Below are 278169 nucleotides of genomic sequence, written 5' to 3'. Positions count from 1 at the left end.
GGGGACGTTTAATCTAACTGTTATCCTCGCGGTGAGGGCTATTGTTTTCCAGGAGAAACGGGTCCCATCCTGACCAACGACCATATATTACAGTGTGGCAGGATCTGGTGCAGAACCCACTCCCGTGGGTTAAGCCATGGGTAAAAGCAGAAAAACTAAGCCCCGAGTCCTGGCGCTGCAGGATGCGGAGACACGGCAAAAATCGAAATCAACTCGAACAGCGGAGTCGGAGACCCTTCGGCCCCGGGTCTACCCTGAGATTGAGCCTCCTCCCGAATGGCCCCCTTTCTCGCCTCCCCCTTACCCCTCCCCCCCTCCAGGATCGCAATCAGGACGGAGGGCGACTGGCTCGGGTCCCTCCGCTGGAACCCGAAGCCGCCGCGGAGCCACTCCGGACGGGCCTGATACCACGGTGGCGCTCCCGCTAAGAGAGTATGGAGCTCCTGCGGGGCCCAACCAGCTGTCACCCCTCCAGTACTGGCCTTTCTCTTCCTCAGACCTGTATAACTAGAAAAATAACCATCCCCCCTTTTCAGAAAACCCCGCCGGATTAACCGCCCTGATAGAGTCCCTAATGTTTTCCCATCAGCCCACTTGGGATGACTGTCAACAGCTCTTACAGGCACTCTTCACCACGGAGGAGAGAGAGAGAATCACACAGGAAGCAAGAAAGAACATCAGGGGCACCAACGGGCAGCCGGCAACGATAGCTGAGGCGGAAAAAGGGTTTCCGCACAACCGACCCAACTGGGACTATAACACGGCTGAAGGTAGGGGGTCGCTGTCCGCTTACCGCCGGGCTCTGGTGGCGGGTCTCCGAGGAGCCGCAAGGCGGCCCACCAATTTGGCTAAGGTAAGAGAGATTCAGCAAGGACCCACTGAACCCCCCTCCGTTTTTCTAAAACGATTGATGGAGGCTTATCGCAGGTACACGCCCTTTGATCCGTCCTCGGAAGGGCAGAAGGCCTCTGTCATTATGGCCTTTATTGGACAGTCAGCCCCAGATATAAAGAGGAGATTACAAAGGCTAGAGGGGCTGCAAGACTACGACCTGCGGGACGTAATAAAGGAGGCTGAAAAGGTGTATCATAAAAGGGAGAGTGAAGAGGAAAAGCGAGAGAGAGAGAGAAGAGAGGCTGAGGAGAGGGAAGACAGGAGAGACAGGAGACGAGAAAAAAAACTAACTAAAATACTGGCCGCAGTGATAAAAGCGACAGGGCCAGATCACAGACAGTCAGGGAACCTGGGCAACGCCCCACGACCAGGCTCACGCAGACGGCAACCCTTAGACAAGGACCAATGTGCCTATTGTAAGGAGAGAGGACACTAGGCAAGGAAATGCCCCAAGAAAAGGGCCACACCCAAGGTGTTGTCTTTAGGAGAGGACGAAGAATAGCGGGGACGGGGCTCGGGCCCCCTCCCCGAGCCTAGGGTAACCCTAACTGTTGAGGGGACCCCTATGAGTTTTCTGATTGATACTGGGGCTGAATATTCAATACTGAAACAACCTTTGGGGAAATTAAAAACTAAAAAGACTCTGGTTGTTGGAGCCACTGGGCAGAAACAATACTCATGGACTACTTCCCGGACAGTGGACTTGGGAAAAAGAAGGGTGTCCCATTCCTTCCTAGTGATTCCTGAATGCCCGACCCCGTTGCTAGGTCGAGACCTTTTAACCAAACTGAAAGCTCAAATAGATTTTGCTCAACCTCGGCCTACAGTATCCTGGTCCGCACCTACCACCATGATATTGGCCCTGGAGCTAGAAGAAGAATATCGGCTCCATCAGCAGCCTAAGCCTAGAGCTCGGCTCAATACCGATAAGTGGCTGATCGAATTTCCAACGGCATGGGCTGAAACCGGGGGACTAGGGACGGCTACGAGAATTCCCCCAGTCGTGATAGATCTTAAGGCCGGAGCCCTCCCGATAAGGGTGCGTCAATACCCAATAAGCAAAGAGGCCAGAAAAAGAATCCGCCCCCATATCCAGAGGCTGCTCCAACAAGAAATCCTGGTTCCTTGCCAGTCTCCTTGGAACACCCCCCTCCTGCCTGTAAAAAAGCCTGGAACTAATGATTATAGGCCGGTCCAAGATTTGAAAAAAGTAAATAAGAGAGTGCAGGATTTACACCCTACGGTGCCAAACCCATATAACCTACTCAGCTCCCTCCCCCCATCACAAAAATGGTACACTGTCTTGGACCTGAAAGATACATTCTTCTGTCTACGGCTTCACCCAAAAAGCCAATTACTTTTTGCTTTCGAGTGGCGCGACCCTGATATGGGGATCGTTGGACAACTGACTTGGACGAGACTACCTCAAGGTTTTAAAAACTCCCCTACCCTGTTTGATGAAGCCCTCCACAGGGACTTGACTGATTATAGGGTTAAAAACCCTCAAGTGACTCTTTTACAGTATGTAGATGATCTACTGTTGGCGGCGGAAACCCCGGGAGACTGTGAAAAAGGGACCAAGCGCCTCCTGGCCGAGTTGGGTGAGTTGGGATACCGGGCGTCGAAAAAAAAGACACAGTTGTGCCAAAAAAAAGTAGTCTACTTAGGCTACACACTAAAAGACGGCCAAAAGTGGTTAACCGACACACGGAAAAAGACTGTGACCCAGATTCCGGCCCCAACCTCCGCTCGCCAGGTAAGGGAATTCCTGGGGACAGCCGGCTTCTGCCGATTGTGGATCCCTGGGTTTGCTACCCTGGCTGCTCCACTGTACCCATTGACTAAGAAAAGTGGGAACTTTGTCTGGACTCTAGAGCACCAGAAGACTTTTGAGACTCTAAAACGGGCATTATTAGAGGCACCCGCGTTGGCCCTACCAGATTTGACCAAGCCCTTCACCTTGTATGTAGATGAAAAAAAGGGAATCGCCCGGGGAGTCCTAACTCAAGCCCTTGGGCCCTGGAAGCGCCCAGTCGCATATCTATCAAAAAAACTGGATCCGGTAGCCAGTGGATGGCCCTCCTGCTTAAGGGCAATCGCCGCCACTGCCCAGCTGATAAAAGATGCAGATAAGTTAACTCTGGGCCAACAGATAACCGTAGTAGCCCCCCATGCCTTAAAAAGCATTATCAGACAGCCTCCAGATCGATGGATGACTAACGCCCGGATGACTCACTACCAAAGTCTGCTCCTAACTGAAAAAATTACCTTCGCCCCACCGGCCATCTTAAACCCGGCCACACTACTGCCCGAAGCAGATGATGAAATACCTGTTCACCAATGCGGCGACATCTTGACATCAAAAACGGAGACCCGACCCGATCTGCCAGATGAGCCATGGGCTGGGGCCCCTAATTGGTACACCGACGGCAGCAGCTTTATGGCAGAAAGTAAGAGGATGGCTGGGGCTGCTGTGGTAGACGGGAAAAAGACTCTGTGGGCAAGCAGCTTGCCGGAAGGGACTTCTGCACAAAAGGCTGAGCTTATCGCCCTGACACAGGCGTTAAGGTTAGCTGAAAATAAGGCTGTGAATATATACACGGACAGCAGATATGCCTTTGCTACTGCCCATGTTCATGGGGCTATTTATAAACAAAGAGGGCTGCTTACCTCGGCCGGAAAAGATATCAAAAATAAAAAAGAGATTCTGGGCCTCCTAGAGGCTATACATTTGCCTAAAAAGGTGGCAATCATCCATTGCCCAGGTCATCAAAAAGGCACCGACCCCATAGCTCAAGGAAACCGCTTAGCAGATTTGAAAGCCAAGCGGGCGGCACTAGGACCTATGGTCCTGACTCTCCAGGGAGCTAAGGTCAACAAAACTGTCTCCGGTGGGAAACTAACTAAAAAAGAAAAAGTCCTTTCCGTTGCAGAAGGGCGAAAATATCTATCACATCTACACCGGCTAACCCACTTGAGCCCTCAGAAACTAATTAAAATTATTGAGGCCTCCCCGTACCAGGTACCAGATTTGAAAAAGGCGGCTGAAAAAATTTATAAAGATTGTAGAGCTTGCGCTCTCACAAATGCTGCAGTTACCAAATACCACACTGGACATAGACTCCGGGGAGACAGGCCCGGAACCTTTTGGGAGATAGACTTTACTGAAATCAAACCGGCCCGGTATGGAAATAAATATCTTCTAATATTTATAGATACCTTCTCGAGATGGGTAGAGGCTTTCCCCACCCAAAAAGAGACTGCCTCTGTAGTAGCCAAAAAGATATTAAAAAAAATCCTCCCGAGATTCGGGATCCCAAAGGTAATTAGATCTGACAACGGTCCTGCATTCGTTGCCCAGGTAAGTCAGGGACTGGCCAGTCAACTGGGGATCAATTGGAAATTACATTGTGCTTATAGACCCCAGAGCTCAGGCCAGGTAAAAAGGATAAATAGAACAATTAAAGAGACCCTAACTAAATTGTCCATAGAGACCGGCAATAGTGACTGGACAGCCCTCCTGCCCTTTGCCCTGTTCCGCGCCCGGAACACCCCACAGGGACCCTTAAAACTTACACCCTTTAAAATCCTCTATGGAACCCCTCCCCCTTTGGCACAAATAGAGATACATGACCCTGACATTATACCTTCTATACCTTTGTCAGCCCGCTTAAAAGCACTCGAGGCCGTCAGGCGCGACATCTGGAACCAGCTAAAAGAGGCCTACCAGCCTGGTGATCTGCTCATCCCGCACCAATTCCAGGTTGGGGACTCTGTCCTTGTGAGACGACATCGGACGGGGTCATTAGAGCCACGTTGGAAGGGGCCCTACGTGGTGCTCCTCACTACGCCCACAGCAGTCAAGGTGGACGGTATAACCTCTTAGGTTCACGCCACACACGTAAAAAAGGCACCCCAGAATGCAGCAGATCTCTGGAAGGTAGAAAAGACTGATAACCCTCTTAAGCTGCGTTTGCGTCATGAGAACGGCGAGCAAGTCGTCCAATCCTAATCCCCACGCTCCTCAACTGCTCACGTGACAAGTCGTCTCCCAGGTAAGAGATATAACCTGGTCAATCCAAAAAACTGCTTCCCCTTGGACATGGTGGCCAGACTTACACCCTGACCTTTATAAACTGGCTATAGGAACCCCCGACTGGGATTTCATGGGTCGACAAAGGGGGGCAAAACAAGCCGGAAGATGCCACTCCCCCCATCGCAAGGGTAAACTAAAGGCATACCCCTTTTACGTGTGCCCCGGTCACCACAGACCTCGTTCAATTGACTCCTGGTGCGGGGGCAAAGAAGACTTCTACTGTAAAAACTGGAGATATGAAACCAGTGAGACTACTTATTGAGAACCCTCCTCTTCTTGAGATTTAATCAGGGTTAGAGCAAATTATAGCCACCAGATGAGTCGGGGCTCAAAATGCAATACCTGGTGCCACCCCTTAACCATTCAGTTCACAGGGAAGGGAAAAACAATTAAAACCTGGATCGGGAATGGTCATTCATGGGAAATAAGATTGTACAAAGAACGGTACGATGATGGCCTGACCTTCTCTATTAGATTAAAAATAAAACCCCCCGCCAGCAGACCAATAGGGCCAAACGAGATCCTAGCCGATCAGAGGCCCCCTCTGTCCCAAAAATCCCCCGCCAACAGACCGATAGGGTTAAATAGCCCCAAACCCCCCCAGATAAAATCCATAACCCTAAATGGGGCCGTAGATATGGTCACCAGATCTGCTCTGCGACCACCATCTACGCCACCTCCCGCAGTACCTACTGAGCAAAGATGACACAGACTGTTTAACTTAATATAGAGAGCTTACTACGCCTTGAATGATTCCAACCCTAAAATGACTGAATCATGCTGGCTATGCCTAGCGGTCAGCCCCCCTTATTATAAAAAAATTGCCACCATGGGGGTCTATAATAACACCCCAGACCACACGACTTGTCTTTGGGGCAAAGAAGGGCGGCTAACCCTAACGGATGTGTCGGGGACCGGTTCAGGACTATGCTTAAAAAAAATTCCCCCAGGCTACCAAGCTCTATATAATAAGATTGAAGTCAGCCTTCCGACTACTCCTGGTCATTTTTTGGTACCAGGACCCAATAGGTGGTGGGCCTACACCACGGGCCTAACCCCCTGCATCTCAACTAGCGTATTCAATTCGTCACAAGATTTTTGCGTGCTTGTGCAGTTGGTGCCTAAAATTTATTATCATACTGCCAATAGTTTCGAAGATAAATTTGACCAGAGATCCAGATTATAAAAAAGAGAACCAATATCCCTCACCCTTGCTGTACTCCTGAGACTGGGAGTTGCCGCGGGCGTAGGGACTGACACTACGGCCTTAGTCACAGGAAAAAAGAGATTAACTGCCTTGAACAATGCTATAGATAAAGACCTCAAGACTTTAAAACAGTCCATCTCTAAATTAAAAGAGTCCCTCACCTCCCTGTCTGAAGTAGTGCTCCAGAATAGAAAAAAATTAGATCTGCTGTTTTTAAGAGAGAAAAGACTTTGTGCGGCCCTTAAAGAAGACTGCTGTTTCTATGCAGATCACACAGGGGTAGTCCGAGATTCAATGCAAAAATTAAAAAAAAGATTAGACATGAGGCAGCAAAGCAGGGAGGCGCAACAGAGCTGGTTTGAATCCTGGTTCACTAAGTCCCCCTGGATGACGACCTTACTATCCTCCCTAGCAGGACCCTTGCTGATTCTTTGTCTACTTTTAGTCTTCGGACCGTGTGTTTTCAATAAAATTACTGCTTTCATAAGAAAAAGAGTCAATGCAGTGCATGCTATGATGCTCCAACGCCATTACCAAGCTCTCCCACACAATGAGCCACTGATAGTAGACACCGAAAACTAAGTTCTAAGATTAGAACTAGAGACAAAAGAAGAAGTGGGGAATGAAGGAAGTAAATTATATTAAAAATTTAAAAGTTAATACCTTAAAGACAGGCACCTCCACACCCTAAGGATTCCTGGTATAAGGGGGAACGTTTATCGATCCTGACTGACTCTATTCATAAAAGACTCGCCCTAAACTGTTCGGGGAAAATTGAGAACAAGAGAGTGCTCCAGAGGGATAAGTTTGGGAGGGTCGGGGTGGAGGGGGTCCAGATGGGGACGCGTGTGTGTAACCTGATAATTGCTTCGCGCCATAGCAATTCGCGCCATAAAATGTAACTGTTTAAATGTTTTAAATTAGCCAATCATGTAAGACCGCGCCAACCTTTTCCCGCTTTATGCTTCCGAATCCTATAAAAGAGCTTGCCCCTTAAGGTTCGGGGTCGACCCCTCTGTCTCCTGCGAGAGATACGTGTCGACCTGGAGCTCCGCTTAATTAAAACCTCGTGCATTTGCATCAAGCTCGGTCTCCTGTGTCTGTGGGTCCGCGCCTTCCCGAGACTGGAGTTAGATTTCCTTTTTGGAATCCTACAAAACCAACAAGGCGGGGGGAGGAGGGGTCGGGAGTGGTGTGAGGAGCCTGAAGAGCCCGTCATCCAGCCGGGACGATCACGCCCAGAGATGCCATCAGGGTGAGGAGGGAGACGAGAGGAGAGAGGTGTCCCAGACGGCGTGCTTGGAGACGGGCAGGTGCTGGAGAATCAGGAGGCCGGGAGGGTCCCGAGAATCCTGCTGAGGCCCCGCCCAGGCCCGCTGTGTCCTGGCTGAGCGACTTCCCAGGCTGGGGGACACCTGAGCCCCTGAGGCCTCTCGCCTCTCCCAGGGGGACACTGAGCTCCCCAGGGGGCCAGGAGTCCCCACCTGCCTGGAAGAACCTGGAAAACAGGCGGAGGCCTCAGACCCAGAGGCCAGAGGAGTCTGCTGTGAATTATGGGGAAGAAACATGGCCAGAGGGCGCTTGGCAGACCCTCCCACCCCGTGAGGTGGGACCCCGTGAGGGTCTGAGCTGGTGGGTTAAGTCCTGACCTGAAACCCGGTCCATGCACCTGCCCACAGTGAACACACACATGCATGCACACGTACACATACGTGCACACACACACAGGCACTCACATGCAAACACACATACAGGCGTGTGCACATGCACACAGGCATACACACACAAGTACACACACACACAGACACTCACAAATGAGATCTGTGCCTTCCTCCCTAAGGAAGTATAAGAGACAAGACACAGACATCACCGTGTTCAATCCTTGAACAGCAACAGGGGAAAGAAAAGTCAAGTAATCAAGCGACATCCTCTCAGCCCAGCCTCCGGCCCCCACTCCTATTGTGAGTCTATTTGCCGCCATTATTGTGTTCCCCGGATGGGGAGAAAAGGCCGGAGCAGAAAATCACGGGCAGGCCCAGTCAGGGGAAATGAGGCCTCGCAAACCAGTATGTGGGTAATTCAGTAGTTTTCAAAATTCTTTTCCCCTATACGCAGACACACACAGGTTAGCCAGATGTAAGGAAAAAAAACTTGTATTTCAAATTAACAGAATAATGTTTTAGTATAAGTATGTACCAAATATTGCACGGTACACAGTTATACAAAAAAATTATTTGTTGTTTGTCTGAAATTCAAATTTAACTGGAATTCCTGTATTTTATCGGGCAGCTACTCCTCCCCTCCCCCTTCCACACACACACACTCAGGAACTTTTATCCCAATGAAATCTTATCTAGGACCCAACATCAAAAGCAGTTAAAAGTCAGATCCTACCCCTGGGTCTCCCTGCCCCAATCTCCAGGCCCCTGAGGCACCTGGATGGACTTTGAGGGCCCGGTTAGAAAAATCTCCGGTGCGGCAGAAAAGGTTTGTGTCCCAAAGCCGGGATCCACCTGGGTCCAAACCCCACTTGCCAGCCTTGTGACCTTGGACAAGACCCTTTACCTCTCTGAGCATCAGGTTGCTCGTAAGATTCAGCCTACGTTTGAATCAGGGTATTTGCACATCTGTGCGTGTTGGGGCCCCCGCCCTCTCGTCCCTCCATCTGTCCCCTGCCCCTTTCCCACAGGGCTGCCTGCCCTTCCTTTGAGGGCAGAGACGGGAGGCTGGTCTTGAGCAGTTCTCTGGGTGACAGAGAAGTGGGAGGATGGGCTCTCCCTGGGGACACCTGGTGTCTCTCCCTGATTAGTTCCTGTTATAATTAATGGTGGTGGGGATTTCTTACTGCGACTCCACCTGCCATTACAGAAACACTGGAGGGTTGTAATTAAATTAAAGCCATTCATTAAATAGAGAGAGGGGGTGGGAAGGACACACTGGAAGACCCCAGCCCCTGTTGCTTGCCCTTTTTTGTTGTAAAGGAGAGAAAACTCATCACGTCAGCCTGTCCGGGTGTGTAATTTAGTGATTTAATCAGCAGCCCGAAGGGCGAGGGTGGGGGCATGGCTGATGGCACGTTGGACATTTGTACAGGAAGCATCTACCTACTCGGGCCAAGTTCATGTACAGGCTGCGGCTGAGGGGTGGGTGTGAGGGTTAGGCTTTGCGTATATTTGCTGTTTTGTTTTTCTTTTTTTGAATTTATGACCTCTGAGACACTAATAACATATTAAGTTTCCAAACTTACTGCCTGAGTGATGACTTAACTATAAAAACTCTGGCTTGGAGGATGACAGCGTGCTCCGGGGTGTGTGTGTGTGTGTGCGTGTGTGTGCACACACACCCTGTCCACGTGAGACCCTGTGTGTCTGTCCGCCCAGAATGTGCCTCACATTTGATGATTCTGAAGATCTGGTTCAATGGCAAATAAATACAGAGGACGCCCACTGATATTTGGGGTTCATTCCCCTTGACCTGGGGTTGATTTTCTCTCCGTTGGTCCAGAATTGGTGAATTTGTGTTGAGACCTGCATCACAGGGACGGTTTCCAGTCTCTCGATTGAGGCCGGATGGGGACTATCCCCAGCCCATCCTGTGCAAAGGCGAAAGGCCAACTTACCTGTTCTCAGACAGTCTCCCTCAGAAGCAGGGACCGCTCTCGCCCAGGAGACCACAGCATCCTGAACGCTTCATACTCTCTTCAAATGATTTGAAACACGAATCCACGTCACCCAGTGGCCCTGCCTTCCGACACATAGTTTCCTCTTATGAAAGACCTGGCCCCCAGCTTCGCACACATCGGCCCTGCCTGAGTCTGAGGTCAATTCCATCCCAGCCCCAGAATCGTTTCACAGGCGATTCTCATGCGTGTGGGTTGGTGGGCAGGGCCATCCCTGGGGACCACGAGCAGTCCCCAAGACGTGTCTGGCCAGGTGGGAGCCAGACGTGTTAGGGGAAGAACGTTGCCAACAGCCTTCCTCACTGGCTCCCGGTCAGGGCCCCAGGGGTAACTTGACCCACCTCAGTGGCCACAGGAGGAGAGCTGTTTGGGTAAAAGGCTGAGAAAACTCTGCGTACGCGGAAGTTCAGGAGAGGTTCATGCTCTGCTAAAAATCAGATCATGTGGCTCTGAAGATGGACGCCGTCCAGAAGACACCACAGCTGACAGCAGTGTATCTGGCTCCTTCAGAGACCAGGGCGTCCCTGACCGGCCGAGATTCTTAGTGCCTTGAAGGCCTGACCGTTTGAATGTGAATCAGGATTTGTTCAGCCGCAAGGAGTAAATAATCAACAGTAGCTTAAGCCAGTGCTTCCCCAACTTTCCCAGTGTGCATAAACATCACCTGGGTTCTTTGTCAAAGAGCAGCTCTGATTCATTAGGTCTAGGTTAATAGCATAACAAGCTTCCAGGTGAAGCCCAGGCTTCCGGTCCAGGGGCCACACTTTGAGAAACAAGGGGCTGTACATTGATCAAAATCACCTGGGGAGATTCAAAACCCACTAATGCCTGAGGCCTGTCCTCAGAAATCCTGTCTGAATTGCTATGGAGTGTGGCCTTGGCATTGGCATATTTTAGATGTCCCCAAGTGCCTCTAATGTGCAGCCGTAAGATTGAGAACCACTGGCTTAAGCAAGAAGGACATTTAATTACCTCACATAATAATAAATCCAGAGAGGGTCATTCTCAGGGCCAGGTTTGGAAGTACAATGATGTAATCAAGGGGACAGAATCTTTCTGTCCTTCTGCTCAAACATCCTCATCGTGTCCTCAAATTTAATGCCTAATGGCCTCAAGATGGCTGCACAATTCTGGACATCACATCCTCACACAGGGTAGAAATATGTGGCAGGACTCTTTACTGTCTCTCTCTTAAGCAGGGATCCAAGTCCTTTCATGGAATCTAGCTGCCAGCCGCCCCACCCACACTCCCTTTGACATCCTCATGTCTTTTTGGCCGGGAGTGGTTTACATATAGGGTTGCCAGATTTAGCAAATAAACATAGAAGCTGTCCCAGAATTTAATTTGGGGCATACTTATACTAAAAAATTATTCATTGTTTATCTGAAATTCAAATTTAACTGGGACCCTGTATTTTATCTGGCCTAGTTATACACCCACCCATATACCAATCACCAACAGAGGGAAATCCGATTATCACACTTGGTTTAACCTGGAGCCCCCCAAACTGACCCGTCCCTGTATCCCTTTCTCAGCCTAAGGCCCTCTCTCTCATTGCCAGATCTGGGTCACATGTCTGTCTCTGAGCCAATCGATGGGCTAGAGGAATGGAATGTGCTGATTGGCTCAGCCTGGGCCACATGTTCCACCCTAACCACAAGCATGTAGGGGCAGAAGAGGGGAGCAGAGCCCCAAGGCACAGTTGGAGCTGTCACCAGGGGAAGGGTGTGCCAGCCGCATCTTCTGTTTCCTGCAGATGCTTTGACATCTGGGGCCTTGCTGACCCTGGGGGGCCTGCCCCTCCCACAGATGGTGAACACCTGGCCCAGATGCACTTTTCAGATACAAACCCACCCATCCAGAGCCCACACCCCACCCACCGCCTTTTCAGCCTCTCACACCTCAAGCCACTGTCCCCTGCCCTAGTCACCCCAGGGCAAGGTACCGGACAACCAGGGACAGCCCCCAGGCCCCAGACAACCAGGGACAGCCCCCAGGCCCCAGGTACCAGAGCCCGCTGAAATCATTCAAACTAGCCAATCCTAAGCCTGCTTGCCCCTCGCCTGTTCCTTCCCAGGAGACCACACTAAAGGCTCTCACCCACAGGCTCCCCACCCCGCCTCTGCCCGCCAGGCACGTCCCCTGTGGCCCCAGCTGTGGCGTGCTTCTCTTGGGAACCGTGAGTAACAAACCACCTCTTCAGCGGCAGACACTTCTTGATCTGTTGGCCTTACTATACCTCAGATTTTCTATAATATACTATACTTTAAAAGAGAGGGAAAATTTTTTCTCATTCGATCAATGTATTTGAGCACCTACTGTCTGCCAGGCACTATTTTAGTGCTGGGATAGAGCCATGAACAAAGCCCACACAACATTCCCGAGACAGACGTTCTAAGGAGGTAGGATAAACAAACACGCAAAATACGTATCAATAAGATAGTGGTGAGTGCAGGCAGGGAGGACAGGGAGCCGGCAGGGATGGGAGGGAGGCTCCAATTTTAAACACAGCATCCAGGGAGGGCCCTACTGAGAAGGTGACATTTGAGGAGAGCCCTGAAGGAGGTGAGGGAGGGAGCCACACAGACAAGCAGAGGAAGAGCAGTCCAGGCACAGGGAATGGCACATGCAAAGGCCCTGAGGTCAGAGGGGATTTTAACTGACTCCCCCTGCTGTTGGGTGGAGCAATGGACTTCAAGGGAGGAAGGTGACAGTGGTTGTCCAGGCAGGAACCTGCTATTCCCAGTGCCCAGTGCCGTGCCTGGTACATAACTGGCCATCAATAAATACTTGTAAAATGAAGACATAGTGGTGGGCTCGCTCACCTCCCAGAAGGGTCCTTGCCTCTGTCGCAGGGTCTCTGGCCCCAGCACATGGGGCATCTCCACACGCCCCTCTCCCACTGCCACGAATTCCTTTCTCTCCTCCTCTCACGGAAGTTTTCATATCCAGACAGCCCTGTCGCTCTGTCTCTGGTCACTTTCTCCTCTTGCCAAATTCTTCTTCACTCCACCGGTCGAGTTTGGGAAGCTTCAGAGGGTCATGACCATCTGAGTCTTTCCAGCCAGGCCTCAGTGAGGTTCCGAGAATCTCTCCACAGCTGTGGTGTGTGGAGCAGGGAGTCACTTGCTCTTCTCTGCAGATCAGCAGAAGGTTCCAGAAGCAAGAGCGATGTTTCTGGACACCCCAGGCTAATTAGGTGTTTTCCGAGACAGCTTCCTGGGCTGGAAGCCTTTGCCGAGGCCCGTGAGAAGATGCAGGGCCAAGAGAGGGAGCTCAGTGGTGTGACCAGGGAATGGGGAACGGGGACCAAGGGGGTGTCCATGCTGTGGCAGGAATGTCAGGTCGGCCGTGCACTGAACACTCTTGCTTCCGTCACTCTAAATCTTTTACTAAAAAAAAAAAAATTTTTTTTTTAAATGGGACAGAAACTCTCACGTCATTTTTCCCCAACATTTTATTTGGCAAATTTTTAAACCAACAAATTTTACAGTGCACACTTTGTACCCACCACCTAGATTCCACCCCCAACATTCTCCTGTAACTGCTTTATGATATAGCTATTGATCTCACAGGCGTTCAACAATTTCCTCGGCATCTGGAGAGAGCACGGGCCCCAGGCCAGACGAAGGCAGAGCTGGGGGATCCCCTCAGGAGTTGGCCTGTGGATGCCTGCATTTGAAGGAATAACTCTCTCGTGTTCCTCTCCAGCCACTGCGCACAGAGCAGGAGACCAGGCTGATCCAGAGACACCAGCTGAGGGAGAATTAATGCCCGGAAGCACTCTGAGAGGGCCAGCCCAGGGCCAAGGCCTCGGGGACAGGGTTCCCGGTGACCGTCTCCCTGGCGCCGTCCCCCCGGCCCGGGCTGCAGCTCCCGGCCCTCCTTACGGAGCACCACAGACCCCAGAGCTGGAAACGCCCTTGGAGGCCACAGGCCTGGTTTTGTATTTGTTTTTGACAAATGAGGAAACAGAGGCGGAAGACTCGCAGGAGAGCTGTGCGCGTCCACACACACCTCCGGCCTTGGGCTCCTGGTGCAGGGAGACTTGCATCGACGTGTGCACAGGCTGGTGAGTGGGTTTACACCAAGACACGGGACTTGCGGTTGGACCCACAAGGATAAGTGTCTCCATTCTTCTTCTAATGTAAGATTGCTCTTAGATTTCCCCAAAGCCTTAGGGAGAAGAGATGTTAACAGCAAATCCTTTTTCCAACACATATCTTTCAAGTCCTTCCTCCACCGGGCAGTATTCCAGGGCCCAGGGCTACAGTGGTGACTAAGACAGACAAATCCACACCCTCGAAGAGCGGAGGAGACAGAGAATCACGTCAGAAAATGAATGCATGCGATGATTTCAAAGAGAAATAAATGCTAAGTAGAAAATACAGGGAGGGAGGTGTGTCAGACAGCGATGGGGGGGCTACTGTGGATGGACCATCCGGGAGGACTGAACAAGGCCGCAGTGAGGAGTTGAGACTTTATTCTAAATGAATGAAATGGGGTGAGGAGGCCTAAGTCGGGGGACATGAGCTGAAACAGGTTCTTCCAGGATCCCTGGCTGCAGGTGGAGAACGGACTGCGGGGACGGGGCGGGGGCAGGGAGCCCGCAGAGGAAGCCAGCGTCATCATCAGGCCGGAGCTAATGCAGTTGGGCCCAGGGGGCAGTCAGGTGGGGAGAAGTGTCAGACTCCAGAGACATTTGGGAGTGAAGATGGAAGTCGAGGCAAAGCGGAGAACGAGAGCAACACCTGTCTTTTAACCTGAACCACCAGGTTGGTGACCGAGCCCCAGCTCTTCTCTCTTGGGAGCAACACACACTTGCAGTGGGATCTGCGGCTCAGATAAGCTTCAGATTAGGCTCTGGTTGTAATTTTGCATCCGTGACTCTTGATAAAAACCAACGAACTATCCTGGTATAGGAAAGTGTGACGGGGATACAGGGGAGAGCAGAGCAAAGAAAATCATGAAAGCCTTAAAATATATTTATATTTTTTATCTCCATACAAAGATGGAGAAACTGATGCACAGAGAGGTTAAGAAACTTGCTCCAGGTCACACAGCCAGTAAGTAGTAAAGTTGAGATTTGAATCCAGAACCCATGTTCTTAATCATGGCCCTATTTAACCAGTCTCCTGGTAGAGGACCTTGAGGTGTCCCAGTTTGAAAGTTGATTTTTCACTGTTATAAATAACGTTTCTGGGAATGTCTTTGTACGCGTATCTTTGCACCCTCGAGCGAGCACTCTGAGGAGGCATTTCAGGGAGTAGATGCGGTGCTCTTAGGGTTCCTCGCGTTCTGTGACGTCTGTCAGCCCCCGCAAGCAGCCCTCCACTCTTAGAGCCGTGCCTGCAAGTCTTTCCTTCCACAGAGGAGCTGGGGCCCCTCCCCAGCAGTTGATGGGGGGTGGCCGAGCGCCTTCCAGGAGGTGGGGGATGGGAAGGGAGGATGAGGCTCCTAAGCCGGGTCAGCAATGCCCATCCCTAAAGCCCACCACGCTATCTCGCGGCACAGACGGCATGCAGGGGCGCTCCTGAAAAAATGTGCCGTCTCTGTTCTGCTCATCCATTTGGATGGGCTAGAGATTTCTGGGCTGAGATAATCCCAAGCTTCCTTCCAGTCCTGGGGTGGACAGCAGCCATCCACCCCCATTAGTGTCGGGCTGGGAGGACTGGGCCAGACAGCAAGAAGAGGGGCCCGTGCCGTTCCCTCTCCGCGAGGCTGAGGTCTGGGGATTTTAAACCATGAAAGTTTTTGCTTTTTGCTCCACGAAGAGGTCATGCCTCCCTGAGTTGTCACTTGGAAGCATCAAAAGCTCATTCTATGAGGAACTCACCCTATGAGCTTATTGGTCAATAAGTGGCCTAGATTGTCACCCGGTTTTCAAATCCTTTAGGAAAGTCCCTCTGTTTGGGTGATGCCAGGAGATCTGTCGGCTTTTGTCACAGGAGGTTCAGAGAGGGAGAAAAACCTAGAAGCTGAGAGCTTTGCACCGGCTCCTTGGTCAGGAGGCGCAGCAGCCGTGGACACCATCTGGGTGTTACTGGCTCACTTCAATCCAGACAAAGCTTTGGTGAGCCTCTTTGGGGGTGGGGCTCTGCCAGGCCCCGGGGGACACCCAGATGAGTACAGCCTTCGCCCTGAGGAATGAATTGTCCACTCAGGGTCCCCAAACACCATTCATCCACCTACGACCTCATGATTTTGCAACATCCCAGTGACATCTGAGAACAAAAGAGTGATCACCAGTGAACAATGCTGCACTGCATTCCTGGGGGCGCCCACTAACTTAGGGGTACAGAGGGGGGCTGCACAGGCCAGGGTGTGTCTGTGACTAAGGGCAGTGGGAGTCCCTCGGGCCAGCAGGACAAGGATGACGAGGAGACTCCAGCTCGGTTCTCATCATGACTTTGCCCCGGGTGACTTTACACAGTGGGCCAGGACATTTTCCCTCTCGGGCCCCAGCTCCTCTGTCCTATACCATAGGTTGGGAGTGTGGACCGAAGAACCACAAAGGGCCGTCTCTCCTGCTCACAGCCTGGGGTTCAGGATCCGAGGGATGGCAGCCCGTGACGTCAGTCACGTCATGAAAAGCCTGTGCAGGTCAGAAGAGCAGCCTGAACGTCCCCTGAGGATGCACGGGGTGTGGGGTGGGTCCACAGACAACAAAGGGCTGCTGCACCTCCATCGGTCACGCCCAGAGTGAGGGGTCCGGGCGCATTCCTGGATCTGCTTCTCCCAGGACTGCCCCCACTCCAGGGAATGGGAACGATGCCGCCATTTACGCCCTGGGGACAGAAGTAAGGACAGGGAGAGAACATAACTTCCTTCCATGTGTATCCCCACATGCATTCATCAAGAGATCACCACACCCAGCCTCTCACAGGTGCAGACATCTCCGAGCAGGTCAGGAGGATTCTAGGGGGACTTCTCGTTCACAGTGAGAAGCTCCGGCAGCCTAAAGAGAACAGGACTCCTGGGTCTGGCTTACGCTGCATGGATGGCCTCTTCTTGGGAACCTGACACATCACCATTTGAGTGCCTCTCCCTCTGCCTCCCCATCAGTCTGAATTTTCTCAGTTACAAGGGACAGAAATCCAACTCCTCCAAGACTGGGCAAACAAGAAAAGAAGTTTACTTGTCTCATGAAAATTAAAAGTTCAAATTTCTAGCTTCAGGTGTGGTTGGATCCAGGAGCTCAAGCTGTGTTTCCTGAATCCCTGTGTCTCTGATCTCAACTTTCCTCTTCATGGCTTCACTCTCAGGCCAACTCTCTATGTGGTGGTACCTGTGCAGGAAGCCATCCCGTAGGAATGACGGTTCTGCCATCCCATCATGGCAGGAAAAGCTCCAAAATTCAGTTGCCTTGGGCCTGGCTTGGTCCTCTGGTGACCCCCGAACGAATCAGGGACACAGAACCCAGTGCTGGCCTGTGGACTGTCTTATTTAGCATTCACCTGCAGGAAGAAGTGGGTCCTTGCCCAAAGGTGTCCACTAGAACATTCCAGACTGTGCCATGGATAGTGTCCTTTCCCCTCAGGCGTGAGATGTGGGGGAGGGGAGTTCCCACACATCTTGGTTCTCATCCAGACTTGCTCATTTCCAGGCAATTCTCTCTTTCTTCACCTTCCTCATGTGATCTTACTTCATGAATAATATAATTGTAATTTTAAAAATTCAAAGAAAGCAAAGCAAAAGTAGCCCCTCACTCCCCACCCACTTCTCACACTTGTGACCCCAGGTCAGTATCATTTTCAGTGTGATGTGTAGCCTCTAAGAATACACACACACACACACGAGAGGAAAAACAAAGGAGGGGGAGGCTAAGAGCAACAGGGTGCCCTCTCTTAGATGGTGGGACCAGGAGGGCCTCTCTGAGGAGGTGACATCTGCAGAGAAGGAAATAAGAGAAAGAGCCACACATATAACTGGGGGAAGAGCCGTCCTGGCAGAGGGACCAACAAGTGCAAAGGCCCTGAGGCAGGAGTATCTTCAATGGGTTTGAAGAACAGCAAAGAGGCCCGTGTGGCTGGAGGATTGAGTGAGGTGGGGGAGTGGTAGGAGTTTCGGTTGAAGGAGGATAAGGTGGGATCAGACCCTGTAGAGCCTTGTAGGCCACGGTGAAGACAGGCTTCTATTCTGAGCAAGAGTGAAAGTCACTGGAGGATTTTTGAATGATGAAATATGATGATCCAACTTAATGTATTGAAAGAACCACTGGCTGTCGAGTGGGATGCACAGGGTGTGGGTCCAGGGTGGAGGCTGGAAGACCAATTAGGAGACTGGTAATCTCTGTCTCCAGGCCAGAGATGACAGTGGCTGGACACAGATTTAAGTCGAGACCCTGGGTTTACAGTCTCCAGCTTCAACATTCTCACTGTTCCAACCTCCCTCCCTCCACTCGCCCAGAGAGCTCCTGCCATCACAAAATCTAATGATTTATCTGTAATTTAAAGATATCATCCCATTAGCTGTCTGTCACACACAGTGCTCCTGTGTCACCTAAGTCCAGGAGCTGGTCTGGAGGGGGCGCTGTGTCTGCTACCGTGAAGCAGGCCTCTAGGGCAGAAGTCTCGGGACTGGCAAATCAGGGCTTAACTGTCAGAGTATCTAGCCAGTGCCAAGTCCCCATAAACACTGGGGCTGTTTGGACCCAGTCTTTTAGATATTGAGTTAATTCAGCATTTCCAAAAGTGGGTGACCTGTGGTGATGCTTGAGTACACAAAATAACTTTACATGCCATGTCTATGAATGTTATTCATTTTTAAGGTATGTACTCATGTTAATGCATAGTAGAAAAAAAGAGGACACATGGGCACATGAGCTCCGTGACTCCACAGCCATAACTGCATGGGCTGAGGTTTAATTTAAAAGAGTGAGTCCATTTCAAGAAGAACATTAAGTAGTTGTTCAGGTGGGGCACTGAGAGGGCCCAGGACAACGATCGTGAGGGGCTATGCGAATGGGTGCCGCTTGGGAAACGCTGAGTTTCCGGCAGGCGGGTGGTTGGGCAGTGGGGTTTAAGTCCCATCAGTCTGGGGAGGCCTCACTCCTACCCCATGAGAGTCACAGAGAGGTGTCGGGGTGACCTCACCCCCGGCCCAGCGAGGTGGAAAGGTTTAGTCATGGAAAGGAATCGGGTCTGTTTTTCTCCACACATCCCCAGGCTAATGTTGGAGAAAAGAAGTTTTGGTTGGCTGGCCTGGCTTCATTTAAAATAATTTCAGCTGGGTTCTTTTGCCCTTCACGGCGATGTCTTCCAGGTTCTTAGCTCCCCTCTGAGCTGTGTGTCCACGTCAGAGCTGGGCTGCGGGAGCAGTTTAGATCATATGCTTTTGTATAAAAGATGCAGATTTATAGAGCCTCTTCATTTGGCTGTTTTAATGAAGCAGGTTACTGTCCCCAAGGGGAGGCTTAACATGCAGAACTCCTATGCGTAGATGCTGCTGTCATTTTAAAGGACTGTTAAAACTGTACTTTCATAGGGAGTTGACATAAATCTTCGGCTGGCTTACTGGGGCAGGAATGAGTGCATCTAACAAGTGGATGTTCAAGAGAGCTTCCAGCAAAAGCACCCAACAGCTAATTGCCTCTGAAATGAGTAGGATGGAAACATAAGCACTCAAGACCCTGGTTGTATGCCCAGTAAAAATAAGAAACGGTTCCTCGGGCTGCTTGCTTTTTGCCAACACAGCATTTGGAGCTGCTGACGGCGGCCGGTGCATCCTTCCCCGGGTGGCAGCTTCCTCCGCATTCAGGGAGAAGCGTCTGACAGCCCCGTGGGCGACCAGCTTTCGCTTCTTTTCACTTAGGCGGTCTCTGGAGACCCAGAGAGGACGCGTTCTCATCACGGCTGGTGAAGGGCGGGCAAAGGGTCAATTCCGCCTGGAGTGCCCTGGATTTGAGCGGTCAACAAATATTTATCCAACACCCAGCGTGTGCCAAGCACTGGACAGAGACACTCAGAGGCTTTGAGTGGGGAGAGAACGCAGCCTGCAGGGTCCCCCCGCTGCAGGGTGGTCCCCGGGAGACGGAGGGGAGAGAGCGGCGGGGAGGGGGTCTGGGGGTCGTCCCGCCGGCCCCTCCTCCAGGAGGAGCTAACGCGGAGCTCACGTCGACGGAGCCCCGCCCCCGGCAGGCGAGGGCGGTGCTGGCCCATCTACCGTGTGGAGCCCTTCATTTAACCCTTATATAACAACCCAAGAAGTGCACAGCGTCACTAACCCCGTTTTACAGACAAGGAAACTGAGTCACATAGAGGTTGAGAAACTTAACCCACCGAGTAAATGGCGCAGCTGGAATTTTAACCGCAGTTCGTTGAGCTGCACAGTCTATGTTTTCATCACTCCGCCGTCTTGCCTCTCCTCCAAGGAGCTGCAGCGGCTAAACACCCAATACTGAGCCCTCAAATTCGATACTCGGGACCCGCCAGGGCTTTGCAGTGCTGGGCGACAAGAAGGAGGCAGGAGGCGGTTGCTAAGCAACCGACCTGTTATCCGTGAGCGACTCCCGGAGCGGAACTGGGTCGAGGGCGCGCCCGGGTTGTCATGTGATCAAGATCTGACCAATCAGAGCGCCCCATTCTCGACGGCCGTGGTTGGCTCGGGAGGTGACCCCCCAGTTGCTCCAGACGCAGTCGGGACGGGGACTTTTCAGGGATGTTGGGAAAGGGGGGGCCTCCATCTGCTGGGATGGCTAAGCTAGGAAGATGTCAGTCCGGACCGGGGGGGTCATCCCTGCCGCCCCCGGAGGAAGGTCTGCCTTACAGTAGAGCCGCTATGGAGATAAAGAGTCCGACGACATTCTCAGCCTCGGGATCAAGCTGAGCTTGGTATGAGCCAATAAATTCCCTTTGAGCTTAAGCCAGTTTAGGTTGGTTTTTCCATCACTTGTACCGAAAAGTGTCATGACAGATGCCGTAGGGCAAGGTTTATGCCCCCATTTGGCAGGTGATAAAACTGAGGTTCCAAGCAGAAGACAAGAAAAGGGGAGGAATGTTATTATCTACTACTCGCAGGTCACTGTCCCGTTGTTTTATTTAAGGTGATTCAGCTGGGTTGCAAGCCCTAGTGTGACGCTAACTCACAGTGAGATGCTGCAAGTCACGTCATTCCAAGCCTCCGTTTCCCCATCTATGCAATGACTGAGCTGGGTATATCAGCTTGTTCCCAGGGATGTCCCTTGTGGTTTTAGTACCATGAAAAGCTCTGCAACAGAAAGTTCCATGGTCAATGGGTTTAGGAAAGGCTGAACCTTCTAGCTTCCTCTTTGGAACATTAGCCTGTTAAAGGCTCTGAGAAGCCCTGCAGCCAAGATGCCCCAGCGTTTCCAAAATGTATGAGTTTGGTTCTGAATTCATCATGGATGTTAAAACATGAAGAGAGAGAGAGAAAGAAAAGGATATCCAATAAGTAAAACCCTGCTGTTTTGACGTGTCAAAAACTGTCATGAGGATTGAAAATTTTGCTTCACTTTGGAAAAGCTCATTTTGATTCTCTCAAAGACTGAATAAGTGGGAAGTCATTCGAGCTGCAGCATGTGAGCCACAGGCTAGACAAAGAGAAGAACTGTCCTACAGTGCAAGTTGTCCACCTAGGCATGGAGTGAGCCCTTGACAGGGAGACGCCTATCTGTGATAGTCCAAGGACTAGATGACCTTCCCTTGAATAGAAGGCAGAAAACAAACTTAGAAAAGTCATGTTGTAACAACATAATGCGGAGCACGGAGGAGTGACCTAAAGAAGCCCATGTGATGGAGACTCCCCCATTTCTGTCCACTCCAGTTATCTGAGGTTCCTCAGTATCATTAGCTGGAGTGATTAACCCCAGATTGGGGTTGGGGGTAATGCTCCCAGGGGCAATCCTTCCCTTTGACCATTGCTCTGTCTCCCCTAAGTGTGAAGTTGAACTTTCTCCTGCTGGCTCTCCTGGGCTTGTTTCTCCAGACACCTCATACCAGCAAGTGCAGCAGCCTCTGTCCCAGGCTGGGGCGCAGCAGGAAACAGATGGCAAATCTCAAGAGGGAAATTGAGGAGAATGTAACGGAGGGAGTGTTTACAAGGTGACTGCAGGTTAGGGGAACCAAGAAGGGATGTGAGGGCCCCAAGAATTAGCGTCAGAGGGAAGCTGTTAGAACCCCAGGCCTGAAGACTCAAGGGCAGAAGCTGACATGGCCCCGGGGAGAGCTGTGCTTGTAGAAAGGGTCGCCTGACGACCAATGGCATGGGAAGAACAACTCAGCCTGCACGCACCTCTGCACTGCGAATCCTCCGCCAAATATATGGGGGGGACACGGTGGGGAGGGAAAGGAGGCAGAAGTTTTTAATTTTGATGAAGTCCAATTTACCTTTTTTTCTTTTATTGTTAGTGCTGTATGTGTCCTGTCTGAGGAACATTTGCTTTCCCCAAGATCTCACTTGTCTTTTCTTCTAGATATTTTAGAGTTTTAGCTTCTATGTTTAAGTCTATGATCCATTCAACATTAATTTTTATATGATATGAATAAGGAGTTGAAGTTCATTTTTTCCCCATATAAATATTCATTTACTTCTGAACCATTTGTCAAAGAGACTTTATTTTGCCCGTTGAATTACCTGGGCACCTCTGTGAACATCAATTGAATATATATGAGTGGTGTACTTGTAGAGTCTCTCTTCTGTTCCACTAATCCATATATTTTTCCTTAAGTCACTACTGCTCTGTCTTGTTCCTGTAGCTTTATAGTAAGTCTTGGAATCAGACAGTATAAGTCCTCCAACTTTGTTTTTTTTTAATTTATTTGACTATTCTAAGTCCTTTGTATTTTCATGTAAATCTCGTAATCAGCTCATCAATTTCTAAATATGCCTCCTGGAATTTTGGTTGGGATTGCATTGAGTCTATAGATTGGTCTGGGGAAAATTGCCATCTTAACTGGTAATGTTGAGTCTCTAATCCAGGAAGCTGGTATATATCGTTGCATTTATTTCAGTGTTTAATTCCTGTCAGCAATGTTTTGTACTTGTTAGAATACAAGTCTTGTGTGTATTTTGTTAAATATATCCCTGAGTATTTTAAAGGTTTCTGATGCTATTGCAAACGGCATTTTAAAATTTCATTTCCCAATTGTTCATTACTAGTATACAGAATTTAGATTGATGTTTTCTATTGATCTTCTATCCTGCAGTCATTCTAAATCACTTATTACTTCTTGTTAGTTATTTTGTTGATTCTTTAGGACCAATGTCTCTTTTATCCAGTCTTAGTCGCCCTAGAAGGGGATCTGTTGAGTGCATCTTTCTAGATTCTTTTTCATATATTTTCCCCACATACATATGGTCCCATAAAAAAACATAATATTTGATCTTATTTCATGCAAATAGCATCAGAATGTGTTGTCATTCCTCAACTTGCTTTCACTCAACACCATGACTTGAGGATGTCTCCATGACAGTAATAAAGATCTGCAAATTATGTTAAATCATCATGCAGTTTTCTTTGGTGTGGAGAAAACCCTATTTATTTCACTATATTTCTGTTGTGGGACATTTAAGTCAATTTCAGTTTTTTGCTAACAAGCACTGCTGAGATGAGCACCCTCAGACATGTCTGCAAGCCCAGAGGGATAAAATTTTCACCAGGACCATCTGTGACTAAGGATAGACTAACTGGGTCGTGGGGTTCATACACCTGACGTTTCAAAGATGATAGTCTCCCTCTGCCCGGGGCTTCTGGTGAAACTCAGATCTGCAGGGCATCGTGTTGAGTCCAAGAGGGAAGGTATGGGGAGTTGGCCCTACTGGAGAGAGAAGGGATTTGTGTGTGCATGGGGAGTAGGGGACATGTATGTATGGTATTCATGGGTACATGTGTGCACGGGGGACAGATTAGAATATGCATGTGTGCACGGGGGTGCATGTACATATGGTGTACGTGGGTACATGTATGCATGGGGCATGTCTCTATGGTGCACGTGGTACATGTGTGCGTGGGGGCACACGTGTGTTCACATGGTACACATGTGCATGGGGGTACATGTTCGCATGGGTGCACATGGTACGTGTGTGTGCACAGCTGCACACAGCTTCTGTGGGTGTGGGGTGCTGATTTGCATAGTAATGTGCACGGTGCAAGCATCACTCTGGGATTGTCATGTCTGTGCACATCAGCACATGCATCTCCGTGTTTGCTGCACGGGCAGGTGTTGGTACAGGTAGGGGGTGTGCAGCTTCGTGCATGTAGGTGCTCAGAGAGGCGTGCATGTGTGGAAGGGAGTGTGTGGAGATGCACATGGCACTGTGGGGTTATGGCTGGCATTTGTTAAGTGCCCGTTGTTTGGCAGACATTCTTCTAAGTACGTTCCATGTGTTAACTCTTAAAATCCTCACGACAGCTTTATCTGAGATAGATTCTTAATTTGAGGAAACTGAGTCACAGAGAGGTTAAATCACGTGACCCAAATCACACAGTTTGGTGCTGGGATTTGAACCCAGGCTGTCTGGCCTCAGAATCAGTGATTCAACCCCTTATATGTGAGAGTGTGTGTATACAGTAGGGCATATGTATACAGTAGGACGTTGTGCATACAACTGTTTCAGGAAATATGTGCACAAGTGTGTGTGAGATGGGAAAATGCTCTGTGTGTGTGTGTGCACACGTGGTTCCATGGATGTGTGCAAGCACACGCGTGTGCTGTAGATAGGCTTTGCACACTCGTGTGGCTATGTGCTCACACACGTGTATCTACCAGTATCCCCGTGGGTGTGTCTCAGGTAGGCACGCATGCACATTTGGGGGCGAGGTGTGGATTTGCACCCAGGTATGATGGAGGGGGATGGCAGTGCCTTCTCTGAGCTATGAGGGAAGGCGATATCCCCCCAGCTGCCTCCCTCCTCCCCGCACTCCTCCGTCCACAATCCTCCCCCTGTGGCTCTCTTCCTCCTCCTCTTCCTCCTCTCCCCCCCCACCCCGCTGTGTCACTGCGGGTCCTCTCAGTCGGGAGGAGGAGAGCAGCCTGACAGATGAGTCTGCATTAGATGCTGCTCGTTTGCATTTTCTGAGCTGGGAGATGGGCCCTGAAGGGGGTGTCAGCAGCCTCTGGGGAGGAGAGAAGGGTTTCCTGGGGCTGCTCATATTTCACAGGGTGCTTTTCGGGGTGCACATATGAGGCTTTGCTATTGAGACAAGGGGTGCAGTTCCAGAGAGAGGCCTCCGCCCATGACCCGGCACCTCCTGGGCATTCACAGGTGTGGTGGATGGAAAAGATTGAAGCCACACCCCCAGGGGCTGCACGTGAAGCCCTGGGCTGAAAACCCTTCTCCGGCTGGTTGGAGCTCCGTGACCTTTTGACCTTGGCTAAGGCACCTCCCGCCTCTCAGACCCGCCCTCCTGCTCTGGGACAAGGAACCACAGTGACATCCGTGATTTCTGTCTCTGTGTCCATCCTGTGCACCTTTGATTTCCACTGTGGACTCAGCCCTCCCTCACGCTGAGCCATTGTGTGGACTGGGCGGGGCTGACCCCAACCCCCAACACCAGGGGTGCGCGTGTGACCCAGGCGTGGCCAAGCAGACAGTCCATCCTCTCGGACGCTCTGATTGGCTGTGGGATGGACATGTGACCCAAAATGATCCAATGAGAGCCTGCCCTGGGGCTTTTGCTGGATCTAGTGGGAAGAGACTCTCTGCACTGGGGCTGCTGGGCTGGTGGGACAGAAACTGGGAGCTGCTGGCAGTCATCATGGTCACCCCATGGAGACAACCTGCCTGAGAGTGAAGCCGACCCAGAGGAAAGCAGGGCCCAGAGACGGAGAGAGTCCAAGTCGTGATTGAATTGTTGGAGTCCCGGGGCCAGCTGGGTCAGAAGCCCAACACACCTGACTTTTAATTACATGAGCTAGTAAATTCTCATTTTTCACCAAAATCTATTTGAATTGAGTTTCTGTCACTTGGAACCAGAAGAATCCCACGCACTGGAGCCCAGAGTTTGCCCTGGCGACATCTAGGTGGTGGGACCAGGCAGACCCGTGGAAGGGGGGCTGCTCCAGGAAGGCTGTGTCCTCAGCGTCTGGGGACCAGGCAGCTGGGGGGCTTTTCCAGGAGGGCAGGGCTGTGCTGAGTCCCCTCTCCCACCCCTAGCATGGCCCTGGTCTCGGGGTACCATGGAGGGCCTCAGCACCCCGCTCACAGCCCCTCTCTATGGATCACACAGGCCCCGCCCAGTGGGCTCAGCCAGGCCGGTCAGGTGGGTCTGGACCAGGAGAGTCGATGGTGGCTTCCTGGAGAGTAGAATCCGAGTGCGATGAGGGAGGAGAGGTACACAGTACAGGTACCACACTTGAAAAAGAGTGTGTGCTCATTTATCCAGCGTCAGCGCCCACGCCCACCCTGGCCTGGGTCATGAGCTTCATGAGGGCAGGAGGGTGTATGGCCAGCTCATGTGCTGTAACATTGCCTCTCAGAATCTGTCAGATCCCATCCCTCGTCTGCTCAAACTCTGCAGTGGCTCCCACCTCACTCAGAGTAAAAGAAGAAGTCTTCAAAATGACCCACAAGGCCCCAGCCCACTGGCCCCACCCTCTGCCCCAGGCAACCTTCCACCCCAGGGGCTTTGCACCTCCTTTTTCTTCTTCCAGGAATTCTCTGCCTCAAGACAGTCACGTGACTCACCTCTTTCAGTTTGTACTCAAGTGCCACCTTGTCACTGAGGCCTTTCCCACCGCCCCAACTGACACCGCACGCCCCGTCCTCACGTCCTGCTTTATTTCTCTCCGTAGCACTATTGTCATGAATCTTACATAACTAAAAATTCATTGATTTTGTTTTGTCTCTTCCCCTAAACAAGGCTGTGAGTTCCATGATGGGAGCATCTCAGGCTACTGTCTTCACTGCACAGAACCTGGCACACAGTGGGCACTTTATAAACATATGTTAAGTGAACGAATGGATTCTCCCTTCTGGGTACAGCACCCTGATGGTCCTCTGGGAACCTCCGTCCTCCACTCTGGTTCATGTGCTGGGGTGGGGTGGACCCCACACCCAACTCCACGCCAGATGCATGCTCCAGCCTGGCAGTCGGCATATCTAGGGCCACTGGGTGCACCTGGGTGGGTTGTGCCTGCACAGAGGCCAAAATTCCTGCCCACCAGCCTGTGTCCTGGCACGGGGCTGCTTCTCCCGAAAGGAAGGGGCACCTTTTCTACCTGACACCAAGACACCATGGGAGTAGCCCTGGCCCTGAGCAAATCCCACCACCTTAGTCCCAGTGCTTGAGTCAGAGACAGACATGTGAGCAGGCTGGTCCAGCCAGGTGAATCCTGAGAAACCCACAGGTGCCATCAGGAAGAGAAGGTCTTCCCCCTGGGGTTACTGCACTGGCAGTGGCATCTCCCCCTTGGCTGGGAAAGAGCAAGTGAGAAGATGACTAGAGTCCCTGGATCCAGCCCTACCTGAGGCCAGCCCCATCCTCGGGCCTTTTCAGTTCTATGAGACCATCCATACATTCCCTTTTTACTTTCGTCTGTTGGAGCTGGGTTTTCTGTCACTGACAAGTGCGGCACCCCTGCCTGACCCAGGAGTTGGGGCGACGGTACCTGCGGGGCAGCCATGTAGTTAATGAGACCCTGTCCGTGAACAGCTGTTTGTCTTTTGTAAACACTTTATGCACAGGAAGAGCTGCCGGAGGTGCTGGCGGGCTCTGACCTCATCCCCACCATCCTCCCTCTCCCTGGGCTGCTCCCCCAGGAGTCCAGACCCCGCCCCAGGGCAGCCTCTGCCCCCTCCTCCACAGGGGATTGCAGCTCCTCGCAGCTCCTCTCTTTCAGCCGAGTAATTTTCGTCTTTCCCATTTTGTCATCTGGAAAGACGGCAAATTGAAGCACTTAATTTTCCTCCTGCAACCAATTAATGTGGATGTGCTCAGTGCCGACGCCGGGCTGTGAAGGGCAAGTCATTTATATCAATTAGCAAAAATAAACATGAGCTTTGGGCAAACTCACAATGAAGAATTACCCTAGAAACGTGAAGCCCAGCAGGGAAGCCCGGAAATTAAGATCCCGGGGAGCCTCCTGGAGGAAGTGGGACTTGGGGGTGCTTTTAGAATTGCATCTCCTCCCCTCTCCTTCCCACGAGGTCCCAAGAGAAATATGTCCAGGAATCAAGAGAATTTCCAGGCAAAGCCACACCTCACTGTTCCCAGACTTCAGCTCAGCCAAGCTGGAATGCCGAGTCTACCTCCAAAGTGCACCTTATTTCTCCACCGCCACTGCCTCCATGGGCCGAGCCCGTCATCTATCACAGCCCCCCCAGATAATTGCAACAGCCTCCACTTGGTCTCCCAGCTTACACTCCGACCCCCTTCAATCCACCCCATTCATTCAACACGTATTGCAGTCAAAATGAGCTTCGAAATGTAAATCAAATCATGTCATCCTCTGCTCCGAAACCTTCAATGGCTCCCGACTACTCTTAGAATAAACCCTAAACTCCCCATTATGACCTCCAAGGCCCTGCATGGTCTGGCCACCTCTCAGACTCACCCTCCCCCCGACTCTCCCCCTGGCTAACTCTACTGCAGCCACACAGACCTCCTTGCTGCTCCTCCAACTCACCAAGCTCATTCCTGCCCCAGGCCCTTTGCACTTGCTGTTGCTCACATTTTTTCCTGTTGCCTCTTTCTTATCTTGCATGTCCCAGCTCAAATGTGACTTCCCCACCCGGGATAATGTCACTGCTGTTTATCCTCTTCACATCCATTCAATCCACAAACATCTGTTGAACATCTCTTGTGTACCAGCCACATTCTAGGCCCTGGAGATACAGCAATAAACAAAACCCCTGCCTCATGGAGCTACTTTCTAGTCGAGGGGGAGGTTAAAAAACAGCAAACGGGGTCAAGAAGACAAAAAAGATGTCAAATGATGACAAGTGCCATGAGAAAAATGAAGAAGGGAAGGGGGGTGAGGCTGTAATTAAAACAGGGTGGTCAGAACGGACGTCACAGAGAAAGCGACACTTGAGCAAAGACCTGAGGGAGATGAGAGAGGGATCCATGCCTGTACCTGAGAGAAGGGTCTTCCAGACAGAGGCAATAGCAAGTGCAAAGGCCCTGGGGCAGGAATGTGCCTGGTGTGTCTGAGGAGCAGCGAGGAGGCCAGTGTGTCTGGGGCAGAGTGGGGAAGGGGGAGGGGGGAGATGAGGGTGGGGGCCAGGGGTAGATTCTCCAGGTCCACAGAGGCTGTGGCGAGGACTCTGCTTTTGCCCCGAGTGAGGTGGGAGCTGAGGGAGGATCCCAGGCAGAGGAGGTTTGAACAGGATTGCTCTGTGACAACAGTTGGGAATATACCAGCTTAGATCCGACGAGCACTGGATCAGGAGCGACAACAGGAGGAGGAGCAGGGGGACAGAAGGAGGCTCGTGTTTCTCATCTTGGGATTCTGAATAGCTCTTGAGAATCAAAGCGGGGAAGAGGAGGAAGGGAGAGACTCTCCCCGGGGCTCAGCAGGGCTCTCGTCGGGTCCCTGATCGCAGGGGCCTTACAGCGGGGTCTGTTCATGCATTCACTCGTTCACTCTGGGATTCAGTCATTCATTCCAGACCCAGCAGCGGCTGTGGGCCCCGATGGACGTGGGTTCAATCCCTGGCTCCACCACTTCCTGGCTGGTGACTTTGGGCAAGGACCTTAACCTCTCTGGGCCTCGGTTCCTCACCTGCACGATGGGGGCCAAACAGGACCAGGCGTAACCGACAGTCACGGAGCTTCCACTGAGCCAGGGCACGAGCCTCTCGAGGCAGGGCCAGCCCAGAGCAAGCGCTCCGCAAGAGGAGCCTCCCTTCCCTCCCCTCCCTCCCTCCCTCCTCCTTCCTCCCCACTGGGCTGTACACTCCCCGAGGGCTGTGCCTCGTACCTGTCTCCCTCACCGCCCTGTCTCCCTCACCGCCCTGTCCCCAGGGCCCAGGACCGTCTTGGCACAGAGCCAGCGCTCGGTGAACACTCACCAGCTGGGTGAACCCCCGAGTCCTGAGCAGACAGAAGGCACCTTGTCAGAGCCAGTGCTGACCAGGGGGCATAGGGGGGTAAACGCCAAACTCCAGAAATGCAGATCAAAGGGGGGGTGACATACGTGTCCACGGGGAACTAGGTCACCCAACGGAAAGTGACAGTTGTCACCAGACCCCATTCTGAAGTCCAAGAGGGCAAACGAACATTAATGGAATGTTCGATGTCTGCTCCAGCTCCCGTGCAAGTTGTGGGTCAGATTTACGGGCCGGAGAGAGCTGTATGTTAAAGTGCCGTGTGTACCTCGTACATGTTTATTACATTGGGGTCCGTCCTGCAATCCATGTGTTTCATGAAGGCCCAGTGCCGGTGTCCCTTGTTTTAACTGTTGACGGAGGTGGGGCGTGGGGTGTCCACGTGGGGGACTCAGCAGAGCCTGGGGTGTCGGGGGCTCCTCGTGTAGCCGAGTAACAACGAAGGCTTCTGACTTACTGAGCACACGCCACTCGCCGGGTCCCGTGGCAGCCCTTCACGCGTGTGATTTTGTTAAATCCTGAGGACGACCCCATTCAGGAAAGGCATGTTATTATTTCCATTTTACAGACGAGGGAACACAAGGGCAGAGGGGTCTAGCATGTTTCCCAAGGCCACACAGCTCTTAAGCAGCAGAGTTGGGACTTAAACCCAGGTCCACCCAGACTTGTCCAAAGCCTGCGTGACCAACTCATCCCGCTTGCCTTCCAGTTTGAAAACTGAAGTCCCACACCCTGCAAACCCCTGGAGTCCCAGACAAACCAGGGCTGTCGTCACCCTATCCAAGCCAGCGCTTTGACCCACACCGTTACTCGTCCTTTCTCGAGAAAGCCTAGAAGGGGGTGTGGAGGGTTTCCCAGGAGGCGGACACGCACGGAAAGGACAGGAAGGGATGCTTGAGGAGTGGGAAGTAGCCATATTTCACTGGAATTTTTTACCTTTAAGTCTAAAATAATTATAGACTCACACGAAGCTGCAACTAATATTGCACAGAGTCCCGGGTGCCCCTCACCCAGCTTCCCGTGTGGTGGCGTCTTCTAGCTGTGATGCAACAGCAGGGCCAGAAAAGGGACCTGGGTGCAATACTGTTAACTAGACCTCAGACCTCACTCAGCTTCATTGTGATTTACACGCACTCGTGCGTGCACACGTGTGTGTGTCTGTGTGCACATGTGTGTACCCATGCACGTGCATACAGTCCTGTGCAATTTTATCACACGTATAGGTTCACGTAACCACTGCAGACATCAAGACAGAGCACTGTTCCTTCACCACGAAGGAACCCCCTCGTGCTGCCCCTCGATATTCACACCCACTCCACCCCCAACACCATGCCCGTCCCCATCGGCTGACAACTGCTAATCCTCTCTCCCTCTTTGCAGCTGTGTCATTTCAAGAACGTTCCATAGTGGAATCACACCGTATATAACCTTTTGAGATTACCTTTTTCATCCAGCCCTTAATCCCATAGTGCCCTTGAGATCCATCGGGGTTGTGGCGTGTCTCAATAATTCGCTCCGTTTTACTGCTGAGTTGTGATCTGTGGTAGGAATGTACTAGAGTTTGTTCAACCTTTCACCCTTGTAGGACATCTGGGTTGTTTCTTTTTCACTAGATTTTTAAGCCCTATCAGAGGTAAAGGAGGATTTTTTAAGCTGACTGTGAGGAGCCTGAGTGCCAAGATGGAAAGTCAGGGCTTGATCCTGCGGACCCTGTGTGGTCAGAGCAGGATCTAAATGAAGGGGGAGCTGGGATACGGGGAGCTGTGTGTTAGGAAGTATGTTGTTATTCAGTTACAAGTCATAAAAACCCAAAGCAAAAGGGGTAAATTTTTGCCTCACGGAACTGAAGAGTCCAAGAATAGCACTGCTTCAGGCATGGCTGGATCCAGGGATTCCAATGATACCATCAACTCTGGTCTTTCTCCTCTTCTTCCTCCTCCTCCTCCTTTTCCTCCTCTTCCTTCTTCTTTCTCTCTCTCTCTGGAGTCAGAGTAGGATCAGCCTGAGATGGGGGGAGAGGAGAGTCTCCAAAGGAAACCCAGGTCACTACCACCAGAGGGCAGAGGAGGGGTGTACGCTTGGCAGGCACCTGCGTCAGGGGACCGCTGCAGAAGGACTGCTCTGCCAGCATGTTCGGGACGGGCTGCAGGTGAGAGGTCAGCTATTGTCCTAGGCCAGTGGAGAGATGACCTGGGCAGGGCCAGCTTCTCAACCAGGCACAGTGGTAGCAGTGCCTAGGGTTCACGATGCTTTTAGGAGCCCACGAAGATATTTTAATTTCTTTAAAAATCATGAAGAAAAAAATGAATATAATCCATCCTGGAATATATTTATCTTTATACCAAGAGAATCATAAAACATAATTTAAAAAAAATTTTTTTTTTTTAGATAGAAAGAAGGGGCCCGTGAAGATTGCACAGTAGGACTAGGTGTTTGCTCGGACATGGTGGACAAAGGGAGGCAATTAAGAAGGCTGCCCCCCAAAAAAAGAAGGTTCCTAAACTTTGATTCTGGCATCGAGAAGAACGGTTTGGTCATCTTAAGGATGGTGGGTGCAGAATTAAGTCTCGGCTGACTTAGTGGGAAGTGCTAACGCAGGGCTAGGATTACAGGCATTGGGGCTGGATCCTGGATCTGTGACCACCTGGCAGAGCAACGTGGGCAAGGCCCTTCACCTCTCTGAGCCTCATGTCCCCCATCCGTAAAATGGGCACAAGAACTGACATCTGCTCTGGGTTCTCATGGGGATTAAATGAGACCACGTATGTCCTAGCAAAGGGTCGAGCATATAGTAGGTGCCTAATACATGGGATCTGAGTCTTGGTTTTGGGAAATCTATGAGTAGAGTTTGAGACACATGTTGTGACCAGAAATGAGGTGACCCCTGAAGCTGTGAGCACAGAGGAGCTCCCAAGAAAGCAGGTGGGGAGAGAAGGGCGAGAGGCAAAATCCTGGGACGTTTTGACATCAGGGGCCAGGAGGAGGGAGACAGTCAGCAAAGGTGGGGAGAGATGAAGAAGGAAAATCCTGATCCCAGGATCTCGGAAGCCTGTAACGGGCATCAGGAAACTGGAAGTCATTACCAGGGTCGGATCCTGCCAAACAGTCCAGAATAAGTGGTGAGAAAGTGTTTGGGAAGAAGAGATATAATGGCTATCTGTGGTTTGGTCTGAGCAGTTTCTAAGCCCCTTCCTTGTCGTTAATTATTTATTCATTAAACCAACAAATATTCACTGGGCTCATTCCACTGTGCATTGGTCTCAAGGTCACCCGTTTAGGCAATTTCTGCTGCAGGGTCGTTCTGGAATGCTCCTGGTTCCCACCTGTTCTATTTCTCAGCCCTCTCTGATTATCTGAACCTCCTTTTTGCATCTGGTAAACTCTCATTTTGCCTCAGTTAGCCAGATTCCTTTTCTGTTGCTGGAAGTGAATGGATAGCTCACACACTTGGTCCGTGTGTTTGGGGTGGGGACGCCTCCCACACCCTACTCCAGGGCGGGCATGTGTTCTAAACCAGGCTAATCAGAGCAGCCCATCCTGTATCCAGGGTGAGTGGTTCTCACTCTAGTCCAGTGAAACTCTGTCTGGGATATTGCTGGAACTCACACAAAGGAGAAAGTATCTTTCCACTGAGGTTGCCAACCTGGTGGGATAGGAGGCTAGAGTTAACAGGGACCGTCTCTATCACTGTGAGGGAAGAGCCTTCCAGGGAATGAAGCCAATATCAAGGAATCAGGGATGAGAGACAAAGACAAATACTTTACAGTAACATTCGAGCTCCTGGATCCAGCCCCTCCTGAAACCCCTGGACTTGCCCATTGCGGGGCCAGTAACTTCCAATTCTGGCTTACGTCAGTTTGAATTGGGCTTATCTCCTGTGCAATCAAAAAATCTTCTGTTTAATACAAAGACCACAACACTCTAAAGCGAGGGGCAATCTCCATGTTTCTTCATGGACAAACGGCTTCATAGACAGATGTTAGAACTAAATGTGAGAACACAGTGCACAGTAGGGCCTCCATATTTGCTACTCTTCTCCCTTCTCCCAGGTGGGCTCACACGCGAGCTTGCCGGCAAGAAGAAAAGGCCGGGAGCTGCAGGCTGTTTTTTCAAATCAACAACTTTCAAGGTTAGGTCCAGGAGCGTCCACCCTGCCTGCTCAGCTCCGCACCTCCCCACGCCAGCTTGCTATCAGTCTCGGGCCACCGAAATTATTCCCAAATAGACATCCTCAACTCTAAGAAGACAAGCAAAGCTAGTGTTAATGAAACGTTTAATGCCTGTTAGAACTCGTCTGTTAGTTTCACATCAAATTTATGGGCCTGGAGAGGTACATTGATAACGTATGATGTGTGCGTTTTTATTACATTGGAGGACCACATGCAATCCACGTGGACTCTAGATTTATGGCTGCCTTTGTAAGACTTGGGGTTAATTTCATTACTCTCAAATATTTACAGAGGTTTAAAGCTGTGGCTTTGCCTTTATGGTGTCCTGCACAGAACACGGTCCTCGGTGACCAGTTGGACGCTAAGCCCGTGGTCGGGAAACAGCCCCCAAGGAGAACCTCGGGCCTCTGGGGACCTGAGCAGCGTCTGGCGACCCGGGAGAGGCGGTGTCCGAGGGCAGGGCCCGGGAGGAGGGCGACGCTGAGGGGGGAGCAAACCCCCAGCCAGAGGACAGGACGCGCAGGGCCGCCTCGGCTCGGAGACGCCCCGTCCTGGGACCCAGGAACCGCGGAGGAGACTCGGCGAGAGGCCGGACGGGGCTGGGCCTTGAAGGCAGGTGGGGCCTCAGGAGGCCCAGGAGCTGGGCGGGGCTTCCCAGGGAACCCTGTGACATTCCCCATGTGACGGTGCCATCGTGGAAGGTCTCCTTCCCTCCGCAGATGCTGCGGTGACGTCCCCAAGCTCTAAGGAGCTCGGGTTTCATTCTGTTATTTCTCCCATAAATCTTCCCCGACGCTCCTGGAGTAGAGACACGAGAAGGACAGAGCGTAAATCCACAGAGGCTGACGATGCTGCGGGCCCAGGGGACGGAGAGGCTAAATAAACACCTTGCTCTGGTTGCGTGGTTGTCAGTGGGCTGGTGGGTGGTCACTGACTACGGGGAGGGATCAGTGTGCAGCCCCCTCAGTGTGCAGTGAGGAGAGGAGACTAGAGGGTGTGTGTGTTTGAATTAGCAGTAGACTCAACTGCAAGTGACAGTAAACTCATTTAAAAAGTGCCTTATGCAAAACATAAGATTATTTCCCTCTCTCGTAAACAAAACCCAGAAATAAGCAGCCAGGGCTGACGGGACGGCTTCACTCTGATCAAGGATTCTGGCTCCTTCTAACTTATTTTATCAACCACAACACCTAGCTTCCACCTCATGATCCCAGATGGCTGCTTGAGATCCAGCCATCACACTCACATTTCAGTCAGCAGTGAGGAGGAAGATACAAAAACGTGAGTTCCTCTTCCTTTAAGATACTTTCTGGAAATTACACATGGCCCTTTTGCTCTCACATGGCACATTAGCAGTGACTTAATTACATAGCCACACCTAACTGCAAGGGAAGCTGAGAAATGTAGTCATTATTTTGGGCAGCTGTGTGCCAGATAAATTCTTTCTTCCCTAAGGAGGAAAGGGAAAACAGTGTTGGAGGAACAGTCAACAGTCTCTTCCTTACTGTGCATGAGTGTTTGCACGCATGTGAGCCCCTAGTCTGTGGTGTGGGTGTGTGGATGTGTCCACGCGTGTGGTTGTAACAGTGCTCACCATCAGTCATTAGGCACCCACTCCATAAATACTGCTTAATGAGTGATGAGTGAATGAATGAGTGGGCGTGGGCCAGGTCTGTCTTACACGTGTGTACACGTATGTGAACAGATGGGGTATAAGCATGAGTGTGTATGCTCATGCACACGCACGTATTCACTAATTCACTTCTTATTTAGCTAATATTTCCCGAGCACCCACTGTGTGCCCGGGGCCGGGCCACACACCTGTGAACATGGCCGTCGGGGCTGCTGCCCGCGTGGAATTACAGTCCCGTGGAAGGGAAGGACAACACCCGGGAGCACTGTAAGCCAAGAGGGATAATATTATAATGACGTTGGTGTGCTGGAGAAAATAAACAGCGTGATCCTTTAGGGATCAACGGGGGAAACAGGGGCGCCCAATCAGGACAGGAGGGTTGTACAAGGTGTCCCTGAGGAGGTGACATTGAAGGAAACACATCGGCCCACACACCCCTAGACATGTGCCTCCAGCTCAGACCCCTTGTCACAGCTCCAGGTGCTGAGCTCCAGACCCCAGCCCGACATCTCCCCCGAGGTCCACTCTGCCCCCAGGTCCATGCGGCTGAAGGGAAGCTCCTGTTTCTCTTGCCCAAACCTGCCCTCGCCTCCCTCAGTCTTCCCCATCTCAGTCTGCGGCTGCACTATTTACGGAAAGATGGAAGGAGCCAGTGTGGGAAGAGCTGGGGAAGCAGCATTCCAGAGGGTGCAGCAAGTGCAAAGGCCCTGGGGCAGGAAAGAGCTTCCTGCAGTGGAGGAACAGAGAGGAGGCCAGGGCACCCCCGCCCTCCAGGAGGGAGCTGGGTGACCCACCATCCTGACACCACCCTCCCCCTGGCCTCCTGCTGGGCTCCCCGCTGGCTGGACCAGACCCAAAGCCAGAGAGCCCCGTGGTGTGGGCCACCAGGTCAGCCTTGCAGAACACAGGGCAGGTGGAGGCGGGAAGAGTGGACGTGAGGACAGAGGGAAGATGTGTGGCACAGCCTGCAGCTGAGCAGGGCTTTTGTGCTCATGCTGAGTTAGGTGGGAGCCATGGAGGGCTATGAGCAGAGGGGGGACAAGATCCAATTTACTCGTTTAAAGTGTCCCCTCACTGCTCTGGGGGGACTGGGGGCTGTAGACCCCATGGCAGGTGTGGGAGGCTGGTGGGGAAGCATCTGCAGTGACCCAGGAGAGGTGACGGTGGCTCCGGCTGAGTGGGGGGGGAGGTGCCGCCGTCTTGGAGTCACGGCAGAAGAGCCACCGAGGGAGTCCAGGTGCACGAGGACCAGGTGGCACCAACAGCGGGGGGACGGCTCCGTCCACAGAGAAACAGCCGGGACGCCTGAGCGAGTGGGGGTTTCGGGCCTCACAAGACGCGGGTCGGAGCCGAGGACGTGACCACGAGCCCCCACCTGGGCCCCCCGGAAAATCATGTCCGGGCTCCGAAGGCGCAGACATGGGAGGGAGAGGCGCCGGGTGGCCTGTGCGGGGCCGCGGGTCCTCACTCGTGTCCCCCATCACCTCATGTCCCCCCGTCTGCAGGGCTGCGTCCTGTGGAAAGTCAATGCTCCTGAGAGCCCCCGTCACCCGCCTTGCCCGGGTGGCCCATAACACCAGCCCCCAGGGGACCGCAGGCTGGCCTGGGGCCCCCCCGGGGCCACCAGCTGAGCCCCAGGCCCTGGCAGCCTGGCCGAGGGTGCGGCCCGCAGGAGGGCGACCCGCAGCCCCGCGTCCTGGGGCAGCTCAGGCCACACGGATCTGGTTCAAACCCCAGCTCTGCCCCTCGCAGGCGGGTGACCGAGGAGTCGTCCCCACCCTGGGCCTCGGTCTCCCATCTGTAAAAGGAGGCTTTGTCATCAGAGCCTCAGTCTCCTCACTGCAAACCAGGGACTCGGCTCCCCTGGTCTGAGCGGAGGAAGGAGTGGGTTCGGGGAAGTGGGCTGTGCAGCCTCGGGGAGGACGGGAGGGAGGCTTGGAGGACACACAGGTGACAACAAAGGCCCACGTCCCTGGAGGACTGCTCCCTGGGACCCCACGCTGCTGCCCAGGGCACAGACGCCCCAGCCTGCACTTGAGCTTGGGCCCTGGGGTCAGCAGTGGAAACTCCTCCCCGCTCTCAGTCCCCTGGCTTAACCCCCTTCCCTGTACGGATTTGTCACGTGACCCAGGCCTGGGCCAAGGAGCGTCTTCCCTGGGGCTTTGCTGGACTCCCTGAAGGAGACATCCGGTTTCTGCTGAGGCTGCTAAATTGGTGGATAGAAGCCTGGGGCTGCTGGTGACCAGTGTGTCCCCAGCTGGAAGAGCCTGTCTGAGAACGTCACCAACACAGAGGAAAGCGGAGCGGAGAGATGGAGAGAGGCGGCGTCTTCGTGACATTGTAGGAGCCCCCGGATACAGCCGCGCCTGGAGCCATCTGGTCACTGTGGAAAAGTGAGCCGGATGTTTTGTGTTTCTTTGTTCTTGGTTTTGTTTTGGGCCAGTTTGATTCAGGTTCCGCCACCTGCAACCCAAAGACCAACGAAGAAACTTCAGGGAAACACCTGGCACGTTGCAGGAAGGTGTGGCATGAATTCTGAGGGTCAGGGACCTGGAGGTGGGCAGGGGAGGTGAGGAGAGAAGAATGCTGAGCGATGAGGGTCCCCACTCCTTTCCCACCCACATCCCTCGAGACGCTGAAATTCCACCATCGGTGGCGTGAGGCAGTGGGCTGGGGGGGGGGCACGGCAGGGGGCCCTTCCTCATCAGCTCCCCTCCCGTCCCAGAGGTGAGCACACGGCCTCCGCGGAGGCCCAGTCTCCCTGTCTGGAGTCAGTCCAGTGGAGCTTCTGGGGAGGGGGAACCCCAAATGCTGCCCTCACAGTCGCACCTTCTCTGAGCCAACAGCCCCCCTGGGGGCAAGCCCGGCCTTGCGGAATCTTCCACCCACTCACATCTGGAGGGAACACCAGGTGGAGATGTGGACGGAGCTGGGCATTGGGCACCAAACACACCGGGGGGCAGGACCGCCCTCTGCCTCCCACCTGCTGTGTGACCCGGGCAGGCCTTCACCCTCCGAGCCTCAGTGTGCTGATCCATGCAACGGGATCACGGAAACGTCCATCCTGCAGGGTAAGGAGGCCGTGTGTATAAAATGCCCGGGACACGGCCGGTGCTTAGAAGCAACTGTGTGTCCTGGTCTCCAGCATAACAGCGCGGGCAAAGGTGCACAGGTAGAGACGAGTCTCCCCTCCCGCCTGAAGTGAGGGGGGACAGGAGGGTGAGACAGATGGAAATGGGGTGGCAGAACCACAAATGAGCCGTCCTGACTGTGGATTCCACATTCCTGGTCGGGGGATCAGCTGCAGGAATCCTCAGCTGGGTGGTCCTGACCCCCAGGAATGTCCTGAGAATTGTGGAGATGTTTTTGATCATCTTAATAATTGGGGACCCACTGACCAGCAGTGGGTGGGGTCGGGGGGCCAGATATCATGCCCTCAGTATGTGGGACAGTCCTGTGCGACCAGGACCTGTGTCCAGTCCAGCTGGGCCTCCCATGCCCGCCGGACAGTCACGGAGCCAGAATCTCGCTCAGCTGGGGGCTTGGTTTGGTCTCCTCAGTGGCAGACCCTCATCGTGGATTCAAGGGCAGGCCCCAGGGACTCTGGGGTGGGCCTGGGGGAGGGAAGGCGTGGACACCGGCTGAGCCGACCAGCACGTCACCTCTGAGGGTCCTGGAGCTCAGACTGCCGGGCACCCGGGGACACAGGCAGGACCTGTGCTGGCAGCATCCCCTGAGCCCCGGGGCTGCTGGTGCATTTGCACACCCGCCTCCTCCCGCGTGGACTGAGGCTGCCCCGCGGGGCCTGAGCTCCCTGGACATCAGGTCCCCTGCAGCGTGAGCACCAGGTCGGGGACAGCGAGAGCCCAAGGCGGAGGTGCAGGGCTGGCAGTGAGCCTGCACTGGGAAGGAGGGGACGAGGGACAGGGGGCACTGACGCTGTGATGACTGTTGCTCTTGTCCTCTCCCTGTGATTTTAAGACGCGCTGGACTTTTAGGAAAGCATCTCCCATTGGCGCTGAGGGAAGACCGTCCCCCGTGTAGAACACCCACCGCAGCGCTCTGGTGGCATCAGGTCCCCGGCAGGACATGCGTGTCAGTCTGCATTTGTCACCATCGCGGTCACTGTCCTGTTTTGACGTGTGAGCACCTGACGGCTTGGTTCCAGGGCGGCCGTGCTCAGAGATTCGCGGACGAGAAACACTCCACCAGAGGGTCGAGACATCTTACTAGAATTACTGTGACCTCACCGTTACGTCACGGTCAGGGCCTCTGCTGACCCCTGTGTAGTGACGTGCGAGGCTACGACGTATCACCTGGCGAGCGTCACTCTGGACGGTGAGGGAGACGTTAACCGGGTTCTCGTCTGACCGCTCGCTGGGGGCCTCTGGTCGGGATCTGACCCCGTGTGGCTGGTGGACGGGGCCCTGAGCGCTTCCTGCTCCAGCGCCCGTGACCCGCCCGCGACCCGAGAAGCAGCAACGGGGCCCGCGGTCCACGCTGCCCGCCGAGCCTTCCTCCGGGGAAATGGACCGCCCGGGTGACCCGGGGCTCCTGGGAGGGACCCGGGCCTGGCGACCAGCGAACCACGTCCCTGAGGGAGGCGGAGGCCGCAGCAGGGGCTCGGGTGCAGCCCCCTCCCCTCTCACAGCAGCCCCGGGGTTTATCCAGCAGGCAGCCCCCGCCAGAGAGGTGGGGGAGCAGCGGTGTGGCCGGGGCGTGTTTACACAGGAGACGAGGCCACTTCTCAGTCCCCGCTCCAGCGCGCAGGAAACGCAACTTCTGTCCTTTTCCTCAACTTAACAGAATCTTGGCTGCATTAGAGCACGACGGTCAAACACAGACTCTGGATCCAGAGTGCAGGGCTGGCGCCTGCTTCCTCCCCACAGTGTGACCCTGGCCACGTTTACTGGAATGTTCTGTGCCTCAGTTTCCTCATCTGTGAAATGGGGCACTAAGAGAATCTTTTCTTAGTGTTGCTGAGAGGATTAAAAACACGTTCCCATAAAAGCTCTTAGAACAGCGCCTGCCGTGTGAGCTGTCTTTACGTCTCTGTTCTGCACAGATGCTGGACACTTGACCTCAGACAATTTGGTGCTGACTCGTCCCCTTTTCTGAGGACTTACCTGGTTCCAGGTGACGGGGGACCAACATGGTCCTTGGGCACCATCTCTCTGACCCGTCAGCCTGGGTCCTGGGTGTTGGCTCAGGTGGTTGCCATGGAGACGCTCCTTGTGCCTGTCCCTCCTGGCCTGACCATTCTCTCTGCTACTTCAGTGACCCCTGTGCATGTGGAAGTCACCCCCCAGCTCCTGCCCTGGAAGGACAAGCGCTCTCTGCCATCCTCCAAGACTCGACTGCTCAGGGCAGAGGATGCACATGCAGATGCCTGAGGGGTGGACTAGGGACCTAAGTGTGTTAAGGGCCGGGGAGGGGCTGCAGGAGAGCACGTGCCTGTGTACAGGGCTGGCTGCTCCTCAGCTCTGCCAAGGTGTCCTGTGAGGGAAGCCACACCCTCTGCGGCTCACTTTTCTGGTTTTGAATGAAGCCAGGGTTTTTGAGATGCAATAAACTGTTTGGAGGTTTTATTTAATATTGGCAAAAATACAATTTTAAAAAGCAGCATGTGAAGGCAAGAATAAAAGGCATACAGATGGGAAAAGAAGAACTAAAACAGACCTTATTTGCATGCATATGATTGTTTATACAGAAAATCCCAAGAACCGCACAAACACGAAAAAAACTCCCAGAAGTTAATAGTGAGATTAGCAAGGTCAACACACAAAAATCAATCATATTTCTATACAAAAGCAATGTACAGTGAGAAAAATGATTTTAAATACCATTTACAAAAGCTCTCCAAAAATGAAATACTTAAGTATAAATCTAGGGCCAGCCCCGTGGCTTAGCGGTTAAGTGCGTTCGCTTCGCTACTGGCGGCCCGGGTTCGGATCCCGGGCGCACACTGACGCACCTCTTCTCCGGCCATGCTGAGGCCGCGTCCCACATACAGCAACTAGAAGGATGTGCAACTATGACATACAACTATCTACTGGGGCTTTGGGGGAAAAAAAAAGGAGGAGGATTGGCAATAGATGTTAGCTCAGGGCCAGTCTTCCGCAGCAAAAAGAGGAGGATTAGCACGGATGTTAGCTCAGGGCTGATCTTCCTCACAAAAAAAAAAAAAAAAGTATAAGTCTAACAAACGTGTACAAGATTTAATGCTTTACACTATGACACGCTGATGAAAGAAATCAAAGGAGACCTAAAAACATAGAAAGACATACCATGCTCATGGATTGGAAGACTCAACATAGTCAAGATGTCAATTCTCCCAAACTTATTTACAGATTTAACATAATATCAATCAAAATGCCAGCAGAATTTTTTTATAGATATAGATTAGCCAGTTGTAAAATGTATAGGCCAAGGAACTAGAATCTGAAGCTGAAACAATTTTGAAAAGGAATAATAAGGTTTGAAGAATCACTACCCATTTTAAGACTTACTATAAAGCTATAATAATCAAGTCAATATGGCATTGGTGAAGGATTGGACACACGGACCAGCGGAAGAGAACAGGGGGTCCAGATCAGACCCACACAAATATAGCCAATTGATTTTCGACAAAGCAGAAAAACAAGTCAGTGGAGAACAGACAGTACACTCAACAGATGGTGTTGGAACAACTGGTCATGTGTATGAAATCTAAACCGCACATCTTGTATTAAAATTAACTCAAAGTGGATTATGGATCTAAATGTAAAACAGAAACTATGAAATTCTCTCTCTTCCCGTAGAATGGTGGTTTGGAGAAAGGAATTAAATTGAGGGGGGCAGGGTCAGGATGGATCTCCTGCCCCCCGAGTGTGAGGACCAGATTCAGGCCACAGTCTGACTTAGGATCACACTTGCGGGACTGGGATGTCACCGAGGGCGGGGACGGGGTCTGTTTCCTCCCTGCGTCCCCAGCGCCCAGCACAGCCCCCACCCAGGGGTGAGCACACGCGGCCCCTGTGTGGCACGTCCCAGGGAGGGGTCTGCAGGCGGCATCCTCCCCCCGAGGCTGGGAGCCAGAGCAGCCCCCCCAGCAGCCTGGGGCCCCACAGCTGCCGGGTAATTCCTCAGCCCGTGGCCTGTGTCTGCCCAGACCCCGTCACCCCCGGCCTCTGGGGCTCAAGTGTCGACTGTGCCTGATGAGAGAGGGAGGGAGGGAGGGGCGGACTGAGAAAGAGAAGACAGGCAGACAGAAACCACGCGCAGGCCTGGAAAAGCACCCCGTCAGCAGCTGTGGGGCCCACGATGCCCCTGGCTCGGCTTCTGCCCTCAATTCAACAGATACTTAGCGAGTGCCCACTGCGGGGGTCTCAGCCGGGCATCCCAGAGTCAAATCCAGCCCACAGGTGTGCAGGGGGTGGAGGGGGTTCAACACATCCAACAACGGGTGAGTAAGGATGGACAGCAGCCTTAAATAAGTGGCACTACCCAGCAGGTGCCCACTGCATAAGCAGCCGCTCTGGCATGTGCCCTGTGGTCTTGCCCTCATTCGCCTGCAGACCCTGGGACTCCCCTGCTGTGACTGATGAGGCCTCTATCACAGCCACTGTCAGAGACCTGCGTCCACCCACCAGCCAGGGCATCCAGGAAGCCAGGATGCCCACGTCCCTGCCTATCACAGCCCTTGTCCTAAGAGCCCAGTTCTGGGAACCGGTCCCCTGCTGGGAAGCTTCAGCGGACACGTTATTGATCAGAGGATCAGTCGGTGGGGGCCTTGAACTGCCCAGGCTTCCTGCACGACCTCTGTGATCCTGGCTCCAGGAACCTGTGCTCCCAAGGGCCAACCAGAGCATCCTGGAGGCTACCGCAGGAGGCAGGAGGGCTGGCAAGTGGAGCACAAGAAGAAGAGGACCCCAAGGGAGTCAAGACGCGGGGTTCTGCTCTGCCACCATCTAGGTCCCAAAAGTTGACATTCTTACGTTTCAGTCTCTATAAGTAATTAATGGCGGCAGTTTACTGTGATTAACAAATGCCTGGAGGCCCAGGCACAGTAACTCGCACATCCTGAGTCTCCTGCTGCTGAGGCTTCAGCCCACATTGGTGTCACCTCCCTCTGCCCGCGCCCTCCCTCCAGCTGCCCCTCTGTCACCCAAGTTCTGTCCGGGGCCACGGAGCCACGGCCCCAGTCCCAGGGGGATCACGAGGGGTTCAGCCAGTCATGGGATCCGCCCCTTGCCTGTGATTGGTGGGTGGTGATCAAGTCTGACCAATGGGGTGTAAGGGGCGTGTCCTGGAGTGCTGGGAGAACTTTGTCTCCCGAAAAGGATGCTGCTTGCAAGGAGAAAACGAAACAAAATGAAACAAGAACCTGCCCACACACTTTTTTGGCCCCAACCCCTTTCTTTCAGGCTGTGCACATTGTCACCCCGCCCCATGTCCCACCTCCCCGGCCTCCGCCCTGGCCCGGCCCCACCACACCCTCCCCAGCTCCCCGCCTCCCCATCGCCCACCCTTCTCTCCACACGTGGCCCCGGGGAGATTGAAAACCCCGCTCAGGCCCCTCCTGGGCAGGGACACCCAGCGTCCGTCTCGCTCAGAGTAGAAGCCCAGCCCCTCACCCGGCCCCCGGGCGCCCCAGGAGCCGACCTCGCCTCCCCTCCTCTCCGCCCACGCGGCTCCCTCCGACTCCAGGCGGTGCCACCGGGCCTTGCCCTGCTCTGCCCTCCGCCTGGAGCCCCCGGCCGCCCCATATCCGCCTGGCTCCTCCCAGTCCCCCAGGTCTCTGCTCACAGGTCACCTTCCCCCGAGTCCCCTCCACCTCCCTTGCTGCCATAGCACCCCATTACTCCCGTCCCCTTCCCCTGACATATTTTTCCTTCCCAAGAGTTATCCCAGTCTAACAGTGTATTTTATATTTTATCATTTGCTTGTTCATTGTCCGTCTCCTGTCACTGAAATATAAATTCCAAGAGGGCAGGAATTTGACTGCTTTTCTCCCCACTGGTGTCTTCACGCGGTACCTAGAAACGGTCTACAGGCACTCAGGGGGCCAATGGATAATTGTTGAGTAAATGAACGGAAGAAAAAGGATAGAGGGGGCGGCAGGATGCTGATGGGCAGCGCTGGCTAACACTCCTGTAGAGCCCACTGTGTGCAGTCACCTCTCTGAGGGCTGGACATCTCCTTCATTCACTCACTCATCCATTCATTCATTATTTCACCCAAACGAGTCTTTACTGAGCACCTACTATGTGCCAGAAACTATTAGGGGTTCCAGGAGTAAAGCCATGAGAAAAACATCAAACATCCCTTTAGGGGCCGGCCGGGTGGCACAAGTGGTTGGGTGCACGCGCTCCGCTGCGACGGCCCGGAGTTCACCAGGTTGGATCCCGGGCGCGCATCGACGCACGGCTTGGCAAGCCATGCTGTGGAGGCGTCCCATATAAAGTGGAGGAAGATGGGCACAGATGTTAGCCCAGGGCCAGTCCTCCTCAGCAACAAAAAAGAGGAGGATTGGCAGATGTTAGCTCAGGGCTGATCTTCCTCACACACACACAAAAAAAATCCCTTTATTCGAGGACTTTAAATTTCCATGGGGGAAGCCAGACAGAGAGCAAGAGAGAGAAGTGAATCACATGGAGTGCCCGATGGTGGTTTAAGTGCCAGGAAGGGACGTGAGGGGGAGGTGGGGGGGAGTGGTGAGGGGCTGGGTTGGGACTTTTAATGGGGTGGCCGGGGACAGCCTCACTCAGAAGAAACTTTTGAATCGAGACCTCAAGGAGGTTGTTGAATCCTCCCCACAGCCCTGTGAGGGAGAGACCACTATCATCCTTATTTTCCATGGGAGGAAAGTGAGGCTCAGAGGGGTTCAGAAACTTGTCCACGGCCACCCAGTGGCCAAGTGGCAGAGCCGGTTCCAACCCCGCAGTCTGGCTGTGACTCTGCTCCTCCTGGTCTTGCCCAGACTCTCAGGCGCTCCGGGTCTGGGGGGTCAGGCTGCGACTTCCCCCAGAGCTCGGGGGTGGCTGTCAAGGAAGGAACCCCCACGCTTCCTCTGGGGCCTTCTCTCCCTCCGCCCTCCCAATTTTCTAACAAGAGGGGAGGAGAGACGTGTACAGCTCAGCTAGAATTCATTTCAATATTAATTCTGGAACCTCATTTCAGTGGATAATTAAATTACTTTTTAATTACAAACAATATCTGTGCCTTCCCTCCGAGTGAGCACGGGCGGGTGTGGAGGGGAGAAACAGAGACAGCTCTGCAGGAAGGGCCGCACCTGGCACCTCCGTCCAGTTCCCTGCACGTCAGAGTCAATATGGGCCGCGTGCTGGGGCCCAGCGCGATGGTCCCCTCCTCTGTCACGTCTGAAGGGTGAGAGCATGTGTCCAGGTGACCCTCCTGCCCAGTCACCAGACAACCCCTGAGGATGCTCCTGTGGGTCCTGCCTGATGTGGGCAACACCTCTCCTCCCCCAGAGCCCACCTCTTCCCCTAAAAAGGGGGCCACCACATGTCAATAAAACAATAAAAAGGAGTCACTTTGAAGTCAGTGCTGGGACTCGGGCTGCAGAGGCATCTGCACTGAGGCAGCTGGTCGCCCTGACCCAGGGGCTTCTGAACCCGGCGGAGAGCCGCCCCAGGGCGCAGAGTCCCTGCACAGAGGTGACTGCAGACTCTCGCTTCCTGGAGACTTGGGTGTGCAGCGGCACTGCCAGAGGATGGGGACCCGTCCCCTCCTGCTCACTCCCCGGGAGAGCCCCTGCTGCGCCCTCATCCTGGGCCGCCTCTGGCTGCAGTGTCCAGTGTCCAGGCCAGGCCAGGCTGGAGGAAGCCTCCCAGGGGAGCAGCCTCTTGGCCACTGAGCAGGTGCAGCCTGGGGACCATCCCCAGCACTCTGGCCGCCCAGTGACTGAGGAGGATGGCCTGCCGGGCAGACCTTGGAGCCGAGGGAGCTGGTTCAGACGCCGGCTCCGTGGCTGCCGGCTGAGAGGGGCTGGGCGCCCGCTGCATAGGAGCAGCAGGCCCTGGGCGGGGAGGGCTACATCTGAGCTGGCTGAGCCCCGAGCCGCCTCGGAGGGGATGGGCACAGATGGCGACAGCAGCCCAGGACGGCCCTGCCCTTCCGAGCCCACCCTCCGCCTGAGCCACCCTGGAAGCGCCTTCTGTTGGCTTCCTTCTCCTCCTTGACCCTCCGCCCCAGCCGCCCCTCTGCCCTTGTCAGGGACGCGTGGCTCTCAGCACAATGCGCTCCCAGGAGCAGACGGCAGCCCCCAGCCCCCCATGTCATGTCCTGCTGCCTTTCTCATGAAAATGGGGGAGACAGCCAGACGGATGTCCACCAAGCCAGCCTGACCAGGCAGTGAAGACAGGAGGCCACATCCACACCAGATGCCTGGAGCAGCCCCAGACAACGGCCTCTGGTTGGCGACTCTCCCTCCTGTGGCCTCTGTCCCTCTGAACCCTGTCCATCCTCTATGCATAAAAACCCCATCTTGGGGCCGGCCTGATGGCTTAGCGGTTAAGTGTGCACGCTCCGCTACTGGTGGCCCGGGTTCGCATCCTGGGTGCACACCAACGCACGGCTTCTCCAGCCATGCTGAGGCCGTGTCCCACATACAGCTACTGGAAGGATGTGCAACTATGACATACAACTATCTACTGGGGCTTTGGGGAAAAAAAAAGGAGGATTGGCAATAGATGTTAGCTCAGAGCCGGTCTTCCTCAGCAAAAAGAGGAGGATTAGCATGGATGTTAGCTCAGGGCTGATCTCCCTCACAAAAAAAAATAAATAAATAAAAAATTTTTTAAAAAAAACATCTGTTTTCTCCCCTATCCCTGCCTTCTGTGGCCACGAGATGGCAGCACCAGAGGGCTGGACTGTCCAGTGGCCTGGTGAGTGGGAGCAGGGCCTGTCATTCTAAAGTGACTCCCAGACACCCATGGTGAGGAGCAGAGCAGGACATTTGTGCTGGGACCAAGAAGAAATGGCCCCTGATGGAGGGACGCCCACCTTAGCATGTCACAAGGCATCTTCTGCGCCCTTACAAGACCCAGGGGCAGCAGAGAAGGGCAGGGAGGCCCCCACACTGTTCATTCCTGTGTTCACTCATCCATTCAACAAATGCTCTGGGGGTACCCCAGTCAGCAGGTGGGGACAACAACAGTCCCCACTCGAGGTAGTTGGGAGACTAATTCTTAAAGGGGCTGGGAGCTTCTGGCAGGGCCTGGTTCAAAGGGTGTGGTCATCAGTGTGTCCTCTCAGTCCTGAGCTCTCCTGGAAGCCAGTGGTGACTGAATTTACCCGCCCACCTTTGCTGTCTTGTCTCTCTCTTATGTCTCCTGACCACTCTCTGAAATTACCTCTTTTATTTGTTTATTTGCCTATTCTCTATTTTCCCACCCGAATGCGAGCCCCATGAGAGCAGGGACCTTGCCTGTCATGTCCACTGCTGGATTTCCAGGCTCTAGAACAGCGTGTCCTGGCACGTGGTCAGGCTGCACATGTGTTTGTTGAGTGAATGCACAGATTAGGCCAATGAATGAAAGGATGGATGAAAGAATGACTGAACGGGATTTGTATGACCTTGGTCCTGCTCCTTGTCTAGACTCACCGCCACCATTCTTCCCTCACCCACTCCTGCCTCAGGACTGCCAGGAACACCTGCTTTTCCTGCTCCTGGAACCCTCTTCCCAGACATAGCTCAGGTCTCGCCTCACCTCCTCCAGGTGTCTGTATAATCGTCACCATCGCAGGTCCTCTCTGACCACCGTGTCTGAAACTGCAAACCATCCCCCACTCCTGGCATTTCTTATCCTCTCACCCCCACTGGGCTTTCTTTTCTCCAAAGCACTTAGTATCTTTTAATATAATAATAACTTCTCTATTTTGTTTATCGTCTCTCACTCCCCATTGGAACATCGGCTCCAGGAGGGTGGGGATTTGGGGCTGTTTTATCCGCTGATCTATCCTGCGGTCTTAGAACAGGAGTGCCTGGCACATAGCAGATGGTCAGTAAACACTTGCTGAATGAATGAGTGAACTGGAGGTCAGACAAACAAGCTGGGGTAAGGGGGCTGGGGTAAGCAGAGAGGGCTTCCTGGAAGAGGGGATGTGAGTTAGGACTGATGGGATTAGGAGAGGCAGAAAGTGAGCAGGAGAAAATTCCAGGTAGCAGAAAGGATTCAAAACCAAACACAGTTTCCCGGGGCCTGGAGCTGGGATATCACAGGTGCAGTCTTCCTTTTGTCCCCCCTCAAATGCTTAGATCTTATGCTGTCTGACAACGGTTCTTTGAAAATTTGTTCAATGTTTTATTCATCCTTAAATTTTTTAAAGCTGCAAATCAAACAGTCACTGGGTGCTTTCCTAACCACCATCCAGGCTCCTGTGTTGCAAAAAACTGTGCTCTTTTGCACACCAAGCAGACCTCTCTCTGTCCCGGGAAAATGAATTTCCCCTGGTGTTCATTGCTCTAATTGCATCCATAGTGAGGCAGAGCAAACATCTTCTCTTCCCAATTTGCATTATGCAAAACCTTAATCTCCTCAGGTTTCCAAAAGCACTGTGAAGGATTCACGGCCTTCTGACGCCAGGAAAGGCACTGCTTTATCTACCAGTCCATATAAATTAGATTTATTGGGGGCAAATAAAGGAGCCTTGATACCATAAACTATGGGGAAATAATCACCCCTGAGTGTGGATGCTCCATAAATTTGCTTCTTAGGGAAAAAAATGGGGCAGCAGACCACACACATATTGCTGGGTGTCTGTCCTTCGTTCAATTATCAGAATGAAAAGGACAGTGGACTCCTGTCTCCGGCAAACTCCTGTGCTGCCTGGGGCGGGGCTGGCCCTCTGTGAGCTGGGGCAATCTGGCCTAAGAAAGGCCCCTGGAAGGCAAGGCAGGAAAGTAGGATGCTCAGGTTCATAGCAAGCACACAGTACCAGGAATCTGTCTTCGAAGCCCAGCTGTGCACGTTCATCGCTTTGTGACTTCAGGCAGGTTACTTAACCCCTCTGGGCTTTAGTTTCCTCGCCTGTCATTGGGGATAACAAACCCTACCAAACCAGGTGGTTGAGGATTAAATGCAGTTCTGAATGGAATCTTCATTGGGCACCTTCTGTGTGCAGGCCCTGGTCTATGCTCTGGGGAACTAGCAGAGACCAAGATGGACAAGGCCTGTGAACTCAAGGTGCTTGGAGGGAACAGACAGGGAAGATACCCGTTGCCTGGGCAAGCTCAGACAAGGTCTGAGAAGTGAGGGAAACAGGGGCTGTGACAGTGACTGGGGAGAGGGACAGTAACATTAGCCAGATAACACCGTCAGACCCAAGACTGGGACAGCGAGTGTGGGTGACAGCCGCCCTCTCACGTGCTGGCGTCAGTTGTTAGAGCCATAAATCCATGCAGATCTGGCCACCAGCAGCCGCCAGCCGTGGGTGTCCTGGGTTCTGTGGTTGGGTGTCCGGACTGAACACAGCCAAATATATTCATTAACAGAAGTATTATTATTTTTACTACTATTATTATTGTTATTTTCATTACCATTTTACAGATGAGGAAACAGTCCTACTGCGGAATTTACAATCAGCAAGACATTCCTATCTGATACACACCCTGTCGTCCGTCTCTAAATTCATTTGCCTGGAGATGGATAGGAAAGGAAGCCTTGCTCCTTTGACTAGTTCTTGAGCTGTTGTCTCTCAGCTGAAAACTCACCCTTCTAGGCGCTACTCTGCGGTACTGGGGCTGTCTCCACAACCCACATTTCCGCTTTGCTAGGGCTCTCTGTTGGGCTTCACCAATAGGGGGCGCTAGAGGGAGCCATGGAGACTGCAGGAGGAAGATAGGATCTGCTCTTTCCTGTCTGCTTCCTGGCCCTGTTTTGCTTCCTCTTCCTGTTTTACTGTTCCTAACAATGTCACGTTAGTGTCCTCAGACACACCAGCACGAACCAGCCAGTGCTGGATGATTCTCAGCCCCACACTTCCACTTCTCGAGGTCCCTCTCCCAAGCTTCCGTTTTAATAATTACAACCTCTTCCCTTTGTCCTCACCAGTAAGACGGTAGCTGATTCCTGCGGTTGCCACCTCTGTGACACCTCTGTGCAGGGGTCGGCGAATTTTTTCTGAAAGGGCTGCATAGTAAATACCGTAAGCTTGTAAGCCATATGATCTCTGCTGCAACTACTCGACTCTGCCCTTGCAGTGTGCAAGCAGCCACACACAATGTGTAGACAAACGGGCGTGGCTGTGTGCCAATAAAACTTTGTTTACAAAGACAGACAGCCCACCTGTGAACAACAGTTTGCCAATCTCTGTCTTAGCGTTCTCTCTTCGCGTTTCAATTCTTCAATATCTAGTTAACAATTATGTACGTACTATTTTTATTGTTGTTAAAATAACTGGCATGGTTTCTGTCTCCTGACTGGATTCTTATTCATACGGAAATTGGAACCAAGATTAGGGTTCCCATTTGACTTACCAACTAAGGCATTTAAGGTACTTGCTACTTTTTTGCCCATTGAGTCCTAACAACAATATGTCCACCATGTAGTGGAGCAGTGTGATGTTTGGTACAACGAAAAGATGATCAAAAATCTCTGAGGACTATATTGTGGCAAAAAGCAGGAGAGCTGGCATAGACTTGAGGCAAGACTGTGAATGTGTACTGTTGGCTCCGAACAGTGAAAGCAAACTGCTTCTTAGACTCCTTGCTAATTGGTCTAGGAGAAATGAAGCATCTGCCAGGTCAAGAGCTGCATATGAGGTGTCAGGGGATTTGCTGATACGCTCGAGAAGATAATATGTCTGGAACAGTGGCTGCAATTGAAATCACCACCTGATTAGGTTTATAGTCATCCACAGTCGTTCTCCAAGAACCATCTGCCTCTACACAGGCCAGACAGGCAAGTTAAGTGGAGACATGACTGGATTCCCCAGCCCTGCATCTTTCAAGTCTTTGAGAGTGGCACTAATCTCTGCAACTCACCAAAAAATGTTAAAGGGAGGAAGAAGACTATCCTCTACCCACTCTGGGTCCTGTCTGGCGGAGCTACAAATTAAATTGACATGAGACCGAATAGCAGGAGAAAATCAAACAAAATTTAATAGCATGTATACATGGGAGAAACTCAGAAAATAGAAACTCAGCAACCCATCATTCTGACTAAGCTGCTCGCTTAAGTATTTTCAGCTAAAGGCCAGGAGGGTGTTGGGGGGTAGTGGTTTGGGATTTCAGAAGGGAAGAAGACAATTCACATGGAGATGGAAATGCAAATGTTTGTCAGACAACTCTTTACAGGGCCACCTATAGAGAATGTGGCCCGGGAGACAGAATTTTTGATAAGATGGACTTGGTGCCTTCCTTATCGCATCTATTTTACATTATACTACAGCCATCATATGGGAGTGGCTCCTTCCTGGAACAGACCTTCTCTGTTAAATTCTTTAAGCAGTTTGGGAGGGGAAGCTCAAATGTTTTTCCTGAGAAAATAATCAAGGTAAAGAGACATATTTTGAGTTGGCCAATTTTGATCTCCCACAAATGCTAACCTGGTTAGGAAGGAAATTACCAAAGCGTTTCATTTGGGTCTTACTACTCTAATGGATTTTACTCCATGAGTCCATCCGGTTGTCAAGGAACTCAGGACATAGCCTAAAGTGGATCTACAGATCTACTGGGTCCACTGTGATTTGAACTTAGGTCAAAATTCCATTTATTACCCGATCTCTCTAAAAAAATTTGAACAAGAGGTCATGACTCTACATTGCAGTGGTTTCTGGCCACCAGATCTTTTTCTATTACATAGTTCAAATAACATCTTGGTTCACTGCCCGTATATTTCGTTTCTAAGCCACCATGATGACCAAGCCATGAAAAAATTTCCTGAGACATTCTGATTACCACTTCTTTTCTCCTGGAAAATACGGTAAATAGCCTCATCTTGTCTTTGGGGGATAAATGCTCTCCCTTGTCCTCATCCCCACTGGTATCTCCCATCTGGTATCTCCCTCCGGCATCTCCACCGCTACACCTGGCCTACTGAGAACAGCCACATAGAGACTGTCAAGGACACAGGTGCCCCCTCACTGACGTATTCCTCAATGCCTTAGTGAACGGAGTGTCGGCCAGACCCTTCTGGGGCATGTGGTGGGTTAGGAGGGGTGGCTGTGCGTATCATTCATGATAAAGTCACTCCAACATCCTGATATCCCTACACTGTTGGATTTCTTCCTTTACATTATGCAAGGGAGGTTCTGTCATCCCAACCTCATTAAATGAGGGCCACCACTGAGAGCAAGAGTGGTCACCAACCAAGTAAACAGAGCCACTTCCAGCTTCACGAGCTAACCATTGGACTCCCTCCTCAGTGTGCCCATATCAAAAATTTACCTTGCTCCCACGTATATGCTGTCCCCCTTAGTCTAACACTCTTACAGTCCATTCCTACACATTCCCCAGGGTTTCTGCCAACGTAAATCAGCAAAGTCTTACAACCACTTTTGTGTTCCCTCCCAGGTCAGACTTTGTGCTCGTCCCCCAGGAACATGCTGACATCTGCCTCTAGTTTAGTAGCAATAAGGGAGGTTGGGTGGCACTTGAGGGGCACAGGGAGCTCCTGCAAGGAACCCTGGTAATAACCTTCTAGGGAGACCTGGGAGGAGGCTGCTTCTACTTCGAGCTACTCGTTTCTACGGGTTCCTGTTCCTTTTTGTAATGTTTGTGTGATTTCCAATGCCCACTATGAAGGCAGACACTTAGTAGGTGCACAATAAATATATTTTGGATGGATTAATAAAAACATTTTAAGGGTAAGAGCCAAGCATTTGAAGTTCTATTTTATTTTTTAATTTGTAATAAAGCAACTGTCAAAATTTAGCCTTTTCCTCTAGTTAAACCTCATTTAAACAGAACCCCCAATTGTCTGATTTCCCATAAACCCTCTCTCAGGCCGATGGGAAGCCCCTAAAGGGCAGGCTCAGGTCTGATGCCTCCCAAACCCTCACGTCTGGGAACGTGATTCTTGGTGTCCACCAGATGCTCAGTAAATGTTAGCGGGATGAATGAGTGAATGAGTGAACGTAGGAACTGCCCCCAGAGGCCTCTTCCTCACCACCCACCTCAGTTAGGCATTGGTCCCTCTTACCCACCCTCTGTCTCCTCTGGGTTGTGCTCAAAGAGAGAAACCGATCTTTTGTTCCCACCAGCACATTCTCTCCCAGTGGTAAGCTGATGCCGTTCTAGGACCAACAGGTGGCAGGCCGTGAGTGTGGCGGGTTCCACTGTCAGGTCTCAGGGCTAAACGCAGACCCAGCCCTGCCTCAGTGGGCCTCTAGGCGCCCCGAGGCTTCTCCGTGGAGCTCCCTCCAGACATCAACCGGGACTCAGTGGCAGCTAAGGGGCTGTGCTTGGGCGATACGTTTGACATCATGGGGGCCGTGCCAGTAGCGACCCTGGCCTTCAATCTCAGCTCAACTCGGATGTGGTCCCGGTACCAGGAAGCGACGAGTTTCAGAACGAAGGCTCTCCTCCCGGCCCCAGGATGTGAATCTTGATGGATTCAAGCCGATGGTCTCAATCCTGGCACACCTAACGACCTCTCCAAAGAAGAAATATACTTAATGGCCTCTCTACTGCCCCGAAATGAAAGTCATAAATAATTAACTTATAACATCACACGTACTTAAAAACCCATTATAATGCTCTAAGTGGATTATAAAAAGGAAAAAGAAAATAATTTGTTATAAAATAAATCATATTTCAGTATTCAAATGAGCAGGCACAGGCACATGAGGAGACACAATGAATAGTTAGATCCTTGCTGACATCTGGAGAGTAGGTTTGGCTGTAAGAGGAGTACGATCAGGAGTCACCCCACATCAGAAGGGCAGAAAAATGAAAGAGATACTTGAATATTGATAGTGTGTCAGTATCCATTAAAATCTTGCAAAAATATTTTGTTTTGATATAAAGTTGACATAGGTTCTAGGCTAAGATGATCCAAATGGCTCTTCACACAGAAGACCAGTCTGTCTTGTGTAGACTGGTCTACACACTGTAGGACATCCACCATTCCTGGCTCCACCCTCCTAAATGCCAGCAATGTCACCAAGCACTGAGACAAGCCAAGACACCCCATTTCCAACATGTCCCCAGGGAGTGGACTTCGCTGGTGGAAAGCCACTGGCCAATCATGATCAGTCCATTTCCTCTGCCAATAACTCATCTAGGAACAAGCATGGATGCAATGTTGGCTAAAGCAACATAAGAGAGAATCTGCTGGGGTTTCTGGGAAAGGTTTCTGGGTCTTAAAGAGAGGCGTTTGGAAGAAACACATCTTCTTCTCTTTCTGCCTCTGGGCATTGTTGCATGAGGATTCGATACCTGGAGCTGTGGAACCTTCCTGTAGCCATCACAGTGAAAGCCTGAGAATCCCCCAGTGAGGGGAAGACAGCACAGCGAGGAGCTGGAAGGAGCCTGGGTCCTTGATGAGCCAGCCAAACCCAGAGGGGCCTGGAACACCCTCTGGTTTCCTTGGTTTGTGAAGTAATAGATTGTCCTTATTATTTAGCTACTTGTTTGGGAGTTTTCAGTTTCTTGAAGCCAAAAATATCCCATCTGTGACAGGTGGGGACATTTTTGCTTATTACCATTATCCCTTCTATTCCGTGAGCAAAGACTGTAATTTACAAAACACCAGAATGACATTCATGTCATCTGAACCTGGCACCCCTGTGAGGTGGGGGTCACGATCCCCATTTACAGATAGGAACATTGAGGCCAAGGAGGAGAGAGACACTGACGTACTCAGTGTCAGACCCCCAGGCGGTGGCTGAGCTGGGACTTGGCCCCAGTCCTGTGCTGAGTCCCACTGAAGAGCTCCCCTGCCACCCCCCCAGTGCCCCCAGGAGGCCTTCTCAACTCTGTGATTTGATGCCTCTTCCAGGCCTCCACGCCCTAAATATCCACACCCCCTCCTCACCAGCACTTTACACTCCCATTATTGGGGTAACTTCCCTGAATTAAAAACCTGAGTCTCTAGACACTCCTCATTGAAATATGCATATCTCATCTGAAAAGAACTAATACATACTTACTAGCACTAATAAGTTCTTCATTAGTTCTCAGATGTGACAGGCTTTGAAAGAAGTGGGATATCGGACAGGTGAGTTTTGAGCTGAATCTATTCATGGTACTAGAATGAGTTTTCCTCCCTTCCTCCCTTCCTCCCTTCCTCCCTTCCTTCCTACACTCACTCAGTGAATACTCAGTGCATCCTATGTTCTCCATACTGTGCTGTGTCTTGGAGTAACAGCCTTGGGCCACCTCAGTCCCACCCTCGCAGAGCTGGCTTTCCAGTGGGAGGAGACAGTCGGTAATCACATGAGTAGGATGATCAGAGATTTGATAGACCCCATGAAGGAAACAGTGCAGTGAGATGGAGAGGAAGTGACTCCACAGGAGGCGAGGGCTCCTTAGACAGGGTGGTCAGCGCAGGCCCCCCATTGAGGAGCTGAGACCCGCCCAATGGGACAGGCCCCCTCACACAGCAACACAGGCCTCTGAGAATGGCCCCTTGTGCCCGGGGAGCCTGGCGTCAGGAATGGGTGATGACAGGTAGAGGGGAAACTGGATAAAAAGGATGAAGCAAGAGACGCACCCCTCAGCACACTTCTGTGGGGGTTTGAAGTGTGGGAGCATTGTCGAACCAGACAGGAGCACCGGGGTAACCCAGAGCCAGGCTGAACCGTCTGTGCCTGGAATTTTCTATGCCCAAACTGGCATTCCCTGCAGAATGGAGGCTCGAGAGTTCCCTGTCCAAAGCGAGCAGGAGTAGGAAACATCGTCTACACCGGGCTCCTTTACCGTGTCTGGTCTCGGGGGATCCTGCGTTTGTTTAATTGGCCTCTGAGGGCAGGGGCACTGAGGGGGAGGTGAGAGCTTGGAAGGCTTGAGAAAGTCACACACACACACATCCATACACGTTCACATGCACACACATATATACATACACACAATACACATACACACACATCCATACACGTTCACATGCACACACATATATACATACACACAATACACACACACATCCATACACGTTCACATGCACACACATATATACATACACACAACACACACACACACATCCATACACGTTCACATGCACACACATATATACATACACAGAACACACACACACATCCATACACGTTCACATGCACACACATATATAGATACACACAATACACACATATACACACACACATCCATACACGTTCACATGCACACACATATATACATACACACACACACACACACACACACTCCGTGGGTGAGACTAGCATTGATTAATTGCCGCAATTAAGACAGAAGCCCTTTCTGCAGCGAACAGTTCTCTGCGGGAAGTGAGATGCAGACAGAAGCAGGATTCCTGCGGAATCACACAAACCCCGTGTGTCCTCCTCCCGGGGTTGGTTCTGTGATCGAGAGGGACCGTCCGGGAGACGAGATCCGAGAGAATCAGCGCAACCCGGCTGCCCTCCACCGGGCGCTCACTGTCGCACCTGCTTCTGGAACGGGGGGAACAGCGGCCCCCAGACCTGCTTGACCGCGGCTCTGACGGGGCAGGGGCGCCGTGGGCCGCGGACGAGGTTCTGGGAGGCGGACCCAGTACTAGTCCCCGGGGGTCTGAAGTCACTGTGCTGCCCCCTCCGGGCACACACAGGGCTGCACTCCCCGGTCCCCGGGGCTGTGGGCCATGTGACCCGTTCTGGCCAATGAGCTGCGAGCACAGTGATGGCCACGCCTACAGGCCAGGGCACTAAAGAGCCAGTGCGAGACCCCCCCCCCCAGCCCGTCTTCTCTCTGCCCTGGTGACGTCGGAGAGGGGGCTGCTCCCTCACCCCAGTTTGCAAGAGAGGAGACACGGAGCAGAGCCCCAGCCGCCCTCTGTGGACCTGCGGTCGGAGCCCCAATCAGCCCTCAGGCTGGGCCCTTAGCTTGGGAGGCGTCTGTGACGCAGCCTCACCCAGCAGCCTCAGACTGTGTCAGGTGTTCAAACTGGCCCGTCCCCAGGAGAAGAACCCCTGCATTCCCGGAGCGCTCCCCGTGTTCCAGCATCGTGCTCTTTCATGTAAAGTATATGATATATATGATAAATGCATGTGTGCAGTAACTATTATTCTCCATTAACAAAGGAGGAGATAATAATAACAGCTGGCACTCACTGAGCATTGAGAGTGGGGTTGGCATTTGCTAAGCACTTTAACATAACTTCTTCAAGCCCCACAAAAACCCTGGGAGGGAAGTGCTTTAATTTATTCCCATTTTACAGATGAGGAAACTGAGGCTCAGAGTGGTCATGCACATACCCAGGGTCACACAGCCACTAGGTGGCAGAGCCGGAACCTGAACCAAGGCCAGTCTGGCTCCTCATTTCCGGTTCCTGCTGAAGCCACCCTGGGGCACTGGTGGCGACCCTGAGGGCTGGGGCAGGATGTGGGGCACAGATGCCCAGGGGCTGTGTGTTCTGCACCCTCTGCCATGTCCAACCCTGAGATGCCCACTGGGAGCGCTGGTGTCAGAGCCGGGCCCTACTTCCATCCTGCAGGTCCTGGTGGCTGGGGTGAGATCACGCTGTGGGCAGGGGTTCTATGCAGTCAGCAAACTCATCCCCCACCTTGCATTCAGCCAGCAGCATCCACCCCTTCGTCTCCCACCTCTTTATCTGGAACAACCCCTGTTTTGAGTATAGCGCTTGGATTCTCCTAATCAGCTCCTCAAATAGAATCACGGGCTATTTCGGGAGCAGCAGCCTCACGAATGTCTCCCTGGAGCATTGAGGCGGAAACGCAGATAAACACACCTCTTTGTAACATACATGGATGCAGTTCGTCCCCAAGGCCTGAGCCCTAGACTGTTGGAGTTTCCTCCGCACGAGGCCGTGTGGAGGGTCGAAGAGAAAATGTGGGCTGTGTGGATGAATAATCCCCACAGCGTCCTGAGCGGTTCCCGTGGCCCAGCGCCCATCAGAGGCTTCACCTGCTCACTCATCCCCCCACCAGCCCGTGAGGAACACGCTGCTGTGAGCCCAGGCTACAGACGGGGAAACTGAGGCACAGAAAGGTCAAGTGACTTCCCCGGGAATTTGAACCCAGGAAGTCTGGCCACAAAGCTCGTGCACTTACTCACGAGGCCCCGTCCTATGTCTTCACCCGTCCCTCCAGCCCCGGCCTCACGCCTGAGAGCACCTGGAAGTAGATTTTTTTTTTAATCAAGGTAGTTCTTATTTCCTGAACAGCACCACGATAACGTGCTTATCCACTTCAGCATTTCAGCTAGCCCAGGGATTTCATAACCCCGTTTTGTCATTTCTTCATTTTTTAATGAACCAGGAGCCTCCCAAGGGGGAAGCATCCTGGGGCCCCTCTCTGACTGACCCTGCCCTCAGCGACAGCATCTCCCGTTCCAGGAGCCACTGATGGGCCTGGGGGTTGGAGCGAGGACCTGGGACCACCCACCATGAGCTCATCCCTGGCTCTGAGGCTCCTTCACCGCATGACCTGGGTGAGTCCCCCACCTCTCCCCCTCCTTCACCTCCACAGCGGGAGGGTGGTGGGCACGGTGCCCCTCGCAGGGCTGTTGGGGGAATCAATGGGGTGACATGTCATGTGAACATTGTGCCAGCACGTAGTAGGTGTTCAATTAACCTATACATCATATGGACTCTTCAGTCCCAGATGGACACTGGGATCCCACTCATCTGTTAATTAGGAGGAGGGAGGCTAGATTTCCTCTGATGCCCATCAGGCAAGGTTAGAAATTCTGGGCCTCCACCATCGGGCAGGGTCAGACGTTCTGGGCCTCCACCATCGGGCAGGGTCAGACGTTCTGGGCCTCCACCATTGAGTGGGGCCCAGGTGGAACAGAGGAGGGGTGTGTGGGGGAAGGTGGCAGGGTGTTCCCGACCCTTTTTATAGCTGAGTCTCTGCACAAGACCCAGGTCTGGCTTGGCCACAGCCAGGACACAGACATGGCAGCACCTCCCACGCACCCCCAGGTGATAGCGCCCAGCACCCCCTGTCAGCTCCCGGACAGCAGGTGGTGTGATGGATGGAGGGGCAGCCCTGCCACCCACACCCGAGCCTCCTCCCCTCTCCTGAGGGGCTGCTCCCCAGCAGCCTGGACTCTCTCATCCTCTAATGTCCGCCATGCGCGATGGAAACAAGTCCCACCTGTCAGCGCCGTTCCTGTGTTCTTTTCCTAAGAGCTATTTGGGCCAAAAGCCAGAAGAGAGAGCGGCAAGTCTGTGCAGCCCCCGCACGGCTGGCCCTCCGCCAGCCTGTGGCCTGCAGTGTTTCTGTCCCCGGAATAGCCCATCCCCCACCCTGCCATGCTGTCACCCCTGCAGCTCTGGGGGGCTCTGCTGAAGCAAATAGGTAAGTGGGGGGCATCTCCCTGTTACCCATTGGCCCCCGTGGCACTCTTATGCACATGTCCCTCAGCAGGGAGCAGGGCCAGAGGGAGGGGCAGAGGACGGGTAGGCTTAGACTGGAGAGGAGGTGACGGGGCAGGAAGCAGGGCCGGAGGTGGGGGTCGGCAGCTGGGATCAGTTAGGGTCTCGTAGGGGATGGGGGGTCTCGGGCTTTTACTCTGAGTGAGATGAGAAGTCCCTGGAGGATTCTGAGTGACAAGGGACGTGGTCTGACTTAGATTCTAACAGGATCCCTCTGGCTGCGGTAGGAGGTGAGGGTGGGCGTGGACAGACCAGTGAGGAGCAGGTCAGAATATTCTAGGCAAAGATGGTGGTTTGGATCAGGGTGGTAGCAGTAGACGTGGAGAGAAGTAAGTGTGAATATCCAGAGCAGGAAGGAACGGGGCACAGGGAGAAAAGAAATGTTCCTCAGGAGCCCTCTCTTTTCAGGGAGAAAAGATTTTCCCAGAATCCCCTAGAGCATAACCCTTGCACCTCATTGGTCAGAAGTGGGTCAACATCCACCAATCACAGGAAAGGGGTGGGATCCTGTGATTGGCTTACATCCTCATGCAAGACCACCTTCATAATTTGCGGGTGCCCAATGCAAAATAAAAATGTAGAGCCCCTTGTTCAAAAATTATTAAGAATTTCAAGACTGTGAAGGCAGCCTTGTCCCCATGATTCACGCCCGGGGCAGAGCATGGGGCCACCCAGACAGACTGCAGGAGGGAGGGCGTGGGCAGTGGGGACGTGACCCCGGTGTGGGCCGCAGCCTCAGCAGCATGAGATCCAGGGTATACGAGTCACTGTGCCTGGCTTTCCTGGTCCCTATAAAGGGGATAATGGCCCAGGGAGGTGCTGGGAAGATGTACGGGATACAGATCAAGTGCTTAGAACAGTGTCACTGGTTATTATTCTCAGTACCTCTAGGGACCAGACCCACCTCTTTCCCAGCCTATTGGTGTCATACAGCAGTAACCCCCGGAATCCAGGAAAACGTGTCTTCCCCACCCCCCACCCCCACCAGTCTGAGTGCCTGCAACTCCCCCATTAGTCATGCATCTTGTTTCCAGAAGAACCCTGAAGCCCCTGCTTTGGAGTTCATCAGAGGCAGCTGCAGAGAAGAGACAGAGATATCATTATATGTCATCATTATGTTGCACATTTCATAAAACACAATAGGAAAAGCACAACGTATTCTAGAAATAAAATGTTATAATACACTTTCACTCTGGAGAGAACTCTCAGCTTATTTTTGCAAGCCCTCATGTGGGCAGGCCTGGTGGGCGAGGAGCTACAATTGCTCTGTTTTACAGGTGAGAAAGCTGTCCTTTGCTCGAAACTCACCAATGGCTTCCCCATTCTAGACACGAACTCCAGAGCCCACCAGTCAGCTGTGTGCCCTGGTCCCTGCCTGCTCTGATGTCATCTCCTCCCCACCACCTCTCGCTGCTGCAGCCACAGTGGGCTTCTCACCTCTCCTCCAACTCAGTGGGAGAGTTCCCACCCCCGGACCTTTGCACCTGCTGTTTCCTCTGTCTGGAACCAGCTGTCTCCATGGTCTCTCCTTAGGTCTCCATTCAAGGATCTTTCCAGAGAGGCCTTCGCTGACCATTTACTAAAATAGCTCGTACATCTGTCCCAGTCCTCCCACCTGCTGGGTTTGTCTTGTTGGCATTTATGCATCTGACATGTTACATACCCATGTGTTTAGTGGCTTTTTGTCTGTCTCCTTCCAGCAGAAATTGGACTCCACGAGCACTTCGCTGGTGTGACTTTGGGCCTAGAACAGGACCTGGCACCCAGGAGGCCTTCCACAAATATTTTTTAAATGATGCGAGTGAGAGTAGAGGGGGCCCCGATGGGTAGCTGCACCCGACCAAGAACCACAGAGGGGCTTCCGTGAGACTCTCGCGTGCTGGAGCGCTGGCGGAGGGCACATTCTGGACAGGGTGGGTCTCAGCCCGAGGCGGCTTTGCATCATCAGCGGTGCCATCCTGCCAACTCAGACCAGCACCCAGTGACTCAGACCCAGCCTGATGGAAGTACGTTCTTGTGGGGACAGGCAGCTCCGCCCTGGCTTCCTGCAAGGGAGCTGAGGCCCTGGGGGCATGGCAGCTCAGCCGTGGACGATAGAGAGGGAAAGAGAGAGAGGAGAAAGGCTTCTGGGGAGCCTGGTCAGGCCCAGACTGTCACAGCCAGGGAAGGCAGAGAGACACTGTCGTGGACTGCCCAAAACCTAAAGGTTAAACCAGCGCAAAACCTCACATGAGGGGGGTGCTGTCTATTGATCAGAATCCTCCCCACCACGCCACTCATTCACTGATTCATTCCACGGAAGTCAGCAAGCATTGCCTGAGCACCCACAACAGACACCGACCGAGCACCGTGCTGACGCGCCCGGTGTGGCCCAGGCACACAGTAGGTGCTCAGGGCACAGCAGCTGTGCACTAGTGGCCGTTCCCATTCTACAGGGGGCACCTTCCCTCCTACACATCTGGGCTGCCAGGCCTCAGTGGGTGCCTCTCCCTCTGCCTTGGTGACAGGAACGTCACTCAGGACACAGGGTGGGGGCAGCCCAGAGCCAGTGTGGCTCTCAGCATGGAAGTCACTAGCCCCCCTCCCGTCCCTTTAGCCTCCATGTCCAGATGGGAGACTTTTGGGGACCCAGGAGGCTGCTCTGTCATTAGGAGGCCCCTCCTACCACAGTCCGAATGATCTGGGGTCTCTAGCAAATGAGACAGACACGAACCTCTGCCCCTGGGGAGCTAACGTGTGCTGCAAGCAACAGAAAATGAACAGACAGATGACAAGTTCTGCCAGGTGGCAGTGAATGCTGCAGAGAGAAATGAAACAGCGACGGGAGAGAGGGTGAGAGGAAAGAATGGAGACGTGGCGACCCCTGAGCAGTCCTGAACCAAATGAGGGAGCAAAGCATGAGGCCTGCCGGGGAAGAGAGCTCGGGGCCCCGGGAACAACACGTGCAAAGACCCTGAGGCAGCACCCACGCAACAAGGCAGCGAGGCCTCCTTCTGATGTCCCACCGCAGCCTGCATCCGGTCGTTGGTAAGTCCTCCCTTCCCCGGCCACACCCCCATTTCCCCAGGTCCTAGGCTCAAAGCCAGATTCTCCCATGGTGCCCCTGGGCACAGAGTCCACGAAATCCAGTGGCCACTGTGTTTCCAGTTGCTAAATGTAACGTTGCTCCCACAGCCCTGGAACCACCTCTGGGGCCAGTGCGTCTGAGCTGTGTGACTGTGGGTAGGTCACGTAAACCATCTGAGCCCATTTCCTCCTCTGTAAAGCAGGGCTGTCGCAGTACCCACCTCGAAGGGCTGGTAAGAGGATCACACGAGGTGGTGCCTTCAAGCCGCCCAGCAAAGTGCCCAATAGATAACGAGCATTCAACACATTTTGAACATTGCTGTTACCCCTTCAGAGAAGGCTGGGAGAGGCCGAGCTGGCCAGAGGATGAGAGGGCCTTTTTGAGGAATTGAGTTGTGTGCCCTCTGGTCATAGGTGGGGGGACTGAGGCGCAGAGAAGGGCAGGGATCTGCCCAAGGTCACACAGCACTCGGGGGACTCTAACTTGGGCCCTGCTGCCCAGTCAAGCTCATCCCTACAGCCCTCTCCTGACCACCCCTGACCCTCCAGGGGACGTTAGTAGTGCCCAGAGAGGGGCAGCTTTCGGCCGGCCGGGCTTTCTGACTCACCTCCCGCAGAGCCCCAAAGCTCCAGAGACAGCAGGAACCCCAGGTGGCTCTCAGAGGACAGGCCAGGACAGCCTGGCCCACAGCGCCACCTGCTGGTCAGCGCTTTGGGTGGGCTGTGGTTCCCGGGCCAGAGTGGGGTGCACATTAGTAACTGGCACCTCACTTTACAGTTTACAAGAGTCTTTCACATCCTTCTCATACATCCAATTGCAAGGGAAGAAAGAAGGGAGAGAAGGAAAAGCACAAAAGAAAAAAGGAAAGACTATTTAGTCTAGCTCACAGACATATGTTATGGGACAAAGGAAAAATGGAAAAGCTAGGAAAGGAAAACATGGAGGGGGAAGAGACAAAAATAAGAAAGAGAGGGAAATAAAGAAAAATGAAAAAAAAAGAGAGAGAAAATATTCACCACACCAAGTCAAGCCATGCCCAGCCCAGAAGGGCAGAGGCCAGAGCCCATCACCCAGGCAGTCCCAGGCCCTGCCTCCAGGCTGCCTCTGTCCCAATGTGGGCACTCAGGAGCCAGCGTTTGGGATGGAAGCCCGGTTGGCAAGACCTAGCAGGACTAGAGCCCAGGTAACCACAACCTCTGGGCACTACATGGTCCCTGGCACCACCTGCTGGACAGACAGGGCACCACATTTATCTGCTGGAAGTGAAATTGGGGAGCCTGGAGGCTGTTGGTCCCCCAGCAATGCAGCCAGGTGGGAGGAAACATCTCCATTTCTCAGAAAAGGAAACTGAGGATCAGAGAGAGATGGTGACTTCTCAAGAGACAGCCACTCAGCAAGTACAGAAGCCTGCCAGGTCCAAGGGGCGGGCGAGGGTGTCTGATTTCAAAGGTCTCGGCCCTCACAGCCCTGAACCACCCGGCCCAGCCCCGGAACAAAGCCAGGCGCAGAGCACGTGGTTAGAGGCACGAGCTCTGGCCGCAGACAGCTGTGGCGTGGGTTCCTGGCTCTGATAACTGTGATCTTTCTTTCTTTTATTTAGCCACGGTTCACTGATGCCCAGCACTGGGCTGGACCCTGGGGACACAGCAGACAGGATAGACGTGGCTCCTGCTCTCCAGGTGCTCTAACTGGCAGGGAAGGAGGATGACAAATACATCAACAGTTAAATTTAGATAAACTCATAAAGTAGCCAACTCTCCCCATCCCACCTTTGGCTTCCTGAGTGGCCCCTGCCACAATCCACACCGAGGGACCCTATCCAAATCAGCTCCATTTGACAGCTGAAGAAACTGAGGATCAAGGGGGTTCGGACACCCGGATCCAGCTGTCGTCCTGGGGGAGCAGAGAACCACGAGTTTGAGAGACTCATCGGCTGCAGGATTTCCCCCACACCTGATGCTCCACTGGCCAGCATGGCGCCTCCTGGTCACCAGGTCTTCCCGCAGCTAGTATCGCCATGGCGACTCCAGAGCTGAGGATCTGGACCGTTAAGAGGCCAGCGCTGGCCAAGCTTGCCACGCCGGGCCAGCGCCGGGCCAGCCTGGAGCTGAGCAGGTCAGGGGGAGGAGTGTGCCGAGCCAAGGGGGGCTTGGGGAACTGGAGAGCTGGGGCCTTGCCCATAGGCAGTGGCCCCTACTCAGCTCCAGCCAACACATGGCCAGGCAGGATGTGGGCTAGGGGACCAGAGCTTCTGAATTTTCATGAGAAACCAAAAATCAGAATTTGGAAGTGAAATCTGCTGGTTCTTAAGTATGTGTCTAATTCAAAATTATAAAAAAAAAAAACAAAAAACACTACATCGGGAAAAATAAAAACAAAACCCACATCTATTTCCAAGTTTCAGCCTGAATGAGGGCCGCCAGTCTGAGACCCCTTGCCTCCCATAAAATGCCGCCTTGCTCTGAGCTGGGGCCCTGCGTGCTCCATTTTGTGCTGTGGGAAGGGGCATCCTGAGAAGAAAGCAGGCCCAGGCTCTCGCCCCCAGTCTGCAGATGCAGCCGTGTCTGAGCAGGGATGTGACTTGCTCCAGGCCACAGAGACCCCACTTCTCAGCTCTAGACCAAAGCTGGCCCTGTCCACCACGACAGGAGAACTCTCTCGTCTCATTGCAGGCCCCAGGGGTGCAGACCAGGCAGAAATTGCCGCCTCCTACAAAAGTGTCTGCCTGAAGCCATCATGTCCTCCCTGGTGACCCCAAATACGGATTGAGGTGACAGCTCTCCCCTTAGAGCGGTTCTCCCTGGATCCAAACACTGGCCTCAGATCCTTCCAGATAATCAGTGCATCGCTGTGCCCAAAATGCCCCCAGGGGTCACGCTCGTCTATTACAGTATTGAGGCTTTGGAAACCTGTAATTGACGGACAACAAGGTGTCTCTCTGGGAGGCACCCGATGTGGACCCCGAGGGAATGAGCTCCGGGACAGGTTGTTTGGAAGGAAAAGAGATTAAAAGAGAAGGGGCTCTGGTCTGAAATGGCAGGACTGGATGCGGGCATCGTGGCTCAGGGGGCCTTCAAAAAGAGGACACCCCAAGGGCGCCCTTCATAGATGTCAGGTTTTCTGAAGTGTGGGAAAGGAGGGGAAGAAGGAAGGCGGGAAGCGGGGGAGGGAGGGAGACACAAGGCGGGCCCGGGGCTCCAGGTCGCATCCCGCCCAGGGAAAGAGATCCTCCGGCTGGGCAGATGGCCCCGGGCAGCTTCATAAAGACCGCCCGGGTCCCAGGCGGGCGAGAAGCTGCTCACAGCCTGGGACCTAGAAGGCCGGTCCAGGTGTACACACACAGTGTCCCCTTGTGGCCAGTGTGGATCCTGATTGGGCCGTTTGTGGCCAGTGTGGATCCTGATTGGTCCGTTTGCAGCCAGCGTGGATTCTGATTGGTCCGTTTGCGGCCAGCGTGGATTCTGATTGGTCTATTTGCGGCCAGCATGGATCCTGACTGGTCCATTTGCGGCCAGCGTGGATTCTGATTGGTCCGTGTGCGGCCAGCGTGGATCCTGATTGGCTGGGACCCCAGCCCAACCACGTGTTAGTTCTCATTCCCAGCCGGATCCCAGATCCCAGACGCGAAGGGGCCTTGCAGGTGAAGGCGGAGGACAGCTGGGGGGCAGCCCCTGGACACAGGGCAGCCCTGAGCCCTGGGCACATGGCAGGCCGGGAGCCCCGGCAGGACACCCAGGAGGCGGCGGGTACGCCTGGGAATAGAGTCACGTTGCTCCACCATGGCCGTGCAGTGGGAGCGCGGAATCCAAGATAAAGTGACACAGTACGAAGACCGACTTGTCCCGGCACACGGGAGGCGCAGGCCCGGCGCGATCTCGGGGCGTCCCCACCGCGCCCCAGCAGGGGCGCGCACTGCCCGCGCTGAGAGGGGCAGACGGGCTCGCAGGGGCCAGGCCACCGCGCGGGGGTCGCCGGCTCAAGGCCCTGACGGTCCCGAGGGGACCCGCCCTCCGTGCGGCTCCAAAGCCCAGGCTCACTCGGCCCGACGCTGGCCGCACCCCCCACGCCACCAGGCTCGGCCCAAAGGAACCCACCACGGATCGGGATCTTTGTATTATAAACTTTTAATAATAATAAAAAAATCTATCATGAATTTAATGAGGGGATCTGTACATTTTAAAGTAAACCAGTGCACGACGCCCTTGCCCCCAGGGGCCCCTCCCTTTCCTGCCATGGGGTCTGTTTATCAGCGTCGCCTCTGTCCAGCAACAAGCCCACCTCTTGCGAGCCAGTGCGTGGTGGCGAGAGGGAAGGCGGCCCCGGGGGCCAAGATGCTGGTGGGGCTTCAAGCCTCAGGAGCTGGGGGAACCCCCGCCTGACCTCACCCACCAGCCACGGGCGGGGAGACACCCCCTCCCCTCTGCCTGAGCCATGACATTTCCCTGCTGGTGTAAGGGAGCTGGAGGGGACAAACTGCTGAGGGGGTCCCCGTGCCCAGATGAGCAGACCGGCTTCCTGTCTCTCTGGCTGGCTGCGAAGTCCCGAATGCCCTGCTCTGCGCTAACATCAAAAAAATAAATTACAGAAGCCACCCCCCACGTTGCCCAGTGGCCCTCCTACCTGCAGGACAGACACCTGTGGGGGACAGCATGTCGAGGGTGGTTCCACCCCTTCCAGCCCCCAGCCCTGGCCCTGCCACCTGCAAACTCTTGTAGCCAGTCATTCAATGAGAGCAAAGTAATTCATTCTAACACTGACCCACTGCTGGAGAGCTGAGGGCGGGTGGGAAAAGGAATCACAGCCGATGCCTGTAAGCGATACCTTATGACCCTAATATTAAAAAAGATGAAATACTGACATTTTTTGAATTTTCAATAATTTAGTTCTTTTTTTCTTTTCTTTTTTTTAGTAGAACTGGGAAAAGTAGTCAATACTACCTTATACTGGTCCCCTGTTAGACAATATACCTTTCTTTGAAATAATCTCACAACCTGGAAAAAAAAATTTTGACAATACCAACAACAACATAAAAACCCCAAAATCAACGATAGAGATTTTACACCATATAAATAAAGTCAGAGCAAATCTCGTGCCCGGGGCTGATGGCTCAAGTTCCCACGGCAGTGACGTCGGAGGCTGGTGTGGCTTTCAAGTGTCCTCTTGCGAACAGGTGCTGTGCCCCGTTCCTCTGTCTTTCCTGGCAGAGGCCCAGCTTCTCCGAGTCCACCGAGCAGGTTAGTACAGAGTTAGGGGGGAATCTGGAAGCTGACGGGGGAGGAGGAAGAGACACGGGTGTCGCCTGGAATGTGAACTTAGAAGGAAACCAGGGTTTCAAAAGTGCAGGTTGAGCCATCTCAAGGGAGCTGGGTCTGCGGGCTCCAGCTACAGCGCCCATGACTTCTCCGTCTGTGGGTCCCAGCACCCCTCGGGCTTCTGGCAGAAGTGTGGAGAATGTGCCGGCCCCGGGCCGGTCAGCTCGTCCGAGAGTGGGGGCACCGTCTGTCCTCGCAGGAGGTGATGGACGAGGCTGGGCAGATCCCGGAGCGGGCGGGAGCGGAGGCCTCGGGCCAGCTCTGGAGAAGGCCTGCGCGGCCCCATGTCCTCCAAAATCCCAGCTCAGAGGACGCAGCCGAGCACCGTGCATCCCGGCGTTCAGAGGTCTCCGTCCACCGGCGGTTGGCAGAGGCGGTAGAGCCTAGGGGACGGAGGTGAAGAGGATGAGGCGCGGCCGGGCGGGCCAGGGCCTATTATTATTATTACGTCTTACAACTCTTGTTTGAACACATAATCCATGCCCAGAACACAAAACTCAATAGGGATAAAAAAAAATGCAGAGTGAAAAATATTTATGCTGCCCACGCCGGCCCCAGCTGTCCGGTCCCCTCCCCACAGGCAGGCCCTGCTCCCTCCAGACTGGCAAGGGGCTCACAGATACAGACGCGTCTGCGTGCAGGTTTGTGTGTTAAGATACGTGTGTGGGCGCATGTTTACATGTGGGGGGGTGCACATCTGTCCACACTAATGGCGGCAAACTAGACACGGCAGTTTGTCACTGCCTCTCTCTTGGGGGCCCCTCCCTGCAGCACACGAGAGCTGCCTTGGTTTTCTTAACGTCTGCACTGGAAGATTCTGAGCTTCATCTTCCAATAAGAAGGAGGCACAGTGGGTTTCAAGCAGGAGAGACAGATCTGCTGTTGTGGGGAAATGAGAGCAGGGGGACCAGACAGGAGGCTGCCACAGTGACACGAGCAAGACAGAAGCAAGGTGGCACAGCGGTTGGAGCTCAGCCCCTAGGCCTTCCCTGCCTGGGTTCAGAGTCCCAGCTCTGCCACTGCTAGCTGTGTGACCCCAGACAGGATGCTGAACATCTCTGTGCCTTAGTGTCCTCGCCTGCCACATGGGGAAGTACCCTGCTCACAGGGTTGCTGTTTGCAGTAAATGAGTTAATACAGGTAGAGACTGGAACGCTGCCTGGAGCAGGGTGAGTAACATATACAAGTATTGCAAAGAAATGAGGGCTGAGAGTGCAAAACCCGGTGAAACCCAGCAAGACCTGAATGTGAGTTACTGCACTGCACCAGCGCCCTTTCCTGGTGTGACAACGTCCTGCAGTTATGGGAGACAATACTCTGGGGGCTGCGTGAAGGACACACGGGAACTCTCTGTACTATTTTTGCAACTTCTCATGAGTTGAACTATTTCAAAATAAAAAGTTATTTACAAACTGTGGGCAGATGTCGATAGCAAACTGGGGCAGCGGGATGGAGAGAGAGGCCGGAGTAAAATGAGTGACCACTGGGAGAGGGGGCAGCGCCATGAGACAGTCCAAAATCAGCGTGGAGAGATGCTGGGGTCGTGAGGACAGAAGGGAGCGGCAGACTGAGGGCTCTGAGGGCGGCAGAGAATGGGGGGCGGGGGGTCACACCAAATCGCTGCCCCAGGGCTCACTCTGGGGCCTCGTCTCATCTTCCCAGCCGAAGTGGGAGCTCCTCTGGGGGTACGAGACTGAGTGGTGTTTGTTGCTCCCCAAAGTGGGGTCCCCATAATGAGGGGGGAAGCCCTATCTGAATACCAGGGGGTCTGCCTGGGTTGAGGCCTAGAGTTTGATGCCCAGCCTGCATCCTGGCCTTTGGGGACGGGAGGGACAGCCACTCACCGCGGCGCCTCCTGGGGCATCTGGTCCTTGACTCGGAGGTTTTTGGCCAGAATCTCCACCCTGGGGCCCTGGGAAGAAAGAACCGTGAGGCGGGAGCCTGCCTCGAGGAGGCATGCGGGTGGGGTGGGGTGAGCAGGTAACGGGAGGCCCCGGAAGCTGAAATCCTGGGCCCCTCCAGCGGGGAGAAGTCCAAGTCGGGGGCTGAGGACCACCTGGGCCCCAGATGGCCCCTCATCCCACCCCGGCTGAGAGGGCACCGAGCCTCGGACCGCGATGCCCAGGCCCGGGCACCCCGCGGCCCCGCAGGGCCTGGGGACAGGCCACCCCACCTGCTTCCGCATGATGTCTGTGGCCTGCATGATGCACTTGGGCAGCAACCCATGGCTCCGCGCCAAGACGGCCGCCTGCTCCAGGGAGACGCTCAGGGTGCTCCTGCAGGGAGCGGCAGGGGACGAGGTGAGGCGGGCGACCTCCTGCCCCACCGCAGCCTCCAGACCCCACACGCCCGGGAACCCACCGCACCCCGACCATCACGGCCTCATGTCCTGCTCTCCCCCAGGCGAACTCCTGCCTCAGGGCTGAGAACTAATTCCCCCATCTAGGAATTATAATCACTCTGGGACCCTGGCAGGTAGGTTCCCCTCGGCTCTCAGTTTCCTCCACCGTGAGACGGGGTGCTCCCAGCACACCACTGACATCTGGACCAGGTTGGGGCTGGCCTGTGCTCTGGAGGATGTTTAGAGCATCCTTGGCCCCCACCCACTAGATGCCAGTAGCACCTCCCTCCCCGTAGTTGTGACAACCCACAATGTCTCCAGACACGGCCAAGTGTCCCCTGGGAGGCAAATCGCCCTCGGCGGAGAACCCCTGGAACAGGCCCCACAGCACTGGCCTGCCGCAAGGATATGAGTTAATCTACGTGGAACATCAACACGGTGCCTGGTACACAGGGAGTGCTCTCAACAAACCTCTACGCCAGCTGCTGGGGCACGGCCGAGAATAAACTAACACAGGGAACTGCACTGTACCTGGGACGTGATGAGGGCTGCCGAGGGAAACAGAGTTGGGGAGAGTCTGGGGTGGGAGACGGCACAACAGGGGGTCAGGGAAGGCCTCGGGGAGAAGGTGACATCTCTCCCCTGGGATGGCCGGCAGGGACAAAGGACAGAGGAGGGAGAGTGTCCGGTGAGGTGTGAGGCCAGTCCCGCCAAATAAAGATGAGCGATCACTACTGTTAATGTTGAACGAAGGTTCAGGCAGAACCATGATGCACAGACTCTCCTTCACACTAACCAGAGTGAGAGAACTAGATAGTTCCACAGCCCTCCCAGGAGTTCCTCCTGCGGTCCCATTTCACAGACAGACAGACTGAGGTCCAGAGAAGGCCAAGTTCTTGTCTGGGCTCCACAGGCAGTGGCAGAACCAGGATCCTAGCTCAGCCTCCTGCCCCCTGTCCTGGACCCCCTAAATGGCCCGGAAGCCTGCCCTGCCCCTCCCCGCTCCCGACTGAGGGGTCACGTGGCTCACCTCTGCATGCCTGTGCCGCACATGGCGATCTGGCAAGCCCCCAGGCGGTAGCAGAGCTCGGAGGAGATGGGGATGAGGCCAGCGCCCAAGCTCCCGCCAGCACCGGGTTTAGGGTGGACCAAAGACTTCATGAGGCGACAGAGCTCGTCCAGGGCGTTGATGGGGCGTATCAGCTGTGAGGGACACACACCTGGACAGTTGGAGGAGGCCCCACCTGGCCTTCCTCCCCATCGTCTCCCTCCAGCCCAGCTCTGTTCCTGTGGCTGTCCTCCAGGCTCACCTCACCAGGGTTACAGCCCAGCTAAGGTTCCCCGAGCCCTGCTCAAGGACTATCTGTAGCTGCCAGTGTTCACCATATACTCCAGGCCAAATCTGCCAATCCCATTCTCTTCCCCTGCCCAGGTGTGCCCACGACTAAGCCTGAATGAACTGCCCTGTCCTTTCCTCTCCGAAGAGCTGCCCCTCCCCAGAAGAGCCCTCCCTTCCGCCCCCAGCTCTCCCAGATGGCCTTGTGCAGACACAAAGTGGTGGTTCACCAGTTCTTCCCATGCCGTCTCACTCCTCTGCCAGCCAGACTGCGAACGCCCAGAGGCCTGTGCCCACCACTTCTCTCGGAGCCCCCAGCCTCGGTCCCGAGACCAGCACCCCAAAACCATTGTCAAATTCGAGGCCTGCCTGAGCCTGGGAAGGGGGTGAAAGGCCTGGGGCACGGCGGGAGGCACGCGCCCTCGGAAAGCCACTGTGACCCAGGAGAGCGTGGGCCCCGGACAGCCAGGGTTTCCATTCCTCAAGAAAAGCTAGAAGCCTCCATTTTAAGCCTCCGTTTTATGGAAAACCTTTTGTTTTTTTTTAAAATGTCGGCCACAAATTCAAAACAAACAAAAAGAACAGTGCACGGCCACAGCCGGGGTGGGGCTCCCGCCTCAGAGAAGTGCTGCCATGAACGAGGCTGACGAGGGAGGCACAGGCGAGTGGGCGCCGGGAGAATAAATCATCGCAGGAATTCCAAGGCGGGTGGGGCCGAAGCTGGAACTCCTAGAACGGTGAGGGAGTTATCCCAGGGGACCCCCTGGAGAAGAGAGCAGAATCCTTCTCTGCCAGGGTTCGGGGCACGGGGGGCCACACTTCTGCCGAGCCCTGACCCCTGAGAGGCCCTGGCCCTGCCCGAGCTCCAGAGCGGGGACGGAAGGGTGGACATACCTGGTCTATCTTCACAGCCGTGGTGCTGGCATCCGTGGGCAGGTTGGACCGTTCCAGGTAAAACGCCCTGAGAGAGAAAGAGTGGTCTGAGTGGCGGGAAGGGGGGGACACCACACCCACCATCCTACCAGCCCCTCCCCCACTGCACCCCCAGCCCCTCTGCCCTCCTCCGACCCACAGGAAGAAATCACTGAGGGCGCCACGCACAGCTCTCCACGCCCAGAGTCACCTGCTCCTCCAACAGCCCAGGGGGAGCAAGAAGGGGCTCCCAGGCTCCCCAAATGCCATCTCTCCCTGACCGCCGCCAAATTAGCACCAGACACCCCCACTGTCTGTCCCCTTGTCCTGCCGCATCTCTCCTCTGCACTCGCACCACCTGCCACGTTACACTGCTCTCTGTCCACTGGCTCATTTTCTCCCCTCTAGAAGACGACTCGGCCAACTTCTTCTGTAAAGGGCCAGACAGTCAACACTGTCGGCTGTGTGAACCATGAACCAGACAGTCTCTGTCGAGACGCTACTCAGCTCTGCTGTCATGGCACAAAGGCAGCCATAGAGAATAAACGTGCTGTGTGCTAACAAAACTTTACTGACAAAACAAGGGGTGGCCCAGACCACGGCTGCTCTAGAATCTACGCTCCACGAAGAACAGGCTTTGTCTGGTGACTGCCAACTCCCAAGCAGCACCCAGAACAGAGGCGGCCCACAGCAGGTCTGGAGTGACATGCGCTGAACGAAGGGAGGGAGGACTGAACAATCACCGAGGCGATACGTTAAATATTCAACCAACGGCAGGGAACAGACTGATGGCGTCCATCAATGCAGAGATCCCAGCTTTAATAACAAAGCTGGATGATCTCCCTGAACAAACGAATGAAAGCATCCTTCTCCCACCTCCAAACAGTAAAGCTGGGCCCCAACAGGGAGAAGCCCTTACGCACACCCCGAAACCTGCTCTCCTAATTCTCAGCAGCCTTTTTCTCAGCGGGAGAAGGCAGAAGGAAGTAGGAAGGGGTCGGGTGAGGGCAGCGGTGGTGGGAGCTGCTTCCCTGGGCCTGAGGCTTCCTCTTGGCGGATGTGGTCCCTGCTCGCTCCTTCTCTCTGGGGGTCTCTTCTGAGTGTCAGGGGGGCACACCCCTTACTCACAGACTCAAGACTCCCAGGGCCCCTGTCTCGGCTCCCACCCCCACGCAGAATGAAACAGGCAGCTCCTCTCAGTGGGAAGGACCTGCTTTGAAGCCAGCAGACCAGCCACTGTCTAGCTGTGTGACCCTGGGCAAGATGAGTCTGCTCTCTGGGCCTCAGTTTCCTCATCTGTAAAGTGGGTTAGAATGGCCTACCACGACAGTTGTGATTATCTGATGAGCTTGTGTAGGCAGAGGGCCTGGCACACAGTAGGTGATCAAGCAGGGGCATTTTGCCCACTTCCACACGGCGGGGCCTGCCTGGTGCCTTACACGCTAATGCCTCCTCCCCGCGGCAGTGTCCAGAATCCTGCCCCCATCATGCGGCCCACGCGATACCTGAGTTTGCGGTAATACTGCTGCACCTTCTCCAGGGACTGCGCGTTGATCTCCTGCTGCAAATCTTCCGCAGCCTGGCTGCCTGGAGGCGGTGGCCCCTCCACATTCTCCAGAGCTGGGCAGGAAGAAGAGGGGGGCAGGTGGGTGGGTCCCAGTGTGCAGGGCGGCTGTGGCCGTCCCCGTGGGCCCCACTCAGCCCCCGTGGCTCACCTTTCGTGAAGAGCACGGTGTGCAGCCTCAGGCTGGCCCCGCTCTCCAGGCGGGAGGGCAGCTTGGAGAAGTGGTAGCTGTCGAGGTAGAAGACGACCCTCAGCGCCTGCCGGCTGCCCTCGATGTGGTAGGAGACACTGGCGTCTGCGGGGAACATGGCCAGACAGGGCGGCTCACCACTGAGGCCGGAGGGCGGTCCTCCCACCTCCACTAGAGCAGCTTCAGACCTCCATCGACCTCCACTGTGGCGTCCGGGACCGCCCTGTTCTCCCCCCACGAGGGGCAGCCTCAGGCCCCCTTGTGCTCTGACCTCACAGGCTACATCCTGGGACTTGCACGTCCCCCAGAGCGGTGGCTTCAGACCTCCCTGTCCTCCTACCCTCCTGGGAAGCCTCAGACAGCGCCACCCCCCACACTCAGGGAAGCAGCTCCTGACCTCCCTTTTCACCTCCCTCAACAGGGCCCAGTTTCACTGCTTCATTCTCAGACCTGACACGGATTCTCTCAGCTGGGGAGTCCTCAATGTTTATCCTCAGAGGCTCCCCAGTGCTCCGTGTACCCCGCACCTGGTCGCCCAGGGCCTTCACCTGGCAAAAGCCGTCCTCAAACAGGACCTGCCTCTTATTTACACTCATGGGGAAGAGCTTGTGGCATTAACACCCCATCCTTCACCCACAGCAGACATCACTAATCAATCAACAATTCTCCCTGAGCCCAACTCAGCCTACAAACAGGCAGCCACTGCCGATCAATTCCAATCGGTACCTGAACTGAAACTCATTGTCTGTCTAGAGAGTCTACACATTCTCAGTGGGGTGATATGGCCCCCAAAGAGGTGACAATTGTTTTTTGGGGGGAAGGCAAAAAAAAAATTACTCTTTTTATGCATAAAGCACAGATATACATACAGTACATAAACAAGTATATAGTATATCCGTGGTATTCAAATTTCATGGGGGTGCGGCAACTAGGAAAAATTGTCTAAACGGGCTCCTTATGGATGTGACAACAAAAAAGGTTGAGAAACTCTGATCTAGATCAGGTGGAGTGGTTCTCAAACTAGTGTGCCTCAGAACCACCTGGAGGGCTTCAGATTCTGTGGGTCTGTGGTGGGGCCGAGAATTCACCTATCAAGGTCTCAATTTGCTGCTGGTCCGACGGTCACACCCGGAGAACCACAGCTCTAGAGCCGAGCCCAGTGGTTCTCAGTCCTGGCTGGACGTCCAGGTCACCTGGAAAGCTTTTCTCGAATCCCAATGCTCAAGGACATGCCCAATGCCCACCCCACAGACTGAATCTAAATCGCCAGGCCTGGGACCGGGGCTGGGGCTGGGGCATCAGTATCTTTGAAAAGCTCCCTAGATGATTCCAGTGCAGCCAGAGCTGAGACGCACTGGGCTAGACTGTGAACTCCAGGTTGGCAGGAACCATGGCCGTATTGCTCTCCACTGCAGCCCCAGAACCTAAAACTGTGCCTGACTCCTATTACATGCTCATAATTTTCAACGTGTGGATGGATGGGTGATGGATGGACGGATGAGTAGACAGGGTGGATAGACGGGTGAATGGGTGGATAAGTAGATGGGTGGGTGCGTGGGTCAAAAGATGGATGAGAGGGAGGAAGAAAGGAAGGAAGAAACTTAATTATGGTATAAGCCCTTCAAAAATCTTTACAAGTCTTCACCCCAAAGAAGGATATCTTTAGAGTGGAATTTTAATAAGAACTGGACACTGGTGGTTGTTCTCTTCTAAGAGTTATCGGAGACAGGGTGGGTTTATACAAAAAAGAAACCCTTCTTTTTCCCTGTGTGCCCCGAGGGTCAGCTTTGAGATTCATGTTGGGGGCATGAGGTTTGAAAGTGCTGGGTCCTGGGTCAGCCCCAGGCAGCTGGCCTGGTGGCAGGCAGAGGGACAGGATGACCCCAGAGCAGTCCCTTCCACCCAGAACTCTGACTCTCACAGCGGAGGTGAGAAGAAACACTCACTGGCCACGTAGTTCTCGTCCAGCTGCTTAAAGGAGAAGGTGACATTGTCCAGCTCCGACAGGGTCACCCAGATGTCCTCCAGCATGGTCCGTTCCTCCTTCTGCAGGAGAAGATGGGGGGAGGAGTCTCAGACACCACCCCTGCCCTGCGGTTTCACTTCAAGATGCTGCGATTCAACTCCAGTCGACGCACCGGGCTGTGGGCCTACCAGGCATGAGTCCTACGCTGGGCTCTCCAGGGCTGGACACAACATTGTGTTTGCTCTACGGCTTGACCTGTCCCTCCCAGGGTCAGAACCCATCTCTGCTTGAATGTGCTGGGTGGCCTCTACTCAGGGCCTTTGCACACGCTGTTCCCTCTAGCCAGCACACTCTTCCTGAGACTGCTCACCCAGCTGGCTGTCTTGGTACTCAGGTCTCAGCTCAAACATCACCTCCTCCAAGAAGCCGTCACCTCCTCAGAGAGGCCGTCTCTTACCACTTAATCCAAAAAATTCAATCTCCTTCTAAATCTTGTGCATAACTCCCCTTTTCCTATCTCTCCCCCACTCCTGAGGCCCTCCTTCCTTCTTCCCAGTCTGCTTCCACCAACTACAGAGTGAGCTTCAGATCCCCAGCACCGAGCTCAGAGCCCGGCACGTCGTGGTGACTGGTGCATTTATACACTGGGCCCCAGTGTCCTCATCTGAGAGGAGAGTGAGGGCTGGGGGTTCCCGGCTGTCTTTCCAGGGCCATGGGTGGTCCTTCCCAGGAACCAGTGAGAGTGGTTCTCCCACCAGGCAGGCGCCTGTGTGCAACAGCGCCCAGCAGAGGGCGCCCAAGGCCACACTTTCCCAGCCTGCCAGCAGCTGCGGCCTCCAGCCCAGCCTGAGAAAACGTCTGGGGGGCGCAGGGCTGCAGACGTGGGGTGCGCCCTGGCGGGACACACGGGGTGGAGGAGCAAACAGCACAGAGCAGGTGCTGCTGCATTTCTGGGGGACGTCGGCTCTGGGCACCAGCACCCCGAACTGCTGAACCACTGGCTCTGCCTCTGGGGGCAGCAGAGGGGCCAGCCCTGATTCTGAGCCCTGAGGGCACTTAGGGATAAAAGAGACACCGAGAAAGCAGGGCGGCCCAGGTGTTCCTGGGAGTCAGGCTCCCAGGGGTCAAACCTGGCTCCCGGGGCCTCAGTGTTCCCATCCTTAAAATGTGGGTGGTAAAGGACCTGCCTCGGGCCACTGCGAGGATTAAACGACATGCTATTTGCACCAAGAAAGTTCACCTAGGGCCGGCCCAGTGGCTTAGCGGTTAAGTGCGCGCGCTCCGCTGCTGGCGGCCCGGGGTCGGATCCCAGGCGCGCACCGACGCACCGCTTCTCTGGCCATGCTGAGGCCGCGTCCCACATACAGCAACTAGAAGGATGTGCAGCTATGACACACAACTATCTACTGGGGCTTTGGGGGGAAAAAATAAATAAATAAAATCTTTAAAAAAAAAAAAAGAAAGTTCACCTGGATGATTACAAAGGCTCCTCACTGGTGTCCCAGCCTCCGCTCTCACCCCTCTGTGGTCCTCCCCACCTGGCAGCATGGCTGATTCTTCAAGTGTCAGACTCAGATCCTGTCCCTTCTCTGCTCTAAACCCTCCCATGGCTCACACCCACTCAGAGTAATGGCCGAAGTCCTACAGCAGCCTGCAAGACCCCACACAGTCCGACCCCAGTTAATTCTCATGACTCACCTCCCCAACCCTCCCCCAGCTCACTCTGCTCCAGCCACACAGGCACCTTGTTTCTCAACACTGCGTGCAAGCTCCTGCCTCAGGGCCTTTGCACCTGCTGTTCTCGTTGCTGAGACATCTCTTCCCCAATACCCTAATGGCTCACTCCCTCCCTTCCTTCGGTTCTTAAGTCAGATGTTACCTTCTCAGGGAGGCCTTCACCAGCCACCTTATCAGAACTTTCAACTGCCACCACTGCAGGCCTTCCTGTCCCCTTCCCTGCTTAATCTTTCTCCTTAGCCTTTATCACCATATCTGACAGCTTCTTGACCACAGCACTAATGACATTTGGGGCCAGATAATTCTCTGTTGGGGGGGCGTCCTTTTGCACGGTAGGATGTTGAGCAGCATCCCTGGCCCCCACACTAGTACCTCTGCTGTGACAACCTAAAATGTCTCCATTGTCAAGCGTCCCCTAGGGAGTAAAACTGCCCGGGGTGGGATCCACGGGTCTAGATCATTCATTTTACCTGTCTACATCTGTCCCCCCACCCCGCACTAGGACGTAAGATCCCTGAGCACAAGGACTCTCGTTCACCGCTGGAGCCCCAGTGCCCGTGACGGCGGCACACAGCAGGTGCCCCATAAAGAGCTGTGAGGCCCAGGGGGGCCGCCCCACTCACCACGGCCGGCGAGAGCAGGGACTGGCAGTGCAGCAGGACGCCGGTGGCCGCCACCTGCTCCAGCCACTTGCGGCTGGCGTCCCGGCTGCTCTCCTCGTACTCCCCGTTGTTGTTGTAACGGTAGCTGAGGGCCGCCAGCAGCTGCTCCGAGAAGGTGCACACGGCGGCCACCAGGGCCTGGCAGAAGACGCTGTCCCTCCGCAGCTGCAGCTCCGTGTCTGCGGGCGGGGGGACGGCTCGCTGGGCCGGGGGCTCCCGTGCCATCAGCAGGCCGGCGCCCCAAAGCCCGGGGCCAGAACCAACCCCACCGGACCCCCCATCAGGGGCCAACTGGCCCAACGTCAATTAATCCCAGCCCCCAAAGGCCAACTCCACAAAATCAATTCTCCAAAAGCAAGCCGATTTGCCAAGACTCAATTCTCTCAGTGACCCATCTGCCTATTATAAAAACCACTTGTGATTTTCCTAAGGCTTCCCCCAAACCCTCACCCTCAGCTGTCTCTCCACCTGTCAGGGGATTTCTCGGCCTTGACTGAGAATGACAATGACACCAAGCATTTCTGCCAAGCTCCATGTTTTAAGAAATGCAATTTACCATTTTCTCTATTTTTGGGAAGTATGCCTCCTTCCTGCCCCTCCCTTCCTCACTCGTGATGTGGTTTGCAGAAGTGACCAACTGCAGGCAATCGGTCAATCAGGGCCCCAATATTCTGGAAGGGATTATTCTCCATGAATGGCTCTAGCCAACTGGTTTTCAGTGACCAGTTTTGACCTAGATTCTATTTTAGCTGCCCCCAGGGCTGAGAATTCCTGGAAAGAAGGGAGGGACAGAGAACAGCTCCAAGCTTCCCCCGGCCCTCATCAGCCCTCTCCCCCTCCCCATGGTCTGCCCCAGGCTGGGCCGAGGGCCCAACTGGCAAAGAGCCTCCCTAATCATCGGTCCTCTGTCCCTGGTCGTCGTCAGGGTCTGCCCAGGCCTGGGAGGTGGCAAGAGGTGGGGCTCGTGGCTCCGGGGCCCTGAGACTTGTCGCCCAGACACAGAGGAGGAAGCGAGGTCTAAGCAGTTCTTGCAGGGCCTCCGCCATGCAGGCCCCGAGGACCACAGGAAGGTCAACTCTGGCCGGCAGAAGAGGCCTCCCTGGGCTGCAGTCATGGGCACAACTCCCCCCTCACCCCGCCCCACGGGGACAGCCTCTCCTGACTACACCTGGGTGACCTGAGTGTGTGCAAATCGCAGACAGCTGCCCTCCGAAGCCCTCACCTGTGCACTTCAGCAAGGCCAGAAGCAGCTGGTTCTTCCCATCTGGAAGGAGAAGGTAGAGAAAGGAGCACGTGCTCAGCAGAGTTGGCAGAAGGCCCAAGCAGAGCTGGGCCCCCTCCCCACAGCCCAAGTGCTCTGAACCCTCCTACTGAGGCTCTGGGCGCTCACGGTCGTGCTAAAGAGGCTTTTACTGAATGCTGGGTGGATTCCAGAAACCCTGGACATGTGGGGGACGGACTCTAACTGTTAGCAGCATCTGTTTACACGCACCTGCCAGAGACTGAAACCAGCCCCTCGACTCCTGGGCCAGAGCCCCCAGCCCACACCTTGTACACACGTGTGGGCACACACTTACACAGGTACACACACAGGTGCACGCCCGCATGTATATTCGGGTACCCATGCACATCCTACGCAGCCACAGCCCTGCGCACGTGCAGACAGAGCTCAGACCTTCCAGACACCGGCCTCGTGTCCTGGTCTCTCCTTCAGAAAGAGGCTCTTACAAGGAAGTAGCAGAAAGAGAAATTAAGAATACCATCCCATTTACAATTGCAACAAAAAGAATAAAATACCTAGGAATAAACTTAACCAAAGAGGTGAAAGATCTGTACACCGAAAACTATAAAACATTTCTGAAAGAAATTGAAGAAGACACAAAGAAATGGAAAGACATTCCATGCTCTTGGATTGGAAGAATTAACATAGTTAAGATGTCCATACTCCTAAAGCCATCTATAGATTCAATGCAATCCCTATCAAAGTTCCAACAACATTTTTCACAGAAATAAAACAAAGAATCCTAAAATTTATACGGAACAACAAAAGACCCCGAATAGCTAAAGGAATCCTGAGAAAAAAGAACAAAGCTGGAGGTATCACACTCCCTGATTTCAAAATATACTACAAAGCTATAGTAACCAAAACAGCATGGTACTGGCACAAAAACAGACTCACAGATCAATGGAATAGAATTGAAAGCCCAGAAATAAACCCACACATCTATGGACAGCTAATCTTTGACAAAGGAGCCAAGAACACACAATGGAGAAGGGAAAGTCTCTTCAACAAATGGTGTTGGGAAAACTGGACAGCCACGTGCAAAAAAATGAAAGTAGACCCTTACCTTACACCATACACAAAAATTAACTCAAAATGGATTAAAGACTTGAATGTAAGACCTGAAACTGTGAAACTTCTAGAAGAAAACATAGGCAGTACGCTCTTCGACATCGGTCTTAGCAACATCTTTTCAAACACCATGTCTGACCAGGCAAGAGAAACAATAGAAAAAATAAACAAATGGGACTACATCAAACTAAAAAGCTTCTGCACAGCAAAGGAAACCATCAACAAAACGAAAAGACAACCTAACAATTGGGAGAAGATATTTGCAAACCATACATCTGATAAGGGCTTAATCTCCAAAATATATGAAGAACTCATGCATCTCAACAACAAAAAAACTACCAACCCAATTAAAAAATGGGCAAAAGACCTGAACAGACATTTCTCCAAAGAAGATATACAGATGGCCAACAGACACATGAAAAGATGTTCAAAATCACTAACTATCAGGGAAATGCAAATCAAAACTACAATGAGATATCACCTCACGCCCGTCAGAATGGCTATAATTAACAAGACAGGAAACAACATGTGTTGGAGAGGATGTGGAGAGAAGGGAACTCTCACACACTGCTGGTGGGAGTGCAAACTGGTGCAGACACTATGGAAAACAGTATGGAGATTCCTCAAAAAATCAAGGATAGAACTACCATACGATCCAGCTATTCCACTGTTGGGTATTTATCCAAAGAACTTGAAAACACCAATTTGTAAAGGTACATGCACCCCTGTGTTCATTGCAGCGTTATTCACAACAGCCAAGACTTGGAAGCAACCTAAGTGCCCATCAAGGGACGAATGGATAAAGAAGATGTGGTATATATACACAATGGAATACTACTCAGCCATAAGAAACGATGAAATCCAGCCATTTGTGACAACATGGATGGACATTGAGGGTATCATGCAAAGTGAAATAAGTCAGAGGGAGAAGGTCAAATACCGTATGATTTCCTTCATTAAGTAGTAGATAATAACAACAATAAACAAACACATAGAGACAGAGATTGGATTGGTGGTTACCAGAGGGGAAGGGGGGAGGGAGGAGGGTGAAAGGGATAATTCGGCACACGTGTGTGGTGATGGGTTGTAATTAGTATTTGGGTGGTGAACATGATGTAATCTACGCAGAAATAGAAGTATAATGATGTACACCTGAAATTTTTACAATGTTATAAACCAATGTTACTGCAATAAGCAAAAAATTAAAAAAAAAAAAAAAAAAAAAAAAGAAAGAGGCTCTTGGGCCCAGAAGGGGCTTAAAAGAAAATTCGGAAAGGCCTTTGGATTTGGCCTCCTGAGACACTTTCCGTGCTGCAGGGGCCCCGAGACGAGGCTGGGTGTGGAAATAACAGCGGTGGCCGCAGCAGCGCACACCTCCTGACGGGGTGCCAGGCGCCGTGGTGAGTGCTTTACCTGTACTGACTCACTGAATCCTCACAACACACGGGAGGGAGGTACCACTACGAGCCCATCTTACACAGGAAGAAACCGAGGCACCGAGACGTCAAGGGTCTTGCCAAGATCACACAGCCAATACGTGGGAGAGAGGGGGTTTGAGCACTGGCGACACTGCTGCCCAGGGCTGGGCAGGTAACGCGAGACGCGTGAGGCAGACACCAGGCCGCAGGGAGAGCCGGGACGGTGGTGAACTGAAAGCACCTCCACCACTCACCCCAGCCGAGTGTGAGTGTGCGACTACAGGCCCGTTGCTGCCAGACCTCCTGACTGCTCAAGAGCAGCCAGAAGTCTCGATTAGTATGTGAGATCTGGCGGTGATTCGCACTTTTTAAAGCTCTAGCGTCAGAACCCCTCTGTGGGCCCAAGTCTAATCAGGGGACCCCTGGCTTGTGACCCTGATAACATATAAAAGGAAGTGAACTAAATCCACGTTTGGAAGCTGAGAAGGGACAAGTTCAGCCTTCTCAGCCTCCCAACCGCAAGCAAGCTCCAGGCTCCCAAATTAGCTGTTCCTTGATCAAGTGTGTACAGTCGCAGGGCCCAGCCCAGGGCAGGACACTCAGCTGAGAAAGGGTCACTCACTCTTCCGGTCCTCCCCTGGGCCTGGAGAGATGGGGGTGCAGAGACGGACCCATTCCTGATCCTTCCACATTCAGAGCCAAAGGCCCCATAACCCCCACGTTACACCCTTCCCAGCCCGACTGACCTTCCACGTATCTCTGGATGTCGTCCACCAGGGTCTTGATGGAGCTGGGCAGGTTCCAGGGATCCTCCTGGATGCTGATCTGGATCAAGCTCCGGCCACGGATGGTACACTCTTCTTTCTGTTTGAACTCTGGGGCAGGAAAGTGACATGAGGGCAGGAAAGGGACAGAGATAGCTCTGGAGAATGGTGGCATAAAGGCTTATGACCCATCACCAGATTCCAAAGCTCAGAATCCTAGATCAAGGATGCTGGCAGGACTGTTGGGTATTATCCGGTCCATGGAGGGCAAGTACATGGTAAGTGTGCTACTGATTCATAGTATCGCACCCACGGCAGACATCACTAATCAATCTCAGCACGCCTTCCTGCTCCTCTGAGGCTGCAACTCCTCACTGCTGCAACCAATCCAGCGCAGACATCACAAATCAATCACTGCATTCTCTTCTCCTAAGCTTGGACCTAGTCACAGAAGGATTCTCGGGAACTAACTCCTCAGAGCTACAACCAGTCGAGCTGGCATGAGTTATAACCTAGTCTAACCTCTTCCCTACACAGACGACGAAGCCCAGGCACAAGTGAGAGAGCTGGGACTCGAACCCGGCCCCAGCAGGACCACTCAAAGGCCAGGCAGACACAGGCCCCTATTCCTTTGGCCTCTTTCCTGCTACGAGGTCCTAGGTTTCTGAGATATTTGTGGTGTTGGTTCCTCTGGGTTGGACATTTCCATCCCTGGGAGAGATGATCTTAAGACAGCAGGAGGGGCAGCTGAGCTGGGCACCCCAAGTCCTCACCGCTTCCCACACTTGCTTAGGAGCAACTGCCTGTTTCTTTCCCTATCTCCCGCACCCAATGGGAGCTCCTTGAGGTCACCAGCAGGGTTGCATTCATCTCAGGGTCCCCAGTGCCCAGCACAAGGCCTGGAACAAGCTGGTTCTTGGGAATTATTTACTGGATGTTATGTATGCATGGATGGATGGGCGGGTAGGTGGGTGGATGGATAGGTGGATGGATGGGCGGGTAGGTGGATGGATGGGTGGATGGGTAGGTGGACAGATGGGTGGGTGGGTGGATGGATAGGTGGATGGATGGGAAGGTAGGTGGGTAGGTGGATGGATGGGTGGGTGGTGGGTGGGTAGGTGTGTGGATGGGTAGGTGGATAGATGGGCGGGTAGGTGGGTGGGTAGACAGAGGGATGGGTGGGTGGTGGGTGGTTAGGTGGGTGGATGGTAGGTGGATAGATGGGCGGGTAGGTGGGTGGGTAGATGGATGGGTGGTTAGGTGGGTGGATAGTAGGTGGACAGATGGGCGGGTAGGTGGGTGGGTAGGTGGGTGGGTAGGTGGGTGGGTGGGTGGTGGGTGGGTAGGTGGGTGGATGGCAGGTGGATAGATGGGCGGGTAGGTGGGTGGGTAGATGGATGGGTGGGTGGGTGGGTGGGTGGATGGATGGGTGGGTGGGTGGATGGACGGATGGGTGCATGAATGGATGGCTGGATGGATGGATGATAGGTAGATGAACAGGTGGGTGGGTGGTAGGTGGATGGGTAGAATGATGGGTGGGTGAGCAGATGGGTAGATAGGTAGGTGGGTAGATGGGTAAATGGGAGGAAGGGTAGGTGGGAAACATAAATATCAATTCTTTTTCTCTCAATCATTTCAAGAAGAAAGTCTCAATTTGGTGCTGCTAAGTTCTTAACACTTCTTTAACTCACTAACCCCTCTGATGAATGAAGAACCAAGAGCTCTGGGCAGGCACAGGACCTGACTACAGTATAAGGACGTTTCTGTTGTTGCTGTTTCCATTGGATTTATCATCGTGGTCATCGTTATTTTATGGCACTTTATACTGGTTTTCCATATACAGGGAGTTTAATAAGTTCCTTTCAAAATTTAATTTTTAAAATGGAGGCATTTTTTCAAAAACGTTATGTCAGTAACAACACAGGCAGCAAATGAATATGGTTTAAAAGAATGTAAAGATGTGGGCAGGTTCTGTGAACGTGGCTAAAATGACGAATGGGGTGTGGAAGTCTGAGGTTTCGGCAACTGTGCCCCATTCCCTCCCCTCCCCTCACAGAGAGGCTGACGGAGGCCCAGAAAGCCTCAGGGGCCAGCCCAGGGGCCCACAAACTTCTGAAAAGAGCCAGACAGGAACTGCTTTGCAGGGCATATGGTCTCTGTCACGTATTCTTTCTTTCTTTGTTTTGTTTGTACAACTCTTGATAAGTGAAAACACCATTCTCAGCTCACTGTCTGTACAAAACACAGGCCGTGGGCCGGATCCGACCCGCAGACTGAACCTGCTGACCCCTGGCTGAGCTCACAGCCACTGGGCAGGTGAGGGGCACAGCTGACTGTGTGGCCCGGGGTCCTGGCCCACGTTCCCCAGCGCAGGCTGTGTCCTTGCTGGACGCGGGATGTCATTCCCAGCCCCGCCTGGGGACTCCTCTCTACTCACCCTGCAAGCTGTGGTCCATGGGGAAATGCTTGGTCTCTTCAAAAGCCCGGCTCATGACCGGCCCCTTAAGGAGGGCGTGGATGGAGTCCACCTGGCGGCAGGAAGCCCTCAGTGAGTTTGGACCCTGGGGCCCTCCAGGCTGCAGGGACCCGACCCACAGCCCCTGCCCCGGCTCCTGGCTAGGGGTTCTCACCAGAGGTGATGGGAGGAACCCACAGTCAGGCCGGCGGTGGGACAAAGGCCCTACCTGGTTAAAGAGATGCTCCAGGCAGCCGTGAAGCTTGTCCTGCTTGTGTGACGGGATCCGCATGTCACAGGGCAGCTCGTCCCCTGGCAGGAGGAGGAAGCCATAGCCATCAGCCAGCCCTGCCCTGTCTCACACCTTCCCAACCTCCTTCCCAAGAAGGCAACGCAGCTCCAGAGCTCCAACACCCACAGGAGACGTGGAGTCTGACAGACCGGGGCCTGGCCGTGGGACCCTGGGCAGATCACTTAACCTCTCTGGGCCTCAGTTCTTCATCTGCAAAATGGGTCATGAGGACCAAAACATTACACAATTGTAAGTCGCTGCCATTATTTCCATTCTGCAAATGAGGAGACCGAGCCAGAGAGAAGGAACCGGATCCCACGTCTCTGATTCATCCCCCAGCTGTTTCAGTGAAATCAGCTGCCACATGTAAGCTCTTTCGTGAAACCTCCCGGGGACAGTTTTGCAGCTGAAGATCTCATGTGATGAAATATTTATCTGAAGTTCAGCAATGTCTTTGATTTTACTTGAGCTTCTTTATCTTCTGTTAAATTGAAGTATAATTAAAATTAAATTTTTATGCACAGGCTACATCTGGAAAGACACACGCGGCAGCAGTAACAGTGGGAGCCTGGGAATCGGGAGGCTGGGTCCCAAGGGTGGGAGGGAGGCTTATCACCGCCCCCGCTCCCGTGCCTTCTGAATTATGAACCATGTGGATGTGTGATCTATTCACAAAAAAGCCTTAACGGCTGGAATCAATGAAACTAAAATAAAAACAAACTTCAGTCTTTCAGTAAAAGTTGCAAGTACAGGGCTGGCCCGGTGGTGCAGCAGTTAAGTTCGTGCGCTCGCTTCGGCAGCCCAGGGTTCACAGGTTTGGATCCCAGGCGCACACCAACACATCGCTTGTCAAGCCATGCTGTGGCGGTGTCTCATATAAAGTAGAGGAAGATGGGCACAGATGTTAGCCCAGGGCGAATCTTCCTCACAAAAAAAAAAAAGTTGCAAGTACCACATAATCTAATTTATAAAATATGATTTATGTCTGTCCATCCAGCCATCCACTCACCCATCCATCTGTGCAGAAACAATGTGCTCACCACTGACCCCCAAATATCATCACTGGTCATTTCTCAGGGAGAGGATGAGGTTCTGACTCATTTTTCATGTACTTCTTTTGAACTTTTCCATGTCATTTTTGGTTTGAGTATGTGTCATCTTTTTTTTTTTTTTTTTTTTTTGCTGAGGAAGACTAGCCCTGAGCTAACATCTGTGCCAATCTTCCTCTATTTTGTATATGGGACGCCCCCACAGCATGGCTTGATGAGCGGGGTGTAGGTCCATGCCCGGGATTTGAACCTGTGAACCCCGGGCTGCCAAAGCAGAGTGTGTGAACTTAACCACTATGCCACCAGGCCAGCCCCAGCCTGTGCCATCTTTATGGAAACCATCATTTCACCCTACTTCTGTGGCATCAGAGCACACATCACAATCTGTCACTGCATCACGTATGTTTTCATTTGCTCCATGTCCATGATATTCATGGAGAACGTCAGCTCCACGGGGGCCAGGATCTCTGTCTTTTCACTCACTGCTATGGTTCCAGCGCATAACAGATGCTCAATGAATATATTTGCTGAATGAGTGAAAGGAAATACACTACCACACTATACAAAGTAATACAAAATAATATAACAGAGTCAAGTATAATGAAATAAAAATAAACAAAACACAGTCTCGCTGGGGGGACCCCTCTCCTCAGGCACAAGCCGCGCACTCACCAGACCCCATCTCGTCGCTGCCCAGGTAGGAGCTATTACTTCTCACGCTGGTGTAGGACAGGACCGAGTCCCGGTTACTGTTACACTCGCTGCAAAGGGGCAAAGGGAAGGGAAGTCACCCTCCAGCTCACACCCTCTGGTCCTGGCATCCAGAACGCACTTTCTGGAGTGTAGACAAAACCCCTGGCCCCTCAGTGGACAACCGGCCCAGAGAGGCTGCGGCCCAGTGGACAACAGGGCCAGAGACAGGGAAGGCTGTCCCAGTCAGGTTTCCATGTCTGACGGTCGGGAAACACTCCGAGGCCCCAGCACAGAAACGCAACAAGACGGGCAGCACGGTGAAGCGTTTCATTGGGGTGTAACTTCTGTCACTCCCCTCGTGGGGCAGCCTTGTCCCTGGTCACACCCGCACAGGCCACACTCGACCACACGGCTCCGTGCCCTGTCTCCCCGGCCCGGCTGGAATGCTCAGGAGGACAGGGCCTGTTTGCTTAGCTTGTGTCCCGGGAACTCAGAAGGCAGGGGATCAAAAACCACAATCCTGAAATTCTTCCCTTCACCTCTGTGACAGTTACATGTAAGGAGGAAACCCAGAGAGACGGAGAAACCTTGGCTCCAAGACACACAGCGCCCAGGTAGCCAGACCACCTCTGTTTATAAACACCAGGCCAGAAACCCCGACCAGTCAGACCCCTTGAAGACTAACACACACGCCGGGAGGACTGGGCGAAGGTCTTCCTTGTCAAACTCGACAGTTCTGTATTTTGCTTCCTTGTCAAACTCGACAGTTCTGTATTTTGCCCACCCACAGCTTTAACCCCCCATCAGATGCTATCCAACCTTCCACTGGAGACCGCGCTGCTGGCCTATCTGTGGTAAGGAATCCCACTTACCCACCGTACGGCTTATTGCAGGAAATCGAGTTTTTAGTCTACTTAACCCACTAATCAGGACTGCACTGATCTCCGTATAATTAACTTAATCAGGAGAAAATTCACATCCTCTCAGAGTCAGGAGGGAAAAAGACTGTCTTCCTCCTCAGATCTAGTGACACTAAAGCGTTTGTTGCAGAAACCGGTATGTCCTGCGTTGACTTTTAAGCACACTGCACGCAGACCTCGACTTCCTCTTTGACCATGTGCTGTCGACGTGCGGAGTGAAACCGACGCAGAACGGATGGAGGGTGTCCTCAGGGCACAGGCCCCGAAACGTGAGCCCCGGGGCCGGGGCCGCAGGGGCCTGGGACATGCTCCGGGGCTCGGACAACACCCGCAACCACAGGGTTCAGGGAGAGCGCCCCATCCCACGGCCTCGCCTGTGCCACTGGCCACCCACGTCCACCCCGGGCGACGCCCGCGGCGCCCCAGCCACCCCACCTGTAGGAGTCACGGTAGCTCATGGTGTCGTGGCCCGAGTCCTCCTGGTCCTCCTCGCGCACCTTGAAGCACACCTTCTTGCTGCCCCCGTGGTCGCTCCTGTCCGTCTCGCCCTCCTCGCTGACCAGTGGGGGCGACGAGGCCTCCTCGGCCAAGGGCGGGTGGCAGGAGCCCCCCGAGGTGGGCTCCGTGATGGTCGACAGCAGCCTGCCGGAGCAAAGAGTGTGTACTTTAAGGCGCAGGCCGCGGCTTCACCCGCCTCCTTCACTTCACCTCAGGCCTCACCTCGGACCCTAAGCAGAGAGAGCCATCAAACGCTGTGTGTCCCTCCCCTGAAAGCGCCCCCAGCAACTCCGCAGCTGCACAGACACGTCCCTCCTGCAGGGGGCGTGAGGCACGGAGGCGCTTCACTTCAGGGCCCAGCTGCACGAGGCCCGAGCACAGAACAGGACGGGGAAACTGGGTCTGGAAAGGCCCAGAGCGCACATCTTTCCAGCTTCGTAGGCCACACAGTCTCGGTGACAACTACTCAACTCTGCCGCTGTCGTGTGACCCCAGACAATAGGTAAAGAAATGGGCACGGCTGTGTGCCAATAAAACTTTATTAAAAAACACAGGCAGTGGGCCGGATTTGGCCCAGAGGCCATAGTCTGTCAATCTGCAGCACAGAGTATAACGGTTAAGAGCATAGGTTTCTGAGACAGACAGACCCCAGATTCAAAGCCCAAGGCCGCCATTTCCCAGTTTAGAGACCTAAAGCAAATTATTTCACCTCTCTGAGATTCAGCTTCCTTAAAACCTATAAAACAGAGTAATACCAGTATCAAAGTCCTAGGCCGCTGTAAAGATTAAGGGACTTAAAATACGTAAAGTGCTCAGAAGAGTGTGTGGTATCTTGTAAGTGATCCATAAACCCTGGCTGACAGAATCCTACTCCATCTCAGTGAGGTCAGCGTTATGATTGGCCTCATTTTACAGATGAGGAAATCGAGGCTCAGAGAGGTTAAGACTTGCCCAAGATCACACAGCTAATAAGTGGCAGAGCCAGGGTTCAAACCCAGGCCTCCTGGCTCCAGATCCTACACTACTTTTCCTTTTATCGTGGACAATTTCTATCACGCGCTAGAGCAGAGGAACAGTACGGTGAACCTCAGGTACCCAGGAGGCAGCTTCAACAACGGCAACTCAGGGTCCACCTTTGTTTCCTCAATCTTTCCCATCGCTTTCTCTTTTCTGGAATGTTTAAAAGAAATCTAAGATATCATAAATGTCCCCTATAAACACTTCATACGTGCCTCTAGCACATAAGGACTTCCTTTAAAGTAAGAGTTCTCAACTGGGGCTGAGTCTGCCCCCCCAGGAAACACTCAGCAATTTAGCACGTTTCCTGAGGGGCAAACTCTTAGCACCTCCCAGAGACGTCTTCAGTTGTCACGAGTGAAGCAGGTGGAGGGCGGAGGGAACGCCTGGCACCCAGTGGGTAGAGACAGGGATGCCGTGAAATATCCTCCAGTGCACGGGACAGCCCCCAGCAGAGAAGGACCCGGCCCCGAGGTCAACAGCGCCGAGGCTGGAGACTCTGTGGTCAACATAACCAGCCCACTATCCGCACATAACAAGATTCATAAATCCTCGATAGCGTCTAGCATCCAGGCCACGTTCAAATGTCCCTGATGGCCTCGAAGACGTCTTCTCTCAGACAGGGTGTCAGAACCCTCACCAGGTCCAGGCGCTGCACGTGGCTGGTCTCTCGGGCCTCCTCTCTAACAGCTCCTCCTCCTCCTCCCTGTCCCTGCCTCCTGGTCCCCTCCATCATTTCTTTGTGAAAGAAACTGGGTCATCTGTCATCCAGAAATGCCCACCCTCTGGATGTGGCCAACCACGCCCCGAGGCGCCACGTCACCATCCTCTATCCCCCGTCCTACGGCCGAGCAGCGAGACCCAGAGCTCTGACTCGAGAACGGCGCCGTTCCTGCGGCTGCGCATGCGTCCCGCTGCCTCACCCCAGGAGGGACACGGTGCCCAGCTGTCTCTATCTGCAATGCTAGCATTATAAAGTTCCTCCAAAACCTTTCACCAGTTTTGGCGAGATGATGGTGGCTGCCCACACCCCTCATTTCACTGAGGGGTGGTCCTCAGTCGGGTGACGCTGCCCTCAGGGGCCTCGGGCAGGGTCTGCAGACATTTCTGGTTGTCATAACTGGAGACGGGGGGCTGCTGGCACCCAGTGGGTGGAGGCCAGGAACGCTGCTCAACATCCCACAGCGCACAGGAGCCCCCGCCACAGGGAACGCCCCTACCCGCGACGTCGACATCGCTGAGGCTGAAAGCCTGACGCGAAGGCCGCCCCCCGCCCCTGGGCCGGGGCCCACCTGTTGATCTGGGTGACATATTGCTTCATCTCCTTCAGGGCCACGTCCAGCTTGGTGAAGAGCTGCAGGTAGGCATCCTGGATCTCGCGGTCCTCTTGCTTGAGGAGGAAGCTCAGGCCCCGGTCTTCCTGGCCCAGGGCTCCACTGGCTGGCCCAAAGCCACTGTCTTGGGGACCCTGGGGCTGAAGGTCTCCATTGGCAGCAGGCAGGCACTTCCAGGACGGGGCAGCCATGGTGGTGATGCAGTGCTGGGTGTAGGACATGGGGTTCAGGTGGCCTACAGCGGAAGGGGGAGAGCTCACTTGGAAACAGCCCCCTGATACCCACAAGCCCCTTGGACAGAGGTATATGAACCCATTTCAAGGATTCCAATGAATGAGAAAAATTTCCCTTTTAAATATTTTTTCAATCCACTAGATTACTTCAAGAAGAAAATTTCAGTTTGGCGCTAATATGCATTTAACCTCTGTGATCATTTTCTTGCCTGGAATGCAGACATGATGGCTGGTACTCCAGCAGCTATTCTGTACCATGAGGCATCCTTCAGGATGGAAGCCACATTTAGACACGGTAGCATAGAAAGAGAGGAGGAGCCTGGATCCCTGATGACTGTGGAGCCGCCATTCCAGCTCTGGACTGCCGGCCTCCAGGCACGTTTCTGTTGAAGTATCTATGGTGTGAGATCTGAACGCAATTCCTAACAGACACACACAGTTACCTTGCTCTGGGTCGAGGCCAATAAGCGAGGGTTTGCGACCGAAGCGGATGCTGAAGGACCTGCCAACCGAGGGAGTGGTCTTGGGGTAGGACACTTCCATGAGGTTGACGTGGCAGTTGGTGGGGCAGAAGTCCAGGCCACACAGCGAATGGGGTTCCAGGGGTGCTTGTTTGAAAGGTGGGCTGACCCTGCTCTTCAGCTGGACTGCAAACTGAGAAAGGTGGGGAACGCAGGGTCACAACTCAGGGGTCTGGGAATTCCGGCCCACCCCCAGGACCCACTTTATCCTGACCTACACTACACATTCCAAAATTGAACAAAATGCCAACAGCTCCCAATGGAAAAGTGGATCCCCCTGCACTGCCTGTCACGGGATCCTGAGTTCAGGGAAGGCCTGGGTACCTACCCACATTCGTTTCTCCATTTTGGCTGCACCTGAGCCGCCCTGGAGGACCAGTCTCTCCCCAACCCACAGTCCCTGAGGTTCAGGTAAGGATGCCTTCATCCCTGCAGTCCCCAGCTAGGCAAGGCATCCAAGCCAAGCCACTAAGAGCTTTCATCGAGTTCCTTTTCCACTGGGATTGCTAAGGCTGGAGCTACTGGGAACCATCTTGTCACCACATGAGAAGGGGCTACCCGGGAGCAAAGCCAACCCAGAAAAACAAAGTCAGGAGAAGGAGATGCCACATTTTTGTGATGCTGTGATATCTGTTTGAATGCCTGGATACAGCCATGCCTGAGGTTCACATCTGGACTTTTCAGTAACATAAACCAATCAATTCTCCCATTTGTCGAAGCTAAGTTGGGTTGGGTTTTGACAATTACAACCAAAACACCCTAGGCTGAGACGCTGGAGGGTGCAGGCACCTCCTGGTAGCAGGTGATCCTCTGGCCGATGCTCTCCAGCTTGGTGTCACAGATGTTACGGAACTCGTAGTGGGACATGGTCTTGATGCTGTTGTTCAGGGCCATGAGCCGCCCACAGTTCTGCACGAAGACACTGTCATTGGCAGCAAAGGCCTCAAGGATCTGCAGAAACATGAACGGCTACTGAGCTCCCACTGTGCGCCAGGGAGGGTCGTAAGCGGCTGATCTGCAGTGACTCCCACATGCCTCGGAACACCTGTGAGGTCAGGTCTACCACTGGCCCATTTTGCAGATGAGTAAACTGAGGCTAAAAAGATAACAAGTCACTCTCCTAAGTCTCATGGCTCCTAAGTGGTGGGTAGGGACCAGAACTCAGGGGCCCAGGCCGCTCCACCCCCAGGGCAGGGTGGCGCCCAGTGAGACCTTGGCAGTGAGGCCAAAGCAGCCGCGGGGCTCCACGGTCTTCTCCAGCACGTGGCACTTGACGCCGGCCGTGCTCACGTACTCATAGACCACGCCGTGCTCCAGGTGCACATTGTCCACCGTCAGGCTGACCACAGGGCTGCCCTCATGCAGGCTCAGCTGGGGACTCAGGGACAGCTGGGCGAAGGCTGGAAGCCAAAGGGACAGGCAATGCTGAGGAGGCACCCCACCCACGGCCAGGCCCCCAACCCGGCGCCACGACGGCTCATGTTGGACACACGGAGAAACTGAGGCCTGGGCTGCAGGTCCGCTGGTTTTTGCCGGCCCACTATGGGTCACCCCTTGTCCTGGAAGACTTTCCTTCGAGGAGTCAACCCTTGTGCCCCACTCCCAGTCTACGTGGCTCAGAAGAGGGGACCCCCACCTTCCCCACGGGCACAGGCCTGGCCAATCAGCATACTCGATCTCCTCTATTGACAGCAACTGGTCCAGGAACGAGCATGTGGCCCAAACTAGGCCAATGAGAGTCAAGTCTGGGACTTTTGTTGGATCTACAAAGAGGAGACGTTCTCTTTTTCAACTGCCAGAGCCACCGCGTGCAGAAAAGAGCATGTAAGAGAGAAACCAACACAGAGGGAGCAGAGCTGAGAACTGGAGAGAAGAAAGAGACTCCCCACGAGACTACAGGAAGCTCTGGATCGAGCCAGACCTGAAGCTTGCCTGACCCTACTCAGACTCCTTAGTTTGCTGAGCCAATGCTTTTATGTAGCCCAGTTTCAGTCCTGATTAACATGGGCCCAGAGAGGCTAAGTGACTCAGGGCCACACAGCTAGACAGTGACACTTTATTGGAGGGAACTGCTCTCCTTCCCACCCGCTCCCAAGAGCACCTCTCAACACACCCACCATCACGCTCTCTCCTCACCCTCATACTATGTTACCGCCTGTCAACTTTTCTGTTCTTTTGTTCACTGTCTGTCCCCCTCATGTCATGAGGACAGGAGCCCCATCCACCTTGTTCACAGGTGTCCCCAGCTCCTAGAACAGGCCTGGCACACAGGAGGTGCTTCTACTTGCTGAACAGAAGAGCAGAAACTGCGGCTCTGCTCGGCGTGGTTAACCATCGTCATCAGGGGTCCCCTACAAGCTGGGGAAGGAGGCCCTCGGCCCTCTCCTCTCAGACGGGCAGGAACTGGGCTCAGCGCCACCCGCTGGCCTCTCCCCCTCCCTGCCGGCCCGTCCCCTTCAGGACCCCTCTGCCGGGCTGTGTGTCTCAGCAGCAGGGGGACTGCTCCCCAGGCAACCCCGTAACCCTGGTGCTTTGCTGACCCGGAAGTTACCCCCAAGGAGTGCGGAGCTGCCAGACTCAGAGGCACCAGCGCCCCTGGTCCTCCGCGGCCTCCGCCCCCACTCCCGGCCCAGCAGGAGCAGAGGGCCGAGTCCAGAGAAGCAACCGGAGAGGAAGGACTGTTACCCAAACTGCAAACACTGACTGAGGCCCCCTGCGTGCAGGCACAGTTCTGGGCTCTGCGGACTCAGCCAGGAATGAAATGAACAAAGTGCCCCCTGGGGGAGCTTACATCTCACGGGGAAAATGGAGGAAAACAATAAACGAATAACTGTATGACATATGTTAACCAATACAAGCGGTGAAGAAAAACAAAACAGGATAAGAAGAGGGGCCGCCCGGTGGCGCAAGCGGTTAAGTGCGCGTGCTCCGCTGCGGCGGCCGGGGGTTCGCAAGTTCGGATCCCGGGCGCGCACCAAGGCGCCGCTTGTCAGGCCATGCTGTGGCGGCATCCCATATGAAGTGGAGGAAGGTGGGCACGGATGTTAGCCCAGGGCCAGTCTTCCTCGGCAAGAAGAGGAGGATTGGCATCAGATGTTAGCTCAGGGCTGATCTTCCTCACAAAAAAAAAAACAGGACAAGACGACATCGAGGGCTTATTTAATTAGGGCATTTGGGGTGGCCTCTCTGAGGAGGTGACATCTGAGCCGAGAGCTGAGTGAGGTGAGGAGCACGAGGTAAGAAGAAGTCTGGAGAAAGGAATGCAGGGAGGGAACTGGAAGTGCAAAGGCCCTGGGGCAGGAGTCATTTGGTATTTAAGACGAGTGGCTGGAGTGGCTGGAGCAGAGAGGCGAGTGGGAAGGGGATGAGAGTTGAGGCTGGAGAGCCAGACTGGGCCTGGAGACCGTGATGAGGACTCAGTCTCTGCCCTGAGTAGGGTGGGAGCCATTGGAAGGTTCTCTCCTGTCTTTTGAGAATAGTCCCTCGGAGGAGAGGAAGGCAGGACAGGAGAACAGCAAGCAGGCCACTGCAATGGCCCTGGTGAGAAATGACAGTGGCTTGGACCAGACAGCGACAGAGGTGGTGGGAAGCGGTCAGATTCTGGATGCACGAGGAAGGCAGAGACAACAAGGTGGGCTGCCAGAATCCAGGCGGGGGGATACAGGAGACAGAGAACGGTCAGGGAGGACTCTGAGGTCTGGGGCCTGAGAACCTGGAAGGACGGAGACGGGACACAGGGGAGGAACAGGTTTCAGGGGAAGGTCAGGAGTTCGATGTCGGCCACGTTACTCTGCGATGCCTGTCAGAGATCCGGGGGTCGGGGGTAGAAAGACAGGTCTGGGGTGCAGGGCTGAGGCTGGGCTCAAGAGAGGAATGTGGGAGCTCGCAGTGGGCAGGATCGCAGCCCTTGAGAGACGCCCACATCCTCACCGCCGGACCCTGTGAGGATGCTGCGTCACACGGCAAGGGGGAACTGCGGCTGCCAACCAGCTGACGTGACAACAAAGAGATCATCCGGGACGATCCAGTGACCCCAGTGTAATAACGGGGGTCCTCGCAGGGGGAGACGGAGGCAGCGGAGTCAGAACGAGAGAGACAGCAGCGTGAGGACGACTCGGGCCAACACCGCTGGCTCTGAAGATGGAGGAGGGGCCATGAGCCAAGGAAAGCAGGCAGCTTCTAGAAGCTGAAACAGGCAAGTAAAGGGATTCTCCCCTAGAGCCAGGAGGGCATGCGGCCCCGCTGACACCCTGATCACAGCCCAGTGAGGACTCGGACTCCTGGCCTCCAGAACTGGAAGGTAATCGAAGTGTGCCGTTTTAAGCCACCAGGTGTGTGGTACTTTGTGACAGCAGCCACCGGACACTAACGCAGAACTGATGGTGTGGAGACACAGACGAGGACTCGTCCCCTCTGGGTCGCTGTCACTGCCCGCCCGTCCCAGTACCTGAGTCGGGCTGGTCTTCGTGCTGGGCCCCCTCGCCATCCAGGTCCTCGCCGGGGGCCTCCTGGCCGGCTCGGGCCTCCTGGGCGTCCTCGTGGGTGTGGTAGACCCACTGGTACAGGCCCTGTGGGGGGCAGAGTGAGAGGGGTGGCCGTGCCGCCAGGAGCCCCGGGAGGAGGGACGCGGCCAAGGCGCAGTCTCCTCCCCAACTCCAGAGCTCTGGCTCTCAGGCTGGTGGTGACACCACCTTCAGGGAGTCCTCTAAGACTTCACTCCGGAACCTTCTGGAGGGACCTCCACCCCCACTCAGCCCTCACCCTCTACAGTCTATGCTCCACGCAGAAGCTAAGGGAGGTGGGGAGGCTCTGAAAATGTAAGTCAGATCCATGGAGCAGAAACCTCAGCTCTCCTATGGCCCCAGAGTGCAGAAACGTACTGGGCACCCAGCAGGTGCTCAACACTCACTCACTGAGTGAGCATCACCCACCACTGAACCCCACCCCAACCCAAGTGTGACACCCATTTTTACCATCAACACGACTATTTCCCCAGTGTGCCCACGTGGTAAGAGAAGAGGGTCTTATCACGCCCATTACACAGCTGTGAAAACCGAGGCCATCACAGCCCAGCTGCACTGGTTTGGGGGCAGAGAGGGCACTGAGCCCAGGCCGCCTTCATGCCTTTCCCCAGAGAAGGAGGGTGGTCGCCAGCCCCCCACCCCACTGAGCAGGTTTCCCTGATCCCCTTGGCCGCCAGGGAGCTCACCAGGGCCTCTTCTCGGCGGCTCCGGAATGCCTGGAAGTGCTCCAGGACCTCGGGGGCGCCGTCGTTCATCACATTGTTGCCGTTGACCTTCAGGACGCACTGGCCTGCACACAGCCCCGCAGCCGCGGCCTCGGAGCCTAGGAGGGACGGGAGTGCGTGAGGCTGGACGCCCGGCGAGGAGGGCCTGGGGCAGCAACAGGCAAGTGACCAGACGAACACCGTCCCCTACCCAACCCTCCAAACACTCCACCTCCATCCCTCCCCTCGGAGCTGCCCTCCGACCCCTGTAGGGGGCAGAACAGGGACTGGCATTCCTTCCCATTTTGCGGAAGAAACTGAGGCTCAGAGAAGCAGCAGCGAGCCCAAGGCCACGCAGCAGGCCGGCTGGACTGGAACCCAGGTACGCTTCACTCCAGAGCTTCGTCTCCTCAAGTCCCACCACACCCTGTGACACCGGGACCAGGAGCAGCCCCGTTCCGCAGACAGGGAGGCAGGAGCTCGGAGAGACAAAGTGACTCTCTCGAGGTCATGTGGCTGCAGAAGCCAGAACTCGAACCCAGGTCCACCAGGCTCCAAGAGCGTGTCTTCTCAGCCATACCACAATTCTCGGCTGTGGGTCTTGGACCCCGGGGTTTGGTGGTTAATAGGAAGGGTCTGGAAACACAGATGAGTGCCCAGCTTTGTCTGCGCGTGGGAGGATAAGAGGCCTGCCTGGGGTGATGGAGAGAGTACAGGCCTGGACCCGGGGGCTCGGCTTCAAGCCCTGGCTCTGCCACCGACCAACTGTGTGACCTCCGGCAAGTTCCTAAACCTCTCTGGGCCTTGGTTTCCTCCCCTGTGAAACGGGGACACGAATAACACCTACTGGGTTCTCGAGGGATTCGATGAGCTAAAACACGTAAAGCACCTGGCCCCACACCTGGCTTTCAGTAAGTGCTCAAGGAACACAGGCTGTTTTCCTGTTTTCCGGGCTCACCTAGAAACAGCTACCCCTCTCTGTGGACGCTCTAGGGCAGGGTTTCCCACCTCAGCACTACTGACACTTGGACCGGATACTCTCTGTGGTGGGCCGTCCTGGGCTCTGTAGGATGTTTAGCAGCATCCCTGGCCTCCACCCCTGAGATGCCAGTAGCACCCTCCCCACGCCCAGCTGTGATAACCACAGATGTCTCCAGACACTGTCACATGTCCTCTGGAGGGTGACACTGCCCCCAGCAGACAACCACTGCTTTAAGGATAAATAAAATAAAAACCTGCCTTAAAATATTAATAAATTCTCAGTAGCTTTCTGTCATGGCATGCTTTTTTTTTTTTTTTTTGGTGAGGAAGATTGGCCCTGGGCTAACATCTGTGCCCATCTTCCTCTATATATGGGACACCTGCCACAGCATGTCTTGATAAGCAGTGCGTAGGTCCACGCCCAGGATCTGAAATGCAAACCCCAGGCCGCCAAAGCAGAATGTGCGAACTTGACCACTACGCCACCAGGCCGGCCCTGACATGCATTTTTCTTAATCAACACATATTAAAAGTACAACTATGACCACAAAAATAGACAATTAATGTTTAAACTTTACAAGGCCCTTAGATGCAAAAAGGGTTGGAAAGCCCAGTTTCTCAGACCTGTTTGGTTCACCTCCGAGATCGAGTACCCTTTAACGCAGGGAGAAGGCCACACAGACAGCAGAGATCTCCAACTGGTGGCCCACGGGCTGGATCTCACCACAGAAGTGTGGCCCAAATTCACATTTCTGGCTTCTCTTAAAAAAATCAAATCTGGCAAGAGTGGGCCCACATACCTGCCTGGCAATAATGGGCTTGAGCTGGAGAAAAACTGCCCCTTTTAGAGTGAACATGTATTTTTTCACCTTGCATAGTCCTCACCACGCCCTACTGTCTTCCCCTCAGTTACCCATTTGCGCTGCCTGACCCCCACAGACATTTGTGTCTGCAAGCCTTGATTTCCAGCAAAGAAATTAACGGTGCAGCATGAGGCACAGGCCTAATGGTAACGGTCTGGGGGTTTGAACTCCCAACACACGCACAGACCTCCCCAAAGCTCCCCTCTCTGTCTCACCTCTCCCCACAGCATAGACGTACGGCGGGGCAGCTCCGCGGATCTGGAAGCAGAGGGACTCTGGATGGTCAGGGACCTTGATGATCCTGCACCGGGCAGAGGCAGCCATAAGCAAAAGCAGTATCACCCCCAGTAGCCCAGGGGCCACCCTGAGAAGCCCCTGCCTCCCAGACTTTGGGAAATCCAGCCCAAAACAGTAGCAGCACCAGGGTTTCCAGCCCCAAATATACAGAGATACCTCATTTACCCAGAGCCCACGCCACCAGCATCTGCGACTATCAGAACCACCTGGCCTGCCCCTGGAAACAGTCCACACAGCAAGCCCCACCCCCTCCTGCACCTTCTCCATCACTCTCCCGGTGGGAGGAGGCCTCCCGGTGGCCAGACTTGCGCCTCAGCCAGGGGGTACTTGACTCCACAGTCACAGACGGGCGGGGAGAAGGCACCCGGCACACCGCAGTGCTGACTCTAGTAAAATGCCCACATGTCCCCTACAGAGAACACTGGGAAGCCCAGGTCCCAGCCACTCTGCGGGTGGAGCACCAGAGCAGAGGGCGGCACCACCCGGGGGCATGCAGTGGGCGTCATCAGTTAATCCAGGGGCTTCGATGCAGCCATCTGCTTCTCATTGAGGAGGCGTCCCCCACACTGGGCCTCAAGATTGTCTCCCCATCCCCACCTGCCAGATCCAGCCGTCCTGGGGGCCTGTTCCCAACCCCCAGGGGTTTCCAGAATTTTAAGCAGGCACCTTCCACCTCAAGGATTTCTGCCACTTGTACATACCAACCAACCTATCAATCATTTTCCCTAAATTGGCCTGCCTTTTACTGAAATAATCGTATTTAAAACTTTCCCTCACTCCTGTCAACAGAAAACCGAGAGCATTTGCCTTAAATAGAAGAGAGATGTGAAAACCAGACGCACAATTCTAAAATAGAAAACGCTCTCCCTGCACCTAGATCTGGTCCCCACCGCTTCCTACCACGCCCACTGCTGCCTCACCGGGCCGGGCCCCCAACCTCCTCACCACCCCCCGCTTCCACCTTTGCCCCTGACGATCTCGTCTCCCCCTGCGGCCAGAACCCACGTCAGATCATGCCCCGTCTCTGCTCAGAACCTTCCAGTGGCTCCACGGTCCACACCAGGGCACCAGGTCCTATAGGGCCTGGCCTTCACTGTCTGGCTCACCTCATCGCCCACCCCTCCCTCTCGCTCACTCTGCTGCAGCCCGTCAGCTTCCTCGCTGTGCCTCAAACACACCTGCCACGGTTCCACCCCGGGGCCTTTGCACCAGCTGTCTCCTCTGCCTGGAACCCTCTTCCTCCAGAAGTCCCCTTGACTCCCCTCCTTACCTCCTCGGGTCTTCACATCAGTTCTCAGTGGTCTCGCTGACCACCATCCCTCCACACGGCCCATCTCCTCTCCCAGCTGCGGTCACGCTTACTACCGCCTGGTTCAGTGCGTCTCTTCCTTCTCTATCTCATTGGTTCTATTGTCTGTCTCCCGCTCCGCCCTCCAACTAGCCTGAGATCAACGAAGGGTGGAAATGAGTCCATCCAGACACGGCTGGATCCTCAGACCCTGGAACACCACCGGGCACACAGTGGGCACTGAGTAAACGCGGGGGGAACGAGTGAGCGAGCAGCGTCGTGTCACGTGCCTGCAGGAGCCCCGCCCGGGGACTGGGAGCTCGGGCCCCTCCCCACCCCCAGCATTCGGGCACCGCCTCAACCGAGAGGGCGGTCGCCAGACACCTGCCCCTGGGACACTCACTCCTTCCCCTTGGTGGCCACCAGCAGGCGCAGCGGGCGGCGGGAGCAGAAGGACTGGTTGAGGAGGGACTCCACCTCGGCGAAGGGCCTCAGGTACACCAGATCCTCGTTGATGGAGTAGATCTTCCTCCCTACCTGCAGGCCGGCCATCTGGGGGGCAGGCAGGGGACAGGGACACGGGGTCACTGGCCTCCTCTCCTCCTCACTGGGGGACCTCGAACGCTCAGGCAGCACAGAGCCGGCCCCAGGGACCAAGCATGACCGAGTGAGCCCCCCAGGGCAACCCCGATCCCCTCTGTGGTGAGCAGCCAAGGGGCTGTAGACCCGGTTCTGGCCAACGAGGCGTGAAGGAAGCCCACAGGAGGCGCTAACGGGAAGGACGAACTTCCTGACGACAAACCACCATGGCTGGCCCCTGCTTCCCGCCCTGCGGGTGAGGACACGAGGCGTAGAACCGGGGCAGCCACACTGACCCTGAGGGCTTGCCCAGGAAAGTCGAAGAGACGTCAACCCTGAACCAGGACTCACAACCACCTCTTTCTAACCACCTACATTATTAAAACACGAGGCCCTGGGGCTCCAGCGTCCGTGAGGCAAGCATGTGGCTACTTGCAGCCCAAAGCATTCCTAATCAGCACACGGAGGCGAGCGGGGCGCCGGGACAACACGGCAGGTGCCTCTCCCCACCCACCTCCACACCCCAGGAGCAGCGGAGACAATCTGGGGCTGAACCCTGGGCCGGCCCCAACCTCACTCTCCTTCCTCCATGAGAGACGCTGCGCCCATGACAGAGCAGCAACTTGTCTTAGTCAAGCCAGTGATCACTGGCTTTTTCCATTATCACAGCTGATTCAGAAAAATCTTCTGTTTTATTCTCACACCTCCCCACAGGCCCAGAGGGAGACAGAGGCACACACTGGGAGAACAGCCCGAGCAGAGGGGCTCTATCCCAGCCCCCCAGAGACCGCAGACAAGACGGCCCTGGACTCAGTTTCCCCACGTGGGCAATGAGCAAGGAGGAACCACAGACATTCCAGGATTCGCTGAGCTGGGCTGCCTCGAGGAATGTGGAGAGAGAGGTCCCACTCTCATACCCGCCCGCAGCCCCCCACCAGGACGGCCCCTCGGGGAGGCCTCACCTCGGCCAGCGAGCCCCTCTGCACTGACTTCACCACCACGGCCTTGTTCTTTTCCTCGATGTCGAAGCCGTAGTCTTCCTCCTGGGGCAGGATCTGGGGGCCCAAGGCAGGAGAGACCGGGGGAGGCAGTGAGCGGGACTGCAGCCAGCCCACCTGGGCCCCCTCGGGACCATGATCCTGCCGCCTCCTTGTCTACACAGGATAGGGGTGCAGGGGCGGGGGCGGCAGGATACAGTAAAATGCAAACAGCACCCAGTACCCAGCAGATGCTCAATATGTATCTGTCAGGTGAAGACACACCACCTGGCTCGTACCTTGGCCTGTGCTGGCACATATTTAATTTTCCTTGTCTGTCTCCCCCTTCTCCTCCCGACCCGAGGACAGTCTCCCCAGTTATGCACCACTGTCTCCCCATCTGCTGGCATACTGTAGGTGCTCAATACAGACTTACTGGCTTAATGAATAAAACAGATCCAAAGTGTCCAGCCACCAAGAACTTGGGGACAGGAAGGGAGTTCAGGGAGAGCAGTCCCTCCCCATGGCAGGATGGCAGGCAGGTTGAGAGGTTTTGGGGTTTGGTGGTGGTGGGGATACAGGGAAACGCATTTATTCGTTCAACAAATCTTTGCTGAGCTGCTGCCTATTAGATGGGCTGGGCACTTTACTGGGCACTGGAAACAGCACTCAACAAGCCAGATGGTTCCTGCCCTTGTGCAGCTCACTGTCGCGTGGGGGAGACTACAGAGAAATAAGCAAAGAAATATAGAATGCAATGCAGGGAGTATATGTAGTTTGAATTAAAATAAAGCACTTAAGGGGACAGAACGTGGCATGGCGGGGGGGCCCAAGGAGGTGATATCTGAGCTGAGAGCTGAATGAAGTGAGGACCAGAACTTGATACAGAGTAGAGACAGTGCTCCAGGCAGAGGGCACAGCATGTGCAAAGGCCCTGAGTCAGGCGCCCAGGTAGTGGAGGATAAGAAAGATCTGAGTGGCTGGGATGGAGGGAGGAAGGGGGAGCACAGGAGACGAGGCTGGAGAAGCAGGCAGAGTCTTGTAGACCACGATAAGACTGGATTCTATCCTAAGTGTGACGGAGAGGATTGGAGGGCTTTATAGTGGGAGAAACGGGAACTGGAAGGAAGAGCAGCCCCCATAAGTGCTACAGGAGAGAAGTTAATGAAATCATCCTCATATTATTCAGACTTCGGCCCCACTCTGGCTGTGGCAAGAGACCTAAGCTTTCCGAGCCTCTCTCTCGACTGCCTCCTGTGGGCCAGGCGTGAAGATGGGCGCTGCCGCTCCTCAGCAGGCAGAGAAACAAGATCCGGTGGGCTGGGCTGGTCAACGCCTGAACAGGCTGGCACACGTTCTACCTTAACTGCAAGGATATTACAGCCACTGAACAGGGACACGCCGGCAGCCCAGAAGACCCAGGGCTCCGGGGTGCAGGACGAGTCATTACGGGAGGCCACCCGCTCAGCACAAGGCCAGCTGGGACGTGGGGTGGACAAGGGGGCGGGAGGGAAAAGGAAGGGAGCCCAGCAAACCCAATCCCTCTAGTGAAGAGTGCAGTCTCTGCCAGGGACGTGACCCGGCCTCTTGGTAGGGTCACCAGCCACCACCTAGAACCCCCCGCACTCTCGGGTGCTCAGAGTTGAGCCCAACGTCTCCAGCCATAATCTGAAGGTGGCCCAGCTCCCAGGCACACAGGGTGGGGGTGGGAAGAAGAGGCAGCAGCTCAGCTCCGCTCCTACCAGCAGACGCTTGGCCAGAATGTTCTCCACCAGCTTGAAGTCGCTGCGAAGCTGTTTGTTCTTGCTGCTGGTTCCCTCCATCTCCTCGTCCGCATAGAAGCGGAAGTACTGGGACTCATCCTTGAACTCGCTCTTCTCCAGCACTGCAAACCCACAGACACGCGGGCACGGGGTCAGGCTCATGAGGTCTCAGCAGCTTTGCCAACCGGCAGCCACGGGCCGGAACCAGCCCCACGACACATCTGGTTTGGCCAGCACAGTGCTGTGTTAAATGGGATTGTGTGCCAACACTAATACATTGAGGATATCTCACATGAGAGTCTGGCTTTCTCACTTCCCTTGAAAAACCTGAACTTGCCCCGCCTGCTATAAAGACGCATTACAAAGCCATAGTAACAAAAACAGTGTGAACTATGGCAGAAACAGACCAAGAACAAGGGGAAGAGACAGAAATCACATAAGAGACCATGTGTTTGTGGGAACTTACTACATGATGGATGACAGATGATTACGTGGAATATTCTGCAGACGGTGCAGGGAAAACTGACTCATTTAGGAGAAAAATAAAATCGGATCCCTACCTCACACCTTATACAACAATAAACTCCTGCTAAATGTGAACAGGAAAAGTAAAGCTTGGAGAATATCTTTGTCCTAGGGTAGAAAAGGAGTTCATGTATAAGACCTCCACACCCAAAAAACATTGGGACTTCCATTCAATAAAAAGGCCACAGGCAGACGACAGATTCAAAAGTAACTGTAATATCTAAAACCAATAACGAATAAATACCTAGAATATATAAGAAGCTCCAACAAATCAACTAGAGAAAGCTGGGAAACTCACAGATAAATGGGCAAAGGATACAAATGGGCAATTAACAGATGGAGAAACCCTGGGTGGCAAGGATGTGAAAGGGAGCTCAACCTCATTAACAATCAGAAACAGACCACAATGAGACACTTTAGACAGGACAATGGTAAACCCAGGCCCTGGGGGCTAAATCCGGCCCACTACTTCTTTTTATAAATAAAGTTTTATTGAAACACAGCCACATACATTTATTTACATATTGTCTGGAGCTGCCTTTGCGCCACAATGACAGAGTGAATAATTGCAAGAGACTGTATGAACCACAAAGCCTAAAATATTGACTATTTGGGCCTTTACAGAAACAGTTTCTGACCTCTGTTCTACGACAAGCCAGAAAAATGAATAAAAATAACCAGTAACAACCAGTATGTGATCTGGTCCCTGTGGATTGCCATTTAAGTACCTCCTAGTGCCAGGCACACTGTGGATACAGACCTGGGCTCATTTACTCCTCAGACAAGGAAGGATCTACTGCACCCCTCTTACAGATGGGCAGACCAAGGCCCAGAGAAGCTAAATGAACTGCCCAAGGTTACAGAGCAGGTAGGCTCCTTTCCACCACCCTGCCCAGCCTGGCCTGTTAGATGGGCACAGGGACGAATTATATAAACGGGGAAATCAAGGCTCAGCTTAGTAGAGGCAGCTGTCTGAAGTCAGTGGACCCCTAAAAAGGGAAAACCAGGTGCCTTCACCACGTCCCCGCCACCCTGGACGACAGAGGCTGTCTACGGATCCGGGACTGAAAGAAAAGCAACAGGAAACGTTCCTTTCTTTCTCCTTCCCTTCCCAGGACATCTAGCTGTTTGTAAGCGTTTTTCTGGGGCCGCCCCTATTACCTCTCCAGAGGGAACAGACACACAAATTGCTGCTTTCCCAGAGCTGGGGAGCCAGGCCCTGGGGGGCCAGCGGGCTTCACCTCTACGGTAAACATTAGACTGAAAGACTCAGGGAGTGGGCGGAGGAAGCTCGATGCTGTGTCTCTGCTGAAACGTCTGGGGAAACAGCTGGAAGCCCTGAGTTCAGGAGCTCAGCCAGGGGAGGTCCGACCACTCCCACCTTTCAGGTGAGGCCTGAGGGCACAGACCCACGTTCAAATCCCTGCTCAGCCCCTTTCCAACCTCATGCCCTTAGCCTCTCTGAACCTCACTTTTCTCATCTACGGGGATAATAACGACACTTACCTTCCAGGGGGCTGCAAGGATTAAATGGTGGGCCTCAGTTTCCCTATATGTGCCTAAAGTGAGAGAGCTGGACCACGAGCCTCTCAGGTCCCTCCCTGAGGACAGCTCAGGTCAGACGCGGCGGGAGGCACCATGCAGGCCCCACCCCGCCCTCCACTCTGCGCCCTAACCTGCATTTTGCAGCAGCCACAACCCTAGGATTTGGCCCTTTCCTGTTTTAGCCTACTTCTGAGTTCCTGGCAGGGAAGAGGGAGGCAGGGGCCGCGCCCTGCAATTTCTCTCCGAGGGGCCCTGCGGGTGTCGGTATTGCCAGGGATCACCACCCCCCGCACCCCCAGAGAATGTCCTCAGACTGCAGCCTTCCCGGAATAGCAGCTAGGGTGGACCCCTAATTACTCTCACCCACAAATGAGAGGTTCTGCCCAGCTGACTGGTGGGAGGGATGGAGCTGACAGAGGGCCCCGCAGGAGAAAGAGAGGCTTCTGGGAATGAGGGACTTTGGTGAGATGGGGCCAATGACCGGGATGACGGTGGCTGCCCTGGCTGGGCCCAACCTGCCCGTATCAGCTGGGGAAACAGGCAGCTGGGGAGTGCGTCCTGACCCCACAGAGCTGTGGGCATGCTGAGCTCAGAGGAGGAGGGGACAGCACGGCCTCCAGTGGAAAGACGGGGAAACTGAGGACCAGAGAGGGGCATGGGCTTATCGGGCATCAGCTGAGTCAGGCAGGCCTGGCACCAGGCCTGCTGGCTATAAGGCAGGGAACGGACCTGATGACCCTCCATCACCCTGGTGCCTCTCTCACCCTGCTGAAGGGACACAAATGCAGCAGCTGGACTAGGAGTGGGAAACTATGGCCCACGGCCTGTTTTTCTAAATAAAGTTTTATTAGCACACAGCCACGCCCATTTGTTTCCGTACTGCCTGTAGCTGCTTTCTTGATACAACAGAGACCGTGTGGCCTGCAAAGCCAAGAACATTTACTGTCTGGCCCTTTGCAGAGAGAGCATGCCAACCTCTGAGTTAGAGCACAGGGGAGAAGCCGGGAGGAGGAATGGCCGAAAGACCTTCAGAGTCTCACCCATCCGCTGCCACCACCTGGGTCCAAGCGACATCGTCCCTCCCCTGCACTATCTTGGTCGCCTCCTTTCTGGCCTCCCTACTCCCCCCCACCCCCCACAGACATGCTCCAGAGGCAGCCGGAGGGAGCCTGTAAGACCTAAGTCAGACATGGCCCCGCTCTGCTCAGAGCCCTCCCAGGACCCGCCTCACTAGAGCAAAAGCCGAAGTCCTCTGCACGTGCCCATAATCTTCCGGGAAATGCACTCATTTCCTTGTTGTTTGACTCACACACACGCACGCACACACACACACACGGCTGTGAGCTCCCGAGGGTGGGCCTCTCATCTGTCTTGTTCTCTGTCCCCGGGGCACAGCGCAGGGCCCACATGCAGATGCCACCCTCTAGATGACAGCAGAATGAATGAGACGGAAGGGAGGCGTGGAATCAGCCTAACGGGGAACAGCTCCGTGAAGGAGAGGGAATCTGAGCGGGGCGCGGAGAGCCACGAAGGAGAGGAGCTACTTCAGCCGGGGTGGTTGGGGGGCCCCCAGGGAGACGTGAACAGAGCAGAAACACTGAGTAAGTGAGGCAGGTAGGGAAGGGCACCCAAGCCAGGGAAATGCAGGTGCCAAGGCCTGAGGAGTGTTCTAGAAACAGGAGGAAGGCTCCCTCTCAGGGGTTCAAGTCGCCTGTCCTGCTGAAAGGGTAGGAGACTCAGGGCTCCCGGGGCCAGCGAGGGGACGGGCCGGCACTAGGGGCTGAGCGTGTGGCCTGTGCCGCCAATCTCCCGGGTTCAAATCCCGGCTCCCACTCGCCACGTGACCTTGAGCAAGGTTCTTCACTGCCTGGCTTCTACTTCCTGACTAATAATAAATGGGGAGGATATTAATCCCAACATCAAAGGGTGGTTACAAGGATTAAACTAATTAATACATGGAGAGTGCTTAGAAGGAGGCCAGGCACTCGGGGCATTAGCTTCTGTTTTAATTTAAATGATGTCAGTGGAACCATTTTCCCCCTCCCTCTCCCCAGCTTCCCACGTGCTTCTCCCGGGGGAAGAGGGGGGACTTACCTGAGGGGTGAAGCCAAGAAAGGGGGCACAGATGTCCCGGGAAGGGCCCGCCTGATTCCTTCCTCTCTAGCTCCCAACCCCCCCGTCCTGTCTCCTCCCTACAGAAGCCCGCAGGCAAGGCCTGCACCATCCAGCCCCGATGCCCACCCTGGGAGGCCACATCCCATCCGGGAGGAAGGGCACGGGAAGCCCAAGGATCTGACCTCAAATCCAGTCCATTTTCCCAGCCAAGCTTTACCTGCCATCCTGGTCCCCACTGGACCCCTGAAATGACCTCTCCAGCAGTGCAGAACGAGGAAGGGGGAAGGATGGGATTCAGGAGCCGCCCCAACCCCCACGACCTGGCCTCTAGGCTGGGGCTCACCTACAGGCATGTTGGGCGGCCTCCAGGCTACCTCTGGGTACCTCTCTCTGGGCCTCAGTTTCCCCTTCCCATAGAATGCACTAACCACCAGGGTCCCTGCCAGCTCTTCTGCACCAGGACAGACCCCTGGGAAGGGGGAAGGGGCAGTTACCGTGGTGCATGAAGCCGTTGTTACACAGGCCCACGCCAAGCGCCACTGCCTCCTCCCGCGTCTGGCAGTCGCCCTGGAATAGAACAAGAAGGGGAGGGCATTAGGTGGCACCTGGGGGCTGAGCGGGGCTGGTGACAAGCCCACCACCCCCCTAGAATGGAAGGCGGGGATTTGTGTCTGTTTACTGTGGTCCCCCACAAACATGTTTGTGATTGTTATTAATAAGCTCTAAACAAGAAAATTATTTAATTGTATTTGTGATAAACATATTATGTATCGTGTGATAAATACAAAGGAGAAATGGAGATTTTATGTGGCAGACGCTGTTGCTTGCCTGGCAACAATCCTTTCCCAATCTACCTCAGTACTGAAACTCTCGCTGGTGTAGATGGCAAGGCATCTGTCTAGACAACCACAAATCCCAATCTCCCTTGCAGCTAGAGACAGCCAACGAGATACAAGCAGAAATCACTGGTAGGGAGCTCTGGCAAAACCCTCTTTGTCCCTGGCCCTTCCTTTACCTTCCTCCTGCCTGGAACAAAGATGTGATGGCTGGAGCTCCTGCAGTTATCCTAGACTACAATGTGACCTTGCTGACAGAAACACACTAAGGATGGCAGAGCAGAAAGAAAGAGAGAGTGTGGTCCCTAAAGACATCATGAGGCTGTCCTAGCAGCTCTGGACCACCAACCTCCGGGCCTCTCCCATACTAAAGAAAAATAAACCCCTAACTTGTTGCAGCTTCTGTAGTTGGATCTCTGATACTAGAAGTCAAGTTTAATTCCTAACTGACTGAGTGAGTTAGGGGAAGTGAGCCAGTGAGACACCTGGGGAAGACAACTAGGGATTCTGGAAAATACCATCCTCCCTGATAAAAGGGAGCAGCAGCACCACCCCTCCCCGCCTGGGAAAAGTCACGTGAGGAAGTGATGCACAGGGCTGTGGGGCCATCTCGTGACCAGTGTGGCAGCCACTGCTGAGGACGGTGGAGGGAAGGACACAAGACTCTTGATCTGCGTCATGACTGGCACGTGGCATGATTATCTGCTTAGGCCACTGTTTAGCTGGGTTTTTTGTCCTTCCAACTGAAAACACTCCTCTCTGGGAGAATTTAAATCTGGCTCTTCTCAGGGCTTCCCTGAGGAAGTGACATCCAACCGGAAACCAAAGAAGGATCAGGTGTGGCCAGTGTGCTGGGCCCCTGCTGGGCCCGCCTCGGGGGGCCAAGTCTCCCACGTGAAAGGTCGTGCCTCAAGGTCTGCCCCCTGGCCACCCCCCACCCCAGGCCAGGTGGAGGACGCACGATCCACAGCCGTGGATCCAGAGGCCAATGTGATGCCCCTGCCCAGGAACACGACCCTTGAGAGGAGGAACCAAGGACAGGGGACACCAGGTACTGATTCTGCCTGAGAGCAGTGCCCCAAAGACGGCGCCCCTCAGCCCCTGTTCCTCAGAAGCTGGCGGTTTCCGGGTCCAGGTCTTGCTGAGGCCTGGCTCCTGGTCTCCCCAACTCTAGGGGGGCTCCACGGCCTTCCCATAAGCCATTGTCTTTTTTATTCTCGTTCCTCAAGTTAGCCAGAACCTGTTTCTGTTTCTTGCAACCCAAATAATCTCAGTACATCGAGGCAAAGGGTGTGAGCTGTGTGTGTGCATGTGTGCGCGTGTGTGTGTGAGCGCACTGGGGCAGCGGGGTGACAGGCAGAGGAAACAGCACGGACAAAGGTCCAGCGGCGGGAGGAAGCCAGCGGCACAGGAGGCACCCGAGGCAGCATGGCCGGCAGGGAGAGGGCGAGCGGCGAGTGCGCTCGGCTCCGTGGGCCGGGAGTGGGATCCGCTGAGCCCCCCGCCGTCCTCGCGCCAGAACAGGGACTGGCACAGGGCAGGCGCTCAGTCAACATCGGGTGACTCAACACCGGCGTTGTCAGCCGGGCCGGATCCTACGGGAGCCTGAGGCCGGGTCAGCGAGCTTCACCCCCGTGCACACGGCACCGGCAGGACAGCCTCTCATTGAAACAACTCCCAAAGGGGAAAGTTGTTCCGAGAGGCACCGCCGGACACAGCCAGGCCAGAGCCCTCGACTGTCCCCTCCCGAGTCTCCCCGGTCGCACTCTCCAGCAGCCGAGGGGCCCGGGAGGGAAGTGCCCAGCTGAAGGGGAACGGAACGCCAGAGGCTGCAGGCCCGGGCCCGGCCCAGCCCCGGAGCAGAGTGGGGCCTGGGGAGCCGCCGGCCGCCGCGTTTCGCTCCCTGGCTGCCCAGGCCTGACTGGGGGACGACAGATCTCTCCCTCGGGGCCCCAGGCCAGCGGCTGCGGGGCCAGAGAGCGCAGAGCCCTGCCAGGGAGGCAGCGGGGAGGGAGGCCACATCCGGGGCAGCCGCCGCCCAGCTGAGCGGGGCCGCCAGGGAGGGATGGCCTGGCCCAGGGCACAGGCAGGCCCAGCTCTGCAGCCTGGGGTGCCCACCTGGCTTTCGGAGCCCACTCACAATCTGGGCTCCCAGCCCAGCCCTGCCCCTTTTCCCCAAGGGCCCTGGGGTGACCCACAGGGAGGCTCCTGAGTTAGAAGGGCAGGGGGATCCTCAGGGTAACAGTGAATACGCCGACCCTGGACGCACCGGCCACCTGAAAAGTAAGCCCCACCCCACCTCCGCCACTTTCTCTCCTCCTGGAGGAGGGCCCGGGCACACACAGCCCTGTGAATCTCACTGCCTCATTTCCCCCACGGCAAGGGGCTCCAGCCACACCAGCCTCCTCGCCGCTCCCTCCACACCCTACTCGTGACCCCACCTCAGGGCCTTTGCACTTGCTCCCTCCTCCCCCTGGAACGCCCTGCCCTCGCTTTTCAAGTCTTAGTACCCATGTCACCTCCTCAGAGCGACCTTTCCCAAACTGCCCTAAAGCAACTCCCCAACCCTTCTCAACAAATACGCATCCAGTTACACTCTCTGTCACCTTGTGTAATATCTGTGCTGCACTTGTCAGGATCTGAAATAACTCATCCCTTTACCAGTTTGGCTTAAGGTCTCTCCTATTAGAAGGTCAGCTCCACTCGGGCGACGGTGGCGCCTGTCACGTTACCCCGTCTCCCCGCCCTGAAGCACAGTATCTAGCACTTAGCAGGGCACAAAAAATATCTGCTTAAAGAATGAATGAATGAGCGGAAAACCCAATTTGGAAACTGATCCTGAACTCGCCTCTATCTGCCTCCGTGTGTCTAAACTGAGGGGAAACGATCATGTCCCCACGCTCGCAGAGGTCTCGTGAGGACGAAATGAGACACTCTGTGCCGGACGCCGGCCCCGCGCCTAGCACATGGAGCATCTGGTAAATGTCAGCTGTCCTGCTCGGTCACCTCTTGTTAGGGAGGACCGCCGAGGAAGGGGGGCAGAAGCAGAGCAGGGTCGGGGGACGGAACACGGTGGGGGGCGCTGACAGGGCCTCAGGAGGCCCTTCTGCCCGTGAGTTCTGAACCCCAGGACAAGGCCCAGAATGCCTCTCTCTGACCTGCCATGTGCCCACGCCACACCATCTCTCGGTCTTGATGATCGGACCACTCATTAACCCTGGCTGACAGACGAGGACACTGAGGCACGGACAGGCCTGGCACTTGCCCAAGGTTAGACCATGAGAACAGAATCCTCTCAGAGAGGGAGCCCACCACCATGCTACAGAGAGGGAAACTGAGGCTCTGAGAGGAGAGGTTAGTTGCCCAGGGTTGTGACCTGGGCTCCGGGCTTGTCCCTGTCTGTCCTTTGTTCCCTCTGCCAGTGCCTCGAGCTGCCAGCCTGGTCCTCTGCCTGCTCCCACCCTGGCCCCCGGCCTCCGGCCCTGGGCTGAAAACCCTGCCGCCGGCAGCACCCGCCCTCTGCCTGAGCCTGGGGTCAGCGGGGCCGGCACTCGGAGCACGATTCTGCCGAGCCCGCTCCCGGCCTGGCCCTGCTCGGTCCCGGCCTGGCCCACCGACCCCGCCTCCATCTGATGCCGCAGCCGGGGCGCCCTGGAGTCCGGGGGCGCAGACCAAAACCAGAGAGAAAGAGGGGAAGACGGCAACCTCTGGGGCCGGACTCCCGGGTCCAAACCCTGCCTGGCCCCAGGGTGACTGCGGGCACGTCCTCAGCCCCTCTGAGCTTTGCGTCCTCGTTTGTATCTTTTTATTCCCAGATTTGTCCTTGATTTTCCAAGGACATCCCTGAGGGATGCTGCCTGCTCAGACCCCACAGTCGGCTACCACTAACACTGTTATGTTACTGTTATGACTAGCATCATTATTATTGACCACCAAGGCATCGTGACAGCCCCCACACGATCTTACAGGAGGACCCCATGACTGTGTGCCCCAGGGCAAGTTACACAGCCCAAGCCTCAGTTTCCTCATCAGGAAAATGGGGATAATGGCTGTGTTTTCCTCAGGTTGTTCCGAGGACTGAGATAATGCACAGAGAAGGTCAGAACTGACACAGCTTGTCCATCAAAGGCCTAACACCCGCCTTATTCTCTTATTCTCTCTGATTCGTCCAGGTAGTGGGTAGGGAGCCCCTCTCTCAGCCTCAAGGGACGAATTCCAAAGAATTCTAAGCCACTCTCAGCAATCCTTGTTCTCTTCCCCGGGGAATGGTTTAGAGGTATGTGTGGGACCCATCTGGCCAATAAGACCTAAAGGGAAGACCACAGGGGAGGGGAATGGACTGGGGGAAATTTCCTCCCCTAATAAACAGAGTAAGAAAGCTCTTTCCAACTGCCCCTGCTCCTTTGGCCACAGGTCTACATAGATGTGATGCCTGGAGCTTTGGCAGCCATCTTATGACTGTGAGGCAACTGGCAAGAAGATGACAGAACAGAAAAATGAAAAGAGCCTGGTGTAAATGGCATTGTTGAGCTCTAGGATCATGAATTCCAGACAGCTAGTTATGTGAGGAAAATGTCTTCACTGTATAATTTAGGTTTCCTATTATGTGAAAGGAAAAGATCTTTACTATACAAGTCAGGTTTCCCGCTATGTGCAGCCAAAAGCATTTCTAGATGATCCAATAAGTTTCAAGCAACATTTTGTTTCAAGGAGCAGAATGACCTAGAAGCTAGAAATAAAGATGCACTCACAGTGAAATAACCCTCCTAAACTACACAGTTATGTCGTCTTCTTGACTTTCCTGCTAAGGTACGAGGTAGGGACGACTCTTGAAATCAAGGTCATGTCCTCCTCACCAGCCCTCCCCCACAGAGAGACCACTCAGGCCCACATACCCTCCTCCCGCTTCCCTGACCCAGAGCCGCATGGCAGCTGTCTCTCGGTCAATCTCAGGGAAGCCTTCCTCCCGCGTCAGCTCCAATTAGCGCCCCCGTGTCTCCAGACCAGGCCAGGCCACAGGAGGTCCGCTGCAGTGGACACGTTTCACGGGCAGCTGCCACCTTCGTGCACCATCCTCCCCCTGCCTCCACGTGAAACAGGACGCTGGGGTGGGGAAGGGTCCTCAGGACCACCTGACAGTGACTCAGGCTCCTCTAGGGGTCTTCAGCCAGGACCACGGCTGCTCTGACGGCACTGGCCTGGAGGAGGCCCCCACCATGTCCCCATGCCCGACACCACTCACCAGAGAAACCATCACCGCGGCTGCTCTAGCCGGCTCCTCCCCCTCGACGGAGCGCTCCAGGGCGCCGTCCTGCTGCCCCGGCTCAGCCCACGGCAGCTCCGTCCTCCAGGGCTCCAGCCAAACCCTCGAGTCATTCTAGACTCCTCTCTGACTCTCACCTCCCACACGCCATCCACCCATGGGCAAGCTCCATTAGGTCCACCTTCAAAAACTCCAGAATCTGACCACTTCCCCCGCCTTCCCTGCAGCCACCGAGCTCCCCTGCCCAAAGTTCTGAAGCTGCCCCCGCCCCGGGTCTCCCTAGGGCCAGCCTCGTCCCTACAGCCCGCGTGGCCAGCCAGCGGATCTCAGCAGATCTCCCAGCGGCCTACGGGGCCCCAGGACTGGCCATGGCCGGCTTCCCTGTCCCCTCCCGCGTCCTCACTCCACTCCGGCCACATCGGCCTCCTCGCTGCTCCCAGACCCACCCAGCTCACCCCCACTTAGGGCCCCCGAGTTGCTGTCCCTCAGGGAGGGCTCCATCCCCAGACGTCCCCCCGGCTGCTCCCCAGCCCCTCCTCAGGTCTCCGTGCAAATGCCCCTGCTCAATCCGGCCTTCTCCGACCCCCTGTGGAAACTGCCCCCCCCATCTGAAGGGTGGCTTCCCCCCGCTGCTCCCACGCTGTCCCCAACACCAGGCTGGCCCCTAGCACCAGCTAACGTGCTATATATTCTACTGATCTTTCTTGTTTATTAAATGTCTCTCCCACCCCTCACCAGAAGGTAAGACCCATGAGGGCAGGAACTCTTGTCTTGCTCACTGTGTGTCCCCAGAACCTACAACAGTGCCTGGTGCACAGAAGGTGTGCAGGGAAACAAGGGACAAGCTGATGAGCCCTCTCGTCAGATTCCTCTCCACTCTCTTCTAAGGTCTCATTTTAAACACCGCCCAAAAGCTGACGAGGAACAGAGTACCTGTGGTGGGGACGCGTCTGAGCAGCAGACGTGCAAAGCCCGGCCCTCCCCCGCCCGCCCAGCAGGAGGCCCAGCGGGCACCCAGCAGGCGCAGGCGGCGCCTCCCGCTCCCAAGGAGAACCCTCGATTTCCCCACACGCACCAGCCTTTCCTCCCACCTTCCCGCTGCCGTGAACAGCACTTCCAGCCACCACTGCGCCGAAACCCTGGGCCTCGTCCTTGATCCCCCTCCCCCGACCCCACCGCGTCCTGTGTGTCCCGTCGTTCCAAACAGCTCTCAGATCCACGGACCCACCGTCTCAGGGACCCACCCCACTCCCAGCTCACGCCTGGGATCCACCATTCAGGGCAAAGTCCACACTACGCTTCAAAGCCAACAGGCAGCTGTGGACAACAGGGAGCTTGGGAAACACGAGGCCACGGAAAGGTCCGAGGTGGCGAAGAGCGGCCGTGCCAGACGCCCCGAACCCAGGCACGTCCGGGCTCCGCCCGAAGCGCCTAGACCACAGGACAGTGCCCACGTGCTGCCCTCACCCACCGCAGCACCCTCAGAAGGCGGACTCGGCAGAGCACCCTGGTGTTTATTTCCTGGTCTTACTGCTCCTGTACCCCGAAATCCCTCTGCAATGTTTCAGCCTTCCATGCCTCATGGATTCTGAGTGACTTTGAATCCTCTGTGAAGGAGATAAGGAATTACGATGATAGTTACATTTACGGAACAATTACTCTGTGCCAGCGCCATTCGAAGCACTTTACGTGATTAACTCACTGAATCCTCAAAACAATCTAAAGGAGAAAGTATAGTTTTTAGCTTCATGTTACAGGCGTGGAAACTGAGGCACAGAGAGATGAAGCAGCCTGTCCAGGATCACTCAGCTAGAAGTAGCAGAGCTGGGACTGGAACCCAGGCCGGCCTGGCTATAAATAAAGCACACGCTCTGGGCTGGCTTCCCGGGATCCTCAGGAGAGGGTGGTGTAGTACAGTGGTCAGATGCTCTATGCTTCCCAGACACGCAAATCTGAATTCAATTCCAGGGTTGTTTCAAGACCTCCCAGGCCTTAGGGCCCCACATCATAGCAAACATACTAAAATGCACCCAGATCCCACATTAAATATGCTTTTTTGGCTTGAAAAATTTTTTTCGAGGATTTTTCTAAACTTGCTTTTGATGTTATTTGGAGTCAAGAAACATTGACTTTACACATTGGCTAGGATTTCTAAGCAATCACTGGAAATTCGTACAGCGTGAGAAAATCCAGCCAGTAAATTGTTTTCGAATGGAACTAAGTTTTTATGAATGCTAAATTTAACAATTAACGAGGCTGACATAAAGCTGTGCTCTGCAAATGTTTAAACACTTATCCACTTTGATTTTGCGGTTGTCTCCTCATCTTTGGAGCCAACACGTTCTTTTTACAGACTACACATGAGCTTTCTCACGGGCTCCCTGGAAAGCCCGGAGACCCAAGACACGAGTGGGTAAGACGGGCCCACCCGAGTCCCAAATGTGCCGCTGCGAGTCTGTGTCCCCCTGGACCAGGCCCCCGGCCTCGCTGGGCACCAGTTCCCTCGTCTGTAGATGGGCCGGAGAATTCAACAAGATAACGCACAAAACCCAGCCAGGGCCTGGCCCCGAGTAAGTGCCCCGTGGACGAGAGCAGCCTCTGCCCAGGCTCTGCCCACTGGGAACTTATAAGAAAGAAATAACTTGGCGAGCTCCACAGCAAGCCTCCAGTTTGGCGCCAGAATGAGACCGACTTGCCCTGGTTTGCCCAGGACCGTCCCCCTTTTAAAACTGAAAGCCTCAAGGTGGCAGCAGCCTAAGCGTCCACTGACCGATGAATGGAGAAATCACCTGTGCGACACCCGTACAATGGAATACTACGCAGCCTTAAAAAGGAAGGAAATCCTGACACACGCTACAACGTGGATGAAGCTTGAGGACATTACGCTGAGTGCAATGAGCCAAACACAGAAGGACAAACGCTGTATCATCCCACTTACACAGGAAACCTAAAGGAGTCAGATTCACAGAGGGAAAGTGGAAGGGTGGCGCCCAGGGGCTGGGGACGGAGGAATGGGGAGTTACTGTTTCATGGGGACAGAGTTTCAGTTTTGCAAGATGGATGGTGGTGACGGTTACACAAGTGTGAATGGACTTAATGCCACTGAACAGCACAGTTAAAAATGGTTAAGATGGTAAACGTTGTCATGTGTATTCTACCACAATTACAAATAATAATAAAATTTTTAAAAAAACCAAAACCCTCAAAGGCCCTCGTCCCGGTGAGCGCCCAGCCCCGGGCAGAGGGAGACGGCTGGCACGCTGGGTCGGGGGCTCTCACCTGCGCCAGCAGCCAGTCCACCAGCTTGCTCCCGGGCAGCACCGACTTGTAGGTCTTCAGGTGGTAATCGCGGTCTCTGCGGAGGGGGAGGCGCACCGTGAGCGGATCGGGAGAAAGGAGGCGGGAGCATCCCAATTCCCGCGCCCCAAGTGCTCAGGATCCAAGGGCTTGCAGGCTCTCTAGGCATGGGCGTGGGGGGAGCACTGGGCAAGGAGTCCCAGCCCAGATTCCACACCTCGCTGGCAGTGTGACCACGGGCCGGTCTGCCCCAGCAGGACCCCGCTCTCACCCCCAGAGTGAGGGGGCAGGAGGAGACGGCTCTAAGGCTCTGGAAACGCCCCTCTCTCCAGCCTAGCAGTTCTCAAGCAGGGGTGACTCTGCCCCCCAAGGAACCCCTGGCTCTGTCTGGAGACATTTTTGGCTGTCATGACCCGGGGAGGGGAGGGGGGTACACCTGGCTTCTAGCAGGCAGAGACCAGGGACGCTGCTCAACATCCTAAAACACCCAGAGCAGCCCCCAAACAAAGAATCATCCAGCCCAAAATGTCAACAACACTGAGGCAACGGAAACCCGATTTACTCTGAGTCGTGAGAAAAACTCTCAATTCTTTCTTTTTTCTTTTGTTCTGTTGTCAACATCACGTGTTCAAAGGTAACAAAACTATCCCGACGTGGAAACACCGCTCCGTGGGCTCCGTGGGGAATCCGGACTGAGCAGAGGGCAGGGCCTGCGACGGGCCTGGTTCCTTCCTGAGGTAAATGCACCTCAATTCCTCAGTGGGACCTCGCAGCCAAATTGCAACAGTTTCTCAGCCTTTGAGGCCAACAAAAGTGAGTTATGAGACCAGCCCACGTGGAGGCTGGTAAAGTCGGGTGGGGAGTGTTTCTCAGGCTTTTAGGAACTGGGCGCGGAAGGCCACGTGTGGGGTACATGGGGACCCACTGCCGTCCTGCGACCTCCTTCTCTGGGGGCTGATGGGGGGGCCCTCCTGCGAGGGCTGAGACGGGACCAGGGGCCTGCCTGCTGGGGCTGGCACAAGAGCCGGGGTAGGAGCTGAGGACGGGGAGGCGGGTCTGGGGATGAAAGTGGTTCCCAGGGCCTGACCTCCGACGGGGCCAGCAAACGCCAGGAAAAGGCCTTTCCTCTCGCTCCTCTGGCTCCTCTGAGAGGTGATAAGAGCTGTCAGGACAGCGGGGCAGAGGAACCCCCAGCAGGATAGAGTCGGGTCACCCCCTCTGTCCTTCACCCACAGCTTCATGGTAAAGAGAACAACCAGCCGCTGGCATTTATGGAGCGTTCACTCCATGCCAGGCGCCATTCACATTTAATCCTCATGACAACCTAGGAGGTGAGAGCTATTCTTATGACCATTTCACAGATGCAGAAACAGGCGAAAGAGGTTAATCACCTTTCAACATTCACTCAACAAACATTTACTAAGTGCTACTTTGCCCCAGGCCTGTGCTCTCCAATATGTGGCCATTTTTCAATCAATTAGTAGTAAATCAAATTTAAAATCACATTCCTCAGTCTCAAGGGTCTGAAAGCCACAGGTGACTAATGGCTACCGTGTGGGCAGCATAGATACAGAGCATTTCTATCAGTGCGGAAAGTTCTGTGGGACAGCACTGCTCTGTGCGCAGTTCAAGGGTCCCGGGACACAGCAGTGAGCAAATTCCTGCCCTTGGTGGGTTTACAATTCAGCAGGGAAGAGAGACAGTACAGAGCTAAACAAATAAATAGATATGTCAACTACCGACAAGTTTCAAGAAAAAAACCAAAGTGTAGTGAGGAGGACGGTGTGCACCAGGGTGGTGGTACTTCAGAAAGGTGGTCGGGAAGGGCCCTCTAATTTGGAGACATCTGAAGGAAGCGAGGGAGCAAAGATGCAGATATGTAGGGGAAGAGCATGCCCGGCAGAATGTGGAACAGCAAGTGCAAAGGCCCTGAGGTGGATCCTCTTATCAGCCCCACTCCACAGAGGAAAAAGCTGAGACACCAGGAGCTGTCTGCCCATGGGGTCAAGGTCACACAGCTGGTAACTGGCAGGCTGAGATTCAAGCACAGCCTGTGTGGCTCCAGAACCAACACCCTTCACCACCACACCCCAGCATTCCCCACAAATTAGCTCACTTAACCTTAATGACAAACCTATAGGGTATGTGCAATTATTAGCCCCATTTCATGGAGGAGACTGAGGCTCAGAGAGGTCAAGTTACTGGCCCAAGGCCACACAGCTGAGAAGAGGCAGAGGTGAAAGTGGAGCTTCGAGAGAATAACTTACTTGATCACAGGGGTGTAGAGGCTGTGAAGACGGCAGTAAAGCCTCACGCCCTGAAAGGAAAAAAGGGGGAGCCTGGGATCAGGCCACATCCTCAGGGACCCCCAAATCCAGGCTTCTGGGAGAGACAGCTCCCAGGACACAGCAGGGGGAGAGGGAAGACCAGTGGAGGAGAACAGGCCTGCTCTGCGGTGACGTGGGGTCAGGGTCGGGTCAGGGTCATAGGGTCAGGGTCACGGGGTCAGGGTTGTGGGGTCAGGGTCGTGGGGTCGGGGTCGTGGGGTCAGGGCAGGGCCCCTACCTTGGACATGATGTCCTCCAGCTCACTCCGGGCCTTGTAGGTGCCATCGTCATAGCGGAAGCGGTACATCACCTGCTCGTTCTTGAACTGGTGCTTGTCAGACACTGGGGGGACGCAGGGGGACGCGGGGGCCGGTGAGGCCACGCCCCCTCAACCCACGCCCACCATCCCCGGTCACTCCGCCAGGCCCTGCGCCCAGTGCAATTTCACCAGCGCCCCCGCCGCGGGCGTGGCCCTGTCGAGGCCTGCAGGTCTCCCGAGGCCCAGAAACGCCCCTGAGCCGGCCTGTGCTGGGACCCACCCGGCCCCGCAGCTCCGTGGAGCTAGGTCGCGGAGCACATGGGACTGAGGGCACTGGGGTCTGAGACCACCCTCCCTACACAACGGCCCCGAGTCGTCCTCAGCGCATCTCTCTCTCGCCCCACTCTGGACCCATTAGCACATCCTGCAGGGTCTTGCTTCAGAACATTAAGAATCACTCCACTCCCACCCTGGTCCGAACCACCTTCACTTCCCGCCTGGAATATCACAGCTGCCCCCTCACCGGGCACCCCACTGCCACCCCCGGCACAACAGTCCCCCCTCCACACAGCGGCCAGAGGGATCCTGTTCAAGTCTGAGACTAAGCAGGTCTCTCCTCTGCTCGGCACTCAGCAGTGGCTTCACATCTCAGAGTAAAAGCCACAGACCCTACGATCCCCATACGGTCCTGGACCTCATCCGTAAATGCTCCCCGCTGGCCCCGTGCCCTCTGACCTCATCTCCTAACGCTCCCCCTGCCCACTCCGCAGCGGCCACACTGGTCTCCTGGCTGTTCCCTGAACAAACCACTTATACTCCTGTCCTGGGGGCTTTGCACTGGCTGTTCCCACTGCCTGGAACCCCGATGGCCACCGGGCTCCCGCCGTCCCTCCCTCAGGTCTGGTTCCACCGCCACCTTCTCCATGAGGCCTTCCCCACTCCCCGCCTCCTCTCCTCCCCAGCACTGGCGCCACCTGTATACACAGACTCTACTTCTCTTGTTATTATCCTCCCCTCCAACGAGAGCGTGGGCCCCGTGAGGACAGGTCCCGCTCACTGCTGTGTGGACAGTGCCCGGCACATAACAGCCATTCTATAAATATTTTTTGCGTGACTAAAACTTACACAAATGGTTCTTGCCTTTTGTGAAGGGACAGATAGAAAATCTGCTCCCCTGCCCCTAACTTTCGAGGTGTCCCTGCTTTGCCTGTGCCCCGGGTGACTGCTGGGTTTCCCAGCCCTGCGAGCAGGGTTATAAGGACGTCCACGTGCCTGGGGCCACACTGTGCCCGGGGCGGCTGCATGGAAGTGCAGAAGTAGTCTCGGAGTCAGAAGCACAGCCCTGCCGGGGGCTGACCGTTCCTCCCCCCCCCAGTCCACCCAGGCCCGGCCCCCACGCACCATGGTGGATAATACCGTTCTCCAGCAAGGCTTGGCCCAGGTTGACTCCTTCTTCCGTCTTGCTGATTTCGCCAATTTCCAGGAGCCAGGCAACAAACTCACTGCCAGGAACATAAGATGCGATTGAGAGGAGCCCCCAGTCCTGGGACCACGGGGACCAGCACTAGGCTGGCCTGGCCCCACCCACTCCCGGGAGTGACAGCCAGAACTTCCCACAGGGAAGCCAACCTGAGGACCCCACAACCCTGGGGTTGTGCTGAGGCCTCACACTCTTCCCCGTGACCCCCACGACCGATGGCAGAAAGTGGGTGTGACCAGGCTCCGCCTCAGGCTCACTGGGTGGGTGGGCAGGTGGATGGATGGATAGATGATGCACAGACGGATGGATGGGAGAGAGGGAGGACGGGTGGATGGACCGACAGACACATGAGTGGGTAGGTAAATGAACAGAAAGTGAGTGGATGAATGGATAACTTCACCATCAGACAAATGACTAGATGGCTGGAAAAACTGGTAGGTAGGTGGGTGTAGGGAGCATGAGTGGATGGGTAGATGATAAGTGGAGAGAGAACTGGGTAAACGGGTGGGGGAATGGATGATGGCTGGCTGGCTGGCTGGCTGACCAGAAGCAATGAAGAAACCAACAAGCAGGAAGAAATAAGGGCCCAGAAAGACGACTGTGGAGAGTCAGGAGAGCTAATGGTGATCAAATCATGTCCTTCTCCTACCTAAAACCCTCCACTGGGCTTCCCCATTACTCACAGAAAAAAAATCCAAATTCTGCCCCCACAACAACAAGGCCCTGCATGAACTGCCCCATCCTCACCGGTCTCATCTCCTCTCTCTCTCACTTACTTTGCTTTAGCCACACCTACCATCTTTCCCTTCTTAAAAAAAATGCCAGACTCCTGCCTGCCTCAGGGCCTTTGCACTTGCTGTTCCTTCTACCTGGAAACACCCTTCCCAGCTCTTCATGTAGTCCTTCCTTTCCATCCTTCAGGTCTCAGCTCAAATGTCACCTCCTCAGAAAAGCCTTCCCTGACCACCTCATCAAAAGTAGCCCCCTATCACTCCACAATCCATCACATCTCTTGGTCTGACTTCCTTTGTAGCACTTAGCACTGTCTGAAGTACCGTTTGCAGATATATTCATGTGTTTACTGGCCATGTCCCCCGCACAGACCATCATCTCCAGGCTGACAGGATTTCTGTCTGTCTTATTCACGGCTCCACCCCCAGCACCTGTAGAAGAGGGTCTAACGCACAGCAGGGCTCAATAATCACTTTTTTGATCAAATGAAGGAAAGAACCTTCAGACAAGAAGGAATGTTCCAGGGTGGACAGGAAGGCCTCAGGGAGAAAGCAGGCAGACCCCACGTGACTAGCCGGTTAGGGGCTCAGCCAGGCCCCGGGTCCCAGCTCTCGGGGCGCGCTGGGGCTCAGAGCAGAGCTCAGCCCACGAAGTCAGGAGGGAAAGCGGGAGCCGGGAATGGGCTGCTTCCGCCACGCAGTCTGTGCTCAGTGAGAGCCGGTGGCAGCTGGCCAGCGCACGGAGCTCGCTGCTTATCGAAACCAGCTGTCTCGCCTCCAATTACAGGGCCAGAGGGGGCAGAGCTATTTTTAGCTTCCCAGTGTTTGGCGGAGCAAAGCCTGCCGTGCGCGTAGGTAGCGGTGTGTGCCGAGGCGTCGGAGAGCCGGGCGCAGGCCGAGGGGCGTGGAGAAGAAATGGGGCTGCTGTGCGGAGTGGGACCCCAGGTGGGGAAGCAATTGTCCTGGGTCCCGTCCACCCCCAGGTCCATTCTCTACGTCCCAAAACTCAGAGGCAGGGAGAAGGCTGCCGGCAGCTGAGCGGGGGAACAGATGTTGAGTGCCCACTCTCGGAAGCCGGAGACCCGCATCCAGCTGCCCACCAGCTGTCCCACGGGGGGCCGCCTCTGGCACTGCCCAGCAGCCCTGTGGCCAGGGTGGGGAGACAGGAAGTGTCCCCACAGCAGCTGCTAGGGCAGAAGGCAGCCCAGGGGACAGCAACCGTGACCCGCGTGTCTGCCCTGAGCCGAGTCCTGCTTCTTTCTGAGGAGGGTTCACAGCTTGCTGGGCAAAACTGGGCCAGCCATTGTCCCTCTCTGGGCCTCAACAGGGTCCATCTGGCAAGTGGCTAACTCAGGAGCCTTCTGGATTTAGCGGGTAAACTTTCTAATCATACGAAATCTTAGGCTGGGATCCAGCGTGCAAAACCGAATAAAATTAATCTCTAACGCAGGGACCTGGAACTCTGGTAAACGAGCGAAAGGGGCCCAGTGGAGACTGTGCGGAACCAGCCGGCGCTGCGGCATCTGAAGATGGCAGCCACTCCTCGGTGCAGCAGACCGTGGCCGCCTGGGAAGACCACAGCATCTTACCACTTTTCAAGGGAAGCCGGAAATCCAGCATTTCCTGTGAAATTTCCCAACTGTGGAATGCTGATATCGAATCCAAAGTTTTCTGAAAGCACCACGTGGCCCGTGGCAAATACATGCGTGAACCGCACTGGGTCAGGGGGGCACCATTTGCCACCCCTGGGGTGCAAGGAAGGGTATTCTAAGCAGGGGATCAGCACACACAAAGGCCCTGAGTAAGAAGTTAGGAAACCAGCAATCAGCCAGTTGCTGGAGGTTGGGGGCAAAAAGCAGCAAGATCCAGTCTTCCAGAAAGAGCCGGGGACACAGAGAGGTCAGCCTGCGTTGGCGGGGAGTCTGAGACTCAGGGAACGGGGGACCAGCTGACAGCTAGCTTGTGTCCAGCATTATCCACCCAGTAAACACGTATCTCACCTACTACGGGCACAGGGCATACACGGGTATGTCTCTGCAGCCTTCCCCAGAAGTCCTCTGAGCCGAGGCCTAAGGCACCACTCACCACCCAGTACAAGATCCCCTTTTTCTAGCCTGTCTCCTCCACAGCCTTGAGCTCCATGAGGTCAGGGACTGGGGTTCCATATCCATCTCTGTAACTCCACTGCCTGCGGTGCCTCCTGAAGACGCATGCAGCAACGTCTGACAAACTGTTACCGATCTGCTGTTATGTGCTAATACATACTAGCACCTGTGCACACAGGTGGGCAAGGCAGCGAGGCCTCTTCCAGCTGGGAGCTTCCATTCTGGCAGACATCAATAAACGAAGGACATCTAACCTCTGTCAAGGGTGAAACCGACGGCCTTCTCCCTCCAGGAAGCCCCCCCGACTGCCCCTGCCCCAAGCTCTCTCAGCTCTGACAGTGGCCTCACACAGGGCCTGTGCCATGGTTCATCCTCATCTCACTCTTCTACTTAAACTCTTTCAATGGCTTCCCAGAGCACCTAGAATAAAATCTGAACCCCTGACTCCTTAAGACCTACCTGATTGGCCCCTGCCAACTCCTGTGGCCTTGTCTCCCACCCTCGGCCACTCCCTGGCCTCCTCACTGTTCGTCACTTACTTACTCAAGGCTCATTCCAGCCCTGGAGCCTTGGCACCCGCTGTTCCCTCTGCCAGGAATGCTGTTCCCCCAGATCTTCTCATGGCTGGCTCCTGCTTGTCACCCAGATCTTGGTTAAAATGTCGCCTCCTCTGAGAGGCCCTTCCTGACCACCCAGGCTGAACTCGCACCCCATTTCGCCTCCTGACATCAACCTACTTATTTCTTTACAGCATTCATCGACTCGCTGAAGTTCCCTTCTTTATTTATATTTGTCTGTCTGTCTGTTTTCTGATTCCCTCCCTGGAGGGTCATCTCCATGAGGGCAAGGACTCCATCAGTCCTGTTCACGCTGGCACAGAGTAGGGGCTCTGTGAACACTGAATGAATGGGATGGGTGGGTGGATGGTTTTGTCTCCCCAGGTCATCTGCGCAGCGGGCATCTCCTCTAGGGGATGTTCCTCCCATGATGCCCTCCACAAGAATACAGATTTTGTGTGTGTGTGTGTGTGTGTGAGGAGGACTAGCCCTGAGCTAACATCCGTGCCAATCCTCCTCTTTTTGCTGAGGAAGACTGGCTCTGGGCTAACATCCGTGCCCATCTTCCTCCTCTTTATGTGGGACGCCGCCACAGCATGGCCTGACAAGCGGTGCATCGGTGCACGCCTGGGATGGAACCTGGGCTGCCAGCAGCAGAGCGCGCACTTAACCACTACACCACAGGGCCGGCCCCAAGAATACACAGATTTTATTCCTTGTTTTTTCTCATGTGGCGTCTCCTGGTTTTGTCTCTGAGAAGAGCAGCAACAGGCCACTTCAGCCCAGTACACATTTGCATCGCCCCACTGTGCTGTGCTCGTCACCTGTGCCTCCACCATATCCTCCCACAATCCTATGAGGCACATCTCATTATCTCTCATTAGTCGATCATTTACTAGACTCAGAGAGCTTAAGAAACTTGTCCAAAGTCACACAGCTAGAAAGTAGGGGGACCAGGACTTGAGTTGAAATCTGACTCAAAGCCCAACGCTTGAAGGTTGTGAAGACAAATGAGACACTTGCTCTATTGACGGAGTTCCTCGTGTAGACGGGTGTGGAGAAAATAACTCACAGGGAAAAATGAAATGTGCTGGAATAGAGATAAAAATGGATAGCTGCAGCAGAGAGTGGGGGGAGAGAGTCCTGGGTTCAAATCCCTGCCCCACCATGTGGCTGTGTGACCTGGTGCACGACCTTTCCCTCTCTGTGCCTCAGTTTCCTCATCCTTAAAATGGGGATAATGGCAGTGACGAGCCTCACAGTGTCCCACAGGGGCTAAGAGGCAAGGCCACATGCCAGTGCCTGTGGCTGCTGGTTCCTTCCACCCAAGGAGACCAGGGATGCGTCCTGGATAAGAAGACTCAGGAGCTGGGCCCTGGTGGGGAAGGAGGAGGCTCAGAGCTCTGGGGCTGGGCACAGGAGAAGAGTTTTACGAGACCGGTCTCCTGCAGGAAGTCTGGTGCCTAAGGCCCCGGTGATTACAAACCAGATTTCAGTCCTGGCCCTGCTTCAAATGGGCAGCAAAAGAAATCTCCCCTAATCCTTCCTGAGGACACAGCACCTCCACTGCAGCGCTAATCAGACAGGTTATCCCATCCGGCTGGACTAAGCTCTCCCAGGGGTCTGGCAGGAGGTGGGGAGGTCCTCTGACCCCGAGGGCCGGAAGCAAACCTTTCCTGAGAGAAAAACCTCCTTGTGCCCAGGGATTAGGGATTAGCTGATGGAGACCAGCCCACTGTCCCTTTCCCACAGCCCGCAGGCCTCCTCTCCACACACCCTCCCAGGGAGCCTGGGGCTGGGGTCACTGACCCCTGAAGGCAATAGGGCAGCTGGAGTCCAAGGCATCTGAGCCACCCCTCGGGGGCCCAACCACTCCCCACAATCCCCTGCTGCTGCCCGGCCAACCACAGCCTCAGGCCATGACCACTCAGCTCGGCCCAGCTCCACACTCGGTCTCCAGCATCAATACCTGAATGTCTAGGGGCGTTTCAACTTGAACGCGTCCAAACCTGGGCCCCTGCTCCCCCGCTGTCCCCGCATCGCTCTTCACCTGGCTTCCAGGGCACCACGCTCCCCCCTGAGGGCGCCCACCTCTCTACCTGCCCTCTCAGACTCCCTTGCTGGTTCCTCCTCCAAACACCGGGGCCCCAGGGCCCGGCCCAGCCCCCGCCTCGTCTCTCCCCTTGCAGATTTCATTCAGTTTCATGGCTTTAAAGACTATCTGCATGCCCACATCTCCTACACTCAGCTCTCCAACCCAGAGTTTTCTCCCCGAGTCAAGATTTCATATCCAGCTAACAAGTCAACACCTCTATCCAGGTGTCTAAAAGTCTCAATGTAACCTATCCAATTAGAGCCTCTGAGCTCTACTCCCACCCCTGACACCCCGCTCCTCCCTCCATCTCCTTCCCCTTGTCAGCAAGCAGCAGCTCCACCCTTCCAGGGGCTCACAATCCTTATCTCCCTTTGTGTGTGTGTGTGTGTGTGAGAGGAAGTTTGGCCCTGAGCTAACACCCGTGCCCATCTTCCTCTATTTTGTATGTGGGACGCCGCCACAGCACGACTTGATGAGCGGTGTGTAGGTCTGTACCCAGGATCCGAACCCGCAAACCCCAGAACTTAACCGCAGAAGTGGAGCACGAGAACTTAACCACTACACCACCGAGCCGGCCCCCTTAACTCCCTTTTTTCTCACTCCATCAGCAAATGCTGTCACCTTCAAAACGACACAGAATGCAACCACTTCCCCATCTCCACTGTGACCAGCTTACTTCAAGTCAGCTCTCACTTGGTAGGTGGCAACAGAATAACACGGTTATTCTCACTCTTTCTCCAAGGCCTCTTCAAAAGCTTTTTGGAAGTAGGTAGGATAGAAGTTAATAAATTCTAAATAAAGTTCCTGCCTCACAGGCGAAATTCTCTCCCAGTTGGACCACAAGCTTCGTGAGGTCGGGAGCCCTCGGCGTCCTTCACCCTCTCAGAGTGTCGGCCACCATGTCTAGCACACAGTAGGGCCTGCAAACAGCTTGACAATTTTACGGCGACTGTATTTCTTCCACCTCCCCCATTCCCCCGGCCCCTCTCCCACGTGAATGAGATTTACACCCGGGTTTAAGATCCAATCCCGTCACACCTGCGCTCTGACCTCTTTGATCCTTGGTTATCAAATGGGGCAGAGGGTAAAATGTTTTATTACTAGGAAATAATGCATTTCCCAGAGAAACTGGAGGCCCTAAGGACTGAAAAGCTTCCAGGACCCTCTCCCTCACCAGTAACTCAGGAAGGGAGGCCTCAGAGACACCAACCCCACCAGCCACTTGATCTCGGACTTCCAGCCCAGGTTGTGGTACCTGGTCACGGCAGCCCAAGCAGGCTAACACAAGCACCTACGTTTGCTTGTTCAGCCCTTTCAGCATCTTTGTCATCAGCTCTCTGCATTAAATACCTCTCTGTTTGAAATATCTACAGTGGCTTCTCTTTTCTTGAGGGCTAGGGCAGTGTTTTTCAATCCACGGTGGGCAACCCATTAGGAGTCTGTGAAGTCAATTTCATGGATCTTGTTCAGCATTATTTTTGAAATAAATGAAGAAATGACTTGAACAGAACAGAAAGGATAGGACAGAAAAGGAACAGAGAAGAAACAGAACAGATGTTCTCGGAGTGCATCCAGCACAGTAAGTTCTGTGAAACTGCAGCTTCAATCATGTATTACGTGGATGTGTGTACCAGATCACAACGTAAAACTCACGTTTTCCAGCGACTTGCGGTCAAAAACATGTGCAAGACCTGCTATGACAGGGAACCCACTATCCTTCCTGACCTCCGAGGGCCGTTCCACAAGGATTTGGGGTGCTTTAGTGGCTCTGCGGGAAGGTGCAGGGCTGGGAAGAGCCGAGCGGGTGCAGATGGTCTGCCTCACCTCCAGCCTCCAGCCGAGACCTGGGGACGGAGTGGAGGCCAGGGTGGGGCCACTCACTTGCCGAGGAAGCACTTGGGGACGGTGCTCAGCTTTCTCCGGCGGTCTTTGATCAGGTTCACCTTCTTGCTCATCATCATGTGGTAAAGCTTCTCCCCCTTCTCCGCAATCATGACGTAGGCGTCCCGCTCCATGCCCAGCTTCAGGCCTGCAGAGAGGGCACGGTCAGCACTGGGGAGAGCGACTCCTGAAAGCCTGCCCCCCAGCTGCCCTCCACTACTGCTCAGCCACTGGTCATCTACAGAGCACTCACTCATGTCGGTCATGTTCTAGGCACCTGCCAGTGACCCCTCGCAAGAACCCTGTGCGTGAGGGTGGCTCATCTGCCCCATCTCACAGACGGGAAAACTGAGGCCCAGAGAAGCTAAGTCCCAGAGTAACAAGTAGTCGAGCCTATTCAACCCTCAACGTAAGGATGGGTCTCCACTTTCAGAGGTGATCAGAAAGACTGCTGAGATCTTCCTTCCAGCCAGGGATGAAATTCGCCCGTTTCTCTAGACAATATACACAGGACCTGACCCAGATCACAGCCCCACTTTTTCTACTTGGACTCTGTCCACTCCTGACAATAACAGCAATGACAAATAATAATAGCAAATGCTATAAGCGCCTACTATATGCCACATAACTCTCAAGAAACCTACAAGGCAAGTACCATTATCCCCATTTTACAGATGAAGAAACTGAGGCCCAGAGAAATTAAGTTCTCTGTCCGAGGTCCCCCAACTAGAAGTGGTGGAACCAGGAAATTTGGCTGCAGATCTGTGCTCTGGACCACAGCATGCACCACCCCTGTAAACCCAGCCCTGAGGTCAGGGTTTGGAGAAAACACAGATACTAACGACGGAGGCAGACTCAGGTCACACCCCAAATCACATAAGCCCTGCAGGACCACAGCCCTCGATTCCAACCACAGTTACTGATGAGCCACACCCAGGCCACGCTATGCCCCCGAACCCCACGCCCAGTCCTGACCACACCTCCAGCCCTGATCAGTTCCAGAGGTCACAAGCTTGCCCAGCCAGGGGCCAAGTTCAGTAGTTTATTTGGCCTAACGGCATTTTAATAAATTTTGATGGAATATTTAAATCAGGAAATATCACCTTGAAATCCAAATGTCTAGCTTCTCTAGGAAAAACAAGTCAATGGATCTAGCCATGCTGGGCCCATATTCCTGAGAGATGATGGTGCCCTGTACTCAGCTGGAGTCAGGAGAACACAGAAGTGGATGGACTTGGCATACATGTGCAAGGCAGAGTTAAAGGGACCCGATCGACTGATTTTGGGGAGTGGGTGGAAGTCAGGGATGACACCAAGAGTTGGAATCTGAGCTCCTGGGCCAAGGGAGGAGCCACTTCCTGAGGAAGGGAAGTCGAGGGGATGAGCAGTTTTGGGGCAGAAGACAGGGTGGAAATTCAGAGTTCTGATTAGACACGGTAAGTGTGAGGTGTCTATGACACGTCCAAGTGGCAATTTCAAGTGGGCAGGATATAGATATGGAGGAATCTGGGCCTCAGTTTCCTCCTCTGTAAAGCTGGGAGGTAGGGAGGGTTTTTAGGATCGTGTGTCAAATGTCCAAGTACGGTCAGATCCAAACCTCATGCAGCAGTATCACAACCCTTCCCAAACATACCACGGCCTCCCCTTCCCCCGCCCGGTGGTCTCTGGGCAATAGTCCAGTGCTCACTCCCAACCCCACCCAACTAGCACACCCAGCCGTGCACTACCTTACATGAGCCACCCAGAGGTGCCTGGGCCCCGAGATTCAGAACCACGGTTAATGGGCAGTCCCCAAGGACCCTCCTCCCAGAAGAGGACTCGGTGAATCTCAAACACGAAGAACCCCGGGTGAAGGAAACAGAACCACAGACGAGAAAAAGGCAAGTAGGGAGCGTCGTGGCTGCCAACGCTCAAGGGTGAAGGAGGCCGAGAATGCCAGGACAGCCAACCATATCAGCACAACTGTGGGCAAGTCCCTTCCCCTGGGCCTCAGTTTCCCCATCTGCCTAGTGGGCTAAGCCAGATGACCTCAGGTGATCTGAGATACCTGCTATAATACAGTCCCAGAGCCCCTGCCCCTTCAAAGACCTGCTTCTCGTAGCCCCGACCTTTCTGGAAAGGACCTACGCCCCTTCCCCAGGCACAGCCCTTGCTCTGCAGAAGTGACCGGTCTGGGCGAAGCCATCCACACCCCAGGGACCCTGGGCAAGCCCCCCGAGGCTGCCACTCATCAAGGGCCGGGGGGCCCAGCCACTCACTCTCGCGCTGCTCCCGCTCGCGGATGATGGCGTCCAGCCACTTCTGCTTCTCCTCCGCCGTCTTGGCCATGCAGACAAACCACTTGTTCTTGGCCGTGTTGTGGATCTTCCAGCCGTTGGTGACGGTGTAGCCATTGCTGTGGTAATCCGCTGGTGGGGGCAGGAGGCAAAGGTGGTGAGCATGGGCTCAGTCAGGCGACTGAACATTCCCCTCCACACGCTCGTGAGGGGGTCACGGGACCAGCCCTTCCTGCTCCGGAAAGACAGGGCGGCAGGGGCACCAACAGGATCAGGATTTGGGAGCTGAACTTTCAACCCTTCAAGTGCTCACTCCCTCTCCTGTCTACTCTCTGGTGGGCAAGGAGGACCTGCCAACAAGATCCCCCAACCCCTCCACTGCAGGGGCTATAAGCCCTCGCAGTCAGGCTCAAATGCAGGAGTGACTCAGAGGGAAACACCTGCCCGGAGCCAGGAACGCTTCCCTGCCTCCCTGCCCGTCTCATTCGAACACCTGGGCTACTTAAAACCCTAGCGCAAGCCGGACAATGCCAAGTCGTGGGGCCCTCAGGCACTGCCGGCTGGGATGCAGACTGGCAAATTCAGAATCTCTGAATCAGGCGGGCATTATCCAGGGAAGCTGAATCTGAGGGGGGGTCCACAGGTCTCGTGAGACTGCCAGAGGGGTCTATGTCTCAAAACCAAACAAGAACCCCTGCCCTAGACACACTCACGGACACAGACACACTAAGAGATCACACAAGGATGCTCGCAGCATCACTGCTCCCCAGAGCAAACAGTGGAAACAGCCCAAATGTCCGCCACCAAAAGAGTGGCTGAACTGTGGACTATTCATGCAGTGGACTACTATACAGCAGCGGAAACCAACAAGCTACGGAGACCACGTGCAGAAACACGGGTGAAGCTCACCAACGTGGGAGTGAGTGAAAGGGGCAAGATGCACAAGAATATACAGTATCTTCTGACCATTTAAATACATATACAACTATATATATATATATATAAAGCCATTTAAATATATATAATATAACCATTTAAATAAGGCTTTAAAACAGAGAAATTTTAATGAAAATGTTTAGTAATGCATACTTAGGAGGTAAAAACATGTTTTAAAAGCAAGAAAATGATCACTGCAAAATTCGGACAGCGGTTACTTCCGGGGGGAGGAGGCGCTGTGACCAGGGAGGGGTGTGCCAGGGGCCTCTGGGGTGCGGGCAGTGTTACTTGTTAACAGAACAGCGACTCCCCAGGTGTTCACTTTATGTGCATATGTTCTAGGCACTTTTCTGTAGGTAGGTTACATTTCACAATAAAAGAAAGAATTAGTTGACTGAAACAGAGATTGTGCCACAGAGCAGGAGGGGCTGGGCTCAGGCGAGGTGTGGGGTTGCGGCCCACCTGTTCCGTCCTCCACGTTCTCCACTTCCATGACTTCCGTGTTGATGCGGCCCCTGAAGATGTACAGGGAGCCATTGATGGATTTGGTCCTCTTGGTGGATTTCTTGCTCCCGGTGACCCTGAAAGGCAGTGGGCAGTCAACATCCCCTATGCCCCACCTCCCAGGGCTCACCTGTCTTCACAGAGCAGAGGAAGGAAGAGTGGTAGTACAGAGCACGCCCAGGGACGGGAGGAACGCCACACGGGGTCAGGAGAATGGGATTTGGGCTGGTGGTTGGGTGACTTGAGCAAGTCACTTCTCCACTCCCAACCACAGTTCCCTCATCTGGAAAATGGGCCAATAGCCTCGCTGACCTCACAGAGCTACTTTTCAGCTAACAGAAGACACTGATGAGACACTAACGAGAAAAAATAGAAACCCATTCCTCTTGGCTAGAAAATGGGTAGAGCCCACAGGGTTTCTAAAAAACAGGTGCTTCCTGAAATATAACCAGAGTGGAAGTGAGCTTGGAGTCTGTCCATCTGTCCATCCATCCATCCATCCATCTACCCATCCATCCATCCATCCACCTACCCATCCATCCATCCATCCACCTACCCATCCATCCATCCATCCATCCATCCATCCACCCACCTACCCATCCATCCATCCATCCATCCATCTACCCATCCATCCATCCATCCACCCACCCACCCATCCATCCATCCATCCACCTACCCATCCATCCATCCATCTATCCATCCATCCATCCATCCATCCATCCACCCACCTACCCATCCATCCATCCATCCATCCATCCATCTACCCATCCACCTATCCATCCATCTAACCATCCACCCATCCAACCACATCCACCTACCCACCATTCATTCACTCACTCAGGTGAAGTCTATCACTCGCCCATTCAGTCACTACATAAACATCTGACCAGTGCTTCCCATGGGGAGGAAACCACATTGGGACCAAGGGGAGTCATTCTCTCATGCATTCAACAAGCACTCAGAGAATACCTATTGGGTGCCAGGCACTATTCTAGGCGCTGGGGCTGCAGCAGCGAACAAAACAAAGTCTCTGAGAACTCATCTTCCAACACAGGGTGGGCAGGAGGCACACAGACAGACACTAAGCAAAGAAGTAAAACATATGCCAGAAGTGCTAGGTGTTGTGGTTAACATAAAGCAGAGAATGAATGCTCAGAGCTCGAAGGCCACTTGGTGGTGTGCATGGGCCCCCTGCTCCACCAGGTGGGTGATGCTCACACCAGAGCCAGCTGTCTTCGTTCCTAAACCTACCTGCCTGACGCACACCTGTCGCTGTAATTGGGTAAATTAACTATTGCATAAGCTGAGGACATACGAATGTGGAAAGAGAGTTGTCGCTCTGAAAATGAAGTTGAATGTCTCAGAAAGACCTGATAAAGTAAGTTGCTTTTGAGTTAAGAGTGAACTTATCCTCAAAGCGGAGGCCTTGACTCTATAGGAAAAGAATGTTTAACGAATGTGATGTATATGTTTTTAATTAAAATTTTTAAGGCTTATAAAAAAATAATAATGATAAAGCAGAAAAGATGGATAGGGAAGGTGGGAGAGTGTGATGTTACCTGGGGGGTGGGGGCTGGTCAGGGAAAGCCTCACTGAAGAGGCGGCATTGGAGCAAAGTCCTAAGGAAGGTGAGGGAGGAAACCAGGAGGATACCTATGGAGGCGCATTCCAGGCAGAGGAAGGCCCAGGGCACAGGTACATGGCCTGCCATGCTGCCAGGAGCAGTGAGGACGCCGGTGTGGCTGGACCCTGCAGGGTCCTATGGGCTGTGGTGAACCTGGGCTTCTACTGTGCGTGTGACATGGGAGCCATGGAGGGTCTGAGCACAGCAATGACGTGATCTAAGTTTTAAAGGACTCCCTCTGGCTGCCTGGCGGGAACAGACTGTAAGCGAGACCAGTGGAAAACAGGGAGAACCAGAGAGGAGGCTGGTGCAATAATCGAGGTGAGAGAGGATGCTGGTTTGTATGTTGGTATGTATCTATATATGTACGTGTGTGCATATATATATTCTTGTAAACTTTTTATTAAAAGATAAAATCCACACAAGAAAAAAATGCCCAAAGAAGTATATGACTGGATTAACTTTTACAAAGTGAACACACCCATATAAACATTTTTAACACCCCAAACGCCCCCCATCGCGCCCCCTTCCGGTCACTACCCCCCCCAACCCCGCAAGGGCAACCACTACCCTGCCGTGGGACCCCCTGAATCCCCTCTGCCTGTTTCTGAACTTCTCATCCATGGACTCGCACAGGGTGATGGGGATGGACACCTGGGTTGCTTCCAGTTTCATGCTGCTGTGAACGTTCCCGTACGTCTCTTATGAAGAACATACGTGCACATCTCTTTGAGTTATCTACCTGGGAGGTGAACTGCTGAGTTATAAGGAAGGCATACAATTGGCTTTACTAGACACTGCCAGGCTGTTTTCCAAAATAGTTGTGCCAATTCTCCCACCCACAGTTGAGCGGGAACATTCCAGTTGCACCACATCCTCCGCAACTGGTATTTAATTTTCATTTTGGCCATTCTGGTGGGCATATAGCAATATCTCACTAAACACGTCATTCGTATTTCCCTGACGAGTAAGGAGGCTGAGCATCTTTCCACGTTTATTGGCCATCTGGTGCCTTCCTCTGTGAAATGACTGTCCCTTGAACATTTTTCTGTTGGGCTGTCTGTCTTTTTCTTAATGATTTACAGCAGGAGTTGGCAAACTTTTCTGAAAAGGGCCAGATAGTAAACATTTTTGGTTTCACAGGCCATACGGTCTCTGTCTCAACTACTCAACTTGGCCTTGTGGCATGAAAGCATCCACAGACAACACAAAAACGAATGGGTGTGGCTGTGTGCCAATAAAACTTTATTTATAAAAATAGGCAGAGGGCCGCATTTGGCCTACAGGACTTCCTTATATATTCTGGATATGAGGCCTTTGTCAGTTACATGGGTTACAAAGATCTTCTCCTAGCCTGTAGCTTACCTTTTTACTTTCTTCATGTCTTTTGATGAACAGTTCTTAATTTTAATGTAGTCTGATAAATCTATTTTTTCCTTTACACTTATACTTTTTTTCTACTTAAGAAATCTTTGCTTACCCCCCAGATCATGAAGACAGTCTCCCATGCCTTCTTCTAGAAGCTTTACTGCTTTACTTTGCACATTTAAATCTAAGACCCATCTGAAGTTGATTTTTGGGTACTGTGTGAGGTAAAGGTCAAGACTCACTTTTTTCCCATTAGATATCAAACTGACCAGGCACCATTAATTGGACTGCACTGGCACATTTGTTGAAATTCAAATGACCACTTACACGTGGGTCTACTTCTGGACTCGCTATTCTGTTCCATTAATCTACTTTGTTTTTACAGCAATACCACATCGTCTTAATTCCTGCAGCTTTATAGTAAGCCTGGGTATCAGTAACACCTGTCCTCCAGCGTTGTCCTTCTTCAAAGCTGTTTTAACTATTTTTGTGTTTCCAATGTAAATTGTACAACCATTTACATACACATACACACAACCTCCCTCCTGGAATTTTTGTTGGAATTACATTGAGGTTCTGGCCAAAGTCTGATGACAGAATGCACAGGACTTGCTGAGGAAGTGGGTGTGGGGAAGCAGCAGACCAGAATCAAGGATAACAGGGACTCTGGCCTGAGCTCCTGGGTAAGCGGTGGTGCCATTTATCGGGCACGAGGAAGACTCGGGAGGCAAAGGCTTAGAGCAGGAGTTGCAATGAAAATGACGAGTCTTATTTTAGACATAATTTAAGTGTGAGCTGTGTGAGGCACCCAAGTGAAGATATATATTTATATTTTTTCTACTTTACCTACCATGTGCCAGGCATTATTCTAACCACTTAATCTATAAAAACCACCCTATGAAATGGGGACTACTTTTATCCCCATTTAACAGCCAGGAAAACAGAGGCTGAAATGCTGCCATGACGTGCCCAGGGCCGCACAGCTAGTAACCGGCGAGGCCTCGATGTCCTTAAACACGACCCGCTGCTGCCGCCTCCGACACTAAGCAGGCAGCTGATATGAGACTCAGCTCCTCCGGGTCTCAGTTTCCCCTTCCGAAGAAAGGAGAGGTGGGCTTTTCAAACACTCCCTTTCACTTCAGACATCCTTTGAAAGTAGAAAAGCAGAATCTTCTACTTTTGAATTAGACCAGAAGCACTGTGAGTCAGAGACCTTCCCTGACCCAGGTCCCGGACGGGCGACGGGCGGTGCCCTGCATGACCCAGGCCAAGACAAAACAGTCTCAGACACCTAGCAGCCACAGGCGTGTCCCGTGACCACATCAGAGCCAGGCTGGGAGTTCCATCCACTGTTGCTCAATCCCCCTGGGCCCTCTCGGAGCCCAGCCCCGGGCTCCTAATCCAGAGGCAGGAATGCTGGCCGCCGGCCAGGTTCTCTCAGGAGACAGATGTTCCCTCTCCCTCCAGCCGGCCCAGCGCACTTGCAGAACAGAGGCAGGAAATGGCCTTAAAAGAGCTCGAGGCAGCCACAGGGCAGGCCCTAGAAGGCCCACTCAGAGTCCAGCACAATCAGAATCAGCTGCTATGGCTCCAGCAGGTGCGACCATGTCAGCAGAGAAAGGGCCTGCCCTGGGATGGCCGAAGGCTGAGCAAGCGTGGCCAGAGCTGGGAGCAGGTCACAGAGGCCAGAAGGGACATCCTGTTTCCGAAACCCCTAAAGCTCTGGGAAAAGTGCCTGCTTCAGACAGCCCAGGGCGGGAGGCGGGGAAGGGGGAGAGTGGACGTTGGCAATGGCCTTGGTGCTGCCAACGGAGGACTTCCAGGATGGCCCCAGTGAGAACAGGCAGGAAGCAAGGAGGAAGGAGAAGGGGGCACTGATGGCGGGATAGGAGGACATGAGACAGACCTAAGAGAGCAGGCAGAAATAAAACACCAAATGAGAAACAGACTCACTGAACCGGCCACTGGCAGACGGTCACAGAGGGAGACCGAGGCCTCTAATGAGAAGGACCACGTTCCAGAGCAGAGAGGACAGAGCAGAGGGGAAGGGGCCTGTGGCTGAAGCACCTACTATGTGCTGGGTGCTGCACCCCTGGGATCACACCGAGCAGGAACCCAACATGCGTGGAGGTGCATTAACAGCAATAATAATAGACGCTAACCCTCATTTTGTGCACTCACTACATGCCAGGCACACTTAACCCACTTATTGTTCACAATGACTCTACGAGGTACAGACAATAACTCACCCTACTTTACAGACAAGGGAATTGAGGCAAAGTCACAGAGCTAGAGAAATGGCTGAATAGGGATTCAACTGTAAGCAGCTTGGCTCTAAACCAAACACTACTGTTTGAAGAAGGGGTTTATCATCCCCATTTTACAGAAGAGAAAACTGAGGCTCAGAGAGTCAGGCTAGAGGAGGAAGACTATGAGAAGCCCACACAGGTGCACGGAACGCCCATCATTCGCCCTGTGATAAGGTTCCTCATCACAACCTTAGGAGGCCAGCAGAAACAGACAAGGAAAATGAGGCTCAGAGACAGCAAGTGACACGCCCAGAACCACAGAGGAAGTTGGAGGTAATGCTGATAGTAGGGCCCTGGGCCTGGAACTCCCCTCAGCCCTAGCTTTTGCTAAATAAAGGAATAAAGAAGCCTCTGGAAAGTCGTCATTTCATCCCAAAGACAAAGTAACAGGAAGGAGAATTCAAAAATGGCTGAGTTGGTCAGTAGAGACCATCCTCTATCTGCTGAGCAAAAAAACTGGAAGACAGGAATCTCTCAGCCCACCAGGCTCCCCACCCACTTATCCAACATCCACTCATGCCCCGACCCCTCCAACCACCTGCCCACCTCTCCATCGCCTAACTTCCCCTCTCTCCAATCATCCATCCATCCATCCACCAACTCAGTCATCCGATTATCCAACCTTCCATACCACAGCCCAACTGACCCGGTAACTATCAACCACCCATCCATCAACACACAATCCAACTGACCATCTATCCACTAATCTCCAAACATCCATCACTCACCCCTCCCTCCCAATTTTATGACCATCCAACCATCCATCCATCTACCCGTGCACTCAACAAACCAGATGTCAAGGCCCCAACTCACTACTCATCTAAACACACCTCTGCCAGCTCATCGTGTCTTCGTATCTGTTTCTCCAACTACTCGAACATCCATATATTCCCCCAACTTTCTATCCCTTCATCCAGCCATCTCCTAAACCTCCAACCATTCAACCATTCACGCATTCACTTACTCACTCATCCAGCCACAAATCAACTCATACATCCAACCACAATCTCTCCCTTCCTGCCTCCCTTCATCTACCATGTACTGATCTCCAAAACCTCCAACTACCCATCTATCCCTCCTCCCATTTGCCCACACCTCCCATCATTCACACTTCCAATCATACACACATCTGTGTCTGTCTACCACTCATCTACCCATCCACTCACTCCTAGACTCTACAAAGTGCAAGAAGGTACAGAGAAAGAGGCAAAGACGAGGAAGATACTATCGTTACCCTCAGAGAGCTTAACAGTAGAAGAGGCTCCTCCCCTCAAACCCTCTCCCTTTGGGATCACAGGATATTGGTGCCACAAAGAATCTGCAAACTTCCATGACAGTCTCGACCTACACTGTCCAATATGGCAGCCACAGCCATAGGTGGCTACTGAGCACTGAAAACGTGGCTGGTACAAATTGAGATGTGCTGTAGGTGTAAGATACACACCCGATTTTGAAGACTTAGTGTAAAAAAAATGCAAAATATCTCTTTAATAATTTTTAAAAGTTGATTACACATTGAAATGATAATATTTGGGGATATATTGGGATAAATAAAATATACTATTTAAATTCACTTCACCTCTTTTTTTTTTAATGTGGCCACTAGGAAATCTTAAACAACATACGTGGCTCGCATTACAGTTCTACTGGACAGTGCTGATCCACAAAAAACCCTTAACTCAGAAGGAAAAAGGGAGGCCCGAGAGGGAGGTGACAAGCCTAAGGTGTCACCATGAGAAACTGTCGGAGTTCCACCAGCCCCAGTCTCCTGGCAGACGCGGCAGCCCCGCCCCCAGCCTCCCACCAACTCACCTGGATTTCCGCTTGCAATAGACAAGGAGGTTGTCGAAGAGGAAGAAGGCCCGCTCCTGGATGTTCCCCGCGGAGATTTTTAGCAAAGTCCCCTGCAGGAGGAGCTGGGTGCAGATGTCCGTGAGGTTGGAGCCCTGGGAGAGCGACGGGGGGCACAGTGAATGGGCTGGCAAATCCAGGAGAGCACCGGGGGAGATCCCCTCCCTTCTCAGAGGCAGAACCCACCCCTGCCTCCCTCACACCCTAAATGCACCACTGCACGCAAATCTGTCAGCAGACAGAAAACCAATGTGATCCGATCAATGGCTTCCACCCGCTGAGTGTGCCAGAGCACCGCTGGGAAGAATACGGGGAGACGACCACCTCACAGAAGGGGCCTCGGGGCTCAAGGAGGTGACATGACACCAGCTCACAAGGCATCTGGTTTTGTTTTGGTTCTGTTCTTGTTTGGGCTTTAGGTGGGTTTTTTGTTGTCTGGATTTTTTGCCTACCCCTTCCTCCTTATTAATTTATGTCCTGACTTGTTCTTCTGTCTCCCCCAAGAGAAGACCATGTCCTGAAGGACAGGAAGCATTGCTAAGCATTTATCAAGCGTCTGCCACTGTATTCCCAGCACCGACCACCCTCTCTGGCACACAGTAGGTGCTCAATGAATGCCTGAGACCGGGTGATGAACACAGTGTGAGCACCATCAGGGGCAGGACTCTGAGAGCAACCACTCCAGCCAAGGATGTGAGGATACACAGGAACGGTTCCCAAACTCTACCCGGTCATTGATGCTAAGTGACGGGGGTGGCTAAGACGCTAAGTGTGCATGAAGTTTGCTGGACGCCCGTGAGGTTCAGGGCGGTGTGGTCAGGAAAGGCACAGGGGAGGAGTGAGGCAGCCTGGGAGGACGGCGAAGAGCAAGAGGCTGAGGGTGGAGGTGGGGAAGGTCCCTGCTGGGAGGGGTCCTCAGAGCCGGCGACCACACAGGGGGCACCAAGGCAGGGGCAGAGAGATCCCAACGTGCTAAGAGAGAAGCTGCAAAGAGACCTTGGAGGGCACAGAACACCAGCTAAGGCAGCCCCTGGCTGTCCCCGAATCCATCACAGGAACGGAGTTTTAGCTGGCACCTGGTGCCCAAGCACAGACTCCATTTCCCAGCATCCCTTGCATCAGGCGTGGTCATGACTAAATTATGGCCTGTGTGCCCCACTTCCACATCATTTCTTGATAGAAAATTGCCCCCTCTCCTCGTCCTCCCTTCCCTCTTGCCACAGGCTGGAAGACGACCACAGAGCTTGACACGCTGCAGCAGGAGGTGAAGTGAGGAGCGGGAAGGCACCCTGGTCCCCACGCCAGCCTGCACTGCTGAGGAGAAATAAACTTTCATCTCATTTAAGCCGCCGTCTCTCTCTCTTACAGCAGCCAACCACGCACTTTAACTAATACATCAAGATAAGGATGGAGGCCCCATCAACAGGTGGGCGATGGGGTGCCCTGACATTTAGGCCCCAGGGCTATTATGCAAAAGCAGTGTTTTAGGGGAGATTCATTTGACAGACCTGCAGACTACAGTGAAGGGAAGAGAAGTGGTGCTGTCTCTGCCTGGAAATGAACTGGGGGAGGAAAGAGCGAGAACTGCTCACAGAATCTCCTTCCCCAAACTCTCAACACCCAGAACCAACGAGGAGTTCACACCCCAGTGAGATCTGCTGACCCAAATGTTTCTGAGACCCCATACGGGCAACCGGTTCTGGCAACTCAGAAATCAGGCGGCCTGCTAACTGCCCACCCCAGTTCCCTCGGCTGCCGTCAAAGCTGGCTTGCTCCGTGCCCACAGCCAGCTGGGCGCAGCAGATCCATTCGTCCAACAGTGCCGAGACCCCTCTGGGACCCACCTGGGGTCCTGGGAAACCAGCTTCTTTGTAGTCAAGAGCTGTGCAGCCCAGGACAGGAGCACACACCCGTGCACAGATATTACAGCCTGGACGCTCGCACGCCGCAGCCAGCGGATTCCCGCAGCACAGCGACCCAGGAAGGCGGTGAGCCTGCTGCACCAGGGCTCAGAGCGCCCATGACAGACAAAGAGCCCCTTGGACCCCCAATATGACCCCCTGGACGATGAGGTTTTCAATGGCCCACAGGCCACATCAGAGCAGACGGCAGTTCGGCAGTTCCTCGAGACCACGTGTCCCCGTCTCCTCCCCTCGCCTCAATCAAGCCCACCCGCCAGCCCTTCCAGGCTCCAAAGGGGGATTTTAGCTGTTCGTATATGAACCTAGTACCCGGCCGGGCTGCAGGGCCCAGAGCCCTGAGGTCACACAGGCCTAGATCGGACCCTTCTGCCACGGGGACCGCAGAGAGGAAGCACACTAGCCTGGGAAGCTGCCTCTCCGGCCTCGGCCAAGCACCACCCAGCAAACTGAAAATGAAACACCAGGGACTCAGCGGGGGATGCCCTCCCATCCCGCCCTGCTGAGACGCCCCGCGGGCCCTGGGTATCCCTGGATCCTTGACCCCAGGTCGGGGTGGTGCGAAGGATCAGATCACAGGGAGGAGGCTGAGCTCCAAGCTCAGGGCTGGAGACGGCCTGCAGACTCGATGGGATGAAGTAGCCTTCAGAGAAGAGGAGAAAAGCTGACGCCCACACAGGGCCCACCACACGCAGCTACTGTTCTAAGTATCTCATACAAACTCAGCTCACTTCTATTCCTAGTCTTTTGTTTCCTAACCATTTTATGTTTCCCCCTCCTGTTTCCTTCTGTCTCCTCGCAGGTGACTGAGTAGCTGAGGGCCTCTTAGACCAGGGCTCCCAGAGCCAGCGAGAGGGGTGGCCCTACTGATTTCTTATTAAGAACATGTACTTTTTTTTATGACTCTGAGCTCACATAAAAGCCCGTGGGACTTCATCTGCATGTCCCCTCTGCAGGAGGTCAGCCCACACCGGATACGAGCTCTAGCCAAGGCTGCCTGATGCTTTTTCGTCTAAAAGACCTAACGTTCACTGAGCGTTGACTCTGAGCCAGGAAGGAATGCACTGTGCCAGGTGCCCCCCACACACACAGCCCCCGAGGCCTCACGTGACCCAGGAGGGGGTCCTGCCATCATCCAGACTTTCAGATGAGGAAACTGAGGCAAAGGAACCCCCCCGCGCAGAGGGAGCCGGCTCGCTCACTCACTTGCGCGTATTGCGACAGACAGGTATTTCCTTGTGCTCAGCAAAATGGATTTATGGATTAACTTATCTGGTTTTGACTAAACCAGTCTCCCGACTCAAAGGGACAAGCGGCTTACAAAGGATCAGGCCAAACAACCACGGATCAGAGATCAAACTAAAGACGCAGAGCACAACCACACAGCAAGCAAGTGGCCAAGGAAAGACTCCTCCTCCAAAGCCGAGGCCCGCGCCAGCCGTATTGCAAGAGATGACAGCCATGGAATCAGAGTGGCAAGACGTCAGACAAAAAGATCAGAAGTTACCAAGAAGAGCTTCAGAAACAAAGATCTGCAACCACTATCACTCACTCTGAAGTACACCCTTCGTCATACCGTCCCCTGGGGCTGTGACTGCCCATAGCATGAAGCCACTGCAAGTAGCTTCCCTGTTAAACATTATTTTTTCTAGCTAGCATGTATTATTTTCCCAAGTCACCTTGAGGATCAACCTGTATTTAAAAACTTTTCTACTGCGTGGAAAACCATCTCACATTTTCCAAAGAACATTTGTATTCCACACCTTATCCTCCAAATGACAGCAGGAGACAACTTCAGAGATATTATTACTACAACTAGACAAGTAGGGGGAAATGAGCCCCGGGGAGCAGAACAAACTTGCCTGAGGCAGCGAAGTCTGTATGTTGTAGGGCTGGGCCTCAGAGCCAGGTCCCTGTGCCTCAGTTTCCCCGTCTGTAAAACGGGGATCATAACAGCACCTCTCTTCGAATGCTGGAAACATGGAACAGGTGCTTGGTAATTGCCAGTGTTTCTTATTCTGGGTCACTTTATTTCCCACTGCGCCCAGAAACAGTGATCGAAATAAGGGCCATTCTCAAATTGTAGCTTTTTCAGGGTCAAAAAGGACCCCAAAGACCCTTAGTTCCTATTTCCCTGGGCCCTTACCGGAAGGAGGCATCTGGAAATTGCTTCTGCTTGGGCTGCCAAACTGCTTGCTCAATACCCTCTCCACAGGGGCCCACGTGAGAAATTTCTTTTCCAGCTGGTTGCCAGAAAACCCTCTGCCTTCCAGAACTACCCTTCTTCTTCCTTTTTGGACAATGAAAGTTAAGTAACTGAGGGGTCCTGTCCTTTTAACTCTGGCGGCCGGGAAGCTCAAAGCCCGAACAGGCAGATGTTCAAACATGTCCACTCCATCCGCTCTTTAGGCTGGCCCATTTGCTGAAAGCGGCCGTGTGACCCGCTTCCAGCCAACGAGATCAAAGCGGAAGTCGCTCTGGGGCTCCTGGGAAATGTCCTCCTCCCCCAGGGAGGGGAGCTCCCCCACACTGCCCTGCGTGCCCGTCTCCTCCTGCAGTGGACACAGGACGCCTGGAGCTGCTGCCGTCGTGGAGCCATGAGGGGATGGCCACAAGGACTGCAAGCAACTGATCGGAGCTCTGGCGTCACGAGGGTGAAATCAGAGTCCGCAGGGCACACATCCTAACTGATACACTTGAGTATCGGGCAATTTTCAGTTGCAAGGAACAGAAACCAAGCTACGTATTTTAAGCAGAAAGAAATGAGGGGCTTACTCAATCACTGGAGGGGCTCGAGGAGCCAGGAATCCAGGCCGAGGCTCCCAGAAAACCAAGGACACCGCAGCACAGGCCCTCCAGGGAGCCCCTGCCTCTGCCCCCGCTGAGGAAAGAGAATCAGACCACCAGCTGATGTGACGCTCCAGGAAAACACCGCCCGGGCTGCAGCCAGGCCCTGGGAAGCTGCGGCCTCAACTGGCAGCTACAGAGCCATCCTTCCTGCTAGATACGCACCACCAGCAACACAGCGGATGCCCCGTGCCCTGACTCTTGACACCCAGAAGCTGGAACCCGAGCCCGCTACTAACGTTACCACGGAAAGCCAGACACGACCACGGCTGCACTTTCCTGCAAAAACAGCACAAGGGTGGCCTCCGTCCCACCCCCGCCTTCCAAATCTCCAGCAGCTGGATCTGATCTTGGCTAATCACATCCCAAACCTGGGCGACAAGGAAGCCTGAGAAATGCAGCTCCTTGTCCTCCAGCCTCAGCCGGCAGGGAGGCCGAGCAGAAAGAGGGTGGGTCCTCGGCAAGCAGTAATCCTGAATACCCACTCCTCCCTGTGTTCCCTCCGCTCTGCGGCCAGGCCCTCAAGCTCGCAGCAATACGGTCACATTTAGGATTCACCAACACATGGAAAGGAAGTGGAAATCCCAAACACAGCAAGCGCCAAAAGATCAAAAAGGTCTAAGGCAGATGATTCAGAGAACAGTCTGTGTCTAAGACCCTTTCATCTTCATTCTGAATCTCCCATCCCAGCTGTATTTACTCGGATATGAATTTTTTTATTTATTCAGATTTTCCCATTTCCTTCTACAGATTTGTAGGAGAGCTCTAATAATTTAAGGAAGATGGGGAGGTTTAAGCAAACAAATTACACACCATCAGAAGATCTCAAGAATCCCATTTCCTAATAATCATGCTGACAGTAATATCAATATCTACCCTTTATTGAGTACCTACTATGTGCCAGGTATAGATGAGGAAACTCAAGTTCAGAGAAGTTAAGATATTTGTCTGAAGTCTCCCAACCAGGGAGTGTCAAAGCCAGAATTCTGTCCTGGAGTGGACCCTTCAACACAACCCTTCACTTTGGCATCAAGAGTTCAAAGGCCTGTGGACACCCGGCAGATAAGGCAACATGTGAAGAAAAATGGTTGGGGAATGGTGGGGACTGAGGAAAACTGGAGGCTCTAGTGGCTGTCACATGGAAAATGAAGACCCAGTGTCACCGATTTTTCAAGAGAAATTTGAAATCTAGAATTTTATGTGGACTTAATTGGAAAATAATTAAACAATTTTTTTTACAAGCACCATGGAGGCCAAACAAAACACACTGCAGGCCGCACCTGGTGCCCAGACAGGAGTCTGTCCCCGCAGCTGTGTCCCCCAGGGCCTGTCTCCAGCCCGGAATGCCCCTCCTGCCCCAGACGTACCTCCCAGCCCTCGATGTGGGACTGCAGCTGCTCCAGGGCCTCCAGCTTCTCCATCTGCCGCTTGGTCTCGTTGATGTTGGAGCAGACGGTCTTCATGGCCTGCAGGGCGCTCTGCACGGCGGGGTGGTCCGGGTGTTTGCCGGGGGTCCTCTTGGCCAGCTCCTGGGGCAGAGGCGAGGGCAGGGGTGAGAGACATCGGCCCAGAGGGGACCAAACACAGCCTCCGGTCACCCGGCTCTGAGCCACTTCTCAGCTCAGCTACATACAAACTGTGTGATCTGGGGCTGGGGAACATCACTCATTCATTCATTCATTCAATAAATGTCCCCTGAGCACTCCTCCACGGCAGGCAGTATTCTAGGGTCTGCGGATAAATTTGTTAATAAAACAGAAAAAGTCCTCACCTGAGGGATATGACATTCCAGTAAAGGAGATGGGCCAAAATAAAGAAAAACCAAGAATATATAACACAATATCAGGCGGTGACAAATACTATGAAGACAAATCAGAATGAGGGGCTGGAAGGTCTTGGCAAAGGAGGTGGTTCTTTCAAACAGGGAGGTCGGGGAAGGCCCCTCTGAGGAGGTGATTGCATAAAGCGAGGGAGGGAGTTCTGCAAAGATCTGGGGAAGGGCGTGCCTGGTAGAGGGAACAGCCAATGCAAAGGGTCAGAGGTGGGAGCACGAGTGGTGTGTAACAGGAAACAGTGAGGAGTGGGTGTGGCTGGAGCGGAGTAAATGAGAGAGAGAAAAAGAAAAAAGACAGAGAGATGGGTAGGTGAGGGCGGTGGCCACAGACACTGCCCCTTCCCGCCCCAGTTTTCTGTAAATGGGTATAAACAGTACCCCGCCTTCGCAGGGACATGGACGGGGCGTATGCAGTGGCCAGCGAGGCAGGCTCTCCACCCAGGAAACCTCTCCCACCATTTCTCACTCGTCTCAGCCTCACCGCAAGCACAGGCCAGAACATTCTAAAGGTCAGGCCAGTCTTAATCAAAGGGCCTCAGCCACATGGTAAGTGTGATAAAGAGAAGAACTGAGGAGGGAGGGACTAGCTGGGCCTCAAGACGTCAGGGATGGTTTTCAGGCCGAATCACTCAACCGACAGCACCGTGCCAGCAGAGAGAAGCGTCTTCAGTTATCTGACCAGACACGCCCAGCGGCTCCAGTGTCTCTCCATCTCTCTGCTCCCTCGGAAATCACAGACGTGACGCTCTGGTTCCGAGCACACCACACGTGGGTTCCAGGGCTGGCTCTGCCCCCGGGTAGCTTGGTGACCTGGAGCTAGTCACCCTCCATGCCCAGCCTCAGTTTCACCATCTGAAAACCAGCGATGATGAGGATGCTGGCAGTGAAGACGGCAGCAGTCAACTGAGCCCACACTCTGTGCTCGTGAGGGAGGCTCCACTATTATCCCACTTAACAGATGAGGAGACTGAGGCACACGGGGATGGCCCAGGGCCTCCAAGGAAGAGGGGGAATCTAAAACTAGATCTGAACCCGGCCATCTGGTCCTGCTCACAGTCATGGTGAGGGGTAAATCAGATACTGCAGAAAAAGCACCTCCATGGCGAAGTACGTACTCAGTAAGCACTCAATCTGTGTAGCCATCATCACTCTTGCTGTCGTGTGACAATACGTGTCACCTGGGACTGCGAGAGGCCATCTGCCACGCCAGGGTGCTGTTCTCAGCACTCCCTGCAGAAAACCAGCTTCAGAAACATCCCTGCCCTGTTTACTTCATTTCCGCCTCACGGCCCCGAGGCCCAGATGTTCTGCAACTTCAGGACACTGAGGGTTTGCTGAGTGCCTGCCGTGTGCCCAGGGACACGACAAAGCGGGAGCAAGGGGACGGGCGATGGAGCCTCTCCCTGGCCGCGGGCAATCCAGCTGGGAAAGGTGCTCCCCTGGGGAGAAGGGGGTCAGACAACAGCCCCCAGTGGTGGACGCTCTCGTGACAAATCAGAGAAGGGGAAGGGCAGTGTGACCCGAAGCAAGCCGGAAAGGCTCCAAGGAGGAAGTGAGCCGAGGCAGGCAGGCAGAGCTCTGCGTATAGGGGGACACACGTCCCCTTGTTCTTCACTCAGCAAACACCAGCTGAGCAACAGGTCTGCGCCTGAGCACTGGGGACTGACAGAGAACAAGGCAGCCCTCAGGGAGCCCACAGTCAAGAGGGGAATGGTGAAAAGTTAACTATTATCACTACCAGCAACAATAATAGCTAGGACTTAGTAAGCTAACCCTACATTCTTGTCTAGCTCACTTAATCCTCAAATCAATCCTATGAGGTAGTTCTTGTTATTATCTTCATTGGACAGATTTGAAAACTGAAGCACAGAGAGGTCAGGTCATCTGCCCGAGGTCACACAGCAGATCTGAACCTAACCTGTCTGGCTCCAGAGTTAGTGCTCTGAACTTCTATACTATTTACAACCTTCCAGATAGTTAAATAGGAATATTTTCCTCTCAAATAAATACATAATTTACATTAATTATTTATAAGTACTAACTGAAAAATAAGGCAAGTGGAGGGACAGAGAGGGAGGGAGTGCAGCAGTCCGAAATGGTCTCTCTGAGGAGACGGGCTTCCAGGTGGAGACTTGAATGAAGTGAGGGCATGGGCCGTACAAACACCACCTGTGGGAACAGCACTCCAGGCAGAAGAGCACAAGCAAAGGCCCCGAGGCAGCGAGAAGCAGCAGGAGGCCAGTGAGGCTGCAGCAGAGGGAGCGAGGAAGAAGGACGGGCCGAGAGGTCGGACACGCACGCCCAAGTCAGGTCACACGAGGCCATGGTGGGGTCTCTGGTTTCATCCAAGAGCCTGGGAGGTGATGGGGTTATGAGCTGAGGCCCGACACCACCCAACTAACTTACCCTTTAAAGGACCCGTCTGCCTGCCACGTGGAGGATACACTGGGGGGAACATTAAATGAATGCAAAAGCAGGAAGACCGGCTAGTGGCTACTGCAGCTGTCCAGGCAAGAGATGCCAGAGGCTTGAACCAGGAAGCTCTGGGCCCCATTCATTCATTCACCCATCCATTCACTCATTCATCCATCCATCCATCCATCCACCAGTGAGGCCTCCCGTGTACCTGGCCCTATGCCAGGCCCTCTCTCGGGGACACAGATGACACAGACGCTGCCCAAGCCCTCCTGGAGCTGACAGCCTGGTTGTAGGCGTGTCCACAGATAACATTACAAGACTGTGACTTAGGACCAGGAAGTGACGTCTGATCAACTAGGATCACAGCTTATCTATGATTATCTACCAACTATGATCACAGGTCAACTGATGACCTATGATCAACTCGCCAAAGCGCCCTAGTCTCACGCTCCATAAACAAGTGGTTTTGAGCACCCGGACCTCTGTCAGACCAACCAAGGCCCGAGCGGGGAGTGCGGCCAGCTGGCTATCCATTTCCCCCAGTGAGCAGGGACAGAGGCTCAACCCCCAACCCGTATCCAGCATCCCCTCCTGCTAAAGCAGGGGTCAATGACAGCCTGGGGACCAAGGCCGACCCACCCCGGTTTCAGTAAATGGTTTTACTGGCCCCCAGCGTGCTCATCCTCTTCCAGGTCGCCCGTGTGCTTTCGCCTCTGACGGCAGAGTGGCGTCCCGCGACAGAGACCACATGGCCCGCACAGCCCAAAATATTTACTATCTGGTATCTTTGAAGGAAGAGTTTGCTCATCCCTGGTCAAAAGCAACAGAACAGATTTTTAGCTGAGCACGAGGCCACCCAGAATAAAGACAACCCTCCCCGCCCGCCGGGATACCAGGTTCTGGTCACAGGATGTGGGCAGAAGGGATGCATGCGACTTCCATTTCCCCTTCCCTTTTCCTTTCCCCTCTTCCCGGGCTGGCATGTGGGCGTGGGGCGAGCAGCTGAGACCCGGGCGGTGAGGGCCACAACCCAGGGGTGCCGGAACCTGGGCCTCACAGCATGCGGCCACCACGCTCCCCCTGGACTGCCTTGTACAGAAATAAACGTGAAGTCACTGTTATTCGGGGTCCCCATCACTGCACTAAAATATATCCTAATACACTTGACAGAGAGGAAGCTGAGGTGGACCCAAAGGGGAGGTCACCAGCCCAAGGCTGCAGGTTGCTAAATGATAGAGCCAAATTCAAACCCACACGGTCTAGGTCAGAGCCCACACTCCTAACCCCTGCTCCGTGCTTCTCCAGCCTGTGTCTTGGAATCCCGCCTCTGCCCCCCTCCCTCCCCCACCAAGTGGGAACCCTCACCTCTCTTATTCTTGAAACTAAAACCTGCTGGGCCTGTCACAGCCTGGGAGGCACAGCCTCCACATCTCAAACCTCCAGAGGCTGGGATTTCCATGATCCTCCTCGGATGGGTTCCCTGCGGGGCTGCCAACACCCAGCAGCTGGTGAAAAGGAGAAAGAGGTTGTTTCCTTTTCCCATCTGGCTGTCCCACGTCTACTCCTGCCCTGGGTCAGTGCTGGGCATGGAGAATCGAAACTGAGCAGGATCTCCCAGCCAGGCCCCTGGCTGGGCCAAAAACAAAGGGAAAGTACTGGCTGTGGTGTCTCGGTTCACAAGGGAGTGCTGGCTCCACTCTGCTAAGCCACGAACTGAGAACCCAGTTCTGCCTCTGGGCCTTTGCACTTGCTGTTCCCTTTACTGGCACATTCCTTCTCCAAATCTTAAGAGGCAGGACAGGGGCTGGCCCAGTGGCACAGCGGTTAAGTGCGCACGCTCTGCTTCAGCGGCCCAGGGTTCACAGGTTCAGATCCCAGGCGCAGGACCGACGCACCGCCTGTCAAGCCATGCTGTAGCGGCGTCCCATATAAAGTGGAGGAAGATGGACATGGACGTTAGCCCAGGGCCAGTCTTCCTCAGCAAAAAAGAGGAGGTTTGGCATCAGATGTTAGCTCAGGGCCTATCTTCCTCACACACACACAAAAAAAGAGGCAGCACAGTACTGGCGTCAAGATAGGCAGACAGATCAAAGGAAAAGAACTGAGAGTCCAGAAATAAATCCTTATATTTATGGTCAACTAATTCTCAACAACGGTGCAAAGACAATTAAACGGGGAAAGAATAGTCTTTTCAAGTAATGGTGCTGGGACAACTGGGAATCCACATGCACAAGAACGAAGCTGGCCCCTTCCTCACACTGTGCACAGAAAATTAACTCAAAATGGATCCCACACCTAAATGTCAGCGCTGAAACTATGAAACTTTTACAAGAAAACATACGAGCAAATCTTCATGATCATAGGTTAGGCAAAGCCTTCTTAGATATGACATCAAATGTACAGGCAACTAAAAAAATCAGATAAACTGGACTTCATCAAAATTAAAAACGTTGCGCTTCAAAGGACTATAAAGAAAGTGCGAAGATAATCCAGAGAATGTGTAAGTTATATATCTGACAAGAGACTTGTATCTGGTATACATAAAGAACTCTTACAACGTAACAACAAAAAGACAAATAACTTGATTAAAAAATAAGCAAAGGACTTGAATAGGCATCTCTCCAAAGAAGACATACAAATGGCCAATAAGCTCATGAAAACATGGTCAATATCATCAGTCATTAGGGAAACACAAAACAAAACCACAATGAGATACCTCTTCACACCCACTAGAATGGCAATAATGAAAAAGACGAACAATAACAAGTGTTAGTGAGAACGTGGAGAAGCTGGAATCCTCATGCACTGCTGGTGGGAATACTAAATGGGGCAGCTGCTTTGGAAAACAGTTTGGCAATTCCCTAACGACACCTGGATCTAGCTGTACCTGAAATCATCTATCCGTGTACTTTTCAGTTATGTGAGCCCATTTTTTTATTAAGCCTATCTGAACTAGTTTTTCCATCCCTTGTATTTGAAAGAATCCCTACTGCTTCACAATCCCAGAGAGACAGCGAGGACTCGGAATTCCAAAAACGTCCCAGTCAGTCCCAGACAAGTATAAAATCTGGGTTATCTTCAAAGTTAATGGGAACTTGAACTGCACTAACAAAGGTCTAACATGCAAAAGGAGGGAGGGGAGGGGGCTCCTGACAATTCCGAACTGACGCTATCTTAATAAGTTAGAACAGAGCCAAGCTCAAAGGAGACAGACTATGGTGCTGAAAACCCCAGAATCCACATCCAAAGTGGAACAGCCACATGAACTTACAAGGCTCAGCCCAGAAAAGAGTATTTCTGGAAGGAGCCCAAAGGCTGCTTGCTAAGCATCTTGGGAGGACTACACGACGAAGCGGCAGCCCACTGGGTGTGTAAGACCTCAGAGGGTGCAGTCTGGACCAGGCAGCAGGCAACCGTTTGCCGAGTTAATCCGTTCTTTCTCACAAAGTGGGCTGCCATATACAGTAGTGAGTTCCCCACCACCAGAGGTATCAATAACCGATTCAGGCCCACTCATGCTTTATCCCAACTCAAACAGCATGGCAGAGCATGAAACTGGAAAGCCTCGTGGTCAGGAGAATGGGTTCTGGGAGAGGAGCCACCTCTCCCCCACTTCTCCGCTGTGTGACCTCGTCACCCCTCTGCACACCTGTGAAACGGGAGCAGTCACCTCCTAAGGCTGTTGCAAGGATCAAAGAGAACAGGGAATGTAAAAGTCTTGGTCAGCAGTAAGGTCATGAAATTCATCATCATCATAATTATTTCCATAGTAATGACAGCGCTTATATTTATATTTATTATTATTTCTATGTAGTAATAATAATAGTAAAAGTAGTAGTCATGGTAGTAACCATAATAGCTGGCATTTGAGTACTCACTATGTGCCAAGCACTGTTCCAAACTTGAATTTATTAAGTCATTTCATCCTCAACTCACCCCAGTGAAGTAGGTACTATTATTATCTTCACTCTACAGGTGAGGAAACTGAGGCACAGGGAGGTGAAGCCTCCTGCCCGAGGCCACAGAACTAGAAAGCAGGGCCTGGGAGACACTTAACCACATCCACAGGCCCCTCCAGACACAGTAACGGTAGGAGATGAACACCCCCAAAAGCCTTAGAACACCTCAGAACACAGAACGTCTGAGCAGTGGCAGGCCCTGGGGATTCCTGAAAATAACTGAGGGCAGAGAAGGGAGGGGGTGCGCCCGGGGCCGCCCTGCGAACATGCAGCGGAAGCCCCTCCAGAGCCAGGCTGGGTGGCCTTCCCCCGACATCCGCCCGCAGGCCCATGTGGTGTCGCACGCGGGGCCTGAGGTGAGGGCTTCCTAGAAGAGAGGATGTCAGGGCAGAGGATTCGGTGCTTCCGCAGGTGCTCATCCCCCTCGTGCTCCTCCATTCACACTTACCAAAAGGGTGCCCACTGTGCCGGCTCCGAGCAGCCCCCTCGTGCCCCCATAGGCGTGGGCCCTGTCCACAGTGAGGCCACAAGAGGACAGCCCGGGGCCGAGGCCTCAAACTCCAGGCAAACCGGGAGCAAACAAACATGGCTGTAGCAAACTCCTCCTTCCTTGCTCAGCCTTGCTCGAGGCCAGAAAAGGAGAAGAGCAGAGGGCCCAGAGGAAGAGGAGGCGAGGGCCGAGGAGGAGCAATGAGGAGAGAGGGAGGCGATGCGGCAGAGACCCACTGTTCTCACCTGCCCCTCTCTCGGGTCCCAGGGTCCAAGAGAGGCTGGCCCCGGCCCCACTCCCAGTGCGGATTTGTGACCCGGAGCCCTCCATCCTCCAGCCACAGCTGCCAGCCCAGAAGAACATGTGACCCCGGCCGACCCCACAAGCCCGCCCTGGGACTTCCAGTGGATGGTAGGGAAAGACATGCTCTCTTTTCCCTGGGTGGCTGCAGTGGTCAGACACGGGTCTGAGGCTGCTGAAGGCTACGTGGCCCCATGAGAAAAGAGCCTCTTGAGAACAGGAGAGAGGAGAGGAAAACAGAGCCAAGAGAAGGGAAGAGCCTGAGGCTGGATGACATCATCTGAGCTCCTGGATGCAGCTATGCCTGAAGACATACCTAGTTGGGATCTTCTCTGTTTTCTTTTCTTTTGAACAAGCAAGTTTAAATTAGGTTTTCAAAGGTTACAAAAATGGTCATGAAACAATAAGTTAGGTTTTTAGTCACTTTGGCAAGCAGAAGCATAAGAAGATGGATCCATAAAACTACAGTGTAAAAACAAAGCTGGATTTGGCCCTGGAAGAAGTGACAATACCATTACACACTGTGACTGGGGGTTGGTGGAGGCCCAAAAGGAGACATGGAGGTTGGAAAGCCATACTGTCCTTTCCACAAAAGAAAAAGGCAGCCCATGGGGGTGGGGGTGTCACTAACGGGGGCTGGACCCAATGGAGCACACCCACTTTCTGGGGACACTGCAGCAGCCAGCTCCAGGAGGGGCTGATCCTGCACCCAACTCCTGGCTCTGTCCACAGACGGCTCACCTTAAAATTCCACACCCTGCACTCCCAAGTCCAGGCTCCACAGAGACATGCTCTAGAGGAGAGGGTAAAGTTGTGAGAGATAATGATGGTGATGCTGGTGGTGGTGGTAGCTATAAATTGCAATTTAATAGAAGCAAAAAAAAAAAATGGAATACAGAAAAAAACAAAAAAACTAAAACTACACAAAATAAAGCAGGTAAGGGGGGAAAAAAGCACGAAAAAAGAGGACAAATAAAATTCAAAAAGAATGATGGTAGAAACAAGTTCAAACATATCAATAAACACAATAAATATAAGTGGACTAAACTCTCCTGTTGGAAGATAGAGATCTTGACTGATCAGATTTTAAAATTTTAGCTTTATGCTGTTTATAAAATAAATACCTAAAATCTAAAGACACAGAATGACTGATAATAAAAGGATGAAACAAGATATATCATGAAAATACTAATCAAAAGAAACCCATTATAGTTGCATTAATATTAGACAAAATAGACTTTGAGACAATAAAAATAGCTAATACTTACTAAGCACTTATAAGCACTTTACAGGTATTATTTCATTTAATCTTCACCATGACTCATGACTAAGGCACTATTTGACAAAAGAGGAAACTGAGACACAGAGAGCTTAAGTCACTTCTCAAAGAGGCAACACTACTAAGTGCAGGGGTTGGAATGGATAAAAATAAAAGTCACACAACACTAGACGAGCTAACATTTACCAAGCATGACTATCTACCTAGTAATATGCACCGTGTTCTCATGCGTCTTCTAATGCATTGTCTCATCCAATCTTTGCAGCAAGCCTGGGAGGCAACACCACCCCCATTTTACAGGTGGGGAAATGGAGGCACAGAGCGGATCAGCAACTTGCTCTTGGTCACACAGCTAGGGGGAGGTGGATTTCCGTATCAGACCCTTAACCACACGGAGCGTGGCAGGAGGCAGAACGTGGGCAAGACTCCCCGGAAGGGCGATCTGGGAAGGCTCCTTGGAAGACAGGGTACGGGAGCTTGCTTCTGAGAGGAAGAAGTGAGAGCAGGTCTCCCTCCCTGAGGGAGGGGTGCCTCATCCCTCGAGCTGTTGTTGCTCACCACACAGGAAAGAGCCTGCATCGAGGCTGGTGCGGGCTGGGGTGCTGGAGCAGCCGTGAACAAGGTGTCAGTGCTCAGCCCGAGAGGCAGGATGGCAGGTGGGCACTGTGGTTGGGGGAGGAGGGGAACTGGGGCAGAGGGGCCACAGTGAAGACAGCTCTGACTTCCTGTCCCTCCTCAGCAAGACGGTGACAGTGCCAGATCCCCAGCAGGCGAGGAGCTCATTTCATAACATCAGAGTCAGACAAGAACTCCAAAGAAATGACCCAAAGCATCCAGAATAATATAGAAAGAACTCAGGCAAATCAATACGAAAGACAACCACGCAACAGAAAACGGGCAAACGATGTGAAAAGGCGATTCTCATTAAATGCACCCACTGCCACCGCCACTGCCCTGGTCCAGCCATCTCCCACCCGGATCACTGAAGTCAACCCCTCCCTGGTAGCCCTGCCTCCACCCTCAGCATCCCAGTCCATTCTTCACACACAGCTCGTCAGAACCAAGTCAGATCCTCTCCCTCCTCTGCTCAAAACTTTCCCACAGCATCCACCTCACTCGGAGAAGACAAAGACCCCACAACGGCCCACAAGGCCCTGCATAATCTGGCCCTATCACCTCACTCTCCCACTCTCTCCCTCACATCCTCCTCTCTGGTTCACACTGGCCTCCTCCCTGTTCCTTAGACACGTTCCTGCCTCAGGACCTTTGCACTGGCTGTTCTGTCTGTCTGGAAGATTCTTCCCCCAGGCACCTGTATGGCCCCCTTCCTCGCCTCCTCCAGGTCTTTGCTCAAATGTCACGTTCTCAGTCCATCCCTCCTGGCCCTTACTAACCCTCTTAGCCTGATACATTTTTTTCCACAGCACCCATTCCATCTAAACAAACATACACACTTCCTGTTCATTCATCTGTCGTCTGCCTCCCCCAGGAGAACGTCAGAACACAGAAAGGGCTTCGGGTAGTTTTTGCTCACTCTGTATCTCCAGCACCTAGAACAATGCCCGACACATAAGAGTTGCTCAATAAATTGTCGGTGAATGAATGAACGGTTCAAAAACCCCAGACCCCGCAGCACCAATGGTGGCTCTCTCCGGGAGGTAATCAGGAAGACCCAAAGGGATTTGCTAAGAAAGTACTGCTCTCACCGTGAGTCACTGTGTTTTAGCGTGGTCCTCTCCCCTCCCCACCCCACCACCCCACATCAAGTTTTCTCCTGTGCCACAGAAAATCCTCTGGAGAGCTGTGAGTGGCACACGTCCCACGCTCTGCGAAGCTCGCCACTCCCCAGCCACCCCCTGCACCAAGAACTGACGCCAACGCTGCCTGGTGAAGGACCATGATAGAGAGACAACAACGGAACCGCAAGGTCCTCACACCGAGCGTGGGTGACAGCTGCATCCCCCACAGACAGATGTGGGAGGTGCGGGAGATACCGGAGACTGGGCAGGGCCCCAGGGCTCTACCCTGAGCACCATTCTGCAAAAAGCCTCCCTGACACAAACCCACTGGAGCAGCTGTCCCAAAAGGACGGCTCCCAGGACGTGCCCTGCTTGGCCCCGGGATGTCTGCCAGGGCCATTTATGGAGACGGGGATGAGGGGGTGGGGGGGGGGAGACAGGTCTGGGGGACGGGAGAGCCAGGCACTTAACCGTGGACCTGTCAGGTAAGAGACGCCTGGTAGACATCCAAGTGGAGAAGCTAGGTGGCCGGAGAACAAGTCTGGAGCTCAGGTGAGACGTCCAGGCTAGAAGTCATCAGCACAGAGATGGGGCTTAAAGCCACGGGAACGTCCACACAGAAACTGTGCATGGAAGTTTGTAGCAGCATTATTCCTAACAGCCAGAAAGTGAAGACAACCCAAATGTCCATCAACTAACTGATGAATGGATAAACAGAACGTGGTGTCTCCCTACACTGGAATGTTATTCAGCCATAAAGAGGGATGAAGTTGTGATACAGGCTATAATGTGGATGAGCATTGAAAACACCGGGCTAAGTGAAAGAAGCCAGACATATTATACGATTCAGGCTACATATTATATGATTCCATTTATATGAAATGTCCAGAATAGGCAAATTCATAGAGACAGGAAGTGGACGAGTGGTTGCCAGGGGTCTGGGGGGAGGAGGGAAAAGGGAAGTGACTGCTAATGGGTCCAGAGTTTCTTTCGGGGGTGATGAAAATGTTCTAAAATTATTGTGGTGATGGTTGCACAACTTTTAAAAACACTTTAAAAAAAAAAAAAAAAGGCCACGAAGTGGATGAGGCCGCCACGGAAGCAAGTCTAGATTGACAAAAGGTCCAAGGACGAGGCCTGGGGTCCACCGACACTTAGAGGTGGCGAAGGCGAGGAACAAAGGAGGCTGAGAAAAAGGGGCCAAAGAGGAAGGAGGTAAAGGGAGCTGGGGGCAGCTGCCTCCTTCAGACAGACGCCCCGCCAGCATGCCCCGTGCCATTACGCAGCAGGCCCTCGTGGGGCCCACTCCAAGACGGGAAGCTCCGAGGGGCAGGCACCGGGTCTGTCCTGTCCAAACTGTGGGTCCTGAGCTGTGACAGCAGCTGGTGTAGACTAAGAGCCCCAAGAGGATCTGCGCATCGCCAGGGAACAACAAAAAGGGCAGTGACAGCCGTCCCCTCGGGTACCCGCCATGTGAGCGCCAGGGGCATCACCCCAAACCTGAATCACTTCCCGGGAAACGTCAATGGAAAACTCAACAAAGCCTGAAAATGCCAACTGTCTATCCCCGGCCTGGGCTGGAGGCTGAAATAGAATGTTCCAGCTATTCTTAGGTAATGTTCAAGTTCAGCTTTTTGGGGCTGTTCCCAAAGAGGCTTTCCTGCTCGCCTCTTGCCCCCTCCCACCCAGGCTCCTCGACCCTGTTCGCCTACTCGATTCGGAGGTCAGCTCACACGAGGAGGCTCAGAGGGCCACAGGGACATCTGCGAGGGCGTCAGAATTGGAAGGGCCGGGGGGAGGATGGAGCGCCTGGGCTCAGCTGCCCCAAGCTCATGGGATCGTCTTTTAAAATCCACTGGAAAATGTGACAGCAAGGAGGAACTCGGGCGGGGTATGAAGAGCTCCCCTCAGTCCAGCTGTTCTCTGATGCAAACGTTCCAGCTGTGGGTGCCAAAGACTGGGACACTGAGCGATTCTGTCAGGCAGGGAGCGTGGCATGTCCCCACAGGAATCTAAGGCCCTGCGGCTGCTCCCCAGTGCTCTCTGAGCCCCCGATAAACACAGCTGGAGGCCGAGGAAACGTGCCTGTAAACAGCATTTGGTCGGGAGGGAAACCCACAGCCGGCTTCATCACTCTTTCCTGTGGACAGCTATTCCTCTGTGGGTCGTCGGCTGGTTCTGTCCCCCTCTCTGTTCTCCTGGGAATCCAGAGCCCAGGAATCCCGCCAGACCAAACTGTGACCCCGGGGGCTGAGCAGCCTCGGAAACGCCTGGGCCTCACGTCAAGAGCTCAGAGTCCACCCGTACACACCGTCCAGCCCCACTGGTCGGTAAAATACGTTACAGAAACTGCCCCTCCAAGTGCCCACTGGGACCCCAGACTTTCCCAAGATCCAGAAACCAAAAGGTTAACACTAGGGACCTCAGCTGGGTCTGGGGCAAGAGCTGGCGGTTCTTCTAATGCGTCAGACGTTCAAGGTCTTGAAACCCAGGAAGGAAGGAGCAGACCAGCCACTGAGACACGAAATACAAGGCCACTGACTTTCCCAGAGCCCCACTTAGGGAACTGAGAAGGTCAGCATCCCTGACACCCAGGTACTCTGGCAGCCTAATTCCCCAAAGTGCTCCTCAACAGGCAGTGTGGCCTAATGGTTAGGGGGCGGAACTCTAGAATCAGACTGCCCAGGTTCAAATCATGGTTCCTCCTGCTTACCTGATGCGTGGCCTTGAACAGGCCACTTCTATTTTCTGTGCCTCAGTTGCCTCATCTCTAAAATGGGGCTAATCACAGTGCCTACCTCATCCAGTTCCTCTAAGAATTAAGTGAATAAATGTTTAATCATCATAACAATCCGATCATTACTATTAACACAAACTCTGCAGTACAGATGAGAAACTGGGGCACAGGCAAGTAACCTTCCCAAGGTCACACAGCCAGCAAACGGCAGACTCAGACAGCCCGTGGACGCAAACCTGGCTCTAATCCAGGGGTCAGCAAATTTTTTCTGTGAAGGGCCCGATAGTAAATATCTTAGGCCCTGCTGGCCACATCCAGTCTCCGTCGCATATTTTTCTTTGTTTGTTTTTTGGGTTTTTTTAAATAACCCTTTAAAAAATGTAAACACCATTCTTACCTCGGGGGATATACAAAAACAGGCCACGGGCTGGATTTGGCTCACAGGCCACAGTTCTGCCAGAACTGCCCTAAACCACTCCAGAACCCACCTCTTAAATGCTGGCAACTAATTCAAGTCTGGAAAACACACCAAAAAGATCCAATGAAGTGCATCTGCAGTCTAATTCAGTCCACAGGGTGCCAATGTACGAGTGTCACCTGGGGCTTCTTCCGCTCCAAGGCGGAGAGCTGAGCTATGTCCGGCACTCCCGGCACCTGTGTGGGGATCAAACTGCTGCCAGAACACCTGCAGAAGGTCCTCTGCGGTCCCTGGGAGGGACAAACAGCAGCAGGCCAGAGGAGGCGCAGGGAGAGCTGGGTCCCACCACCCATGGCTGCACGTTACAGGCCTGTGTGCACAGGCAGAGCGGGTGGCCCCAGGGAGGGTCAGTCCAGCTCCAAGGCTCAAGTGTCACCGACTGCCTCTAGCAAAGTCAAGGTCAAGAATTCCCTAGTACTCTTCCCCTCCCCTCTCCCTTCCAGTTCATGGAGCAAGGATACAAGCTGCCCCAGCTAAGAGCAGGTGCGTGAATGAGGCACCACCAGCCAAATTAATCCACCAGCAGGGACCCCAAGGAACAGCTGTCAGACGGGAGGCCTTCAGGATGGGGCCAGAGCAGGCTCGGGCCAACAGCGCCATCTCCAAGGATAACAACCCTGGGCTGAGAACAGCGGATGGTGGCACAGCCATCCACCCAGCTGGGAATCTGCCCAGAAGCCGCCTCTGCAGCTCACAATCAAGACTTCTTGGGTCCCCACACGAGCAGCATGTCTCCCCTGGTCTGCCTGACCAAGACCAAGTCAAAGGCGCTGGGCAGGGAAGGAGACGGCAGGCGGGTGGATGGCTGTTGTCTGCCCACTCAGTATCTGCCCCCTCTTCCACAAATAGCCCAGATTTTGATGAAGGGGTCCCTCCATCCTCCTTACTAGATGTTGGCCTGTGAGATCCAGTGATTGGTTGGAGGCTGGAGCACATGACACAAGTCTGTGCCAATCAGAGCTCGCTGGCTCAGAGTGATGGGTTCAGGGGTGGAACACCTGACTGTGATCTCAGCCAATCAGAATACAACACTGCCCTGCTCACCGTCATTGGCCCACATCTCAGCCAATCAGAGCACAACACTACCCAGCTCACAGTGACTGGGTCGGGGGTAAAGCCAGGTCCAAGCAGATGGGGGAGGATAAACAGCACAAGCAAAGGCTTCGTGTAATCAGGTCAAGTTAAAGCGCGTGACTCGGGCCCAGGCCATTCAGAATATCACCTTCCCCTGGCCACAGATGGCCTTTTGTCAGAGCTACTAGCACAGAGGGTCACTCTCCCACCGTCCTTGAACTTGAGAGGGGGTAAGGCCAGAGAACCACAGCCAGCTGCTGCCACGGTGAAAACAAAGCTGAGCGGTGGAAAGCAGAACCGAGCAAAGGAGCAAGAGGCCAGGTCCTGGTGTGGATGCAGCCCAGCCCAGAGCCGGCACTGCCCCCAGACTTCTCAGCTGTGAAATAATGCTTTGCTTTTTGCATAAGCAGGCAGAGCAGGGCTTCCTGTCACTCCGAATCTGGGGAAAGGAGTCGGGGGAGCTCTCACCTTGAGGAGGAGGGGGTACTTGCAGATCCTCTGAATCGGAGACAGCAGGTAGCCCTCCAGAGGGATGTCCGTGGTCTTCCGGCCTCCCAGAAGCATGCAGCTCTGCAAAGGACAGGAGACCTTCATGAGAACTCGCCCAGGAAGGCACAGGGATCTGGCCACCCTCCAATAACCACACGAGGCACTCTCAACACGCGGCTACAGACAATCACTTTGGAAGCAATTTGGCAACATCTAGCAGAGAAGGAAACGTGAATATCCTACAACCCAGCACAAAGCCTAGGTCAGGGGCTGGCAAACTGTGGCCTGTGGGTCAAATCCTGCCTACGCCCTATTTTTTTTTTATTAAATTTTCAATTTTAATTTTTTAATTAAAGTTTTATTGGAAGACAGCAGTCTGTGGCTGCTTCAAGCTACAATGGCAGAGCTGAGCAGTTGTAACAGAGACCGTATAGTCGCAAAACCTAAAATATTTACTGTGTGGCCTTTTACAGAAAAGTTTGCCAACCCCTGGTCTACAGAAACTTTCACATATATGCACCGGGACACAGGAACATGGCCACTCAAAACTGCCCTGTTTGGAAGAGCAAAAATTGGGAAGCAATTTTTAATATCCACCAACTGGAGAACGGAAAAGTAAGTTTGCAGCAGATTTACACAATGATACACTACACAGTGGTGAAAATGGGAGAACTAAAGCCACACACAGCAACACGGATGAACCTCAAAAACATATTCTTGAGCAAAAAAGAAAACCAAAAGGATATGCATGGTATGAAGCCATTTACATAAAGCTTTTAAAGACACGCAAAACAAAACTAGGCATTGTTGGGCCAGCCCCGTGGCATAGCGGTTTAAGTGCACACGCTCTGCTGCTGGCGGCCTGGGTTTGGATCCCGGGCGTGCACCGACGCACCGCTTAGGCCATGCTGTGGCGGCGTCCCATATAAAAGTGGAGGAAGATGGGCACAGATGTTAGCCCAGGGCCAGTCTTCCTCAGCAAAAAGCTAACATGGATGTTAGCTCAGGGCTGATCTTCCTCACCAAAAGAAAAAAAAAAAAACACTAGGCATTGTTTCTGGAGAACATATCTGTAGTAAAATATAAAGTCATGCATGGGAAAGAAATGTACTAATCACACATCTGTGGTCTCCCACCATGCCCCTCACAGTCCTGGGTCCCTAGGGCTCACTGTGTGCGCAATGTATGCATGAATGAATTGATGAATTAATGAATGAACTGCCAGCACATCCAGCAATGAAAGGGTCTCAGCCTTCCTCCTCAACACCATGCCAGCAGACTGGAAATGAAACAGAACTCTTGGGAAAAGGGATTCCCATTCTATCATTCATTCATTCATCCATTCCACAAATACACCTTGTGTGCTTACTATGTGCTGGGCACAGTTCACGCACTGGGGAACCGCCCAACAAAGCAGAACAATTCGCTGCTCCGATTCAAGTGAAAGTAAGACCACAGAACATTTACCACGTGCTTACCACACGCTGGGCACTGACCCTCGTGCTTCACTCGATATAAAGTCCGTCGTCACCGCCCTAGAGTAAGCACGGACCATTATCTCCCTACTCCAGACTGCAAACCGGCACAGAGAGCTGACAGGACTGGCCCATGTCTCAGAGCTACGTCCACTGCCTCTCGGGGATCTGAACGGGCCATCCCCTTGAGAAGCACAATCCCAGGACCCCGGGTCCTTGCTCTGGAGGGAGCTGCATGGTTCCCACCCCCATGTCTCCCCTGGCACAGAGTGGGCATCAGGGCTGTGGCAGCTGGAAGATGCCAGGCCCCACACTGCTCACACTCAGGCCTTTGTCCTCAGAGCCAGCGCTCCTGGTGACATCAGCTCCGGGCAGAGAGAGGGGAGCCTGGGGGTGGGGGAGTGCTTTCCAGAAGCCCCCAGGGCTTGGCAGGAGAAGGGCCTGTCTCTTGGTCCAGGATCAAGGGGTTTTCACAAGACTGTCATAGCCACCAACCACTCTTCTCCCCAAACACACACCCTCGATTGTTGTTCCACTTTATTTCCATTCAAAAAAAAAAGCAAACACACATCGAGCTACCATCCACTGTTCCCTTATTACACTCTGTTTGAGAATTCTTCTCTAAACTCTAATTCACAGAATTGATTCAGGTGAGGTGTCAACTTCACGTCTTCCCCACCTCCTCACGGCACCTTGCCCCTGGGCTGTCCTGGGCCCTCCTTTCTGTCCACACTGTCCTGGCTGGTCTCACCCACACTTTATCCATCTTTATGCTGAAAACGCTCAGATTTTCTCTCTAGCCTGGCCCCTCCCTTCCCTAAACTCCAGACTCAAATCTCTGACTCCAGGCCCAAATCCCCACCTGGAGAACTAACATCTCCAAAACGGAGTTTTTTATTTAGCTCTCATGCCCGCTCCTTCCCCAGCCTTCACGTCTCAGCAAGCTCCGTTCTTGCAGTTGTTTGGGCCCAAACCCCGGAGTCACCTTTGACTCCTCTTGTTCATTCATAGCCCAGAGCCAACCACCTGGCAAACCGTGCCAGCTGGACCCTCGAGCTCTGCCCCACCACCTCTCGCACCACCGTCTCCCGCCTGGACCGTGCGGCAGCCCTGCGCTGGGTTGAACAGTGTCCTCCAAAACACCATGCCCACCCAGAATCTCAGAATGCGACTCTCTCCGGAAATAGGGTCTTTACAGATGTAATTCGTTAAGTAAAGATGAGGTCACCTGGATTAGGGTGGGCCCTAAATGCGCTGGCTCGTGTCCTCGTAAGAAGAGGAGAGGACGAGGGAGGAAGGCCATGAAGAGGGGCAGAGATTGCAGGGATGCTTCCACAAGCCAAGGAACACCTGAGGCCAGCAGCTGGGCGAGGAAAGGCAGGATCCTTCCCTAGAGCCTTCGAAGGGAGCAGAACCCTGCTGACACCTTGATTTCAGGCTCCTGGCCTCCAGAACTGTGAGAGCATCAACTTTGTTGTTTTAAGCCACCCAGTTTGTGGTCATTGTAATGGCAGCCCGAGGAAACGTATACAAGCCCCCACTCTGGTCTCCTAGCTTCCACCCTCGCACAGCCAAGGGCAGCCTTTCAAAATGCAAATTAGTTCAAGACATTCCTCTGCTCAAAACCCTCCCATGGCTTCCCATCCCACTCAGACTAAAACTGAATATTCTATTGAAAGTACCGCCACATGCTCCAACATGGACGAACCTCACAGACATTATGTTGAGCAAAAAAAGCCAGACACAAAAGCATCCCATAGGATTCCATTCGTGCAAAACTCTAGAATAGGCAAAACTAGCCTCTGGTGAGAGAAACTGGCTTAGAGGTTACCTCTGGATGCACAGAGGGGCGTGCGTGGGAAAGGGCACAGGGAACCCTCTGGAGTGATGAAATGTTCTAAACCTTGATCTCGGTGGTGGTTCCCCGGGTGTACACCCACGTAAACATTCGTCATGCTGTGAGCGCATTCACCGAGTGTGTGCTGTACTGCAATACAAAGGCTTTTTAAAAATCACAGAGCCTTTCCATTGTCTAAATGCTCCCTCATTATCTGGCCTCTTTCAATCTTTCTGATCTCGTCTCCTTCCACTTTCCCTCTGACGCTCTCCCACCCCAGCCTGGCCTCTTGCTATTTCTCAAACACGCTTGTACCTCAGGGCCTTTGCACCTGCAATTCCTCTACCTGGAATGCTTCCCCCCAGATACCCCTTGCCGCTCTCTCGTACTTTATCCAGGTCTCCACTTAAATGTCACCTAAGACACGGTTTTCCCAAAGACCAATCTCAAATAGCAGTCACCACCCTAACTCCCTCAAAACGTCCTGTTGTCCTTAACGTACTTTATTTCCTGCAGAGACCTATGTAAGTCTCCCCAACTAGAACGGCCGCTCCATGAGACTTTTCCTGCCCTGGTCACTATTGTGTCCCCCATGGTTAGAATGATCCCTACCACATTAGGCAGGTGCTCAACAAGAAGCTGTTGAACAAATAAATTATCCCCATTTTACAGACAAGAAAACTGAGGCACGGAATGATGAAGTCACCAAGCCATGTCTCAGCTAGTGCCCAGCACATCATGAATGGAAAGCCAGGTTCTGTCTGTTCCCAACGCCTTAACATCCCATAATAGACTCGAGATGGCTCTTTTGCAGGTGGCCAAAAGCAAGGAGGGAGACAGATGGTGCGTGCGCTGGCGCCCCACCCGTCCTGCCCTTGCTCAATCCAGCCGGCCCAGCTGCTACCAGGAAAACGGCAGTTTGGCCCACCAGGAAGACAGCAGGAGACAGAGGAAGGAAGAAATGAAAAATAGGGGCCCTTCCCTTCTCACAGCCCTGCAAACATCTTGCTAGCGTCTTCCTGCTTCCCAAGACCCAGCTGAGCCCAAGGGGACGCCCCCGGAGGGTGGGCCCCGCCCAGGGAGCCCAGAGCCTGGGCGGCATCGCAGAGTGGTGCTGCCTGCAAGTCAACAGGTCGATCACAGAAACGTGGCCCTGTGTGTGGTCTTACGCTACACGACTCTATCTGTGCTTTCTGCCCAGACTCTTTCAGGAATATGAATGCAAAACTGGAAAGGGGAGGATGCAGACACCAACGAAAAGCATCAGTCCCGATCACTCAAGACACTTGAGACAAAAGTGGAAATCAGCTGGCCAATCTGCCCGTCCTCAGATGGTCACTGGAACTAGGCCAAGCAACAGGAACTTACTAGCAAAGGAAACAGACATTTGAATCAAAATTCTGGAAATTTTTGAATTGTGAATCAAAATTCTGAGCCAGTGAGCATCAGACCCAGGATTTCTGCTGTAACTACTGGGAAAGAGGAGCTCTCTATCCTGGAGTTGCTTGGCTAGGAGAGCTCTAAGTGTGGAGCTGCTGGAGGCCATGTCACCACCCTTGCATAGAGCCCACCAAGGCAGAGAACAGCAGAGCCAAGGGACAAATTCCTGATGACATCTCTTCAGCACCCAGATGCTGCTGTGCCTGAAGGCCTCTCATGTCTCAAACTTCCCAGAAAAGTGAATTGGTAAATTCTTTTTTTTTTTGCTTAACCCAATTTTAACTGGATTTTCTTTCACTTATAATTAAATAAGCCTAATAATGCAATTATGACTACTATTGCTACCACTCCTATCAGGATCATTACTTTAGACCAAGAATTGGCAAATTTGGTCCTAGGGCCAAATCCAGCCCTCTGCCTATTTTTGTAAATAAAGTTTTATTGCAACACAGCACGCTCATTCCTTCACATATTATTTGTGGCTACTTTCATGCTACAACAGTGGAGTTGAGTTGTTGTGACAGAGACTGTATGATGCAAAAAACCAAAAAGATTCACTCTGGCCCTTTACAGAAAAGATGTGGCAATCCCTGCTTTCCCCGAGCTGACGGAGGGTTTGGGCCGCCCGGGTCAGCGTGAGGGTCACCGTGAAGCTCTCTCGTGTCCGGGGATGCGCAGGGCTGAAGCAGAGAGGAAGGGGGGCAGGGGCGATGGGGACACTCACCAGCAGGAAGGCGCGCACAGTGGGGATCTTGTTCAGCTCTACGAGCAGCCGCAGGGCCTTCTCGTGGTTGCTGCAGTATTCCTCGTACACGCAGAACTTGTCCTTCTGCAAGACAAGGACAGAGCCCGTGGGAGACGGGTCACGGCAGGAGGCCGGGCCAGCGCGCCTGGGCAGAAAGGCCTCCCCCAGCCCCTGGCAGACCACACAGCGGGAGGGACTTCAGGCCAAGTGGCTCCCACTCGCCACAGGCCTCTCAGCCTCCTCTCCTGCCCCAATGCTGCACCCCGCAGCCTGAGCAACCTTTCAGGAAGCTGCACGGCCCAGGGTCAAGTGCACAGACTCAAGCCAAGAGGCCTCAGCTTGAGCCCTGGCTCTGCATTTCCAGCCATGAACTTGGGCAAGCTACTTGACCTCTCTGTGCCTCACTTTCCTCATCTATAAGGTGGAGTTTATAAGAGTCCCTAACTCATGGGGCTGTTATGAGGATTAAATGAGTTAAAACAGGGTTCAGCATACAGTAAGTGCTCAATAAATGTCCAACTTTACTACTAAAACACAAGTCAGATTGTGTCACATCCCTGTCCAACATCCTCCAATGTATTCTATTACACGAGGAATGGAATCCAATACTATACTGGGAACTTCAAGGGCCAGATAATGTGACCCTGCCTTTCTCTGACCTCATCTCACCGGCCTTCTAGATGCCCCTTGAATTTGCCAAGTCCATTCCTACCCCAGGGCCTTTGCACTGGCTGTTCCCGCTACCTGGAACACTCCTCCCCCAGGCCTGGCTACTCCCCACCATTCAGGTCTCAACTCAAATGCCACCTCCTCAAATGACACCTGGGCTACCCGTGCTAAAGTAGCCACCCAGGTGTTCTCCATCACCCACCCACCTGTCTTCATCGTCTTCATGGTGTTCCCACAAACTGCAATCATCTGGATTATTTATTTATCATCTTTTCCCACTTGGCAGTCAGCTCCCTGAAGGCAGTGACCACGTCCATCTTGTTCACCGAGGTTTCCCCAGATCCTGGCACAGGACCTGGCACACAGTAGGCCCTCAAAGACTCCTTGCTAAGCGAATGAACTCTGCACTGGGTGCACTGCCCTGTATACATGAACCAAAGAGTCTAGATAAGGCTCAGGAATCTGGAGGAACACGTCGATTTCCTGACGCTGCCACACAGCAGTGGCAGTCCTGAGGCAGGGGCACAGCTCTGTTGACCTCCAGATGCCCCTGAGCCCAAAGCTGGTCCCTTTCCAGCCTAGAGGTCACCTGTGGGCCACCAGGTCTGTCACCATCAGTCAGAGTTTCCGGGAATGGGAGAGACAGGCGCTTTCTGAGCAGGAAGCTCCCCACTGAGCATTCTCGGTTCCAATGGCTCACAGAACACCACCTCCCAACCTCCAAGCCCCAAACCAGGATGTCCTGGTAAGGCCACTGGGGAGGAAGCGCTGACGGGCCTTGACCTCGGGCTGGGGCTTGGGCAGGAGACCCCAAGGAGCTGAGGAAGGAAGAGGCGGGTCTGCAAAGCAGGCGGCTCATCTTGTTTCTAAACAAGCCCCAGTCATCCTGCCGATGGGCGGCTGCAGCAAAGAGGGAACCAGAGGGGAGGTGAATGGGTTTCAGAATCACTAAGCAGCCCCCACCCGCCCCGGCTCACCCTGGGGGCTCCGCGGGCACCGTCTGAGCAGACGCCCTGAGCAGCAAAGTGCCCACAGCCAGAGCCGACGGCCAGCACGGAGAGTGTGCTGAGCGCTCAGGACACAGCACACGCTGCTCTCCGGGAACGAGGGGGCACTCACTCCCTCCTCCATAACCTGACACAGCAATTACCGTATTCGACTCACTCACACATGGGAAAACCAGAGTCTCACACCCAGCGAAGGGGCAGAACCAGGATTCAATCTCTCTTAACCCCACCACCCATGTCCAGCTCAAGGTCATGGCATGGGAGGGGGACGGAGTGGGAGGCAAACACACAGGGTGCCAATCTCAAACCACAAATCCACCAACCAAGCTCTGAGGAGGACCACAGATAATGATGAAAAGTGCAGAGAGTGACTCCAGAACCAACGGCCTGGGCTGGAAACCCAGCTCCACACTCCCTAAGTAGTGGGTGACCTGCGGCAAGCTGCTTCACTTCCTGATGCCTCAGGTTTCTCATCTGTAAAATGGACATAAGAGCTGACCCCCACCCCACCCCACCCCACCCCACTACTTGTGCTGCTGGAGGATTAGACAGTTTATGTGAAATGAGCAGCACAATGAACACTGGATAGTATTTCAAAATACTCTAAAAATATTAGCAACAAACATGAATCAACAGGGAAAAAATACCAAAACAAACAATTTCACAATTATCCCAAGTGTACACACAGGGACACACACTGTGGGACAAATGACCCTGAGACACACTCCAAGGAACCACCAAAAGGTCTGAAGCCTCACAAAACACAAGCTACATGCTCCAAACAACACCACCACCATCAGAGGCACAGAGAAGCACGCCTTCAGTTGCCACCTACAATCTCCTCACCCCGTGTCGGGCGGCCCTGAGACGCCAGCGCACACGTACGCACTAGGGCAGGGAAGGAGGAGAGGGGAGCCCAGCACCCCCCAAGCAGACCTTCTTCTATCTCCACGTGTCTCCAATGAGCCTAGGAGACCATCAAGGCCAATGGAGACGGGTGAGGAGAAGTCTGGACTGCAGAGTTCACCACGCACAGATAAAAAGACATGAGGGAGGGGGCCAGCTCCATGGTGTAGCGGTTAAGTGTGCCCGCTCTGCTGCTGGCGGCCCAGGGTTCAGATCCCAGGCGTACACCAATGCACTGCTTATCAGGCCATGCTGTGGTGGCGTCCCATATAAAGTGGAGGAAGATGGGCACAGATGTTAGCCCAGGGCCAATCTTCCTCAGCAAAAAAAAAAAAAAAAAGAGGAGCATTGGCATGGATGTTAGCTCAGGGCTGATCTTCCTCACCAAAAAAAAAAAAAAAAAAAAAAGACATGAGGGAGGCTGCCAGACACATCTGGAACCAGGGCCACGGCGGCAGACCATGGTGAGGCGGGCTGCCGGGAAGGGGGGAGAACCTTCCCTGTGGTGGGTGACAGGAACTGGCCTGTGCCTGGGGCCTGTTCCTGCAGGGAAGGCCTGCAGGGCTGTAGAGGGAAGGCTGGCTCTGAATGCAGGCACATGAGCGACAGCAGGTCCCCACCGTACATGGGGCTCTAGCAAAGAAGCGCCCTGCAGCCGGGACCTGGGCTGTCCTGGGCCTACAGACCCTGCCATCAGCGCTGCTCTGAGATAAGACACCAGAAGCCGCCACAACGACTCTCGCCAACCACTATCAGATCATCCTCGTAGCTGCAACCACAGCTTCTGCAGCCGGACCACCCGGGTTCACAGCCCGGCTTCCCCGGTCACCAGCTGGGACCTTGGGCATGGCATGGAAAGTTTCCGAGCCTCTGCGTTCTTGTTCATAAATTACAGACAGTAACAACCTCTCCAACCTGAGGTTGTGAGAATTATCAACTGGAGTCATAGCAAGTGCTTAAAAGAGCGCATAGTAGGTGCTCATTAAATAACAGCTAGTACTATTACTGCTGTTAGTGATGTTGCTGCTATCATTGCCATCAGGACTTCAGCAAATTCATATCCCACTGGTGAATCAGTCTACGACAAGGTGGGGCAATGGATTGGGAGGTTTTAATGGCAAAAAAAGGGAAAGACAGAGCCAGGAGGGAGGGCGCTGAGAGGACTCATAGGTCTGGGGAAGGCACCAGGCAGATTTTGAGAAATACGGTGGGCCTCGCCCCCCAACCTGTATGTCTTACTTGTCATTCATGCACCGTCCATCTCCCTACCACTCCCCCCAGAGTACGAGCTCCAGGGGGGTAAAGTCTGCATCTGCTGAGGTCAGTGCTGTGGTGTCAATGGGGACAGAGGTCCCTGGCAGAGAACAGGCATCGTGACTATTTGATGAACGAAAGCAAGAAAGCAAGGAGCCTGAGAGGTGCCCAACGCCCCTCAAACCAGCCCTACGCTCCCATCCAGGCAACCCTGGTCCACTACGACCGCAGCATCAGCTCTTCATTGGGACATTTGTTGATCTACTCACCCAGCATCCGTTCCCCCTTGTTCTGGTCAAGACCCCCAGTTGTTCCCCTGGGGAACCACCTCCTACACTCTGAGCTTACTGACCCCACTCCACTCACCAGACCAAACCAATCAAAGGGCTCCCTGTGCTGGCAACAGTGGCCATGTGACCCAAGCTGTGCCAATGACAGCCCTCAAGGACTCGTGCTGGAATTACTGTGAAGAGAAGCTCTTTGAACTGTTGTTGCTGAGCTGGCAGTGTCAGCCTGAAACTGCTGAGAGCCACATTTGTCACCATGTGAGGCATATACCACCTCACCCCTCAAGAATGAAGCCAACACAAAGGAGAGCAGAGCCTAGAGACAGAAAAACACCAAGTCCTGAAAACATCATATGGGGTCCTGGATCCAGCTACGCCTGAAGCCAATCACTCCTGAACATTCCACTTATGGCTCATTAGTATGGGCCATAAGCTCTTTTTTGTCTGTTTGATTAAGCCTGTTTAAGTTGGTGTTTTTGTTACTTGCAGTGAAGACACAGTCCTAATACATGCACACTCTGAAAAGGGGAAGAAAATGGAAAAATGGACCCAAGTCTAGTGAGGTGACAGGGTCTCCCTGTCCATCTCTGTCTGTACCGTGACAAAGTTGCGCCAGAAAGCACAGACAAAGCTGTTTATTCTCACACGCCAACCCCAATCAATAGGTCGTGCTCAGTGCTGGCTGGAACACGGGTGAGAATTCTGGAGCCCCAGGGAGCACAGAGGCAGAGTGCTGTGATTAGCGATGTCTGCCACAGACGCAGGAGAGGAGAGTAAGTGACGAGACAGATCACCACAGGTGTGTCATTCCTCACCCGGAGCCCCTTCTCTGACACACTCTGCAATGTCATCCTCTCCCTTAGCCTGTGAAAAGGGCAGGGGACCAAGGCCTGAGGCTTGGAGAGGTTAAATTTAGCAAATGGCAATACCCCCTCTCCAAAACCACACCCAGGTCCATCACTGCCATGTGCTTTCACTGAGCCGCACCCCAGCTGCGTCTCAGGCCCCAGACCCTGCGAACGTGGCAATGTTGCTTCTGACAGCTAAGAGTTTAAGTGTTCCATTTCCTCCTGGGGCCCCCCACGGGGCTTTGATTGTTTTGCCAGAAAGAAATGAACAAACAGTTGTGCACACAGATGTGGTGGGTGGGGAACATGGGGCTGTGGGTTTAGGCTGTGAAGGAGGAGAAGTGGACAGCCGCCAGCTGGGAACAGCTCGGGGAGAGGGTCAAGCCCCCAGGGAGGGCTCAAGGACTGTCAGAGGTGACGGCTGCTGTCCACAGTTCCCGGGGGCTGACGCTGGCTCCACAGAGACCATCTGCTCCAAACCACTCACTTCACACCCAAAAAGACCGAGACTCAGCGAGGGGAAGGAGCTGGCCTGGAGACATCTCCGGTGGGAAGGGACCATGAGGTTCAGGTCTCACTTCTGCGAGGGTTTTAACATCCCCTATGCACACAGCTGCCGGGTGAGGGGTTAAGACCTAACTCAGGCCACACAATACTTCCCTGCTAAAAACCTCCAGGGTCTGGGCCCCCGACATCCCCAGACTCCCTCCACCACTCACGCGGCCCCACCACCCCGGCCTCCCTGCTTCCCGCAGCGCACAAGCCGCTCCCATCCCCGGGCCTCTGCCCCGGCTCTCCTCTCCGTCCAGAACACCCTTCCCGAGGTCGTGCCATTCCACCCCCTCACAGGCCCTCCCCGCCCAGGGTGGCCAGATAAAACACAAGACACTCAGCTGCGTTCTCATTTCAGAGAAACGACAAAGAACGTTTTAGTGTGAGCACGAGACATGCTCACGCTAAAATACCATTTGTCGTTCACCTGAAATCCAAACTCCGCTGCCCTAGGTGTTCTTCTTCGCTGAATCTAGCAACCCCGGCCCTGACTTCCCAACTTCAGATGCTGAGTAGAGTCCCTCCTTGTCACATCTGCGCTGTACATTCTTCACTGTCCGCGTCGCCATCTGGGACGGCCGCTGCTGCTCACTTACTTGCCCTGTGTCTCCGGCCTGTGAGCCCCGTGGCAGCAGGGAGCAAGCCTGTCTTACGTAGGGCGGCATCCTCAGGGCCAAGTACAGTGCCTGGCACACAGTCGGTGCTTAATGTGTGTTTCAGGAGACTTATCATGTAAGATGGTGAAAAACAAAAGCCCCGGATCCAGATTACGCCGGCTCGAATCCCGGCTCCAACACTCACTGGCTGTGTAAGCCTGTGCTGTAACTTACGCTCTCTGGGCCTCAGTTTCCCCATTTGTAAAGTGGGTATAACAGTACACACTATTAAAGAAGGTTGTGAAGTTATAATGAACTAATAGATGCAAAGCACTTAGAACAGTGCGCAGCACAGAGAACGTTCACTCAGTGCTGGTGTGTGATCACCTCGGTAGCTCGTGGTTGGGTTTTGGGGTGAAAGTGTGAAGGATTCTCCCACCATCCACTGACTGGGGCAGCACCTGGGCTGGTCTGTAAGCCAGGGCCCCCGCTGGGTCTGGGCCCCTTCCTCTCGTGGAGAGCCTGTCCACAGAGCTCTGTTCCCAGTCACCACCTCACCACCCCAAGCGGCCTCAGCCCTGGCAGGAGTGATCAAGCCCGGGAGGAGGCTGGCCTCTGGGGTGCAGTGGACGCTGTGGTGAGCCACACAGAGCCCTGTCAGGACAGTGGCACCCCCCATGGCTCAGGGTCTCCCTCCCCAGGAACCGCCCTCGGCCTGAGAGAGCCGTCTGCCTGAGGCCGTCCACTCCCTCCCCGGGACAGCCCACGTCCAGGGACTGGGCAACACAGCGTAGAGACCCCACCTCTCGCTGCAATTCAGGAAGACCCGAAGAGCCACCCCAGCTCCCAAGTTCCTCCCAGGCAGGATCAGCTGAGGCCGAGTAGAGACCGTGCAACCTCTCCTCCAGCTGCTTCCAACAGGAGGCCACCTGCAAAGCTCCAGCTTCCAGAAGCCCAACCTACAGCAGGGGCTGCCTCTAAAGAGAATCCAGGGCAATCCTCCCTGAGCGTGGGGGAAGGAAGGTGAGGATTTTAAATTTTAAATTAAAAGATGATTTTAAATTAAAAACACTGAATCACACACTGAGAGAGTCGGCTCCTTTTTCACCTGTTCCAATTCCCTCACGGAGGGTCTCAGGAGGCGTGATGTGACACTGATACCGTCTGACACCGCTAACCTCCCCCGTGATCTCACCGAGGGCAGAGGCCCAGGCAGACTCAGGTGGGCAGGAGCTGCTAGACAGAACGCAGCACCACAGTTTGGTTTCTATTGCACCGAGCTTACGTACTATCGCACTTCTATTTATAACAAGTGACACTCATTTTCCATTTCCAATGGTGGTGCAAATTTCCCTTTTTAAATAAGTTTAAGGTTTTTTTTAAGCAAATCAATTATTTAAAGATTAAAACAGTAATACAAGGGGTACTCGGATACAGCAAAAATTACACACTTAGTGTGCAAATCCACAAAGTCTAAAAGCACCGGCCTAGCCACGAGGAGGGTTCCAACCCCAGCTCTCCCGCCTATATAGTCACAACCTTGAGCTTAACCTTCCCCTCGGTTTGCTGGCCTGCTGGGTAAGGTTAGGGCTGGACTCTAGTCTTAATGCAGGGACAGAGCAGAGAACGGGACAAAGTCCCTGACCTCGCGTTGCTGATATTCGGGGCGGGGGGGGGGGGGTGGCGGGGGACAGACAATAAACAAAAAAGAAGCAAAATATCCACTATGCCAGATGGTGATAAGGGCCTGAGAATAATAAAGCGGGGGGAGCATGGAAGGGGGTATTTCCATCAAGATTTCAAGGCAGGGAGGGAGAAAGCAAGGGACATCTGAGGGAAACCGTCCTGCAGAGGAACAGTGCACTCCAAGGCCTGCGGCGAGAACGGGCTCCGCGTGTTCCAGAGCAGCGAGGAGGCCAGAGTGGCCAGTGGCGGGGGTGGGGTCCCGGGAATCGGCAGGGCCTGGCAGGGTGTCGGGACTTGACTCCAGAGAGGCTGGAAGAGGAGTGAAGACACCAGCTGTGCGTTTCCAGCCGGAGCCTCTGGCGGCCGAGGGGAGAACAGGATCTCCGAAACCCCTTCATTTTTGTCAAAGCCTCGGACATCTGTCCTTGTGTCGCAGCGAGGCCGTGCGGCTGGAAGGACAGGGGCCCCACTGGGTCACGTGAACAAATATGTACATAGTACTGCTGAGCGGACATTTACTGGGCACTTACTAACCTGCTGGGTGCTGCTCCTCTTGTTAACTCCCTCAACCCGCCGTCCCCTTTTACAGATGAGAAAACTGAGGCACAGACAGACGAGGTCACTCTCCCAGCATCACAGAGCCAGGAAGCAGCAAAGCCAGGAGGAAAGTCAGGGACCTGGCTCTAAAACACGTGCTCTCACGGGACCAGCAGGATGTATGCTGGGCTCTGAGGATGCTGGGAGGCCCGGGCCCAGAATGACTTCCCTCAAAGGTGTGAACTTCCACCATCAGGGCATCTGGATCCTGAGGGTAAGCACTGTCCTCATCAACACCCAGTTTGATGAGGCCACAGAGGAGGGTCGCGTAAAAGGAGGAGGCATGGAAAGAGTCTGCCTCCTGGGCTCTAAACTCCCACCTTCCCTCCTCCAGCCGTCCCCGGCATCTCCGAGCGCGTTAGGAATCCTGTAGGGAGTGGGGACAGCCCAGGTGGGGATCAGGAACCAGAGACCCTCACTGACCAATGAGTTAAACCTGCTGACCACACCTCTGTGGCTCAGGCAGAGGTCAGGGGACCCGGTGGCCTGGGGTCATTGGCAGGTGGACAACGCACCTTGAGGACCCCTTCCCCTGCTTTGGCTAAAGTATGGACTATCCCACTCTACGCTCGGATGTCATCACTTGACGGCAAGCCCCAATAACGCCACCTCCTCCCAAAACCCTTCCCTGGTGCCCCAGGTGGAATAACGTCCACGACTGACACTCACGCAGCATCAGCTCGGTGCCCGGCCGCCTCTAAGTGCTTCACTCGCGTTCACTCATTTTATCCTCCTGACAGCACCACACCACAGGTACTATCATTACCTGCATTTTACAGACTTGGAGACTGAGGCCCAGAGAGGTGGACTGACTTGCCCAAGGTCACTCAGCTGGTCAATGGTGGGACAGGGATTTGAACCCAAGTAGCCTGGCTCCAAAGAAACAAGGACTTACTCCTTCCTCTGTACCCAAAGAGAAGACTGGCCCTCCCATTCTTTTTATTTTCCTATTCAAGAAACGTTCCCTGGCCTTAGCTATTGTGGCTTAGTAAGTATTTCATTGTGTATACATACCACATCTTCTTTATTATTCACAACGTCCAAGACCTGGAAACAACCTAAGTGCTAATCAATGGATGAATGGATAAAGAAGATGTGGTACGTACACACAACGGAATACTACTCAGCCATAAAAAAAAAAGACAAAATCTTGCCATTTGTGACAACATGGATGGACCTTGAGAGTATTATGCTCAGCGAAATAAGTCAGACAGAGAAAGACAATTACTGTATGACTTCTCTCATATGTGCAGGATAAACAAACAAACAGATACACAGATACAGAGAACAGCTTGGTGGTTACCAGAGGGGAAGGGAGTCGGGGGAGGGTAAAAGGGGAAGAGGGGCACATGTGTACAGACTTTTGGTGGTGAACACGATACAGTCTATACAGAAGTCAAAATATAATGATGTACACCTGAAATTTATATAATGTTATAAACCAATGTGACCTCAATAAAAACATCTCAGAGCTTAAAAAAAAGAAACATATCCTGAACCACTATGCCACTCGCCCCTTCTCCCCACCCCCACTGCTGCTCCAGGCACCACCACCTCAGACGGCAGGGACTTCCTGGTCTCCCTGTCCTCCTCCCCCACATAGTCCACTCTCCCTCACAGCAGCCACAGGCCCTTTAAACCCCAAGCAGATCACATCTCTCTGCTCAGTGCCCATCTCGCCTATGCTCACCTCACCTGGACCCCATCTTGCTCTCGTGTTTATCTTATTTCAAACACTGAGGAATGGTGACTACATGAACAGAAGGATAACATCCAGCATTTATTGAGCACTTACTGTGCGCCAGGACCTGTTCTGAGCGGTCTCCTTGTATGATCTCACACAATCCTCAACAACATCATGGGTCTAGTTTTTTACCCATTTTACAGGTGAGGACACTGAGGCATAGACAAGGTAAGACCACTTGCCAAGAGCATCACAGCCTGTGAGCTCGGCAGCCAGGCCAGAGCACTGCCCTCCGAACACCGTATGAGATGGTCACCTCCACGGGCAGTGACTCCCTGAGGGCAGAGCTGCCCCAGGTTCTGTCATCCTACACTCTGACCATCAAGATGTGATGATGACAATGACCAAAATAAGCACTAACATGGAGCGAGTGCTTACTGTACCCCACGGTTTCTCAGTCTCACCACTGCTGACATTTGAGGTCGCATCAGTCTCGGTGGTGGGGTCTGTTATGTGCGTTATAGGATTTGGTGGTATCACTGGCCTCCATGCACTAGAAGCCAGCAGCAACCTCCCCGCCATAGTTGTGACAACCAAAATCATCTCTAGACATGGCCAAATGTGTCCTGGGGACAAGACCACCACCTGGTTGAGAACCACTGCTCCATGCTACACACTTCATTGCTTCACATCTTTGGGTCTTTCCATCAACCCAAGGAGGTAGGCATGACTACCCCCACTTCTCAATCAGAAGAGGAAACTGAAGGTCAGAGAAGGAAGGAGCTTGCCTGGAGCCTCATGCCTGTGAGGCTGGTGCGGGTTTTCTCCCTGTGAGGAGGGCCCCAGCAGGCACAGAACGAGAGGGTATGGGAAAGCAGTTGCCTTGTGTGGGCTAAGCTTCCCCCCTCCTTCCTCCAGCCGTCCCCTCACAATTCCAACAGACTTGGCAAGAGAGAGGCCATTACGACAAGCGTCAGCCTCCCTGACTGGAAGCATGAGTGGTCACCCAAGGGCCAGACACCCTTGCTGGCCTGTGGGTGGCTGAGCTAGGACCAAATGCAGGTCTGTCTGAGCCAAGCCCACCCTCTCGGCCACTGGCTGCCCTGTCGGTTACTCTGGGGCAGAGGGGCCCCACCAGGCCAGGAGGCCACGGGAGCCCCAGAGCATGGTCACTCAGCAGAGAGCTCTGAGGAAAGGGGGACCATGTTCTAGGAGATGTTGAGGGGAGGGAGCGCCAACTAAACACAGCCCCAGGCCGCCGGGCCAGACCCTCTTCCCATTGTTCTGGGGGCCAAATCCAGGCCCACCTGCCACCTGCCTCTCCGTCTCCCAGGCAGGCCCACGCAGGAAGCTGGCCAAGGGTGGTGGAGCGCGGATCTGGGGGAGAAGCCCATTTCCCAAAAGCTGCAGGTTCCAACCGGGGCTGGGGCATTGTACTCACAAATTTTAAGAAAACATTCCCGAGTTCGTGCTGAGACTGAGGCTCTGGATGTAAACAATACTCCAAGGCGGCCAAGAAATCCTCATGGACCTCCAGGATGTGTTCGATGTTCGAGAAGAGGATCTGTGAGGGAAAGTGAGGCCCAAGGACAGCGTGAATTGGGGCATAAAGAGTGAGCAAAATCAACCATGAAAAACACATAACCCCCGGTGCAGGTGAGGGTGTAGTGAAACGGGTACTCACACACGGGAGCCAGATTACCGCTAATGACAACAACGATAGTGACAAAAACACTGCCAACATTCACTGAGCAGGACTAATGCCTAATCCTGTGCTAAGAACTTTATATGCATTTACGCCATCTAATCCTCATAGAACACCAGGAGGTAGAAATACCATTATCCCCCATTTGCAGATGAAGAAGAGGCTCAAAGAAAATTAACATTCTCAAGGTCACGCAGTCCAGTAACCAGCAGAACCGAGCTTCGCACTCAGCACACTGAGAATTACCTACTAAGACCTTCACCACAGTCTGCATCATGGCCCGACACAGCTGCTCTGTCCAACCGTAAGACTGTGAAATGATGAGGGTACTTCCACGCCCCATTAAAATGATGTGGTGGCAGGAAACACAGTAGGGGAAGACATTCAAAATATGCTGTTTAAAATCTCGCAAACAATATATAACGGTGCCCGTTTCCCCCTATGAATCTATGAAGTTTGAAACGCACATACAATCAGACCCAGCAAATCTACATTCCAGAACTTAACCTTTCCACGAGTCGTTTCCAACCAGGGGCAATTATGCATCCCAGGGGACAAGTGCCAATGTCTGGGGACATTTTTGGTTGTCATAAATTTGGGGGGAAGGAGGCAACAGGCATCTCATAGGTATGGGCCAGGGATGCTGCTAAACATCCTACAATAACAGGACAGCCCCCCAAAGAACGACCCACCCCCAAGTGTTCATTGTGCCGAGGGAGAGAACTGTGTGCAGAGGCAAGAACAGATCCTACAGCCCTATTTGCAGTAGCAAAAGACTGGAAAAAAGCCAAATGTCCATTAACGAGGACTCGATAAACTGGACTAGTTACAGTTAAATAAATTCCACATACTGAAACACTGTGCAGCCTGTAACAAGGATCTGCAGATCTGTATACGTGGATATGGAAGCCTGGAATGATTCTGGAAATATATCATGAAGTGGGGGGGGATCACAGCGCCAAACGGGATGCCAGTATGGGCCATTTGTGTACAATAACACACAAAAAAGCCTCTCCTCTCTGTGCCGGCGGAAGCAGAGACTACCTGGAGAAGGACACAAGCTGAAGACTGTCAGGGCCTCTGGTAAGGAGAACTAGGGGAGACTTGCACATACTTTAGGTCCTTTTGAACTGCATCAATTCCTTTTTCTGTTTTTAACAGGTGCATTTTTTAATTCAATTTTGAAAAAGGCACTCATGTGGTTCAAAAATCAAAACACACTAAAATAAATACAGTGAGGAGTCCCTCTCCCAGCCACGCCACCCCCACTCCCCGCAGCTCCTGGTGGGGGCCCCAGGGCTCCTACCGGCTTACAACTCCTTCTAGGGTTTCCCACACATTCACTCACTCAGCAGCTGTGTGCTGAGCACCACTGTGTGCCAGGCGCCGTGAGAGGCCCTGACACAGGGACCAGACAAGTGCCTGTCCCCATGAAGGTACATTCTAGCAGAAGGGGACAGACAACAAAGTATAGTTTTCTAGGTGGTAAGAAGCATTAAAGACAAAAACAAAGCAAGAAGGGAGTCCAGGGGCGGGGCAGGAGGAGGAGTTTGCCAATTTAAATATGGAGGCCAGGGACGGCCACTCTGAGAAGGTGACGTCTGAGTCAAGACCTAAAGCAATGAAGACCAGCCCCTTGGACCCTGCGAACGCACCAGACAGTCCACAGAGGGAGCCGGCCTGAGGGTGTGCGGGGGCGCCGAGGGGCTGCAGACCACTCCCCAGTTGCCGTGGTCTGAGCCGGCCAGGCACACGCGTCCTCCTCAGCCTCGCCCGGGGAAGAAGCCCCCGCAGTGTTTGGTTATTTTTCTCTCTCATTCTGTCCAGCTCACCCAGCTGGAGCTGCTTATGTTGCAGACATATGAGAGATCCTATGGTGATACTTACTTCAAGGAATGGCTACAAAATTTCAAAATAAGTATCTGTCTCCTGAGTGTACACCCAAAAGAAACCGAGAGACTGTGTCCACCAAAAGACATATACAAGAACAGTCATAATAGCCAAAAACTGGAAATAACTCAAATATCCATCCACAGGAGAATGGATGAGTAAATTCCGGTACATTCATACTGTGGAATACTACACAGCAATGAAAAGAATGAATCTCGGCTACATACAACAACATGGGCAAATCTCACAGACGTACAAGGAGCAAGAGACACCAGACAGGAAAGAGCTCACTTTTACATCAAGTTCAAAAACAGGCAAAACTAATCAACACTGCTCGAAGTCCGTGGTTATCTTTGGGGAGAGGGTGTTTACGGGGAGGGGGCACAGAGGAGCCCGCACCTTCTACTGTACGTGAGTTATACCTCCTAAAAAAGGGAATTTTTAAAAACTAATAAATTGCAATTTAAAATTATAGTAACTTTTAAATTGTAATAAATAAATGGATTGTAATAAAGATACAATAAACAGTAGGTGATCGGTAAATATTTGCTCAATGAATGAGTAAATGAATGAATGCATAAAAACCTTCAATCCCAGAGCTACCAGGGACCAGCCATGCAGTGACCCTGAGCAGGTCTCTCCAATTTCTAAGCCTCAGCTTTCTCATCCAAAAAACTGGGCTCAGAGAATTGTCAACGTGCAAGGATACTGTCCAGATTAACCGGAACATGTGGGGGAGACGTCCTGTTTGACCAAGTCCTTCGTGTGCTATACACGCTGGGCACCTCTGACCCCCCCTGCCCCCTCTCCCTCTCTCCCCTAGGATCAGGACCCTGGAGGCCCAAGGGCTGACGGTGGCTTCCCAGAGAGTGAGGTCACACTGGAAAGCCAGGCCTGGGGAGTGCTGGGGCCTCCGCCATGCACACAGAAGGCCTATTGACATCCTCCCGAAACTCCCAGAGCCACAGCCAAGACTAAGCCCGGACCCAATTACTCATCCGCCCTGCCTCGCCGCTCAATGCCCAGTGCAGGGCAGGGGCCAGGGCTGCCAGGAGGGCGGCTGGAGGTGCCAGCTCCCAGGGGCGCCTGGGAAGGGATTTTCCACTGGCTCCCTGCCAGGGGGCCTGGCACGAGGAGGCTGGAAGACAGGACGGTCTTGGTGAGCAAGGAGACAAAGTCTGAAGCCGGGGGATGGGGGCCTGAGGCCAAGTCCACCAAGCAGAGTCTGCTCACAGGACCGAGAGGCCTCTGGGGCTGCAGAGAGCAAGCTGTGGGAGGGCAGAGCCAGCTGCTGGCGGAGTGAATGTGCGCCTCCGCCCCGCACCCCCTGAGCATCACCCCGGGAGGAACGCAGCCCACAGACGCAGGGACAGTCTGGAAAGGGGCCGGCTCAAGCGTCCGCACCTTGACGTTCTCCTCCGTGAGGCCCTTCTCCACCGAGTCCGTCACGTTCTGCCGGATGCGATGCAGGAACGCCTGGAGGAGAAAAGCAGGAGAGGTGAGCGTCCACGCCTCCCATCGTCCAGAGACGGCCCCATAAAAGGGCCACAAGTCCAAACGCCGGCTAGGACCTGAGAGGTACCACGGTCCAGGGACACCGGCAGGGAATCAGGAAAAACCCACCCGCCACTCAGTCAACAGATGTTACTGAGCATCTGCTACCCCAGGCCCTGTGCAGAGAGCGACACCACGCCGGCGCCCCCGAAGGAGACACATACACACCGGCTGCGTCACCCCGGGTCCTCTCAGACTACATTCATTTTCCCTTTTTTTAAAAAAATTGAACTTCTAAATAACACATTCACATGGTTCAAAAGTCAAAAATATAAAAAGTGAAAAATACAGAAAGTCGTTCTCCTGTACCCCGGGCCCCATCCGTCTAGTCCCTCCGCACCCCCACGGGAACCACAGCTACTAGTGTCTTGTGTATCCTTCCAGAGGATCTTTACGCAAAAATCACCATACACACATTGGTCAAAGAATACAAACTTCCAGGTATCAGATGATTAAGTTCAGGGATCTAATGTACAGGCTGGTGATTACAGTTAATAACACTGTATTATGTATTTGACAGGTGCACTATGGTGGTAATCATTTTGCAATATATCAGTGTATTACATCAACATGTTGCACACCTTAAACTCACACAATGTTATATGTCAATTATATCGCAATAAAGCTGGAAAAAATAAACACATACATATATATGTACGTATATACATAAACATACGTATACAGTCATGCGTCCCTTAATGATGTGGATACATTCTGAGAAAGGCGCTGGTAGGCAATTTCGTCGCTGTGCGAACATCATAGAGTGACTTACACAAACCTAGATGGTCTAGCCCACTACATACCTGGGCTATATGCTCCTAATCTTATGGGACCACCGTCGTATATGTGGTCCGCTGTTGACCGAAACATCATCTGGCTCATGACTATACACACATATACACAGTCTTCTTTTTTCCCCTTTTTACACACCAAAAACAGCAGCGTACACAGGATGAGCTACACCTGTTTTTCCAATTAAAACAGCTTAGAGATCTCTCCACATCATCACACGGGGAGCATCCTCACTCTTTCCTGACGGCTGCCCAGGATCCCACTGTGTGGACGGACCAGCTGTTCTGCCACTTTTTCCAGGGGCTTGAACAGAGAAATCATTTCTCTCCCCTGTGATGTGACAGACGACAAAGGAAGGGGTTGGCAGGGATCGTGGGGGAGCAGCAGGGACTGTGTGGAATGGGCAGCACACGCCCATCGAAGCCCCCTCTTCAGCAGCTCGTCCCCTCCAAGTGCAGCCAGGTGGGACACAGGCGGCGGGCCAGTATTACCAGATGTTCTGGGTTTGTTTGTTCATTTTTCTGAGAAAAGCCAGAAATTAGGATTTTTTTAAGCAAAGTCTCCCAGTTTTTAAATGTTGGCAAAAGAGCTCTCTGTTTTTGTGAGGAACTGGATTTTAGGGGTTGAATATGAAATCAGGGGACCAGAGTGGAGGGGTGTAGCCGTGCTGACGAGAGACGATGGCACCCTGGCCCACAGGTGGGTGGGACAGAGCAGGTGGAGGGATAGCTCCCAAGAAGAGCCCGTGGACGGACCGAGGGAACAGAATGGACGTGGGCAGGAGAGGGAGACGGCAGACAGCCCCCGAGGGGGACCGAGGCAGGGCGCACACAGCAAACTCCGCCTGGTCTGCCCGACTCTAGATTTGGCCCCAGGTGGACCCAGCAACAGCCACACAGAGACTCCTGTGAAAATGACTTCGTGGTCCTGTCACGGCCACAGGGCCACGATGAGCCGTGGTGGCCTGTCTGTCACCCTCCCCACCACGGCTGATTACAGCACAGGCTCCAGGAGGGGGGCCTGGGGGAGGGCACGGTGTCCCCGTCACAGAGCCCGGCTGCAGGTTAATTAAGAGCACATCTCATGCAACTACGCTTGTCTGGAGAGATCTCCACGTGGCGGGGAGATGGAGGGGACAGCCCAGGACAGAGGGAAGCAGGGGCAGGAGGGCAGAGAGGAGGCTAGCCCCCCCACAGACGGCTGTCAGATCCTCTCCCATCACCCAGAGGGACATCCATGCCTGTCACGGGGTGCCGGCCACCCGCAGACTCAGGTCCCCCGGGAGGTGGCACACTGGCGCTCCACATGGCGGGTCACGGAGAGGAAAGCCGAGGACACACAGCACGGTGGCCGTGCCTCTGTCCACAGTGACCGCAGGGTGATCTCAACCAGGCCCCTCAGCCGAGATTATACCCCTAGCCTGGCCTTCTCCCCTGAAACCCAGGCTCTTATCTGGATTTCTGCCAACTCAACATCTCCCCCTGGACGTCCAAGGGGCATCTCAAATGTACTTCACCCAAAACCTATTCCTGATTCCCTCCAAACCCACACCACCAAGCTCTTCCCAGCCTGATTGACGGCGCCTCTGCTTCCCAGGGGCTCCAGCCAAACCCCTCCCCCTTTCTCTGGCACTTCATTTCCATCCATCAGCAAACGCTATAGCTTCACCTTCAACGTGTATTAAAAATCCAGCCACTTCCCACCTCCATGGCCACCCGGCCCGGTCCAAGCACCATCACCTCCTGCCCGGACTGACACAGTCACCTCCCTGCTCCCCCTACGCCCAAAAAAGTCCTTTCTCCACACACAGCCAGAGGGATCCTTTTAAATTTGTAAATCAGACTCTCCACGGCTTCCCACTACACTCAAAAAAAGAAAATCCAAATCCTTCCACAGTCCATAAGGCCCCCATGATCTTGTCCTACGTAATTTCTCTGACCTCCCCTTCTAGCACTCCATCACCCCACACACACCTCAATAATCCTCAGCCACACCTTCATTCTCTCTATTCCTTCCACCTGCCAGGCACATTCCTGCCTCAGGACCTTTGCACATGCTCTTCCTGCTAGCAGTATATTCTCCCCCAGCTCTGCCCTGGGCCAGGCTCAGGGCATACATCACACCTCAGCTCAAATGTCACCTCCTCCAAGAGGCCCTCCTTGTCTCCACGCACTTCCCACCTTCCTATCTTGCATTAAGAGCCCATTTGACAGAGGGAAAGACAGCTTAAGCATCTGCACCAGCTCCTAAGGGAGCACGGCTGGGATGAAACCTTTACCCCAATCCAACAACAGAGGCCAGGTTTGGGAAGTGATGGTTTGGATCTAAACCACGGATCCTCCTCCTTCCTGCTGTGTGACCTCGGGAAAGTTAGGTTACCCTCTCTGAGTCTCAGTTTGCTATTCCCAAATATGAGAGTCATGGTGATACTGTCCTACCCTTCAGAATGTGATAGGATAAAGTGAACGGAAGCTCCATGAGGGCAGAGGCCTTGCCGCCTTCCCAGGTGTATCCCCAGGGCCTAGAGTAGGTCCTGACAGAGCAAGCACTCAAAGATCAGGGGAAGGGTGGAATGTGCTGGCACAGTGCCTGACACATGGCAGGAGCCTCAACTCGGGCCACTCAGAAGCCTGCTGATCTTTCCTTTTACAGCACAAGCGGGACGGGGGACAGGGGACAGGAGACAGGAGCTCCCAGAGGCTGTTTTAACAGGGCCTGTGATGCTGCCAGAAGTCCAGCCGCCAGCCTCCCAGACTGGAGGGAGACGGCGGCCTCCCGGCCCAGCCCGGGGGAGCAGGAGGCTGGAGCGCAGCTCGGCTGGCCTCGATCGCGGCTGCCTGCCCCCGTTTCTTCACACGAGCACGGCCACCACTATTGTGCTGGGACAATGAGAGGCTCGGGCCACCCACGGAGGAGCCGCAAACAGGCCGGCGCAACGGGCACAACGGGCAGCTCGTGACCTGGAAAGAACGGGCAGGCAGGGGCTCCGGGCCCAGCCCTCAGGCCGCCCAAGACACGACCGGCTTTTCCAGGCGGCGCCAGGGACGCGCAGGCGGGGCGGTCAAAGGGACCCTCTGGGGCGACTCCTTGTCCAAGCCTGGACAGCTCTGGAACACTCGGCCAAAAGCAGCTCTCATCCGGGAAACCTCCCCTAGAGACGAGACCATCCCCGGGGTTTCCAGGGCTGCCTGAACTCTCCCGCAGCCTCGGAATCTCCGTCCACCAGCGTCCACGCCTCAGCCCGGCCTGGACCACCTGCCCGCAAGTGCCCAAGCCTCCCAAGAGGAGGAGTCCTCTTTATATGACGCTGACGATGAAAACAAGGAGCCAGACGAGGCCAGAAAAAAATTTAATGAACACCCACAATGGCATCGCTGCCCAGTTTTGGCAAACCTCAGCATTATGCCGAATCTACTCTGAACCATTTCAAAAAGAATTTCACCCAGTCTAGGGGAGGCGCGGACTGGGCAGGGGCACGAGGGAGCCCTCGGGGCGCTGGGAGTGCTGTACTTCTTGATCCAAGCAGTGGTTACACGGGTGGGAGCGTACGCAAAGCCCCCCCAGGGCACCAAGATCAGCCCACGTACCCACGTCCCGGTGCATACCCAACCTCACTGTGGAAACAGAGGAAACGCACTGTCAGAGGGAGACAGGTGAGCCCCTGAGCACCCACTGCCCTGGACATGGTCCTCAGTCCCACAAACGCCTCTGCCCGCTGAGCACGCACTTGTCAGTCAAGAAGCAATAAAGAGTACTGTTTCGCGTGTTTACAACATTTCTGTAAATGACGTGCTTTCAGCAACTTACTTTCTCACTCAATGTCACATCTTCCACATTTACCCACATCAATGCCTACACCCGGCAGCATCTGCCATCCGGACCCCACCCACATCCCTTGGTTCTTAGCCCTGGGGTGCATGCCAGCACCACTTCCAGCCGCCGGCACCCACATCTCTTGGCCTGAGGGCCCTCTGCCACGTGCAGAGCAGGCCGCAAAGAGAGGGGACGGAACTGAGGCACGTGATCGCTGCCGTTTCCCCAGTGCCCCAGGGGTCCCGGCTGGTAACCTGCAGGGCGACACACCTTCCTGGGCCGCCTTCCCTTCCCGGCCTCACTCTGCTCTCGGTGCTTCCTGAAGTGAACCCCCAAATGAACTACTTGCCCTTGAACCAGTCTCAGGATCTGCTTCTGGGGGGCCCACACTAAGGCCGCAAGTTGTTCATTTCACCACTGAGTAGTCAAAATTACAGCATGATGTAACCACGATCACGCCACAGACACTGAACTCGTTTCCAATGTCCTCAATATAAAGGATGCCACAATGAGGAGGTCCCCTGGGCCAGGTGTTCGAGACCCCCTAGGGGTACACCTCGCTGTGGAATGGTTGGCCGTAGATCAGAGGCAGGTTCGACCTAACGCCAAATGGCTCTCCAACATGACCGCACCAATCTATACCCCAACCAGCCGTGGATGCGAGTTCCCACTACTCCATGACCTGGAACAAGGCCACACACTCTCATTCGTTCACGCAACAAACATTTGCTGAGGGGCCGGCCCCGTGGCGTAGCGGTTAAGTGCACGCGCTCCGCTGCTGGCAGCCTGGGTTCGGATCCCGGGCGCGCACTGACGCACCGCTTCTCCGGCCATGCTGAGGCCGCATCCCACATACAGCAACTAGAAGGATGTGCAGCTATGACATGCAACTACCTACAGGGGCTTTGGGGAGAAAAAGGGGAAAAAAAAGGAGGAGGATTGGTGATAGATGTTAGCTCAGGGCCGGTCTTCCTCAGCAAAAAGAGGAGGATTGGCATGGATGTTAGCTCAGCGCTGATCTTCCTCACAAAAAAACTAAAATAAAATATTTGCTGAGACCTGCCAAGTCCATCATGAGTTCATTTCAATCCCCACCATCAGCTTTCAGGGCAGGGATACTGGTCCCATTGTATAGATGAGAAAAACTGAGGCCCAGAGGATGAGTACCTACAGAAGTCATCTAGCCAGAAACCAACAGAGCCAAACCTGAGCCACGACTGCCCGGCTCCTGCTGGCTGCCGGGAGGAAGGGACCAGAGAGGCTGCTCACTGGGCTCCTGACCCAAATGTCTCCAGGGTCCCCAGAGCTCTGGGCTGATTGATTAGTGATGTCTGCCATGACTAGGGGGAAGGAAAAGGGTAGGAGGGTTGCATGCCTGCCATCTCCAGCTACTTGACCGAGGAACCCGGAGACTGAGGGACGCTGGTCTGAGCTAAAACAAAAAGTTGGTGATAAAACATAGATCAGAACCAGGTCTCCCGAGGCCAGGCCAGCCTTGCCCTGCCCCACTTGCCTTAGAGCGGTGGCCCTCAACCCGGGGGTTGTCCCCCCAGAAGAGCTTTGACAATGTCTGGAGACATTTTCGGCTGTCACAACTGGGGATGTGAATGCGACTGGCATCTTATGGGCAGAGGTCAAGGATGCTGCTAAACCTCCTACAATGCCCAAGATGGCCCCCCAAAGACGCACCAGGCCCCAAATGTTAACAGTGCCAACGTGGAGAAACCCTTGCCTTAGACGAGGCTTTTACTAAAAATCTAGAAAACAACCCAGCCTCTTCCGTGGCCGACAAGACCCCGTGTGATGCGGGCTCTTCCCACCCCACTCAGGCTCACTCATTCAGCCGTAGCTGGCTGGTCTTTTTGTTTCTTGCACACTCTGAGCCTGTTCCCCTCCCAGGCCCGTGCCACTGCTGCTCTCTGCCCAGAAGGCTTTCCCCCCAGACGTTCACTGGCAGGGGAGATGCCTCCTCAGAGAGGTCCCCCTGGACCGTGTATAAAGGAGGGTCTCGCCACACTCCCACAGCCATCTGACCCCGGGGACCCTTCCAGAATTTACCACCATCCACAGGGCTCTTATCCATTAAGTTATGCACAGATTTGATTGTTCAGTGTCATCTCCCCTACAGGGGCAGCCCTCTCGGGGCAGAAGATGGTCTCCTTCACTGCTGTCTCCTCAGCGCCTGGAACACTGCCTGGCACACAGCAGGTGCTCAAGAAAGGTGTGGAGGGAAGAACGGAGGGAAACTGAGGAAGGGGGCCCAGAAGAGGCTCCAGAAGTAACCAGTACAGGATTGGGAGAACTAGAATAATAATAATAATAATATATTTACTATTTTTTATTAATTATCTTTATACCTAACACCTTTGGCCTTACTATGCACAAGGTGCTACTCTAAGTGTTTTAATCCTCGAACAATCCCAGGAGGTAGCTACTATTACTTCTGTGCCCATTTTACAGAGAAGGGAACTGAGGCCCAGCACAGCAAAGAGCTTACCCAAAGCCACACAGCTAGTAAGGGTCAGAGCCGGGCCTAGAAGCCAGGGAGTCTGCCCGCGGATGAGTCCCTAGCCCACCCCTAACCCACGTCATCCGTGAGTAACTGTAGACAGCAAACGGCATGAGCATAAAGCAGGGAGCAGCTGCCCTTTGGGGTACCCCCGGGAGCCACCGTCCGTCTGGAACCCGAGACCACAGCCTTGGGAGGATATATCTCCCCCTGGAGGTAAAAAGGACAGAAGAGGCCTCGAAGTCACTCTGAGACGATACCTGCAACCTGATCGCTGAGGGGAGGGGGCCCGGCTGCCCCCAAGGACATCCCCGCCTTGGCCGGGGTGACCTCACCAGACATATGGCGAAACCTGAGAGGACCAGGGGGCAGCCGGAAGTGAGGGAAGGTGGGGGCAGGGCATCAAGGTCAAAGGAAAGGGGGCGCCCTGAGGACCCCATCCCCCACACGGTCTGGTGGCCCGGGGTCCAGGGAAGCAGAGCGTCAGAACAGCAAGGGCCTTGAGTCCAAGTAATAACGATAAGACGGGAATAACAGCAGAGGGGTCCTTGCATAGCCGGCGCTTGGCAGCCCCACACAGGCTGGCTGGGGGAGACCCCAAATGCCCAACGACTCCTCCAAATGCCCAGATCCTATGCTCCATCCGTTTAAGTTCTGGGCATTTATCCCACAGGGAAAAATAAATCTCACATGTGGCATCAAGATTTAACCCCAGTATCTGATTTACAGTTCTATCATTTGGGGTTTGGTTAAATAAACTGTCCATCTTGACAAAGGACGATCATGCTAAAAACAGTTTGCAGAAGTCCATTCAGTGATACAGAAAAAGGCTATTGATATACCCTTAACTAGAAAAAAAAACAAGATACAGAAGAGTATATAGAATATAATCTCATTTTTGGTTAAATAAATTATCTCTACATAACCATAGAAAAAAGAAGTGTGGAAGGAAATACCCTAAACTGTGTGAGAGTATGGCCAAGATTACTAGCTGTCCCCCAATATCTGGTCTCTCCTCTTCCTTTAGAAATAGAATCCCAGATTTTATTTATTTATTTATTTTTTGTGTGTGTGAGGAAGATCAGCCCTGAGCTAACATCCGTGCTAATCCTCCTCTTTTTGCTGAGGAAGACTGGCCCTGAGCTAACATCTATTGCCAATCCTCCTCCTTTTTTTCCCCAAAGCCCCAGTAGGTATGTCATAGCTGCACATCCTTCTAGTTGCTGTATGTGGGACGCGGCCTCAGCATGGCCGGAGAAGCAGTGCGTCGGTGCGCACCCGGGATCCAAACCCGGGCCGCCAGCAGCGGAGTGCGCGCACTTAACCGCTAAGCCACGAGGCCGGCCCAGAACCCCAGATTTTAGAATAAAGACTATACTTTCCAGCTTCTCTTGCAGCTAAGTGTGGCCACATCTCTGGGCTGGTGGGGTACAAGCAGAGGTATTACATACAACATCTTGAAAGTATCCTTCGGGATGGGGGAGAAATGAGCAGGGATTTTCCTCTGCTATTCCTCTTTCCTACTGATTGGATAGCAAATGTGATGCCTGGAGGTCAAGCAGCCATCATGTGCCATGAAGTGGAAGCCACGTGGTGAAGAAGACGGAGCTACAACAGAGAAGGAGCTTATGTCCCTAATGACAGTGGAGCCAACGTATCTGCCCTGGGCTGCCTATAACTCAGTAAGAAAGCAACTTCCATCTCATTTAACACACCATTTATTGGATTTTATCACTAGCCATGGAACCTGATTCTGAGAGTGGAATTATAAATGATTTCAAATTTCTTTCTTCATTTGTTTTTTTCCCAAATTTCTAAAATGAACATGCTACTTTTAAATCAAAAGTCATTCATTCTGGGGCCGGCCCCGTGGCGTAGCGGTTAAGTGCACACGCTCCGCTGCTGGCGGCCCGGGTTCAGATCCTGGGCTGCACCGATGCACAACTTGCCAGGTCACACTGTGGCAGCGTCCCATATAAAGTGGAGGAAGATGGGCACGGATGTTAGCCCAGGGCCAGTCTTCCTCAGCAAAAAGAGGAGGGTTGGCACGGATGTTAGCTCAGAGCTGATCTTCCTCACCAAAAAAAAAAAAAAAAAATCATTCTGTAACATAAACGTACGTTTTTTTAATTTGGGGGATGGAAGAGGTTACTGACCAACCCAGGCTCTCTCTTGCCCACCCCAATTATCACTTCCTCAGCCTCAAGGTGGCTAGTCTGCATTCTCCTCCTGGAGGGTGTGCGTCCCTGTGCAGAGGGCAGTGCCCGCTGGCAGAGACCAAGGCAGGAGCCAGGCAGACACAAGATGAGAGGTTTTCCTCCCGCAGCGCGGCCTCTGCACTGCCCACCCCTCCTTCTCCGTGTTGACTCTGGAAACCACAAGGCCCCCTGGGATGGCGCCCATCCTGGCCGGCCCCCCATGAGCCGGCCTGGTGCTTCCACAGCCTGGGGCGGAACTCGAGACCTTCCCCCATGCACAGCCCCCACCCCCACCCCGGGCTGAGACTGAAAACCTCTCCAAACCCCCCCTTTCGTCAGGCCTGTGTCAGGAGCAGAGAGCCACCGGCCCAGAGCTAGCTTCCCCAAAAGACCCAAATTTCGGATTTGAGACGTCATCGCCGTGGGAGGTTACATACTCAGTCACAGACGTACCTGGCAGGACTGACAGAAGATGACATTCCTTTTACAACTTCAAACTCCCTCCTTTATGTCACATCTCATTTGGCACATCATGAATTCTACATACATATATAATTCATGTCATTATATAGTAACAGCACAAATACGCTGCATAGCATTATATCTTTAACAGACTAATTTCTTCTTGTAAGCACTAAAAATAAGCTATAACTGAGGCCTCCATACTGTTCTGTGGACCACCAGGCACTGTCGCACCTCAGGGCCTTTGCACTTGCTGTTCCCTTTGCCTGGAAGACCCTCTCCAGGTATCTACAGGGCCCCTCCATTTTACTCTCATCTAGAACCAAATGTCACTTCTTCGAGAGGCCTTCTCCCACCACCCCACTTAGAGCAGACGCCCATCCTTCCCCTCCATTCTCTCTCTCTCACCCCTCTCTCTCTCCCTCTCAGCTCTTACCTGCACCTACACACACCTACTGCTGTGCTTGGTGCCCATTTCTCCCCGCAACGTCGGCTCCAGGAGAGCAGAGCTTTGTCCACGCAGCACCCACCCCTGGGCCTGGCACAGAGCAGACGCTCAGTAAAAACGGGTTCGGCAGGTGACCAGCCTGTCTGTTCTTCGTAATAATCCCATGAGTGTGCAATGAGTGCCCCTTTTCAGGAAAGAGGCAACCGGGGTCTGAGTCACCCCATGGGGCTCTGGGGTCTGTGCCTGGTTACGGAGCCTCACCTGGCGAGGGGCTGACGTGAGGATTCAACGTGACATCGCGCGTCAACAGCCCGGTGCCTCTGTTCCCTCCGGCCCCACACTGGGAGCCCCGGGACCCAGCCTGGAGCCCGCGCACAGGAGGCGCCCAGGAACAGCTCAACAAATGAGCACGGGAGGGGCAGGCACTCTTAATTCCACGCGCACCCCGAACAAGAGCAGGCCCCTTCCCACTGGCCCCTGGGCCCGGGAGGCCCCATTTCTCAGCCCCACAGAAACACTGGAGGCCTTAAAAGATCCGAGCGCTGGCTCCAAACACAAAAAGAAAACTGTGCTGCACAATGAGTAAATCTTGACTGAAACGTCTGCAAAGCACAGCAACCTACATGGGCGCATCCAGTGCCATCAGCCCCCTGACGGCTGCACGGGGGCACGGCCCGCGGCCTGTGAGCACGACGGGGGTCGGGCGGGGTCCCCGGAGGGAGACAGCGACAAGGAGCTGAGCGCAAGCGGCTGGGGGGAGGCGACCCAGCACACACAGGCAGGGGAGGGAGAAGCGGGCCCGGGAAGGGGGGCAGCCCATACAGGGCATGAGACCAAGCAAGCCGCCAGGGTGGGCTATGGGGGCCCCATCCCTCCGAGGCCCTGAGAGCCAGTGTAGACACGCCCTGCGCGACCCCGGGGGGCGGGGGGACTGGGGCGGACACGCCAATGCTGGCGGCACTGCGGAGGGCGGGAGGGGTGTTCATTCCCCGGCCCCTCCGGCCCACGCTCTAAGTGCCCGAGCGGCGAGCCGGCCAGACGAGCCACCGGGCAGAGCACTGCCACGCGGGCAGCGGCAAGTCCGGTGAAGCGGCTGGGGCGCCGAAACGGAGCTTCCAGAAGAGAGAGGGTCTAGGGCCCGCCGAGGGGGGAGTCCGCTGGAGGGGCTGCGTCTGCTCCAAGGCGCAAGGCCAGCCTTGAAGAACCAAGGCCACACCGGCTGGTTCTCTAACAGAGCCCCTTCCGAGTGGGACTGCCGGTGTCCGCTCTGCCCCAGGACGCCCCCCTGGCTGTCCCAACAGCGAAACGCTTCAGCGTTGGCAAAACCTCTAGTGCGCAGGGCTGAGGGCTGAGGTCAGAGGTCGCTGGGGAAGCCAGGCAGGCCCCGCCGGACCCGGGGCGGGGTTCACCCTGAGGCTGCATCTTCCCGGGAACCTGCACACACTCCCCTGCCAGGCCACAGGCACGGCCAGCGCCCCGAGTTCTCCTCCGGCCCCCACCTCTCTCAAAAGCCTTCTCTGCTCTTAAAAGCTCTCCCGTCTCAAATGCTAGAAGGGTCCTGTGTCCCTTAAGGAAGCAATTTATGAGAGGGGCTGAGGCTCAGAGGTTGGAACCGGCCACCTGATTCAGATCCTGCCTCTGCCACCTGCTGCTGTGTGACCTAGACCAGTGACTCCACCTCTCTGTGCCTCATCTGTGCCTGAAGTCACAGGCTACGGTGAGGCTAAAAGGAAGCAGTGCAGGCAAGTGCCTAGGTCAGTTGGCTCACATCCCAGTTCTGCCACTCACAAGCTGTGTGACCTTGAACAAATTACTTACCCTCTCTGTCTCCGTTTCCTCCTCTACAAAGTGGGGATAAAAAGATACAGAGGACCACGATGAGGATCACAGAAGCTAACACATGTGACAAGCACTCTCTCAGTCAAGCGTTAGTCGGCATCATCTCCACAGCCCTCCGTGAGTTTACAGAGCACCCTCAGGGCGCCCAAGTCCTGGGGGAGAGAGACATGAACCCACCATGTTTCCTAAGGAAACTTCTGGAATCGGATTCACCCCATTTCTGGAGCTCCTCCTATGTACCAGCAACTTCTACATTTACCCTAATTATTTTTACGTATTACAGTTATTTGTTTTTTTCATCCTAAAAACAGTTCTATTCTCGACTGCTCCCAAGTCTCCCGGGGTGAGACGGGAGGGGGACAGCTTTACAAACTGTAGTGCGCCACCACATCCTCAGCACCACCACGCGAAGCCCTTCGCAGCCCCACCAGCGCCCCTCCCCACCTCACCCCATCTGAGTGCCAACTGCGTGACCTCAGCGAGTCACCCAACTTCTCCACTTCCTCATCCGGAAAAAAGAGGCAGCTGAGGTTTAAGAGATGATGCAGGTGAAAACCTTTAACTATGAAGACTTCCTGGAAGAAGGGGCACGGGGGCCGGGAGAGGGGGCTGGACTACAAAAGGAAACAGGAAATTGCTTATGGTCGTATTCTCGGGGGAGGAGGCCGTCCCACGTACTATCCAGACCAACAGGCGTCACCGGGCCTACTGTGCGCCGGGCCCGGAGATGGGCCTGCAGACACGGACACAAGACCTGAGCTGGCAATGGGGGACTCATTCATTCCTGCATCCATCCGTTTATTCAACACTTACCACGTACCTCCTGTGTGCCAGGAGCACACCAGTGAATGAATAAATCAGACAATCTCTGCCCTCACGGAGCAGTGGCAAGACAGACTATCAATAGATTTTAAAATAAAATGGCAGGTAGGGACGAATGCTGTGAAGAAAAATACAGCAGGATGAGGGAATAGAGAGAGACGGGGTGGGGGAGTCATTTCACAGAGATGTTCAGGGAAGCCTCCTGAGGAGATGGCATCTGAGCGACACTCGGGGACCGAGTGAGGGAGCAGTTCTGCAGGTGTTTGAGGGAAGGGCATTCTAGTAGAGGGAAGGGCATTCTAGTAGAGGGAACCCGTCAGTGCAAAGGCGCTGAGGCACATTCAGTCCTTCCAAGACCATCTTAACTAAAATATCTGTCCCCACTCCTGTGCTGTTTTCTTCACAGCACCTGTCGCTATGGATGTTCCGTGTGTCCATTTATCAGTCTATTGTCCATCCAGCCCTCCAGAATGTCAGCTCCAGGAAGGCCATGATGTTCATCTGTCCAGGTCACTGCTGTATCCCCAGAGTCTAGGACTGGGCCCCGCACAATTTATCGAGGATTCAGCAGGTACTCAACAAATATGTGTTTAGTTGATTATCAGTCATCAGAGAAGACTCCCCTTACCCATCCCCCCAGCTTCCAGGCCCTGAAGGAAGGTGCCCAGTTCTTGCCAGCCCCACCCCATCCCCAGCATGGAGGAAGTGGAAGCAGAAACCGAGTTGCTACAACCTGTTGTGCACAGGGCTGATGCAACGATGGGGAGAGCGCGGGGGCGCAGAGGGGAAGCCAACACTCTTCCCCACACAGACCCCACCCCGGGGGCAGGGACCCGGCCCGCGATCCCCCTAAACTCACCGACAACCCATCCCTGCCACACACATTCAGCGGAGCCTCGTACACGCTGTCGAGCTGTAACTCACTCTCATGGGTCTCAAACTGGCAGCCCACAGGCACATTGAGTTTGACCAGCGGTGGGCTCTGAGAAAATTCCGGCCTAGGTCTGAATTTCAGATTTCCCACTAAAATCCCAGTTCCTAACTTCTTTTGAAAAAGCTGACCACAGGTCTCAAATGCCCGCAGGGCCACCGCTGGCTGCAGTGGAGTGGCGGGCGCTGCTCTGTTTCCCACTACCCAACCTGCTGCTACGCTCACCTTCCCGCCCGGCCCTGTGGGCCCCGGAGTGTGAGACCCCGACCCAGACACAGCCTGGCAAACGTGAAGCCTGCCCCCTCTCCCCATACCCTCCCCCGGGGCAGACATCACTAACGGAGCACAGATCTCTTTCCTGCTAAGTCTTCTCAACACTGTTCAGAATCTCTCTCCCCTCGATGCCGTGACCTACACCGATAATGTGGTCTGAGATCCTTCCTATTCTAGCCTGAACTTCTCCCCACTCCTTTGGGCCCCTCAGTGTTTTTCACTGAAGAATGGGCTCATCAGAGTGCAATTATGGCAGGACTTATCAACCTTGGTACCACTGATATTTGAGCAGATAAGCCTCTGTTGTGGGGCCGTCCTGTGAAGTGTAGGATGTTTAGCAGCATCCCTGGCCTCTACCCACTAGATGCCTGTAGCAAACCCCACCCTCAGTTGTGACAACGGGAAATGTCTCCAAATATCCCCCAGGGGGCAAAATCTCCCCCAGCTGAGAACCACCACCTTACATCTCAGTTAAGATAATGTCTCTGGAGCCAAGCATTCGGGGTACAAATCCTGGCTCAGTCATTTACTGGCTGTGTGACGCTGGGCAGCCTCTCTGCGTCTCAGTTTCTTTCTCTTGAAGACGGGGATACAAAAGTGGAAACTGACTGCTAATGGGCATGGAGTCTCCTTCTGGGATGATGCAAATGTCCTTAAACTAGACGGTGGTGACGGCTGCACGACTCTGTGAATACACTAAAAGCCGTGGAGTTATACACCGTAAGCGGGTAAACTGTACGGCGCGTGAATTACACCTCACTAAGCTGTTCTCCACACACGGAAAAGGGACCCGCCCCGCAGGAGCCCGTGAGACGCCGCTGCGTTAGGAGCGCACAGCGCAGCGAGCCTCAGGCCCAGGCCGCCCGGGCACACGGGGGCCGAGCCGGGGGCTGGGAAGCGGCTCCGCTCTGGGTGGCATTTCCCGCCCGAACGTCCCAGACAAAGGCAAGCAAGCAGCGCGGGCCCCAGGACGCAGGGCGGGGCGGCTGGACGTGGCGGGGCCGCGCCTGTCGGTGGCAGGACAATGGGTGGAATGTGGGCTCCTCTCCGCGGGGCTGACACTTGACATCTGAAGACAATGCCTTTCGAGAGGTTTTGTTTTTCCCTCGGCCCAACTTTTTTTTCCGTCTCCCCGAACCATTGTTCCAGGGGCTGGTGGGGGCACGGCCCCCCTTCGCTGGTGAAGGATTGTGTTTGGAGAGTCAGGAAACAATGCACAAAAGTGAGAGAATGTAAAAATAGTGGCACTCGGGGCCGGGGAGGGGCAAGGCGTGGAGGTTTCCTCTGGTTTATTTTTCCCAGCGCCTGCTCAGGCCCCGGGAGGGAACTCGGGAGCATGAAGAGGCTGCTGACAGGAGTGTCAGGTCAGGACCAGACGCCGGCTGCTCAGACGCAGTTTGGGGTCTTAAATTAGGGAGTGTCGGCGATGTTCCCACTGCTTCCCACACATCGCCCCATCCCGGACAACCTCACTCCCGTTTTACAGAAAAGGAGACCGAGGTTCTCAGTGGATGAAGCGCCAGCCCCAGAGCACACAGCTAAGTGGACAGAGCTGGGATCTGAGCTCTGGGCCATCAGAGTCCAAACGCTGACTTGTCACGCCCGCTGACCAAGTGTTGGGCTCTCAGCTGCCCTGACTACCCACCCACGTCCCGCTGGTGATGGGGCCACTTCATTAAAGTCGTCTCCCCACCACGAGGGCAGGCACCTTCATCCCCATGGTCCAGTACAGTGTCTGGCCTTCCAGGCCCCGGAGGTGAAGGGAGGCAGACCTTGCAAGGGGAGCCTACGGACGCCATGGGGCAGAGAGGCCCCAACTGCCCTTGACCACTGTGGTCAGCTGAATTAGGTCCACATCCTAATCCCCCGACCTGTGACTACATGACCTTACACGGCAAAAGGGACCCTGCAGACGTGATTAAGTTAATGATCTGGAGATGGGGAGGTCATGCCAGATCACCCAGGGGGGCCACTGCGACCACAGGGTCCTACAAAGGGAAAGAGGCGAGAGAGAGTGTCAGAGTGACACAGCGTGAAAACTGGCTGTTGCTGGCTCTGAAGATGGAAGCGGCCACGAGCCAAGCAATCCAGGCAGCTCTGGAGACTGGAGAGGCAGGCAGATGGACTCTCCCCGAGAGCCCCGGAGGAAACACAGCCCCACCAACAACTCGGTTTTAGCCCTATAAGTCCCATTTCAGACAGCTGACCTCCAGAAATCCAAGATAATAAATCTGTGTTGTTTTAAGTCACACCTTTATGGCAATTTGTTACAGCAGCGAAGGGAAACTGATACGACCACTTAGACATGTACACAAGAGAAAAAATAAACCCCCATCATATCTCCATCAATCACAGCCAAACGCAGCCCTAATATTCCATGGTTATTATTATGAATACATAAGACATGACTATATCTCACGGCCACACATTTCATACGTTATTTGTCTTATCATTAGTAATCTGTGAAACATCTTCCTCCGCCCCTAATGCGGTAGGGATATTCATTAAGGACAGATGGTCTGACGATAATAATTCCTATCATAGTTATAATAACATACACTATCCTTAACTACCCACATCCATTCAGTTCCTGGGTTTAGAAAGCAAGAAGCCACTTAGTAAGATCGGATGAGGGAAACCTCAGGACACCAAGTGATCTGAACTGCATGATGCCTGTGTTTCCAATGGAGCGTGGACACAAGAACCAGCTGCAGGCATGTATTAAGTGCTTACTGTATACCAACGCCTAGGGTCTAAGAGGAGGTGACTGCCGCATCTCTGTTTCGCAGACGAGGAAACAGTCTCGGGGCAATCAAGTCATTTGCTCAAGGTCACAGAGGGAAGGAAGGGCTCAGCTAGGACTGAGCCCAGCCCTATGAGGCTCCAGAGAAGCAAGACTTTCCTACGGGACGATATTGCCTCTTGGGGTGGAAAGTTGGGAGAATTTCGTTGGGGCTGGGGGAGTAGTATGGCCTGGTGGGATGACCAGGAATTGGGAGGCCTCGGTCATTTACGCATCCTGGCTGCAGTGACACGAGGCAAGTCACAAGGAGAGCTTTACAGAATGCATATGTGGTTACCCATTGCCCTGCCACGCCCATCAATGGCTGCCCACAGTTGTGCGAATAACAACCAAAAAGGTCACACAGGACCCCACCTCACCACCACCACCAAACTAGGCTGCAACCAGCCCAGCCTTTAGGCTCTTCAGGCTGTTCCCATTCCTGCCCCCGGGCCTTTGTACATGCTGTTCCCTCCACCCACAACACTCATCTCCCTCCCTTCACCTAGTTAACATGGATCCACCTTCCCTGCCCTCCCAACAAGGTCAAAGCCCAAACACAAGCTCCAGTAGCTCCCTTCACCCTTCCCAGTGCGACCACAGCTGTACTTAACCCTGATTTAGGAGATTATTCAGCTAATTGCTGTTTTCCTCACCAGACTGAGAGCTCCCAGAGGTCTTGCTTAGTCACAGTTTTATTCCTGTTTCATTCACTCTGTTTTATTCAGTTGCAGGCCCAGCACTTAGCACCATGGTGCCTGGCATTCAATACATTTGTGATGAACGAATGAATGAAATGTCCCTTTCTCTGGGGCTCAGTTTCCTCATCTGTAAAATAGGAATATTAACACTGCCACTGACACAAAACGTCTTAATCTCAGGTTCGTGTGCCTGATGCACAGTAAGCCAAACACTAAGACATCGGTGCTTGGAGATGGAGGGAGGTTTATTCAAATTGGCCAAGACGAGAAGGCGGGAGGACAGGTTCTCTCAAATCCACCTTAACAAGGGAAGAAGGCAGGGGGTCCTATAGAGCTACGGGGTGCGGCAGGAGGAGTTCCGGAGAAACAAAGGAGTAACCCATGTTTCTTTCACCCCAGACAAACCCCTGGGCAATCTGACTTCTGGGCATCAGCCGCAGCTGGGGGCTAGTTATCTGGTGATCCTTGAAGGCATTGTCTTTCTTCTATAAAACAAGCTCATAAATCCTTGTGACCCTTGAGTTACCCCCCAGCACAAAGGAGAAAACAGCAAATTGACAAGATTAACTTCTTTTCGTAACAAGGTCGAAAGGTAATCTTACTGAATATTTACCTGGCTTCACCACCTTCAAGGATCACTATGAGGATTATAAGAAACGACGCACACGAGCTGGGTGATTTGGGGGGACTGACTCCCCCTCTCTGGGCCTCGGTTTCCCCCCCTGCACAATGGGCACAACACAGTGTCCACTGCTCAGGACCTGCTGACTTGGTTTCCAAGTGCAGCCCTGCCACAGACTGGCTGTGTGACCCTGGGAACGCCACTCCACGGTCCATCCTCTACTCCCACGTCTGTGAAATGGGGGTGGCAGGGGTCAGAGAGGAGGATCCCCAAGACCCCCAGCTCTGGAATTGGGGAGTCAAGCCCACACTCTCTAACCACCCCCACCCCCACCTTCCAGCCCCACTGCAGATGACAGGTCACCAGAGATTCTGCAACTGAGTCTTTCGATGGCTCCTTTCCTGGGGGACTTGACCATGGCCCAGAGACCCTGAGCAGGGAGGGGAGAGGAGACTCTGGTTCAAGTCCCCATCTACAGCGGGGGATGGCATGTAAGTGTGAACCTCAGTTTCCTCTTCTGTAAACAGAGATTCAAATACCCAGCTCGGAAGATGAACCAGATAATGAACCTCAACTCCGGCGTCATGCCAGAGGGAGGCCTCACTGAACGCAGCACTTACTATCACCATCACTGAAATTGTTGTCTGTCAGTGCATCCTGAAACAAGAAACCCTCGCCCCCAACAGACAGACCACACTGAATTTTCCTGACTACTCCCCAAAACTGTCTCAGTCCACTCCAGCCATACTGACTAGTCTGCCTTTCTGTAGGACACACCAGGCTTGTTCCCACCTCAGGGCCTTTGCACACACCCTTCCCTCAGCCCGGAAGACTTTTCCTCCAGATCATTACAGCACCAGACAGGTCAACTGTCACCTCCTCAGAGAGCCCACCCTGACCACCTTGGCTGAAGTAGCCTCCCTCAGCCCCCACCAGGCACTCTGCACCAAAATGCCTTTTTTTAACTCCTTGTAAAGTGGTTTTCACAATCTACATATTATTTTACACTTGACTCTCCATGAAGCGCCAGCCCCGTGAGGGCAGGGACTTCGGTGGGTCTGGCTCACTGCTGTACCCACAACACTTAGAATGCAGTGAGGCAGATACAAGATGCTCAAAAAATACTTGTTAGGAGAAGAACGGAGGGGATGTTACATAAGCCTCTGAGCCTCCGTTTCTACGTCTGTAACAGGATAAACAAGAGCCTCTATCTCTTAGGTTCCTTTGAGGATTAAAGGAAACATTACACATAACAAAGTGCTCAGCACAGGAATAGAACACGATAAAAACTCCAATTTTAAAAAAATCACAAATGTCCATCAACAGGAGAATGGCTGAACAAACTGAGGTGCATTCACACAACGGAATACAACTCGCCAATGCAAAGAAAAGCTGCCGAGACCCCAACGACACGGATGTGTCCTGTGAACACTACTGAGCAAAAGAAGCCAGACACAAAAGGGCGCATCCCGGGGGATCCACTTATACAAAAGCCACGGGCCGGCAGAAGCATCTGGATGACAGAGGTTACAAAAGCTGTTACTTTTCTAACTACAAGTCGTTACTTTTTCTCGCCAGATTCGGGCTGGCAAGGGGCACGAGGGGACCTCAGGTCGGTACATGTTCTAGACCTTCTCCCGGCATGATGCACAGCGCAAGAGTCACGGAGATGTACACCTAAGACGTGGGTGCTTTACTGCGTGTAATTACACTGCAATAAAAATTATTTTAAAATTTTATTTTTAGTAAAGTGATGGAAAGGGGATTGTTCCCATCCACCCTGGTTCATCCTGCCCACACGTGGGTCTCCCAGACCCTGACAGCCAACGCATCCCCCTCACTCCAGCAGACCGGGCCCCCCACCCACCTGTGGGGCCCGTTGCCAAACAGACAAGCCGAGCTCCACACACGCCCCCTCACGGCCCCCCCAGCCCAGCTTCCGAGAAGATGCGAGAACAGGAAGACTGCGTTGCTCGGAGGTTCCGAAGCAAAGAGGTCGGGGGAGGTGGTGCAGGGGACGGGGAGAGAGGGAGCTCCCCGCCGGCCGAGACGTGCCTTGAATACCGCAGGGGGCTCCTATGTGGGAGTTTGATGGGTGTCCCCCACCCACCGCAGGCACAAGGACATCCACACGTTTGCTCTACAATTGATGAGGCATCTCCAGGAGCCCCAGCACGCGGCATGCCCCGCATATCACAGCCCATCACACACCACTCACTGCCTGGCGCTTCCTGCTTAAACCCTCCAACAGCAGCTACACTCTCAGAGTGAAACCACACTCCCCACCTCAGCCTTCAAGGCCTTACACAAGTTCACTTGCTACCCTCATCTCCCCTCTCCCTCCTCTCCTCCCACCTGGCCCCCTTGATGTTCCAGGAGCACGCAGCAGGCTCCTGCCCACAGGGCCTTTGCACTGGCTGTCCCATCTGCCTGGAACACCTGTCCCCAGGCTTCCACAGGACTCATTTCCTCCTCTCCTTCAGGTCTTTGCTCAAACATCAGTGAGGTCCACCCTGACCCCTCTACTTAAAACCACCACTCCTTCCCAGTACCGCATCCCCCTCCCTCACCTTGCTTTTCTTTTCCATAGCACTTAGCACCCACTAACACTACAGACTTTCCTTATGCGATATCTTTGCTGTCTTTCTCCACTGTAAACTCGATGGGGACAAGGGTTCGTCTGTCTTGTGCGCTGCTGCATCCGGCGCCTGGTACACAGTAGGTGCTCCATAAATTACTTGTAGGTCCAAGGAGGTAAACCAGAGCCTTATGATGGGATTGACTTTCTTATCATTTTCTGCATCATTTCAATTCTCTGTTGTGCATCTTTACCATTTAAAAGGCACAACTAGAAAGCTGGTTTGATTTATTTATTTTGTGTGTGTGTGAGGAGGATCAGCCCTGAGCTCACATCCACGCTAATCCTCCTCTTTTTGCTGAGGAAGACCAGCCCTGAGCTAACATCTATTGCCAATCCTCCTCTTTTTTTCTCCCCAAAGCCCCAGCAGATAGTTGTATGTCATAGCTGCACATCCTTCTAGTTGCTGTATGTGGGACGCGGCCTCAGCATGGCCGGAGAAGCGGTGCATTGGTGTGCGCCCAGGATCCGAACCCGGGCCACCAGCAGCAGAGCGCGCACACTTAACCGCTAAGCCACGGGGCCGGCCCCAGAAAGCTGGTTTTAAACTCCAGGTGGGGGCCATCCCTAGGTCAGCAGGTCTGACATCTGAAGGGTAGCATAGAAATTACCCGGGGAGCTTTTCAAGACACATTTGCCCAGGAGGTGCACCAGGAAGTTCTGGTCTGATTCAAGGGGTCTGGGGAAAGCCAGGAGCCCGTGCCATCACCCCGAAGGGCTCGAGGGAGCAGGGCGGCTTGTCAGGGAGCGCTGCTCAGAGGAGGAGGACAGACAGATCCTGACAAACAGCCAAGATCAGGCTAGGCCGATTCCTGGACCCTGCTACTCAGAGGCTCCAATTCAGTGAGGTGGGAGGGCCCAGGCATCTGCATTTTTGATGCCTCCCCAGGTGCCTGTGACGGGCACTGAGGTTTAGAAGTGCTGGTTGAGTCTGCTCTTCTGGTTTGCAGGCATACAGCTGTCTTTCATCACGAAAATTAATAAAATCACAATAAGAAAACCGGAAACCATGCATTCCAGCAGCACGGACAGGTAATACTTCGGTGTGTCACCTGCCACGGTTTCTCCCGGGCAGTTCTGGAGACACGGCTGCCATCGCACGTTGTACATAATTTGTGTCACCTTTGCCCTGGTCCGCAGCAGCTGGAGAAGAGAGCGTGGCTCGCTCACCGCACCATTTCCCCATTTCGGGACATTTAGGTTGTTTCCAACGTCGCGTTGTCGCCCGCGGTGCTTCAGCGAACGTCCTGGTACACAAAAGCCTCTGGGGTTCCCCCTGGACTCGGGGTCTTGTCTCGGACTCCGTTTCCATCCCAGGGTCCCAGGGGCGTCGTGTTTGGGCAGAGCTCTTACCAACTCCCCTAAGTGTTTCACCAAAGGGTTTGCACCCATTTACTGCCCCAAACGATGCCCAAGGCAACGAGCGCAAGCCTCATCAGGGACGCAGCGTGATCAGCAGCACTGCTCACAGAGGAGGACGCGAGGCCCAGAGAGCGAAACGCTCACGGCTGGCGCTCCCTGAGCAAGCCCTCTACGCTGGACGCCGCTCCGAGCACTCAGCAACCTGGACGCACGTCCTCGCCACGATCCGTGCACTGGGGCTGGCGCCCGGACTGGCACGCTGAGCGCTCAGTACGCACATTTATTAGCATCATTACCAGCGTCCTTACCTGTGCCTGATTTTGCTATAAAAATGGCTCGTCCAACCACATCGTTGAGCAAAATCAGCGTCCCAGAAAGCTAGGCCAAGGTTCTCAGGGGGCACAGGAATGGCAGGCAGGGTGTCCACACCCCCCAGAAGGGACAAGAGGGGTCATCAGTCCACACCCTGTGGCAGAGCCATTCCTGGCGATGAGACTAGTGCTGGTCCCTGTGACACTGGGTGACATGTATCCACGGGCACGGCTGGACTCTGCCTGCCAGAGAGACGCCCCAGCCAGTGGCCCAGGGCCAAGCCCGTGGGAATGCGGCAGAGAACTAACGACCGAATGAAGGCATGAGTCTGCAGACACACCAGTGGGCGAGGCGGTGCCACTGGAGGATGGCACGCCGGTGCCCTGAATCTCGCCCTGGCCACCGGCCACCAGCCACAGGACACAGACCCAGGATCCCTCAGCTTCAAACAAGCGCCCCAGTTCCCTTTCTCCCTTTGCGGAACTTCCCGCCACATCAAGCGAAAAAGGAAGTCGGTAACCCAGCGAGAGGAATGGCGACGAACACGAATCATTTCATGTCTGCCGAGGAAAGGGGAAGCGGCAGCGCCAGCTGGGCCGGGGCTCCTCCGTCCACACCGTCCAGCAGGGCGGGCCACGGGGCAGCGTGCCAAGGCAGATGGAGAAGTCGTCTGGAGAAAGCAAACAAGCCGACTCAGCAACTGTGTGTGTCCGTGGGCAAGTCACTCCCGTCACTGGCCTCAGTTTTACTCATCTGTAAAGTGGGCAAGTACCTACACCTCGAGGGCTCCTATGATTAAATAAGAGAGCACCATCAGTAAAGCACTCACAGGCACAGGCCCAGCACACAGTAGGTGCTCCCTAAATGTCCCTAACAATTATTAGGTTCAAGCTTTTCACCCTGGAGCCTGGCTACCACATCCTCCCAAAGCCTCCTCTGGGAGGCGGAGGCCCTGCCCACCAGCCTCCAGTGCCCCACACTAACCCTTCCCTGATCCCCTCTAACCAGGGAAAGCGCTGGCAACGTGCCAGGCACAGCGAGGCAGAGTAACTGTCTGGGGACAGAATCCTTGTCCCTTCATCCAGCAAGTGTCAGAGGTGACACACGGGCTGAGACCCACAGGAAGCGGAGGAGGGCGCCCTGAGGACCACCTGACTGCATGCGGAGAACGGACTACAGCTGGGGGCCGTGGTGGGGGCACAAGGAGCCCAGGGAGGAGGCTCCTGCACAGTCCAGGCGGGAGACGACAGTGGACTGGACCAGGGCGGTGGCGTGGCGATGGTAAGAAACGGTCAGATTCTAGACATACTTTAAAGGCAGAACCCGCAGGATCTGCTGATGGATGTGGGGTGAGAGAGGGGCGGAGGCTGACTCCCTAGTGTCTGGCCGGAGACACTGGCAGGATGGAGGTCACTTTTACTGAGACAGGAAAGACTGCGGTTGGGGGGTGGGGTAGAGGGAGAGTTCAATTTGGGACATTTTAAGTCTCTGCCGTCACGCAAGCCAGTCTGCGAGGCAGACAGGTTGTCAACACATCATCGTACAATGTGGATTCAATTGCAATCGTGCTGAGCGATAGGAAGCAGGACTGGGCCAGGTGACCCATGTCAGGGTGTTCAGGGAAGGCTCCCTGGAGGAGGCACATGGAGCTGAGGCCAGACGGCCAAGGAGCAGGGGATGAGCGAGAGAGGCGGTGAAAGCTGCTACCTCTGTGTGTTCTCCACTTTCCTCCTCGCTTCACCTCCCACTTCCCACCCAGCGGGGACAGAGCCCAAGAACGAAGGCGGTGTGGCTTCCGTGGTGGAGCTGGAACCTCGCTCAGACAGAGCAAGGTTCACATCCCAGACCCAGCTCTTTCTTGCTGTGTAGCCCTGAGCTGGTGACTTCCCCCCTCTATGCCTCAATTTTCTCATCTATAAAAGGGGCGACTTTGCCTACGCTGGGGGGTGGTGTGAAGCTCGGGAACCCAGAGGGAGATGCCACCTCCCTCCCCCATGTGGCATGGCTCCCCTGAGCCGCAGTGAAAGCTGCTTTGTCAGGGAGGCTGGAACGAGACGGGCATGGAGCGGCTGGACCCGCAGGGCTCAAACCACAGGCTGGGGGCACGGGCTCCAGGCCAGCCTGCCGCCCCCCGCTGCCCTGGCCATCTCTGCAGGGATTTTCCATCCATTCAAAACGGAAACTCTATAAAAACGCACAGCCTCCCGGTCTGCCACGGGGCAAGGGTGTTTTTCCACAGGGAGGCCGGATTTAGTCTCAACGACTGTGCAGGGCGGCAGGGGCCTCTGCCCTTTGAGAAGGAGGAGGGGGCCTGGGCAGCAGGCACAGGAACCCAATTTCTTCCCAGCTTTGGGGAGACAGGGCCCCTGCCGGCCGACTCCCCTACGAGCCAGTCACCACTCTCCTGCTCACACGGATTCTACCACCCGGAACACACTGCTTCTGCATCCTTGATGCTATGAGGTCATTCATTCATTCACTCAGCAAATAACAAATTTAGCACCTACTAAGGGCCAGGCACTGTTCTGGGCCTTCGGGACAGAATGGTGAACAAAAGACACAAAGCTTCCGCCCTCACAGGTGATAAACAAAAATATACTGGATAAGGGGCAGCAAGAAAACAAGGCAGAAAAGGGAGAGATGAAGTGGGGGGGTGGGTGCTATTTTAAATGAGGTGGCCAGGGAAGGCCTCTCTGATAAGGGGACGTCCTGTTGAGACCAGATGGAATGAGGGTGTGAGCCATGGGATACCAGGGGAGAGCATGGCCCAGGCAGTGGGGACAGCGAGTGCAAAGGCCCTGAGGCAGGGGCCTGCTTGGTGTGTCTGAGGGACAGCAAGGAGACCACTGACTGGAGCAGAGCAAACAGGTAAGAAGGACTGGGCAAGGTGACCAAGTAGGGGGACGGGGGGGTCACAGATCCAGGCAGGAAGGTACACAGAAGCCAGATCACGCGGGCTGAAGAGACGGGATTCTGTTCTAAGCGCGGCAGGCAAGGCCCCGAGGAAGGAGGACACTCAGCAGCTGTGACAGGCAGGGGAAAGACCCGAGTCCTCAGCGTGGGAGGGCGGGTGCAGCCCCATTTCCCCCAGGGCAGTGCAGAGGACTACGAGGCCTGACGCCAACTCCCACGGCCCCCACGGGACCCGCTCCTCACCTCCCTGGGCCTCATTTGTCCCCATCTGTAAAATGGAGACTGGGCCCTGTCCACCTCCTGTGGGGATCCACTGAGGACCAGACCCCAGCCTCACGGCTGCTCCGAGCTCTCTGCCCCCAAGAACAAACCTCCCAGGCCCCAGTGTCCACTGGGCCCCTAGGGACCCAGCCCCCCTCAGACAGCCCAAAACAGGCTGAGAGCCAAGGTGCCCATGGAGGTGGCGCCTGGCAACCAGATGCCTGCCTAGCAACGGTGCTGGGGGACGGCAGCTGGACGCCATGGCAACCCGCAGCTGGGGCCTGGGGCCGGGCACTGCTTTGGAGGGGGGTCACGGGGGGCGTTCCCAGGCTCCTCTCTAAAGCAGCGTGACTCATGGCCCCTCAGAAAATCCAGCGGGCACCGCCTGCAGGTCTGGGGGCCCGGCTTCACGCCCCGGCCCGGCACGGGGTCCCTGGGTGGTTCACTCGGCCTCTCCAGGCTCTCAGGCTCCTCTCCAGAAGGCAGACCAACGCCCGCCACGTGGGGACACGTGAGAATTCAGCATTACCACATAAAGATAAGGACAGCAAGCGTTTAGAGAGCGCTGACCTGGGCCGGGCTCTGTGCTGAGTATTCTAGGTGCCTTTATGTCATTTAAGTCTCCTGAGGTGGGTGGTATCACGATTAATCCCATTTCACAGATGAGAAAACGGAGGCCCTGAGAGGTGAAGTGCCCCACAATCAGAGAGAGGCCGAGCCAGAGGGGTGAGCTCCCCGCCAGGCCTCTCCCCACCATCTCCTGTCTCTCACCCGCTGGTCCGGGTGGTAAGTACTTCTACAGTATTAATAATAATGGTGGTAACAGTTGCTAACGTTTACTGAGCATGGTGTAGGGCCAGGCACCGTGCTAAGCCTCCCCTGCCCTGGCCCAATTAATCCTCACGACCCGGTGAGGGGCCACTACGAAAAGCCCTTTTTACAGAGGGGCAAACTGAGGCACGAGGAGGTGAACTTGCCTAAGAAGGTCCACAGGAAGTAGTCAAACAGCCACGCAGATGCAGGCCCCTGACACCAAAACCCGCCACACCACACCCGGCCTGAGCAGGGCTCTGATCATCCCCATCTGGGTCTGACGATGGAAGCGCCTCCAAGTCCCCAGTTCTCCGACTCTCCAGCCTCGAGCCCGAGGCCCAGGGCCCCCCAGCCACACCCCGCCTTTCTCCTGAGGGTGTGATGGCTTTCACAGGAACCCCAACCCCAGGAAGCCACGCAGAAGGCTGTTAACCCGAGGTCCCTCGGGCTGGCCACTAGTCTGGACACTCATCCCACCCCCACCCCCTGGAATTACCTACAGACAGATCCTGCGGGGAAAGGAATGGCTCCTTAAGGTCACATCACGCACATCCGAGAACAATCCTGGACAGCAAAGAGCCGGGTGGGAAGGGGAGAATCGGAGGTGTCACGGGGTGTCTCCACACGCAGTCTGCAGGCAGCCAGAGCCACACACAATAATGACCTGATATAATGACCAGAGGCCTTGGGGTCACAGCAAAGCCAAGCTGCACGGCCTGGGGCCAGCAGCTTCACCTCTCTGAGACTCAGTTTCCACACCTGTAACATGGGCAGAAGGAGAGTAGTGCCCTGTAGTGACAAAGATCTAAGGCAAGATCACGGATCAAGGGCTGAGAACAGCACCAAATACACAGCTCTGCCTGGAACGCTGATGCTCCATCATCACCACCAGGATGATCCGTATTGCAGATCCCACAGCCAGAGGCGCCCAAGAGGTCTACACCAGGGGCTGCAAACACCAGTGCCTACAGAAACCATGCAGGAAGGGAGAATCAGCGAAGCTGGTCATGTGTAGTACAAAAGGGAGAGTGGGGACTCTGGCAAAGTGGAAAGCAGATGCTCATCTAAAGGGCCAGCTGCTACTCTGCACCAATCAACTGTCGCCAGGCAGAAATGGAGCCAGATCTTTCCGTTTTCCGAGAGAAATTGGAAATCTAGATTTTTGTGATAATTTTTCCAACTCTTAAAACCCTGTGTAGCTAATTCTAAAATGTATATGGAAAGGCAAAGAAACTAGAATAGCCAACACAATTCTGAAAAAGAACAATGTTGGAGGATTCACACTACCTAATTTTGAGAATTACTCTGAAGTTACAGTAATCAAGACGGTATGGTACTCACGAAAGGTCAGATACACAGATCAAAGGAACAGAATAGAAAGTCCAAAAAGAGACCCACGCAAACAGGGCCATTTGATCTGTGACGAAGGTGCAGAGGTAATTCAATGGAGAAAGGGCAGTCTTTTCAAGAGACGGGGCTGGAACAACTGACATCATATGCAAATTAATAAACTCAACCCAAAACTACACACTTTAGACAAAAGTTAATTCAAAATGGATCACAGATCTAAATGTAAAACTATGAAACTTTTAGGAGAAAATCTTTATGACCTGAGGTTAAGCAAAATGTTGTCAGATGTGACATTAAATCCAAGATCCACAGAAGAAGATAAGCAATAAATTTAAATGTAAAACTTATGCTGTGTGAAAGACACTGTCAAGAGAATGAAAAGACAAGCTACAGATGGGGAGAAAATATTTGCAGACGACATATCTGATGAAAGATCTGTATCCAGAATATAACTCTAAATTCAATAGTAAGAAAACAAACAACCCAACGAAAAAAAAAATGGCTACAAGACCTGAGCATACACTTCACCAAAGAGGATATATGGACAGTAAATATACACCTGAAAAGATATTCAACACCATTAGCCATTACAGAAATGTAAATCAAAACCACAACGAGAGACCACTATACTTCTACGAAAATGGCTTTAAAAAAACCGACAATACCAAGTGTCGGCAAGGACGTGAAACCACAGGCTCTCTCATATACTGCCAGTAGGGATGTGCAATGGTACAGCAACTTGGGAAAATAATTTGGTAGTTTCTCATAAAGTTAAACATCCACTTAACATACAGCCCAGCTACCCCACTCCTGGGCATTTACCCTAGAGAAATGAAAACTTATGTTCACACAAAAACCTATACAAAGATGTTTATAGCAACTTTCTTTATAATTGCCAAAAACTGGAAACAATTAATATGTCCTTCAACGGGTGAATGGATAAACTAACTGTGGAACATCCGAACGATGGAATACTACTCAGCAATGAAAAGGAACAAGTGGATACACACAATGACGTGGATGAATCTCAAAGGCCTTATGTTGAGTGAAAGAAGCCAGTCTCAAAAGGCTACATGCTGGACGACTCCAATTACACGGAATATACATGTTCTGGAAAAGGCAAAATTATAGGGACAGAACCAGATGAGCAGCTGTCAGAGGCTACAGGTGGGGAGGGTGTGACTACTGAGTGGCAGCACAGGAGAGTTTTTTCGGGTGACAGAACTGTTCTATATCCGACTACAGCGTAGGAACACGACTCTACATGTGTGTTATAACTCATAAAACTCTGCACCCCAAAAAAGTCATTTTTATTCTATATAAATTTTAAAAACTAAATCTTTTAAAAACCTCGCACTGGATATCAACAGGAACTTGGGGGTTTTTTGGACTACATTTACAGATGGAATGATACAGAAATACAGATCTGTGCGCATGCATGAGATAGTACTTATACATACATTCCCTAGCTCTATCCACTTAGACGGGCTTGAAGGAGTGACAAGCAGCAGCAATACACACACCGAACACCCAGATCTAGGTTTCTAAATACCATCCTCCAATAAAAGGAACCAGAGCTCCTTGGAGAACTAGTGATTCCAGGCGGAGACAGGGAAAATACAGTAACTTCACCGTGGAGAATCCTAGCTTCCACCATCTCAGCCAAGTGATCAAGGTTAACACCACCAGTAGTAATACCAACCCCATGTGCCCCTGCTCTGATACCCTGAGAATATCCTGAGGTATCCCTCCCAATAATGCATGACCTCTAACCCAACTGAGGGGCAATCTACAAAACGCCAGACCAGTACTCTGCAGAAATGTCAAGGTCACAAAAGACCCGGAAAGACTGAGGAACTGTCAGAGACTAGAGGAGACGAAGGAGACATGACATCTAAATGCAACGGGGCAGCCTGGGTGGGATCCTGGAAAGAGAAAAGACATTTGTGGGAAAACTGGTGAATCCAAATAAATTCTGTAGTTTAGTTAATAGGATTCTATCAAGACTGATTTCTTAGTTTTGATCATTGTGCTACATTTACATAGAAATGTTAACAGAAGGGGAAGTTGGGTGAAGAATGTACAGGAACTCTGTAAGACACTCACAACTTTTCTGTAAGTCTAAAATTATCTCAAAATCAAAAGTTTAAAAAACCTCGTGTTCGGGGCTGGCCCAGTGGTGTAGTGGTTAAGTTCGCACGCTCCGCTTCAGCAGCCTGGCATTCATAGGTTGGGATCCCGGGCACGGACCTATGCACCACTTATCAAGCCATGCTGTGGCAGGCCTCCCACATACAAAGTAGAGGAAGATGGGCACGGACGTGAGCCCAGGGCCAATCTTTCTCAGCAAAAAGAGGAGTTTTGGCAATGGATGTTAGCTCAGAGCCAGTCTTTCTCACAAAAAAAAAAAAAACTTGCGCTGACCAAGCTAAAGTATCTACTGGCCAAACAATGCATATCCACACAACCAATGTAGCCCATGGGCCACAGGTTCAATCCTAGTTGTTATGGACTGAATGTTTATGACCCCCTCCCCCCAAATTAACATGCTGAAGTCCCAATTCCCAATGTGATGGTATCGAGAGGTGGGGCATTTGGGAGGTGGTTAGGTTTAAACGCAGGCCTGAGGGTGGGGTCCCCAACATAGGATTAGTGTCATTCTAAGAAGGGAAGAGAAACCAGAGCTCTCTCTCCGCCATGTGAGGACACAGCAAGAAGGTGGCTGTCTACTAACTGGAAAAGGTCCGTCACCAAGAACCGAATCTGCCCACACCTTGATCTTGGACTTCCCAAACTCCGGAACGCGAGAAAACGAATGTCTGTGGTTTAAGCCGCCCAGCCTACAGTGTTTCATTACAGCAGCCGGAGCAGACTAACACACGGTCTACAGCTGACACCCCACTCCTCCCCGGGCAGGCCCAAGGAAGGACTCCCTGAACTTGCACAGAAAAGAGGCCCCAAGTCCGGCGCCCCAGCCCCATCCTCTCAATAGGGTTTTCAGGGCCACAGCTAGAGTCGGCCGCAAAAACGGCAGAGGGCTACAAACAAGACCCAGTTCAAACCCAGGCCCTGCCACAAACTCACTGAGGGACCCTGGGTAAGGAATCTCCGCTTCTTCTGAAAATGAGGAAGTAGGGGTCACCCGTCAGGGGCACCATGCAGCTCAGACGAGAGCGCCTTGCTATGAAGCTGCTACCAAAGCTACAATGCACTGGTGTCGAGTGTTGTTCATTTCTCTTTATGGCAACACACATGGGGGATGAAGGACAGAAACGTTCACCTACAGTCTATGAGCTGGCTAAAGGAAATTCAGGTTGAACACAGTCACACCCTGCTTTCTCTACAGCACTGTCTATGAGCATCAGAACTCTGCACGGCAAGGAGGCAGGGCAGGGAAATGATCTCCCACTGACGGGCGAAGGCTACCCCGGTTCCTGGTGGGAACGTCCTCACACACAGACACAAAAAGGTTGCTACAAGGATATTGACTGCAGGACTGTTTAAACAACTCTAAACAAACTATGGCCCATTTAAGACACGGAAAATTATGCAGCTGTGAAAAAGAATGAGCAAGTTCTTTCCATACTGTAAGAGAATAAGCTCTAAGAATACTGATAAGGGGGCGAAAAGAAAAGGGGCCCTCAAGACCCAGCACCTCCACTCCTCCGGCACAGACACACCAGGAGAAGTTCCACCCAGGTTCGCAGCAACCTTGCTCGGAAGAGCCACGCAGTCGGCAGCCTCTGAGGTGGGCTCCAATGGACCCCGTGTCTCCTTGTACTCAGAACACCTGGTACACATGCAGCGTCCTCCCACATTGGGTCAGGTCTGAGCTGTGCTCCCTGGGGAGAGGCCCACATGGTGAGGAACTGAGGCCTCCAGCCAACAGCCAGGTCAGGGAGCCATCTTGAAGCAGCTCCTCCAGCCCCAGTCAAGCCTTCAGATGAGACTGCAGCCCCGGCTGACAACTTCTCTGCAACCTCATGAAAGACCCTGAGCCAGAATCACCCAGCTAACCTGCTCCCAAATTCCTGACCCACAGAAACTGTGTGAGATGTGAATATTCACTATTTTAAGCCATTAAGTTTCAGGGTAACAAATACTGCTAAGTTTGGCTCAGGGACTCTCATGAGGCTGCAGGCAAACAGTCAGTCAGGACTGCAGTCACCTGGAGCCCAGAGGATCCACTGACACGGTTTGGGGCAGGCCTCAGTTTCTGTGGCTCCTGGCTGGAGAGCTCTGCTCCTCGCCGTGTGGGGCTCTCCACACAGCTGCCTGAGCGTCCTCACAGCTGCCTGAGCCTCCTCACAACGTGGCAGCTGGCTTCCCCCGAGCACAGAGACCACCACCCACAGTCCTTTTATGACCTAGAGTCTAAGTCACTTCCTCCTCCTCCTTATTCCATTCACTAGAAGTGGGTCATTAAGTCCAGCCCACTCTCAAGGGGAGAGAAAGATACAGGGTATGAATAACAGGAGGTGGGGATTTGAGGGCCATCTTGGAGGCTGCCTATCACACAGACCAAACCCCCAAAGGGACAAACAGTTTGGTTGTAACAACAAGAACAATAGCTAATGTTTATTGGATGCTCATCAGGTTTGGGGATCATACATGCATGAACGCATCTAATCCCTAAAGCAACCCTGTGAGGTAGATGCTACAACTATTACTCCCAGGTTCCACCACTTCTTCCACACTTGCTCTGTAACTTCCTGTGTGTTTTCTGGCCTTTAGGGAAAGCCAAGATCCAAGGATGAACCAAGACCATGCTCTTAAGTCTTCTCTGAGGAGGTGCCACTTGGGTCTGACCTCAAGGAAAAGAAGGAAACGGACAAGTGACAATCTAAGGAAGAACATTCCAGCAGAGAGAACAGCAGGTGCAAAGGGCCTGAGGCAGGAGTGAGTACTGTTTGTTGGAGGGCTAAAGAAGGCCCACATGCTGGAGAGGAGTGAGGAAGGAGTGGTGGTGAGAAAGGCAGGCAGTGGACACATAGGCTACGTTGAGGAGTCAGAGTTCCTATGTAACATGAGGAGGTAGAGACCTGGCTTGCAGAGAGGTTCAGAGCCAACCCTGGAGAAAATCCCGAGCCCTGCACACCCAGGAAACCCCCAAGGGCAAGAGGGACCTGCTCCTGGGCTGGGAACCCACTGTCTGTGATGACGGGACCCCCTTCGCTCCTGGGCGAGTCCCTGGAATGACTCTGCCTCCTTTGCCAGGGCCACACCACCTGCATACCCCAGCCATGTGTCCAGGAAGCCTCTCCCCCACTTCCCACAGCCCTGGTGTCAGAAACACAACCACTCGCCAGGAGGCCCCAGTTCCCAGGACCCTTCTAATTTGAGGTTAGCTTCAAAGGGGAAGGCCCACCCTGCTAGTCTTCCACGGGAGAGTCTCCCTTTCCGGGGCTGCTGACCTGCTCACTGCTCTGCTGCAGAGCCCTGGGACTGCAAGAAGTCAGGAAGCCTCTAAGGGACTCAGTTTCCCCATCTACAAAATGGGAATGGCCACGTCTACACTGGACTTCTCAAAGGGAAGTCCTGAAGATCAAAAAGTGCCCTGAAAAAGTTCAAAACAGCACAAATATAAGGCTAGTCTAGAAATAATGATGATGATGATGATAATCCAACATTTATTGAGTAGTTACTATATACTGGATGCTGTTCTAAATGCTTTACAGAAATTCCTGCATGTAATCCTCTCAACATCCCTATGATGAGCCAGATGAGGAAACTGAGGCCCAGAGAAGTAAAGTAACTTATCTAAGGTCACACAGCCAATGAGTAGTAGAATTACAATTAGATCAGAGTCTGTGCATTCTACACGTATTAACACACTTACTTTTACAATAACCCCACTGGTAGGCACTATTGTTATGCACATTTTACAGATGAGGAAACTGAGCTCAGAGAGCTTAAATGACTTGCTGATGACTCCATACCACACAAAGGTCAAGGGGGCATGGGGGCTGGCCCCATGGCTTAGCGGTTAAGTGTGCGCACTCCGCTACTGGCAGCCCGGGTTCGGATCCCGGGCGCGCACCAACGCACCGCTTCTCCGGCCATGCTGAGGCCACGTCCCACATACGGCAACTAGAAGGATGTGCAACTATGACATACAACTATCTAGTGGAGCATTGGGGGAAAAAAAGGAGGAGGACTGGCAATAGATGTTAGCTCAGAGCCGGTCTTCCTCAGCAAAAAGAGGAGGATTAGCATGGATGTTAGCTCAGGGCTGATCTTCCTCACAAAAAAAAAAAAAAGTGGGGGGGGGGGGCGGCATGTGTCAGCAGACCTGGGCTTTGGGCCCATCTGTGCCTCGGACCTGGCCTCATGACCTCTGGCAAGCACCTGCCGTGCTGAGTCTCAGGGCCCTCACAGGTCACTCAGTCAACAATAGCTAAGTCGGGCCAAGTGTCCATTTCTAGATCCTATGAAAATGGTGAGAAGGATTCTCAACATGTATGGAGGGTGTGTATGGGATGGTCTGGCTTAAAATAGCGGCTGGTCAGGGCAGGTCTTCTGGGGGGTATATCTGAGCAGAGAGCTGAAAGGGTGATGGGCACAAGCCATGGGATATCTGAGGATGGGGTTTCCAGGCAGAGGGAACAGCAGGAGCAAGCGGCTAACGGCAGGACCGTGCTTAAAGGGTCCGAGGAGCAGGAGGCTCAATAAAGGACTTTGGCTCTTACCCCAAGTGTGACGAGGAGCCCTGGAGGTGGAGCACAAGGGGGGCGTGGTGAGCACACGGGCGTCTGGGTCTGACTTGGGTCTTAACCAAATCCCTCTGGCTGCTCTGGAGAGAATGGACTGCAGGGGTGACGGGCTACTGCAACAGCCCAAGCAGAAGAGGAGAGGGACTTAAACCAGTGCGTTGGTTGAAGCACAGTCTCTGGAGCCAGGTGGTATGGGTTCAAATCTCAGCTCTGCCACTACGCGCTGTGTCACCTTGGGCAAGGAGCTTAACCTCTCTGAACTTCAACGTCCCCATTTGTAAAATGAAGATAAAAAGATACATCCCTGATAGGGTTTTATGAGTATTAAAGGAGATACTATTTGTAAAGTGCGTAAAGAGATAACACTACAGGGGGCCAGCCCCGTGGTGTAGCGGTTAAGTGCCCGCGCTCCGCTGCGGCGGCCCAGGGTTCAGATCCCAGGCGCGCACCGACGCACCGCTTGTCAAGCCATGCTGTGGCGGCGTCCCATATACAGTGGAGGAAGATGGGCACAGATGTTAGCCCAGGGCCGGTCTTCCTCAGCAAAAAGAGGAGGATTAGCATGGATGTTAGCTCAGGGCTGATCTTCCTCACAAAAAAAAAAAAGAGAGAGAGAGAGATAACACTATACTGGCACACAGAGAGTGCTGTCAATGTTGGTTAAATAAGGTGGCGGCAGGGAAGGTGGTGAGAATTACATGTTTTGAAGGTGGACCAATGGCATTCACTGCTGGATTGGATGGTGGGGGTGACTGAAGGAGAGTATCAAGAGGGACTCCCAGGTGGCTTGAGCGACTGGATGGATGGAGCTAACATTAACTGGGACGGGAAAGTCAGAGAGGAGCCAGTTTCAGGGGAAGATGCGGAATCTGGTTTGGCACATGTTTGGTCTGAGACGTCATTCGATACCCACGTGGCAAAGGCACGGAGGCAGTGGCCATAGAGCGTGAAATCCAGAGGGGAGGTGAGCTCACCGGGAAGAGAAGGGGTCCACGGGCTGAGCTGGCACACCCGAACAGGCAGGCCAGGAGGAGGAGGAGCATTCAGCAAAGGAGACTGAGCACCGGCGCGGGGGGACACCAGGAGCCCGCGGCGTCCTGGCACCACCCCTGAGCTGTCCCGCTTGTTTCAGGAGCGAGACTGGTCTCGCCGACCACTCTGCAACTACTCCACGACAGAGACACATCCTGAAGTGCTCCTTCAGTGTCCACGCCTCCGCCCGCTGTCCCAGGCCCCCGGGGGGAAAAGCTACCAGGTCTTCAAAAGACACCACACAAGCTGACCACTTCTAAAATTCCTCTCCCAACAGCTCGCCCTGCTCAACACCCCCTCCACGTCTCTGCGGCTCCCGCTCTCCTCATTCGCCACAGTCGCAGCACAAGGCCAAAGGAAGCAAATCATCTGCGAAGGGAAACTACAAGTCTTGCAAAAGATGCAGGATTTCATGACATCAATGAAAGTGACGTTGGAAAACAACAGCCGGGTGCCAGGCAAAGCTATAAGCACATGAAGACGTGACAGGTCAGCCAGGTCACACGGAGACAGAAAACAGCCAAGGAAGAAGACAAGACAGGAGAGTTCCAGGAGATGATCTGACCATCAAAGAGAGGCGTGCGTGACAGCCGAAAACGGACTCGAAGGTTTTTGCAAAACGACTCTTTATCATCACACAGTAAAGGGCAACCTGACAAGAATGACATCATATCATGAAATCATTGAATTTTATCAGAAAAATTATGCATCCTTCAATGAAAAGAAATTCAACACAGTCCCTCTGTTGATTCTAAGAATTCACGCAAAGTTGCTCTATATCCTAAATACTAACTACATCTTAATTAATGAAAGGATAAAATTCAACTTATTTTTAGGATTCTGGTTTTCTTCTCCAAGGTAAAGGCTCATCTAGCCCCCCTACTCCCAATATTGCTGTGTTTGGGCCCATTTTCAACGGATTCTCAGCCGCATGCCTTTTTGGTGCCAATCATTCTGTGACAGCGAGGTTGTCCTGGATCTACAGATGGCTGGGCCTGCCTGGACCTAAAGGCCTCCCCCACCCGTGGAGAAACCTCTTCACTGGGGGGTCAGAAGCTGATCTGCCCACAGGAACCGCAAACCCACCAGAAGAGAAAGCCAAGTGGACTGCTGGGTGCAAAGCCTCGGGTGGGAAGTGTCCAATATCCTTGCCTGAACCCCCCTAACCCCACAGCAGCCCCTTCTCACCCCACTGGCCGGGTGAGAAACAGCCACCAGGTCCCCTGCCTGTTGCCAGTGGGCCCACCCTGTGAAATCTCATATAAGTGTTGACTTAAAATGGGTACATTTTATTATATGTAAATTATCTCTCTAGAAAGTTTATATATTTAAGAAGTGTTGATCTGCTTGTCAGGACCCTGCCTGGGGTCTCTAACAAGCCAGCTGGAGGCTGGCAGGCAGCACTTGCCCAGCCCCCACCAGTATTAGGTGAGGGCCAACCCCAGGCCAGAGAACACCATTAAGACTCGCTCATAAAACATGCATGGATGCTAAGAGCCGCTGCCCGTCCACTCCGCCCCCAGGAAACTGGCTTCAGGGCTCCTCCCTCGGTGGCGCTCAGCCTGGCTCCAGCAGGAGAAAAACTCTAGCACATACCCCCAAATTCATTCCACAAATATTTCTGAGCCCCATACCACGGCTGGGCGATGGAGATGCGGGAACAGGAGAAACCTAGAGCTGATTTCTAGAAAGGGAGACAGATGACTGACAAGCAGACAGAAACATACTAACCGTCACGAAGGGAGAGGGGCCACAAGGAAGAAGGCCGAGAAGGCGTGGGGTTTTCTTCCTACAGCGTGGCCAGGGAGGGCCTCTCTGAGAAGGGTATTTGAGGGGAGAGAGGCCAAACAGGGGAGGTTAGGCGGATCCTGGGGGAGAGTGGCCTCCAGTGGGAAGACAAGCGAGGCAGGACTGAGCCTGGGGTGTCCAGGGAGCTGTGGGGGGGCCAGTGGGGCTCCAGACAGAGGAAGGGGGGAAGTCGGGGGAGAGACCTAGGAATCTAGGTTTGTACAAAGTTCCCTGGGAAAGGGGTCAGTTTGGAGGTGGGAGAGCAAGTGGTAAGACCCCTGTGGAGGAAGCAAACCAGTCCCCTTCTGGATTCATCCTGCAGAGACAGCAGCACCCGTGGCCCGGACATTACACACAAAGGAGGCAGAGAGCAAAGCAGTGAAGAGCAAGGATTCCGAAGGCAGAGTGCCTAGGAGGAGGTGGGAGGGTAGGAAGGGAGAGAAAGGAGGATGGGGGGGGAGGGAGAGAGGGGGAGGGAGAGAAGGAAAGAGGGGGAGGGAGGAGAGAGGAGAAACGGAGTAGAGAGAGGAGGGAAGGAGGGGAGAAGAGGGAGAGGCAGAAACAGAGGGAACGGGGGAGGGGAAGTGAGGTGGGGAGGGCAAGAGGTCACCGGGATGGGTCGGAGCATCTCTGGCCACGACCCATGACCCTCCGGGCCGCCTCCCCACCCCGCACTCCCAGAACCTCTCAGGAGCGCCCTTGAGCACAGCATGCTGAAGACCCTCTGGGGACTCCCTCCCCGGGCCTCACTGGTGGCTGCAAGTCCAGTATTGGGGATGCCCTCCCTTGCCACCACGGTGAGAGGTGATGGGTGCCCAGCGCCCCTCAGCCCCAGGGCCTCCCCAAGAGGTGGGGGGAGAACTCATTTAACCCTGGAAACACTGACACCGTGTCTGCTTGCCCAGACCACAGGAGTGCTCGTCACCTCTGAGTGTACCCCTCTCAGAATCAGGTAAGAGTTGGTTCCAGCTGTCCAGTGAGTTCTGTTAAAAGGGATCATAAAGGTCCTTTATATGTATTTTTAAAAAAAAAAAAAGGCTGATTCCAAAACATCGCACGTAACAAATGTTGGAAGGAGCAACGGATGCCCAGATGCCCGCTGCCAGCAGAGAGGCCCCGCCAACCAGGGTCCACGAGGGAAGGTTTGGAAGGCCTGAGCGCTTTCTAGCTCATTTCCTCTTTCTGCTGCTCACCACACTGTAGAGTCATATAAAGCCCTGCCCCTCAAAAAAAAATCCTCTTGCAAGAAAAAAGCCCATTTTTGCAAGGAATTTTATAAGCAGACCTGGAGGGTAGGAAGGACTAAGAAAATTCCCAAGAAGCCTAGTTGCAAAATGTTTTAAAAAGAAAAAAAAAATTTTAACATAGAAACACTCGATACAGTTTTAAAGTCTAATTTTGAAAAGCGATCAAAACACTTGTTTTTTTCCAAAACATCCTAAATTACAAGTGGCCACCAGATGCCGGGGTCTAGAAATACCACTGTGGTTTGTTTTATTTTCTTTGTTTTTAAGAAACCTAAAAATTAGGGAAGTCACAAACACTCAGGGAAAGAAAAACTGGGAAAACTGCCGATGTGCTGAGTAAACTTAACTTGCGGACTGCCAGAGGCGGCGAGGTGGACGCACCCAGACACCAAACATCTCACGCTGGGGCGGCGGCCACGAGAGACTGCGCAAACCCACGTGGAACCTCTAATTCACCCGATGTATGTCAAAGGTCCGTGGGACACGTCCTGGAAGCCGAGAACGCCTTACTGTTCAGACGGCATCCACAATGGAGCCCCGGTCACCACCACCCAAGGACCCGGTGGGCAGCGTCCTAGAGCAGGATCGAGGGCAGATGTCGCAGGAAATGATGTAACCCGGGTGAAGCGAATTCATCCGACAATGAGTCATGAAAGCAGCCCTCAAGTGCCCTTCAGAAATCCCAGTTGTGGAACAGGGCTTACATCCAAAGGCCCACCCACCCCGCCTCCAACAGGAATCTCTGCTCTTGCAAAAAAACTCTGCCCCCAGCTACAATGGCAGGCATCTCACCTTTTGCCACCAGCTTCTATTTCCCCTTTTTGTAGTAAAGCACCCCAATGCTGCTTGAGGGGTGTTATCTGTCCTCCACCTGAGCCACACAGGGCACAAGAATGAAGCCAATGGGAAGGGCAGTGGAACTGAGAGGCGGATATTGAGCCCCTAGATCAAACTGTACCTGAAGCTGATGTCCTAGCTTCACGAGCGACTGCATTTCCTCTCTTAAGTCAGTCACTTACACAGACAGTCTACTATCCAAGGATTTAAAAAAACCTGGACTTTAGCTAGGAACTTAGAAGTCAGCTGTGTGCACTCCTTCCAAACAACCACCAATTCAGAATGAAACAAGTCCTTTAGGTGTCATGGATGAGGGCAAATCACAGGCATCCAGCTTCAGCGGACCTCACAGTGAAATCTGGCAACTGCTTCCTCAACGCCTCCATCCACCTTCACTGCCAGGTGAGCCTCAGACCCTGACCCAAATCCTGCCACAGAGCTTTTCTGGAGGAGAAGGAGATGGAAGGGGGAGGAAGAGGGAGGGGGAAGGAGAGTGGAAGGAGGGGAGGAGGGGGAGGGGAGGAAGAGGAGAAGATCCACCATAAGCTCTTCCTGAGAGCTCGGGATGGGCCCAGCAGGCCCTGCTCTAAGCACCTTCACATAATATCTCATCTAACCCTCACCACACCCTCAGAGGCCAGTCCTGTTATTATCCTCATGCTACAGAAAAGGAAACCCAGCTGCAGTGGGGTAGGTCACCTGCCCAGGGTCACACAACCTGGCTGTGGCAGGGCCAGGCTATCAGCCAGCCCCCACACGGCCACCCCAAACACTGACGCGTCCACTGCCGCTTGCCAGGAATCGCACCCACGGCCCCTGTCCCGGACAGACGCCTGGATCCAGTGCTCCAGCCCTCAGTAACTCAGGGGCCCCTCTGCTCTTTCACGAGGTCCTCATCAGTTACTGCTCTGCTGTCTAGTCAAGCAGCCTCAGCCCCTCTGAGTCATGAATCAGATCATGTCCCTCCTCTGCTCCAACAGCTCTGGTGGCTTCCAGCCCACTGAGAATAAAGCCCAGTGTTCCCACCACAGCCCACAAGGCCACCTCAGACCTTGCCTCCTGCCACTCTCCTTGCAAGCTGTTCCAGCCACACAGGCTTCCACACTGTGCCTCCAAGACACCAGCAAGCCCCCCTGCCCCAGGGCCTTTGCACTTACTGTTCCCTCAGCCTGGAACACTTTCCCCTAGATGCTAGCATGGTGAACTTCTTAAAGCCCACTGTTCAACCATCACTGTCTCTGTGAAGCCATCCCTGCTCAGCCTCTCTAAGAAGAGTGACTCATCCCCATCCCTGCCCTCATCATCCCAGGCCCTGCCTTATTTTTCTCCCTAGCATTTATCACTAGCTGGCAACCTGTGTATTGTTTATTTGTTCACTGTCTGTCCTCCCACCTGAATGTCAGCTCCACGAGGGTGGGGACTCTCAGTCTTGTTCACCAGCATAGCACCTAGAGACCACAGCACCTAGAGTGGCAGGCAGGTACTCAAAAACTGCCCTTGAATGAATGAATGAATGAATGAACAGCTCTGGAGTCTCGCAAACCATTTGGGGCTGCCCCAAACTCAGCCTGTATCACCCATGAATCAGACACAGCGAGACACTTGTTCAGGACAGAAAACAGAGCCACAACATCAGTCCACAGATGAACGGAAGGAGGGGACCCCACAAAGATCCGCTTGCACACAGCTCAGAGGAGAGCGGGGTCCCAGGGCCGCTGTGGAACCACAAACGCTTCATGACCCCTCCCCCACTGTGCTCTAGCGGGAAGAGGTCTTGGGCCTCTGGAAGTCTCCCTCTCAGAGGTGTCCTCAGGCAGCTGCAGGTGAGTGGGAGGCGTGTGAGGGGCTCACCCTCGGGGGCCTGCAAATGGAGGCTCGGCCTCTGAGAGGGCAGCTCCCTCGCCTCGCCCTAGACCCCTCGACTCTGGTCGGCCCCCCACAGCCAACCACCAGCACATCCTGTCGGCTCCACCTTCTCAACACCTCTCTCCTCTGCCTCCTCCTGGTCAGGGCCCATCATCTCCCAGCTGGACTACTGCAGCACCTCCTCCCCGGTCAGCCGGCTGCCCCTCCTGCCCCAATCCACACAGCAACAGAGGGGTCTTTCAAAAATTAAATTCACTCATCTTCCTCCCCTGCTCTCAACTCTCCAATGGCTGGTTTCCCACACACCTAGAAAAAAGTCCCAATTTCTCGCCTCATCACATGAGATCTGGCCCCAGACGCTTCCCCACTTGCTCACTGCTCCTCACACCCACTTCGTACCTCAGGACCTTTGTACTTGCTGTTCCTTTTGCCCGAACAACTCCCTTCAAGAACTCTACATGGCTGCTCCTTCCCATCACTCAGTGACAACGCCACCTCCTTGCCAAGCCTCCCTGACTGCCCCGACTAACAGCCCATCCAGACCCACCCCCGACGCCATCAACCCCACCTCTGGCTTCACAGTCTTCACAGCCCTGCCCACCGTCTGAAGTGACCCGTGCCTCAATGCTTCAGTTTCTGTCTGTCTGCCACCCACTCACCCAGGCACCTCAAATGTGAGCCCTACACGGTCAGGAACAACCCCACTGCTCACCCCCTTACGTCGAGCACCTGCCATACCAGGAACTCAAGAAATATTTGATGAATCAAAAAACAAAATCCTACATTGGGTTCCAGCTCGAACGTCACCTGTCCCTGACTCTCCAGCCAGAAGTGATCTCTGGTGACTCCCCAAGTTCCTTCCCCCAGGGCTGCTCCCCCAGCTCGGGCCCTTGCGCCGCTGGCTCTGGCTGTTAAGTTCTCGTCTGACCATCCCCATCACAGGGAAAGACAGGGCCGAGAAACCCATCTCCAAGACGCCCCAGCCGCCGGGCCCGTGTGGGGCCATGAACTCGGTGCCTGCCTCGCAGCGGCTTCCCCAGGTCCGCCGGTGATGCTAGGACAGGGGACTCAGGGGTACACTCATAAATAGTTTTTTATTTTGATATTAATAACTATAGCTATCCTATCAAATCCATGATTCACGCACATTATTGCTCATGATGAGACTGAAGTTTAAAAAGGGGAGGATGGTCAGATTAAATAAAAATATTATACAGATAATGTTGCAGCTGGTATATGAATACAACAAAAATCACAAGACTAATACTGGAATGAGTAAGTTTTAGGAAACACTAATTGGATGGATGGTTGGATGGACGGACTGACGGACAGGAGGGAGGGGAGGAGGAGAAAAAGAATGAAGCGAGGGGTGGGGAAAGACAGGAGCAAAGGGGCCTGGCACAGAGGAGGTGCTCAGAGAGTACGCTGGCTGAAGCCACCAGCAAAGGAGGCGAACAGAGCTGTGGTGGAGGGCCCGGGCCCAGGCCCCACGGTGCTGGCTCACATCCTGGTTCAGCCTTTCCCCACCGTGGGACCCTGGGCACGGGACATAACCTCTCGGTGCCTCGGTTTCCTCATCTGTAAAACGGGACAATAAGACTCTCCCACAAGGCCGTGAGAAGGAATAAGTGAGCTCATGCACCCCGACTGCTCAGGACACAGCTTGACACATCCTAAGTGCCTGACAAATATGAGCCAATAGGATGAAGAATGAATTACTGAATCCATCCTAGGACATGGACAGGAAAAAGACCCCATCTAACCACACTCTCAGAAGCAGCCTGCAGCTCTGCGGGCCTCGCCAGAAGGTCTTCCAGGAACGGAAGAGCAAAGAGGGCCAAAGGCTCCAAGGAGAAAGGAGTGCGGTGGGCTGCAAGGCAATCTGAGAAGTCCAACAGGGAAGAAAGGAACAGGAGTGGGAAAGAAAAGAAGATAAATTGAGTGGCGCAGCCTGCCTCTCCCGATAGCTAAATTCCGCCAGGCTAATTCTGCGTGTTTCAGCTTTTCTTAGCCTCCGAAGAGCTTCTGCCTAAATTAGCACCTGCAATATGCCGGGGAGAAGACAGGGAAGGTGAGGAGAGGCAGAGACGGGCTCAGGACACGCTGGGTGCGCCCCAGAGGAAGCCCAAACCAGTGCCGAACACCGAGAGCGTGAACATGGGATCCCAGAGCCGCTCCTCGAGGCCACGGCCAGCAGCTGTGGGTCACGCCCAAGGCCCACGGCCCACCCTCAGCACACCCTACACTTTCCTGCCACATCCCGACCTCCCGAGCAGCAAACACCCAGTTCCTCTGTCCACCCACCACTGTGCCCACGTGCCCCCAGCAGCTCCCACCCTCCCCAACCAAGTGAAACACTACTGGCTGCTCAGGTGGCCAGGTTCACTCCCTGAGAACCCCGACGTGGATTTATTTCTGGGAATGAGCCAGAGAGAGAGCGCGCACGCACGCATAATGTGTACACTCTATTAATGCAGGGAGATACGATGCAGAAAATAGCGCCTCAGCGAGCTGGCTCAGGACCGTGCGATCCACGCTCGCACACACATTAACATCATCACTCCCGGCAGTAAACACACAGAGACACGCACGCGGAAATAAAGAGGTACCTTCGTGCTGTTCCTGCCAGATGGCGAGCCTTGGCAATTACCACGTGTGTCTGCGCGTCTGTGCGTTTGTTTGTGTGTAATAACAACGACGGCTGACGTGACTGAGCTCTCACCACGTGCCAGGCGCCCCTCTATGTGTTACTGCAACCCCATGACGGAGGTATTATGATGACCCCGACTTGACAGATGAGGAAACTTAAGGCACGGAGGTCAAGTCACGAGCCCCAAGGTCACACTGCCGGTGAGTGGCAGAGCTGGGATTCGAACCCAGGCAGCCCAGGCCCCAAGCCTGCACCCTGGGTCACCACAGTACAGCTAGCTAACGGGACACAAGGCTCCACACTGTGATGACACTGATCACAATTTGTGTATTAACCCCTGAAATAATGTATTAGCCCCATTTTGCAGATGTACAGATGAGAAAACTGAGGCCCTGAGAGGTTAAGTCACTTGTCCAAGGTCCTAGCTGGGAAGTGGCAGGGCTGGGGCTTGAACCAGGGATTCAGACTCTACATCTCAGGCTCTGATGTGCCAGGCGGCTCCCAGCTGTAGAAAGGTAGGTAACTCCAAAAGTCAAGGGCAAGGGCCATACAGAGAGCACCCAATATGAGCCAGCCACTGTTCTACGACCTTGAGGGTGAGAGAGAGGGATCCCAAAATGACCAGACGCCACCGGGGCCCTCAACCAGCCCACATCCCAGTAAGGGGCCAGATTAAACACGGCCGGCACAGACACGAGCCAGAAACCCCCAGGGAAGGCGGGTGCCAGGTCCAGAAATGCACGCAGTCAAGGTCGGTGCCAGCGATGCCCCCTCCCCCGCCAGCAAGCCGCCCCGGGGGCGCAGTGTGCACACTGCCAACCCACGGGTTTGGCCCACACATGTGTTTTGTTTGGCCAACGCAGTGTTTGTTAAAAATGTGACGGAGTTGCCAACTTTTAAAAATCGAGTGATTTCATACCAAAAACTGCACATTTCCGGCTGTAGGAAAGAGTCAGATCTGGCAATCCTGGGCTCGTGACCCCACACAGGAACTGCCGCTTGGGACTGAGAAGCAGCCACCCCCTTTACAAGGCCACAGGACACGTACTCTCCGCTTCTACAGAAGGCGCGGGGGTCAGGGGCGTGGGGTCCGGAGCCAGACCGCCAGGGCCCGCCCGTGTCTGAGCTCTGCCATGTCCTCCTTGTGTGATCTCAGGCAAATTAATGCTTCCGGGCCTCAGTCTCCTCATCTGTAAGGGAAGCCACCCCAAAGGACTGCTGCCTGGCACCCAGTGAGCACGCGGTAAGTGTAAATAGCGTTGCCGAATGGCAACACCAAGGCCAAAGGCCTGAGGTGTTCTGTAATGGTAAGAGCTAGCACACGCCTAGTATCTGCTACTGCCTGGCACCATCCTTAGAGCTGTACATTTACGGACAAGACCACTCCCAGGTGTACATTCAAGAGAAATTAAAATCTAGTCCATATAAAAACCTGTACACTATTGTCACAGCAGCATCAGTCATCACAGCCAAACAGTGGAACCAACCCAAACGTCCACCAACGGATGAATGGATAGACAAAGGTGATAGATCCAGGCAGTGGAATATTACTCAGCCATAAAAAGGAATGAAATTCCAACACATGCTACAACATGGATGAACCTTAAAAACGTGATGCGAAGTGAAAGAAGCCAGACACAAAAGGCCACAGATTATATGATCCCATTTACATGAAATGTCCACATTAGAGAGACAAAGTAGACTGGTGTTGCCAGGGTGCGGGGAGGGCAAGGATGGAGAGAGCGCTAATGGGTTTGGGGTTTCTCTTTGGAGTGACTAAAATGTTCTGGAATTAGAAAGCAGGGATGGTGCACAACTTGAGAATATACTAAAAGCCACTGGGGGACATTTAACAGGGTGAATTTTATGGTACGTGAATTCTCAATTTTTAATAAAATTTTTTTCTAAAGAAACATCTATGAGACAGATATTCTTATCTCCATCTTACAGATGAAAAAATTGAGGGACAGAAAGATCAAAGATAGAGAAATGTTTCTCTGTGTCCACGCTGATGCTGACAATGGGGAAACAAGACAGATGGGGAGGTGACAGGATTCTCTTACACCTGGCCGTTGCACCTGTCAGGGCCTCGGCCTCTGGGTTTGCAAACCTCACCCAGGCAGATCAGTGCCTCTCTCTGGGCTCCAGTGGAAGGCCAGACGGGGATGACTTATCTGGATCCATCTAAGACCCTCAAGGATCCCACCAGTCTAGGGCACTGCAGTGAAGCGCTATTTGCTCACAGCTACAGGGACAGCCGTGGCCATTAATAAACGACGACTTTAACGAACCACAGCGGGAACCGGCCCTCTCCCAGGTGCATGGGAAGAAAACATTCTGGGTTTTCCAGGTCCAAGCCCTTCAGGTGGCCGGCTCAGATGTCAGAGCAAGGCGGCTCAGCCTTGCTACCCCTCTCTCACCAGGAGGAGTCCCCATTGGACAAGAGGAGCCCGTAGCTCACGGGATGGGAAGACCCGCTCACTCCCACCTGGGGCAGCAGGATCTCACTGGGCTGGTGGGGGCTGGGGCTGCCGCTTTTCTGCAAACAAGCCCCTATCAAGTGTGGTCCTTCTCTGGACGTGGAAGGGTCCTCAGTGATGCCCTGCAGTAGGTGCTCCAACCAGCCCCATTCTCAGACGCAGGGCCGTGCAAATGATGCACGAGCAGACAGACAGAGAGGGAGAGAAACAGAGGCACAAACGGACATTAAGACAAAAGAGCAGAGCAGAGCAGGGAAGGGACAGACCCAGGCTGACAGCAAGCCCCAGAAGGAGGCTGGAGGCAGAGCCCGGGAGAGAAAGCAAACGGGAAGAAAGAAAACAAGAGCGCTCCACGCCAGAGGCACAGAGGCCGGGAAGCAGAGAAGAGACCCAGCAGGGGCCTTCGTTTGGGGTCCTTCCCACACGGCAGGGCAGCTTCAGGAGTCCCCATCAGTGGGAGGTGGGGGCGGCTTCCCCAGCTGGGCAGGAGCCTGCCAGGGCAGCCTCTGCGAAGAAGGAAGCCTGTTGGCCAGGCTGGGGGCTGGGCCTGGGAGTGCCAAGCGTCCGGCCAGGTTGCCATGGCTACGGACACAAAGAGAGGGGCTGATGAGAGGCCCTGACGGTTCTCCAAGAGGGGCCCCGGCTGCCTAAGCCCCCAGGGAAACCCAGACTCTCCCTAGGACCTACTTAACCAGGGCTCCAGGCAGTCGGCCAACCGTGTCTCCACAGGGAGGCCTGCAGGTCAGGGCCTATCCAGCTGCCCAGCTGGAGGGGGAGAGTGAAAATCACAGCTCTGGCAGGGTCAGCAAAGAGAAGGCCCCACAAGCTTCCAGACTCTGCCAGCCAACCCTAAGTATCTAACCTGCCTGGGCCTCAATTTTTCATCCATTAAATGGAGAGAAGATCCCTCAGCTTGTCCTCACTCCTAGGGGCAAGGAGCTTGTATGGAGAGAACCAAATGTCAGAATTAGAGATTAATAATAAAGCTCACATTTACTGAGGACTCACTACGGGCCAGAGTCTGTTCTCAGCACCGTCCCCATCCTAATGCAGCATTCCTCCAACTCTGCAGGGAAGAACTATTTTTTCTTTAATTTCCAAGCCATTTCAGACTAATGCTTTTGTAAAATGCAATAAAAATGAATTATTAGAAAAATAAAGTAAAAAGACTACAAGCCTAATTTTTTTAGTATTGGACGAAACCGGTATAAAAATCACTCTGCCAACTGCTATAAAAGTTGAAACGTTTCCTTTCAGGTTCCGTCCGTATCTCCACGCAAACCACACTCTTGAGTCTCGCTCTCTTAGCCCAGGTGACCCTCACGACCACCCAGGAAGCGGGTCCTAGAGCTGGCCTGAGGGCGCGTCTGCAGAGTACCAGCTCTGCCACTTCCTAGCAAAGGACTTCACCCCTCCACGCCTCGGTTTCCCCACCTCACTGTGGGAATAACATGAATGGTATCTCATAGGGTTTTTTGTGGAGATGCAATGAGTTAATCATGTGAAACTCTTTATGATAGTAACTGACGCACTGAAACCCTCACTACACATCAGTTATTATTGTAAAACATCATCAAACGTCAGGTGGCATTGTCACTGTGATTCCCCATCTCCTTTCCCTCACCCACCAACCACCACCTCATGCGTCACGTATCGACTGGAGGGCTGGATGACTGGCTGTCACTCCCACGAGAATGCTAGATCTATGTGGGCAGGGGCTTGGGTCTGTTCTGTCACCCGCAAACACCCAGCTCAGCCTAGAACTGTGCCTGGCACTCGGTGGGTGCCCCAAAAATGGGAAGAAGCATGAGCTGAAATCCTGGTTCTGCCATGTACTCACTGTGTGACCTCAAGCAAATGACTCAACCTCTCTGGGACTCTATTTCCTTATCTGTGGAATGGGAATACAGTAATGACAACCTTGCCCACGTGCACAGAGAGGCCTGGAGAAAGGGTGCTCCCTGTGGACTTCTCAGCACTACGTAGGGCAATGTCTAGAGACATTCTGGGGTGTCACAACTGGGGACAGAGGTGCTACTGGCATCTAGCAGGCAGAGGCCAGGGATGCTGCTAAGCACCCTACATGCACAGGACAGCCCCCACATCAAAGAATTATGCAACCCAAAGTGTCAACAGTGCTGAAGTTGAGAAATCCTAATACAGAAGAAAAGGAACCACCTAGATGTCCATCAAGAGGGGAACAGATATATAAACTCCAGTATAATCGTCCCGCAAAAGAGCAGGCAGAAGTTAGAAGGAATGAGCTGGAACTGTGCAAAACAACATAAAAAGATCAACAGACATCAATATTCAGGGAAGAAAGTCGGCTGCAGCATGCCGGGTGATGACGGCAGTTTACCCTCCGAGAGCAGGGAAGGGACCGAGCTAGGACTCAAACCCAGGAGCTCGGCCCCAGAGTCTCCAGCTTTAACCCTCTGCTCTGCTGTCTCGATCTGATGCCTTTTATTTAAACAAACGCACACACTTAAAAGCACACCCTGTCATTTCCACAGGTTCATACTTAGGTATGTCAATGACATGAACACACAAGGAAAGATCCGGAAGGCTGCACAGCAGACTAGTGACAAGAGAAACTGGAGGTGGGGGCAACCAGGAACAGGAAGGAAAGGGTTACCACATCTATAATGGTTAATTGTCTACAAGGAGATTGCATTCATATCTGTCCTGTAATTAAAGATGAATGAAAAATCACAAATGTATTTACCCTTTAACCCAGACATTCCATTCCTAGAAACGTGTAAACCCACAAGTATGAAGTGACCTGTGTCTGTCGTACGTCATCTGTGATGGCGAAAGATGGGAACGACCTCAGTGTCTGTCAAGAGGGGACTAGCTTAAGAAAACACACACAGTACATCGCTCCAGTGGAATTCTACGTACTATCATGAAACAACCTCCATGACATTCGGTGCAAAGGGGGACAAGGCAAGCGCGGAAATGCGAGGACAATGAGCCACACCACTTGTGTGACAAAAGGGGCATGTCCAGACTATCTGAAGGGCCCACATGAAACCAGGGCTAGCAGCTGGCTTTGGGGAGGCAGCCGGGAGGCTGACTTCTTTCTAAGACAATTTCTTTGGAGCAATTTTAAGTTCACAGCAAAATTGAGCAGAAGGTACAGAAACGTCCCCCATACCCCCTGCCCCCACACGTGCACAGCCTCCTCCATTATCAGCATCCCCCACCACAGTACACTTGCTAGAACCCATGAACCTGCGTTGACACATCATTATCACCCAGAGGCCACAGTTCACATCAGGGCTCACTCTCGGTGGTGTGCGTTCTACGGGTTTGGACAAATGCATAATGACACACATCCATCATTATGCTCTCATACGGAGTAGTTTCACTGCCTAACAATTCCTCTGTACTCCATCTTCTCCTTTCCTCCCCGGCCCCCCAACCCCAGCAACAACTGATCTCTTTACTGTCTCCACAGTTTTGGGAGGCTGAGTTTTCACTCTGCGTTATTTACACCTTTTTATTCTGAACCATGGGAATGATTACATATAATATATATATAAAATAATACATAGTATACATATAATATAAAAAGTTTTTATATATACATATATATAATTGCATACATGTATTTGAGTTACAATATTTTAAAAATTAATTTAAAAGACAAAAGAGCATATTCCATTTTACGTAAAGTTCAAAAACAGGCAAAACTAATCTTTGAAGATAGAAATCAGAATGGTGGTTACTTTGGGGGTACTGACTGGGAGGGAACACCCTCTGAGGTGCTGGCAGTATCTCCTATCTGATGTGGGTGAGGGTTGGTTACACAGATAAATCATATGTAAAAACTCATCATGCCATACACTTAACATTGTGCATTTTGCATGCAAGATATGCCTAAAAAAATCAAAAGTTTTTCAGGAAAAAAAAGGTTTGATCATGGTGACAGGGAGATTTCTAGAGAGCCCCCAAATTCTATCATCCTCCCCATTCCCAGAAGGAGCTCTTTGCTTGGGGTCCTGGGAGGGGGCCAAGCTGGGGTTGGAGTCCCCCCTTCTCCCCCCTCAGAGAAGAAATGGGAATCAAGCTGGCCTTTGTGGCTGGGTCCAGCAGAGCAGGATAAAGGGCCAAATGACGCCCCCTGCTCCCCCCAGCCCCCCCAGGACACTGCAGCCCATTCACGTTGGAGGCTGGCCATTTCCCGGGGCTCCAGCCGCCACCTCTCCCGGGAGCTGGGAACAATACCCCCTTTTACCACCCCCTTGTCTCTCACTTCCGCATTTAATTGCAAGTTCATGGGTATTAAGTGGCCCATACAGCTGACCTAGCTCCCGCTCCCCTCCCCTCCCCACCCCCCAAAACAGAGGCCCACAGCGCTGTCTCTGTTCACGGGCCCTCCGTGTGCCCGCTCCTTCTCAATGGTCTCCCCAGAGAGAAAAGAGAAAGAGCCCCCCTACGGCCCCCCTCGCCACCTTCCTCAAACAACTCTGTTCTCACCCAGAAAGCGCCGCCTTGCAAACCAAGCTGCTCTGGGCCCTGGCACAGGGGCGTCGGGCCTGGAATGGCCCCCTCTGTTCTGACTGGCCAAGCCACTGGCACGTCCACTCTGCACCTCGCTGTAGCCCCACTTGATCCTGAGGAAACTGAGGCCCAGGGAGGGTCGGACAGGCCTGCCGTCCAGCCAGGGCTGGTGCTAAGAGCCTCCAAACTCCTCCCCCTGGAGGTCCTGACTTTCCCTAAGCTGTCTTCTTGGCCCCCACTCAAGGGAGTGGGAACAAAATCTTTGACCCTTAACCTCTTCTCTAGTTTCAAAACCCCAGGGACAACTCTGAGCTCCTCTGGGGACCTTTAAAGGTTGGAAAGAGGTCACAAAAGCCAATCTCCTGCCTGTCTCATGAACTCACTTTTGCCCTCGCTTGTGGGATTCCTACCACAGGAATGTCCCCAAGCCCATCTCCACCTCCTCCAGGAAGCCCTCCAGGTTACACCAGTCAAGGTGTAACACCCCCTCCACTGAAAAGCCACACGTCCCACAGCCCTCCACAACCAATTCAAGTCTGAGCCAGCTGCATCACCGTTCTAAATCTGTCATCTTCTCTCCGTGCCACCTCCTGGTCCAAGCCGCCACCATCCTTCGCCCGCCACTGCCTAACCAATAGCCACCTGGCCTTGCTGCTCCTGGAGTCCAGCCTCCACACTCTGACCTGAGTAGCCCCTTTGAAAACACACATCAGACCACCGTTCTTGCCCTGCTCCCAGCCCTGCACGGCTGCCCGCTGCACAAGGAGGAAGTCCCCGCTCCTCACCTCCACCCTCCAGGCCCTGCACCACGAGCCAGTACCGTCCCCACCTCATCGCCTTCCCTCCCTCCACTGCAGCACCTGCCGACTTCACACTTTCACACTCGCCAAGTCCTCTCTCCCCCCTCAGCCGCCGCACTGACGGTTTCCTCCCCCTGCAACTCTCCCCCCCAAACGGCCACCCCCTGGCTCCCAGACCAGGCCTTCCGAGCACCCAACCACCGCACAACCTCCTCCCCTCCCCGTCCCTCTTCATCACACCCCCCCCACCCTTGCTTCCACCCTGGCAGGTACCCAGCGCTGACACGGTCCTCTCATCGCATCACTGCGTGCTTCTCTCTGTCGCCCCCGGGAGAACACCAGCTCCACCAGGACAGGGGTTTTCGTGTGTTCTGTCCCCTGCTGTGTCCCCAGCCCTCAGTACAGCACCTGGCACACAGGGGTGCCCAATGAAGACTGGAGACGTGGTTAATAGGGAAAGACTGTCCCTATTCTTCTTTAATGACATCTAACTCAAGAGCCGGCCCCCACTCTGTCAGAGTAGCAGGTGCTACTAACCAGTTGCTATTGACCAGCTCCTGGGCTCCTAACCAGACCAGCTGAGGTCTCCCTGCTTTGAAGCGGTCTCCCGGCAGTACGAGGGGTCTGCCACTTCGTGGTTCCTGTACAGCTCCCGAAGCTGGAGCAGAGAGAGAGGCGGGGGCCTGGCCCAGGTGCCGGGCCGGGACGGGCAAGTGAAGGGGCCTTCTGGGGACTGAGCTGGAAGAGGCCTCCTCCTCTCCGAAGGTCCAACTCCATCGGGGCGCCACAGAGGCCCCTCCCCACGCCAACCCACCCCCACTCCTCCACCCCCACCAGAAGCACCCTCTCCCTGTCCGAGCGACGTGAGGGTCCAGAGCAGGGCTCCGGGCCAGGCGGCCAGGGTTCGAATCCTGATCGGCCTCTCTCATAGACTGTCTCACAAACTCTGCTAGCCGCGGAGCCTGGGCAGCTTATGGAGCCTCTCTGTGCCTCAGTGTGCCACGCTGATGCGCCGGTCCCTGGGGCACCCGCGGAGGAGAGCGAGGACCTAGGGGCTCTGGCACGCAGAGGTGCTCGGGAGGAGTGACCTCCTGTAGTTACTATCACCCGACTGCACTCGACCGTGGAGAGCCGCATCTCTGGTCCTCCCACTGGGAATAAATCGGAATCTTTTCAGATCTGTGCAAGACCCTGACTCAAATCTGCAAACACAAATAAATAAAATTTTAATTCCCATTTAAAAGAAACAGCAGCTACCGTTTCTTGAGTGCCCACATATGCTCTTCCATTTAATTCTCAAGCCCCCGTGCATGCTGGACTGGGGCGGCAGGGGCTCGCTGCACGGAGGCCCTTGACAACCAGCAAGTGAGAGAGGCCCCCTCAAGGACACACAGGACTGAAAGAGGAAGGCGCCTCTGAAGCCGCAGCCCCCTGAGCACGCTGTCTGCAGCACCCTAAGGATAAAGGGCGACTTCTGTAAACCCCGCAGCCCTTCCCTGAGCAGCAGAGCCGCCCTGCCCTGGAGCCTGTGTGCATTAAGAGCGTCAGCTGCTTCAAAGTAAAATATTTCAAACGCCACCATCTGGGGACCGGCTTTGTCCTACATGCATTTTGTTAATACGGCCCAAGACTGGAGGGGCCTCCCGTGCACCCCGTGGGGAGACTCAAGCAGCCCCACTGAGAGCAGAGGAAAACGAGGCACAGAGAGGCTGACCAGCCTGTCTGCGTCCACTCCCGACAGAACCAGCGAGCATCAGTCAGCGCTCCGGGCTGCGTGGAGGGGCGGCAGCTGCGGGTCAAGGGCCCTGAGCCCCCGCCTGCCGCTGGGCACCACCAACCATCCAGATAGGATCTAATCTGCCTCTGCAACCGGGACCAGCAGACCCCACCCCGCCACAAAGGGGGCCTGGGGGGGCTTTGATGTGGTGGAGGACGGAGCGAGCTGTGGGGGAGGGGAGCACCTTCAAGGCCCCAGGCCCCGCCTTCACAACAGCCTCAGCGTCTCTCCAGGTCACTTGCGCCCCCACCCCAGACAATTTGAATACAACTATTTCACCAAACCGTTGATACTCAAGATCTCATTTAAACCTCACAAAAACCCTCTGAAGTAGGTACTGCAGTCACTCTCCATTTTGCAGGTGGGGAAACTGAGGCACAGAGAGGCTAAGTAACCTGCTCCAGGTCACACAGCGGGAAGTGGCAGAGCTGGATTGTAACCTAGGCTTAGCTGACACCAGGGCCTAAACTTACTCATAAGGACTTTTATCAGTCGGGTGACCGACAACCCCGGTTTACCTAGGACTGAGGGGTTCCCCGGAATCGGAACTTTTAGTTTTAAAATCAGGGCAGCTGGTGACTCTATTCACCACTCTACGCGTCAACAAGAATAAAGATAACAGCAACAGTAATGGACCAGCAGCTACAGCCACTGAGCACTTGTGTGCCAGCCTCCTGCAAACCCCTGAAGCCCGTTCTCCGACACATCCTCACACACAGCCCTGCAAGGGAGGGGCTTCGTTCTCCCCCACCCCGCCCCATGTCACAGATGAGGACACTGAGGACCAGGGAGGCTGCAGAACTTGCCCGCGGTCAGCCCGAGTCGAGGGAGCACAGGCGCTCACACGGCCAAGGTGGCACAGCTCTCCACGCCCTGCGGCTCTTGGAGGGGGCCCCGAGAAGACGGACCTTTAGGAAATCCACGCCTGTAACACACACGACACACGACCAACTGCTGTGGATGCAAAGAATTCCGGGATTTCTAAAAACACGTGAGCTTCAATCTGCCACTTGCTAACGGGGTGGCCTTCGGGCAAGTCCCTGCGCTCCTCTGGACCCTGCCATCACATCTGTAACGAGGGGATAGGAAGAGTGCTCCCTCACAGGATCACGGCGAGCAACCCCGGAGACCACGCATCTCCAGGGCTCAGAGCACGGCCCCGCTCCTGCAGAGGAGACACTCCTTGAGGATCAGCGGCCATCATCACTGGTGGGAGCGTACTGGCAGCCGTACCTATGGAGATCCCAGGCCGCGGGGTCATCTATGGAGACCGTGTAAGCAGGGGACGAACACGCCCTCTTCCAGCAAGTCTCTGGCCCGTCCAGACAGATGACGTCAAGGGTCTAACTGCGAGCAGCCAGAACCGGCCGGTAGGACTCTCCCACTCGCTGACAAGCTCTGAGGAGACGAGACCCCCCGCCCGCCCACCCAGCATCAGCCACCTTCTCAGAAGCAAGTCCAGACCCACCACGCAGCAGCCCCCAGGGGGCTCGCAGCACCATCCTTTAATGGAAGCCGTCTGGCCAAAGTGTGGTCCTGCAGTGGGTGAGAGCCAAGGCTACGGCTTCAGCTCCATGGAAACGGGCTTTTTGCTCAGAAACCAGCCCATATCCTGAACCCAGACACTCCTCTCCCCTCCCCCCCACCCCATACATACCCCATTCTTCACAGCAGTCAGAGGGTTCTTCTAAAAGATAAGCCATTCACTGTGACTCCCTGGCCTTACCCTAGAAGCCCAGCCCCTCGCCTTGGCCCTCTGTGATGCAGCTCCCACAACACTGCTCGGACCTCCGCTCCCATCCACTCTCCCCTCACTCACTCCATCCCAGCCACGCCATCCTCCCTGCTGATCCTGAAAATGGCCAAGCTCACCCCTGCCTCAGGGCCTTTGCACGGGCTGTTCCCTCTGCCTGGAACACAGTTCCTCCTGCCTTTCTTCCCATGGGTGGCTTCTCGGTCCAGGTCCCAGTTCAAAGTCACCTACCTCATCAGACAGGCCAACAGCTCCTCACCAAATCCAAACAGCCCCAACACTCTCCAATTCGTATCCCCATATTATCACATTCAAAGTAGCATTTGTCACCCACAGGATTTTTCTTATTTACTGTCCATCTCAGACCTGCGAGAGCAGGGGTTTCGTCTGTTTTGTTCACTGCCGCTGTCCAGCGTCTGCAGATAGGAGGACCTTAGTCCACATCTGCTGACGGCACGAGGACGGCAGACAGCAAGATTTCTGAAGCTTAAAAGACGTCTAGCATGGTGTGCAAGTCACCCACTCCCTTCGTGACAAGAGCTCTGGGAGAAGACAGGCAGGTCTGAGAGCCTGTAATGAGGGGTCTGACCCCGGCCGGCTGAGGAGTGGGAGCGGGGAGCCAAGGAGAGCTCTCCCGAGAAAGCGCGCGAGACCCTCGCGACTCAGAGCGTGGTCCCCAGACCAGCAGCACGGACATCGCACCTCCTGGGAGCGTCTCAGAAATGCAGCATCTCAGGCCCCACCCCAGACAGGCTGGTCCAGAGCCTGCATTTTTATTAGACCCCCGGGCAGTCCGTGTGCATAGTAAAATTGGAGATACCCTGGCTGAGACCCCAGGATGAGCAGACGATAGCAGGCATGTCCGGTTCAGGGTGTTCCTGGGACCGAAAGGCCTAGCGCAGGCCGATGTAAAACGTGGCTCCCAGCACCAGGGGCCAGAAACTGAGGTGAGGCCCATCCGGATTCCCTGAGCACCCTTCCTCCCTCAGGCCCGAAACAGGACCCGAGAAGCCCAGAGCCAGCATATGTGGGGGGTGGGGAGGAGGGGGATCTGAACCCAACAGATTTGCGTGGCAGACTCCCCGAGAGCCGCACCATCTGGAGTCCCTTTGTGATACAGGGAGGGGAGGACGGCGGAGAGGCAGGGAGCCGAGGGTATTTATAAAGCGCGGGGTGAGGGGGCAAGGGAGCCGTGTGGGGAGAGGCGGGGGCCACCTGACACCACAAACCCAGCACCCCACTCTGCCTCCCAACTGCCTGCAGCAGACAGGGCCACACACCCCGAAAACCACTTAGAATCCACGTGAAACCCACCCTTTCTGCAGCTCGTGGAGATGGGACCTCCTGAAAGGCAACCCTGACTTCTGCTCCTGGTGCGTGTGCCTGGGAGGAGCCGACGCCTCACCTCCAACAAGAGGGATGAACGTGTGACCCAGGCCTGGCCAGTCAGAGTTCTGGGCCCCCAAATGGGCAATGCTTGGTTCATGGATGGGTACATGTCCTAAGGGTCAGGCCAGCGAGCACCTGGATCCAGCCATGTCTGAAGCCATTACTCCTGAGTCAAGTGAGCCCACAAAAGCCTTTTTTTTTTTCTGCTTAAGACCCTGAGTTGGGGTTTCTGTCATTTACAACCAAGTCCTGACTGATAAATCTCTTAAAGCATTTATACCACCCCATAAATGTCATTATTTGTGCATCCATTCTCTCCCTGGGACGGGAGCTCCCTGAGGACACATGCCATTGTTTGATTTGGCTGTGTCCCTGACATCTAGAAGGTGGCCTGATATATAATATAATCTCAAGAGATCTGTGACAGTGAATGGACGGCTCTTCCTTCCCTCACTCTACAAACATTTCCCGAGCACCACTACGTGCCAGGGACTGTCCCATATCTGGGAGCAGCAGGGAACAGGAGATGAAAATCCCTGCCCTTCAGGAGCTTAACTTCTAATGCAGGGAGAGTAGACAATAACTAAACAAGTGAGTAAAATGTGAGTGCAGTGGAGAAGGAGAGGAGCATGGGAGTAGGCGCAGTTTTGAGATGTGAGGTCAGGAAGGCTACACTGACAAAGCAAGATATCTGAGCAGAGACCTGAAGAGGTAGAAAACCACATGGATACCTGCAGAGTGTTCTAGACAGGCAGACAGCAAGTGCAAAGGCCCTGAGGCAGGAATGTGTTGGGTATGTTTGGAGACGAGGTCAGAGAGGTGGACCAGATACTGAAGGGCCTTCTAGGTCGTCATCAGAGCCTTGGCCTTTACACTGAGTGAGGTGGGAGCCACGGGAGGGTTCTGAGCAGAGGAGGAATGTGATCTGACTTACACAGGACATGTGTGGGGAACCCACCTGCTGGGGGTCAAGTTGAGAAGCAAGAGACCAGGGAGGAGGCACCTGCCAGAGTCCCAGCAGGAGACAATGGTGGCTGAGACCATGGTGGGAGCCGAGGAAGGGTGAGGGCTGGCCAGATTCTGGCCACTGCTGAGGTGGAGCCAACAGGATTTCCTGAGAGTCTGGAGGGAAGACACAGGAGGAGAAGCAGAATAGAGATGGCTCGGGGATGTGCCTGAGCAAGTGGAAGGATGGCGGGGCCGTGAACTAGATGGGAGGGGGCCGCGAGAGTTTGAGATGCCCCTAGACACCCAAGTCGAGTCGTCTGGAAGGCATCTGGATACAGATGCCTGGAGGTCAGGGCAGAGGTCAGGGCGGGAAACATGAATTTGGGAAATGTTACAAAGGGACGGCATTTCAAGTGATTGAACGAGATGAACTCAACCACAGAATGATGACAGAATGATGGAGGGAGAGAGAAGGAATGGTCCCCATCTCCTTGCCACTGGGCTCCCATTACTCCCAGTCTCCCCAGTGTGCTGGGGGAGGGGGTGACAAAGGGCAACAGTGACTAGAATGGCTTGCTGTGGACAAACGAGTCCTGCATCCATCATCTCGCCTGCCCCCGAGAGGCTGAGAGGTCAGTAGGGCAGGACTTAGCACTCCCCGCACCCCTCATCGCCCCGCTGAGAAACCGAGGCTCAGAGAGGGACGCGGCTGGCACAAAGGGATCTGAAGGCCACCTCAGCTGGCTGAGCCACCCGAACCAGGCCCCAGGCTGCACACATGACGCGCTGCTGCCAAACAGTTTTACATGAGCAGGAATAAGGAGACCGCCCCCCACTCCACCTGCCGTGGCTGCCAGCACGGAGGACGTGACAAAAGACCTGACACATGGGGAGGGGGCTGAGAACACGTCTTGGCCCCGAGGCGTCGTGGTGACTGGCAGACGACAGCAGCCTCGCAGGGACCGGCAGACGGCAGTGCTGGCACCAAGCTGGCGAGCCGGGACTGGCAGCCAGCACCAAACTCAGGACTGGGTCCCCAGAGTCTCCTGGCATCGGGGTCTCCCCTCTTCCTGGACTTGCGGGCCAGCCCCAGCCCAGAACTCCACCTCCCTCCCCAGGATGGGGCATCCTGCTCCCACCTTGCTTATGATATCCCTCCAAGCCTCAGTTTCTCTGCCTGTGAGATGGGTGGCAAATACAGCAACTTTTATGTCGTCATTTTGTTACAGCAGCTAATATTCGTCCAGCTCCTACTGTGTGCCAGACGCCCATCTAGCCCTATCAACCTCGGCCCTACGGACACTTAGGGCCAGACCATGGTGTGGGGGCTGGCCCAGGCACTGCAGGATACTTAGCGACATCCCTGGCTTCCACCCACCGGAAGCCGGTAGCATCCTGCCTCCCCAGTTACGACAACCAAAAATGTCTGCGGACATTGCCAAATGTCCTCGGGGGGGCAAAAACCACCCTCGTTTGAGAACCGCTGTTCCAGCACGGTTCTAAGCCGCCCAGGATGGCAGCTCCATGAGGGCAAAGATCTTTGTCCATTTGTCAAATCTGGGGCCCGGATTTAACGTAAGGGGCCTGGTTTCAGAATCTTGCTCAACCACCCGCTATCCTGATTCTCAAAGGACTATGGGAGGGTTTATATGACCCACTATTACATATAGGTCTGCACACAGTGGGTGAGAAGCCAGTAACTGTCTTTTTTTAAACTGTTAATTTATCTTAATTTGAAAAATAATGTGTCAATTATAACTAGTGAAGCAATGCAAAAAAGAAAATACAAAGATATATGAAATATCTTTCTCTACACCCCTCCCCATTCTCAGCCCAAGGCCACCAACGTTAATATCCTGGCGTGCATCCTACAGTGCCTTTCTCGACATTCGTAATACCCACCAAGGGAGTCTTCTTGCTGTTATTTTTCTTACAAAATTGGGATCGCATGCTACATCTGACTCGCAACTTAACCTTTCTTGCTTAACAAACCAGCAAGTACAGCCCTTCATGTCAAGCGAAGAGGACAAACTTGTTCTTTTCAACAACTACCTGATATCGCAACACGTGGACGAACAACAATCTTCCGTCACACTTTGCTAATGAATACTCACGCGATTTCCTCTCTTTGGATATTAGAAACAAAACTGGAGTAAACATCTTTGTAACTTACATCTGTACATACTTTTTCTCTTGGTTCTACAGGAGAGATTCCCAAAGGAACCGAATCAGAGGGAATTGTGGTTTTTTATTTTTAAAGACAGGGCCAGACTATTTTCCCCAAAAGAGAGCAGTCATTAACACTCCCACCAGCCTCATATGGACCTGTCTGTTTCCCAGCAGCCACGCCGGCACTGGGCATTACCACTTTGTGTGTGTGTGTGTGAGAGACAGCGGTAATGCTAAGCAACGTGATGCTGAATGATGTGGTTACTCAGCCGAAACGTGGTTCCACATTGTTCTCATCCCCCAAATACTACCAGTTCAAGAGCATTCTGGACCCAAATGGGCAGAGGGCTGTGGGGGAGCAGGGCCCTGAGATGCCTTCCTCCCAAGCCCCTCCCCGTCCTCGCAAGCTGACTCTGGAGCCGGCACCATCCTCATTTCTGAAATGGATTTCACACCCGGGCACAACAAAGATGCCTTTGTCACTAGGAAAGAGGGAGCGACTGTTGCCAGAACATTCTGGGTTCTGTTCATTCAACTCTCTGTGTGTGGGGAGAAGGAGGGTGGAGTGGGGGGAGAACAGGATGCTTCCCGCTCCGGGGCTGACCTCAGGGGAGCCGGCGGGCAGAGCTGGAGAAGCCCCAAGCTACCCATCGTGCACTCACAGGTTCTTTCATATCTGCTGGGTGCTCACGACGCGCCAGGCACCCGGGAAGCACTTTACACCCATCATCTCATGTGATTCATCCCCACAGCCCAATAAGAGCGGTGACATCATTAGCCCCACTTTACAGATGAGAAAACTGAGGCTCAAGGAGATAAAGCCAGAACCAGAGGTCACACAGCTAACAAATAACACAGGAGCACAAAGGAGGGGCAATGAACTAACTTCTAACCACCTGCAGAAGACCCTGGACCCCAGCTGCCATGCTGTTCCACCTGGGCAACCACAGCAGCCTCCTCCCTCCGCCTCCACCCTGCCCCCTACAGCATATTCCCCACTGGCAGCTGGAAGGATCCTGTGAAAACCAAGTCAGACTCTGTCCCTCCTCCACTCAAAAGCTGCAAGGGCTCCCGTCTCACCCAGAGTAAAATACAAAGTCCTTACAATGGCCCACAGGCCCTGCACAATCTGCCCACCAGCCTCCCCACTCCCACTGTTACCTCCCTGACTTCACCTCTGATTCACTCTCCTACTGGTTCACTCTGCTCCAGCCACTCTGCCCTGGCTGATCCTGAAACATACTCCCGCCTCAGGGCCTTTGCACTTGCTGTTCCCTGTGCCGAGAACACTCTTCCTGCAGATACAGAGGTTAAGTCATTTTCCTGAGGTGACACGCCTAGAAGGAGCAGATTCTGGATTCAAATCCAGGCCGTGTGGCCTGAAAGAAGACACGACGCACACAGCAGAGTCTCTAATAAGAGAGAAGGACACTGTATGACCCTGGGCAGGTGACTGGACCTTTCTGAGCCTGTTTCCTCCTCTATAAAATAGGCAACATAGGAACATCTTCCCCATCAGGTTTCTAGGAGGCTACACTGCCTGGGACACGTCCACTGAGGACAACACCTCACACATGTGGACACTGGTGTTATTATTAGATCCATGGAAAGAGCTGGAATAGTCAGGGAAGGCCTCCCGAGGAGGCAGGATATGAGCAAAGCTTTGAAGGTAGGAAGGGAAAAGCCAGGAGGCCGTGCAGGCAGGCCAGGTAACAACAGGGTTCCCCTGGGACCCAGGACTTGGGAGAAGGCAAAGGCTTGCAATCTGGGGTGGAGGCTCCAGCATAAAGGCACAGAGGCGCTCCCGCCTGGCCCCTGCCCTTCCGGTCCCAGCACCCCAGGGTCTTCCTCCCGGGAACCACCACTCCCCCACTGCCATGGGGCACAGCCGGGCCCCTCCCCCAGACCTGGTCAGAGTCTCAGTGACTGACTAGGGATGGGCACACGACCCAAGGCGGCTCATCAGAGCCCGCCCAGGACACCAGGCGGCATGAGATGAGGCAGACGCTTCACGCACACAAGCCAAGCAATCCCCGTCTTCTCTAAGGCAGTCTGAGCTGGGTTTCCTGTCACCTGCAACCAAAGAGTCCCGACAACCAGCTCCTCCTGAGTGCATCAGCAAAGCAGTGCTATTGTTATTGTTGTTGTTATTATTATTTCAAAACCTTCTAGATCCAGGGGAAACAGGCAAGGGAGAGATCCCCGCTGGGCTGCACAAGCGCAAGACGCCGCCGAGCCCGACTGGGCTGGTGTCAGGGTCCTGCGGTCCAAGAGGAGGCGCCAGGCAGCAGCGGAGGGACCCTCACACCCCTGTAAGAACCCACCGCTTCCTCTCTGGGGTCTGCACCCCAGGGTCTCCCAAAGGAGCACAAGCACAGACAAGACTCAGGAAGCACGACAGACGGATGTGGGGACCTCAGTCCAACAGCTGATGTTGCAAAAGAGAAAAGAGAGTGACCGCCCACAGGCCACAGGAAGTGGAAGTCGGGGTAACAGAAGGAGCCTCTCTGAGGGAGAACCACCTTCTCCCCTCCTACTCACCTCAGAGAACAAAAGGACCACCCACAAACTGGAACACACACCTCAAACTCGAATGCCTACAGGGGCCAGGCAGGTAAGGGGTGGGGCGGGTGGGCGTCCTTCATAACAGCAGTGAAAGTCGTATCCTTTTAACAGGAAAGTGCATTTTTGCTTACTAAACACATCTTTCTTCCAAAGAGAAACTTGCCGCGTCCTACTTTTCTTAAAACATATGACCTTCCTGGTATGCCTTTCAGTTTTCCAACTGATAGAAACAAGGGTTAGAAGAAATATTCCATCATCCTCTTAACTCTACTATTGAAAAAAAACAGCAGGGCAAGTGCAATGATAAATGGCAATCAATGTTTGGTTTCAATGTCAGGGATATTAGGGAAGAGTGGAGACTGTGGCAAACTGAAGGCTGTAAGCCCTGTTGAAAGGGAGGAACTGCTATTCAGGTCCAACCGAGCACTGCCTGGAGGGATGTGAGCTGGGTGTGGATAGAGCTTCTGATTATTTAAGAAGCCAGAAATATACATTTTTGTATGAAATTTCTTGATTTTTCAATGTTGGCAACTAATAAAAATTTTTAAAACGCTGTACAGGCCTGAAAAAACCTACTTACGGGACCCCCAGTTTGGAAGCCATGGTTCTACGGCCCGTGGGCCATGAATGATGGTAAGAGGCTCTGCTTTGGTCACATCTGTGTCCTCAGCAGCTAGGACAGGACCTGAGCCCACAGCAAGGGCCAGACATGCACACACGCGCACACACACACACGCACATGCACACACGCACATGCACACACACACACGCACACATACACACCACTTATGGTCACTGAAGTCAAAGAATCCGAGAGTGAAGCTTTCTCTGGGCCCACAGGAGTCACCTGACTCCTCTGCACACGAACTAAACCCCTCTCTGTGCTCCAGGGTGTCTCACCGGTCAAACGAAAGCAGGACAGCCACGGGACGGGAGCCAGGAAACCCGCCTTCAAATTCCAGCTTAGCCACAAACTCACTGGGCAAACCCGGGCCAAGCCACTCAACAGCTCTGAGCCTCAGTTTCCCCTTCTGGAAAAACGAGACAAACGGATGAGATGATGCTCTGACAACCTGATTCTAGGTCTCCAGTTGTCAATGATTTATTTGGGTTAGTAAAAAAACGTCCTAAACCAAGGTTTCTTCAGCTCTCGGTTACTAAATCGATAAAGAACTGGCAGCTTGAACAAAGACGCACACAGTCTGCAACTCTGAAAAACTAAAAGCCATGTAAATAAATGCCCACTAAAAGAAGAGTGGTTAAATTATAATAACAGTATTCGTATGATATTTTTATATATTGTTATAATAATTATTAAAATTAGAGCTAATACATATGGAGCGCATACTCTGTGCCAGGCATTGTTCTGAGAGCTTCACAGATCTTACTCATCTAACGCCCCCATGAATCTAAGCAGGAGGCACTATTTTCAGAAATGAGGAAACTGAGGCAGACACAGGTAAGTAAGTAGCCAGGATCCCGCTTGAACAGTGGGGATCCCCAGCCCCCACGTTTCGTCATGTAGCCATTAAAGGTTGGGTGACAAAGAGCGCTCAGTAGCAACACGAGGAAGCGCACGGAAGGGACAAGAGGAGAAGCTGTAATTGTGTGTGCAGTGCGATCGCACCTTGGACAAAACAAAACGCAAAGGATACGGAGGAAATGCACCAAAAGGTTTCACGGCTGTTTGGAAGGGTGAGATCTTTCTACTTGTCTTTATTTTCCAAATGTTCTACTATGAGCACAGCGGCAGCAAACATGACCAGTGTGTGGCGGGCACCCCTGGGAGCCAGCACTGTGCCCGGCACTGACCACTTTACTCCACAGAATCCTCGCCCCTCGGCGGCCACGAGAGCGGAAGCCCCAGGGGCCCAGATGCTCACCTGCCCTGCAGCTGCTGTGTCTCCAGCACCTACAACGGGGCCAGGCACACAGGGGCGCTCAGTGCAATGTGCAGAACAAGCCTACCGGGTAGGAACACAGATTTCCCCATTTTACAGCTAAGTAAACTGAGGCCCAGGAGTCAACTGCCCACGGTCACAGAGCTGGTAAGTGGTGGCCCGGGACAAGCAATGACAGAGCCGCATCTTAACAGAGCGTTTCTACCACCAGCATGAGGGGGAAAATCGCAGACAGCCGAAATCACCAAAAAGACAGGACAACTAAATGCAACGCGTGATCCAGGATTGGACCCTGGACTGGGGATGGAGGGGTACAAAGGACATTTTGGGGAAAATACGTGAAACTTGAACATAGATTGTAGATTGTAACAATTTAGTACCAATGTTAAATTTTCTGATTTTGTTCATTGCACTGTGGTTATATAAGAGAATATCCATGTTCTTAGGAGATACATGCTGAATTATTTAGGGGCATCATGTCTGCAATTACTCTCAAATGGAGCAAAGTAACAATAATAGTGTACGTGTGCAGGGGTGGGGGGAGATGGCGGGGCAGGGGAGTAGAGGATGGGGGGATTGGTGGCGCAAATGTAGCCACAGCTAACAACTGGTGAATCTGGGTAAAAGGTATATGGATGTGCTCTGTATTTCATGAAATGCCAAAATAAAAAGTTACCAAAAAATTAACTTTGAAAAAATGTCTTAAATTACCCATAAATACAGCATATGGGGGTTTGGTGTCTAGACCCCTCTATGCATGTAGAAACGTGTAAAATATACAGCCAGGTACATACAGAAAACATTTACCATACTTGGTGCCAGAAGAGAGAGCGCCTGTAGCCATATGGACATAAGAGAATGTGCTTCCGACACACACTCCCCCGCTGTATTTATGACCTTTGTGATCAAGGGGAAATAAATCTCCAAAACCACCCAGTCAACAGCCTGGCCAGCCGTCAGCTGGCAGCTGGGACCACACAGAGCTCCCTCTGCCCTCCTGGTGTGGTAAGGGCAGGAGGCAAGGACGCCAGTCTGCAGCCACTCCCCACGCTGGGGTCCACGCTCCCCAAAGCCAAAGCCACTCACTGAGAGAGCGGCAGGAACCAGGAGGGCCCCTGTCACAGAGGGCGCCCCATCCAATCCCCTTCACTCACTCATTCACTCCCTCGACCGATACTAAGAGCGCCCATTATGTGCTAAGCACTGGGGATCCATCCGTGAGCACAGCCGACCAGGGCCCCGACCTCATGTGACTCATATTCTAATGAGGGACACAGACAGTAAAGAAGTAAACAGGCTAATTTCAGGGAGCGACAGGTACCAAGAAGAACAGGTGTGGTGATGTAGAGAACGTAACTAGAAGGCGCTCTGAGGAAGCGACACTCAAAGATAAGGTGGGGGCCCTGATGCCAATCCCAGTAAAGGCCTTGTGGACAAGAGGAACAGCAAATGAAAAGGCTCAGGTGCTGGAAGCAGCCTAGTACAGTTCAAGAACAGAAAGAAAGCTGGTGGGACTGGGGCAAAATAGATGTAGGGGAGATGAGGTTGGCACAATGAGCAGAGCCCAGATACATAAGACCTTGTAAGCCATAGTAAGGAGTTTGGATTCAATTAACCTCGATTTTCTGCCCCCCCCTACCTCCAGTACAGCGCAGATGGGAGAGGAAGGAGACTCCTTATGATTGTTACTGCCTCACTGAACAAACCAGAATGAAATGGCAAGATGCTCGACCTAAACCCACCCTGTCAATAATTACACTAAATGTATATGAGCTAAATAGTCTAATTAAAAGGCAGAGACTGTCAGAATGGATGAAAAAGCAAGACCCAGCTATACGATGCCTATAAGAGACACACTCAAAACATAAAGACACAAAGAGGCTAAAATGAAAAAGATGGAAAACAGAAAGCATAAGAGAGCTGGCATGGCTGTATTAATATCAGACTAAAGAGATTTCAAGACAAGGGACATTATCTGGGATAGAGAGGAGTATTTCATAATGATAAAACATGAATTCATCAGGAAGACATAATCATAAACGCATATATTCCAGCAAAAGGACTTTAAAATCCACAAAGTAAAACTGACAGAACTCAAGGGAGAGATACAGAGATCTACACTCACAGGTGGAGACTTCCCCAGCTGCCTCTCAGTGACTGGCAGACCAAGTGGGCCAAAAGCCAAGAAGGACATGGAAGACCTGAACAACACTGTCAACCACCTTGATCCAAACGACACCAGTAGGGCCGTGGCTTAGCGGTTAAGTGCGCACGCTCTGCTGCTGGCGGCCCAGGTTCGGATCCCGGGCATGCACCAACGCACCGCTTGTCCAGCCATGCTGAGGCCGCGTCCCACATACAGCAACTAGAAGGATGTGCAGCTGTGACATACAACTATCTACTGGGGCTTTGGGGAAAAAAGATAAAAATAAAAAAATAAATGACATCAGTAGAACACTCCACTCAATGACAGCAGAATACACATTTGTTTCCAATGCACATGGAATGGTCACTAATGTAGACCATATGCTGGGTCATAAAGCAAGTCTCAATACATTTCAGAGGGCTGGAAACCCACAGAGTATATTATCTGAGCATGGCAGAATTAAGTTAGAAATCACTAAATAATAAGTTATCTGGAAAAGACCCAATATTTGGAAATCAATACCAACCAGAATGGCTTCCTCACTCCCCACCCCACCCACAGGGTAACATCTGGCACAAATGTCTCCTAAAGGAGGGCATCTGCCCCGTGGCTAGGTCTGAGCCCAAACCTCCAGGTGGAGTGGGGGGATCAAAAGGAACAGAGGCTCTGGGCTCATCCTCAACACCCAATCAGCAAATCATTGCAAGACACGCTGGGGTCTGTGTTAGAGACCAGGACCTGTCAGGGAGGGAAGTGCACCCCCATATATCCCACCCACCCCAGCTCACTCAGAGCGAACCCAACTCACTCCACTAGCCAGTCACCCCACCTCGCTCAGAGCAAACCCAACTCACTCCACTAGCCAGTCACCCCACCTTGCTCAGAGCGAACCCAACTCACTCCACTAGCCAGTCACCCCACCTCGCTCAGAGCAAACCCAACTCACTCCACTAGCCAGTCACCCCACCTCGCTCAGAGCGAACCCAACTCACTCCACTAGCCAGTCACCCCACCTCGCTCAGAGCGAACCCAACTCACTCCACTAGCCAGTCACCCCACCTCGCTCAGAGCCATCCTGGGCAGGCCTAGAGAGGGAGTTAATAACATACAGCAGTCAAGAACACGGGCTTTGGAATCACACAATCCTGAGTTCAAATCCACCACCCACCACGACGTTAGGCAGAATCCTGTGATGGGCCCCACGAGTCCTGTTCCTTGTGTATACACCCTTTCAAGTAGATGGGACTTTGCCTGGGTTCATTCCTGTGATTAAATTAGGGTACTTCACAAAAGTGAGGGGAGTTCAAAGATGTAATTAAGGTCCCAAATCAGTTGACTTGGAGTGGGCCTGACCTAATCAGGTGAGCGCTTAAAAAGGGACTGGAAAAAAGGGGCTGGGGTTGGGGGGTGAACTGGGCCATTCCCAAAGGGAGAGGGATTCTCGAGAACTGCCAGCTGTGAAGAAGGGGCCATGCTTGAGAGGGCCACATGACTGGGACCTGAGGGCAGCCTCTAGCAGGTGAGAGCCATCGCAAGCCAACAGCCAGCAAGAAAATGGGGACGTCAGCCCTACAACGGCAAGGAGCTGAATTCCAACAACAACCTAAGCAGCAGCCCCCAAGCCTCAGACGAGATCACAGCCCTGGCCAACACCCTGACTGCAGCTCGCAAGACTCGGAGCTGAAAAGCCGGTTACACCGTGCCCGGACTTGAGACCACAGAAACTGCGAGATAACCAACAGTGCTGCTTCAAACCACTAACTTTGTGGTAATCTGTTACGTGGCAATAGAGCACTAACATGTCATCTCTGTGTGACCTCAGGCAAGTGACCTCACCTCTCTGGGCCTCAGTTCTTCATGTGCACAATTGTGAGGATGCAGACGAAGTAGGACGTATAACGGTCTTACCCAGCGAGTGGGGAGCACCTGATTGTGTGCCCTTTCTGGTCCGTGGAGGGATTTCACAGTGGGAGGGGCCTTAGTGTATTCTTGACAAGTTGACCTCTTTTTTTCCATCTTTGGGTGTGCTCCTTGGGGAAGGGGATGGGTAATATCATCTAGCTCCAAATTACAGTCATCCCTGAGACGCCCTTGCTCCCAGCTGCCTTCAGAGTGCAGAGACCGAGTCCAGGGCAGGGGGCCACTTGGTCAGAACGAGTTCAGCTGCTTACTTCAAGCCCCATGAAGGATCTGGGGCAGTTTTTTCAAGATGAGACCCTGTAATTGTCCTTGTACAAAAAGTAGGGAAATACTAAGAATCTAAAACAAATAAATAGTTTTAAAAAAACAACCACTACCATTGCCTGGAGCCTGACCATGTGCCAGGCACTGGGCGAAGTGTGCCAACCCATTTTATAGATGAAGAAACCGAGGCCCAGATAGGGAAAGCACCAGGGTCACACAGCCACTGAGGGGCAGAGACACAGGCCAGACCCCAGGCGCCTGAGCACGACAACACACTGCAGAAAATTCTCCAGCACCGAATCCCCTCAGCCCACACGCCCCCATATACCTTTGGTTACGTCAGAGAACATCAGACTATCTCAGTCCCAGGTCCCCAAAAGTCTGCAAGAAAATATTTAGCAATTATATAAATCAAGATGATCACATTATGTAGGAAAACAAAAACATGTATACAGAGGAGAAACATTTTTTTCATTCAACAAACATTTAATGAGCACCTACTGTGTGCCAGGCATTGATCTTGGTGCCGGAGAGACCAAGTGAATAACAAATAACGCAGGGAAAAGGAGACAGGAAGTGGTGAGTAGGGTGGAGTACAATTCTGAATGGTGGCAGGGGCAGAAAAGACCTCATGGGGAACATGACCCCTGAGCGAGGGCCTGAAGGAGTGAGCCACAGGGATGCGGGCGGGGGCGGGGGGGAGCATTCCAGACAGAACAGGTGAGAAGACCCGAGGCAGGAGCAGGCCTGGGGTGTGAGGAGGGCCAGTGCGGCTAGAGGGGCGTGAGGGAGGAAGATTCTGGAAGTAGACAGCGGTAATGATTGCACAACTCTGTGCATACACTCAAACCACTGAATGGGATGCTGAGAGGGTGAGGTTTACTGTGTGTGAATCACATCTCAATTAAAAAAAAAAACAACTGTGTGAGAAAAAGAATAATAGGAGAGGAGACGGAGACGCAACAGGGGCAGATCCTGCAGGACCTTCCAGGCCATTCTAAGGACTCGGCTGCTACTCTGAGGGAGGTGGAGCCACGGGAGGGCTTCGAGCTGGGCAGTGGCCTGAACTGACTGAGGTGCTAACTGGGTCCCTCTGGCCGTGTATGGGGACCAGCACGTGGGACGCCAGGGTGACAGCAGGGGTGACTGCCCCAGTCCTGGCCATGTCCCAACCGTGCACCCTCGGGCAGGCCACTGCAGCCTCTGCGCCTCAGCGTTCCTCACCTAGGAAGCTGGTCTGAAAAACACGGCCCCCACGGGGCGGAGGTGAGAGCGAACAGCACGAAGTGTGATGATGGCTGTGAGCGGAGGGTGGGGTCGAAGGCGCCACCAGACAGATTTTCGATCATGCAAATTAGTTTCCTGAAGAGAAAACAGAGGGTGCCTTCCTCCCTCACGGGGAGCTGGGACCCATCTCACATCAAGAGTCCTTCCCACCTCGGCCACCAGCGCCTGTCCACACCCTGGCCACAAACGGGGGCCCGCACTCCTCTCTAGGTGTGGTCAGCTCAGACACAGTACCCACCGGGAGGCTGAGACCCAAACAGGGACAGAAACGGGCCCGGGTCACACAGCAGCCGGGGAGAAGACAGGGGATCTGCGGGGGGAGGGAAGGTGTGGTCCTTCTTCCTGGATGGGGGTCCAGGCTGGAGGCAGGAGGTGGCTGTGGAGACGTGGGGAAGCGCACTGTGCAGTCCTGATTTTCAGATCATCAATTAGACCACGCCACACCCTGCTGAAACGCTCCAGGGGATCCTCACCCCACTAAGAATAAAACCCCAACTGCGCACCATGCATGAGGCCCAAGCCACCTGGCCCCTGCTACCCAGGCCAACCTCATCTCCCCTCCAGCCACCTTGGCCTCTTACTGTTCCTCAAACAAGCCAAGCATGGTCCTGCCTCAGGGCCTTTGCACATGCCCTGGAACACATTTCTCTTGATTCTTTCCACAAGTGGCTCCTTCTCTGCCACAGGACTCAGCTCAGATGCCACCTTCTCAGAGAGGCTTTCCTTGACGACTCTATCTTGAGAGATGCCCCCATCCCTATGGCCAACATATCTCCATTTTATTTCCTTCTTGATGCATCCATTCCCCAACTGTGTGGACTTGGGCATGTTACTCAACCTCTCTGGGCCTTAGTTTCCCCATGTGCAAAATAGGTGTAATGATGGTATCAACCTCAGAGGGTTGCTGCAAGGGCTCAAAGAGATAACCCATACACTTAGCACAGTACCTGGCACACAGTAGGGCCTCAGTGGATTATGTTATTATTGTTACACCTCTTGTCACTTTCTCAAGTGATCATTTTTTGTACTGTCTGAAGATTCCATGAGGGCAGGGACCTTGTCCATCTTGTTCTGGCCACGTGCCAGCACCCAGCCCAGAGTCTGGCACACAGTAGGTGCTTAATGTCCTTTTACTGAATGAGTAAGTGAATTTGTGAATGAAAGCATTGACTGCCCACATCCCGCTCTGCCCCTGGCCTTGCTCCTCCTCAGAACAGCTCCTTGCAGAAGCCACCCACCCCAGCAAGGGGGAAAGTACAGACCCCAGATCCTGGTGGCTGACGGCCACCTGCCTCCACCAGCCGTGGTGGCTCCAGTCCCGCCAGCCTGAAACAGTCTCGCCTCCCCTGGCCCAGATTCAAGGGATCGTCTGTCAGTTCCGCCCCGGGGAAGGAACCAGGAGGTAAACACACAGATTGAGCGTCAACCACAAGACAAAAGAGGGGCGAGCAGATCCCCTTCTGGTCCTCAAGGAGCTGAGAAAATAAAAATAAACTTAAGAATCCACACAGGGCTGGGAGGCTGGAGGGCTTCCCTTCCTCCCCGGGGGCTTCCTCTCAGGGACAGGAGAGCCTGAGGCAGGGGCTGGGGGAGACTGACCTGGTCTCCGCGCTCAGCTGTGCCAGGCGCACGGACGACCACACCCCTCCTCACCGCAACCCAAGAGGCTCCCATCACTCCACTCCGCAGACGGGGAACCAGGGCTCAAAGAGGAAAGGGACTTACCCAAGGTCACACAGGGGCAGAGCTGGGGTTCGAACCCAGGCCGTTTGTCTCGAGAGTCCACGCTCTAAACCATGGACCCGAGAGACACACTGCTGGGTGAACAGAACCAACCGTATCATGCTACTTACGTAAACACACACACACACACACACACACACACACACACACACACACACGCATCGATTCCATACACCTCTACCTATGCCTGTAAATGCCCTAACGTGGCTAAGAGAGAGCTGGTGGTCAAAGGAGGTTTTAGCCCAGGGGTTCTCAGCCAGGGGCTAACCTGCCCCCCAGGGGACATGTGGTAGTGTCTGGAGACATTTTTGGATTGTTCCGGCTGGAGGAAGGGGGTGCTCCAATATCTAGCGGATAGAGGCCAAGGATGCTGGTAAACATCCTACGATGCACAGGACAGCCCCCACAACAAGGAGTGATCCTACCATGCACAGGACAGCCCCCACCAGGACCAGCGGCTAGGGCTGGAAATGCCCCCTGCGGAACCTCTGTAAGAGGGACCTTTGATCCAGGCTGAAACACAACTCCCCAGAGAAGGACGGGGGCCACTCAAGCCCTCTCTCCAGAACTCTCAGGATGGAACCCTGACCAGCTGCAGAGCCACCACCCTTGACCAGAGCTCACCTCCCTCTGGGGGCCACAACTTCTGCAGGGGGTCGCCCTGGGGTCTCCCCTGTGAAATAAGGAGATTCACACACCCCGAGCTTACGCTCAAGTTCTCTGTATCCTAAACTCTGGGGCTAGAATCAGCTCTGACCTCATGCCGGGGAACGAGGCCGGCGGGACACCGCACGCTGGTTTGAGGATCAGCCCACCCTGATCACCCACCTCCCGCCTGGGTTCCAGCCAGAGAGCCTGTGTCTGCTGGAAAAAAGTGGAGAAATCACAAAACTCGGAGAGGTCAAGTTCTGCAGCCAGGCATAGCCCGCTTCAAAGACCTAACTTGCAAAAGCTTTGAGACATGGAGGGCTCTGAAGCAAAGAGGATGTGGGTTTCTTGATGTGAGGGAGTGGCCCCAAGTCCAACAGGTCTTCCGCTCGCCGGCTTGATAAAGGGGGACACTCTCTAAGAAAGAGGCGCCCTGAAGCCTCCAAAAGCCAGGGACTCCAACCCCACCCACCTCTTCCTACAGTGACAGATAAACAGTCAGGAGGGCGAACACGGCAATACCAGCGAACGCGTGTCCAGGATGCTTATTCGAAGTGACCCTCTCTCAAATGCACAGGTTCTAGCATCTCCATTGGGTCGTCCTTCTCATGAGGACAAGGACCACATCTGCCCTGCTGATGGCTGCATGTTCCCGGCCTAGAACACTGCCTGGAGTACACAGCAGGTGCTCCATAAATACCTGCAAGCTGAGAAAATCAGTGACCTTCTTTCTGGTTTTACCTGTACCTGGGGCCTCTGTTTGCCCTACACAAAGGATGCGCCCCATCTACCCCCTGCTGACACTTAGGTTTTTATCATCAAAGGATTGCCACCGACTTCCTCATGATGTTCAGCCTGACACAAAGTGGCCCGGTCCGGGCTCTCTGGCATTTAGGATAATTTGGACCTTAAGGCTTAATTCTTGCCCACTTGGGCAGCCCGGAAGTCTCACAAGGGCAGTGATTTTGGTCACAAACAGCGTCGTGTTGGGGCAGCTCAGGGTAGCGATAAAGAATGTGGGCTACCTGGTTTGAATCCCAACTCTGTCAGGCTGTGTGATCTTGGGAAACTGACTTGGCCTCTCTGTGCCTTTGTCTCATTTGTAAAACGGGAAATGTGGTAATAGTTGAAACTTCTGAGTTGATACACAGAGTATGCTTTACACAGGGCATGCCAACATTTAACACAATATAAATATTAGCAAATTATTATTACTATTGCTGTTGCATTAATCTAATAATCATGCTGAAGATAAATTCTTTCTGTCAGCATGTTTTAAAAAATATTTTCACATAATATGCATACTTTTATATAAAAAGGGTTACAAACAGGATCTCTTAGCACATTTTTTTCTTTTTTTATCTTCCTGCCTGCCTTTCTCCACAAGATACACATCTTTCCATCCTCTTCCCCAAGCTCGTGCAATGCTGTGCAATGTTATACACACGATGTGCGTGTGTATGCTATGGTTACTGTTTATCTTCCCAAAGTGGAATTGTGTTACACACACTTCTTAGCATCTACTTTTTCACAACACAACCTCATGACAATCCCCCAAGTCACTCGTCAATCATTCTGTGCCAATGACTGCAGAATTGAAAACGCGCTCCCCATCCCCCCTCCACGCCCGGCTCTGCTCCCTAATGTCAGACTAGGAGTACAGAATCTTCAAAAAAAACAAAAAATAGTGACAACACAAAACCACAGTTTCTTGTTTTGGCAAGCAGAGCTCCACTGAGAAGAAAAGCTTTGGGCTCCTACCCTCAAAAAGCAGAACCACAGAAGGCATTCTGGGAGCTTTCTGCCCACATGGCCCAATCCTCAGGGACCCTGGCCCCACGAGTCGGGCAGACGCCCTGGGTGTCCCGGAGTGACAGGTCTCTGCCCTCAGCCAAGGGGAGCCCTCTGGGGAGCTGCCGACCAGGCCCCACCCAGCAGTTTCTCTGCCCATCCTCCACAGGTCCCCTCTCTGCCCACCACTGCCCAGCTGGCACAGCCATCAGGGGGCCCCCCTTGGCACCTGCCCCTGAGGTCTCTCCCCCTGCAGGCAGGGACCCCAAACCGATCCAACCAAGAGGCAGATGGGTCCATAGCTCACTCGGCCTCCTCTTTAAGGGGGGACACTTTGAGCCCCAAACAGACAACCTATCTGCACCCCCACTACTGCACACCCCCAAAAAGCCACCACAGCATTCTGAGCACCCACTGTGTGCTTGGCACAGTTCTAAGAGCTTTAACCACAGGTTCATTTAAGCTTCACAACACCCCCATGACACAGGTGCCATCCTATGCCCATTGTACAGATGGAGAAACTGAGGCACAGAGCAGGCTGGTGACCTGCCCAGGGCCGTGTACAGTCAGTTGGGGGTAAAGCCAGGATCTAAACACCAGCAGCCCGGCTCCTGAGCCCCACACTCAACCCTCAGGCCACGAGCAGACACGGAGGGCAGAGGAGGAACCCAGCAGCCTGAGATTTCCATTCTTCTACAGTTCTGCCTGTTTTGCAGAAGAGTCAGAGGAGGAAGTCAGCGGAGGAAGTGCAGGCAGAGGGTGAGGGTCACACAGACCTGGGTTCGAATCCCAGTTTTGCCGCCTTAATCAATCATGCACCAAGCCCTTCATAAGCCAGAGGCAGTCTGCAAAGCGGCTAGGGACATGAGTTCTGGGGTCGGCAGCCTGGGATCAAATCCCGGCACTGCTGTCTACACGCCCTAGGGCAGCTTACTTCAACTGTCTTGGCCTCAGTTTCCTCATCTGTCAATGGGGATAACAATGCACTCCCTTCACAGGGGTGCTAGAAAGATCAAAGGAATTGATACACGCAAAGTGCTTAGAACAGCAAATGAGGCATCAGTGCCAGCTTCTCCACATAATGACTGTCACGATCATTATCAACACCGCCCAAGAGCACATGGGCAGCACCCGGCACAGCCGGGGCTGCTAAATGCTGAGATCCAAGGTCCGGAGTCAAAACCCAGGGCATTTTCCCCTACAACCTCTGTGGGGTCCCCCCAGAGAGATCGAGCACGTCCACGAGAGGGCTCTCCTTGCCTCTCTGTGACTCTAAACACACACAACACACAGCACCAAAGTCATCAGTCCCTCTTGGAGATGGAGGAAGGGGTGCAATCCAGTTCCTGAAGGAGGTGGGGAAAGACAGGGAGATTCTAGAGGAACCGCAGAGCCTCAAGCCCGGAACCAAACGAAACCACTGGTTCCGGAGTGTAGACGGTCAAAAGGAAATTCACTCAGAGTCCCCATTCTCCTTCAGGGCTGACTCAGATCTCACTTCCTCCAGGCAGCCCTCCCTGACTACTCCTGCTCACTGGATGCTGGAATCCTTTAACCCTAAACATCTGTATTATTTGTTTAATTATCACATAACATAATAATTAATCATAATACCTGGGGCCGGCCCCGTGGCGTAGTGGTTAAGTGCATGCTCCGCTGCTGGCAGCCCGGGTTCAGAACCCAGACACGCACCGAAGCACCGCTTGTCAGGCCATGCTGTGGCGGCGTCCCACACAAAGTGGAGGAAGATGGGCACAGACGTTAGCCCAGGGCCAGTCTTCCTCAGCAAAAAGAGGAGGATTGGGATGGATGTTAGCTCAGGGCTGATCTTCCTCACAAAAAATAAAATAAAATAAAATCATAATACCTAATATTTATATGCCTTGCTCCCTGCCAGGCACTGTTCTAAGTGCTTTATATATATTTATATAACTCACTTATCCTCTTAAAACCCTGTAAGATAAGATCTATTATCATCCCCCACTTTACAGATGAGGAAAGTGAGGCTTAGAAAGGTTAAGCCACTTGCCTAAGGTCACATAGCCCAAGGACTTGACCTCAAGCAGTCTAGCTCCAGTGCCCAGTGGCCAGAGCTCTGGCTGCAAGACCTACTTGCATTTTCATAAACACTCATTTTGCCACTCCCTGGAATGTCCCCTCCCTGAAGGCAGGAACTTTGACCCGGCTCTTCTGCATCTTCCACAAGGCTCAGTCTATCACAAAGGCTTCGTCTCTCCTGGTGACAGGACCTTCAAACGAGGGATGTAAGGAGACCAGGGCAACCCTGGGAGACTCGCCTGTGCCACACGGAATTAAAAGCAGGGAAGGATCACGGAGCATTCTCCCGAGCGGGAACAATCCCTCAGCAGCATAAAGGCTGGGAGGAGAGAGTGGGAAGACAGAGAATCACTACCTGCAGGCCGCCAGCGCCGCCGCCGTGGAAAGCCTCGGTAATTAGCAGTTCCTGAGGCTCCAAGCCCTGGGTTTTCAAAACTGAAAGGCCTATGGGTTGTTTAGGGGCCATTTCTGACGGAGTAAAACAAGAGAGGCCTCCTGCAGTTCCCAAACAAGGTATACGGCTGGCCAGGTTGCACAATCAGTCTGGGTCTGGCACCAGCGGGGGGACACCCAAAAGGACAAGGCAGAAAGGAAGCCCAGATTCCCCTCCCTCGTTTTACAGGTGGGGAAACTGAGGCCAGGACAGGTGGCACGATTGGTCCAGGACGTCCAAGTTGGAACCAGCTCATCTCAGAACCGACTGGTCAACCAAAAAAAAACAAAGAACTGATGAACTCAGCAAATTAAAAGTGCCAAGCAGACAATGTGGAAGTAGAGACAGCTTTTTTTTTTTCCTGTTTCTTAATAATAAAAATGGTTGATTCCAATCAATTTCCATTATTCTTGCTTCCCCAGACTCTACATGTGGACAATTTAAAACCGCAGCTAACCCAAACGCGATCTGTGTCTGCTCTGAAATGCACCACCATCCAGGGTAAGGGAGTGGGAGGAAGGGGTGTATTTTCTTTCCCATTAATACAAAAATCAGTTTGTCTTTGCTCTTTCTTGTCCAGACCGAGGAGCAGGGAGTGGTTCAGAAGGAGAAGTGAGGAGTTCCCCAGAATCTGACATGGCTCACAGACGCCAGGGCTGCTACACCTTTAATTCAGAAACTGCCAGCTTCAAACCGAGCAGAATTTTTTTTCCATTGTGAGAGAGGGAGAGATGTGAAAGAAACCCCAACCCTGCCTTACTCTCACAGGCCTTTCTAGAAGGGTCCTTTAGCCAAATGGTTTTCAACGCCTCTGCACAACCCCCCCCCCACACAAACACACCCCTCTTTTCACAGAGAGAAGGGCTCTCTCCTCCCTGAGTTGGAACTCCGACCTCACACAGCCCCGGCTGCACCCCCAAGCCGAGGATGCCAGCGTCTCCCGCTTCCCCCAGAGACGGGGAGCTGCCGACCTGGATTCTGGGGCTCTGAAGGAACCACCCCGGCCCCCACCAGCCCTTCCTGAACCGGGATTAAAAGACTTCCTAAGGCAGAGACGCGAGTAAATGAGGTCCCAGCAGGAGGCGCGGAGATGAAAGCCCTCGCAGTCTCCTAACTGGCAGGAGCCTCGGCCGGGCCCACCCCCTCCACCCTCCGGCCACTTTTCTCACTTCCTAGGAGAGTAGGGAAGTGCCCCCTTCCTCCCTCTCACAGAAAAAAAAAAAAAAAAAAAAATGCAGCATAGAGTTTTAGAGCACCGGCTGGGACTGCCCTGGTCCAAAACCCGGGATCCCCAACGAACCAGCTGTGTGATTCTGGGCAAGTTACTCGACCTCTCTGGAGCTAAACTCTCCCACCTAAAAAATAGGGCAAATACTCGTCCCTACTTCAAGAGCCACTTGTAAAGGTTAAACCCTCTAATGACACATACAGGCGCCTGCCACATAGTAAGCGCTCAGTTGTTATTTTAGAGTCTGACTCTGTGGTTTTGCAACTTGGCGATGGGGGGTGGGAGCTGGACTGTCGAGTCGTGAGTTCGAAACCCACTCTCTCCCAGCTCCAGCAGAAGCGTGCGCGTGGGGAAGAGGGCGCTACCCTGGGGTTCTGTGGATGTGCGCCCCTCCTCCGGGCTTCGGCTTTTATCCTCCTCCACCCGGCGCGGCGCGGCGCTGGGCTCCAGGGTTTCTAGGGTCCGTCCTGTAGGAGCAGCAGCGCACCGCGCGGCCAAGAGACCCCGGAAAACGCAGGAGCGAGAGCTGCCGGCGCACGGGTCCCAGAGTCCCTGCCTCACGGATGTAAGTAATTTTAAAACTATTCGAAAGGCGGGGAGGGGGAAAGAAAAAGACAAAAGGGCAGCGCGCAAGGGGGAAACGGAGTGCGGGGGACCCCGGGTCGGGGCTGGACCGCGGGCCGGCCAGGGAGGCGACAGCCCCGCTCCGGAGGAGCCGGGATCTCCCCACTTCTCCGCGCGCCCCGCGGGGCGCCCCTGAGGCGACTCTCGCGCCCCCCGGGGGCCGCGGCCACAGGCTGTGGGGACCGCCCCGCGCTGGAGGCCCCCGCGCGCCGCAGCGGGGCCGGTGGCCGGAGCGGAGGCTGCCCGCGCGCTCCCCGGGCGACACTCACCGACTGCAGGAAGCGCAAGGTGCTCACGTAGTCCCGCTCGGTGCCCAAGATCTCGTTGAGGACGCAGAGGCGGAGGCGCAGCTGGCGCTCGGACTCCCGCGCGGCCGCGCACGGGCCGGAGCTGGGCGCAGCGGCGCCGGGGGCCCGGGGGTCCGGGTGGGCACCGTCCGCAGCCCCGTCGCCGCCGGGATCGCTGCCGCCGGGTCCCTCCATCCTAGCGCGGCCGCGGGCGCCGGCTCCTTCCCCGCGCGGAGGTGGCGCCGAAAGGCGACTCAGGCGTCCAGGCGCCCCATCCCGGACGGGGCGCGCCGGCGGGCCGGGCTCAGCGGCGGGCCGGGCGCATGGCACGGCGGGCGGGCGGGCCTGGGGGCGGGCGGCCCGGGCCGGGGGCGGAGGCAGCGCGCGGGGGCTGGACGAGGGGCGGGAGGGGGCCGGCCCTCGGGGCTCCCAGACGGCGGGCCCCGCCGCCCCCGCCGCCGCCCCCGCCGCCCAGGGATCGTCTGCCAAGTGCCACGCCGCGCTCGGGCCGCAGAGGCGCTCGGCGCGCGCACGGGGCCCCCTGCAGACGCGCCGCGGCGCCCGGCGGCTCCGTCGGAGGCTCGGCGCGGCGGGGGCGGGGGCGCCGGGGGCGCTCGGGAGGAAACCTCCGGAAGGGACCCCGCGGCGCCGGGAGGGCGCGAGGCGGCGCGCACGCCGCGGTGAGCACCCCGACTCCGCGCCAGGACGCGTGGCGCCCCCGCCGCCGCCGCCGCCGCCGCCGCCGCCGCCGCCGCCGCCGCGGGCTACGCCACTCCCACCCCGCCGCCCGCGACACCCCGCGCGCACAGGCACCCGCACGCGGCCCCGGCCCCGCGCCGCAGCTCCAGCGGAGTCAACACCCGGCTGGAAAAGCTCGCCGCGGAGCCGCTCGGGAGCAAGCGCGCCCCCGCCCACCCCGGGGAGAGGGGCCCGGCCCCCGTGTGCCGCCTCGGGGACACCCAGCCCTGCGGGTGCCCTCGGGCGCTGCCACGACCTTGGGACTGAAGACGCGCGGCGCTCTCGTTCTGTCTCTTACTCCCTTTTCTCTTGCCTGTTCCTTTTTCTTTCTCTCCTGCCTTTCTTTTTCTCTTTCTTTCTGAACTTCTTTGCCCCCATGAGATGACCCTGCTCTTTCCACCTTTCCCAGAAGAAACTACTATCTGCTCTCCAGCTACTAATCAAGTGGCAGTGGCTCTGCCCGCGCCCCCCTCCCGTCCACCCACCACCCGGGATAAGGCTTTGGGAAACCCGGCTTCTCTCTGTGTGACCTTGATAATCAGCGAACCAGCTGACAAATGTCCCAGGAAGGTATGGAGAGGTGAGGGAGCTCTGCGGCCTAGAGTTAGCTGCTCAGGTTCAAATCCCAGCTCCCTCACTTGCTAGCTGGGTGACCTTGGGCTGGTTTCTTAGCCTCAAGAGCCTCAGTGTTCCCATCAATACAATGGGAATATTATTGGTACCTAGCTCTTGGGGTCCTGCACAGGGTTATGTGTGAATCCACAGGAAGTACTTGGAACAGTGCCCAGCACCTAGAAAGTTCTCTATAAATGTTTGTTCTTAATTATTATTACTGCATGTGTGAACTGCCCTCTTGACCCGACCCCGTTCTCCAAACTGTCCACACAATCCCTAACCTGTCCCCGTTCACCGGCCAGAGATTGTGTTGTCTCTGCAGTGGGTTAGCTGATTCATATAATATCCCCCCTGGAGACTGTAATCATCCTTTAGGCTAGAACATTATTGCTTATTTATCTTCTGTTCCAGACACCCAGGATTGTTCTCGCCATGGCCTCTGGGTAAATACCCCAAGTGCCTAAGGACACAGGCGGGGGTGTGTGGGGGGGTGCGGCTTCCGCCCTCTTGGAGCTCTGTTTCTTTGGGGTCTGGGACAATGTAGCGTTTGATGTAGGCCTTAGGTGAGTGAAGCTCCCCTGTGTGGAGAGTAAAGAGTGTGAGGTAGGCGAGCCTGCCAGATGTGAGTAGGAGAGTCAACTGTGTCCAAAAGATGGCTGGCTCCCAAGGTTCTCAGAAAATTGTACAGGTCCCTGGAGTAGCTCTGCTGTGTGACTTTAGACTGGTCACAACACCTCTCTGAGCCTCAGTAGCCTCATCTTTAAATTACTGCTGTCTACCACAAGGGGAGAGCATAGTGGGAGCATCATGGCTGTGGAATGAAACAGGCTTGCATTTTGTATCCCAGTTCCAAAGCTAACTGGTTGGGTGAGCTTGGCCAAGACCCTTCACCTCTCTGAGCCTCAGTTGCCTAATCTGTAAATCTTTGTAAATCTCTGTAAATGAGAATCTTTGTAAGAGAAAAAAATGTATGTAAAAGTGTATGTAAAGCCCTATGACATTTGGGGCCAGATAATTCTTCCTTGTGGGGAGCCATCCTGTGCATTGTAGGACATTTACCAGCACACCATACCCCCTAGCCGCGAGCCTCCCCAGTGGTGACAACCAAAAATGTCTCTAGACATTGCCAGACATCCCCTGAGGGACAGAATCGCCCCCAGTTGAGAACCACTGATACAAAGTACCTGACACAGCAGGTAGTCAACAAGTGTTAGTCCCCTTCCCGGCTGTGACCAAGGAAGATGAGCGCCAACTTAGAGATACTTGTTTCACACACGCATGGATCCCATGCCTCACCCCAGAGCTGGCCCACACTGCGGAAAAGACCCTAAGCATCTCCACGTGGTGGATGGAGCCCACCCCGGCCCACCCTCATCCCTGCTACATTCTGTCGCTGCCTCAGGTTCCTCTGGGGTGTTTCTCCCTCTCCATCCCCATCCCCGGGGGAAGATGATACAACTGTTAATGAATTACTTATGCTGTCTGTGCCACAGTAGGGAGGATGACTACCTACATCATGAGGTTGTTGCAGAGATTCCTGCGTCAGTACGTGGAAAGTGCTCAGAGCAGAGAGTAGGTGCTCAGTATGGACGGCTTTTCTTTATTTGACTCGCGGATCGAGAGCTGAATCCATGCGGATGCATTTGGCTGCAGGGAGGAGGAAAATGGGCTACCAGTGGTTTAAACATAAGGACGTTGTTTATTTCACAAGCGGTCCAGAGGAGGTTGCTTCCTCTGGCTGGTTCAGGACTTGGTGACACATCGTCAAGGACCGAGGCACCTTGACCCTGCTGTCCTCATCAGAGTGGCTTTTCTCCTAAGGTTTGGGGCCTCAGGGTCACAAGATGGTTGCTGTAACAGCAGCATGGCCTCCTCATACAACAATTCCAAAACAGGAAAGAAAAGGTCACAGGGGGCTCCCCTCTGTGGTTTTCTCTTATCAGAGACAGAAAACTTTCCCCAAAGCCCCTGGCAGGCAGACTTTCCCTTACACCTCACAGGCCAGACTCGGTCACGTGGCCACCCTTAGATAGTGGCTGATCACAAGCGGGGTTGTCACCATCAGCTTAGAACAGTCCTGCTCCATCTCCTGGGATCTGGCTGCCTGAACTACTTGGGGTTCTGTTGCCAAGAGAGAAGTGTCTGCCACAAGCACCTACTGTGTGCTGGGCACTGGATGAGGTGCCAGGCCTGCAGAAGTGAACAAGGCCAGCAGCATTCAGGCCCTCGTGGAGCTGTTGTTCCAGCAGAGGGGACGGACAATGATGAATTAAACAACGCAAGACCGCAAGTTCCTTCCGTCATTCACTCAACGAGTGTTTATTGAGGGCCTGCTATGCACCAGGCTGGGATACAGCAAGGAACGCAACAGGTGAGGTTCGAGTCCAGAGCAGGGGGAGAAGGACATAAGCAAATTAACAAATAATAAACAAATAAACGAGATCCTTCACCCTCTCCAGAGTTGGTTGGTGGCGCCGCCGGGGCTCTCCCTCGGTCACTGCCTCCTCCAGGTCTCATGACTCAGGCAGGGAGCTCTGAGCACTGGTGTGATCAATGGGGACTCCCTGGGTCCAGGGCCTGGCTGCCTCCCAGCTAATCCTGGCACGGAGCAACTCGCTGAACTGAACGTGACTAAGCAGTCGTGACGAGCCGGGGGAGATTTCCTATCACTGTTTCAGCCCACACCTCTCCTCCCTTCTGCCCCATCACCGCCACCCACACCCTCCAGGATCTCTAGCGGGGAGCCCTTTGGTCCCTGTAAATCTCCAGGGCAGGGCCTAAAATAGGCTGTAGCTGGGGAACATTCGCCAAAAGAACAGAGAGAAAGGAGAAAAAGAAACTTACAGTTCAGGGGGAAAAAAAGTAATGATATGAATAGGGAAATTCTCTTCTACAGGGCAATTTTAGAGTTTCTGTTGCCATGTACTTTGCAAATAGTGGGAAATACCATTTCGTTTCTGTTGCATAAGTTTCACAGTTGTGGGGAAGAAGTTAATGCGGCTTGCAAACATCAGATAGGCAGTTCCTTATTCCCTGACGAGACGCGCAGATTCCGTAGGCAGCATTTGAAGGCCCCCTTCCCAAGCTCTGCTTCGAAGGAAAAATTATTAAGATAAAGCAAGGAAAAACAAGGGGTGATTTTTTTCCATCCCAAGTTGAACGAGCCAGGTGAGAAATGAGTTGTGGGGCAGCCCAGGATTAATCATTTCCCAAATGCAAATGAGTTCTCAGTAAGTCAGGCCGGCCGCCCAAGGAGTCTATTCCCCGTTTAGAGCACAAGAGCAGCTTCCTGAGAAGAGGAGAGACGCATCTCCACCCTCGGCATTGGACAGAACAGCTGGACAACCGAGCCGATGCTGGACACGCGGGCTGGGGTTCGTATCTTCAGACCAAAATATAACTTCCTAATAGTCTTAGGTGATCTACCCCCGACCGCCCAAGTCAAAACTTCTACCAGGGAAGCCTGGCTGTTGGAAGCAGATCTCTCCAGAGGGCTCTGGTTCAAGGTCTGGTTCGAACATAATAGATCTCAGATTAAGGCAGGGTTCCAGAGCTTTGCCAAATCATATACCTGCCGGAAAGCGTTGGAAACACAGCCCAGAGGAAATAGAGAGGGAAACCGTTAGGACCCTCAGTTCAAATCCCGGCTCTGCCACTGACATGCGTGCGGCATTCTTTTCCAGGCTTCGGATATTGTTGTAGCTCTAGGGACCAGCTGCCTGGGTTCAAATCCCAGCCCTACCACTTCCTAATTGTGTGACTTTGTGCAAATGACTTAATCTCTCTGGGCTTTGATGTATCTATCTGTAAAATGGGGCAAATAAGAGTTCCTACCTCACAGGGTTTTGTACAGATTAAAATACTTAATAGATCCAAAATGCTTAGAATGCTACCTGACACTCAGTTGAGTGTTAGCTGTTATAACTGGGTGAGGCCACGATGTTAGGAGGTGTGGCAGCCATCTTGACACCATGAGGGAGGACATTGCTGACCAGTTGAAGATGACAAAATGACAGATGGAAAGAACCTGGATCTTTGATGTCACTGAGCTCCTGAATTAACAAAAGGGAATGGCCCTGCTTTTGGACTTCTTGTATATAATTAAGTTTCCTTCTTATTTAAGCCAGTTGAGTTGAGTTTACTTTACTTGCAGCCAAAAGCATCCTATCTGATACGCCTCCCTTCCCCTGCATTTCTCCCCACTTAGATAAACTGATTCCTCTGTTGATAAAATGACCCAACACCCCAGTTTGCATGGGGCAATCCCAGTATGTACCTGTTGTCCCAGAATAATTATTAATAACATCCCGGTTGGGATGATTATGGTCCCCCTATCCTTTGAAATAAGCATTGCCTTCTTCCTCCTCTCTTAAAATGCAGATGTCCCAGAGGGGTGCTGCTCTCCACCGTATTGCTTTCCCAATGAAGCGAAGACCTAAGGTTTGTAACATGAAGCCTGTATTGGGGGTAAAAGTTAAGAAAAAGGTTCAGAAAGAGATTGGTGCATAAAAAGTAAGTTCTACAACTTAGTCAAGGCCAGAGGTTGACCTGGATGGTGTATCTTGAAATTCAGCAGCCGAGGATGCCAGATGGTTTCCACAGATGTACTGGACGCGTATTTATATGTCTGGGTTTTGGGGTTTTTTTTTTTTTTCAGTTTGTTTCCTGGACTGAAAGCTCAGAAATAGGGCTGCCCAGTCCAAATCCAGACACCTGGCAACCCCAGTGGCAACTTTTACTGAAAGCTGATAGTTTCCTCTTGAGCCAGCAGAAACACAGACAGCCATACCCTCTCCAGATGCCATTTGTGCTGCACCCTGCCTTCCAGATGTCCTGGGCAAGTTCCATTCCTGGAGCCTTTGTGGAAAGGGGGAAAGGTCTAAGAACAACTGTTACCCTTTTTTGAGTGCTCGCTAGGTGCCAGGCACTGTTATATCGCATGTGACCTCAAATTCTCACAACTGCCCTTCACGGTAGTTATTATTATTGTCGTCCCTTTTTTACAGATGAGAAAACTGAGGCTTAGAAAGGAACCCGGATTAAAGGATTGGTTAGCATGAAGATAGCCGCTGTGACAAGACTCAAGTACTAATGAATTTTTTAAAATAGAGCTTCTTTCTCGCTCATGCTACAGTCCCGGCATAGACAACCCAAGGCAGGTAGGGAGCCCTCAGAGTGTTGGGGCCCAGGCTCCTTCCCACTTGGGGCCCCACGATCCTCAACATGCGGTGATCACCGTGTGCTCCAAGATGGCTGCTCTAGCGCCGCATTCCAACCAGCAGAGAGAGAAAGCGGGAGGGAAGGGAAGGCCTGGTCCTCTGGAGAACCTAAACTAAAGTTTCACGCATCATTTCCACTCCCAACCGACTGACCAGAGCTTTGCCACCCAGGTGTGTCTGACCCTAACTCCGTGCCAGTGCATTCTCAGGAGTTGCCGCTGGACTGAGAATCCTGTTTCCTGCACCAGAGAACAGTGCCAGGCACACCTAAACATGAGTTGAATGAATGAGTGGATATCTCCAATACCTGTTTTGGACTCCAGGTTGGGAGAAACCTCGCCGTGAGTGCCTGGCTCTGTTCTAGGCACTGAGAACTGAGCAAAACAGATAAGGGTCCTTGCCCTCCTAGAGCTGACATTCTGGTGGCAGAAGAGACGGCCAATAAAGACCCCAATGAGTTGCACACAGTCTGCCAGACGGGGGTAAGGACTACGGAGAAAAACAGAGCAGGGAGGATGACAGGGAGCACTGGGCCAGCGCATCCCAGGGGGTGAGAGAGGGCCTCACTGAGGAGGTGACATTTTAGCAAAGAACTGAAAGAGGTGAGGGGGCAGGCCCTGCGTGTGTGTTCCGGGCAGAGGGAACAGCAAGTGCAAGGGCTCTGAGGCAGGAACAGCCGGGAGTGGGGAAAGCGAGGGGGAAGACCAGAGTAGGAGATGCAATTAGAGGGGAGAGGGAGCCAGATGTATGGCTGTGTAGGTGGCTGTGAGGACTTCGGCTTTTTCCCTGGGAGCATGGGAGCCATGGAAGGTTCTGAACAGAGGAGAGGGATGGTCTGACAGGTTCTAACAGGATCCCTTGACTGCTGTATGGGAAGAGACTACAAGGGGGTGAGGTCAGAAGCAGAGAGACCTGTGAGGAGGATACTGCAATAGTCCAGGCCAGAGATGTTGACCTCTTGCACCAGGGTGATTCCGGGGGAGGGGAGAAATGGTGTCTTCTGGATGTAACCTAAAGAGAGGCCCTATAGGATTTGTTGAAGTGCTGAGAGTAAGAGAAAGAGTTAAAAGTGACTCCAAGGGTTTTGGCCTGAGCCACTGAGAGGATGGGGTAGGAATTAACTGATGGGGAAGATTGGGGGGGCAGGTGTGGGGGAGAAGATGGAGAACTGGTTTTGGCCATGTTGAATGTCAAATTCAAGAGCTGGGTGGAGATGCTGAGTGGGCAGGCAGATCCCATCCCAGGATTTAGGGGCGAGGTCAGCCCGGAGATAAGAATACAGGCATCGTCAGGATATAAGTGATAGCTAAAGCCACGGGATTGGGCGAGGTCACCTAGAGAGGGCATGTGGATGGAGAAGGGGGCAAGGACAGACGCCTGGGACACACCAACGTTCAGAGCTGGGGCAGCCAGTGAGCAAATGCCAGAACAGAGGTCGGAGAGAGTCCATTTTCAAGTTGTTGAGTCTCCTTGAGAAGACTGGACATAGCAATAGTGTCTCCCATAACCTCGTTTCCTCTGGTGAAATGGGGCAGAGGGCAAAGTTCCCGGTCTCAGCTCGGTCATTTCCTTTGCGGCCCTGAGCCTCAGTTTCCCCATCTGTTAAATGGGGACGTTAAGAATCCTGCTCTGCCACCTCTCTGAGGGCATGTGAGGACATGAGATCCTACAGACCCCAAAATGCCTGAAAAAATGAAGAACCCTGCACAACGAAAGGACTTTCTTCCCCTACTGCCCCGCTTTAGGTCCTCAGAAATGTGAAAGTGAAGCAGAGAAAAAAGCTTACACAAATTCAGAGAAAACAGAAGAGAAGTTGTAGCGGAGAAAGAACTACATATAGGGCCGGCCCCGTGGCTTAGCGGTTAAGTGCGCGCGCTCCGCTGCTGGCGGCCCGGGTTCGGATCCCGGGCGCGCACTGACGCACCGCTTCTCCGGCCATGCTGAGGCCGCGTCCCACATACAGCAACTAGAAGGATGTGCAGCTATGACATACAACTATCTACCGGGGTTTTGGGGGAAAAGGAAGGGGGAGGATTGGCAATAGATGTTAGCTCAGAGCCGGTCTTCCTCAGCAAAAAGAGGAGCATTAGCACGGATGTTAGCTCAGGGCTGATCTTCCTCACAAAAAAAAAAAAAAAAAAGTTTAAAAAAAAAACAAGAACTACATATAGCTTCACGCAACAACGTGGATGAATTTTAAAAACATAATGTTGAGCCAACGAAGACAGATACAAAAGAGCACGTTATGTATGGTTCCATTTATATAGTGCTCAAAAGCAGACAGTATTAAACTACAGTGCTTAAAGGTGCACACTTGGAAGGTAACGCTGTAAGGAAAAGATTGTAGCATTTACCATACAAGTCAGGGCAGTGGTTTTCCCCCGGGTTGGGGAGGGGGTCTGGGATTTGGATGCACCATAGAGGGGCTTTAGGGGGCTGGCAGTGTTCCATTTCTTACCCCAGATTTCACAGAGCTTCACTTTATAATAATTTATTATGATTTACATTTATGTCTTATGTACTTTTCTCTATGTATTATTCTCAATTTCCCAACTTAAAAATGCATCTGGGGGCCGGCCCGGTGGTGTAGTGGTTAAGTTCACGTGCTCTGCTTTGTTGGCCCAGGGTCCGCAGGTTCGGATCCCAGGCACGGACATATGCACCGCTCATCAAGCCATGCTGTGGTGGCGTGCCACATGTAAAGTAGAGGAAGATGAGCACGGATGTTAGCCCAGGGCCAATCTTCCTCAGCAAAGAGAGGAGGATTGGCAACAGATGTTGGATCAGGGCTAATCTTCCTCACCCCCCCCCAAAAAAAAGGCATCAAAAGCCTTAAAAATAAACATGCACACCTACATTCATACCCTTTGACCAAATTATTCTTACAAGGGGAATTTAAACTACAGAAGTAATCACACACTTAAACTTTGATACACAAAGATATTCACTGCACTGTGATTTAGCTCCATATTTGGAAGAATCTAAATTCTCACTAGTTACATTATGACATAGTTTGGAAAATTATTTAGCCATTTAAAAGTCTGCTATCAAAGAACATTTAATGGAATTGGAAAATGGTCATGACACATGGATAAATGGGGAGGAAAAGACCGGAATATAAATTACATGGAGACTGTGATCCCAATATTGTCAATACATATTACATATTCATACAAAAAAGACAGGAAGAAATATATAAAAATGACAGGAGTGGGCTTGTGGGTATTTGTTTCCTTCTTTATACTTACATTTCACAAATTTTCTGCAAGGAATATATATTACTTTTATTCTTTAATACATTGCTCTTTTCCCCCTTCTTTTAATCTGGACCTCAGATGCACACGATTAGTTAACCACACTCCTCGGGCCATGGCACACCATCGGCAGCCTACGAGTAGGGCCTCTATTTTGTCTTATTTTCACTTATTTTTACCTTTATCACCCGTCTCCACTCCCCCCTCTCTCCCCCTCCCCCACGGACACCCACTTGTGTGTATTTAAAGTGTGTTCTTTCTACCCATCTGCCGTACATTTGTCTGGATATATGTGTATCCAAATAGACATAGTAAAAAATATATAAAGAGATAAAGTGTTGTTTTATGATTGTTTTTAAATTTTTACATAAATGGTAGAGTTATGCCTCTGATGCTCTCATTTTTTTTACTCAACCTCATGTTTTTGAGATCATTCTTTGTTGCTCTGTGTAAATATAACTCATTACTTCCCACTATTGGTTGGTTTCCCATTGTGTGCATGTGTGGCTGTGGTAGAGGCTGGCTGTTCCCCTAATGCAGTTTCCTCCTTTTATGGGACACACTGAAGGACTACATTTCCCAGTCTCCCTTGCAGGTAGGTGGAGCCACATGGAGCTTCAGCCCACGGATGCCAGCAGGTAAAATGTGCCTCGCCTCCAACCCCAACCCATGCAACTTCTCCCATGCCTTCCCCTCCATGCTCTTTTCCTGTCAAAACTGATTGGGATGACGACCCTGGGGTGACCCTGGAAGCCATGAGTTGAAGGTGCCTGAGTCACCCTGAGCCTGGGTCTGGATGCCTGCATGGAGGGGAGGGCGGCCACTGATCAGTAACATTCACCTTGGACTGTTATATGAGCAGAAAGTAGAACTTCCATTGGGTCTGAAACTTTACATACTTTAGGGTCTATTTATTATAGTGGCTAATATTAACCCTAACCAATAAAACCATATTCTACTTATCCATTTCCTAGTACTGAACACTATTGCCCCAAACTCCTTGAAGCAACACTATGATAAACATCCTAATGCATATTTCCATTTGCATCTGGGAGCAGGATTTTTTAGGTTGTCTCCCAGAAATGGAATTGCTGGGCCATAGGGTTTGTACGAATTTTGTTTACCTGACAGAGCAATGGCAGAGGCATCCAGCTTTGGTGGGCAGTGACAGCCGAAGTTTTGGAATTCAGTTACCCAGAGTCAGCATTGCCAGTTGGGGCCATCACTGGACCCGTCCCACAGGGTAGTTTGGGAAGTGTTCTTGAGGGCACGGCCTCTAACACTGGCTTCCCGGACACCCTTGAGATTCTGTGAGCTCCCCAGAACCATTAATAAAATCACTAGAGTAGGTTCTGTTTACAGCTGCAAATCCCTGATCTGTGCTAGATTCGGGGTTGGCAAACTTCTTCTGTAAAGGGCCAGATAGTAAATATTTTAGGCTTTATGGCTCCTACAGTCTCTCAACTTCTGCTGTTGTAGAACTAAAACAGCCAAAGGCAATATGTAAATGAATGGGTGTGGCTGCGTTCCAATAAAACTTTATTTATAAAAACAATAGCCCTCTGGCCAAAGATTGCCAATCCCGGAGCTGGACAAAAAAGAGATCTCTCTCTAAATCTCTATGTAGACATTTAAGTCATGTTGAAATGACACCTGGTCTTAGCTCTTTGGTAAGCTCCTTTTCTCCATCCATTTTGGGGTCCCACACAGAGCCTAACACATTGCCTCGCCTGCAGCAAACTGATTGACTGAATAAATGAGTGATGAATGAATGAATAAATGGCTTTAAATAAGAGGTGGTCCCCATGAACAACCCAGCCAAAGACCAATCAGAGCAGAAGCCAGCTGTAGACAACATGTGCAACCGATCCGTTGCACAGGGGAGTCTGGTCCTGCTCCATTGAGCCCACCCTCTGCCCCCTCATCCCCCAGCTACCCAATCGGGCTTCACCCCATGTCCCTGGTAGGCATCAGTTTAGGGGCTCAGTTTCCAAATTTTAGAAGCTAATGAGGAACAAGGGCAGCTGTGGGGGACACAGTTCTCAAAAGCAAACTGTGTTCCAGTGACTAATCCATCTTTCACTCCCGGTATTTTTCTTTGGCCCAGCAGAAATGTGTATGAGTCACAGCTCCTGGTGGAGAATTTTTTAAATGCATCATTGTGTGTATATCTCCGGCCTGCAGAACTGCAAGGTCTGGGTGCTGTTGGCAGGGGGCTAATGATCTCAGGAGCAAAAGCAAAAACTGTCAAGTCACACTAACCGGGACTCCTTTCCCCACTCTCATCAGCATCCGACACAGACGAAAAAGAAAGAAAATAATTGATTCAGCGTCTGATTGAGGATGTGGCTCTCGGAGTGATGAAGCAGCCGCAGACTCATACGTTCTCCTCCCGGTACCTCTCCCTTCTGCTGACTCTGCCACAGCATCTCTCCTTTCAGAAAGCCTTCCTGATTAATCTGATCTCAGAGACCTCAGCTCTCAACCACCCTGATCTGTGAATCAAATCTCACCCTCTTCTCATCACATTTCTATCCTGCCATAGCTTCCCGCAGACTTTATGCAAAAAATCCCTGTCCTACTCCCTTCAACCAATTGGTAGCATTCTTTCTGGAGTGTGAAGTCATTTCCACGTGGGTGTGTTCTCTCTCTCCAGCCTGGGGGGTGTGGACAGAGCAGATTTGGAAATTATAACGAGATGAAGTCAGATCTCCACTGGGCCCCCCCCGGCTGCGTGACTTCACCTCTTGGGCCTCAGTTTCCGCATCTATGAACTGGGGTGAAGTTGATAATCATAATAACAGAATAAATGGAGCTATTGTTTCCTGAGCCACTAGACTATATGTTTAATGTAGGCAAGGGTTTTTGTCTGTGTTGCTCACTGCTGTATCCCAGGGTCTAGAACAGAGCCTGGCACTGTGTAGGTACTCAACAAACATGTGCTGAATAAATGAATGAATGAATTGTTTCCCATACTTGCCTACACCATCCTCCCAGGAAGAAACTGCCAAGGTCAACCTTGACTCTCCCTTTGTCCATATCCAGAACACTCATCTCTCAAATCCCCTAATCACTGTATTATTCAAGGTTCATTAAGATGCAAGTGGCAGAAATCCAACTCAAACCAATTCAAGCAAAACTGGGAATGTAATGTCTCATGTAAGTAAAAAGTCTATACTACCTTCAGGCACAGCTGGATCCAGGAGCTCAAAGAAAGAGACTGCCTCTTTCCCAAAATTCCAGCTTGTAAAGCTGTCTGATTAGCCAGGATTGGGTCATATGTCCACTCACTGACTCTGAGCAGCCAGGCCTGGGTCATGTGTTCTCCACTAGAGAGGATGGGAGGGTGAGTCCCACCCAAAGTTTGTGGACTAAAAGTGGAGAGGGGATGTTTCCAAAGGTCACCAGGGGCCTTAGCACCAGAAGAAGGGGAATGGATGCTGGGCAGACACAAACAAAGGACCAGGGAGGCTCATCCTGCCTCCAGTCTCACCAGCCTCCATTCCATCCTGCACCACTCTTTCAGGTTAACCCCCAGAAAAGGCAGCTATGATCAAGTTATTCCCTTGCTCAAGCACCTCCAGTGGCTCCCTATTGCTGCCTGAGATAATTATAATTTGGCATGGAAAGACCTCTGCAACATGACACCGGTCTTCTCCAGTCTGAGGGATGGCGTTGGGCAGCCGGCGTGGGGAGGCAGGTGTGGATTCCAGAGACGTCCATCATTCCACTGAAACTGCTCCCATCAAGGTCGACAATTTGGACCTCCAAGTCCACATCTAGTGGCTATTTCTCCATCCTTATTTTACTCAATCATTTAGCAGCTCTCAGCACAGTGAGAGCTCTCTCCCTAAAATATCCTCTTTGCAATAAATGCTGGGTGTGCCCTGCCCACCCGCCCCGCCCATTCTCTTGCACTGCCACTTCCTGCTGGCTTTCTCTGGCAGTAGGAGTATGCACAGACTTTATCTCCTGCACCCACTGAAGACCCCAGTGGCTGCAAACTCAACAACCATTTCCCCCTCTCCCTATAGAAACTCCGCGTTTGGCCACCATATGCTTCTGGAGAGAATGAACCCTTCCCTACCCCCGATGGGTAAATCTGAAGGAGTCTTAGCTAATCTTGGAGAACAGGGGTATGACACATTTTCAGCCAATAAGACTTGATGGAAGTCTGATGGGGGCTTCAAGTTTTCCTCCCTCTTAAAACAGGACACAGGAAAGGTCAGACTGTTCTTCTGACCTGTGGATGTTGCATGAAGACTCAACGTCTGGAGCCCTGGCCGCCGTCTTGGACCCATGAAAAGAGATTGTGCCATCATGGTGGATGGAAAGAACCTGGATCCTTGATGCTGCTGTTGAGCCTGGGACTGCCCTACCTAGGGATACGTTATTTAAACCACATTGAGTTGGGTCTTCATTTACTTGTAGAAAAAAATCATACTAATGGATATACTCCACGTATGGTGAAACTTCCACAAACCTAGCTGTAGCCATGACCTTCATCCTCAAGTCACTCCACACTCTTGTGGGTGCATAGTGGACATCTCTCCAGCAGTCCTACAGGCACCTCAAAAACACATCCCAACTTGAACTAATTATCTGCCATGTTCCCCAAAAGACCTTATCCACTGCTCCACCAGAGGGATGGCGTCACCATCCATAGTCTCTCTCATGAGTAATCCTAGAGTCCTTTCCTCACTCCTTCCTTCATTCATTTACCAACTCGTATTACTGAGCTCCTCCTAGGTACTAAGCATTATGCTAGATGTAGGGGAATAAGACAAAGTTCTATCCCTTGTGAAGCCTATATTCTAGCTGGGGGAAGAGAGATTTTAAACAAACGAATAAGCACACAACCAATGATGGCTAAGAAATAAAGTGTTTTCACAGAGAAATACAGGAAGGCACATACTAGACAGGGGGATTCGGGAAGACTCTCCTAGGGAGGTGGTAGTTAAGCTGAGATCTGAAAGCTAAGCCAGAAGCAGCTCTGCAAAGCGTGAGAAGAGCTTTCCAGGCAGAAAAAAAGGCGGGTGCAAAGGCCCTGGGGCTGGATCGAACTTGGAACATTCCCCGCCCAGCAAGGAGGCCAGTGCCGGGGCAGCAGTGACTAATGAGAAGAGCGCTGGGAGATGAAGTCAGAATGCTCATGTCCAGAGACAACAGATACATGGATTTTTTGCTAAGCACAGTGGGCAGCCAGGGGAGGGATTTAAACAACGGTGCAATGTGACCTGATTCAGGCTTTTAAAGGGTCACGCTGTTGGGTGGAGGATGGCCTGTAATAATAAAAATGATCATAACTAACACTTTTATAATACATACTGTGTGCCAGGCACTTTCTATATTCTCATTAGAAATAGGAGGAGTTATTTCTCATTAAATCCTCACGACAATGGGAACGGTTTCTGTGCCACCATAATCCGAGGCACAGAGAGGTGAAGTAACTTGCCCACCGTCACACAGAGAGTACATCGGGGCGGGACTATAGGAAACAGGGAGACCAGCTAGAGGCTACGATGGATATGGCTGGGGGCGGGGCAGACTGGGAGGGGGAGCTTGGCTTGGTCCTGACTGGCAGCTCGGAAGACGGAGAAGGGCAAGGATCTGGAATATAGTTTCCAGAGAGAAAGGAAAGAACTTGCTGGCGGTGTGAACAGCATCCTGTCCGTGCCTTCCGATCCCCTTCTGCAGCAGGGTTTCAACAGGGCTCTGGCTGGAAGCCGGGTCACCGGCTCCCAGGGGCCTGCCTGCCCACTTCATGGACGGAGGCGCCCCTCCGCCTTCTCCCGCGGCGCGGCATCCTGTTCACCTCACAAGACCGCCCCCTTGAGAGCAGCCGGACGCGGTCCAGCCGCCGCCCACCTTGCTCTTGCCCTGCCCAGCCAGCTGCGCCGGGACCCAAGGTGCAAGGCCGGCCCGGCGCCTGCGCTCGGAGGAGAGCACTTTGCAGACGCTCCCTGAGCCGCAGCAAAACTTCCATTGTGCTGCTGGGGACAGAAAACAATGCGAGTGGCCCGGTGGCTCTCGGGCCGAGGTCTGCGCCGCGAACACACCGTCTCCCAGCCCCGGGCTGGGCGGCCGAGCGCCCGGGGCCAGAGGGGCGGGAGGGGCGCGCTGTGCGCTCCGCGCCAGGTTGCAGCCCCCACCCACGCACCCCCGCGCGTCTCACTCTAGGCCGAGAGAACCAGAAAGTGGGAGAAGGCGGGCCGGACGACGATGGCCAGCTTGACCTTTCAGGGGGAGGCAGGAGTTTGCACAAAGCCCCTGGGAATCCCCTAGGTATCTGTTCCCACCCGACAGGGGCGCCGAGGTCACCCTCTCGGTTCCTCATCAGCCAGGGATGGGTTCAGTGTGGGGTGAAAAGTGTGAAAAGCTAGGGACCTACCCACTCCTGGGGCCTGCTCTGGGGCTTTCTAAAAAGTTAAGTGCACAGAGCGTGGACAGACAACCCGCCTGGCGAAGCACTGCGCTAGGCTCTGGGGATTCAGAGAAAAGGAAAGCCCCTTGTCCTCCAGGGGAGGGTGGAGGTAAGATGAGTTATGCAGGGGCAGAGGTTTGAGGGAGAAATCAAGGAAGGCTTCATGGAGGAGGGGGCCTTTTTCAAGCTATCAAAGGGCAGAGAGGATTCCTCAGTACTCAGCACAATTGTAAGCT

The 278169-nt window shown here is 53.6% G+C and overlaps 1 protein-coding gene and 1 long non-coding RNA gene across 4 annotated transcripts; one reads left to right on the top strand and one right to left on the bottom strand.

The window, feature by feature from the left end:
- Nucleotides 1–67376: 67376 nt before the first annotated feature.
- On the bottom strand, nucleotides 67377–261990 carry PREX1 (phosphatidylinositol-3,4,5-trisphosphate dependent Rac exchange factor 1). Of its 3 annotated transcripts, XM_004430543.3 has the most exons (40): nucleotides 261666–261981; nucleotides 182843–182914; nucleotides 179285–179407; nucleotides 167737–167841; nucleotides 162240–162341; nucleotides 146831–146992; nucleotides 140659–140792; nucleotides 133504–133622; nucleotides 132088–132237; nucleotides 129830–129977; nucleotides 122382–122482; nucleotides 120960–121063; nucleotides 120662–120711; nucleotides 118377–118452; nucleotides 109493–109565; nucleotides 104793–104935; nucleotides 103036–103128; nucleotides 101898–102046; nucleotides 100125–100210; nucleotides 98048–98184; nucleotides 97286–97406; nucleotides 94051–94238; nucleotides 93628–93789; nucleotides 92761–92971; nucleotides 92043–92319; nucleotides 89671–89877; nucleotides 88295–88383; nucleotides 86511–86593; nucleotides 86264–86354; nucleotides 83809–83937; nucleotides 80514–80555; nucleotides 79253–79470; nucleotides 76873–76972; nucleotides 74888–75031; nucleotides 74678–74792; nucleotides 73155–73221; nucleotides 71955–72127; nucleotides 70757–70859; nucleotides 70428–70495; nucleotides 67377–68966 (listed from the first exon to the last, which is right to left on the bottom strand). In XM_004430543.3, exons 1-40 carry the CDS (start codon nucleotides 261876–261878, stop codon nucleotides 68924–68926), a joined length of 4971 nt encoding a protein of 1656 aa, XP_004430600.2. In that variant the 5' UTR covers nucleotides 261879–261981; the 3' UTR covers nucleotides 67377–68923. The 3 variants fall into 3 exon arrangements, with proteins under 3 accessions (XP_004430600.2, XP_087301261.1, XP_087301262.1); XM_087445135.1 differs by lacking the exons at nucleotides 67377–68966; nucleotides 70428–70495; nucleotides 70757–70859 and having other exon boundaries at nucleotides 72089–72989; nucleotides 261666–261990; XM_087445136.1 differs by lacking the exons at nucleotides 67377–68966; nucleotides 70428–70495; nucleotides 70757–70859; ... (2 more) ...; nucleotides 74678–74792; nucleotides 79253–79470 and having other exon boundaries at nucleotides 261666–261988.
- Nucleotides 261991–262618: 628 nt separating this feature from the next.
- LOC147914200 (uncharacterized) lies at nucleotides 262619–270276 on the top strand. The gene is made up of 3 exons (XR_015555570.1): nucleotides 262619–266410; nucleotides 267417–267476; nucleotides 268043–270276. It is a non-coding gene; the product is annotated as an uncharacterized LOC147914200 (long non-coding RNA).
- The last annotated feature ends 7893 nt before the right edge of the window (nucleotides 270277–278169 follow it).

This window comes from Ceratotherium simum, chromosome 21, assembly GCF_057802395.1.
Source record: "Ceratotherium simum simum isolate JZ-2026a chromosome 21, ASM5780239v1, whole genome shotgun sequence".
Taxonomy (NCBI): domain Eukaryota; kingdom Metazoa; phylum Chordata; class Mammalia; order Perissodactyla; family Rhinocerotidae; genus Ceratotherium; species Ceratotherium simum.
The sequence above is the reverse complement of the archived record's forward strand: the minus strand, read 5'-3'. Positions and strand labels throughout refer to the sequence as shown.

Bases quoted from the DNA above. Each gene is read 5' to 3' on its own strand.
- PREX1 (XM_004430543.3), bottom strand. From the start codon at position 261,878: ATGGAGGGACCCGGCGGCAGCGATCCCGGCGGCGACGGGGCTGCGGAC. The intron at 182,915-261,665 runs GTGAGTGTCGCC...TTTCTCCTCCAG, and splicing joins CCTTGCGCTTCCTGCAGTCG to GCGTTCCTGCATCGCATCCG. The intron at 70,860-71,954 runs GTGAGCCACGTG...CGCTCCCTGCAG, and splicing joins TGCGGCACAGGCATGCAGAG to GAGCACCCTGAGCGTCTCCC.